Below are 288,358 nucleotides of genomic sequence, written 5' to 3'. Positions count from 1 at the left end.
CCTGCCTCATGTCCCGGACCTAAAAATACCCCTGTGACCCTACTGAAGAATCAGGGAAGGAGGGAGAGTCCCAAGGGAGGGAAACATTCTGGAAGTTAAGATGTCCCAGTTCTCTTATTTATGGAAGGGGTACTCTCCCTAACAGGATAGACTAGAGACCCTCATACACCCAAGAAGCTTTTCCAGGGTGGGACGATTTCCCTCTGGTTTAGAAGCACTAGGTGAGAGGGTGGGATGGGGAGAAGAAGCAGAGCAGAGAGGAAAGGTGGCAGGGGTTAGGGAGACAGGAAAGGGACAGGGAAAATGTGGGAGAAGGGCAAAGGTTAGCAGTCAGAGGAATGGAGAACCCAGGTGTCTAGGGAAAAGCCATTTTATGAACAGCCTTCCTAAACTTCCTTCCTTTCTTTTCAACTGCTTTTTAGGTGGCAGGATTCCATAGCCGAATATAATGACTACAAACAGGAAGTGAAGTAGAAATGGGGGAGCCCCTGGGCTCCCAGGTTCTCCATTCAAACATCCTCACCTTCAATTCCTGTTTTCCTGGGATCCCAAAGCTGTAGATCATACTGTTTGCTGTGGCCATGCATTCCCTTCTGGGAAGGCTCCGGCTAGATAGAATCTCTCTGCTCAGGGTCTGTCCGGAAGCTAGATGGAAAAACCTATTCCGGGGTGGGAGCAAGGAGGGGATCGCCAACTTCCTGGGATGGCCTTCCCAGATGTGCTCACATCTGGAGCCCATCAGGGAGAGACCTGGAACACTGGGATCCTTAAGTACATCCGCTTGGGGATGTGAAGGTCTGAAGACGATCCAATTCATTAATTTACCCTCTCCCCCCCACCCCCCACCCCCCCAGTCCTCCAGCAGAGTTTTCATCCCTGGGGCAGGTGGAAGGGGGGGAAGGGCAGCAAAGGAAGATGAGAGCAACTGAAGGAATGGAGGGATCCAATTCTTTCGGGTTATTCAGTTTCTTTCAGAAGGCCATCATGGACAGAATCCTTAATTTGATGTTGGAAAAACCCGAGTTCTAATTGTGACTTTGTAACTTCTTTAGGACTCATTTTCTTCATCTTTACTATGAGGGTATTGGACTTGATGACTTATGTGTGGTCCTGGGAAGGTGGAACTAAGGGGGTCAGGGCTCCCAGTGTCCAGTGCTTTCAAAGGTCAGTGCCCCTGGTGGGAGATGGGGCCAGTATTCCGGGTCTCTCAGTCTTGCCAACGTCTTTAGATTCTGGGCTACACACTGGGAATGCCTGAGTCTCTTCCCTGCGCCTAATCCAGCTTCCTGAAACACAAACCGTGCACACACACACACACACACACACACACACACACACACTCACACACACGCACGAAGGCACGCTCCTTCCTTGGCTACAAATTCCTCTCTGTCCATCATCACCTCGAAATGAACACATTTGTTTTCCAGGGATCCTCAGTGTGGCTAAGAATAGACTCCATTCCCCACTGAGAGGTTTAACCTCTTAGGGAGCTAGGGGATCACGGGCCAGGCTGGAATGGATCCCTGAGGAGATCACAGATGTTCCTAGATCACACACCCCAAGACTCGGGTCAGAACTGGAATCCTGGGACAATGGGGGTAGGAGGCATCTCCCAAAGTATGGTCTAGAGAATCCTGGAGATCTCTGAAACCCTTTTAGAGGGTCTACAAATTCAAAAATAGTTTATATTTCCAATAGGGTAAATGTCTATAAATATAATCCAGATAAACAAAAACGCTTTGGAGAGATCCTCAATAATTTTTAATAGTACAAAGATACTGAAAACAAAAGTTTGAGAACCACTGCCCTAGGGACTGAGACCGCAATCATCCTCAGAGGGGTGAGAACTGACAACCAAGGGGAAATGAGGGGCTTCTAAAAGATCCCTCAGGTCTGACTCTGGCTCCTAGGATTCCTGAGTCCCCAGAGAAGGAGAGTTGTTTTGCATTTCATTTGTATTTAGTTCATTTCTGTCTGAATACACAAAAAAAGACTTTTTTTCTAGCCCCTGGATACTCATCCTTTCCCTCCCCAGATTTGCTTTTCCTTCTGTTTAGTAGATCCCTGGGAGGCAGTTTCCCCATCCCCACCCCCACCCCAAACACAGGGTCGGCTCTTATCTGCAGCCCCCAGGCCCAACTTCAAAGGCCGGGAAAGGAGACAGAGCGCCTCTGTGACCCCCTGTACGGACTGGCCAGCCCTGGAGATCTGGCAGGCTGGCTGGTGTTGGGGGGATGGGGAGGGGGCGGGTAAGGCCTTTCCAGCCTTGCCTCGGTTTCTGCTCTTGGGCCCCCGGGGCTGGAGAGAGCCTGGCTATTAAGTTTCTGGAGATCTTAGGCCCTCAGGGCAGGAGTGGTGCTGGTGGGGAGATAGCGGAGGATCCCGGGAGCCTGAATCCCGGGGCAATGTTAGCCGTTCTGCAGTCAGAGGTCTTGGGTTCGTATCTCACTCCCGATGTCCACTACTTGTGAGATTGAAAACAGTCAATTGATTTTCCATGGCCTCCATAAAATGGGGGTGTTAGGCTAGCTGGTTTCTGAGGAGCCTTCCTAGCTCTGGATTTGGGATTTTGGGGCAACCCAGGATTAGCGTGGATCTGAGAAAGGGCTCGGGTGGGGAGATGGAAAGGTACATCCCTACTCTTCCAGAAGGTCAGGCCCCACCCGTCAGCCCTAGCTAGCCCCACCCCCACAGCTGGCTGGGGAGGAGATTCCCCCCTCCTAGCAGGAGGATTGCTTACAGATGTTCTGAGAAGGGTGGTTGGGAGGAGGGAAGGCAGGGCTGGGGGCTCGGGAAGGGGAGCTCTGGAGAGGGGGAGGAGGGAGAAATCAGGAAAGGAGGGATTTTTTTTTTGAAGGGGGGGTGTGGAGATTACGGCCAGGTGTGCTCCAGGGGAGATGGGAGGAACCCGGTTCAACTCCCTTTCCCTCCTGTGGAGAGGAAATCTGAGAAAAAGAATAGGGCAAAGAAAGGCAACTTAATAAGTGTCAGGGAGGAAGGGGAAGGTAAAAAAAAAGAAAGGGAGGGGGGAAAGAGGAGAAAGGAGTGAGATAGGGAATCTCCTGTCTGCAGTTTCTTTCCCCCCAATCTAGTCTACATACCATTGCCTGATTAATCTTCCTAATTCACAATTCGAATCCATAACAGCCTGCCTGCTCAAACACCTTCTTTGGCTCCCCAGTGCTAATTGAATGAAGCCAAATTAAACCTTCACTCCTGACTCCTACTGCTTCTCCACCTCAAAGCAAAGTAGGATCCTCCACAACCCCCAAAGTAGCAGTTCATTCTGTCTTGCTGGATGCTTTTGTTTCAGACATAGTACTTTGTATCCTTCCTAAATAAACAACTGTTTGAATTCTACTCATTCTTCAAGAGCTGGTTCAAATGCCTCCTTCCAGAAGCCTTTCCTTAACTGTGTCAGCTAATACACTGTCCCCTAAGAAGGGCCCTTAGGGATTATCTAAACCTCTCATTTTACAGATGGGGAAACTGAGGCTGATAGAAGGGGAAGTCATTGTTCTCCTAAAAAGGGCCCTTGGGGATCAGCTAGTCCAAGTCTCACAATTTATACAAGGGGAAACTGAGGCTGATAGAAGGGAAAGTTACTGTCCACCAAGAAGGGCCCTTGGAGATCATCTAGTCTTAGCCTCTCATTTTACAGATGGGGAAACTGAGGCTGATAGAAGGGGAAGTCATTGTTCTCCTAAGAAGGGCCCTTGGGGATCATCTAGTCCAAGTCTCACAATTTATACAAGGAGAAACTGAGGCTGATAGAAGGGAAAGTTACTGTCCACCAAGAAGGGCCCTTGGAGATCATCTAGTCTTAGCCTCTCATTTTACAGATGGGGAAACTGAGGCTGATAGAAGGGGAAGTCATTGTTCTCCTAAGAAGGGCCCTTGGGGATCATCTAGTCCAAGTCTCACAATTTATACAAGGAGAAACTGAGGCTGATAGAAGGGAAAGTTACTGTCCACCAAGAAGGGCCCTTGGAGATCATCTAGTCTTAGCCTCTCATTTTACAGATGGGGAAACTGAGGCTGATAGAAGGGGAAGTGATTTGACACAGCTAGGAAGGGGCAGAACCAGGATATGGATCCAGGTCTATCTTACTAAAAACTTCCCGTACTTTCCAAATGAGGGAGACGCCTTAGTTTCTTCCTCTTTTTAAACTTGTTGAATGAGCGAATGACAGGATGGAGTAGAGAGGGAGAAGAAAAGAAGGGAAATACAGAGAAAAGAAACAAAGACCTAAGCAGAGGAAGAGAGAGAGGGAGGGACTAAGGTGGGGGTGGGGAATGAACGCGATTCATTGACTGAGAGCTGGGACCTGGGAAATCCTGGGGGGAGACATAAGGGGAGTAAGGAAGGAGGGAATGTCGGAGGCTTAGAGGAGAAGAGAAGGGAAGGAGTGAAAACTAAGGGAATTGTGGATTTGGGGTTTGGGTTTTTTTTTTTTTTTTTGTGCTTCTTTAGGGATTTTCATAGGAAGAAATGTGAATGACCAGAATTCAAAATCCTTGGGCTCTCTTTCCTCACTGACCACTGCCAATTCTCCTTTCTTCCTTTCTCGGGGACCCTGCTTCCCCACACACACCTCTGTTCATCGTCTCCTCTCCCATCTCAACCTTCAGTTACAACTCTCTCCAACTTGGCAAATTTCTTTTTGGAGCCTAATCTTCATCCCAGGTGCATCCTCCAGGTTTCTATGGATTCTCCTATGGATTGCTTTTTCTCTTTTCTTAAAATGGGCAGGAATGGAAGGGACTAGAGATCCTTGGAGACCCAAGTGTCTCCTCCCCTTCCTTGTAGGTCCCCCATCCTCCTCCTCCCCAAATGGTCCAAGGCTGCTTTGCTCCTGAGTCACAATTCTCTCTGGTCCTCTGAAGGCTCCCTGGGGTAGTGGGGCCAAGGTGGAAAGTCTGACAGCTGCCCCGCACCCCCACCCCAGCCCAGGCCTGCTGAACTCATCTCTCCCAACTCCCAGTATGGACACTTTCCTTGCTCTTACCTCAGGGAAAGGCCAGGGCTCCAAGAATCCTAAATATGACTAAGTGTCAAGGCCTGGAGACCCAGGGGTGAAAGGCCCAAGTCTGTCTTCTTTCCCCACCCTCATTCTCTGTTGTAAACAACCGAGGCCTGGGGACCTGGAAGTTTGGAGGGAACTGTCTAGAGACAGGTCACTCTAGGTCAGGTTGGGGGATCAAGAACTGAGTTCACACACCTCGGACAAACCTATGGTATATCTGACAATCAGCTTTCCAGGTTATGCTAGGAAGGATGTAGAGAATACAAGTCCCAGTGTGATTCTCTGTGCCATTATGTGATGATGTTTCCGGGACAAGACACGCTGTCTCCTGCCTCAGAAGGTTTTCCCTGGCCATTCCCCAAGCCTGGAATGTTTTCCCTCCTCATCTGCCTCCTGGCTTTCCTGGATTCCTTCAAGTTCCAGCTCAGATCTCATCTACAGAAAACCTTTCTCCCTGCGCCTGTATTCTGATGCCTTCCTTCTGTTGATTATTTCTGACTTATCTCTATTTGTTGTCCTTCTCATTAGACTGCGAGGACAGGATTATCTTCTGCCTTTCTGTGTAAACTCAGTACTTAGCCCCGGACCACCGAAGAGTTGCTTCCTAAATATTTATTGACTGACTGACATGATTCTCCTCAGACCTGGGACTGTCTCAGTATGGAGGAACTAGATGAAAGAATTCACTTTTAAAGAGTATCTAGAGGGGTCTCTTTGGCTTTGACCAAATTTGCAGGTACTAAGTGGCAGAAGTGCCACTTAATTCTCAACCTGGGGCTCTTTGAATGATCTCACTGTTTACACATCTATAAGTCCAATACCCTCAGAAACCTATATATATATATTTTTGCATGTATCCTGATGGATATATCTACAGTACCTGCATGTGTGAGAGATACCCACACACATACACACACAGAGACAGAGAGAGAGAGAAAAGACAGAGACAAAGAGAGAGAGACCCTCACACTTTACAAGAGGCCAAAGTTAAATAGAGAAGGAGAAATGAGGTATCACCGAAGGAAGGGAAGACTGACCAGTCTTCCAGAAGGAGCTAGCTGTGCTTTTGGAGCTCATGCAGGCGAGTGCCGGGTTCTCAGTTTATCGATTGCCAGTGTCCTTGTGCAGAGATCTGTCCACCCCTCCTTGGTTGGGCTAGGACCAGGATTTTGGCCACTCAGTGCTTATCCCCCTGGAGGGGGGCAGGGCTAGACAAAGAGCCCCTTTCCTACTGCCCTGCCCCCGGCCTCCTCTCTCAGTGTCCCTACATGGCCATCGTTGTTCCTTCTGCCCTCTCCCAGTAGGTTTCCACCCCCATCTCTCACCTCCAGCCGTTTGCACTCCAAGTCAAGGAATGCGTATTTTCTACCATTGATTAGTCACGGCCCCCCCATCCCAGCGGGAATAGTTACTCACCCTTATTCTATGCTTGCCACGCATTGTGCCCCCCCTCCTTAGTGACTGCATTCAAAGGAAGAAACCTTTGGGTTCCCTCCTTCATCTTCCTGAACCATCCCCGGGACAGGGGATTGGGGGCATCTGCCAGACAATTGTCTGGGGAAATGGTGGTAGAGTAGCACTGACAGCATCAGAAAAAAGAGACAGGTTATAGTCCTGGAATATCCCCTAGAGGAGTGTTTCCTCCTCCTATCCCGTCTCCAAACACACCCTTTCTGACAGATTGCCCTGACCCAGAATCAGGTTGCCTGGGTTCCCAGCTTGCTTCCCTGTCAAAGATTGAGAATTTTTTTTTTAATCTCAGTTGATTTGGGAGATTGAATAGGAGGAATAGTGATCTATATTAGTATTTTCCAGAGAAGGATCTTAAATGGGGATCTTAAATGTGTCTCTTGAGATCTGAGACCCCTAATGAGCATTGGTTCGGTGGGGCGGAGTCCCCACTGACAGGGGGCTGGGGCCCAGAGAGCACTCCTTGAACTTGGCTAGGTGCCCAGGTCTGGGTTCTGTCTCTCAGGATAGGGGCTTTTCCCAAAAAGGAATCTCTAAGCTCTGGGTCCCCACCCCTGCTGCCCCCACCCCGTTTGTCTCCATCTCCCCATAACAGCTCCTCTGTCCTAAAATGGCCAAATTGCTCTCTCTCCCTCCCTTTCCCAGGCATGGGCCCTCAGGGAGAGGGGAGTGGGTTGGGGGGTGCCCAGAACCAGAGGGCTGAGTTTGGGGGAGGATGGAAGGAGCCCTTTGAAGAAAAGAGAGATGATGGGCTAGAAACTTGAGGGGGGGCAGCACTGTCAGTCTCTCTCTCTCCCTATAAGTCTTTTTCTCTGTATTTTTGTCTCAACCTATTTTGGTGAATTCATTCATCTGGGCTGTGAGGTTTCTGAATCTCAGTGGGTTTAGGGAGTTACTAATATGCATTATATCTTTGACTCAAATGCTACCTCCTCATTCTGGGGGCCCAGGAGAGGGGGTTGGGGGTGCTCAGAATCAGAGGGCTGAGTTTGGGGAAGGGTAGAAGGAGCCCTTTGAAGAAAAGAGAGGTGATGGGCTAGATCCTTGAAGGGGGGTCATTGTCTTTTCCTCTCTATTTCTGTCTCATCTATTTTGATGAATTCATTCATCTGGTTTGTGAATCTCAGTGAGTTCAGGGAGTTACTGATATACATTTCATCTTTGACTCAAATTCCCCCTCCTCACTCTGAGCTTCCAGACTGAATACACCCAAAGATAAATCTATGCCCTAAGGCAGAACAATAAACAGGGTTAGCCAGAGGGAGCTACTTGGAAGGGGGAGAACAACATTTAAAGAGAAAGCTGTTGAGAGGCAGAAAAAGTTGGGGACAGATGGGAGGGGGGACTGGAAGTTTTACAGACTTTGAGGGCAGGGAAAGATTTCACTGGGATGGGATGCATTGCTTGGGTTCTAAACTTTAATTACTTTCATTTCTCTGGGTTTCAGTACATAGACTTAATCAGGGATTCTTAACCATTTTTTGTGTCATGGACTCTATGGCTTCCTTCTCAGAATAATCTTATTTATAATGAAAGGAAATGCTAAATTTTAGTTAGTGGTTAGCGAAAAAAAAGATGTAATTTTTTTCTCATTCAAGCTCCCCTCAATTCTATCTATGGACCTCACATTAAGAACCCTTGGAACAAATGCTTTCTGAGATCTCTTCCAATTCGGACATCCTGTGAATCTATATGTGAACTCTAGCCGGGAGGATGGGGGGCTGGAGTCCTATGTGAGGGGCCTAGGAATAAACAAACAGAAAGTAACCAAGATGAGCTCAAGACCCTAGGGGGTCCGGGGTAGGAATAGCTTGAAATGAGTCTGGTGGGGAGGGAAGCCGGAAAGGGGAATCAAGATTGAGGACCCATATCTTACTTCCCTCCCCCCCACTCTGGGGAGAGCAGTTTGTAAAGAAATTAGAATCCAGGGGTCAGAGCTTCTAATTCTAGGAGACGGGCATCAGGCAGGAGCTAAGGAAGGCACACCCCTGAGTCCCTCTGAACCGTTCTTCAAGGCGATTGTGCCTTCAAGAGGAAATATAATGTATTAGAAAGAGCTCTGGGCTTCAGTTCAGGAGGCCTGGGTTCCTGTCCCAGCTCTGCTATTAACGTTTTACTTGTGTGATCTGGGGCAAGCCAAGTTAACCTCTCTCTGGGCTTCAGATTCCTCATTTGTCAAATGGGGATAATAATAGCTGTCCTGCCTACCAAAAGGAGCTGGGTGAATGTCAAATGAAATAACTGCTGTTAACTCTGTAAGTATGAGGGCCCCATCAGAGAGCCAGCTCTGGCACGGTGGGAAGAGTCAGATTTGGGCAAAGTTTGGGTCGTGTGACTGTGGTCAAGTCATGCTTCTGATAGGGATTGAACTGGATTTCTAAGGGTGATAAGATTCTCCCATTCTGAGTCTCTTAAACTCTCTGAGATGGATTTTCTCATCTGCAAAATGGGTATAATGGTAATTGAACTATTTACCCCATAGAGTCATGGGGAAAGAATTTCATAAGCTAAAACTATGAAACAGAAACTGAAAAATTAGAATGGTGGGGGCAGAATAAGAGTTTGAACTAGAAGGGACCTTAGACATCATCTGAACTAATCTCTTTTTCACTCAATAATGTCTCTATCTTATAGATGAGGAAACTGAGATTCAAAGAGATTAAATTACTTGCTAAAGTGTTTGGTCACCTGGTTTTCAGATGTGTGCTTTTGCCATGAATTAGCCACCACCCCATGTCAATTAGTCAGTCAACAAACATTTATTTTTCATTTTATTGTATTTTTCGATTTTCCTTTTTTTAAATTAACATGGATTTTGTTCAGTTAATAAATATTTATTTTCTCCCCTCTCACATCTTTCTGCTCTCTCCCCCCATAAGACAGTAGCTTCAAAGCAAACTAAAACCCTTGTAACACATAATCATAATTTAAGCAAAATAAATTTGCACATTTGTCATGTCTAAAGATGTATCCCACCTTGCCTCTTGAGTTCCTTCTGTCAGGAGGTGGTAGCATTGTTAATCTTTAGACTTAGACAAATGAGCATTTATTAGGTATATTTTATGTACCAGGCCTTTCTCTAAGTGCTGGAGACACAAAGAAAGGCTTGACCATTGGTCTTGCCCTCCAGGAGCTCATACTATAAAAGGAGGTGGGGAGAACATATAATAATAGTGTTTATAAAAGTGATCTCAGAGGGGGGGACCTGGTGCAGAGGGTAGGATTTGAGCTGAAATCTTGAAGAAAGAGGTGTGTGTGGGGGTGTCTAGTAGACCTAGGGGTTCAGGAGGGGATTCTAGGCCTAGGGGGACAGCCTGAACAAAGGCACAGTTTAAAAAAGAGGAAGGGTTCTGGTCAGGAACCGGACGTAGGGAGAATGGATCTGTTGCATAAAGGAAATTAATGATTAGGAAAAAGAAAGGGGGCAGGTTGTAAAAAGCCTTGAAGACACAATAGAAGATTTTAAGTTTGATTGTGGAGGTACTAGGGAGCCCTGATTGATTCGGGAGGTCACATGGGGACCCCTGCTTTAAGGAATGTGTGTAGGACTGTCTGTATTATTCTTTCTCAATCCCAGATTTTCCAGAAAAGTAGGATCCAGGGTACAAAGGCTGGGGAAGCTGAGACCTGAGGTCCAAACTGTGGAGAGGTCTGAGGTTGGGGCAGGTCTCTCCTGGTTCATAACGAGGGGCTCAGAGCTACAGGTATGGGACTGTTTTCGGGGGGCTGCTAGGAGAGGGGAGGGGCTTGGGGCAGAAGCAGGGAGCTCGTGCACAGGACAAGACCGGAAGGGGAGGAACGTTGTAGCTGGAAGGATGGGAGTTAGAGGTCCTTCAGGACTTTCTATTGTCAGGGGCTTAGAGATCTGGCAGAAACCTCTGGCCTCCTGGGGTGTCTTAATGGAAACTTTGTGGACGTTGGGGGCTGCTGATGAGAAGGGTGGGGTTTGACTTTTGATCAGCTGGAGAAGTCTGGGATTCTTGAGGGGGGAGGGGATCGAGTGGAAAGGGAGCTGGGGGAAAGAGGGTCAGGGAAAGCCGGGGTGTCTGGGCTCCAGCCTGGGGCAAAGTCGGAGGCATAAATCATACCTCCCAACTGCCCATTTCCGTCCGGAGCTCAGCTCGGGGCCACAAGCCGAACCGTGGGTCAGCTGAGTTTGCGCATACATTGAGGGGCTGGGTGGAGTAGGGAAGGGCTAAGAAGTGGTCCGTTAAACATTCATCTTCCATGGCCCGTGTGATGGAGTGCTACTGAGGGGTGACCTAAGCCCTCTTCTACTTTTGTGCTTAATCTGGAGACTGGGGACCAAGGATGGGGCTAGGTAACTGTTTAGAGCTCAGAGTTGAGAGGCTATTTTCCCACAAAGCCAGTCATACTCCAGACCCTGGCCCATACCCAGTCTAGTTGAATTTCAACATGTCTCTCATACCCATAAAAATCTCTGGGAGGGATCCAGAGGCGCAGACACCCACACAGACGACCCCCACCCCCATTGCACACACACACACACACACACACACACACACACTCCTCCCTGTTCTCACTTTCCAGCTGCTGTTCTCTTCTGCCAGAAAATCCTAGCTTTTCCGGTGATTGGGGTGGGAGAATGGGGGGTAGGTGGGAGGAGGATACACACCGACAGCCCGGAAACACTGTCCCCCAGTGATCTCCAAGCTCTGGACTGGGTTTTATCCCTCCTGATCTCCAGGGAGTGGCTGTGGAGGGAAGAGGAAGTAAGGGGTCTAAAATGTTTTATTCCTTTAATTATGGGGGGGTCTTGAGGGTCCTGCTTCTCTCGAGGGAGGCAGAACTGGGAACTAGGGGTAATGGTGAGGGCAAGATGGAAGGGAGGGGGGCAGTCCAGACTGAGTTGCAGGCCTGGGATTGGAGTTGGGGTGGGGGGGAAGGGGTACAGGAAACAGAGAAAGCAGCACAGACAATGCCCTTTTCCTTTGGCTTGAAGCCCAGACTGCTGGTTCCCTTCTGACCCTACACCCCACCCCTAATCACCTTCCTTCTCTTAGCTCAGCTTGAGGGGAGGGGGGATTTGCAGTCTGGGAAGGGAAGGAACAGCCCTCCTTTCAAACCCAGAATGGCTTCTTGTACCGATTTTAACGTCCCACCATGCCTTGAACCACCCTTGGCTGTCATCTTCCCTCACCCGCCTCATCCCAATAATGTGGCTTGCTTTTGTCCTCACTTTGGTTTCCTCGGCCCTTATAGGGTCAAGTTCTAGGAAATTAATACAGGCCCCTAGACCAAGAATTGCTAAACCTTTTTGAAATGCAACCCTATTTACAAAATATTTTTGAGTTCCTACCTCAATATATGGGTATTTGCTTATTTACAAATGAGATTTATGTACTAGAGAGACGTATGTGCTGGATGGAAGGTTACGCCTGGAGTCAGGAAGTTCTGAGTTCAAACACTTAACTATGTGTATAATCCTGTTTGCCTCCTTTTCCTCCTCTGTAAAATGAAGGAGAAGGAAATGGCAAAACACTCCAGTAACTTTGCCAAGAAAACCCCAAGGAGGGTCCCGGAGAGTCGGATACGACTGAACAACAATAATTAGAGAGGTACCGTGTTAATATTGTGTTTGGCCTGGTAAGATTGCCATAATGGATAAAGCTGGTTTCCAAACCAGGAAGATGCGTCTTGAATATATGCCAGCCGTGTGATCCCCGGGGAGTTATTTAATTTCTGAATTCTAGGTAGCTCCTTCAGACTACAAGTTGCAGAGAAGGTTTTGACCTGTTTTTCTGGAGGCAGTTTCTTACTGGCGGCTTTCTTTACCAGTGAAATTATAAATCTAATTCTTATCCATCTCCCTACATCATTTTGTTACTTACTGTTCTAATAATTATGTATCTTATAAAATTTAAAGAAAATAGACATTTAAAAAATCAGGGTAGAACAATACTTTGAAAGTATCTCATTTATTAATGGTATAAAATCTGCTCTCACCAAAATAGTATTAGTAATCACCAGTTACTAATTTTACTAATCTCGTTTGGTCTCATTAAAATAATATTAGTAATTACTAATCTTGCCAACTTTTCTCACCAAAATATGTTTAATAATTTCCAATTATTACTTTCACTAATGACAGAAAGTAATGTGATTGTATATGCTTATTTACATTTGAATATCTTGGTTTAAGTCTTTGTGATCCAGTCATTAAAAGGTCTGGTTCTAAAATCAATTCATCTCAATATTTGGTCTTAATGGTTGTCACAGATGAAAAAAAAGGAAGAAGTGCATTTTCATCTGGGAGTACTAAGTCATGGTACTCATTTTTGGGTTTTTTTTTCCAAACCTATTCACAAGTAATGCAAAAATTGTTGAAATTAAGCCAGGAAATTTTCGTTTTCTCTGATGTTAATCAATTCTTGCAAACTATTAAGAATAGGTTTCATTTTTTAATCCATTGGTTTAGACTCCACTAAAGCCCTTGGTTCAGAAAATTTTTAAACAGATTAGGAAATTGTTTTTAAATATTTACAGTATGATAATTTTTATACGTGATATACTTAATACAATTTTCAACAGCACAGAGAGGAGAGAGGAAGTATCTAGGAAAAGAGAGTGCTCAACATTGTCAAGTGCTGCAGAGAGGTCGAGATGACAATTGAGAAAAGACATCTGGCATTTAAGAGGTCACTGGAAATTTGAAGAGAATAATTTCAGTTGAGTGTCAAAGAAAATGAAGAGGTTGATAACCTGAGAGGTTGGAAGGATCATAGTGCTTCAGACAGAAAAAGGGATGTCATTCAGTCAGTAAACAGTTATCCATCACCTACTATGCGCCCAGACACTGTGCTAAATCCTAAGGATACAAAAAAAAGGCCAAGATGGTACCCTGTTGTCAAGAAGCTCATAGTTTAATGGGGAAGTAAACATGCAAACAACTGTACAAAAAAGTTATATACCATCTAAATTTGAAATAATCATAGGGAAAGCACTAGTATTAAGACTGGAAGAAGGGGTGAGTCAGAGTGGGAAGAGGCATTGGAGGGGGGAAGATTACTGTAATGGGATCTGTAATGAAGATGTAGTCTCCTCTATGTCTATTCATCCTAAATTCTGTTCCAAGAACAAACAAAAAGGGGAAGCGAGAGGGAAGGACTCTTACCAGTCAGTGTACTAGAATGCAGAAACCAACCTGCCAAAGGGTACTTGCCTCAGCTAGGGGGTGATATGGGGAGGAAGGATGTGAGTAAGCTGGTTGCAATAATAGGGTGATTTGCTCAAGTCAACTGCACAATTGCTGCCAAAATTCAGATGTAAATCTATCCTGATGGTCTGATACTCCACAGCAATGGGGGAAGCTTTGGGATAATGGGCAAAAGGAGGAATATAATTGTGTTGGAGATACACCCTGGGATTGGCTATGCCATTCAAGTCCTCTCCTTGTTGATTATCCCTTTGGCTCATCCTATGCATCCCTTAGGGTCATTCCACTGCCCACTGGAAATAGGCAGCCTCTCTTCTGGACACAGCTGCTCTCTACAGTGATAATGGAAACATCAATAATGATGATGACAGAGAAGAAAAGGAATTCAAAGGAAAGAGAGAGAAAGACAGAGAGGGAATCAGGAGGGAGGGAGGGAGAAAGAGAGAGAAAGAGAGGGGGGAAAGAGACAGAGAGAGAAACAGAAAAAGAGAGAGAGAGAGAGAGCAAAGAGAGAGAGAGAGAAAGACAGAGAGGGAGTCAGGAGGGAGGGAGGGATAAAGAGAGAGAAAGAGAGGAAGGGGAAAAGATACAGAGACAGAGAGAAACAGAAAGTGAGAGAGAGATAGAAACAGAAAGAGAGAGAGAATGTCTAATATTTGGATGAAGAAAGCATGGCTTGGGTAGACTACAATAAAGATACATTCTCTACCTCCCATGCTTTAACTGTTATGAAAGGGTTAATCCTTATTGAATTCCTTGCCCTTACAGCAACCCTGAGAGGTTAAGAAGAGCAAATACTATTTCTCCCATTTTATAGATGAGGAAACTGAAACAAAGAGAAAGCAGGATTGACAGGGAAAGGTCAGAGAAATAAGACATAAGTTTTCTACTCGCCTAAATCCTCTTTCCCTTCTATTTTGGTCAGGGATAATTCCATGGAGTTGGAGATCTTAAAATGCTTGCAAGCCTAGGAAGAGGGAAAGCTGAGAGAAAGCTACCAGGGCTTGGTTGGGGTAACCCAATATTCAGCAATATCCTCTGCTCTTTCCTATCTTCCATTATAGAAATAACTAGATAGCTTCTCCTCAACTCTGTCCTCTGCTTGTCCAGTCAGCTATTCTCCTCAATTCTTCCTTGTCCCTGTTGATCCAGCTGCTTTGTTTGTGTTACTTCTTGTTTACTCAGTGTTTCCCTTTCCCTATTCAAATCTGATCCATACTGTACTTCCGTTAATGCTGTGAAATTTTGAAGGGCATGAACCACATGTTATGCAGAATACAAAAAACAACTTGTCTTGTACCACATCCTCCATGAAGCCTTTTCGGATTTCCCTGATGGGACAAACTCCTCAAATGATCTCACAGCATTTTTTTCAACTCTCCAATTATGTTTTGTACAGTTTTACAGTGCTTGATACATAATAATCTCTCTCTCTTTTCCATTTATTTAATATTTTTTATTTTCCCCTGTTCCATGTAAAACAATTTTTACCATTTGTTTATAAAACTTTGAGTTCCACTTTCTCTCCTTTTCTTTCTTCCCACTCTTCCCTCATTGAGAAGGCACAAGTGAAGTAATACAAAACATTTCCATAAAAATCATGTTGCAAAAGAAAACAAAATCTCCCCCCCCCAAAAAAAAACCCTCAAGAAAAATAAAGTTAAAAAAAGTATTCTTTACTGTATTCAGACACAATCAGTTTTTCTCTGGGTATGGATAGCATTTTTCATCATAAGTCCTTCAGCGTAGTAGTCTTGGATCACTGCATTGTTGAGAATAGCAAAGTCATTCACAGTTGATCATCCCAAAATATTGCTATTATTTTGTATGCAGTAAATTTCACTTTGCATAAGCTTATGGAGGACTTTCCAGGTTTTTCTGAAAGCATCCTGCTCATTATTTTCCATAGAACAATAGAATTCCATCATAATCATACATCACAATTTATTTAGCCATTCCCCAACTAAAGGGCATCCCCTTAATTTCCTTGAGAAAGAGCTGCTATAAATGTTTTTGTACACATAGATTTTTAAAAAAAAAATCTCATTTGGAATACATGCCTAGTAGTGGCATTTGAATGGATATGCATAATTGTATAGCTCTTTGGGCATAGTTCCAAACAACTTCAGAAGGGCTGAATCAGTTCACAATTCTACCAACAATCCAATAGTGTATCATTTTCCCACATTCCCTCCAATATTTGTCATTTTCCCCCTCTGACCCGGTTAGCAATCTAATAAGTATAAGATAGTACCTCAGAATGATTTAATTTGCATTTCTCCAATTAATAATGAATTAGGATATTTTTATATGGCTATAAATAGCTTGATTAATTCATCTGAAAGCTTTATATCTTTTGATCATTTATCAGTTGCGGAATGGCTTTTATTTTTTATGAAGTTGACTCAGTCCTGTATGCCTAAGAAATGAAACCCTCATCAGAGAAACTTGCTTCAAAATTCTTTTCACAATCACTATTGCTAGTTGTATTTCCCCGTTTGTTTTATTCTCGCTCTCCTTTCACCCTGTCCTTCCTCAAAAGTGTTTTGCATTTTACCATGCTCTTCCCCAATATACTCTCCCTTCTATTATCTTCCCCTTCTCTTATCCCTCTTTCTCTCCTACTTTTCTGCAGAGTAAGATAGATTTCTATATCCGTACTGAATGTGTATGTTATTTTCTCTGAGTCAGTTTTGATGAGACTAAGGTTCACTCTCTCCCTCTTTCTTCCCCCTCTTTTTCTCCACCATAAATACTTTTTTCTTGCCTCTTTTATAGCAGATAATTTATGCTATTTCACTTCTCCCTTTCCCTTTCACCTAGTACATTCCTCTATCACCCCTAATTTTATTTGTTAAGATATTATCCCTTCATATTCAACTCACATCTGTGTCCTCTGTCCATGTATTCTTCTAACTAGCCTAAAAATGAGAAAGTTCTTAGGAGTTACAAGTATCATTCTCTCATGTGGGAATATAAACAGATTAACTTTAAGTTCCTTATGCTCTCCCCTTCTCAATTACTCCCTTATTTTTCTCCTGAGATCTGTATATAAAAGTCAGATTTTCTATCTAGCCCTGTTTTTTTCATCATGAATGCATGAAAGTCCTCTATTTCATTGAATTTCCACCTTTTACCCTGAAGGATTAAACTCAATTTTGCTGGGTAGGTGGTTTTTGGTTGTAATCTTATTTCTCCAGAATATGATATTCTAAGCCTTCCAATTTTTTAATATAGAAGCTGCTAAATCTTGTGTTATCCTGATTGTATCTCCACTTTCTTTCTGGATGTTTACAATATTTTCTCCTTGACATGGGAGTTCTGGAATATGGCTATAATATTCTTGGGAGTTTTCATCTTGGGATCTCTTTCAGGAGGTGGATTCTCTCAATGTCTATTTTACTCTTTGGTTCTAGAATATCAGGACAGTTTTCCTTGATAATTTCTTGAAAGATGATGTGGAGACTCTTTTTGATCATGGCTTTCAGGTAGACCAATAATTTAAAAATTATCTTTCCTGGATCTATGTTCTAGGTCATTTGTTTTCCCAATGAGATATTTTACATTGTTTTCTATTTTTCATTCTTTTGGTTTTGTTTTATTGTTTCTGATTTCTTATTATGTTATTAGCTTCTATTTGCTCAAGTCTTTTTTAAGGAATTATTTTCCTCAGTGAGCTTTTGTACCTTTTTTCCTATTTGCTCAATTTTGATTTTTAAGGGATTTTTCTCCTCATTAGCTTTTTGGATTTCCTTTTGCATCACGCTCATTTCTCTTCCCAATTTTTCCTCCATCTTTCTTACTTGATTTTCAGAATCATCTTTGAGCTCTCCCATGGCCTGAGACCAATTCTTATTTTCTTGGAGGCTTTGGATATAAGAGCTTCGACTTTGTTATCTTCTTTTGAGTGGGTGTGTTTTGATATTTCTTGTTACCGTTATAATCTTTTATGATCAGAATCTTTTCTTGTCGTTTGCTCACTTTCCTAATATTTTATTTAACTGTTAATATTTTGTTAAAATAGGGCTGTGTTTCCAGGATGGAGGATACATTGTACCAAGCTTCAGGGGTTTTGTGTAGTTGTTTTAAGAGACCCTTCTAGAGACCTGTTAGTTTTCAGTTTGATCTAAGATCTCTGCCCTGGAACTGTGAAGAAGGTCTCCAATCCACTCTGGCTCTAAGTTCTAGTGTGCTAGTGATCCCCTTCACTCTGGGACTACTGGATCTGAGGATGGGTAAAGCAATAGAGTCCTTCCTCAGTGCTACTAAAGAAACCTTCTTCTGACCAGCTGCTGGACCCCCCTACCTTCTGTGAGCTGAGACGTCTGGAAGCTGCCATCACCATCACTGCTGCTGCTACTGTTGCCACCACTGCAGATTCAGTGACTTCCAAGGTCTGCACCTGATTTACTGATTTCCCAAGATCCTCTCACCCTAGTGAGACAAACCTTTCCTGCCAACCTTTCCAGTTGATCACCGCCAATGCTGTGGCTGATTCAGAAGCACCAAGGTCTGCTCTTGATTTGCTGAGATTGCTGGGACTGTTTTTCCCACTTTGGTGCAACAAGTCTTTCCTGCTGACCTTCTAAGTTGTCTTCAATTAGAAAATTATTTCACTTTCTTTTTGTGAGTTCTAACTCTCTAAAATTTGTTTAGAGTCATTATTTAAAGGTATTTGGAGGGGTTTAGGAGAAGAATTTGGGAAAGTCCCTGCTTTTACTTGGTCATTTTCACTCCATGATAATCTCTTAATAAATGATGTATTTATCTATCTGTTATTGGTCCTATCCATCTATGTATCCTCTCTCTGTCTCTTTTTATCACTCTCTCTCTCACTTTTTCTGTCTCTATCTCTGTCTGTGTCTCTGTCTTTTTCTTTCTCCCTTCCCTTCCAAATCTATCTCTCTATCTGAGGATAATAAGATTTAGAGATAGAAAGTGTTTTAGTCATAGAGATGATCAAATTCAACTCCATCTTTTTAAAGATGTCCTAAAGGGGAAATGTCTCATCCAGTTACAAAGCTGTGAAGTTGCATATCAGAATTCAGATCTTTCTGACTTCAAGTCAGTTTTTCCTTTGCTTCAGCTTAATTCACTGAGCATTGATGGTATATTACTTTTTCTCTTTTGGTACTTAATCAAACTCTGTGAGTATGGAGATTGCATTTTATTTACATTTTCCTATATATGGATAAATAATTAATAAATAATTGTAGCATGAAAAAATGGTTAAAGGAAAATGAAGTTTTCACAAAAACCTTTTAGTTTAAGGACTTTCCTTCCAACACTTAAGTGGAGTAGGTAAAAAATGTAGAACCCATTTTGCAGATGAAGAAAAAGAGTAATTGCTTGACCCAAGATCTTCAGTGCTTCAGTAGATACGCCAATGCTCAAAAGCAGGATGTTCCCCTAACTAGTTGAAAGAATCAGGAAACTCTTTCCAGCATGAACCTTTTGCTTCTCTAAGCAGACTAGTAAGTAATAAGTTGAATCCATGGAATACAAATCTAGAGTTCTCCCCTTTCTTCTCTCCCCACTCTCCCCACTACCCCCCTGAAGTGCACCACACATAGTAAGGATTTCATAAACATTTGTTGAATTGAATGTTGGGTTTGGAGTCAGATGACCTGAGTTTTAATTCCTGCTATGCTACCTTGGGCAGATTAAAGTTTCTGTACCTCAGTTTTCTCAACTGTAAAAGTAGTAGATTGGACTAAATGGTCTCTAAAGTCTCTTTTCTAAATTATCCTATGAATTAAATTAAAGGTTCAATTCAGATCCTTCCTATCTTATCCAAGATGCCTTTTCAGTGGTTGTCCTCACAGTCTTGAACTTAATCACATATTATTTATGTTTCATTGATGTTATTTTATGGTTATTCATCTCACCTCCCTTAGTAAATTGATGAAGTCCTTGAGGATAGGGATCATATTTTGTTCTGGGGGTCCATGAACCTCTTTGTTGGTTAACTGAAATTAGGTGTTCTTATTTATTTTTAATTCACTGAGAAGGCTCTGAATTTCCCTCTCTTTGATTGAAAGGCCCTCTCTTGGCCTTTCTAAAATATTTGCAAAAAGGGAAAGTTGCAGAAGATCATGGTGGTACTCTATCAGGAATACCACTTGTAGCAATGGGAGAAATAATGGCAAAAGAGGAAAATCTGTTCCCTATATTTCTAGAGGAGGACTTAAGCCTCAAGTGGAATTAAGGTTGAATTGGGGAGCAAGGGACAGTTTTATGTCTTAAGTAAACTGAGATCTCTGTCTCTTTTTCTTCCCATAGTATGATAGTATGGTTTAATGGAATTAATCCTAGACTTAGAGTCAAAGACTGGAATTTAAATCCAGAATCTATCCCCACTCGGTTATGTAATCATTATCTTGGAATTTCTTTCTTAAGGACTATGCCTTAAACCCAAATCACCTGACATTCTCATTGATTGGCCAATAATACATACCAGACCAAGACTCATTTGGTCATTGTTTGGGACCAGATTGACTCAGAATGACTGTAAATAGCAATGGTTTCTGTTTTGGCCAGAAACCCAGAAAGTCTTCCTTTCCCAGATTGACCTATCTGTCTATCTGTCTATCTATCTATCTATCTGTCTCTGTCTATCTGTCTATTTGACTAAGTGAGAGAGGCTATTCTTTTCCTCAATTGTTACTTAGCCTTAGGGACTGAATAGATGTGATCTCAGTCATACTGAGACCTGCTGAAAACCTTAGCTTAACAAGGCTGAGGTCTCCCATTTCATCCAGGGCCATCTCCAGTTCTCTATATCTGTCCACTGGACCCAGATGGCTCTGAGGGGAAAGTAAGGCAGGTGACCTTGCACAGCCCTCCCTCACTTAAATGCAATTTCCTTGCATAGCAAGGTATCCCTTGCCTAATGTCAGGGTGCCCTTACAGAATGAAGGACAAACGACATGTAATTGTGTAAGTCACAAGCTTGAAGAGTCTCTGCTAAGCGGTATAATGTATGGATAGGTCACAGGACTGGGAATCAGGAAGAATTATCTTCCTGAGTTCAAATCTGCTTCCAGACCCCCAGAGGATCCCTTCTTCCTGTTTACCTCAGTTTTCTCATCTGCAAAATGAGCTGGAATGATAAAGCAGTGCTAAGAAAACTCCAGATAGGATCGAAAAGAGTCAGACTAGAATAGGAGTCACTTTTGTACTGTTTTCCAATTCAAAATTGTGCTAAGTACAAGACATGTCCTAGGTGCTGATGCTCTGAAAAGGGCTGCCCTCAAGGAGTTTATAATCAAAGAGGTTGGACACAGGTGACTGAAACAGGGCAGGGGGTGATGAGGAAGGAGGAGGGCTCCAATCAAAGTGCTATAAGAAATTTGGGGTGGGGAAAGACCAAGGGAGATTTCATAGGAGTCGAACCCAAGGAGGCTCTGAAAAAAGGGGGACTTCCCGTGGTGTAAATGTTGAATTTTCCAGAGGAGGATGGGAAAGCAATAGAGTTAACAAGGAAAGTGGTTTTAACAATTAACAACGGAAAAGACAAGTTTCTTAGTGCAACTCACAATTAACCAGGAGAAAGGGAATGTACCACAAGGTGTGAGTATGCCATTTATTGGCAAGCTAAATTCATAGAGGAGTTTAGCACCCTAAGAGTTAGTTAGCTATAAGAAAGAGAGGCATGGGGAGGGGGGAGAAAGAGACCAGGAAGCCCCCAAAAAGGGTTCAGCAAAAATGGCCCAGGTCATGGACAGATTTATAGGGGGAAATTAACCTCAGGGATTTGACATCATAATTTGTCTTTCAATTGGGCACAGCAAGGTGGGGCTACCCCCACTTCCACAGAGGTTGGGACTATAAGGCTGAGATGATTCCCATCAGTGTCCTTCCCTCCTTGCCTCAGGAAGTAATTTTACCAGTACTTTAGGTTTTTTCTGCCAACTTCAGTGATCCAGGACCTCATCAGTTTCTATCGCCAAACTTGAAATCTCATACTGTGGGTTTCTTCCCATGTACCACAGAATCTTACTTGGGTAGAGCAAAACTTCTTAAATTGTGGGTCACTACCTCATACAGGGTCATATAACTGAATGTGGGGGGGCATGAAATAATAACTTATCATCAGTAAATGTATATAAAAAGTCTAAACATACTCAGGATGGCATAAACATTTCTCAGGTGAAAAAAGGTTGCAAATAGAAAAACTTTAAAAAACCCTGAGCTAGAGGATGTAAAATAAATTTGTAGTAGAAAATATTAGGAACCTTGAGGAAAGGACTGGAATCTCATCCTTCAGAGGAGAAAGTTAAGATCAATCAATAAACATTAAGGGCCTAGTATGTGCCAGTCAGTCACTGTGCTAAGTATTGGGGCAATGAAAAAAGAGACAAAAGACAACTCCTTATTGTTGTTCTACAAGAAACAATCAGCAGGAAAAAAAAAAAAGAAAATCTTTTTTAAAATTTTAAAAAATCAGCAGGATGATTTTAGATAGGCCTAGAGAGGCTTACATGAACTTATTATGCTAAGTGAAATGAGCAGAACCAGGAATTCATTATATATTCAACAATACTATATGAGGATCAATTCTGATGGACGAGGCCCTCTTCAACAATGAGATGATGTAGGCCTGTTCCAATTATCTTGTGATGAAAAGAGCCATCTACACCCAGAGAGAGGTCTGTGGGAATTGAGTGTGGACCACAACATAGCATTTTCACTCTTTTTTTGTTGTTTTTTGCTTGCATTTTATTTTCTTTCTCATTTTTTTCCTTTTTGATCTAATTTTTCTTGTACAGCAAGATAATTTTATAAATATGTATGCATATATTGGATTTAACATATATTTCAACATGCTTAACATATATTGGACTACTTGCCATCTAAAGGAAAGGGTGGGGAAAGAAGGGAAAAATTTGGAACACAAGGTTTTGCAAGGGTCAATGTTGAAAAATTATCCATGGCTATGTTTTGAAAATAAAAAGCTTTAATTGAAAAAAAAAAAAAAGACAATTCCTGCCCTCAAGGAGTTTACAACCTAACAGATATAGAATACACCAGTGAATACCACCCTTTTGGACACAGCTTTTCTAGCCTCCTTAACATCCTAGGACTCATAGATTAGGACCTTTTTGTTTTGTTTCTATGGTGGCTATCTCATTAAATATGCAGGATGTGGTTGGTCCAGTGGTGGGATGGAGGAAACGGGGGTAGTGCCTGGGAATTCAGGACTTTAACTTCTTCCCCAATCTCTGCCTCCACTCCTAGTCCATGACTCCTCTGTCCCTGTGGAGGTGGGAGAAGAGGGGGCCTCTGCCCCCAAAACTATGACACAATGGAAGACTTGAGTCACATGGTGGGTGTCAGCAGCAACACTTTTATATTTTTTTAGTGGCCTCCAACTGTGCCCAATCTCCTCCTGCATTACCACCTCTGGCAATCTTGGGACAAAGTACATCCTCTTCATTCAGGTCTTTGGGTTTCTCAGGAAAGTGTCAGGAGCTAGGCTGACACAGTTCCTCTCTTGCAAGGGAACAAAGCTGTTACCTTTGTTTCATTTTACAAAATGAGGAAACTGGGGGCCCAAGCTAATTGTTCATCTTGGGAAAGATCACTTGGGCAGGCAGTATAGCCATACTTAAGCCAAAGCCTGCTGATTCTAAGTCGCTCATTTTTTCATATTGCCAACACTCATTCAGCCTTAATTGCTCCTCTCCTTGCTTCATTTTCCCCTCTTGTTTCCAGGGAAAACTAATTCCATTTCCCCACAGATTAGGGAGAGCTGTCAGAGGTTTTGGGCTCCATCCAGCTCATAGTGGGAAAAGCTATTGGGCATGGTGCCAAAAGGATGCCCTCTAGCTTGGCATTCTGACCGCACCTAAGGCTGGTGGTCTTGGCACAATACCCACTGCCAGGCAGGATGCCTACCCATGTACTTGGAGGCTTGGTGCCCAAAGAAGCCAGACAGCTGACTGTGGAAAATGGTTCTGCGTGTCTTGGATGCCTCAGCACCTGCTGCTCCTGCTTTGGGTTAAATTCAGGGTTGGGAAAGAGTCAGGGATAGATAGGGTGTGTGTGACCCAATTTGGAGCCTTCCATGGAACCGAGATGCTAGTATTTCCATGTTGGGAGTAGGACTCCTTGCCAACTGGCAAACATCCCAATGGCATAGGGTTCTTGGAATTTGGTCCTAGGAAGGAATACTCTTCCTCACCCTTCTTAAGTGTGTTTCTTTTTGATACCAGTGGTAAATGGGGAGCAAATGCTGGATTTGCACTCAGAGAACCTGGAACTAAATCTCAACTCTGCTGCTTATTGTTCTTACATCTGCATAGTGGGATTGGACTACATCTTTTTAAGTCCTTTTTTTTTCAGCTCTAAGGCCCAGGACTGGGGCACTAGTCTGAGCCCAGGCTTCCAACAGGTAAAACCTGATAACTGGGAGGAGTACCTACCCATGGGGCATGTCTAAGGCTCATGTTAAAGTTTTTGTATGTAAAAGAAGAGGAAACGGTGGGTAATAGCCTCAACCACAACAGAGACCAACTGTTTACTCTCCAAAATGTTCTTTAGACTTCTCAGAACCCCTTACTCAGTATAGAGCTGCCTTGGATGCTCAGTGCTTGCTGGATGCAAGTTCTCCTTGCACCCAGTGAGGTACCAGTGCTGTCTTGAGATTTCATTGCCATCTGCTGGACACTGTGGGGATCTACAACATTTCTCTAGCTTTTCTGTAAGAATTACTAACAGTCAAGCCCCATGGATAGGATTATCTGCTCTCACCCTGATTTGCATTTGCACCTGGAGGAAACTTGAATTTCACCCTTTGGGGAGCTAGACTCTGAAATTTAACTTGGGATGCTAGAGAGCTGGGTTATATGCCCTTTTTCTTCTGCAAGATTTCTTTTAAAAATATTTTTGACATAATTTGTTTTTATATAATAGCTAATAGGAATAATGGTTTATATAGTGTTTACTATATCCCAGACAATTCGCTAGGTGCTCTACAATTAAGTAGATACTATTATCATTTCCATTTTACAGATGAGGAAATAGCAGTTAAATGGCTTGCCCAGGTTGATACAGATAAGATTGGATTTGAAGTTAGGTCTTCCTGACTCCAGGCTCAGCACTCTATATCTGCTCAATGCACTACATCATCCAGCTTTTCCCTTCATATCACTTCCCATTTCCCAATAGATCTCCCCTTCTGCCCTTCTCAGAGAGCTAGGAGGAAGAAAAAATTTCAGCAAAACTAACTCCACATCAATCACTTCTGACCCTATAGGATGTGTTCCACACCTATAATTATCAATCTTTACAAAGAAGGGAGGAAAGACCATTCTTGGATCTCTTCCTTGGGATAAACATGGTCATAATTTCACAGCATCTAGTTTGGTTTTTTTGTTCTTCTACATACATTGTTGTATATGGAGCATATTGTTTTTCTGATTTGTATTTCTTATAAATTTCTAGTCCTCTTTGTACTTTTCTTTGTTGCTTAAGAGTACAATAATATTCCATTACATTCTCCTAACACAATTAGTATAAGCATTCAATAATTGACAAGTAACTATCTTATTTCCTGTTCATTGATATTAGAAGAACTGCACTAAACATTTTGATGTATATGGTATCTTTGCATTTATCGTTAGATCCTTGCAGTATGTATCTATCGGTGGGGAATCTCTAGATTGAAGGATAAACCATTAACTGTCTTAGTATGTTAGCTAGCTTTTAAAGAATGCTTCATTAATGTTGTTTAATTTTTATCTTCACAACAACCCTGGGAGGCAGATATTATTATTATTACATTTCAGATTAGGAAACCGAGGCAGAGTTGAAATGACTTGTTTGGGGTCATTTTGCTATTAAGTGTCTGAGGCTGCATTTGAACTCCTATCTTTCTGACTCTAGGGCCATCACACTATCTACTGTATCAGTGCAACCTTTGATCAGTGATAGAGCTGGACAGAAACCTTAGTGATCACCTAGTCCTATCCCTCATTTAAAATGGAATTGGGGCTCAGAGAAGTTAAATAATTAAAGCCCACATTTCCTTCCTTCAGTTTCCCCACCAGCAGGATAGAAAAAGCCAACCTCCTTGTCTACCCGGCTTACTGGGAAACAGCAGAAGGAAAAAAAAACAGCAACAACAAACCGATGTTAGTCATGAGGGGGCAGACAAATGGGCTTACACTTGGGGCCTAGTTCAAAGGGGTTCTGACTTTCTCAACTATTGAGCAGTGGCTGAAGTGGCTGATTATCAAATTGTTAACACTTTACAGTGTCCCTCAGGGTCTAAATATAAGATAGAGAGGTGAGGTTGTCCCTAATCTCATGTCCACTTAATGTTCTTTGATAACTAATTTTTCACTTTTTCCATCCACCCCATCACCACTGAAGATGCTACAGGAGATCCTGCTCCCTATTAATGGATATCTGGAGCCTATTAATTTCAGACTCAGACCAGGAATTGTTTCTTGGAGAAATGGGGATAGAGTGTCTTTAAAAATCAAAACTCTAAAACCCGCTAATATATTATTACCAATTACCAGAAAAACAAATAACCTTGCAAAGTCAGAAGACTTTTTTCCTTCAGTCCATATAATAATCCAAGCAAATAGAGATTATATCTTTCTTTTTGAGCTCTGTACTTCCTCAAGGACCCCCTTAAAAAAGAAAGATCGTTATTGAGAATGCTCTATGAAAAATTCTATAAAAAATTGAAACTAGCCTTAAAATGTATATACATACATATGTAAATGTGTGTATGAGGAAGAAACTGTGGCAGCAACAGGTAAAATAACTTGCCAAAGTCATGAAGGTAATCAGTGATAGCCTGAACTGAAATCAGGCCATGCTCCTTCTAACACATCAGGCTGCCCAGGCTGTGTTGTGGTGTGTGATCTCTGTGTTTTATGTTCCTATTTTATATCTCTGTTAGTGAGCACCTGGGTCATATATAACAAGCTCTGTGAATGCGATACCTTGTAAACTCCCAAACCTATTTATTGTTTTTTTTCCAATTACCAAAAATTACCTCTCTCTCTCTCTCTCTCTCTCTCACACACACACACACACACACACACACACACACACACACACACACACACACACCTCTTTTGTTTTCAATTAGGAACAAAAGGAAAACAAAAGCTTGTTACTGATATGTTTGGTCAAGCAAAACAAAATTTCATATTGGCCATTTCCAAATTATCTATTTAATCTTATTCTACATTTATAAGTCTTTCACTTTTCAGGAGATAAGTAACATGTTTTATCGTAAGTCCTCTGGAATTGTGGTTGGACTTTGTAATGATCAGAGTTCTTAATTCTTTCAAAGTTGTTTAACTTAAAGTAGTGTTATCTTTGTAAAAATTGTTCTCATTATGTTTAATTCACTATGTAGCACTTCATAGAAGTCTTCCCAAGTTCCTCTGAAACCATCCCTTTCACCATTTCTTAAGCACATATTCATATACCATAATTTTTCAACGATTCCCCAATTTATGAGAACCCACTCAGATTCCAATTCTTTGCCATTGCAAAAAGACACTATAAGTGTTTTTGTATATTGTCATAATCTGTTTTGCTTAGGATTAACTCCTTCCTTGATTTATCTGCCTTTTAATGAGATCCTCCTTATCCCTTCTCTTTTTTCTTCCTATTTCTCTGATAAGTAAAATGTATTATTCTATCCAACTTTGCATGTGTATATTCTTTTCTTGTCTGACAAATTCAAACGACAAGAAGGTTCAAATGTTAATAGTTTTTCCCACCTTTTCCTTATTTGTATAAATTTCTACTTGTGCATCATAGTTAATTTTACTAACTCTCCCCCCTCTTTACCTCCTTAGTGTATTTCCCTTTTTTCACTTTTCTTTTAAGATAATTATAGAAACTCCCTCCCTCCCCAGCTTTCTGTCCAAAAGTTCTCCCTCTTTGACCTTTGATGATGACAGGGTTCAGAGGGGACATGTGAATCATCTCTTCATATAGGGATGTTAACAGTTTATCATAATGATTATGCGTTCATATTTACACACTTGTGTTTGCATTTCAAAGTTTCTATATTGTTCTAGTCTTTTCTTTAGGACTTTACGGGGGGGAAAGTGGATCTTTAATAAAATAGAGGCCTCCTAATCCTGTAAGATTATCTGTAGTTTTGCTAGATAAATTATTCATTAAAAGCTTTTATCCTTTAGGTAGATAGGTGGTACAATGCAGAGAGGGCTCAGACCTGGCCTCAGACATTGTCTGACCCTGGGCAAATCACTTAGCCTTTGTCTGCCTCAGTTTTCTCGGTTGTAAAATGGGGCTAACAATAGCATCTATTTCTCAATGTTGTTGTGAGGCCAAAAAGAGAGATTTATAAAGCATTAAGCACAATTCCTGGCACATGGTAATAGTATTTTAAATGCCTGGAAGTTAATAAATGCTTGTTTGCCTTCTGAAATATTGTATTCTAAGATTTTTGCACTTTTATAATGGTTGCTGCTAAATTACATGTGTTCTTTACTATGGGTCTTTGGTACTTGAATTTTTTTTCTTTCAAGCTGCTTCCAATATTTATTCTTTGGCCTGGAAACTCTGGATTTGTCTATAATGTTCCTGGGAGTTTCCATGTTAGGATTTCTTTCAGGAGGTGACTATTGGATTCTTTCTGTTTCAGTTTTGCCCTTTGATTCGAAGAAGTCAAGGCAGTTTTATGATTTCTTGAAATACACTAAATCCTTCTTTTTTTTTTCTTTTTTTTTGGTTATGGCTTTCTGGTAGGTCCACTGATTCTTAAATTTTCTCTCTTTAATTTGCTTTTTAAGTCAGTTGTTTTGCTATAAGATACTTGGTATTTTGTTTTTTCAGTCTTTTAACTATGTATTTCCTACTTTCTCAAGAAGTCATTAGCTTCTACTTGATCCATTCTAATTTTTAGGAAATTTGTTTTTGGCAGATCTTTGTGTTCTTCTTATTCCAAGTTACTAATTGTCTTTCCAATTCTTTTGATAAGCTTTCATTTCTTTTCCATTTTTCTCTTTGGCAGTTTCATCTCACTTATAACAACATTTAAAATTCATTTCTAAAATTGTTTCACAATAAACTGGGAAAACATTTTTACAGTCAAAGGTTCTGATAAAGGCCTCATTTCCAAAATATATAGAGAATTGACTCTAATTTATAAGAAATCAAGCCATTCTCCAATTGATAAATGGTCAAAGGATATGAACAGACAATTCTCAGATGAAGAAATTCAAACTATGTCTAGCCATATGAAAATATGCTCCAGGTCATTATTAATCAGAGAAATGCAAATTAAGACAAACTCTGAGATACCACTACACACCTGTCAGATTGGCTAGAATGACAGGGAAAGATAATAAGGAATGTTGGAGGGGATGTGGGAAAACAGAGACACTGATACATTGTTGGTGGAATTGTGAACACATCCAGCCATTCTGGAGAGCAATTTGGAACTATGCTCAAAAAGTTACCAAACTGTGCATCCCCTTTGATCCAACAGTGTTACTTCTGGGCTTATACCCCAAAGAGATACTAAAGAAGGGAAAGGAAAGAACCAGTATGTGCCAAAATGTTTGTGGCAGCCCTGTTTGTAGTAGCTAGAAGCTGGAAATTGAATGGATGCCCATCAGTTGGAGAATGGCTGGGTAAATTGTAGTATATGAATGTTATGGAATATTATTGTTCTGTAAGGAATGACCAGCAGGATGAATACAGAGAGGACTGGCGAGACTTACATGAACTGATGCTAAGTGAAATGAGCAGAACCAGGAGATCATTATATACTTCAACAACGATACTGTATGAGGATGGATTCTGACGGAAGTGGATTTCTTGGATAAAGAGAAGATGGAATTCAGTTTCAATTGATCAAGGATGGACAGAAGCAGCTACACCCAAAGAAAGAGCACTGGGAAATGAATGTAAACTATTTGCATTTTTGTTTTTCTTCCTGGGTTATTTTTACCTTCTGAATCCAATTCTTCCTGTGCAACAAGAGAACTTTGGGTCTGCAAACATATATTGTACCTAGAATATACTGTGACATATTTAACTTGTATAGGACTGCTTGCCATCTGGGGGAGGGAGGGGAAAAATCGGAACAGAAGCGAGTGCAAGGGATAATTTAAAAAAATTACCCAGGCATGGGCTCTGTCAATAAAAAAGTTATTAAAAAAATTGTTTCAACTCTTTTCAGGAATTTTAGTTGAACTCATTCACAAATTGTGCTTTTCTCTTGAGCTGTTGCTCATAAATGTTTTGGAGTCATTTTCTTTTGGCTTTGTGTCTTGAGCATTCTTGTCACCATAACAGCTCTTTATAGTGGGATTCTTTTTTGTTTGCTTATTCTTCCAAATTATTTTCTGACTTTTGACTTGATGTTAGGCCCAGGCTCTGTGTATCTCTGAAGGGGATGTCTGGGATAGTTATATTGCCACTCTTGGGGACATTATTATGTGGGGACCTGCAAGTGTGTTTCAGTGCCAAAATGGGTCTGATCCAGGGCAAGTATGATTTCTGATTCCCTGTCTTTGCTCTGCAAATTCCTGACTTGAGTTTGAGTCTGAGCAATAAGACTGTGGGTTCTCCACATCTGAATTTCAGGCAGCTGGAAAGCTCATTTCATTCAGAGTGATAGCTGAAGGCTTTCCTTTGGTCTGGGATTCCTACCCTGGTTGTTCTACTGAAAGCTTCAGACTGGACTGGAGACTCCACTGACCTATATAGCTGCTGCTTGCTTTTCAATTTGATGTTTCTCAAGCTGTTAATGATAACTCCTTATCAAGGAATACTACCTCCGGGCTTAGGTCTCCTCTTCAGATTGCCCTAAATATTGGGCAGTGACTTAAGAATTGAGTATTGATCAACAATTTCATTTGGAACCTGTTTCTGTGCAAGATGGCAGCATCTCAGTATGGGTCGGAGATCTTTCTTTTTTTCCTTAATCGCAGTCTCAGTTTTCTTTCAGCCAACTGAGCCCTAGATTTACTTGTTCCTAGCTAGAACCTGTCTCTGATGTCCACAGACTTTTCTGTCTTCCTATGTTGACCTTGGCAGGAAAAATGAATCACTGTGATTTCCTTAAATCTCCTGATCAGGATTTTGGTGTCTTCTAGATGTTTTGAGAATTATTTTTGGGGTGGGCTGGAAGAGGGGAGCTTCCTATACTTCCTACTATTTTGACATTTTGGCTCCTATTTGTAATATAGCTTCTGATGCTTCCACTTGACAGAGATTGCTCTAAGACTCCAAAGTTATCTATAATTCTCTTAATTGCTATGTCTGATGGCCCTTCTTAACCTCTCTAGTTTTCAACATTGTCAATCACTTTCTTCCTCCTGGATACCTTTTTTGTTGGTTTTGATGACACTGCTTTCTACTGGTTTTCCTCTTACCTGACTTATTCTTAGCCTCCTTTACTCAATCATATTACTTTCTTTTTTAAAATAGCATTTTATTTTTCAAAATATAGGCAAAGATAATTTTTAACATTCACCTTTGCAAAACCTTGTCTTCCAAATTTTTCTCCCTCCCTCTCCCTTCCCCCGCCCCAGACCGTAAGCAATTCAATATAGGTTAAACATGTGCAATTCTTCTAAAAATGGGATAAATTTCCCATTTATCATGCTACACAAGAAAAAAAAAAAGCAAACAAGCAAAAATGGTGAAAATACTATTCAGTCTCCATAGTTCTCTGAATGTGGATGGCTCTTTTTCCATCACAAGTCTATTGGAATTGCCTTGAATCACTTTATTGTTGAAAAGAGCCAAGTTCATCACAGTTGATCATCATATAATCTTGTTGCTGTGTTGAGTGTTCTCTTGGTTCTAAACTTAGCATCAGTTCATATAAGTCTTTCCAGGCTTTTCTGAAATCAGCTTGTTCAGCATTTATTATAGAATAGTAATAATCCATTACATTCATATACCATAATTTATTCAGCCATTCCCCAACTGATGGGCATCTTACTAAGTTTCTAGTTCCTTGTTACTAAACAAAAAGGGGCTGCTTCAAACATTTTTGCACCAATCATATTTTTCTAACAGGACTTGTTTCCCAAGGCTGTTTGGACCCTTTTTTGTCTTCTTTTAGCTCCCAGGGGTCATCTCTTTGCATATACTCATATCCAGCCCTAATTTCTTTCCTGACCTCCAGTACTCAAATCAGCTGTTTGCTAGACATTATCTGGAAGTCTCATAGGTGTATCAAAGTAAACAATATTAAAAGAACTTTTTTTGTTCCAAACATTCCCCTTTCCCAAACTTCCGTTTCTGTTGAAATTATTTATTCAATCATCCTTCATTCCCCATGTCAAATCTTGTCACTTGCTGTTTGTCATACTGTTTCTTGATCTCAGCTTTCCACATTTCTACCTGTGCTCCTTTGCATAGGCTATCTGAAATGTATAGGATGCACTTCTCCCTTTTGCTGCTTAGAATCCTTAGCTTGAACTCAGGTCCTCCTGACTTCAAGCCTGGTGCTTCATTTTGCCATCTAGCTGCCCCAATCCTTAGCTTCTTTTACATTCAAGTGCTAGCTCTCATAGTAATCCTTTCTGGATACCTCTGGTTGCTAGTGCTGTCTCCATTCTCAAATTATCTTGTACTTAATTTACCTATGGAAGTATTGTATCCAGTAGAATGTAAGTTCATTAGGGACAGGGGCTTTTTTTGTCTTTGTGTTCCCAGTACCCTTTGCTTAATACATTTTTGTGGAATTGATTTTATTTCCAATTGATATTAAGATACCATCTAGAGAGAATCTATCTTTGACTTTGAATGTATGGGACATTCTCCATGACAGTGTCAAATAATTTTGGGAAATATATCCATGTCTTATGACTGGCTTGATGTTTGTAATCATGCATAGGATGCATATCAGTTGTCGGAGAGCAGCTTTTCAGGGTTTTGCTCTGTCAAGTCAAATGTTTTTTTAAATTGACAAGCATGCACAGTGGAAATCTAAGGTCTCTGTCTTTTAGCTGCATATAATGGCAAATTTGATGAGCTGTGAAATATCCCATACAGAAGCTTGCCTGGCTTCTAAAACCCTTTAAAACTTGGCTCTTTCCTACCTTGTCCAGTCTTCTTACACCTTACTCTATCCACATACTCTGAATTCCTCTGATATGACTAGCCTTGCTGTTCCTAATTCCCAACTCCAAGCATTTTTGCTGATTGTTCCTCATGCCTAAAATACTCATCTTTGTCCTGGTTTCCTTTCAATCTTAAGTCTCAACTTCTGCAAGAAGCTTTTACCAGTCTTATTGCCTTCACTCTGGAACTACCTTTAATTTATCCGATTTATTATATCGTTTGTATATAGTTTGCATGTTGTCTGCCTCATTAGGTGATGAGCTCTTTGAGGGTGGGGACAGTTTCTCTGCTTTTTCTGTCAAGAGCTTAACCATTCCTTTAGCTTCATTACTTAGCACAGTGCCCCAAAGTTTAGCAAATGCTAATTGATTGTTCCCTTCTAATTTCATCAAGAATGCCCTCACAAAATTTCTGTGCTTATGGTAAAGCAGGCAAAGGAATAGTTGATATTTTCCGTCACTTTTTCTGTTAATAAAGTCTGGATTCATTTCCCTCTTCATGACTTTGATGTTCTCTTTCATATTCCTTGAGGTCTTTCATATGTTCCCATTTGGAGATAATATTGGGCTAATGAGAGTTTGTTTCTAGCCATTAAGTTGCTTGCATCAAGCTTGGATTTGCAAAGCCACTTAATGTTATCCAAAATCATTTAAGAGTTTGACCTAACTCTTCACACAGGAAAAGCCAATTGGATGAAGACTGTCTTTTGTTCAGAGTTATGCAAAAGGATAGGCAAGCCATCATGCTCATCAATAGTATATTTTGGATGGACATGCCAAATAGATAAAAAGAAACCAAAATTGAACAGAATGATGAAAAGCAGGCTAGACAGCTTTAGGAAGATTTCACAATTATTTTAACAATCTTAAAAATATCAATACCACGATTCTTCCAGTGATGACATAATCAGCTGATCATGGGAATATATAATCTTCAAAGGATATGGTACCCACCTAAAGGGCAATGAAGTGGTATATGGTGGGCATGAATAAATGAATTAGAAGTGGAGTAAAGGATATTGAGACAGGAAAATAAAGTAGGATTTTGCATGGCCAAGTCGAAGGCAATTTATAGACAGCTCACATATTCCACTGATATCCATACAATGTGTCAAGTAAATTGTCTCCAGCAAATTGGGTGGATTCACTGTGTTAGAGATAAGATTTTGTAACCTGCAACATTGGGATACTCAATTTTGTGAGATCAGAGATTCACTAGTAAGGACTTTGTTACTTTTAGATTGTACATAGCCCTGTTATACACGTGTAGACATTTAAAGAACATATGGATTAAAAAGAAGTTGTAGTGGAAAAAATACCCTCCATATCCAGTGTAAAATGTTCTATGTATATTGTTTATCTGAAAATCCTTGGCTGAGACAGCTTCAATCTCACCTCAACCCAACAAGCTCAGAGAGGCAGCCCCAGAACTGACTTTGCACTGAGGAGACTTTTAAAGGAGGCCTGTTAAATGGTTTTCTTGCCAACCAGAAACACCTCTGTGTGAAGACTCTGCAAGATATACAATTTGACACATAGACCCTGGTGATTCTACTCTGGGAAGAGGAAGACGACAAGGATTTTCCTTTGCCTCTTGAAGTTCACAATATTGGCAGGAGGGTGGGAGGAGGAGGCACAGAGAGATAAGGGAAGAGGCAAAAGACAAATTTGTAAAGAGGGTTTAAACATGAAAAAAAGCATTAACTGGGAAGATATGTGGAGCCTGAAGCCCAACTAAATTCTTTAGAGGCAATACCAGTGGCTTGATGTCTGTAATTCATAGAGGAGGGAAATTAAAAACAAAACCAAGACATTAAAAAAAAAAAAACCCTAACTGGCAAAAACAATCTCTGGATAATTGGAAATGGAATACTGAAAAGCAGTTTTCACTAACAAGAGAATGGATGAGTAATTGGGAGAAAAAAAAATTAAGCCAAAAAGATAATGGGTCTTCAAAATAACCCAAAAGAGACTATGTAGGAACCCTTTAATCCCTGATTTAGCTAACACAACCAAAAACTCCCTTTAAATATATCTTCTGTAAATACCAGGCCTTTGAGTTCCAGATGAACCATTTTAGCCCTCAGAATTAGTGAGGAGTCTTTGAACTTTTTCCTTTCTTCAGGTCTAGTGATAAAGCAGAAACTATGTCTCTGGGAAATGAGGGAATTCACAGGGGCTGTTCTAAACATTTCAAAAACTGCATTTGATTCTCCCTAGGGGGAAAAAAAAATCCTCAATTTTCTAGGATATTCTCTCCTACTGTCTGCTTCTCTCACCTCACCTGGAAAGTCTCAAAGAATATTTTAAAGCCAAGCACAATAATAGTGAAACTACACCATGATCAAGAGAAAAACAGCAGGTTTGAAATATGGGCTCACAAATGCTATCATCTTCAACAAAATAATCACTCTCATTTTTTAAAAAAGGCAATTGACCTCAATCTGCTTATAAAAATAAACAACTGAAAATGCTATCTACTAGAACCAGTCAATGTTTTGGACACAATTTTTTTTTTTTTAATCTTTTTATTTATAACATGCATGGGTAATTTTTTCAACACTGACCCTTAACAAAACCTTCTGTTCCAAATTTTCCCGTTTCCTCTATCTCCTCTAGATGGCAGGTAGTTGGACACAAATTTTATAATTAGATTATCCAGGTCCAAGTTTCTCATCTGCATTTAGATCTCAGACAAGATATTCGAAATGACTACAGGTCATCTGAGGAATGTTTGTATTGTCTTCCAATTTTCCATCACCATACTTAAAATTCCCTAATATAGAAGATGATGCCTTGAGATCATGTGACTGAACTAGATAGCACCCTCAGATGAAATGTTTTCAGTGCCTCTTAAATTTTCCTAGAAGATAAACTGGTCTAAATTAGAATTCATTACCTTCTCTCCCCCTTCCCCCAAGATACACACCATTCTCATTTTTTCCTAACATTCTAATTAGGACACCATAATTGTTCGTCACCCAGATTCATATCATTTGCATCCTCAGACCACCCCTTTGCTCACAACTAATTGTCAAGTTTTGTCAAATGCACCTATAAATCTTACGGTCACATCCTCATTTTAGCAATTAGAGGGTTAAATGACTTGCCTAGGGACACAGAGCTAGGAAGTGTCTGAGGCTGGCCAATGCTCTACCAACTGAACTACTGGCTTGCCTTCCCCTTTTCTCCCTGCCCCCTCTTCATGATAAACCTCAAATCCAAGTGAGAGTAAACAACTGAAACACAGATTGAAAGGTACTTTATTTCAATGCAAGTACACAAAAATTAAGATTCATGGTCTGAGTTCAAATAAGTGCTTTTCATGCAGATTGAGCTTTAGTTTTTCCACGGAAAACATGGGAACTCAACAATTCAAGTCTTTCCTTCCAGGTCTTCCCCAAACTCTTCACATTGTTTTAGATTCATATAAAGCAGTTCAACAAGGTAAACACAAATGCAAATCTGCTGACCATATGGCTGCTCTCCTGGGTTACAGTCTGGCTTAAGGTGCTTCTTCCTAGATGCAAACAAGTCTCAGATTTCACAGTTGAGTCTCACCAGACATGAAGTTGTAAGAGTCAGTAATAAGCTGGACCAAGCTGTAGGCCTGGACTGAGGGGACAGTTTTTAATTCTGAGGTCTTCATTCACCTGGTCTAGAAGGACAAGCCAGCTCATGTCTGTCTGTTAAGATGAAGCTGATGATTAAAGTCCCTTGAACTATTAATTTGCTTCTGAAGAGGTCAAGATTGACATATACTATGGGTATGTTCTGAAACACTGAAGCACCATGAAGACAGGACTCAAAAGAATGAAACAGTATCTTTCTCAGTGTTTAAACCTGTTTTTTATCTTCCTCTATTATCTGAATACACACAATAAATTTCCTTCCCCCAAATTTGCCAATATATTAAGATATGTTAGAATGTCATACAAAATGCCTTGAATTCTTCAAGCTGCCCCTTTACAGATAAATGCCTTGAATTCTTCAAGCTGCCCCTTTACAGATAGCCATCATAAGCACAATTTTATCTAATTGTTTTTTGTTCAACTTGGAACTTGAATTTTGAAAAGTGCAACTCAAATGTTCCAATAATGCCAACAGACACATACATATACATATATGGTTGTTTTGTTTTTTTTTTTACATCGAGACTAACACAAGCAGCTACTGTACTCCTGCATCACTGAAATGGTGCTGCAGTACATTATTTTAAATTAAATTCAAACAAATGCTCTCCTTGTTTTATTCAGGCAGAGCTACCCGGAGAACTAAGCAGCACTTATCACCTACATTTGTTTATTCCTAGTGAGAACATTTGCAAATCACCATGGTACTTCCAGCACCCCTGCAGGGAGAGGCAATCTTACCAAAAAACAAAATCCTCCTCAGAGCCTAAGCCCAGAATAAAGCTAGAATACAGGGTTCAAGTTTCTCTGGGTTATGAACATTTGAACCATGTTTATAGCCCAAAGTTTAATGGAGCCCTTAACTAGCAGCATGAACTAGAATGGGAAACAAGTATTTATCTTTCATTCATATTCCAAGGACAATGCTCTCAATAAAGGAACTCCCAATAGCTATGTTCACAGTGGTTTTTCCTTCAAATTCCTGATTGATGAAGTCTAGTAAGTCAAGTAATGCAACTTTTTTTTTTTAACCCTTTCTTGGGAATCTTCAAACTTATTTGCAACAAATTTGATACTGGTCACTAAATCTCTGAAACACCCCACAACCTTAGGTAAGCTCCTGAACTAGCCCAACAGGCTATTTTAATAATTAGTTTATTGAAGAAACTAGACTTTAGATAGCCTACTCCTCAGTGCTAACAATTAACACTGGCAGGTAATCTGGTGAGTGCTATTCACACTCCTAAGGGTCAAGCTACTGGTAATTAGTCTCAAGAGGGTAAGTGTGAAACAAAAGGTATTCTGGGAGTGAGGTGGGCAAATACATCTCAAAAACAAAGGGTTTTTTCATTTGTCCTTTTTGAATAATAGATACTAGAGTGAGAACTTGCCCTGGGAATGCCTAAAAATCCAAAGTAGTTGTTTCCCACCCTCTGTATAAGGAACAGATGAGTTACATGTAGTGAAACTATCACCTGCTTTCCCCAACTTGAGCAGCAGTTATGGGTATAACAGTATGCTGTCAAACACCAATTTATAGCATTAAGTTCCTATTCAGCCCCTCTCTCACTCCCACGGCACTAGGACCAAGTTAAGCTGTTATGTAGTGCTGATTGACCCTAAAATAGGAGAAGGAAGGAAGAGGGTAAGGGAGAAAGGAATAATGGGAGCATGATTTCCTTCCCAATGAAATGTTGTCCTCCCCAGAAATAACTTACTTCCCCACTCAACCAACAGAACTGAAAATGGAAATGCTCTATCTTCAAGACTGATTCTGGATTATGTTGCTAGACCAATAACCTTGTCTCATTGTTGTCACTGGTTCCATAATATCTGCCCTCCCAGCAGCCCAACTTCTTAGCTGTTATTGACAAAGATGGTTAGAGCAGATAATTTTCAGTTTCATTTGTTATAGAATACTCAGGGCTCTTATCGATGCAGATTCCCAAAGTCTCTTTGCTAGACAATGCTTGGAGATAAGATTATCAAAGAAAAACTCAGCCTTGGAGATTATAAAGTCTCCACATTAAGTTTGAACTGCCAACAAGGTGCTGGGTTTGTTAGTCTCAGACTGGGACTAAATACTGAGATATACTCTAGGGAAGTCAACAAGACCTTCATACATTTAAAGCTTTGGAGGGTTTTGAAATTAAGTCAATTTCACATAGAGATGGTAAGCCCATCTCCCCCCCCCCCCAATACATATGGATACTTCCCCTCCATCCACATCAATATTCACTTGCTAATACATACCTTGTCTGACAGCTAGTACAATTTCCCTTATCAATGGGGGAGAAGTAGAAGCAGCAGAAAAAAACCATATACTTTGGGAATAGTAAGATATCCTAAAGAAGAGCTACCAAAAAAACCCCACACTCAAAAGAAAATGGAAGAGTTTTTCTAGATGAGTCCTATCCATATTTCAAGGATTTTATGGATTAGTGGACCATAACTGGTCAATTATATGAGTTGCTGAAACATACTGAATCTGTACTAGATTAAGCTTTAAGTGGCACTACTGTTTCTATAGCCCAAATTTTCTGCCCACTAGGATTAGTTTAGGTAAATAGCTTCAAATTATTATACCCTACCATCAGTAAAAAAAGAGGGTTTTTTGCTTTTAGGGCTGCTGACACTGTTTTCAGGGCAGCTACTGGGCCAGCCTTAATACATCTGTAGTTTATTTGGAAAAGCTCTTCTGAGGAGGCACTGCAGAAAGGGCTCAAGTTAGGGAAGGGGAGAAGAGGAGAAAAAAAGGGGACTGGTCAATCAGAGCCACAGACAGTTTATCTTTCCAAAATAAGATTAGGAAGAGAAATGAAGAACCCACTGGTAGTAAGTAGCAGGAGGCAAAAGTGTCTTCTTGGGTCTGTCATCTGCAATTAAACAGAAAATGAAGAGCTCTTAGTTCTTATCAATGATAACATTGCCAGTTATTATCCTACAAAGGGGTTATTGAAGCCACAGGGAAATTAAGACTGACCCTTGTCAGCTAAGGTAGCTGCTTTCTGTTATTTGGCCATTCTGACCCTCAGTTCCTTCAGGGCCAGGGGTTTCCTCCAGTACAATGCTAGTATACTAGAGCCTGAGAACACCCTCTGAAAATATTAGCATTTACTCTGTGTCTCATCTCCCAGATGTGCTAGGAGACAGAAAAGAAACCCTCCTGAAATCTTTGAGTCAACTTTTTTCTTTTCTAATTAACTGCAACTCACTATTAGGACCCTTCATTCTGTTAGATGAAGGAAATTTGTGGCTGCTTCTGATAAGGACCTTTTCCCTAGACAAATACTTCCTTTGTCTATCTTAAGAGTAACACAGAACAGTGATTTTTTCAGTTGGGGAAGAGTGAATTTCTCAAGGAGAGAAGCATTAGTCTTTAAATACTGAAGCTTTTCCTCCTTTTTCTCAGAAAGCGCCACCTTGACCAACAAGCTGCCATGTGCATAGTCACTACATATCCTGTGAAATATGTCAGTGTGTGAAACTCCAGGTCAACAATTCAACTGACCTCCTCAATCTGTGCTTTCCTGACACTCACCAGGCTATTGTGTACCATTTCTCTCCTTTTGGAGTCAAAATTATTTCAAGCTTTCCATTTTCTTTGTTTTAGATATACTGGGTAATGTGGAGTCAGACCCCATCAAATCATCAAACAGGACAGCAACAAATTGAGAAGTGTGAGTGCTCACATTTAAGGGGTTTTAAGCTTTAAAAAGATTATATAGTTTCTGGAGTACAAGAACTAAAAAGCTAATAAACTTTGGCACAAAATGATTATCTTCTGGATCCATTATTTTCCAGAGAGAGAGATTAGCAGAAATTTAGATTTAGGCCAACTTCATTTCCCTGGAATAGTTTGGCTGGGCATATAAGTTTCAAGGTAAAGCTGAAAGCATTCAAATTAGTTCTATTGTGGGGTGATCTTGACATTAGTCTTCATTCATGAAAAGGTCAATATTTTGAATTCTTTCTAGGAGTTTTGAGATCCTGTTATATCAAATGCTCAGACAACAGCAACAGCATGAGGGCCTTGGAGACCAATAACCAATAATCTAAGACTTTTTTTTTAAAGTATGATTTTTTTTCCTTTTTTTGATGAGCATTAAACTGATAAAGAATTGTAGGATCATGAGATACAACTGTCTGATTAATCTCAGTCCATTAGAGAGATGTGATATGTCTAAAATGCAACTTTGATAAAAATGAAGAAACAGGCAATGTGTACTAATGTTAAGGAAAACAACTTGGTATGTTTAACAGAATTCCAATTTAACCAGCAAATGCCTATTCATTAGCGTGTAAAGTCATAACTGAGGCTATATACTTAGAAACACACACACACAGTGCCTTAATTTGGCACTATCATCAGAGAGAAAATTGGACCTAAATTGCTTTATGTCCAGTTAAATCCTGCTACCATCTGATGAGATAGTGAAATAAAATTGAAACACTTACTTGATGAGATAAGATTTTCAGTTACTGTGCATTTCCATCTATGAAGTAGAAATATTTCAAAATAAATACATCAATCCAATGAAAACATCCCCTCTCTCCCCAACAAAGTATGAACCTCTATTGTGATATGTGAATTCTTACTGCATTAAAGAACTTTGAACAGTGAGAAAATGACCAAAAAAAAAATCCTTAATTCAAGTCTCAAAGGCAATTAATCTGGTAACCTCATGTTCAATAATCACAGGTCTCTCACCAAAAGAAAATTTAAGAGACAGCTAAATACCCCAAAATTAGTTCAACTACTAGGCAAAGACATTTTGATAATACCAAAATAATACCAAAGACATTTGAATTCAGAAGTTCTCTAGGTTCTAATGTAGACATTAAAATGGAAATCAAAGGCTTATGGTATCCTGGAAATTTGATATATTAGCCATAATTCTGGAGTTAAGAATAATTAAGAGTGTGTGTGTGTGTGTGTGTATCTCAACATGAATTGATATGAACTAGGAAAAAAAGCCAATAAGTTTAAAAATTTTAAGACCTATTTTTGAATCCTAAACTCTTATTTATTTACAACCTTTTTTTATTGTTTTGGCCAAATCAATATATTTCTCTGGCTCTTGTTTTTTCATGTAATGTGTGAACACTGGACAGCTAGTCATGTCACTTTTCTGATTAACCTTCAGTGGTTTGATATTTATGGTAAATTAAGTTTAAATTCTTTAGTGTGAAATTCAAAATCTTTTCATACATAATTTGATCCCAAATCAATTTCTAGTTCTAGGTCTATTCCCTGCTAAACTATTTCCTCTCCATTTTAACATTCTTAATACTGTAACTAAGATAGAGGACTGTCTCTTAATAGGTTCCATCATCTAGCCTTTGCACAAATCATTCCCTATGCCTGGACCTTTCTCCCACATTCCACTTCTAATTTTAATCCTCTGAAATCCTATCTCTATCCTTCAAGACTCAGTAGTTCTATGAAACCACCTCTGACTTCCCTCAGAAAATGATTTCTCCCTCTTCTGGATTTTTATATTATCTCTGCATCTTACACTATAACTTAACCATATTCTACCTAGTATCAGTTATTTCCACGTCAAGTCCTAATTTTCAAAACTGCCCTCATTTGCCAACATATTAGGAACATTTCTATTACATCCATCCTACATGCTACTTGACCTCTAGCTAGCCACCAATGTCTTCCAAATTACATTAGGTGAAATTATTCTAATTAGAATAAATTTTAGCCACAGCATTGCTCCAATTCTTTTGTCATCTCGATCTCAACTGTACACCCTCCCTCTGGGAGGTTTCTCCACAGTCTTAAACTTTAGTTGTAGACCCCAGAACTGGGTTATTTACTTCAAAATATGTCTGATTAGAAATTGGCATAATGAATAGGTAATCAAAGCATTCCTCCAATGCACAGAATTCACAGGAGAGTCTGGGTAACAAACAGCAGAATCAATCCCTGAATAATCAAGGCTGACTATGCACACCATGGAGTGTGTGACATAGTCTGTTTTAGCTCTATCCCACTTACTGCTTTTCCATGGTAGTACATATGGCAGAGACTTGGGAACCCGCATGCCTGAAGCCAGGTTACTCTTATGTTCCACAACTACATTGTTCGCAGGGCTGCAAAAAGAAAGAGGACTTTGATTGTCTTGGTACACTGGGGTCACATGAGCACTAACTTTCAGGTTTACAAACATGAGAACATACAGGCCAATCAGAATGTGCTTCTAAAACCTAAGGGGAAAACAACAACCCACACAGATCTGAAACATGAAAATATTTCCACCAAACAGGCCGCCTTGCAATCAGAATGATTATCCTTTCTCTGAATGGGGCTCTGTGTTCTGTACTAGCATTCAGGAAAATCTAGTCATTTTCACTATCCAATATGTTAACTGAAATTGAGATAAACAGGGATGCCATCTACTGTTTGAATTTATGACAGGTCCATCAAAATCACTAACCATAAAAGACAAAAGAAAAAGGCCAAGATGACTAAGTCCAAGGTAATGAACCTCATAAAATTAAAATGGGATAAAAGCTGTCCTAATGGAATTTTTTATTTTAAGTCTATATGATTATACCTCCATGAACTTACAAAACAGTGTATATAAGATATAGTTACTACTGACTTTGGAGGCTAGGATTCAGAAATCCCAAAATAGATCATTTGGAAAAAGAGAAAAGCATAAATAGGAAATTTAACATCCAGAGGACACTATCCACTCATTTTTCAATCCCAGGTTATTCCTTGGATTTGCTCCATTAAGTTTCCAGCCATGATATGAATTGCAAGAATAGAATTAAAATATATCTTACTGCTTTTAAGTGAGAAATAAAACTAGTGAATAGATGCATTTTCTTCTCTTTCCTTTAGGAATTTTAAAATCTCCCTTCCTTGAAAGCCTACTACTTAAAAAAAAAGATTTTAATATTTCTGCTTGTCACTAAAGAAAAAACTATCAAACTAGAAAACAGTAGACTTTAAAAATGCATCTATAAGATTAAAGCAATAGAACCATGTGGCACCCCATGTTACATAATAGTACATAATAGTCCAAACATTAAGAACAGGCCAGGCTGCAATTTAAAGTATGGAAGCCACCAAAGCATATTCCAGAAACAGCCTGATATTGAAGAAGTGACTTGTAAACAACAGAACATTCAGCATGAAGGAGGAACATCAAGAGTCACGCCATTTTCATTACCTGTTATTGCCACTGCAGTTAGCAGTACCCCAGACGAAGGTAGTGCTGGACTGTTCCCACAAATCTGCCAAAGGAAGCAAAACACAGCTTGACACACTTATTTAGGAAAGGCACCAGTGTAAGGCAGCATGCAGAAGCTGTGAAATGAAGAATCAAGTGCCTGAGTTTAAAGAAGGGAGTAAAATTGATCAAATGTCCTGACTAAGTGACAGTGTGGTAGGAATTTAATTGAAAGATATAAACGCACACAGCATAAATAATAATAAATGTGTCTATTAACAACTAAACACAGATGGCACAACACAATTTATGGAAAAAACAGATGTGTTCTTTTCCACTAAGAGATGGGTTGCTCCACGTGTCTACCACGTAATACAACAGCACTCATTTTGAGGCCCAATAAAAATTATCAGGAGTTTTAAACAATATGGCATGTTCTTAAAAGAGGAAAATCTTCATTCTTTCTTCATCAGTCTGACTATGGAGGCTATGAACAGAAAAAAAGAGTAGCGGTATCTCACCTTTATCCCAGTCTTCATCACAAGGAGGGCACTGCCATGTGTTCACAGTCAGAGCCTCGCATCTGTAGTTCCTGGACTGGCTGACTGTGAAATAATACAAATTCCCACATGAGCATAGGGCATGCCAAATTATATTGCTTCAAGGAATTAGTAGGCAGGGAAGCCAAATGCTTCTTTGTTTTTGAAAGAAGGAAAAGTCTAAAATCTAAACAAAGGGACCTTATCACTTCCCTGATACTGTGATTGAGCTAAGGTGAGAGTGGATGGCTATATGGAGGGAGCAAAAACAAAAGTATAGTATAATATTTATGGCAATAATATGAGATTTTTATTTTTAAGATAAATTGTTAGGGAAAATAGGTTGTTCAGAAGAGAAAAGAGCCTGACAAATACAGCATGACAGACTATTTTGCTAGAAGATAAAGTCTCATAAATAGAAAAAGTAATGACCTTTTGGAATACAGATTGACCAAAAAAAAAAAAAAAATCAAACTAATAATGCCATATATCTGTTTTCTAGGTGCTAAATTCCCATCTCAAAGCACCTTTGCAGTAGATCCTTACCAACATCCTGTTCAATGCAGCTTTTGTCATCGCAACTTGAGATGTGGTGACTGATTTCAGCCCGGGGAACTTGGTGGCGAGCATTGAAAGGACACGTAGCCAATTTGTTTGCAACATCAGGGTGGTTCTACAGAAGCAAAGTCAAGAAACCCATCAGTTCCTATGTCTTCTAAGGAGGGTTTGACTTAGCTTTGTTCTATAGATGCTTTATAAATTTTTTTCTGAGTCAGTGGCTTTAAATAGGGTAAAAATCTTTAGTAGAAAACCACAACAGCAATTACTTACCACTCATAGACATTATGGATTTTATCTAATTAATCCTCCTAACAACACCCCCTTCCCCAATTTAAGTTTAATTATACTCACTGTAGACAGAGCTTCAGCTCTCTAATAAGAAGAGGGTGAAGTGGCTTACCAACAGAAAGATAAGTCAACACAGAACTGAGTATTTAAATGGAATTCCCAATCCTATGTTTAATTCTCAAAGTCATATACTTTCCAAGGGAGGGGGATTTAATCTGAAATAGAATACAAATCTCTGAATAATTTGACTGCCGATCTGTAAGATCAACAGCAATAGTAAAAACAAAAAACAACAAAACCAAAAACAAACACTCACAGCCTAGGCTTCAGTAAAGATAGATAGGGAAACACTAGAAAAGCAGCCCAGAAAGAACTCCTCTAGGTGTAGCAAAGGCCATTTAGGTTTAATACAATAACGCCTTCATTTAAAGTCATGAGTCCTGGGATGAAGGTCTGAATAATCTGACTTTTACTGCAGCTCTTTCACTTAGGAAGAGTTATCAAAAGATAACCAGTTCTTGAAATAAAGTGTAGAGATGGAATCATTCTGCCCAAATCCTATCATCAAAGACAAATGGGGAGCAAAGAAATTCACTTTGCCAACACAGGCTTCAGAGAGCAAGAAATGGGAAGAGGAAAGCATTAAGGAGGGGTTGTGGGGAAAAGGGAAGGGGAACAAAGGCAGAGGATGAAATCATAGACATGGGGATCCTCAATCCACAAGAGCTACTTCTAGGTGGTCAAGACTTTTTATGGAGAGGCAAGCATGACTGTGGCCTTTTGGATACCATCTATTACCTTCCCACTATCAAAAGTGTCTGAAAGGGTGAGGAAAGCTGCCACCTGAAGCTTAAACAATTCATGGAACAACTTAGAGATCCTGTTCTAGAGACTAAGAGGGAAGAAGACATTCATTAATTAATGACATGTATGCTTTCAGAGAGGGTGCAATGCTCTAAGCAAAGCAGAATTAAATTAACCCAAAGGAAAACTCAAGATGTACAAAATTAGAGAAGCCACCCCAAATGTTCAAATGTCAGAGTTGTAAAAGCATTTTGAGCTGGTACTGTCTGATTAGCCAGTCAAACACACTGTAACTCAATTCTAACATAGTGATAACATTTTGCTCCCTCTTTGAGAAAGAAAGACATCAACCAAACAACAAAATTATTAAGTATCTATTATGAACTTAGTGAAACTGGGCTTTTGTTTTCCGAAAGGTTGTTTTTATTAAACTTACTGCTGAATAACCTGAATTAACATGAACATTATTTTCAAAGCATATCTTCAAGCCAAATTTATACCTTTTGCCTCAGATACTTGCATTTCAGCAACAATATTAGTGTCTTTGGTAATCCAATATTTGATCATTCCAATAGTGATGTTAATCCTAGCCATGTTTATATAAGAAAGCAAGCTTGATAAATTCTGAAGATTGCTTACTACTTAAATTTAGAAGCAGTTATTTTTAGAGTATTTTCCTGAGGCTGACCTGTAAGTAAATTTCAGATAGATATCAAACTAAAATAAAGTTGTAAATCTTCAAGAAAAAAAATATGAAAATATTCTAATAGCATTTGATCCTTACATTCCAAACTATGAATAAATCAAATTCATAAAGCAGGAAAGATTTTTTCTATTGCTTGCAAAGACTGGTCTTCTGCCTACAAAGTGTGAGAAACACTACTTTTCTAGACTTGCTTTAAACAAATAAACAAAATCCATCTGATATACATAAAGGGAAACAAAGTCCCATCTACAAATGTCATGACAAGATAAAGAGCAAGATTCATTGAGCAATTCAGGCTGAAATAACTTGACATTTACTTTTTAAAAATGGGGTAGGTTATGAGAACATTAGAGAGAAAATGATAAAAACAATAACCTACCTTTCTGCATTTGATCAGATGATAAGGGAACCTGCAAGCCCTGATCTGATGGTTTTTATCATATGGGCATTGTATCAGCTTCTCTGGATCCAAAGAATCAACTATAAAAGAGAAAAACACAATAAACACAAATGCAATGTGTGTGTGTGTGTGTATATATAAACTGTGTGTATGTCTGTACACAGACATACACACACACACACACACAAACTGTAGCCCATGAAGCAGATTGAATTTTCAAAGGATCAGCAAGTTTTAATAATTGCAAAAAATTTCTATTTTTCATAACTTGTGATATAAAACAATCTAATAAGGCAATTAAGGTAACAAAAAATTAACTATATTTGAAATTTGAATCACAGCTCAAAGTAGACAAAAAGAACTGTCATAGAATCTTAATGAACCTAGCAGAACCATATACACTCTGGATTGTTAATTTGTCTTTGATTTTGTGTATAACTGCAGATGCTATTAGTTTGTAGGCTATAAAAGCAAACAATTAAATGAAACCTTTTTTTTTCTTTTTGAGAAATATGAATGCTGGGTTCATTCCTATAGTACTTACCCTAGCAACATACATGTGCTTAATAAAAATTAATATGAAGATATTTCTTTAAGTCTGTTTTTCTATAGGTTATTCTCATGAAGAGTTCCTAATATTAGCTACTTAAGTTTGTTCATTCAAAAAAACTTTAAGTGGATAATTTATTTTATGGAGGGCACAAAGATGAATGCAACTTATTCCCTGCTCTTAAGGCATTCAGAACTCAGTAAACGTATAATCTAATTTTAACTTAACTTAAAACAGAACCTAAATCAGAAAGGCATCTTCATTTTTTAATGTTTTAGAATGTATTTAAGATGAAAATTACTTAATCTGTGCTAACACAGAGGGACTGTATTAATTTTTCAAGATTCAAAGAATCAAACTAAAATCAGTTTTATAAAAGATAGTGAAAGATACAAAATCTTAACTTCAAGTTATAAGTGACATGAGGGAAGAGATTAGACTTGTTTTGGTGGCTCCCAGAGGACAGAACCAGGAGTAATCAGTAGAAATTGCCAAGAAGAAAATTTAGGATTACTGTCAGAAGAAACTTCCTAACAATTCTAAAGTAGAATGTGCTGCCTCGAGGGCCAGTGGGTCCCCAACATATAAGATAGAGTTTGGGATCTGAAAGGTATGAATTGGATTTGATGAACTCTGAGGTTCCAGTCTAATTCTTAAATTCTGTGACATTCTGAAGATATCCAGATTGTGTCCCACATTTGGAAACAAGTTAAAAGGTTAAATTTATTCTTAGTGAATAATGACCTAACACAACATGCCCTTACCACTATTGAAAGTCTGTTAACAGTGAAATAAGATAAACCATTCACAATGAAAGGAAATTTTATAAGCTTAGGGGACAGCTATGAAAATCAGGAGTCAGTAGAGAATTGAAGCCGACAGTTTCACTGGAAGAGTGGTAAACATGGAATAAATTGCTAACCATGATCATGATGTAAATGAGCCAGAGAGGAGACTTGAAGGACAGAGAAAACAGAAAGAAATGAAAGTCTTAGAGGACGGGTTTATTATGCCTACCAACCTTTTCTTGATCAGCAGTCTCCTTATAGTCTAATGTTCCAGGACATCAAGGGACAGTTTACAAATGTAAATTTTGATTAGCTTCCCTTCATTTACTCTGTTCCATAAGTAGCAAATGTTAGACCATATCACTAGCTGACAAAATGGATGTTATTTTATGATTCGTATCCATAGAGCTGTATACGTCAGAGCTGACAGAATGACGGTTTTCTACTACTATGTTTTGCTTCTAGTAGCTTAAGTCATCTCCAATTTGCTCTGCCTGGCCTTTTGGGCAAAAGACTAAATTTGGACAGCCTAGCAAAGTAACCTCTGCTGTAAAACTTTGCTCAGACACACTGGGCTTTGATGTTTCTCAGATTTGGGCAATGTGCCAAAGTGAATGGTGAAGAAATGGAACATGAAGGAGACTTCAAAGACAAATAGGTTATTAGCCATGTAACCCCAAACATACCTGTGAGATTAAGGAATTTAATTCTGTCACTTGCTAAAATGTCCATCTCTCACAACACTGTATCTCCCATTTCTTTTGTACAGACTATGTCCCCTATAAAATAGGGGGACATTGCAATAATGCAATTCTTTCTCTTCTTTCTCCCCTCAAAAGAACCCCCCCCCATGTCCTTCAAAGCTTAGCTAAAATATCACCTTTTATATGAAACTTTTCTTGATCCCTCTCTCTCTTTTAATGCCTCCTACCCATTATCTCATCTTTTTGTACTTATTTTGTACATAGTACATAGTACATAGGAGTAAAAACTTCCTAGAGGCAAGGATTTTTTTTTTTTTTTTTTTTTTTTGGTCTTTGCATCGCAAAGCCTAGGACAGTGCTCATCACTTAGCAAATATTCAATAAATGTTTACTGATTTAAAATATGAAAAATACATATCCTCTGAAGCATCATTACACTAGAAAATAACCAGTAGTTGGCTGCTAAGAAAAAGTAATAAAGACAGTGTCTAGAAGAGCTCATAGTTAAGATTGCTTTAAAAAAAAAAAAAAAACACAAAATAACAAAAAACAACCCAGAAGAAACAATTAAGAAAGAAAAGAAATTTCTTTTTGAAATGTAAATGTTTAAAAAGGTGTTTGTGGATCCTTAAGAACAACTATTTTAGACAGTAAGATCAATTTCTATTTCACTTTTTAACTTTATTAACTTAACATCTCTGTTCCTTATTTTAATATGTAACTTATACTGCTATATCTAGGCAGAAAAGCTGGAATTGCCTTCATTAATAATAATTCATCAATTAGATGGGGATTCTGAGTAAATATGTACAATTCATTTCTCTAACTTGAGTGACATTAAAACATGATAATATATTTAAACAGTAAAAAAAAAGATCCTAGTTAACTAAGTTGTGCAACTAGGTCAGTAGTCGAGTAGTCACTCAAACAAATTGTTACCTGCCAGCTGCAAATGAACTTAGGAATCTACAAATTAACATTATTTATGATGTATTCTATTTTTGTTTTGCTAAAATTTTTCCAATTACATTTTAATGTGTGTTTAACACTTTCAGAACTAGCCAATCTTTATGGTTCTTACAAGTTCTAAAATGCTTTCATTCTAGAAACCAGATTCCCTTTGGTTTCCTGGAGGCTCTAGGACCACTGAATTATAAGAATTCTATTCAAGAATTCTATAAGCTGAAGGGGCCATTGTACTTCAGCCTCAGTTAACCATATATACACCTGTAAATAGAAGGGGACAGAATTTATTTTACTCATGCCCTCACTGGGAAAACAAAATTCTTCTGTTTCTTGGAAATTCTTTTGACTTCAACTATCCCTTGTGGATTAATTCCAAAATGTTTTATTTCAAATGTGAATACTTTTAAAAATCAATATCATTAATAGAAATTTTACTCAACCTCTTTTGTGAAATAACCACCTCAACCCAAGCAGGTCTGAGAAACATCAGAAACAAACTGAAGTTTTGGTTGGTCAGAAAGAATTATAAGGTCTTTGCTTTCTATGAGGCAAGCAGAAATCTATTTATCAGTAAGAACATACCATAATTGTCTTCCATGTCTGCAGTGAAAAGGAAGCAGACCCAAGCGCTCTCTCAAAGTTGTGATTCAGGGAACCAGAAATGGCATCCACCAAAAGGCTCCAACTCAAAGAAACGGAGTCAAACTGGAATTAAAATCAGAGTAAACTTGGGCACAAGCAAAACTACAAAAACCCCTCATCAAATTCCTTGAATTTTTTTTTTAAACAAAGAACTTAAATAACCCTCCTGATTCACATTCACTGTAATAAGCAGATTCTCAGACCTTCCAACACTTAAGGAAAATGGAAGATGACAACCAATTCAAATTGTATTCAGGTGATAAACTGGCAGGCTTATTTTAACTTATTACAACTACCTGTCACTCTTTATACCATCTCTTCAAGTTTTGAAATGCTGTTAAATGTTACAGAAGCAATAGAAAAAAAAAGTACCATGTTATTTAACACCTGATTATAAAACATAGGAATAGAAAAACCTTTTTTAAACTTCCTGCTCAACTTCATAAAAAGGGAGAAGGGGGGGTGAGGAAGGGAAAAAAGTGCTCCTTTCTAGCAGTTGAGATCAAAGACACCAGTGCCAAGTAGCCGATTCTCAGTCAGCCCCCGACTCCATCCAGAGGGAGAATGTCTTCCTTAAATATGGTAGGGGCAGTTCACAAGCTGAATAATTTCAGCAAACTGCCCTTTCACCCGCACTCTAAGAGAGCTACCCGCCACCCTCCATACGCCCCTCCCCACCCAGCAAAATGCAGAGCTTAACGGTGGTGATTTAAGATCCTCCAGGTAACAATCATTCTCTTTTTGCTCAACAGGAATACTTCTGGGCAAGATGACTCGAGAGGGTTGTCCATTTCCTAGATGATATCACCAGATGTGAGACGGTTTGTAACAGATACCTCAGAGGGGCAGAAATTGAAGTATGATTGGTGCCTGAATCCTCTTCCATCTGAAGAGATCTCTCATTAGTGGGTATTGTGATGAAATAAACTTATTGTTATGGGGGAAGGGGGAAGAGAATGACTTCTAAGTCTTAAACCAGCACTCCTACCCAAGTGCTGGCTTACATTAACAGCTCTTGTTCTCTAGGGAACTGTCTCCCCAGGACCCCCCTCCCCCCATTCTATGACATAACAGTCTTGGAACACCAGGTTGGAAAACACAAATGACCCACTGGAACTCTAGAAGCATAACCGTTCTAGAGCTGATTGGTTAATTACACTCATGCCCCTCCAACTAAGAAATTCGGGTCTTTCCTTAGGAGGGGGCCTTTATTCATATGGAGCTACTTTTATACTATTCTTTTAAAACTCAGTTAAAGGATAGCAGGGCTCCTCAAAGTTGGTGAAGGTTTGGGGACGCACATAATAAAAAAAGCCAAAAAAAGGAGTTTGAGGACCCTTTGGTGCCCGCATTTTGATTAAGAAAAAACTGAAGGAAAAAAATAAGTCCAACGACTAATACAGTGACTCTCACCCCCCACCCTATTCCCATCCCGGGGTCGCCCGCGGCCAACCTGACTTTAGAGTTAGATTTAAAAGAGCGAATGTAATAAAAATAAATAAATAAAACTAATTTTTAAAAATTACCTCCCAATTCCAAACCTTCCTTTGGCAACAGGGTGAATAACCTTTCTTCCCCCTCCCCCAGTTTTTAAGCGCCGGTCCTCCCCTCCCTTCCCCCCCCCCCCCCCTTTCTTCGTCCCTTAACCACTCTCTTCCGCAAGGGGGAGCTGATATAGCTGCTGGTAGAGGTCGAGACTATGGGGAAAAACGGGGGGGGAAAGGCCGAAGCTGCCCGGCAGGAGGCGGCGGGCTAGCGCCACACGAGCCCAAGGCCCCGCAGCCGCGGAGCCCCATGGGACTTCTTCCCTTTAAAGAAAAAAAGGCCCGGGAAGAGTTGTGTGCCCGTTGGGGACGGGGAGACCGAGAGAGGATGCCGAGGGAGCTGGGAGAGCCGAGATGGGCGAAGGCAGCGGCGGGAGGACAGCCCGGGCTGAGCGCGCAGCCGCCGTCGCCTCCATTGGTAGTGGAGATGTCGAGAAAAGGGCGGGAGAGATAAATAGAGGAGCGCCAGAACGAGCCACATGGAGGGAGGGTTTGGAAAAGGGAACCGGGGCTGGGCGGGGCCAGGGCCACTCGAGAGGAGCGCCCCCGTGAGCGGAGATGGGGAGTTCCTGTCAAGGGAAAGGGAGCTGAACGGGAGCCCGCTCCTGGCGCATGTCCGGACCCTACCTCAGAGCCCAGCCGCACTGCCAGCTCCCAGTTGTGGTAGCCGTACCTCAGCTCCCAGGCAACGCCCACTTCCTGCCCTTGGCGTTAGGGCGTAGCCCACTTCCGGTGGCGAGCTGGCTTTTTTCCCCCGCCCCCCCTTTCCCTGCAACTAAGTGAGGGTGAGAGCGAGACTCTTTGCCCCCTCCCCCACTCCTCCACGCCCAGCCCGAGAACCCGAACGAGGCTCCATTGTTAGCGTTCTCATTTGTGCTGGAACGCTTTAGTGAAGTGGGGGGAGGGGTCGTTGCCAACAGGTGAGAAGAAAGGAGGGAAGAAAAAAGGAGAAAAAGAAAATGAGGCGATAAAGGGGAAGAGGAAAAAGGAGAGGAATAAAGAGAAGAAAAGGAAGGGAAAGGGAGAAAAAAGAGACAAAGGGCAAAAGGAAAGAAAGGAGAGTGAAGGAAAAGCAGAAAAGAGGAGAAAAGATTGGAAAGGAAGGGAAGAGGGAGAAGAGGAGAAAAAGAGGAAGATAAAATAGAGAAGGAAAAGAAAGGCTGTTAGAGGAAGACAAAGATGGCAGGAAGGGGAGACGAAGGTTTTCACGGATTAGCCTCTACCCTCCTTTGGGTGTCAGGGTTTGTAGGGAGTCTTGTTGTGATGGTGCAGAGTAAGGGGAAAGGGCTGGAAGGCGAGGCTGCTCCTGAGGGCTCTTAGCTGGTGGTGTTGTTTGTTTCTCCAGAGCCCGGAGAATGAGACGGGACCTTACATGTGGCTTTGAGGACCAGAGTTTAGGGGGCTGCTTTTGTTATGTGTTTTGAACACTAGTGATATTAATAAAGCCAAAGAGTGCTATGTTTGGGGGGTGAGGTTTTTGTTTTTGTTTTTCAACTATAACATTTGGAATCCTAAAAGTTGGCAAAGACCTCAGAGATTATCTAGTTTAACCTAAATGACATTGATTATTAAAAAAAAAAAAAAAAAAAGTAACCCTAGCATTTACCTGAAGACCAAAAGTGAATGAATGCATTACTTTCCTGAGGCATTTTTCAATTTCTGGATAATTTTGATTTAGGATTTTTTTTTTTAACTTCACTTTTTCCTCTGGGCTATTTTGAACAGTCAACAGTAGAGAAGTCTCTGCCATTGCTTTGATATAAATAGTAGTTTCAATTTATTTCAATTAAGCCTTTATTAAGTGGCTATGTGTTGTTTAGAGCACTATGCTAAATTCTGAAGGACTTAACAGTTTAGAGAAGGCAAAGTTCCTTAAATTTTACAAGCTGGTAGGAGAATTATATATAAATATATCTGTAAACTACATTCTGTGTAAAGGGCTTCCAAAAAACCCCTCCAAACACTTACGATCTTCAGCCTCGTCTTCCTAATCTTTCTTGTTCTGTTGGGTCTGATGTTGTGTCCTAGATCCTGTCCGGCTATCAATAAACATTAAGGGCCAATTATGTGCTAGGCACTACCACACAAAGACAAAGAGACTAAAGTTTTCACCCTCAAATGGGGGTGGGAGTAGGGGTGAGTAAAGGGGATAATAATAAGTGAGTACAGGCCAGAAAAAAAAAAAAAGGATCAAAAGAGATGAGATGGGGGCAGCATTAATACTTAGGGAAATTAAGAAAAGATTCTTAGTGCTGGGGTTTGAGCTGGTTCTTAAAAGGAACTAAAGGTTTTTCTGTTTTTGGACGTCTTTGTTATCTAAAATTCCCCAGGTCTTTTCTTTTCTTCTTTTTTTTAATCCAAACCCTTGTTTAGCTAGTTCGTTTCCTTTGTCCTATATTTTGTCCTGTGCAGCTGATAATTTCAACTTCTTTGCCAGACTTGTCCGTTTAAAATTTCATCCTATTAGTTTTATTCCTTTGCTCCAGTGCCTCAAAATGTTTTTAAATCCTTATTTTGTCATCTCATCTTAACAGAATTGATGTATTTAACCTTTGTGTCCATCCAAATCATTGATAAAATATTGACATTGAATAATGATTAAATAGAGGCCACTTTGCATGAGGTGGGCTTAGGTCATACCCACTTGACTTTGGGCTCTATTTTTCACTCTCTGGACTTCACCTCCTTAACAGCCTTGATTTTTTCTTTCTACCTTTCAAAGTCTCCCCCTTTCATGTCTTACTCAATTATATTAGAATACAGCTATAAAAATATATAGATATTTTTTAAAGTTCATGAACCTTACACTAAGACCTTGTGCATTATGGGCCTTTTAATATTTCACAAATATCAGGGCAGGATTTAAAGTCTCTTATTTCTTATCCCTGGCTCTTGATTCAAGATAGGCCTACTGCTTTTTTCTGATCACATTTCCCCTTGATGACATTTTTATGTTACTTCTAGTGAGTGAGTGACAGTTGGTAATATGTTATAGTTCAGTAGTATCAAATTCAAATAAGAAAATGGAGTGGGGGCCTACTAACATAAGGAAGGACTTCTGTACCTGCCTATTGACTTAGTTTAAGAATATAATCTATTTTGTATTTTTTATTTATTTTATTAAATAATTCCTAATCACGCATTATTTGGGAAATTTGGAAGAGCTTGGCCTCTGTTTTGGGTTGTTACATAGCTTATTTATACCTGCCATACATTTCTTTCCATTATCTTTTAGGTCACTTGAAATTTTAAATCTCCTGTGATTATTCTTTCATGATTCATAGTCACAGAGCATCAGTGGGAGAATATTAGAGTTAAAAAGATAGAGATTTATGTCAGGGAACTGCCTGATATTGAAAGTGCAGTCCAATTTACTCCTGTTTAGTTCTGGGCTAAGCGCACTGGTTGTTTTGGTACTATTTGTTCATGATGTTTGCTGCTAATGCACTAATTAATGGATTTCCTATCTATCTACATGTTATATAGCCTGAGTGACTGGCATTCTTTATTTTTCACTAACTGTATTCCACATATATTTATTCATTTTTTATTTATATATGAACATATTGTCTCCAGTAGAATGTAAGCTTGTCAACAGCAGGAATTGTTTCATTTTTTTTTTCTCTTTTAATTCCTATCTCTAGCACATAGTAAGCACTTTATTTCTCTTCCTCCCTCCCCCTTTTTTTTTTTTTTTTTTTGCTGAGGTAATTGGGGTTAAGTGACTTGTCTGGGAAGTGTTAAGTGTCTGAGATTAGATTTGAACTCAGGTCCTCCTGACTATAGGGCTGGTGCTCTATCCACTGAGCCACCTAGCTGCCCCAGTATGCATTTTATAAATGCATATTGACTGATTTATTGATGCAATTGGTTTTTCATGTGTAGGCTGTTAGAATAATTTCTTTTGAGTACCTACAGATCTCTCTGGCTAGGCCTTATAGTATTCTGAGGCTTGGTGAAATCCATGCAATTTCATCTAAAATAGGAACATCTGGAGAACACCAAATGTAAGGAATGTTTCTTCTATTTAAGCTCCATGTGAGAAACTTACAAAGGCTATGGACACCTGTCAAGAATCCCATTGGATATTAATAATTAGAAATGGAGTGTTGTCAATGTGGTTGAATAGTGAGCATTTTAAACCACTCCCAAAATAACAGAATATGGTACAGTTACTCAGAATGGGCTATCATCTGAAAGGCCCTGACTCCATGTGGACAGATCTTTTTTATGCCCTTGTATGTATTAGAAAGCCTATATAGTAGTAGGGCTTGAAGATACCAGGGAGCTACTTTAACACAGGCTTGAGCCTTAACTCCCTGGACCAATCAAGTCTTAGGAAAAGCTTCTGTCCTTTTTAGTGAGGGGAGAAAATAGATGAGTATTCATAGTATTTGTTGATCCTATCACATTCTTCTTACATATGTGAAAAATCTATGTGTATTTATATGTATGTGTATATGTTTATATGTGTATTTTCTTTCCTTCCACAATGCCACAGTATTTGAGTTAACATAAGAATGAAGGGGAGTTAAAAGCATTTTTTATACTCTTTTGAAAGAGCAATACAATGCTATTCCATTACTAGACAATTTGAAGCACAATTGCCTAAGAAAAATCTGTGTTCAAATGAATTTACAACTATTTTAAATACCTATGTATCTTCAGTTGCATATAGCTTTCACTTTTGAAATTAGCTGAAGAAATTTCCCTAATTATAACTTCAATGTCTCATACTCTCATCAAGCTCAACCAATTATTCTTAAAGATCTCAAAATATATAATTAAAAACACAGGTAATACATTACACATCTTCATCCCTATCAATTATAAACCTAGAACCCTTCTCTATGTTTCTAACATGTCAGAAATGGTATTCTTTCATCCACAGGAGAAGCTTTTTGGAAGAGCTCCCAAGCTGGATATCCTCTTCAAATTTCCAATTATTTATAAAAAATATCCTTTAATCTCTTGGACATGTGTCTGATGAGGATTTTTCATTTTTCCTCCTCCAGGGTGGTCATTTGTTGACCACATTTGGGGAGGTATTTGTCACCAAATGTAGGAATTTTAATGAGGAAGAAGAACCAATCATTTCCTTATCTTAAAATTCTTTAAACTAACACAACCCTCATTCCAATAGTTGTCTTAATTTAATAATTGGTAAGGAAATGAGATTAGCCTGACCAAATGTATTATCAATGAATTTGTACTACTTCATTGTTATGTCCCCTCTCATTTACAATTATTCCTTTTAAATAATTTTCCAGTTTTTTGGGAGGGCGAGAAATGGGATATCAGGCTTATTTATAATTTAAAGAATTCACTTCCCTTTTAAAAATAGGGATGTTTCTCTGTTTCTAGTCCTTTGTTACTATTTCCTACATTTCCTTAATGATTGATGACAGTAGTTAATCACACTCTGAATTAATTTTAGTATCTTGAAATTGTGTTCCTCTGGGCCTGGATAATTGGGCTTATTGAGGATAGCTAGACCTCATAATATTTTTACTTAGAGTTTCAATTCCTTTATGAACTGCAGATGTAGCAAGAAGAGTGGACTGACCAATAGATACTTATTTATTTCTACTTCCTTTCCATTCTGAAAAGTAGTTGAGCTGAAATTTCCTAGGTCTTCCCTACCTTCTCCCATGGGAGCAAGTTCAAGCTATGTCCTTCCATTTGCTCCACTACTTTCCTATTTATCCCTGTCTATCTCACTTCACTGGAGATTTAATCAGACATCAGATCTTTTGTTATTTTTTGGAATTTATATTAGTTGAAAAATTATTAATTCCTCAGAGCCCAAAGTTAGGAAAATTCCTAACACGGTGTCAGAGATTTAGTTCATTGCCCTCGTTTAAATTTTATCTCATTCCAGTTAGCTAATGGCCTTCTCCATTCTTTTTTGGCCACAGATTAAATTAGTGTATAGACATTTAGTAAAAAACTTTGTGACCAATCATGGTTTGCTTTTTTGTTTTTAATATGAAGCAAGAATTAAGATAAAGGAACAGCTTAAAAAGAAACAAGAAATGAGTACATAATAGTACCTATTGTTAGACAAGCACAGGAAAAGAAAAGTTAGCAGAGAATAGACCATTTGGTACTTCCTCCAGTTCTTAAAAGATATAATTACAACTGGTAGTGGTCAATATTGGTTCATTGTTTCAAGATTCCTATGAGGTTCTGATGTTTCACTGTCATTTTCCCCCTCTTAGCTCTTCTCTCAGTCTCTTTCTCTAAGATTGCCCATGACCCCTCATCACTGTTTCTCTCAAGCTCAGCTGATTAATTCCCTGGTGGTGGTGGGGAGCTGGGAACACCTTTCTATTTGCTTTTGCTGCTCAGTTTGTACAATTCATAGGCATATCTCAAGCTTGAATTCCAAGATTGTTTTAGTCTAAATCTCACTCAGGGCTGGCAGGAAATTCTTATCGCTACAGATTTCAGAATGCTAGTCAATTGCCAGTGCAATTCCTATTGTACCTTGTTAATGACTCCCCCTCCCATCATTGCCCCTCAAAGCTTAATTTTCCTTAGTAGAAAAAACAGAAACAAAATTGTTCAGAAGTTCTATATTCTCTCTACACTCTGTTGTCATTCCACCCTCTCTTAATAATGTGCTTTTCTTTTCCTTGATTCTTGTCATTTAAAATAAAATTTGGTATAATTTATTTTAATAAATTCATCTCCCTATCTTCAAACCCTCCCCATTGGGAAGGATAGTAATATAACAATAATGTTAAGTCATTCAAACCACATTTCTATAATATAACATGGTATAATATATTATCTTGTTTCTAATATAACACAGGTACTGACATTAGCAGAACAACAAAATCTTTGCTTGTTTGGCATTTTAGATTTTTAGCTTTCCTGATATTGTCACATAGGTTCATGCCATACTTAGTACTTATTTTCAGTTACCCATTCTTACTTTTGTATTTTAAAATCTTCCCTGCCTCCCCATCTGAGTTGGAAAACATCCCCTATGCAGTATCCCACATTTTTTGAAATTGAAATAATTTGTGTTTACATTATCATAATCTTGCTCTTGATATATTTCCATCATTCTTCTTGAATTCCTTCTTTTTAGAATCCTTAGGAGGCCATTCAGCACACTAGAAGTTAATCCAAGACACTGGAAATCTCCATTAGAGACAAGAAAAAAAGAGGTGCTACATCAGCTTTTATATATTCTAGAAATTATTTATTTATATCTGTTCAGTCTTCTGGAGGTATAATTACTGTTGTTTTAATTCTCTTTCCTTTTAGACAGTTTTAGTTTACCCCATAGCATCATACTGGGGACTCTTTTGCTAATTTCTTCAATCTTTGTTTTTCTGCAAAGTTTTTCCTATGAAAAACCTTCCTTTCCTCTTTTTTCTTTCCTTTCCTTCCTGACTCATTAGGTCATCCTGCCAAAAGCTCCTTTTACTTCTATCTTCTTTCACCTACTGAATTCTTAACCACTGTTTAAATTAAAACTGAATTCAAATTCCACTTCCTTCATAAAGCCATCCTTGATTTTCCTGTTGGGTGATGACTTTACTCCTTAGGCCTTCTCTGGAAATTTTGTTCTGAAGCTCATTAATGTACTTAAATATCAGATGCTGTCTATTTTTTGACAAGAGCATCCTCATAACCTTTTGAACTCACACAGTTGTGAGATTTCAGTCATTTTATCTAAAACAGAAAAAGAACAAAGGAAAAAGTCAGAGACTTAGGCCAATTCCTTGGGGGCCATATGGACAGAGGACAAGAAAACTTTCATGATCTCTTCCTGGGAACTGTGGGGCCTGGGAGGAGTAAGAGAGAGAAAGTAGTCAAAATTTATGGGTTCTCTCAAAGACCTTGATAGTTATGGCTCTATAACCAATCAAAAAATGGTCCTTCCAATTATGTGGTTAGTTAAACTGAATCAAATATAGAATATCCATATATCTTCCACAGTCTCTCCAAAGAACTTTCTTCAAATATCATCATGATTCTCAGCAATAAACTTCCCAGGTTCTCCCTGTGGGGAAATTGCATCTGCTAAACAAGCTGGAAGGGTCTGCTCGTGCAACAAATACTTATTACATATTATTTCTTTTTTTTCCTCTTTACTAATACATATTATTTATTTAAATAAGCATCCATTTTTAAATAAAAAATTTGTATTACCTTTTTCTAGGAATTACATAGTATTTCTTTTTGATTCTTGTTCCCCTACTAGAGTAAACTCCAAGGGGCCAGGAACTGTCTATATGAAAACTTTCTTTCCTAGGCACTAATACCATGCTTTATACTAATGCAATATGTTTTTCTTAAATTATACTGTAATACCGAAGGGCAGATAAATATCTTACAAATTATACTGTAATACCGAAGGGCAGATAAATATCTTACTTTTCACCTTCTAAACATCTAAACACTCGAAATTCCTTTAGTTAAATGACATTATTTCTAGCCCTGTCATCCTCTTGGGTTGCCTTCTAAATATTCCAGGTTATCACTGTCCTTCCTAAAACATGATGTTCAGAACTGTCTATAATATTCCAGCTGGTTTGGTGAGGGCTGAGTACAGTAGGATCCAGAAGGACATCTCTCATTTTGGGCACCAGGCTTCTATTAATGTATACTTAGGTCACTTTTTTTTTTGGCTCTTATGTCATACTGTTGACTCATAGAGAACTTGCAGCCTACTGGAAAATCTCCCTAGGTATTTTTCACATAAACTTTTGTCTAGCCATACTTCCTCCATTCTTTTCTTGCATAATGTTGGGAGAGAGTTTGGATTGGATAACCTTTCTGATCTCTTCTAATTCTAAGATTCTATAATAATGATGAGGCTAGACCAGATGATCACTAAGGTTATTTCTGACTCTAAAATTCCATGAATTTCTCTGTAAGCCTTTGTAAACTATTCTGAATATGAGACGTATACAAGAATAAGGAAAAAAAGAATGGCAATTTTAAAGAAAAAAATTACATGACCTGGATTGGGGAAAAAAAAAATAGAAAGAAAAAGCTTATCTTTCTTACCTTAGCTTTTGTTACTTTTCAGCACTATTTTTATTTTATTTTTGCTGAGACAGTGGGGGTTAAGTGACTTGCCCAGGGTCACATAGCTTCAGCACTATTTTAGCAAATTACTCACCTTAGGTATTTCCTCTACCTAGGATAGTTTCCTTTAATTTCTGTACTTATCAGTCAAAACTATATCCATTCTTTAAAGCTTAGCATCTAACATGATCATGGAGTTTCCAAGTTAGAAGAGTATTTACAGATCATATAGTCTCAACCATATCTAAGTAAGAATTCTTTTCAACATAGTAAGTGTCCTTTGCTTGAAGATGTTCAGTATACAGATAGTAGGGGCTCAATATGTGGTCAAGTGGATTAATGAAAAAATAAATGAATAGAAATTTGTATAATGCAAAGGGAAGAAGATGATTAGGACTTGGGGTTAATATAAACACATCTCAGCAGATTTCACACAGGAAATTCCCTAGGCTTGGCCAAGCCAATTTAACAGGGAAGGGCCTGGATAAAGGTTAAATGAAAAAGATGTATATTCCTGTAGTTAAGGTGCCACACAAAGGAACCAAACAATACAAAGTTGACTACATGTCAACACTATCCAGTATTTTAACTGAGAGATGCTTTAGGTTTGCAACCAAGTTTTTCAGTTAACAGATCATATTTAGGTAAAAACTTAAATACTTGACTTTTGGGGGAGGAAAAAAGGAGCCCATGAGTCCTAAGTATTATATGTATATGACCATCTTTAGCAGTATAAATAGCAAACTTTGTTTTTGATCTCATAGTTCAACTGTAACATTGAAGAGTACCTCAGATACTGAAATGGAGGTCTGAATGTTGTATCAATGGCAGAAACCCAAGTGATGCCTTATAAAAATGCTATGTCCTAAACTTGGATAGCTTAGCATGGGTAGGCTGGTGTCTGTTGCCAGAGAAGAGGCTTTTTAACATGTTTCTTGGAAGATAATTGCTAAAATTGAAAGTTTCAGAGTAGCTTTGTATTGTTTTGTTGATTAGTTGTGTCTAATTCTTTGTGTTCCCATTTGGATTTTCCTTGATAAAAATACTACAGTGGTTTGCCAATTCCTTCTCCAGCTCATTTTATAGATGAGGAAAGGGGGCAAAAAGGGTTAAGTGGCTTGCCTAGGGTCACATAGCTAGTAAATGTTTGAAGTCAAATTTGAATTCAGGTCCTTCAAACTCAAGGGCCAGGATTCTATCCTCTGTACCACTGTACCATTGCCCTCATAGTAGTTTTAAGCCAAATCATTAAAAAAAATTATAGCTGTATCTTTAGGAATCTTTTTTTTTCCTTTTAAAATATTTTTAGGAGATATTTTAAAACAATTGTTTTTCCAAAATCCCTCCCCCCCCCCCAAACTAAAATCAATTCTTATGAAACCCTAAGCTGCTTAGTTTATCACTGCTTCAACTGTGCAGAATTGTTAGGGCCAGTATGATTTGTCCCCAGATGCTGAAGATTTTTCAGGCTTTAAATTGCAGTAATCTTTGTGAAATTGTTGATGCTGTTACTTTGTGACCCATAAGTACTATTCATTCAGATTCCTGCAGTTTGAAATTTTTGAAGAAAGAATAGCTAAGGAAAAAAAGGAAAACAATGCAGCCAGGCTTGACTGAATTCAGTAATGTCTCATCAGGGTGACAGAATCCTCAGCTGATAAAGCAGTTCCATTTAGCCCCAGTGAACATCATGCCATACCAGCTTTTAGAGAAAAAAATGGGCCTGTCTTTCAGCAGCGATTTTTAAATAACAGTTCTCAAAGTATCTATTCTTATATTCTTTTTTTTTTTTCATTCCTTTTCCAACCCAGAAAGTTCAATACTTGGTTTATTTGAGGTTCCTGCTGTGCTGACTTTCAGTAGATATTCTAACTAGGCTAAATATATTTTGAAAGGGAGGGGGGGAAAGAATGGTCAGATATGTTATACAAAGATCCTTTTTAGAGTCAGCTAAATTAGTGGGACTATCACCTTAAATCTAAACCTGAATATGGTTCATATTGGTTACTTTTTTGGACAATATGAGAATTTATGGCCATCTCCAAAAGTGGACTCTGTACCTGCTAGTATACTTCACTGATTATTTCAGGCAATTTCTGTATGTCAGTGGGATCTAATGCTTTCAGTGAGCCACAAAATCCTGTTTTGGGTTTTCTAAAAAGCCCCAGATTTGGCAGGCTTTCCAGGGTTTAATTTATGACTTGATCTGGTATAGAGAGCTGTTTGGAATCTATAGATGCCAGCTTGTGTTTGATTCTGTGTTGTCACTTGCACATTCAAATTTTTGTTTTTAAACCTCTTTTGTCTTTTTCTTTTTTAGTCTTACCATATGCTTTCACTCCAGAGAGGTTCAAATAGACCTTCCAGATGAAAGACAGCTGAAGGTAGTCCAGGCCTGCCAAGATCAGAAATCCCTGCTCCAGAGATGCTGGGGGACTAGAGATAAAGAGAAGGGCAGATAGGGCAAGGAAAGAAAATCTTGCCGTTTAAACACACAAACCAAAGAACCCCTGGTGTGATAAGCAGTCTACATCTATGGCATCTGTATTCAATTCACAGTTAGTATTTCACCTCCAAGCAAGAGGAGACAGACAGGCTATAACTTAAAACATGTCTGGACTGACATGCAAATGAAGCTAGCTTCAGGACCATGTTCCTGACATTAGAGAAGCCTTTATTGACATTGTCCTTTTAGGCCGTGTGATTTGTTTTACTGTAATGAAAATTGTTGTGTTCTAAATTTTTGTGTGTTCTGTATTTTAGGTATGATATGATAATGACTCACAGGAGGGAAAAATGTTTTTACCCCATCTACTCAGTCTAGTCATTCCCTGCAGGAGAATGAGAAAGATGGGGAAAGTAGAGTTAGGTATTCAGGTCAGGAGAAAAATTGGAAAGAGCCAAGGGGAGAGTTTAAAGTAGGGGAGCGTTTATTATTTAAAAAAGATGAGGATTTGCTAAGGGAATCTTTTGGGACAAGAGATACAGAAAAATCTATTCCTAAAGTTAGGCTTTAAAGTTATTGTGTGCACTTTTGTGGCCTTTTTTGAACATAGTCAATGCCTTTATTCTCCTTACTGCCTATCATAGTTACAGATAGACCCAAGGCTTGACAGAATGTGTTTTTCTGCATCAATGTGTCATGTCACTGTGAATAAAATGGAACTATGATCCCAAGACCAAAGCTGACAATGAGCCTTCACTCTCCCTCTCTGATGGTGGCACAAATTAGCAGCCATAAGTTGTTTGGCTGGGCTATTTCCACCAACCTGTCATAATACCTGAAATCACACTAGCACATGCTTTTGATCTTACATGTCTTCCTTTTATACTAACAATAATACTTCACAAGCCCACACTGTTATATTTCTTTTATCAGCCAATAGGAGAACATTTTAGTTCAAAGCAAAGGGCATTTAAACAGAATATGTGAGCAAAAAGATTTCTTCTGTATATAGAGAAGCATACTCCCTTATAAATAATCATACTATCAGTATGGGAGCAGGAGTATACATTGTCAACCAAACAGAACCGACTTCTAATCTATGGATGACTGGAACTGAACAGAGCAAACTAAAGACAGTTTAATTTCAAAGTGAGGGAAATGGCTTGAAGACAAGGATACATGTGCTAGCCCCCTCCCTCCCCCCCCCATAGTTGGGGGACTCACTTTAATGTGACCAAATCTCAGTACTACACCAATGAGCTTAGCCCTGACAATGAGGGATAACAGCAACAATATGAAAAGTTTGATTCATCGCTGGGCTTCATGACCAGAACAAGGATACAACAGCTCAGAGAACACCTGGTGCTGGTCAAAGGAATAATTATGTGATTTTTGCCAGAGGGTGAGTGCAGAGGATTGTGGGTATGCCAAGTTCAAGGCACAGCCTGCTTCCAGTTCTTTGCCCTGGAAAACAGGCTATCTCCCACCATCTTGATATCTCCCCCTTTTGGCCAAAGGGAGGGAGTCTGAAAGAACCCCTATCCTTTTGGCCAATAAGAGAGAGACAGATATAAGAAAAGGTGCCCTGGGAAGTGAGTTGGACCAGGATGAAATGTTGCCTGGAGGTCAGTTCCTTGAGGGGACCTACTGGAGAAGTGTAATCCAAATATCATTGCTAGCCATTGCTTGCTTACAAGCAGAAAAGAGAGAAAGGACAAGAAGATAGAGGGAGAAAATGTTGCCACACATTTGAATCAGGGCCGTGGTGGTTGGGCACCTAAAAAGGAAGAGGAAAAAACATTGGAACAGTATACTCAGCCCTCTTCTGAAAGCTTGGGATAGCTGTCTTATCTGGATGTCAGCTGCTTCTGGGGCCATCCCAGATGAACCTTGAGTGCTGGAGGATTCTGCTGTCCACTCAAGAACGGCTCTTTTCAGATCTTCCACGAGTTTATACCCACAAGTTTGGCAGCTGTGGGGGTAGTTAGAAGGATCTGATAGGGGACTTTAAAAGACATATGGATTGGCAATTGCAAGAAAATTCCTGTATCCGTCTTTGGATTTGAGTTTCTGGTCAGTGTAACATAATAGGTCCTTGGTAAAAATCTCTAAAGAATGCACAGAAATAGGCCAATTCCCCAGAAATAGGTAGAGCTGGGTTCAAACAATGCCAGAAAGTCTTTCAATTCCCATAATTGCATAAGCCAGGTACAACTCAAACTATTTAGAGGGCTCACAATGGATGAATTTTGAGAGGGGAGATTTACATGTTACCAAGATAACTAAGAAAACTTAGACATAGACATTTTGAAACAAAAAACAATATACTTATTCTCAGGACAGCTCTAAAAAGAGATAGTATCTCTGAATCCAGATCTAGAGGTTCCTAGATAAGTCTGCTAGCTAATATTTAAATTTGGTTTTCAATTTTGAAACTTCAGAGAATTTCAGTTCATATACCATTTGTTGTTTTTCTTATTACCTAAATCCTGTACTTGATATAAGAATTAAAAAAAAAAAAAATTAGGAGAGTCCAACTTCAAGATGAATTTTTCTGCTTTTTAAAATTATCAGATACTTTTAATATATTTCACTGTCTTTACCATAATCAAAGCAACTTATCTGTAAAATCAAATTTTCAGAACTTGTTACCAAAACATGCTTGTTTGAATTTCCACGATAGAAAAATTTAAAAAACCAATCATAGACATCTGTGCATAATTTGGTTGCCTTTCTCAAACTTTACCATTCCATTTAATTAGAAAACTTTCACATATCTTTGTCTTATTACTTTATTTAATCAGTTCTCCCATGAGAGGATATCATCTCTATATTATGATTTAACCGCAAATATAGGTAAAAATTCTGAGAAATTAATACTTGCAACCTATTATAGTAACTCATAGATGTTTCAGTATCAGTTATTTGATAGAATTAGTATTTTACTTATAAAACTTGACTATAGAAATTTGCTATAAAAGGAAAAGGAAACATAGTTATAATAATGTCATGTATCATAACAGAAAAAATTTCTTAGCTTTTTTAAATATACAGGTATGATTCATATCTGACAGCCCAATCATAAAATCATAGAGTGTTAAAAGCAAGGCTCAGCTTTAACCAAGTGGGAATCTTCCTTTTTCATAAAGGAAACAATGGGAAAATAGAGTCAGGAGGATCCTTCCTAAGCCTTGCAAAGATTATCCCCAAAACTTCCCAGGTGCAGCAGATTTTCTACTACTGGCTTCATGACAATTCATACAACTATATCAAAGCTCAAAACAATAATAAATAACAGTTCCAAGAATTTTTTTACCTTAAATAGTAAACTTTCACTAGCTACAACTTAGGGCTTGAATATCTTTCATGGCATTTTCCTAACAGTTAACATTTCATTTATCCTTTATTTAAAAATTAAAACTACCCAAATCTGGGGCTTCAGATATACATCAAATATGTGATAGTTGATGCATCATTGATATATTGAAACTACATCTTTAAACCACACAATACATTTTCATAATAGCCAAGATTTTCAACTGAAAATTTGCTATAATAATGAAATTAGTATCTTCACAGTTATTATCTGCTTTATAACAAAATATGCCTTATTAAATATTTAAGTTTTCATATATTTATTTTTTATTGCATCCTTAAGCCCATATGTAACAGCATCCAGATTAAGTAGTTATTTTATCTAACAGCATTTCTGTTATAATAGTCTCTCAAATCTCACAATCTAAGAAAATTTACAAATATATTAATAGCATAAACAACATTATTATTTAAAACATGAAACAGTTTCAAATGATATAAATTCCATTTCCAAATTATCACAATAATCTTATTAATTTTGGCATTTTAAATATATTTTGAAGTTATTTGGTATGGAACAGTTACATTCAATTAAAGAAATATTAATAATATAGTAATTAACATATGCCAGTCACTGTGATAAGCACTTTGACATTACATTATTTTGATCCTCACAACAATCCTGGGAGTGGGTACCCTTATTATTTTTTTCTTTACTAATCAGGAAACTAGAACAGAGATAAACTTACTTAAGATTACACAGCTAATAAATTTCTGTAGTTAGAATGTAATTCAAGTTTCTCTATATTTTTCCATCATTCTTTTCCATATTGTATTTGGGAATCTGATCTGAGATTAGAAGAATGAACAGAATAACAGCGAGAGTCTGAACTGGGGTGGTCACAGTAGATCTTTGGTTTGAACATCTTTTCCCTTTTCATAATCAAAAAAGGGTTAACAAGAGGTGGCTATAAGATAAAAAATTTTTGTACCTTGGAATTACTTCCAAACTAGCTGCCTTCCTTCATTGTTCTAGAACAATGAATTTACTAATCTTGCCATTTTATTTTTCCTTAAAACACATTTTACAGAATGGCATTTCCAAAATTACTAAGATATTTTGGAAAAGAGTTCCTAGAGTTACCCCAAAATCTCAGGAGTTCTCTCAAATCTTAAAATGATTAATCTTCAAACTCCTTTGATTATCTGACTTTATTTCTGTTATTCCAACATAGCCAAGGTTGAAATGACAGGGAAAAAAATGTGTCTTGCAGATTCTTTTTTCTTCTTTTTCTTTTTCCTTATGACTTTATCTGTTGAGGAAAGCCTAAAGTGAGAGTCAGTTGTACCTGCTGGGACAATTGCTTCAAGTATGAAAGTTCGTTTAATCTTCCCTAGTGTTCTAAACTCTTTGGCTACAGCTCTAGAAGTTTTTTCTGGTTGGCTGCATTTTAAATCTTTCAAGGTAACAATCTAGCTTACAATACAAACATTTTACAAAGTCAGAAGCACAGTTACACACAATGAATTCTAATGAAGTACACAATTACAATATAGGTTTTTAACAGAGGTACATATTTACTGAGTCATGTAATTTCAACTTTACAGAGGCATTCAATTTTAAACATTTTTATATTTTTTTTGAACTTTAAAACTCGAGTTCCAGATTCTCTTCACCCCCCCCCCCCGTGAAATTATGCAAAACATTTACATAAAAGTCATGTTGTGAAAGAAAACATTTCCTCCCCCCACCAAAAAAAAAAAAAAATTAGTTTTTTAAAAGTATACTTCAACCTGCATTCAAATACAATCATTTCTCTGCGTATGGGTAAAATTTTTTAGCATAAGTCCTTTAGAGTAGTCATCGATCATTGTATTGCTGAGAATTATCAAAGCCATTCACAGCTAATCATTTCACAACTTTGCTATTATTTTGTATTCAATACATTTCATTTTGAATGAGCTCATGGAGGACTTTCCATGTTTTTCTGAGAGCATCCTACTTATCATTTCTTATAGAACAATAGTATTTCATCATAATTACATACCACAATTTATTCAGCCATTCATCAATTGATAGTCATCCCCTCAATTTTCAGTTCTTTGCCCTGAGAAAAGAGTTGCTATAAATATTTTTGTACAGATAGGTCCTTTTCCTTTTTAAAAAAATCTCTTTTGTGATTCATGACTAATAGTGATATATGTTAGGTCAAAGGGTATATATGCTTTTATAGCTCTTTGGGCATAGATCCTATCTTCTGATCACTTATCAATTGGGACATGGCTCTTATTTTTTTTTTTTTTTATAAATTTGATTCAGTTCCCTATATATTTGAGAAATGAGGTCTTCATGAGCAAAATTTGCTTTAAAATTCTTTTCACAACTACTATTGCTAACTATTTTTCTTCTGTTTATTATATTTTCTTTCTCTTTTCACCCAGTCCCTCTTCAAAAGAGTTTTGCTTCTGACCACCCCTTTTCCCAATATGCCCTCTCTTCTATCACCCTCACTCTCCCCTCTTATCTTCTTTCTTTTTTATTTCCCTGCAGGGTAATATAGATCTCTATACCCATAATGAGTCTTTGAGACAATTCTGTTGAGAGTAAGGTTTTCTCATTTCCTCTCCCTCCCCACTCATCCCCTCATCTGTAAAAGCTTTTTCTTGCCTCTTTTATGGCAGATAATTTATGCTATTCCACCTCTCTCTTTCCTTTTCTCCCAGGACATTTCTCTCTCACCCTTTAATTTAATTTTTTGATTTTATCCCTTTGATATTCAATTCACACCTGTGCTCTATCTATATATACTACTTCTAATTAACCTAATAATGAGAAAGTTCTTAGTAGTTATAAAGAGGGGACCCCGAAACTCTAAAAATGCTTAAAGGAGAAAATCTCCTTCAACTCTGTCTCAGGGAGGGACCCTGCCCCAAGGGATAAACAGTTTCATCCTTGTTATCTAGGTGGGGTCAGCTCAGTCCTGAATTCAATTCAAATTCCAGCTCAAGCTGAAACCCAGTGATGAGCCAATTTGGGACTCCACCCACGAGTTCCCTTCAGCTAAAGCTCCCATTATGAAAGAGCCAAACTAAAACCCTGTCTTTGGAGAGGTTCCGAACATGCCAGCTATGCCATGCTTGGGATGCCATGGAGCCTCTGTCCATTGGAATGTTCTTTCCAGTGCCATCCTCTCTTTATTCTCACCTATTTCCCTAACCAGACTTTAAGCCTCTCTGTCAGGATTTCTAATCTTACTTCCAATCCCCATAATAAACCCTTTTATCAATCTAGGTTTTCGGGTCTGTAAATTCCTTTACAGAGAATCTCTGAGCCACCAGAAGGGAGTCCCCAAAACTCCCTACCCTTGTGCTGAATTCCAAAAGGTTGCAGGGAGCCAAACCTCTCCATTTGTTTCCCTGAACCCGGAACCTGCCACTAGACTTCATCATTTAACTTCTCGACCACCAGAAACTCTAATCTAATTTTGGTTTCCTAAATCTAAACCTTATCAGTTACAGGTTTTATCCTCCCAAGTAGGAATATAAACAGATTAACTTTATTAAGCCCTTATGGTTTCCCTTATTACCCTCTTATGCTTCTCCTGAATCTGATTTTGAAAGTCAAATTTTCTATTCGGCTCTGGTCTTTTCATTACAAATACATTCAAGTTCTTTATGTCATTAAAATTTCACCTTTCTGTCTGAAAGATTATATTCATTTTTTCGGGATAGCTGATTTTTGGTTGTGGTCTTACCTCTACTGCTCTCCAGAATATCCTATTCCAAGCCCTTCAATCCTTGAATTTCTGTAGAAGCTGCTAAATCTTCTGTTATCCTGACTGTGGCTCCACTTTGTTTCTTTTTAAATGCTTATGATATATTTTCTTTTATCTGGAGTTCTGAAATTTGGCTATAATATTTCTGGGAATTTTCATTTTGGTATCTTTTTTAGGAGGTGATTGGTGGATTCTATTTTACCCTCTGGTCTAGAATATGAGGACAGTTTTTCTTGATAATTTCTTGAAAGAGGATGTCCAGAGTCTTTTTTTGATTATGATTTTCATGTAGATCAATACTTTAAAAAATTTCTCCTGGAACTATTTTCCAGTTAAGTTATTTTTCCAATGAGATATTTCACATTGTTTTCCAATTTTTTTGTGTGGTTTTGTTTTATTGTTTTTCAATTTCTCATAAAGTTATTTTCCATTTGGTCAAATCTAATTTTTAAGGAATACTTTTCTTTTAAAAATTGAAATACATACAAAATAAGAAAAAAAAACAGAATAAAAAAAGAAGACAGAAAAGGAAAATTAAAAATATAACAAAACAAGACATTGTCATGAGCCCAACAGAACATCAGGGAAGATTCAAAATATAAAACAATAAATTTCCATTTCAAGAAAGCATAATAGAGAGAAATTATATTCATAAGTGTGCATCTTTTCTTTGCTTCCTTGTAAGTTATTTTGTTTTCTGCTATGCACTTTTTACTTCATTTTTCCCCTTCCTCCTCTATCCCCTCAAACAGGTTACAGTTAAGCAGATATATTTATCTATCTATCTACACACATATACACACACACACACACTCTCACACTCATATATATTTACCCATAGCCACGTACACACTCATATACATGTATCTACATACACATATACATTATATACCCACATATACTCAGACACACATGTATATATACACATCTAACTACATATAAATATACATCTAAAACTATTAATATGGCTGACATGTGTAGATTTCTATCTTGATTGAATCTTAAAGTTTGACTTTGTCTAAGATCAATGATTACTAACCGTACTAATTTTTTTCTAATAAATTTTACTCCTGATCCTTGTTGTGGTCTTTGTGTATATCTCTTATTTCCTATTGAAGCGGGAGGGAAACTGTTCCCTTTACTGAAGCTGTGTTCCCTTTAAGATTATCGCTCTGAGATTGTATCCTTTTTTCTGATCTCAGAGAACAAGATCTCCCAGGCTCCAAGGAGTCTAGAGACAGACCCATCCTCCCAGGATGAGAGAAGTAACACTATTCAGGGGCAAATTAACTCCCATAGAAATTCTAAATTCTCATTCAATTGAGAATTCCTTGTCAGATCAGCTCAGGCTGTCCCAGCCCCAACCAAGAAGCCTATATAACAGTTTTCTTCAGTTAAGCTCCTGGCAGATGGCCCAAGCAATTTGCTAGGACCCTGCCTGCTGAGCTCTCAGCGCCAAAACTCCATTTCCCAATAAGACTCTGCCACTATAGAAGTCAGTCTCTTAGCCAACTGATTTCTATCCAATAATAAACTTTCATTTTACAACTAATAATTCAGGAATAAGTGAATTCTTTCACTTTTAAACCTGCAGCGATTAAAGGGGATTTTAACAATTCTCTTATTGCTATTAACCTCATCACCACCAGGAATCGAGGGGATTCAAACCTCATCACTATCTCTGCTAACTCTTCTATGTTAATTCTGCCTCTTAACTTGTCTTGCTGTTACTTAACCTCTCCCCATCCATGGATCCCTGCCCTTATCTTCTGCACCTATCCTTTTCTTCCCTCTTCATTCCATTCCTATTAATCTATCCTTCTCTCCCTTCTTATTTCTTTATAAATTTTGGAAGGTGCTATACCCTTGATGGCATATATGTAGTATTGCCCTATTTAATCCATTCCTGATCTAAGTTTTCAGAACTATGAGCTCTCTTTCCCCCCTCTAATGCCTCTGTGTCTATTCTTCTGTACTACATTTGTATAACATAATTGCTATTTTTACCTTTTCCAGACAGTTTTGCTTTTTAGAGTCAGACCATATTCAACTCTGCCCCAACCTTTCTTTTGCAATACCCAATGACTGATGTCAGTCTTAAACGTATGGTGTACATTTCCATATTAAAAATATAAATGATTTATCCATGTTAAATTTCTTGAAATTAATTTTTGGTATTGGCTGTTTTAGGTGTTAAATTTTCTATTAAGTTTGGGTTTGGTTGAGACAAAATCCTGGAATCTGCAAGTTCATTGAATGTCCATTTTTTTCACTCATTATTATGGATAATTTTGCTGGATATGATATTTTAAACCACACATGTAGTTCTTTTGATTGCCCGTGGTCTTTTACTATACAGTTCTAATTGTAGCTCCAGCATATTAGAATTTTTTTTCTTGTTTCTTGCAAAGATTTTTCTTTGATTTTTGATGGCTTCAGAATTTGGCAATAATATTTTTATGTATTTTCCAGAAAGGAGCTCTTTGTAATGGTGATAGATTTTTTTTTTCTGTTTCTATTTTCCTCTCATGTTTTACCATTCCAGGACAATTTTGGGGAGATTATTTCTTTTATTATTGTATCAAGATTCTTTTTTTTGGTCACAGCTTTCAGGTAGTCCAATTATAATTATATTTTGTCTTCTTGATCTGTTATCTAGATCTGTTATTTTTCTTATGTTTCACGTTCTGTTCTATTTTTTCATTTTTTATATTTTGTTTTGTTATTTCTTTGTCTCTTACAGCTTCCCTGTCTCTACCTTGCCCAATACTAATTTTCAAAGAATTATTTTATTTTTTAAAACACTATCATCTTTTCTAGTTGATTACCTTTTTTTCATAATTTTCTTTCTTTCTTTCTTTTTCTTCCTTCCTTTTTTCCTTTTTTGTTTTTCCTCAATCTCTCTCACTTGATTTTTAAAGTTTTTTTCCCATTCTTCTATAAATTCTATCTGAGCAGTAAACCATTTAATGTTACTTGTTGAGATAGAAAAGGCTTTTTTTAAACTTGACTTTCTTCGCTGAAGATGAATCCTGGTCTTCCCTATTCCTGTAATAAATTTCTGTGGGAAAGTTTGCCAATAATTTTTTTTTCCCAAATAAGAGCTATTAGTGTAAGTACCACTAACCCTGGGTTGGGGAGGATGGTGATGCTAGTTTCACTTTAGTTTTCCCCTCTGACCTGGAACCCCAAACCAAAAGCTTCCCCCTCCTGCAAGTGCCACAAGCCAGCAGCATTCCTGCCAACTGCTTCTACACTCACAGGATGTGCTGATTCTTTTACTAGGGTCCCCACAGCACACCTGGCCCTGGTGTTCCTAATCAGCCAAGGTTCCCTTAGTCTTCCCAGGACTCAGACTTGGACACCTAACTGATCTGGAGGTAAGAATTCCTGTGGTTGGAGCTGAGACTCCAACCAAACCCAGCTAACCCTAGGCTCTATTTTCAGAGCTAGCTTAAAGGTAGTTGCACTTTACCCTGGTTAATTCTCATCCTGAGGTGAATTTTCCACTTTTTTCGGGTTGTGCTGGAAGACCCTTATTCTTCCCCAAGTCTTTTTTGTTTTTCACCAATCTATATTAACTCTGAGATCCAAATTTGTTCTGTTTGTGGGGGAAATCTGGAGAACTTGAAATTTTCTGACCTACTTTTTACCATCTTTCCAGAATCCTCCTAAAATTCTTCTTCTCAGTGAGCTTTTGTATCTCTCGTCCTATTTGGCCAATTTTGCTTTTTTTTTTTTTAAAGGCATTCTTCTCATTAGCTTTTTAGATTTTCTTTCGAATTACTTCCATTTCTCTTGCCACTTTTTTTCCTACTTCTCTTACTTGATTCCACGGTCTGAGATCAATTCTTATTTTTCTTGGAGGTTTTGGATGTGGGAACTTTGACTTTGTTATCTTCTTCTGAATGTGTATTTTGATACTAATTTATCCTTATCATCATACTAATTCTCTATGATTAGAATCTCTTTCTATTGTTTACTTATTTTCACAGCCTATTAATTAGCTTTTAAATACTTATTGAAGTAGGATTCTGTTTCCAGAGTGGAGGGTAAGCTTCAAGGGTTTTGTGCAGCTGTTTTTAGAGATATCTAGGGACCTGTATTATGAGCCAGTACTGCAATCCATATCTGATTACAGACAAAGCCTCAGTGCTAAGAAAGAGACCCCTGTAATCTCCTTCCAACTAGCTGTTTGGCCCCCTTACCTATGGCCTGAGACCCCTGGAAAACATATTGTTGCCACTGCTGCTGCCGCAGATTGTGGGGCCATGCTTTGTGACTGCACTCCATTCCCACCCTGGTGCACTAGACCTTCTATACTCTCTTCTGCTGGAAAATTGTTACACTCCATCCTTTTTGTGGGTTCTGATGCTCTAAAATTTGTTTAGAATCATTAAAGATATTTGGAAGGATTTGGGGGAGAACTCAAGTGAGTTCCTGCCTTTACTCTATTATCTTGTTTCTGCCTCTGGCATGTGGTTTAAAAAAATAACATAGGTATGCAGAAGGACAAGAGGCACATAGTTAGAATCTTATAGAGATGTGCAGTTAAAAAGCCCCCAACAAAACAAAACAGCTGAGGCATGGAGAGAGACCAATTAACAGATGTGTACAGTTGAAGAAAGGCTATCCCTTGCCCATCAACTGGGAAATGGTTGAATAAGTTATGGAATATGAATGTAATGGAATTATTACTGTTCTATAAAAAATGATGAGCAGGCTGATTTCAGAAAAAAACTGGAAAGACTTACGTGAATTGATGCTGCGTGAAGTAAGCAGAACCAGGAGAAAAATGTACCCAGTAATACAAGATTATGTGATGATCAACTATGATAGACTTAGCCTTTCTCAGCAATGTGGTGATCCAAAACAATTCCAACAGACTTTAGGTGGAAAATGCCATCCACATCCAGGGGAAGAACTATGGAGACTGAATGCAGATCAAGGTACTATTTTCCTCTTTTTTTTTTTTTTTTTTTGTTTGTTTGCTTTTTCTTTCTCCTGGGTTTTCCCCCTTTGTTCTGATTTTTCTTTTACAATATGAAAAATATGGGAATATTTTTAAAATTATTGCACATGTATGAACTATATCAGATTGCTTGCTCTCTTGGGGAGTAGGAGAGAGGAAGAAAGGGAGAACAAATTTGGAACTCAAAATCTTATAATATTGAAAACTATCTGTACATTTAATTGGAAAAATGATATAAAAGAGAGAGAAAAAAAGAAAGATATCCTTACCAGAGTGATCCAAGATGAACTGGGCACCAGAGGGGCCCTAGAGTTTTCCTCACAAAGAATATTAGGTTCAACCATGATGAGAGCTCGGAAGGATTGAAGCAGGAAGAAGGATTTATTAGATGCGGGGAGTGAGTGGGGGAGGGAGAGTTGGCCTCTCAGTTCTGCCTAGTTCATTCCTGCTGGTATTGAAGAGTCTAATGACTTGGTTCTATGCCTAGTCCCTCTTCTAGCACCAATTAATGTCAACTGGACAGCACCTGCCTCTAATATGTGGATGGCCAGAGCCAAACAAAGCACGCTAGTGACAGAAGAATCAAACAAATTTAATTTTAAAGTGAGGGAAATGGCTCACCAGCAAGAATGTGTGTGTGTGTGTGTGTGTGTGTGTGTCTGTTTTAGTGTGGCCAAATCTCAGGACTACACCAGTGACTGCACAGTGAGCTGTAGCCCTGACAATGAGGGATAACAGTAACAATATGACAAGTTTGATTCATCACAGGCCTTAATGACTGGAACAGGGATATGACAGGTGCTTGTTTGAGCTCAGAGAACACTTGTGTGATGGTCAAAACAAAACAATAATTACATGATTTTGCCAGAGGCGAAATCATCCAGAGGTGAGTGCAAAGGATTATTGTTATGCCAAGCTTGGGGCACAGCCTGCTTGCTGAGTCTTGCTCTGGAGGACAAGGAGTCTTTTAATATCTTGACAAAATTCAGGAAACGTGTATGTATGGCAAGGAATACATGAGGAGACCCTTGTGGCTAGGGGCAACTCATGCCTTTGGTGATATCATTAGGTAAGTCATTTCTTCCCTTGAATTGCTGTTCTGATCTCTTTGCCCCAGCTGCTTAATGCCATGTGCCTATGTGAACTCTTTCCCAGGAGGAAAGTCTGCCATTCTCTCAATTCCTTAAGTCTGACCTATAATCCCATTTTTTACTGGTTATCTGTTCCTTCCATGAAAGGCTACTACTGGTGCATCTTTCCCTATACTAAGGTGGAAATTGCAAGGGGAACACTGATCTCAGATCAGTTATCTCCCTATCCATGCATTTTTTTTTAATCAAATAGAAGCATACCATATTTATAGATCTCCTTTAGAAAGGATTAATGGACAGTAGTAAGCAGCTTGGTGGATAGAGTGCTGGGCCTGGAGTCAGGAAGACTCATTTTCCTGAATTCAAATCTGGGCTTAGACATTTATTAACTGTGTGATCTTGGACAAATCACTTAACCCTGTTTGCTTCAGTTTCTTCACCTGTGAAATAAGCTGAAGAAAGAAATGGCAAACTACTCCACTCTTTCTACTAAGAAAACCTCAAATGGGATTAGGACACAATTAAAAATGACTAAATAATACCAACCACAAATAGACAATGATAGCAATTCCCATTCTGATGGTGCTTTAAGATTAATAAAGGTTTTTCTTCACAATAACCTCGTAAGGTAGGTAGTGTACATAGCATTATCCATGTTTTATAGATCAGAGAATAGGAATCGTCCATGATTACAGATTTTAAGTGACAAGTTTACAATTCAAATTTCCTGACTCCAAGTCTAGAGCTCGAGCCCTGGAAATACTGTAGATGTCTCTTTGGAAAGTGGGAAGAAGTATAGGAAAAGAAGGACATTTCAGGAATATAGAAAGCATCACAGAAAGGGAAGACAAAATAAATATGTTGAAGACAAATTTCACCTATTTCATAACATGGAAGACAACATGGTATATTATAGAAGTCTTTTGATATGATCCTGGGAGGTGTGTATCAGCCATTTGGAAGATGTAAACAAGAAGTTGAATCCAATTGTGGGGCTTGTCTCTATCTACCAACAATGTATCGGTCCCAGTTTTCCCAAATGTCCTCCAACATTTATCATTATCTTTTGCTGTCATTTTAGCCAATCTGAGAAGTGTGCGGTGGTACCTCAGAGTTGCCTCAGTTTTCATTTCTCTGATTAATAGTGATCCTAGAGCATTTTTTTTTCACATGACTAGAAATGGTTTTAATTTCTTCATTTGAGAATTGTTCATATCCTTTGACCATTTATCAATTAGAGAATGACTTGCTTATAAATTCGAGATAATTCTCCAAAATATTTTAGAAATGAGGTATTTATCAGAACCCTTAAATGTAAAAAAAAAAAATTCCAGTTTATTGCTTCCCTTCTAATCTTGTCCGCATTGTTTTTGTTTGTACAAGAACTTTTTGACTTAATATAATCAGAATTATCCATTTTTTAATCCATAATGTACTCTAGTTCTTCTTTGGCCACAAATTCCTTTCTTCTCTACAGATCTGAGAAGTAAACTATCCTTTGTTCTTCTAATTTGCTTATAAGTATCACTCTTTCTGTCTAAATCATGGGCTCATTTCGACCTTAACTTGATATAGTGTGTTAGGTGTGGGTCAATATCTAGTTTTCAAATTTTCCCACAGTTTTTGTGAAATAGTGAGTTCTTATCTCAGAAACTGAGATCTTTGGGTTTATCAAGCACTAGATTACTATAATCATTGACTACTGGGTCTTGTGAACTTAACCTATTCCACTGATCAACTACTCTATTTCTTAACTAGTGTCAAGTGGTTTTGATGGCCACTGCTTTATAATATAGTTTTAGGTCTGGTATAGCTAGACCACCTTCATTTGCATTTTAAAAATTATTTCCATTGAAATTCTTGATCTTTTTCTTCTTCCAGATGAACTTTGTTATTATTTGTTACTTATTTTATATATATACATATATATAACATTTTAGCTCTGTAAAGTAATTTCTTGGTAGTTTGATTGGTATGACATTGAATAAATAGATTAATTTAGGTAAAATTGTCATTTTTATTATATTAGCTTGGCCTACCCATGAGCACTTGATATTCTTCCATTTTTAGATCTGACTTTATTAGTGTGGAAAGTGGTTTGTAAATTGTATTTATATAGTTTCTGATTTTGTCTTGGCAGGTAGACTCCCAAATAGTTTATATTATGTACAGTAATTTTAAATGGAATTTCTATTAGAGATACAAATGTATCTCTTGCTGCTGGACTTTTTTGGTGACATTTAGAAATACCGATGAATTATGTGGATTTATTTTGTATCCTTCAACTTTGCTAAAGTTGTTAATTGTTTCTAGTATTTTTTTCAGTTGATTTCCTAGGATTTTTAAAGTATATCACTATATCATCTACAAAGAGTGATAATTTGGTTTTCTCATTACATACCCTAATTAGGAGTCTATTCTTAAAGTGAATCTGAAGTTAAGAGAGAGACCTGATTTTGAATGCTGTCTCTCACATTTATTAGCTATTAAAGTATGGCAAATCACTTAATGTGAATCTCTGACAGTTTCACATCATCTTACATCTTACAGGCATCTTAATACCTTAATACCTGTAATACCTACTTCAATGGATGGTTGTATGGATCTAATGAAATAATGTGTGTAAAGGGCTTTTATTTTATGTAAGTGCCAACCATCATCATCATTATTTTTTTTCTTTTGCTCTGAGGTTGACCTTACAGCTGTTTTAAAATTCCATTTCTGCCTTTCCATTGTTTTGTCCTTTTAAATAACTTTTATGATCACTTCCTCCAGAGGCTCAGGTATATTTTCTCATGAGCTTCAGCAAATGCAAAACCCATCATTAAGTGTTCTGTAAAATTATACATAGGAAGAAGAAACCAAATCATTTCAACCCTTGCCTTTCCCTGTTTGATACAGTACAGCTGCCTCTACAATCTATACAAAAGGCCTAGAGACAGAGCCAACTGCTACATGGGTAATGACATGGAACCAATGGATTAAGCTCTGGTATGTGTCTAGGACATAAATAATGATTGTCTCCACTCACTATCCCTTAACAATTTTCTACACAGTTCACACTATGGATAGAGGGATGAAAATCTCAAAGTCCTTTCGTTTTAGGAAAATATGATGGTAGGAAATTGTCTCACGGCTACTTGATAATTGAGATTTTCCAGTTAATTACTTTTTGCTTTTTTCCATGTTTTCTGTTTGGGAAGAGGATATTGATAACCAAGAATTTTTAAAGATGAATGGATATATCTTATAAAGTAATGAGAGTAACTGGCTTAATTTGATATCTGTCAGACTCCAATATTATGCATATAAAATATAGTGTTGTTTTTTAAAGGAAGAATCTTTTGACCAAATACAACCAAATTTCTGTTATGTGATTATTTTTACATGCCATTTTTCCTTTGTCTATTTAATACTAGATTTTGGTAGCAGGTAGGTAGCAGGCAAGCGCATTGGGCCTTGTGAATCAGGATTGCATGAGTCTGAATTGGACCTTAGGTGTTAAGTTTCTTGATTCCTTCAGCCTCAGTTTCTCATCTGTAAATTGGGTTAAGAAAAGTAACTAAGTCACAGGAGTGTTGTGAGCATCAAATGAGATAACATAAGCACAGAGCCTCAAAAACCTTAAAGCGCTAGAAAATGTTAGCAATTATTAAGATTGCTCCCACTTTTTTTTGGACTTCATTATTTGCTAAGTACTTTATATTCACTATCTAAGTTGATATATTCAACAATCCTTTGATCTAGCTGTTAATTATTATGAAATTCCCCAGTTGAGGAAGTCTATACTCAGGGATGATATGACTTACCTAGAGTTACATAGCTAGTAAATAGCTGAGCAGATTTTCCCAGCTTCAAGTACAGAACTCTATCCAGAGTTGGTAGGGCCCTCTAGGACCAAGTAGGCCAACCCTTTCCTGAAAAAGAATGCTCTCTATGATACGATCCACAAGTGATCAATCTATTAGTAGCTATTTATTAAGCTCCTACTGTGTGTCATTGCTAAATGCAGTGCTTGAAGACCTGGAAATAAAATTGAGCCTGGAAGCTAAAGAGAGAATTCAGTTTATTTCTACTGCCCCTTGTTTGAATAATTTTTAAAAAGTTGATATCTTTTGTCTTTATATCATCTTCATTTGGTAATCTCTCTCATTTTCCCTCCTTCACCAGCTGTTCCATGGGCAAAAAATACAAAGAAATCTGAAAAAGGCAATTTAGCAACATTTGACTAGATTATCAGCTGAGTCTGATATCCTTCCCTCTCTCTCCCCTTTAAACATAGACCCTTGTAAAGAAGGGAAGAATCCTGGGTCTGGTGACCTTGAATTGTAAGGGGCTTCAGGAGCCCCTTATTCAACTCCTCATTTCAAAGATGCCCATGGCTACACAAGGAGAAACATCTGAACCAGGACTGAAATCTAGAGCCAGTGTTCTTTCTACTGTGCTGTGAAAGAAAAAAAAAATTTACATTCTGCATTTTAGCCCAAATCTGTCAAGTTCAACAACAAAGTAAAACAAAATTGCAATATTTAAATTTATAGTTTTTGATTTAACAAACATGTTAATGCTAGAGCAGCCTTGGGAAAGATATCTTTTTGAAATAAGTTCCATCCTCTCTAAGGATTTTTCTTTCATTTTGGTCAAAAGTAAGAAAAGAGACTTGACCTGTGATTCACCAGAATACCGAATTCTAAGGAGGAAGAAATTCGGTCTACTTATGTAAGCTAGCACCTTCTCTGCAATTTATAATTTAGAGACTTCCCTGGGTAAGTGCCCTTCCCAGTATCATACAACTAGTAAATTTCATAGAGAAACTTGGAACCTATGTCTTCCTGGTTTCCATTTCCTACATGCCATTCACTGTCTCTCAAATGGAGAAATTTTTCTCTTAATTGGACTAAACAAAAAAATAGCTCTATTTTTAATTTAGTCACCAAAAACAAAACAAACTCCTTCTAATGATGTGAGTCATTGGGAAATTGTCTTTTATTCAAGAAAGATCAGGAAACTGTCATTGTATTATTTCTTAATATTGTATTTTTTTTAATAGTATTTAACAGTGTTTAATCAGCTGATGCTCAGTGCTATATGCTTCCATTGGCTAAGCTGCCTCTAAGATTGGGACTTTTTTTTTTTAAAGCAAGTAACAGAACTGGTAAAAAGCCAAGCTTCTAAGCTAATGTTATTCTCACCTTTTTGCCACCCAGATACTTAAGACATAGTAGTGACTCACCTCCTGACCTAGAGGTAATGAACTTAAAATGCAAATACAGGGAATTTATTTTGTTGCACTTTACAGCTGTAAAACTCTCCCTCCCCCCTTTTTTTTTCTTTAAGGAGGGGAGGATAATGGGAGGAATGGATTAATTTCTTAAAAAGATATTTATGCTATGATCATCAGTATGATCATCGTGCTATGATTTATTTCAGTATAATTTATTGCTATTCAGAGTATTGCTCTGAATTAAAACTCAGGCATTGAACCACACTGCCAGAGAAGAATGGTAAAAATACACTGCATCATCTTGCTATATTAAGAAAAAAAAAGTATTTTAGTGTCCTGCCTTAGTAGGACTATTATTGGTATGTTATTAGGAATGAACAGGAAGTATTTATTGAAATAAATGTGGATTTAAAATAAACATCATTTATATTTTTAAATGACTATTGCGGAGACACTTTTTTTTTAAAAAAGAGAGAGCTTTATTATCTTTTGTCTATTCTAATTCTTTTCATTTCTTTTTTTCCCCCTTTTTCTTTTTTCTTTTTTGTGGTGAGGCAATTGGGATTAAGTGATTTACCCAGGATCACACAGCTAGTAAGTGTTAAGTGTCTGATAGTGCATTTGAATTCAAATCCTCCTGACTTCAGGGCTGCTGCACTATCCCCTGCACCATCTAGCTGCCCCAAGACATTTTTTAATGAAATAAAAAAAAAATAAAATCTAAGTGGCAAAACATTTTGATTTTGAAGATGAATATTAGGATGACTATACAAAGAGCAGAACTGAAACAGAAACTCTGGCTCCTCAAATGAAACCTATACTTTTCTAGAAAGTCAAAACATTTTAGCCTGCCATTCATGTTGACTTCATACTAGTGATCTCTCTATATTCTCTTTATTCTTTTACTTGTTAGTTACCTGTTGTACAGTAAGAGCTTAATAAATGCTTGTTAACTGACTGGTCTCATCAGTTCCCATGAGTTGAATTATCTATGCTAATAATTCCCAAATTTATAATCCTAACTCGTCTTTTTTTTAGTCACAGTCCTGTATCAATAGTTCTCTATTGGACATTTCAAGTGGATGTGGAAATCCATATGCATCTCAAAACTCAATTGGTACAAAGCAAAATTCATCATCTTCCCCCCCCCCCCCCAAACAGACCTCTTTTAACCTTTAATATCTACAGGATACTTCCAATCACCCAGGTTTACAATTTTGGTGTCATCTTTACCCCTTGACTCTCATTCATTCCACATATCCAATCAGTTGCCAGATCTTGTCACTTCTGCCCTTACATCTCTTCCCTACTTCCCGAACTTCTTGTATATCCACTCCTGTTGGAAGGCACCCAACAATTTCTGTAGTTTAGGCCTTTATTACCTCTCTCCTAGACTCCTGGCTGATCTCTGTTGTCTAAGTTTTCCCCACTATAACATTCTCCACATAGTTACCAAAGTGATTTTTTAAAGCATAGGTTTGACCATGTCACCACCTTAGTCAATAAATTTCAGTGGCTCCCTATTTCCTCTAAAATCAAATATGAACTTTTTTTACACATGATATTTTATCTACTTTAGGTAGGTGCCTAGACTCCTTGGCTTCCTTCAAAACTCATTTCAAATGTTCCCTTCCACATGAATCCTTCTTATTTATTTTATTAGAGCTTTTTATCTACAAGATATATAATTTTACAGCATTAACAATTGCAAAACCTTTTGTTACAATTTTTCCCTTCCTTTCCCCTCTCTCCTCCCCCAGATGGCAGGTTGACCAATACATGTTATATGTGTTAAAGTATATGTTAAATACAATATATGTATACATGTCCATACATTTATTTTGCTGCACAAGAAGAATCAGACTTTGAAATAATGTACAATTAGCCTGTGAAGGAAATCAAAAATGCACGCGGGACAAAAATATAGGGATTGGGAATTCCATGTAATGGTTCATAGTCATCTCCCAGAGTTCTTTGAGTGGGTGTAGCTGGTTCAGTTCATTACTGCTCTATTGGAACTGATTTGGTTCATCTCATTGCTGAGGATGGCCACATCCAACAGAATTGATCATCATATAGTATTGTTGTTGAAGTATAAATGATCTCCTGGTCCTGCTCATTTCACTCAGCATCAGTTCATGTAAGTTTCTCCAGGCCTTTCTGAAATCATCTTGTTGGTCATTTCTTATAGAACAACATTACATAATATTCATATACCACAATTTATTCAGCCATTCTCCAATTGATGGGCATCCACTTAGTTTCCAGTTTCTGGCCATTACGAAAAGGGCTGCCACAAACATTTTGGCACATACAGGTCCCTTTCCCTTCTTTAAGATTTCTTTGGGATATAAGCCAAGTAGTAGCACTGCTGGATCAAAGGATACGCACAGTTTGATAACTTTTTGGACATAGCATGAATCCTTTTTTAGTCTGGCTGTAACACTCCCACATATAATTTATTAGTGCTTTCCCTTCTAGGCTTACTTTCACCTACTCTGGATGTATCTTGTATGTATCTGTTCATATTGATGCTGTCTTCCGCTTTGGAATATATATATATACTGATATGTTTCTGTTAATTCCTTATGTATAGTGCATAACAGATAAATTTTACCAGAGGTATTTGCTGTCAAAAATTTTTTAATTAGCCACCTTTCTAATTCCAATTGCATTGATTTTGCTCATGCAAAAAAACTTCTTGATAATTTACATAATTGAATAAGAATTTTCCCAAACTATTTTGGCCACCATATACTTTTTTAGGCTTGAAAAATATTGATGAAATCATTACATGTAGTAATGTTTTGTGGGTGACCTGAAGCTGTGGAATACCCTTTGTAATGGGGAAAAATTCTGGAGCAAAATAGAAAAAACAGCTTATTTTCATTCTAAAAAGCTTAATTACTTTAGAAATAGAACCTGAACCTATGATGTCATCCATATAGGGAACTCCCACTTGAGGAAATACTTCCTGCCAATGCAGGTAGCAGACACCTCTGCAGCTTATAACTTAAAGAGCTGTCCAGAGAAGTGAAATAAATTGTCTGAGGGAAAATATGAACACAAGTGTGCTGCCTTTCATTCTGCCTCTGTGTAATTACTATATAGCTATGAATTATGTAGCAGATTTTTAACTGGCTAAATGATTAGGCCTGGGGCATTAAATAAGACATCAGCATCAAAGTAGGGTGATGTCTAATGTTATTGTTCAGTCTTCAGCCCCTATTGTGTTAAGAATAAGATATCTAGAGCAATATGCCATCAAATTAGGAGTCTTTTCGAAATTTCAGTTAATAGAAAGGTGGAAAAACTGGACTAAATCTAACAAAAGAAACAATACAGATAAATTTCCAATTTGGTTTAAAAAAAAAAGGAAATTATACAAGACAGAGCTATGCAAGGAATGACAATAACCTGGGTTAATAGCAATGTATGTGAAAAAGATGCATGGATTTTTGTTTACATCATGACAGGGCCACCAAAAAAAAAAAAAAAAAAAAACCAAACCCAAATCTGATCTCACAAGCTACATTTACATTTACAGATAGGTAACCAAGGTAACAAGATGATATACAAAAAATATTACAGTTTATATCTAGGAAACTGGATTTGGATATTAGTAACTTTGGCAGGTAATGGAGAAGGCAGCTGATCTCCATAGAGGTGGAATAGGGAAAAAAAAATCATATTGAATAGCCATTGGATTATAGAGTGGTAGATAAAAGCACGGCACACAGTTTGAGGTTTACCACTCTAATGGTAAAGGTCAAAGTTGAAATGACTGAGGAAAACAAAAGTTTAATCTGAACATATTGATTTATTGAGCAACTGCCCATCAAACTAAGACTAGACTACCTCAGTTTAGGCTTTGACCCAGAATACAGAGGAAAACAGACTTTTATACATTGAAAACAATCAAATAAGGCCAATTAACTAAATGGACATTTGGTTGTCTAATTTCTAATTGGATGAAAGATTAGGGACTTTACAAGTTGGAAGGGGGAGAGTGAATAGGTGCAATTCCCTGAAATCAGAAAAGGAAGTGTCCACTCTAGTGTTTATAAACCAAAGGACCATGGAAACAATAACTGATCAACGTGGGGCCAATTTTCAGATAAAACATATGAGATATATCGTAGTGAGAAAACTTCTCGCATGAATCTTTGGATCTGAGTTTCTGGTCAGTATAACCTTGATTCTTAGTTAAGGGTCTCTAAACAGTAGGCAAAAGTGGGCCCAGTTTCCCAGCAATGCAGAGATAAGTTCAAACAATGCAATAAGATTTTTTCCCAGTTTACACAACTGAATAAATTTCTCACAAGACAGGATTTGGATTAGGCTTATAATTAAATAGAAAGGGAACTCAGCCAGCTTAATTCACACAATTTACCACTTGCTGTCCAATTCCCTCAATTTTCCCCCTTTTGATTTATGGGGAGTGGGCAGCCTCCCATCATAGACCACTTATCTTTGAGCCAAATCTATAAGGTTTTTCATATATATACATACATATATATAAAATCAGGATTACATATCAAGTTACAGATCAAACTATTTAGAGACTCACAATGGAATAATTTTGAGAAGGCAGATTTACTCATCACCAAGGTAACCAAGAAAACAAATTTAAATATAAATAACATGAAACAAAAGCCAGAGCAATGCAGTAATGTACATCTAGTCTTTTCGTAGTAGTCTATTAACAACTCCCAATGTCCATTTATTTCGTCAGCACATTTTGAGTTCCAGATGTCTCTCAAATAAGTTGTCTGATCCCTGGATGCTGTTTGTCCTTCCTTCTTTAAGACCAATGACATCAGGAAGGTGATGATGTGATTTGCAAATGAATTGGATTTAAGTGAGGCAGAATTGTGCAAAGTCATCAGAGTCCAGGGGCAAGACATGGGTCAGTACAACTAGTCATGGCCCCTGCCATCCCAGAATGTCTTCTTTTATACTTTTTGGGATGGTCTTCATTCTCAGAGCAACCCTGAAGGAGACTGTTTCTCTGGTTCCAAATCATTTTGTAGAAGTTCTCCAATCTTGAAACTTTTGCATTTATAAATTAAAACTAACCTCATTCCAAGATTTCAGATATATATATATAGCAAATTCCTCATGTTTGACTCATATTAAACTAAGTCACGGTAGTCAGACCATATCAAGAGGTATGCTGCTAAAGGAGAGGATCTATATGGAAAGGGGACTTAGAACCACATGCTATGGTTTTCACTGGAAGGAACAAAGGATACTGAGTTTAGGAAAGGTGGGTAGGAGCTTTAGATGTTAGCTTCTTAAACTATGGGTTACAACTCCATATGGGGTCCTGGTAACTGAATGTGGGGGTTGCAAAATTATGATTTATTATCAGCAAATGTTTGCTTTATATACCTTTTTATTCCTTGGTACCCAGAGTCATAAAAATTTTTCTGGTGAAAAGGGGTTGAGACTGGAAAAAAAATTTAAGAAGCCTTGCTCAGAATTGGATTGATTACATAAAGTAAATATAATCTATCATTTGAGTTGAAAACTAGCACCAATATTTAAGAATTACAAGACAGCAGATCTCGGTTTAACCCAAGAAGAGAGATATTTGGTTGTAAGAGCTAGAATTAGCTACCACATTTAAATTTTGAAGGTTTCTGGAACTATGGATTGGGAAGGGAAGGCTTTGAAAGAGGCAGAATTTGGACTCTATAATCTCAGAATTTGAGTTAAAATTTAGATGGGAAAAGTTAAAAAAAAAAAAAAAAAAGGTTGAGACATATTAATAAAATATTTTAGAGACAGGATATGCCCAGAAATATCAATTTTTTTTTTTTTTTGCTAAAACCCAAGAACTTGGCTTAGTATCTTGCAGATAGAATAATATAGTATTAGTAATAGCAAATATAAAGCACTGGAAAAGTTGTAGCAGATGGTCAGTGATTCAGAAAGTAACAGCCAAATTTGGCTTGTAAAGTTACTTAACTCTGCTTAGTTTGTTCTCTGCTTAGAATTTGGCTACTTGGTTACTCAAAGAATCTTCTCTTAAATTAAAAAAAAAAAAAAAAAAGTATGTGGAAGCTTTCGTGGCACAGTAGATAGAGCACCAACCCTAGAATCAGGAGGACCAGAATTAAAACCTACTAGCTATGTGACCCTGGGCAATTTATCTATTACATTACCTTCAAAAACAAACAAACAAAAAGTCCTCCTCATAGGTTGGTTGAGCCAAAGGCAGTTAATCACAATTTCTTACAATAGTCTTAAAGACTAGTCTGTCTCTTTACTAGGTCTTAAAATAAGTCACACAATCAGACATTGAACTTACAGATAAAATGGGATCTTGAAGATTTAGGGTGTTAAGAATGCTTGTGAAAAGAGGTTAATTTGATGGCAGGATATAATACACAGGACTTATTGTTGACAGTGAGGTATATAAAAACATTTATTAAGTGTTAAAAAAAGTATCAGTGACAATTAAAAAAATAGTTAATCACTTAAAAACTTGGCAATCTAGAGTTTAAAAGTCAATGTTAAAAATTTAAGCCTTCTATTGATTCTTCATCTGGCAGCTTTTCCCTATAGGTATAGAGAAATGAAAATATTAGGTGCATACTTCTCAAATCAACCAACTATGTATAGCTACTGTTAAGCTCTATAGACTTCTCACCATGAATTATACCTTCACACATACCAAAAAGCAGATTCTTATTGAAGATCTGGATAGGCATTTTGTCATTTTGAATAATCCCAACCTGACCTAATAATTAACATTTAAAATTTAAGATTTAGTCTTCATAACAGGAAGAAATCTTCAGAATGGCAGAATTTAAGGTTGTTTTGTGTTTTTTTTTTTTAAATAATAAAAAGCTTATTGTCTTTTGCTTTTATAATTCCATTCATGTCTTAGTTTATTGCTTTCCTCCTGCCCAAATGACTCTTTGCTGGCAGAAGAGATAAAGGGAAAAAACTCAAATGGGGAGCTTTTCCCCAAAGACAACCTTTTGGACTTTGGTCTAACAAATCTTAAATCTAACAAATAGAATAGGGATAAACTACTGTGTGTTCATATGTGAAACACTTAAAACCTTCTCTCAGATACTATATACATGGTATTGAGCTTCATTAACTTTGTATAATCCTGGAACAGAGAGATGACTTTTGGAATTCTATACATGCTTCCATTAAAAATTTTGGTTCAATTAGTCATATTTAAGATAACTGTCAAAGATTCATTTTGACCTAAAGCCATGCTTCCACAATGTTACTGTACTTTTGGGATTGAAGACAAACCTTTTAAAGGTTGGTGAGTTTTTTTAGAGGCTTATGGTTTGCACTCTTGGTTCTTCAGTTCTCCACTTATCACTGGAGAACGAGAGACTAGGAAAATGTTATTTTTAAAACTAGAAAGTGAAAATAGTTTCATTATGATTTATTATTTGGGTTGGGATTTGTTGTGTAGAAGGAGAATAGAGGGAAGGGTGAAAAAGAAGTGACAATGCTTTATCTTTGGATCTTAAGTGCCAGAGTCCCAAAAGGTTGTCTTTGGGAAAAGTTCCCCATTTGATTTTTCTTATATATCTGTTGCCAGGGAAGACTCATTTGGGCAGGAGGAAAGTGATAGAATAAAATGAATGGGATTATAAAAACAAAAGACAAAACCTCTATACTAAGTTAGAGAGGGAGCCAATCTGATCTCACTGTCTTAGGCCATCGTTTTTATAGTTCTTAGTTTATAATTAAGTTCTTATAGTTTATATAATTCTTTCTATAATTCTTCAAAGGGAAAGGAGCCCAACACTGGATAAAACGCATAATGCTTTCTTGAGATATCCCCTACGATATTTCCAAAGAAGAAATTTCACCTCAGGCATATCTAAATCTAAAAAAAGAATACATTTAGGGCTGGTGATTCTTTTCTCTCAAATTATTTAAGAGAGTTTCAGATACTAGTTTCACCATAAGATTCTAGATTAAGGGCTAATAAGGACTTGAGAGGTACTCTAGTACCCATTTTCTGAATTAAACAAGCAAAAACCACTAACGCTTGTATAGGTAGCCATTATTTGAAAAATTCTAGAGACAAATATTATTTCATGTGATCATCATGCTGCTATTAAGCTACCGAGGCAGGATTTCATCTGCAGATTTATTTCCTAGCTCTGGATGAGATTTGATAGGGGAAGCGTTTGATATTGACCAGAGAATGACTCAGATGGTTTGAATTCTTCCCTGACAAAGCCAGTTGAACTTGCTACAGGCAAACACCAAGTATGTTTCTTTTCTGATCAACTTATTTTCATCCCAAATAAATCCCATTAAATTTAAAACAAGAAGCAGGGGGTTAGAACCATATCTTGAAACTAATCTCAGCCAGCTTTTCTTTGCTTACCTGTGGCCCACTTTGACCTTTATAAATTTGTGTTTGAGCTGCTTGCAGTCCATTCTAATCAAAATCTGAGGGAAGAAATTTCAAAGCATTAGAAGGATTTGAAAATTAAGACAGACTAGACACCACTTAGCAGGGTTAAATTTCCTTCCGTTAATGTATCATTTTTAAGTTAGACTTTTCATTTTTTTTTTTTTAATTTAAGTATTTAAATTAAAGGGAAATTGTGGTTCTCAATGCTCAATTTAACTTTGAACTTTGTGTTAGGAAAGTGAATGAGTTTTTTTTGTCCCCCCAGCCAAAAGGTCTTTTTTTCCCTGTAATCACATGAAATACCATGAAGATACAATAGCATCATTCTTACCGATTTTGTTTTGACAGGTAGCCTCATGTTTTTGGAGGTTTTCACGTGGGACCACATGACGAGCATTGTATTTACAGCTAGCCATTTCTTTTGCCTTCTTTGGGTTTTTCTGAAGAAAAGAAAGCCCTATTGTTAAAGGGGGCATTATAGAAGTTCTTACTATCCCTTTTCCTATGCAAACTGTCCCCCACCCCTTTTTCTTTTATCTTCCTAGTCCTTATATTTTAGGATTTAACGAGATACAATAGAAATACTCACTATTTTGCATTGTGCAAGGTGATACTGCATTCGATGTTCTGATATGAAATGGCTTGGGTCATAAGGGCACTGTATTTTGCCGTCTGAATCCATGATACCTGGGCAGCAGGAACTATACATAAGCAAAACACAGAAGAAAGAAGCCAACACATAAGACTAACAATCTTGACAATGCTTTTTTTCTCAAAATAGAAGTGGATAAGATAGGTTTCCTCCTATTCTATTTCTAGGAAAGGCTTTAAACGCCTGAAGCCGCTACTTTAAGAATCCCTGGGGAAAGGGATTCTGTCTCTGAAGCTTGAAGACACATGCTTCTACTCAGTAAGTCTTCCTACAAGTTAGACTTGTGTTTATAGGTTTCTGGGAACCAATAAGATTTGGGCTTTTAGAGTGAAGTACTGGGCATCTTATCTGCAGGTAAGGTGTATCCCTTCTCATCCTCTCTCACCCCAACAAGAACTATAACATTTGATAAATACCTAATAAATGCCAACATTTAGTAAGTATTTAATGTGTGTGTTATCATGGAGAAGAGAAAAAAATAAGTCCCTTACTGGAATAAGAGACCTCTGCTATGTCCTGTTTAAGATGGGGCAAGCCAGGACTGAGAAACTCAAATTTCTTCGTTGCCCTATCAATTAACAAGCATTTCTGAAGTGCCTTCTTTGTACCAGAAATTGTGCCAACCTCTCAGGTTACAAAAAAAAAGAGGCAAAGAGACATAGGCAAAAGCAAAAAAAAAAAAAAAAAAAGTTTCAAGGAGCTTATAATATAATGGAGAAAAGAATGCCTTACAACTTTACTGCCTCCTTTCACTCCTACAAGAGATGCTCACTGCTAAAAAACAAAAAACAGGACTGCTTTAAAGACGTTCTAAAAGAGCAACTTCCCATTCAAATTCACAGCCTGGGTAGATTAGTCTCAAAAGTGTGGCACATTGGTAGAATCCTGGGCATTTGTTAACAACAGAGTCTAGAAAGGAGGTAGGTTCTTAGCTGAACTAAGCCCCGGGAGGTCAACTGGCCCTCTAACCTTCCCCCCTCACAGTTCTGTCTTCAGAGAAGCCTTCCAACCTTAGATCTCTGTTAGTTAGGAGAGAAAATTGTTCCTCAGAGCAGCCACTTGGAGAGTGGAAGCACGTGCTGTCTGGGGAGCCCAAATGTTAGCTGCCACTCTTACTTCAAGGACTCCCAAGTTACCCAGGCAACAGCTGCAGGCCAGGATTGTTGAAAATACAGATCAAGAAAACTAGGCATGAATGGTGGGAAGGGAGGAGGTCGAGTTTATTCCGGATCTGCTCTCTCTCATGCCTGGGGCACTGGCAGAGGGCATAGAGATAGGTTGTCAAATGCCTGAAGGCACATCTGCCACCTAAGTGATTAAGTCCAGGGATTTAGGCACAGGTGCCTCTTAGGAAGCACTGTCACAAGTCAGTGCCCCTGTTCAAAAGCTTCCTTCGAATTTTAATGATTAGATTAGAGCCAGGAACTGTGTGCTTCACATAAAGATAGTTGGACCTCTGAAAAACAGTGAGACAGGTTTACTAAGTATTCTAGAACACTATTAAATCTTGTTATCAGTTATAGGAACCTGTGCTAACTCCAGTTAGTTGTCAGACTATAACAACATAGTGTTATTTTATAGGGGGAGGAAAAAGAGGCCCAGAGAAAGATGACAACCAGGCTGTGGACTTAAAGGTAAGAGCTAGAATTTTAACCTAGTAACTCCCTCTACAAATTCAATTTTCACTAAAGAAGCAAACTCTCTCCAAGACTTGAAGATAATTTGTGAATCATAGCAAATGTGCTTTGGGGGAAAGGGTAGTTTTTCTTTAAAAAAAAAAAAAAAAAAAGAAAGAAAGAAAAAAGAAAAAGTTGCTAAAAGTGGGGGGGGGGTGGAGAAGAAATCTGTTCATCCTTAAAACAAGTTCTAGTGATCAAATAATTTTTTTTAGGTCTGAGAGTGAGTACTAGACTGGGGATAATTCTCCAACTGATTGTCTCTTAATTATGCTGAATGGAGGAGCTTGAGTTTGCTTACTTGAGAACTCCTTAAAGGTGAGTAACCTTGTAAAGAAATGATTTAATACAACTGAAAGTGCTTTCCAAGTCTTTAGAAATGCTAGTTATTGCTATTACATCTTTCTGCCAGCCATATCCACTCCCACTAATTAAGAACTCATCAAATTGTTGAAGTAGTCTACCTTGATTGTCAAGAATTCAAGAGGAGGGGTCACTCATGTATTAAAATCCTTCTGCAAGACAGTAGGAGATAGGCAGATTATGGAACAATGAGGAAATTTAACTGCCCTTCAGTGGAATGAAAAATAGTCTTGACCTCAATTCTACCTTAACTGCTCCGACTTGATCACAGAATCCACGATTTATCACTTGATGATCAGAGGTTTGACTTTACAACTCTCACAAGAAAGGCTTTTCTAGCTTGTCTCAAGTTTAATTTTGTGACACTAACCACTTTTGCAGTCTAGTAAAGTCTATGGAAGTCTATTACTCAGAATCATATAAATATATAAGATACATAAGATTAAAAAGGAAATCAATTACATTGAAATAAAAGTTAACATACCTCAGGTTAAGAACCCCTGAGAATTAAGGGTTCTTTTTAAAAAACATTCAGAAGATAAACATCATTAAAATCCCCAATATGTATTTGAAACTGTGTGGGAAGTGGGACATATCTCCTCTGCTCAGAGCCACAGGTCCAAATGCAAAAAAATTCTTGAACCCCAAAGTCTATACAAATAAGGAAGTTTTATTTTTCATTTAAAAACTCTCTTAGCAGACAAATCTCTTAACAAGGAGATTTGCAAAGAATGAGTTAACAGAAACCTATTTTATGAGCAGATCTTGGTGGGTGGGCAGTTTGAGTTGATTATAGGACCAAGATCTCCCAATTGAATGAAAATCACTTTGAAGAGTTTTTTTTTTTCAGAATTTAAGAGTTTCCTGAATGGGAATCTGGCTACCCAAAGACCAATGCGGGGCGATTTGCCTGAGATTTCCAATTGAATGATGCTGCTTATTTTAGGAAAAGGTTTGTCTGGAAAATGTGCCTTCTCCCCAATCTACCTTCTTTTCCAGATCAAAGGGGACACAATTTCAGAGTGTTTATTTTACAAATTAAAGGGGACACAGTTTCACAGTTCACCCACATCATGTTCAGCATATTGCACAGGAGCCAGGAGTATACAGACAGTCCCTGCCCTCAAGAAGGTTAACCTCTAATTAGAGATGAAACACAAGAAGGAAACATGATAAATTACCTGTGAAGCTAGATGTTATAGACTAAATCATAGGACATATATATAGGACTCAGGAAAGAAGGCAGGACTACTCTGGGTCTTGACAATATAGTAAAGTGAAAAGACAGGGGTGAGAGAAAGCAAGACAGAAAGAGGCCAAGATAATGAGACTATTCAGAGTAGAAACTAAGCCTATAGAAAGCTGGGCCAGGGAAGAGCTTGAAAAAATATATAGTTAAAGGCATTCTAAAATCTACTAAAAAAGTCCCCACTCACCTTAAATAAAAGAGGCTAACATCAGTGTTGCTATTCACTTCATAATTTAAGAGTTCCTTGGCCCTCCTTTTATCCTGGCCCTTATTCTGGAGAAAACCAATGAAATATCTCCAATCCAATTCAGGGTGTGCTCTCTCTTAGTTTCTCCCCAGGCCTGCCTGAGATAGCAGGTGATTCCATTCTTTCTGATGGTATGCTCTCCACCTGATCCCGTGATTTTCCCAATCCTATAGCCTCCTAAGATCACAACAATAAACTTATGAAAAAGTCACCAAGACTCTTCCTTACCTTCTTATCCCCTCCTCTTTTTCCAACTAAAGAAAGACTATTCTTCATTTGTGCCTGACTTTTTTCCATTACTATGCATTGCTCTTTCCATACTTCTCTTTTAAAGACTGAATTCTCTTGGGAGGGAAACACATTAAATTCCTAACAACCTAGTGTGAATGAGTCCCCTCTCCTCCTTACTCTCCCAAAGAGAATTAATCCCTTGAGCCTAGGGAAGGTAAAACTGAAAACAAATCTGGTCTATTTCCTAATTTTACCTAAGCCCTATTTCTTTCTTTCCCTTTCAGAACAACAACAACCAAATAATACTTCTTAGGAAAATCAGGGAATGAAATAACTATTTCTTTGTTTAAGTATCTCAAGAAAATCCATCTGCTTCACACATAGTTGCCAGTTCAGTCCTGTCGGACTCTTCATGATGCTATTTGGAATTTTCTTGGCAAAGATGTGTAAGTGGTCTGCCATTTCCTTCTCTAGTTCATTTAGAAAATAGGCAAATTGAGGCAATCACGGTTCAGGACTTGCCCAAGGTCACACAGTAAGTATCTGAGGCCAGATTTGAACTTGGAAAGCTGAATCTAACTGACCCCAGGTTCTCATCCACTGCACCACCTATCTGCCCACATATATAGTATCTTCTCTTTAAAAAAAGAAAGAAATATAAAAAGAAAGAAGGAAGAAAAAAGGGCAAAACTAGCTAATGGCTATGAGGGACAATTTATGTAACTTCCTTTTGCTTATAATTTGTTATTTCTTAACAGGAATGAGCAAACACTTATTAAGTACTCATTATGTGTCAAGTAATGTCTGAAAATATGAAGAAATGCAAAAACATAGCCCTAGTCCTCAAGGCAAGGAAGTCAGATTTTAATGGGGTAGATAGAAAGCATTGGAGTGATCAGGAAAGACCTCCTTCTGAAGATAGGATTTGAGCTTCCTTCTTGGAGGAAGCTAGGGAATCTAGGAAGTAGAGGTGAGGAGGAAAAAAAGTTCATTGAGTCTGGGGGATAGAGAACAATGGTACCATATGCTAGATAGAAGGTCTTGGGAAAACTACAGCAAGTTGGCAAGTCTAGATGGGTTGTAAAGGGCATGGAAGGATTTAATGTGTAAGAAAACTAAAAAAGAAAGAAAGAAAGAAATGAGGTTGTGAAGAGCCTTTAAAACCAAACAGATTTTCTATTTGATCCTAGGGGTAATAGGGAGCTATTGGAGTTTATTGAATGGCATAGTCAGATGCATGATTCAGGAAAATTATTTTGACAGCTGTGTGGAGAATGGATTGGAATGGGATGAGACTTGGAACCCTTTTAGAAAGCTATGACAATAATTCAACTGAGAGGTGATAAATTAAGGTAGTTGCTATATGAGTGGCGAGAGTAGGGGACAGATGTCTCAGAAGAAGAAAGGATAGGCTGGCTAGATGGTACAGTGGTTACCACCCTGGAGTCAAATGGACCTGAATTCAAATCTGACCTCAGACACTTACAAGCAGTATGACCTTGGGCATGTGACTTAAACCCAAATTGCCTCCAAAAGGAAAAAAGAAGGAAGAATGGACAAGATGGCAACTGATTGATACATTGTCTTAAATGAGAATGAGAATGATATTGAAATTGGGAAACTAGGTGACTGGGAGGGGGTTGGAACCCTTGTTGTAATAGGAAATTTGGAAGAAGGGAGAGTTTGGGAGAGAGTGGATGATGAGATCAATTTTGGACATAATGAGTTTAGAAGATATCTAAAAGACATCCAGTTGGAAAAATTCAGTAGACAGCTGGGCATGCAGGACTAGAGCTCAGGAGAGAACTGAGGATTGGATATGGCCATCTGGGAATCATCTGTACAGAGATAATAATCGAGTCCATGAAAGCTGATAAGATTATCAAGTGAAACAATATAGAAGGAAGAAAGCCTTGGGAAGACATTCTCATTTAGTGGCTATAACCTGGATTAAGCTCTAGCAAAGTAACCTGAGAAAACATAGTCTGATAAATAAGTGGAAAACCAGAAGAGAGTAATAAGAGCTAAACAAAAATGTTGGAACTATTTAGAGGAAGCTGGATTAGTTTGTTTGATGCAGGCCTAGGAGAGCGAGAATGGGTATCTTTCAGATGGATAGAGAGAACTGTGTGTGTTTAGGGGTGGGAGGCCACAGAGGGAGGACATTTTAGTTGAAAGATCAGGTTAAGTGGGAGTGTGGTAGAAATAGTAAATATGTCAGAATAGACAATATCTGTAGGGTAGTAGAGGCAGTTATAACTGGTGAGGTAGACTGGGACTAGACTTGGAATGACAGGCAAGAGTTTTGTATTTTGTTTTATGTGAGTTTTCTCCCCACCCCAAGCAAATGCAGAGGCCCAAAAGGGGAAGTCTGGGGCGGGGGCAGGGGGGAGAGAGACTGAATTTATAAAAAGGAAGCAGGAGAAAGCTCTCAGACTTTGTGAACTATGACAGCTTTTTACCCCTGGAGCCAATCACCGGGCAGCAGGAAGAGATTCGCCAAACAGGCCACTTCTCCCCGCTCTGAGCCTTTGGGTGCCTCTACTGATCCGGGTTTACAGTGAGAGATTCCCCCCTAGCTCAAGTCATAATGTCGATGGCCTCCTGCTACCAGCATAAGTTGACTGAGAAGCTCACTATTCTGAATGACCGAGGGCGTGGGGTTCTTATTCGCATTTATAACATCAAGAAGGTAAGTGGGACCTACTGTTCTCAGCCCACATAAGACTATCGGGAAGTCTGTTTTTCTGAGGCCTCAAGTTCAGCGGTTAGTGCTTATTCTCCTGTACCAACCCTTGCTTTTTGCTCATTTTCCTTGTCTCTAGCCACATTTAAAGGTCTGAAGGAGATCAGATCCTCTAGCATTGTTGAGTGGGGGAGGCAGATGGGTGGGCTCCTTCTCTACTTCTCTCTTTCCTCAGTCTCATCACTGATCGTTGGGAGAAGTACCGTGGTGTACAGTTCCCTATTAACTCTGGAGTCAGATGGTCCGTGTTAATAATCCTGTCTCAATTACTAACCAGTGACCTTGGGAAAAATCACTTAATTTCCATGAAGTCGTGTGTGTGTGTGTGTGTGTGTGTGTGTGTGTGTGTGTGTGTAATTCTTCATCAAAAGAAGAAGAGCTTTGACTAGATGGCCCCGGCCTTCTAGATTTATTATAATTTTATGATTGGTACCATAGTGAGAATCTGGTTTTTTGCTAGGGTAGAAACAAGAAGAAAAGATTTGAACCAGTCTTATCACAGACAAAACCCTGGGGGGAAGGGAGAACCTAATATCTGGTAGGGAAAGGAAAGATATTCCTCTTTTGAGATAGATATATCCATAGATATACCCAAACATAGAAGCAATGAATTTACATAGATACTAAGTACAACAAAAGGGGTGAAAGATGGCCCAGCGAAGAGAGAGAAAAGGAGGGAAGAGTTTTATGCATTTTGCTCTTATTATACTAAAATTGTCCATAAATCGGTTTCTGACCCATGTCTCCCACAGTGTTCCTTGTGGAGGAGCTGGCCTTATGGAAATCGAGCTGTATTACTGAACCTTCCCCCAAATCCATTTTAGATGTAGGCTTCCCAAGCAGGCCGACTGCTTTACTTGCTCTTTCCGGCCTTGGTTAGGGGTGTTATTTAGCTTAGCTTCCTCTTTGTGCTGGGCCAAGCAGAGAGAAGTCCTTAACTTTGGGTTCCTCCCATTTTCTGATGTTTATGTGGCCAGCTGGCTTAGCTAGCCCTCTGATGCCAGTCGGAAAGAAGTAATTCTCAGAACTCTTCTTCCTAAAGTGGGACAAGAGGGATCAATGAGACAAGTAGAGTGATGCTTCTTCTAGCTGGTCAGAGGGCAGATATCGATCCTCTCTGTTTTCTTCTACCCAGACTTGTTCAGACCCTAAATCCAAGCCACCTTTTCTCTTGGAAAAGTCTATGGAATCATCTGTCAAGTATATCAGCAAGAAATTTCCCAACGTTGATGTCCGAAGCAGCACGGTGAGAAGCCTGCCTCTGCCTTTCCTCTTTAATTTTAAATTACATTTTTTTCAGTTAATAAGCACTTAACTTCTCTCCCTGGAAGATTTATTTATCACCCTCCACCCTGGAAAAAGAAAGAAAAGAAAAATTCCTTATAACAAACATGCATACAAATAAAGTGAACCCCCCACACTGACCATGAGATAAACCCCGGGATAAACTAGACCCTCCTTCTCCAACTAACCTTCCCTAAATAGGAGGTGGGAAACTGAAAATTATAGCAGTAGCTAGCATTTATATAAACACATTTCTCATTTTTGCTTCACTGCAACACTGTGAGCTAGGTGATTATTGTTGACCACCACCCCACTGAATCATCTAATTATTTTCTTTGATTTGATTTGTCTTATGGTTATGACTTTATAAGTTCTGAATATTCATTCTGAGAATGTAAGGCTGGAAACCTCAACTGGCCAAGCAGTCCCTTCCCTACGCAAGGATAGTGAAAATACTTTCTTAGAGCTTGAGTTCCTGACCATTGTTGCGTAAGTGGATCCCTTGGGTACTCAGTCAGGTGAAACTTATGGACCCCACCTGAGAACTGTTTTTAAATGTATAACATAAAATTCATAAATTATAAAAGAAATCAAATATACTAAAATATAGTTATTAGAAAAAATGTAATTTTTTTATGTTTACAGACCCATGTTAAGAAGAAGAAAACTAGATCAGCTTAACAGATTTTTATTTGATTGCTGTAACTTCCTAGGTTCACTTTCTCACTTACTTCTTACTTAGGCTTACTTCTAACTTTATTGAGCTCCTTTCTCATCAATCCCCGGTTTTTTTCCCAGCACAGCTTGAGATAATAAAAATATACCTTGGGTAGAATCCTTACACTGACTGATTAGCAATTTGACTATGGACAAGAGACTTTTTTCTTTTTCTTTTTTTAAATTATATTTTATTCCCCCCCAATTACATGTAAAAACAATTTTAACACTTGTTTAAAAACTTTTTTAGTTCCAAATTATATCCTCCCCTCCCCCTCATTGAGAAGGCAATTTGATATTTGATATAGATTATACATATGCGATATTTTTATTTCTAGAGGTGTATCACATTTTAAAAATCATAAATCCTTCAAAATTGTTTTGAATCATTGTATTGCTAAAAATAACTAAGTCATTCACAGTTGATCACTCAATAATATTGCTGTTTCTGTGTACAACGTAGCCCTGGTTATGTTTATTTCAATTTGTATCACTTTGGGTAATCTTTATAGGTTTTTTTCTGAAGATATTCTGCTTTTCATTTTATGTAGCACAATAGTATTCATCACAATCATATACAACTTGTTTAATCTTTCCCCAAATGATGAACATCCCCTCAATTTCCAATTCTTTGCCCTCACTAAAAAAAACTACTATAAATATTGGTACATATAGATCCTTTTCCTTTTTGTTTTTTATCTCTTTGGGACATGAACCTAGTAGTAGTATTTCTTAGTCAAAGGGTATGCATAATTTTATAGCTCATTGTGCATAGTTCTAAACTGATCTCTAAAATGGTTGAATCAGTATAGTACTTCACCAACAGTGCATTAATTTGTCATTTTTCCCACATCCCTTCCAACATTTGTCATTTTCCTTTCCTATCATATTAGCCAATCTGATAAGTGTGGAGTAATAGCTCAGAGTTGTTTTAATTTGCATTTCTTTAGTCAATAGGGATGTGTAGAGCATTTTTCCATATGATTATAGATAGCTTTGATTACTTCAAAGGAAAACTGCCTGTTCATATGCTTTGAGCATTTATTAATTGAGGAATGGCTCTGGTTGTAATTTTTTTTTTCAATTATGATTACTATGTGTTTTCTTCCATCTTATTTTCCCCGTTTATCCTACTCTCTCTCCTTTTGCTCTGTCCATTTTTTAAAGTATCTTGTTTCTGACTTTTACTTCCCCTAGTCCACCTTTCTTTCTGAAGTCCCACCCTTACTCCTTTCTCTTATCTTTCCCCCTCTTTTCTTATTCCTCTCCCCTTCTAATTTCCTACATTGCAAGATTTCTTTACCCAACTGAGTATGTGTGTTATTCCCTCTTTGAACCAATTCCAATAAGAATAAGGTACATGTATTCCTCCTTCCATTTCTTCCTGTATTCCTCTCCACTGTAAAAGCTCTTTCATGTTTCTTTTATGTCAGATAATTTGCTTAATTTTAATTTTTTTTCCTGTTTTCCCAGTGTATTTCCTTTTTTCATCATTTAATTTTGTTTTTCTAGATAATTATTCTATAACATTCAACTCACACCTGCATTCCCCTTCCCCCCCTCCCTTCTTCCCTCTCCTTTCTCTTTCTCTTCTTTTGAATTGTTCTAATAATGAGAAAATTTTTAGGAGTTACAATGATTATTTTCTTATGTAGGAATATAAAACAGTTTAACCTTATTCAGTCCCTTATTTCTCTTTCCTGTTTTTATGTTTCTCTTAAATCTTGTATTCGAAAGTAAAATTTTTTATTCAATTCTAATCTTTTCATCAAGAATGCTTGAAAGTACTCTATTTCATTGAATAGCCACTTTTCTCCTAGGAGGATTATACTCAGTTTTGCTGGGTAGGTGATTCTTGGTTGTAATCCTAATTCTTTTGTCCTCTGGAATATTATTTTTTAAGCCTTCTGATCCTTTAATGTGGAATTTTCAATTTTGTGTTATCCTGACATTGGCTCCCTGATATTTGAATTGTTTCTTTTTTGGCTTGCTCACAATACTTTTTCTTCTTGACCTGAGGGCTCTGGAATTTGACTATAATATTCCTGGAAGTTTTCCTTTTGGGATCTTTTCCGGGAGGTGAGCAGTGGATCCTTTCCATTTCTGTTGTATTCATGATAGGTCTCCTTGATGATTTGTTGAATGATGTTTGGGCTTTTTTTTTTTTTTATCATGATTTTCAGGCACTCCAATAATTCTTAAAATTATTTCTTTTGTATTTTCCAGATCAGTTGTTTTTCCAGTGAAATATTTCACATTTATTTTTTCATTCTTTTTGATTTTGTTTGATTGTTTTTTGATGTCTCATAAAGTTATTGATTCTCACTTGTCCAATTCTAATTTTTAAGGAATTATTTTCTTCAGTGAATTTTTGGATAATTTTTTTTTTTCATTTGGCTAGTTCTGCTTTATAAGGCATTTTCTTCTTCATTGGATTTTTGTGCCTCTTTACCCATTTGACCTATTCTGTTTTTTAAAGTGCTATTTTTCTTCAGTATTTTTTATGTGTCTGCTTTATCAAGCTGTTGATTCTTTTTTCATGATTTTCTTGTATCGCTCCTAATTCTCTTCCCATGTTTCTTTCTACCTTTCTTAACTTGATTAAAAAAAAAAAAACCCTTTTTGAATTCTCCTAGAACCTAAGACCAATTTAGATTTTTCTGTGATGCTTTTGATGTAGAAATTTTGATTTTGTTGTATTCTTCTGAGTTTGTGTTTTGATTTTCCCTGTCACCATAGCATCTTTCTTTATTCAGAATATTGTTCTGTTGCTTGCTCATTTTTCCAGCCTATTGCTTGACTTTTTACTCTATGCTAAAGGGGACCTCTGCTTCCAAAGTGGAGGGAGCACCACCCCAAGCTTCCGGTCTTTTGTGCATCTGTTTTCGGAGGTAATTCTGGAAACTTGTACATTTTCAGTTCTTCTAAGGTATTTGATGTTTGAACTTCATTTTTGAAGACAACCATGACAACAGGGAGCTGATACCATTTGGATTTGAGGGAAGGAAGATTATATAAGGACCCCAGCCTCAATTTCTCTTCTAGATCCATCTGGGTCCAATGGCCACATATAGATTAAGACAACTGGAGATTGTCCTGGATGCAGTGAAAGATCTTGGTCTTTTACAAGTCCCAGTAAAGCTGGGCATCTGTCCATCCACTGGTTGACTGAAGCAACTGTCTATCCATTCAGTGATTAAGGTTGGGTAAGAAAGAAATGAGGCAAAGAATAGCCTTTCTTTCTTTCCTTTTTCTTTTTAAATCTAGTCAAAAATTACAGAAATAAAAAGGAAATCAGTCTGAGAAGGGGAGACCTAAAGGGTTTCTGGCCAAAACAATTGCTATTTTCATTTGTTCTGAAGCAATCCAGGACCAAAACAAAGACCAAGTGCACTTGTCCTGGGACTTTTGTTGGCCAAGGTGGTATGAGCTACAGAGAGGTATGCTTATTACTACCCTTCTGGCCTGCGTTCTGGTCTGTGAGTAACCACAAACACTCTTTTCCACCCTAGAACTATGACTAAGGTCCTAACCCTCCTGCAGCTGCAAACCTCTGGTGTGCCCCTCCTCATGCTGGGACTGAGACCAGGAACTGGGACCCAGATTCAGATATGGGCAAAGCAAAAGTGTTATGCCCCTGGTGACAACAGAGGGACTCCTGTAATCTCCTTTTGACTATTTGTCCGACATGTTTACTGTCTGTAGACACATGTGTTCATTGATTCAGTCTTGCTGCTTTGCTGAGGTGTAGGGCCTGTGGTCCACTCTTAACTCTAGTATAACAGACCTTTCCTGCTGACTTTCTAAGTTGTCTTGGATTGGACTATTATTTTACCCTGTCCTTATGTGGGTTCTGTTGTTTCAGAATTTATTTTGAGACATTATTTAAAGTTGTTTGGAGGGGTTTGGGGAAAACTCAAGAGAATTCCTGCCTTTTTTCACCAGCTTGGCTCTGCCCTTTGCAAGTGGCTTTAATTTGAGTCTCAGTTTCCTCATCTATAGAATGGATATATGAAATATCAGGGTTGTTGATGATGATAATGATAACAAATAAAATAACTAATGTTGACTTAGTGCCTATTAAGCTAATCACTTAGCAAATATTATCTCATTTGATCCTTACAACAATCTTGGGAGGTAGGTCCCTACTTTTTTTTTTATAGTCCAAGAAACTGGAGGCAAACAGAAATAAATGATTTGATTAAGGTCATACAGCAAGTAAATGTCTGAGGCTGCATTTGAATTCAGGTCTTCCAGACTTCAGACCCAGAACTTAATACATTGTGTTATCTGTTCACAGAAAGCACTTTGTTTAACAAAAAATTCTACATACATGTAAGTTGCTATTTTTTTATTTGCAGAAAGAACTGCAAAGCCAAGACTTGGAAAGTTCCCATTTTTCCTCTTTTCCCATCCAATGAAATCTTTTTCTTTCTATTTATTATAAATTTTCTGGTGTTGCCATAGAATCATTGATTTCTGCAGTAGGAAAGATAATAGTGTCATTAAAAGAATAAATCATTTCATGTAGTCTTTTGAGTCTAAGCAGGACCACACTGAGAGTTTTTTTAGACTATTTCCCCTGTGCAAGATTGTCCAAAAAGGAACACATTTCCCTTTAGTCATATTTTAACATCTGTTAGGAAGTTCTTTATATCTAACCTTTCTTGCTGTTGGTTGAGTACAATTCTTTTTTTTGTTCTGTTGTTATTCTTCCCAGCAACATTTAGGACCTGTTCATCGGGACAAAACAGAGATTGTCAGATTCCTCACCAGCTATTACCAATCATTTGTGGACGTCATGGAATTTCGGGTGAATAGCCTTTAATTCTTTTCTATTCTTGAGTTACTGGATAGGGACTCTGGTATCCTTTCTCTTTCCCAGAAGGTTGTTAATCTAAAGTGTTTGAGATTAAATCCATCCTCATTTTAACAATGTACCTTTGGTACTAGAATTAGGTTTATCTAAAAGACAATGTAGTCAGGGACTATGACCTCTGTTGTCTTCCCTAGGAACTGAAACTGGAAAATCCTCGAGGACTAATCACAAGGGAAGTGGAGTGATAAGAAGTTTAGTAAAGGAGATAGAAAACACTGGAAAAGAGACCAGTGTTACTGTATTGAAAACTTGAATTGAAAGCATTTACTAGGTAGAAGGGATCCACAAGCCTCAGCAACTGCTCCACAATAACTCCAAAGCATAATATTACAATTGTTAAAGCATTCTATCAATCATATCAAATATATGATTTTGCTAATTCACTTTAATTTCATCTGTACAGCTTCATCTTAGCCAAATACCTTGACTACTATGGACCTTGGTTTCCCATATATCCCCATAGTTCATATTTTTTAAAATGAAGGGCTTGGATCAGTTAACCAATCAATAAACATTTGCCAGACACTGTGCTGAACATGGGGATACAGAAAAAAGTAAAAGACAGTCCCTATCCTCAAAGAGATTATAATCTAATGGGGGGAGACAACACAGAAATATATACAAAGCAAGTTATATATAGAATAACCCAGAAATAATTAACAGAGGGAAAGCACTGGAATAAAGAGGGATTCAGGAAAGATGAGAAGATTGTTATTGTCCCTTTTTAAAGCTAAACTTTGATTCTATGCCTGTGGCCCTTAATAGTGTCTAAAAAAGGAATTTACTTTAGGGAAGTAAATGGCTTGGTTCAAGGATTGGACTTTCTTCAAAGACAATATGACATTTCCTTAATGGCATGTGGGCCAATAGGCATAATTTGGGAGGAGGGAGCAGAGGATCATAGATGAATGTGGTCAGTTCTTTAGTAGTAACCCATTATACAGAAAATTTCTACTGTTCTGTCATTATAGAAATTGACTTGAACGCCGTGGGTAGTCTTTCCCAATATAATGGTCATTTATCAAACACATATTTATTATGTATAGACCACTCCAAGGCACTGGAGAAATAAAAAGCTTAGAAAAGACCTAGTTACTTCCCTCATGAAGCTTCCAGTCTATTAGTATAAATTGTTATAAAATAAAATACTACATGATAAATTCATTAGAGAGTTATAGCAACTTTAATCAAAACATAATTTTAAGAATTCATTTTAATTTTACTTGAAATAAGGGAGCAATGTCTAGCTAACACCAAAGTATGTTCTGGTCACATTTTGGAAAAGCTAATGTTAGAATATGAAGTAATTAGTCCTTTTATAGACCACATTTTCATCCAGGTGAGGATGGAATATTTATAATATAGGTACTAGGAGTGACAAATATGAAATAGATTCAAGAGAGCAATAAAATTGTAATAAGAATATTATATAAAATAGCATAATGGAAATTCAATTTGAGACAAAGAAGTTATGTTATAGGCATTCATCACAAATATAAAGGAGTATTATATATATATATATATATATATATATATATATATATATATATATATATAAAGGAGTATTATTTATTATGTGAATTAACACACAGGAGTTGGCAAGGAAAGATTTTTAATTTAAATTTTATTTTATTTAATAATAACTTTGTATTGACAGAATCTATGCCAGGGTAATTTTTTACAACATTATCCCTTGCACTCGCTTATGTTTCGTTTTTTTCCCCTCCCTCCCTCCACCCCCCCCCCCAAGATGGCAAGCAGTACTATATATGTTAAGTATGTTGCAGTATATCCTAGATATAATACATATTTGCAGAACCGAACAGTTCTCCTGTTGCACAGGGAGAATTGGATTCAGAAGGTAAAAATAACTCGGGAAGAAAATCAAAAATGCAAATAGTTCACATTCGTTTCCCAGTGTTCCTTCTCTGGGTATAGCTGTCTCTGTCCATCATTTATCCATTGAAACTCAGGTCTCTTTGTCATAGAAATCCACTTCCATCAGAATACATCCTCATACAGTATCGTTGTCGAAGTGTATAATGATCTCCTGGTTCTGCTCATCTCACTTAGCATCAGTCCATGTAGGTCTCTCCAAGCCTCTCTGTATTCATCCTGCTGGTCATTCCTTACAGAGCAATAATATTCCATAACATTCATATACCACAATTTACCCAGCCATTCTCCAATTGATGGGCATCCATTCATTTTCCAGTTTCTAGCCACTACAAACAGGGCTGCTACAAACATTTTGGCACATACAGGTCCCTTAAGGAAAGATATTTTTAAAAGTAACAATCAACAAGGTAAAAAACAAGTTTTCTAATGGAACTTTATTAATCAGGAAGAAGATGCTATTAAAGGGAACATGCTATGAGGTGGGAATGTAGCATTGACTGGTAGGCTAAATTCACAAAGGAGTTAGGAGACTGATCTCAAAAGGGGGTTAGCAAGGGAAAGGGATTATATCATTGTTTGGTGGACTAACTCTATAAGGGATTTAGCACCCTAAAAGAGTTAGCCATACCAAGGAGAAAAACCTCATGAGGGATGTTGGGGGGATTCAGAGGAGAGATTCTGTGTTCATGGAGGTAGGGTGAGGAGAAAGATGGCCCTAGGCAGAGTGTCAGCAAAGATGGTGTGAGCCATGGAAAAATTTATAGGGGAAATTTAACCTCAGGGGTTCGACACAATTTGGATTTCCAACCGGATATGCAAGCTGGGTCCTCCTCAGAGATGGGACCTCCACAGAGGGTGGGACCACGAGGCTAAACTGATCTCTATTAGTGTCCTTACCTGCTTGCCCCAGGGAGCAATTCCATCGGTGCTCCAGTCCCTCTCTGCCAACCAGTTACTGAGGGTCTCGCCAAATGTAGATCAAAGCATACTATTTTTATCCTTTTTTGGTTTTTTCTTTCTCGTGATTTTCCTCTTTTGTTCTGATTTTTCTTTCACATGACTAATGACTAATGATTTTCATATGACTAATATGGAAATATGTTTTAAATGATTGTACACATATAACCTATATCAAATTGCTTGGTGTCTTGGGGAGGGAGGAGGCAAGAGGAGGGAAGAAAGTTTGGAACTCAAAAGTCTTACAAAAATGAATGTTGAAAACTAACTTTACATGTAATTTGAAAATAAATTGCTATATTTCCTCTTCCATACTTTCCCATTTTACATCTGCTTCTGTCTTGATATCTCTCCTTAGGATCATGTATATGAGCTTCTCAACACCATTGATGCCTGCCAGTGCCATTTTGACATCGTAAGGCCTGCTGTGTCCTCTCCTTTAGATTTTCGGGACTAGTCTTTGAAAGAACACCCATCATGAGGGTTGAGGGGAAACAAGAAAGTTTGAGGAAAGGGTACTAGGAATTCAATGAAACCAATTTCAATGGATATTGAATCATTGGATTCAATGGATATTTAGGGCGATAAAAATGGTATGGGGGCAGGGGGAAGGAAGCATTTCCTTAGGAGACAGAGGACCTGAGTTCAAATTGTATCTTTGATACTTTCTGTGTGACTTTGGGTAAGCTATTGAATGTCCCTGGATCTCAGCTACCTCATTTGTAAGAGGAGAAAGTTGGACTAAAAGTCTGGAAAGTCTTATCTTCATTTGTATTTTCCTGAGACTACAATTCTGTTACCTAAAGGACTCAAGATAATGACCATTTAACATATATTTACGAGTTAAGCATGCTTTTGATGGAATTTATTTAAACAAGTACAGAAATCTCCCTTGTTCTTTGAATGTTTTCTTATTGTTTTGCTTTTTTTTCTATCTCATGCTTTCTCCTTGCTCCATGGTTCCTCTCCTAACTTCTACTTATATCCTTTCCTATTTACCACAATCTCTGCTTTCTTTATTATGCTTTTACATTCTCCTGATCAATAAGGGTTGATCCCACACAGAAAAGCTCACCAGTTAGATCCATCAACACAAGTTGTATTTGCTAGGAATAGGGAAGTGGGAAGATTCAAATTAATGACCTGTCTGATTTGCAACCCTCCCCCACTTTCTTCCTTTATAGAACCTCAACTTCGACTTTACTAGGAGCTACCTTGATCTAATTGTGACTTACACCTCAGTTATTTTGCTGCTGTCCCGGATTGAGGATCGGAGGGTACTCATTGGCATGTATAATTGTGCTTTTGAGATGACACAAGGACACAGGTGAGATGACTCAAGGAAAACAATTGTTCCAAGAGCCTTATATTTGGGGCTTTGGGATAGGAGTTGGCTACAGAGAGGATAAAAGAGGTACTTCTTGATCTCTGGGAATTTATGATCCCCGGTCCCAGATCAGGGAACCAAATGATGCAGTTAGTGGCAATGCACAGAGTTGGGGTGTGAGAATCCCCTTCTGGTCGGCGTAGGTCCTTTGTGAAAGAATTCATGAATCCAAAAAGTTTGATTGGCAAAAGGGAGATTTTATTGGCACTGGGAAGTCAGTTCTGGCAGAGAAATAAAGGTCCTAGCAGAGAAATCCTGCTAGACATAAATAGGTGTTAAACTGAGAAGAGAATGTTTTCCCAGCAGGCAGGGGTCCTGATAGGCAGCTATGCCAAGGAGAGAGAGATTCCTTGATAAGACATGGTCTACTTTAGGCCTCTGCAAAGAAATGAGCCCCAAATTGCCCTTTAATAGGAAATCTGAGAGACTGAAGTTTCAATTGAATGAAATTACTTCAATGTTGTCCCTGCCCCCAGGCCTAGATTTCCAGTTGAATAAGATCATTTAAGTGGGAGCTAATAGGAATGGTCCTGGGATAATTTTCAGCTCAATAGAGGATGCAGCTACTCAAAAGAAATATCAGGTCCAGCTCTCCAGCTAAATGAGACCACTTAGGTTCAAGCTAAATAAGGAGTGGTCCTGAGCTAATCTTAATGAAACCACTTAACTGCTCTGAAGGGTGGGTCCCTGTCAGGAGAATTTCAGGCTCACCTCAAAAGTCAAGGACAATTTCAGAGTTCACCCCCGTCACAGATGGAAAGATATAATTGCTAGAAATGAAAACAACTTAAATTTTGTATGAGCCAGATATACCAGGACAGAACCGAACAACTCATCTCAATTTTTTCATTTGCATTGCATGTGGAATTTTTAATACTGGTCTGGCTTCTGTGTCTCTCCCCTCTTCCCCAGTCACCTGGATCCCACTGTAGGGAATTGCAGAGAATACAATCTGAATTTGCTTAATATTAGTGGAAAGAAAATCAAAGTAATGCTGTGAGAAATGACATTTACTATAATGCATTCCAAGCAAAACCTAAATGATTTGTGTGTTAGGTGCAGCCTTTTCAGCTCCATTTGTATATTTAGACCTGACAATCTGAATACAACTTGCATACTTGAGGGCTGAAGGATTTTTGGATCATAGGTTTAGAACTGGAGAAGACTTTAAAGGTCATTTAGTCTAGTGCTGTCAAATTCAAATAGAAATGGGGGCCACTAAGCTAAACATAGGTTCCCCAAGGGTTGCATATTGATTTAGAAAGACATATGTTAATATCATCTGAATTTTATTGCATTTCTATTTATTTTGTTAAATATTCCCCAATTACATTTTAATCGAGGGGCAGCTAATTGGTACAATGAATAGACTGCCAGACCTGCTGTCAGGAAGACTCATTTTCCTGAGTTCAAATCAAAGCTTACTAGCTATGTAACCCTCTTTGCCTCAGTTCCTTCATCTGTAAAATGAGCTAGAGAAGGAAGTAGCAGACCTTTTCTTCGCAAGAAAACCCCTGAACAGCACTTGAATCTGGTTTGGGCTACCCTTGCAGCATTGTGGGCCTCACAAGGCCAGCAAGCCACATATTCAATACCTCTTCTCGCTCTCTTTTCTTTTTTTTTGCTGAGGCAATTGGGGTTAAATGACTTGCCCAGGATCACACAGCTGAGAAGTGTTAAGTGTCAGAGGGCCTCCTGACTTCGGGGCTGCCGCCTTCAACACCTCTTCTCTAGACTAACTTCTCTGTTCTATGGCCAGGAAAACTAAGGTTCAGCCTGCTCAAAGGCACATTGGTTAGCCAGTGGCGTAGTGAAGCTGCAAATCTGATACTTTGGCACTAAATGCTGTTCTCTTTCTACTGCACCTTGGGGAAATAATCAAAGCTCTCATGCATGTGTGTATGCTAACGTGTTGCCATATAAATACATATTTGTAAATTTGGCCCAGTGTACATGTACGTATCCCCCTTAGGACACTGATGTGCATCCATTGTGCATCCATGGGGACCACGTCCATTGCTTCACTTTTGATTCTATCGTCTGAGTTCCTAATCTCTGAAAGTGTTCCAGCAGAAGCGAGGAGACCATTTGTCATGAATGCTCTAGAGGGAATCTGTGTGTTAAGTAGACCTTGTCTTAAGCTCCTTCTAACTTGAATCTAAGAGGGTCCCCTCTTTCCCAGCACTGGCCTTCTTGTTTTAACACACAATTAAGGGAGGAAAGTTCATGGGTTTCCACATTTGTGGGGTTTTTCTGTTTTCTTTACATAGAGGATAACATACATGACCTGGGGAGGGGACAAAGTGGAACTCTTAAACATGAATTTTATTTTGTGTGTTCATATGAGGGTTTTAGCCATAGAAACAATTCAATATTTGATGTCAGGTAATCTGGGTTCAAAAATCCCAGCTCTGATATTCACTTCCTGTGTAATCTTGGACAAGTCATTTAATCCCTATTGATCTCGGTTTCCTTATCTGTATAATGGGGGAGACTTTGATTAGAAGTCCTCTGAGGTTTCTTCTAGCTCTTGAACTATAATTCTTTTTTTTTCTTCCTTTGCTAAAGCATTTGGGGTTAAGTGACTTGCCCAGGGTCACACAGCTAGGAAAGGTTAAGTGTCTGAGGCCAGATTTTGAACTCAGGTCCTCTTGACTTCAGGGCTGGTGTTCTATCCACTGGGCCACCTAGCTGCCCCTTGCACTGTGATTCTAAAGTGATTAAGGAAGTGAGAGGAGAGATTTCTGGATTGGGCATCAGAGACCTTGGATAAAAATGCTGTGTCTGCTACTTACGTCCTATGTTCTTTACTTCCTTAGACAAATGACTTCATCTCTCTGGATTTCAGTTTCTTCATCTGTGAAAGGATGGGGCTGAGCTCAGTGATACTGAAGGTTCATCCCTTCTGGCCACACATCTACAATCCTATGAGCCTTTCTATCTCTAAATTCTTATCCATTTCTTTTCCTGTACCTTGTCATATCTGAGATGCAGTCTGACTCATGTGACTTATCATACATTTCAAAAAAATGCCATAACTATTAAAATACCTTGTTTCTAGAGAGATTCTAGCCAAATTATTTTTTAAAAAAAGTCTCAGAGACTAAGACCATGCTGTGCAGGTCCCTCTCTCCCCAGGGATACTTGGAGTTGAGCAGGTAGATAAAGAAAGCCCTGTAATATTCTCCAACTCTTTTCCCAGTGACCCCAGCTTTGCTCGTCTGGGCCAGATGGTTTTGGAATATGATCATCCCTTGAAAAAGCTGACGGAGGAGTTTGGCCCCCACACAAAGGCAAGCTTCTGGGGCAGGAAAAAATAATCAGGATTCAGTTTACTCACCTTTTTATGGTTCCTTAATTCTGGGGTTCTGTTTGTCTCTCTTCACAGGCTGTGAGTGGGGCCCTCCTCTCCCTGCACTTCCTCTTTACTCGAAGGAACCAGGGGGCTGAACAGTGGCGGAGCGCCCAGCTTCTGAGCCTCATTAGTGCCCCCCCAACCATGATCAACCCTGCCAGTTCAGACACGGTCAGTGTCCTCCCTTGGCAGGTTGCAGTGATAGTTAATTCTGGGGAAGGGTGGTTCTGTTAGGCCCAGGATGAGCTGGAGCATAGGAGAATTGAGCATTGTCTCTGAATTACCTGAAAAGGGACAAGTCAGATTGGTTTGGAGACTGGAGTAGGTGCAGGAATTTGTGTTTGTTTTTTACATTGAATGAATCAATGGAGAAAAATTAAGGCACTAGCAGGGTATCTAGTCAAGGCCTCCAATTAACCAACAGATATTTTTTAAATATCTACTTGGCAGCATAAGGCACTGTCCTTGAAGCTTCTTTTGATTTTAGACTGTCTCTGAAGCACTCTTCCTTTCTCTTAATAATTTCTCCCTTCTCCATCTATCCATTCCCACTGTGCCAGTTATCTACTTTATGAATAACTTCCAAACCTATAGCTCTGGCTCTCACTAAAACAATAGCTTCTTTATCCATTTTCTCCCTTTTTCAATCAGTCTATATGTTGCTGTGAGAGAAAAGATTCCTAAGGCATGACTCTGATCCTGCTACTCCCCTACTCAGACATCTTCAATAGCTCCCCATCACCCACAGAATAAAGTCTAAAAAAGCAAGTAATTAATTCTATGAATAGTGAATGTCAGGAGGCTGAGTGGGGAGAGAGAAGAGAAACAAAGATGAAATAAAAATTTCTTGCCTCAGAGAATGACAACCTAGTTAGTTTTGTACGTGATGTACAAAAAATACACCTCATAATATAAGGCACATAAAATAAGTACCTGATGAATGATGTGGACACTGAACAGGAAAGGAGGTTGGAGGATGGAGAAATCACTGAGGTCCGGGTTGATCAGGGAAAATGCCAGAGTTCTACCTCCTAGTGTTCTAATAATGCCTGAGATATTGATGTAGCTTACAGAAAGTATATCTTTTATGCATCATCCTTCTGTTTCTCTTCTTTTTTCAATTTGTGCCCCTTCCTCCAATTTTCCCAACCCTTGTTATGATTGCTTTCACCTAGCTAGGTCCCACAGTGGCCTGGTTTGTTCAGTTAAATGGTAAATTTAATTCAGTCTTAGTTCATCTGGCCTCATCTGTGACTCTTACGAATAGGGAGTCCTTCAGCCACCGTCTTTTTCTCCTGGACTGTCCCTCTCTGGGGGCAGATAAGTCGACTGTCTGATTGACCTCTGTCCCTCTCTTTCTCTCAGATGGCCTGTGAGTATCTCTCTTTGGAGGTGATGGAACGTTGGATCGTTAGTAAGTGTTCTGGGAGTGGGGCTGAAAGGGGTTTGATGACAAACATCAATAACAAACCCATAGGCTTTAACCTCTAACACTTCCTTCTCTGGAATCTTCCTCATTTTCAGTAGGGTTCCTTTTGTGCCATGGATGCCTTAATGCCAATCCCCAATGCCAGAAACTATGGAAGCTAGGTCTGCAGGGCTCCTTGTACATCACCCTCATCCGGGAAGAAGTGCTTCAGGTGCACAAGGTCACTGAAGACCTGTTTGGCAGTTTGAAAGGGTGAGGTTTCCAAGAGCCGGTCAAGCAGCCTTTGGGGTCTCTCCTTTCTTTTCTCATTCTGAATCAGTCAGCAGATTTGTGTCAATGCCAAGGAACACAGAGCAATGTTCCAGGGGCTTGGAATGAGTCTCAAAGAACAAACATATAAAGAGCAAACCATATCTTTGCTTTCATGGAATCTGTGATCTAAAAGGAAAGGTACTAAGTGTAATTGAAATTTGAGAGGACAAAAAAAACCCTAGATGTTTGTCCTGGCTCTACTAGAAATTAGCTGTATGATTTCAGCCAAGTCAGTGGCTTTAATTTTTCTCTTCATCTGTAGAATGATGAGAATTGAACTAGATATTTTTTTAAAATTTCATTGTGTTTTGTTTTTGCATATAGATATTTGTAGTTTACCCCAATTCCAACTATAAGATTCTTTCATGCTAAGATACATATGTGTGTGTATGTGTGTGTGTGTGTGTTTGTGTAAAGAAAGAAGTATTTTTTAGGAATCAGAAATCTCAATAATGAAAGAATATTGAGGGGGTAGTGTGGATCAAGGATGGTGTTATTGGGTTGGAATATGGACAGTGTTAATATGGAAGCTTCTTGGAGAAGGAAGCCAAGCAGGTGTTCTCTTTAGAATATTTGAGTATCTAGAAGTATTTAGAGTATTAGAGTATTTAGAAGTATTTGATGGGAGGCTGTTGGAGTGAGTGGAAGAACAGGATGACTTTGAAGGATCCAGTTTTCAACAGCATTTTGGAATGGTTTCTTGGCAAAAGAATCTGCTGTATCTTAGTAACAGGCCCTACTTCTAGACCCAGAAAACAAGAAGAATTCAGTTAATTGTCACTATAGATGTCTAGTTTCTAATTTTAACATTTGTTACATGACTAACCTAGACTCCCTTTCTCAGGTTCTCTGTATAAGGGAAAAACTAATCTAGATTAGTTGGGAACTAGGCAATAGGAACATAAGTGTTCATAAAGGAGCCCGGACTGAGAACCCCATAAGGGAGCCAGACACAGGAAAGAAACCTGGGGACTGGGAAGGCAAGGTTCTGCTGGGAGGGTGGCACATGCTCTCTCCCAAGCTGGAAAGTGCTGCTGCAGTGGGTTAGGAAGAGGATTCTAGTGGATTATTCACATTGAGTTTATACAGAAAGATGGACTCTAGTGATTCCCCAACTCTGTTGTGCTTATGTTAATATCCAGGTATGGCAAACGAGTGACAGATATAAAAGAAAGCAAAGAATATGTGGTGAATAACAGGTAGGAAATTTCCCCACGGGGTATGAACATGCTCTCCTGTGCTCCCCTTTCTTGTTCCTTAGTCCCCTCCATTGCTTTTTTCTCACACTTGTTAATCAATTAAACTTAATCTTAATCTTTGCTACTACCTCTCACTACCACAAGTTCTCCTCTTTCTCTGAAAGTCTTTGTGGTGTCCTGAAAAACACAGTAGATTTAAAAATCAGAAAATTTAGGTTCAAGTTTTGATTGTCATTTATATTATAGGCAAATTTTGTAACTTTTATTTTTCTCATTTATAAAACAGGGAAAATAATATCTCCACTGTTTACCTTATAAGGCCATTATTATTATTATTATTAATATCCAATATTATAAGGTGCTTTAGGATTTTGCAAGATGTTTTCTCTGTATGTCATGACATTTAATTGTTAATTTCAAATGAGATGATGTAAATAAAAGGACTTTACAACCTATAACCCAAGGGATTATTATAATTCTCACCTCTAATTTACTCCTTCTCCTTCCCCCACTTTAGTCCTTCATCTCTCCCAAATTTTGCCTGGGTAGAGGCACAAGTCCCTCCTCTTATTCCTTTTCTTCTTCACAGTGGCCAATTTCATTGCCAGCGCCGACAATTTTTGAGGATTGCAGTGAAGGAGCTGGAGATTGTGTTAATGGATGAACCAGGACTACTGGGTCCTAAGGCAAGCTGTAGAACTATCAGGGAGGGTCAGAGATAAGGTAGAGTGGTTGACTAGGTAACTCTTACGGTATTTTAAATCTATAATTCTATGAATCTGATGGTGAGGATCAATTTATGAATTTATACTTACCATAAACATATTTATTATAAGTTGGAGTATGATATTTAAGTTATAAAAGCCTAAAATTTCATTAAAAGTTTTTTAACACTCTTGTCCTAGTCAGGTTTGGTGGTATGAAGTTGTCTTTGTACATGCTATGGTGAGGTATGCTTCAGGAATGACTTTGTAGTTCAAAAACTTAAATTTCCTCTGCCCTCTTTCCAGGCACTTTTGGCCTTCTTGGCTCTGTCCTTTATCCGGGATGAAGTCAATTGGTTGGTTCGTCATGCAGAAAATGTCACCAAGACGAAGACTCCAGAGGACTATACTGACCTGTGAGTTCCTGACAAGGGAAAAAGAGAACCTGGGTCAATGTTTCCCTTCAAATTGCTTAGCTGAAGCTCTGGACTATTAGGACTGGGCAGGGGGCAGAGAGGATGGAGCCAGTGATTGTAGAGTTGGAGCTGGGAGGATCCCAAGATTATAGATTTAAGCTGGAAGGGATCTTCTGATCTTTTCAGTCCCATACCTTATGGAACAAAAGGCAAGGACAGAGGTAGTGACTTGTTCTAGATAATACATTAATGGGAGATTTCTTGAACCAGATCCCTCCAGAGTCAATGCCCTTTCCATAGCCCAAGGTCTTCATTTTACAAGACTCCAATGACTTTGGAAAGTCTAAATTCTCCCTCTGCCTTTGTCTGTCTCTGTGTTTGTTTCTGCTGTCTCTCTATGTTTCTGCCTCTGTCTCTGTGTTTGTTTCTGTTTCTCTCTCTCTTTCTGTCTCTGTTTCTTTCTTTTTCTCTCTTTTTTGGTGTCTATCTCTCCCTTCCTCTCCTTTCCTCTCCTCTGTTGCTTCTCCACCCTATATCTATCTTTAGGCATATTGCAGAACTGCTTTTCTTGCTGGTGGAGGTGAGAGGTCTGATTCAAAGGCACATCAAAGTCATCCAGCGCTATCACCTTCAGTACCTTGCTAGGTTCGATGCTCTTGTGCTCAGTGACATCATCCAGGTATGGCCTATTAATCCTGGGAGGAAATCCTTGTTTGGAATCATTCTGTGGGAGGTAGTTTAGAAGATAAAGGGCCTTTTTCCTCACGTATAAACCTGCCAAACCTGAAATTAGGAAGGCTCATCTTCTGAGTTCAAATCCAGCCTCAGACACTAACTGTGTGACCCTGGGCAAGTCACTTCATCCTATTTGTAGTATTCACATCTGTAAAATGAGCTAGAGAAGGAAAAGGCAGTATTTCTTCCAAGAAAACCTTAAATAGAGTCACAAAGAGTCCTAAACGACTGAAAAAATGACTCAACAACAAAAAAAGAGATGAGAGTCATTGGATTTTGTTGTTTTTTCCTTTGGGTTCTACAAATAAGACTGGCAGTACACCAGAACAGGAAGTAGATGTCTAGAGGCAGTCTGCTAGGGCATCCAAGGAGGTTCCTCCTCTGAACTTTATAGAGCCATTCCTCTTTTATCCCTATTTCTGAAACTCTGTGGAACCTGTGAGAAATTCTTCCTGTTGTAACAGTATTAGCTGAGCTTTGTGAACCTTTCCTTGTCTAGTGGGGCCTCTGTGCCCATCCGGCTCTTGTCTCCTCTGCCCTTACTCTTCCAGAACCTGTCAGTATGTCCAGAAGAGGAATCCATCATCATGTCTTCTTTTGTCAGCACTCTCTCCTCACTTAACCTCAAACAAGGTGACTGAAGGGAGGTGAGGGCAGGGGATGGAGATGTGGGGGAGGAAGGAGCAGAATTCCTTTGCTGGAGATCTTAATCTCATTTATTGAGTTAGGGGATATAAGGATAGAAAACTTAGAGTTATCAGGATGCTCTTTAAACTTCCTTATTTTTATTTCTTTACAGTTGATACTGGAGAAAAGTTTGATTTTTCTGGATTGAGGTTGGACTGGTTCCGACTACAGGTAATGTGAATATACTTCACCTAGGGAATATATATAGTGAATATATTCCCCTAGTGAATATTCTAGACATCTAGAAGGGTTTCTTCCCCTTCTCCTCTACCCAACCCCCTCACTACAATTGCTTCCCATTCTCCTAACTCTATCAGGATCATCCCAACCTTATAAATGAATGAATCAATAAATATCAATTAATAACCTACAATGTGCTAGACACTAAAGATACAAGTAGGAAGGATGAAACAATCTCCACCTCAGAGAAACTTTCCTTCCAATGGGGGAGAAAAGTATGTCTATAAATATAAATGGCATAGGTATAAAATCTATATGTCTGTGTACATAGACTCATATACATCATATATATGTATCCATGTATATATATTTAAAAACATATTTTAGTACAAGATATTTTGGGAGTTGGGGGGATCAAGAAAGGCTTCCCAGTAGAAGATGGTGCTTGAGCTGGGTTTCAGAGGAAGAAAAGAGGGCCATTTTGAATGATTCAGAGGTGAGAAAATAGTGCATTCAAGGGTGTGATGGGCCAGAGAAAGGCAAGAAGATAGGTGTTGGAGTGGCGCACATAAAGTGCAGAGAGAAGGCTGGTTTGACCTTTTGTAGAATGTGGTTGAATGTGGGGTAATAGCCAATGAGGTTAAAAAGATAGCTTGAGGCTAGGCTCTGTAGGGCTCTCAAAGCTAAACAAATGAACATTTTTATGCTAGAGGCAATAGGAAGCTGTTGGAGTAGATTGAGTGGGGGAGTCACATGGTCAGATCTGTGCTTAAAGAAAATTGTTTTGGCAGCTGTGTGGACTGGAGTGATGAGAGAGACCCGAGGCAGGAAGATCAATTAGGATGCTGTTGCAATTATCTAGGCAAGAGGCAAAGACAGCCTCTACTAAGGTGGTAGTCATGTGAGCAGAGAGAAGTGTGGTGAAGGCAGAGACAAGGGGCAAGTGATTGGCTATGTGGGGAAGGAGATTAAGTAGTCCAGGATAAGGCTAAGGATGAAGGCTGGTGCTGCCTGCAGTAGAGAAGGGGGCCTTTGGAGGAGTGAAGAGTCTGGGGAAAAAGTAAATGAGTTCAGTTTTCAGGAATATTGAGTTTGAGATGTCAAACATTCACCAGGCAACTCGTGATGTGGGACTGACACTTGGTAGAGGTTGTTGCTGGGTACATTTTACATATGTGTGAACGTAATGTACATGTATGTATATGTATATGGCTGCATGTGCACATATGTGTAGACACAAAGGTATTGTGTATCTGTACATATGTGAGTGCAATGTAGATGTGTATATACACGTGTGCATGTATATTTGCACGTGTGTACTTGTATAAAATATATGTACATTGCAATACACATCTATGTATATGGGCATATACATGTACATACGTATATATGTAGCTATGTACAGTAGTTATGTATATTCATGCACACATATGTATATGTAATATATTTATATTTATATCATAATGTTGAGCTTGGGAAGGGGGGGACCCCAAAAGTTCCAGACCCATGTCACAAGATGTCTCAAAAGAACTTGCAGGTTTGAACCCATCTCCTAGTTGAGGGGCAAAGTTTTGTTGTGATAGTAATATCTATTACAAAGTGGGCTGAATTGTAAAGGAATTCAGCAAAGAAACAGAAGCAAGGAGATGCATTTATACAGCTTTCAATCAATAGGTGTAAAAGAGTAGTCTCAGAAGAAGTGGGTCTTCCTTAACCAGATTATTACTGATAAGATTACTAGTCAGCAATGAATTGGGGAGGGGTCTTATTCACTATTGCCTCAGGAGTTTGATCTGGGGGAGTTTCCTGAGGCCAGAAGCTATCTGACTCAGGAGTGGTCAGAATCAGACAGATTGGGTGGGGGAGTTTCCTGAGGCAGATTCCAAAGCTAGAAGATTTAGGACTACTGACTTATTGTTAGAACAGAAGCCCCCCAAGGTCTGGGGGACCCCCAAATCATATTACAACAATACAGTGTCTCAACATCTTAGTACAATTTTAAACTTTTCTAGCTTAAATTATATATGTGTAATGCGAAGCATTATGTAATCATCATGCAAATGTTAGTTAAACCTATGGGAGCTGATGAGGTCACCAAAAGAATGTAGAGGGAATAAAAAGGGCTTAAGGTAGTCTAGATGTATCTAGACTTGGTCATCCTGAGGACCATGTCTGCTGTTGTCTCTTTTCTCTCTCTCCATGACAGGCATATACCAGTGTGAACAAGGCCCCATTGCACTTATATGAGAATCCTGACTTGGCCAAGGTGATGAACCTCATAGTCTTTCACTCTCGAATGCTGGACTCAGTAGAGGAGATACTGATAGAGACCTCTGATCTCTCCATCTTTTGGTATGTTCAGGACCAGAATGTTAACTCCAGCCCTTAAATTCTCTCTCCCTCCCTTCCCTCCTCCTCCCTCCTCCCTTCTTTTCTCCTTCTCTCCTTCTCTCTCTTCCTTTCCCCTTCCTTTCTCTCTCCTTCCCTCCCTCCCTTCCTTTCATCCTTCTGTCCTTCTGTTCTTCCTTCCTGGTATTCTTTCCACTGCACTACCTAGCTACCCAAAGCCCTTTCTTTTGTTCTGCTGCTGGAACTATACTGATCCCAGCAAGATTGGATTTTTTTTTTGGGAGAGGGTTGCTCAGCATGGAGTAGCAAAAGGAGCTCTTGAACTTGAAGTCAAGAGATATCTGGTTTTAATTCCACCCCCAATATTTACTTCCTCTGTGACTAAGTCACATTACCTTCCTCACCTATAAAATGGAGGTAATAATAAGAACTAGTTTAGAGACTTTTTGTAAGGCTCAATGACAAACTATATGGAAAGTGCTTCACAAATATCAAATCCCAAGTTAAGGTGAATTGTTAATTATTATAATTATGTTATTGCCCATTGGAGTCATACAACCAGTGAATATTTGAGGTGGGATTTAACTCCAGGTATGATAATATGTATTATTATCATTAGGTTTCATGGAACCATTATTCTAGCTCTCTTTTTTGCATCAGGAAGCCTCTTCATTATTTACACAGTGGGCTTTTGGTTGCTCTACCCACATTCTTATATAACCATCGATTACCTAATTTCTCTCCAAACAAGGGAAAAACAAGGAAATTCAGTGTTCTCATCACCTAAAAAATGAGTTATTTAATCTAACACATATTCTCCCTTCTAGGTTCACAAATGATAACCTTTTCTTTTAGGATGTCTTAAGATCAAGATGCATTAACCTTTCTTGCTGACCTATTTCAGAATCTATCAGTATCTCTTAGTCCTGATACCCTTATTTAAATTTCTGCTACTTATTATTTTCTCAGTGGAAATATGGGATTGTTGATCACCACTTACTATAGGACAGATCTTTGGGCACTTTTGAATCCATTCATTAATCAAATATTTTTAAAGTACTGTTTCTATGCAGATCATAGTGCTAGATGCTGGAAAAAAAAACATAATATTTAGCTGAGGCACACTAAACTTACAGATTAGCAGGGAGTAAGATATAGATGACTGTTTTACACAATAATGCAATAAAAGTATATCAGAGAGCATAAGATAAAGGATTCTTTGGGATTTTAGGGAGAAGTTTATTCCCCAAGGATAGGGTCATTGAGGGAGGGTACAAGAAGACAGAGAAAGTTTTTCAGGGATAATTCATCCTTCTATTCTCTCCTTTTAAAATCATCTTTTTCACTGTCTTCTGAACATCTTCCAGGTTCTTTCCATTTTGGGAGGTCTTACTTTTTTCTAAAAAAATGACATGGATACTTTTCAGGCAATTTAAAAGAAATTAATGGGAATGACTGAGGGGATTAGAGATTTGGATGTCAGGTGGATATGGAGTTGGGCTAACCCTCTCTGAGACACAGGCAGCATTTAGTCAGTTAACATTTTAAAGCACTTACTCTGTGCTAACACTGTTATGTAGAGAAGACTGCACATCAGTAAGGTCTGTGGAAGAGATTGAGAAGATGTCTGCCTGGGGAACATTTACATTGTGATGGGAGTAAAAAAGACAAAGGAACATTTCCTGTGACCTGGAGGTAACTGCAGGTGTTTGAAGGATCAAGACTATATTCAATCAATCAATCAATCAATACAGAGGGAATAGGAAGCAAAGAAGCAGAGTCCTAGAGTCTAGAGGAGTTTTGGAAGGTCATAGGGATATAAACTCCCAAAATTGAGGACTTTTCAGCTTGGGAGAATATTTTCTAAGACTCCAGACATAGGAAAGAGAAAGCTGTGCAAGGGGAAGAAAACGAACATTTCATAAACCAACAAATTGCTAGCAATAGGGACAACTGTCTCCAGAGCACTGTACTCACAAGTGTGGAAGGATAAAAAAAATGTAAAGAAGGCATAATCACAGGCTTTTAGGAACTTACAGGTTAGTAAGAGGAAAGAAAGCAACAAGTTAATTCTTATGCCCAATAATAAAACAGAAGTGCATCAAAGATGCATTATGTTGTGTTATTGTGTATCTATAGTTTGGAAAGTAAATTTATGCCCTTTAGCTCATTTGATCTATGCAACAGTCCTGTGAGGCAAGTAATCTAGGCATTATCTCCATTATGTAGATAAGGAAATGAAGGCATCTGACAAGTGAAGGAATTTGACCAGGCTGGTACAGGTGGCAAGTAGATCAGGATTTCAAACCCAGGATCCTTGGCCCTAAATCCACAAATATGGAGGGTCAGTCTTCCTGGGTTCTCACTCTCAGCTTGAGGACACCGGCTAATGCCAAGGCGAAACTCCTTATTTTTCCTTTACAGTTTTCATCTCCGTACCTTTGAGAAGATGTTTGCTTTGACCCTGGAGGAGCCCACCATGCTGCGCTATGCCATTGCCTTCCCCCAGATTTGTGCCCACTTTGCCCACTGCACCCATGAGATGTGTCCGGAGGAGGTATGCTAGCTCTTGGTACAATAGGAAGGACCCTGGATTTGCAGTCAGAGAACATGGGTTTGACTTCTGTTTCTACCACTTAAACTATGTGGTTCTGAGCAAGTCATTGAACTCTTTTGGGCCTTGATCCCCTCCTGTGATTCTATAACCCCTTGTCTCAAATCCCTGACCCAGAAAGCTGGTTTCCTGGAGCTAAGAAGCTTCCAAGTAAGTGACTATGTATCTGGACACTTCTGTCTTGAATTGACTTATTTTAGTAATATGATATGTGTGTAGTATGTAAATATTTGGAGGCATCTTTTTCCCCCTGTCGCTCTGTTTCCCTTTCTGTATAAAGAGAAAAGTGGCTCAAATTAAGCTCAAAGGTGGATGTTGTGATACTTTGGGAGTCTGGGTAAGCCTCTGGAGAGGTCTTCTTGATGATAACCTCCTCTCTCCATCCCTCTCTTCAGTATCTCCACTTGAAGAACCATGCTCTTCATTACTGCAATTCCTTCCTGGAAGATCTGGCGAAGCAAACGAGTACCTGTGTCCTAGATATCTGCGCTGAGCAGCGAAATCTGAGTGAGCAGGTAAGCGTGTGAGCCACTGCCCACCTTCCACCATCAACTAAGCATTTCCCTCTCCCTTAAATGCCTCATCTCTTTCCATTTTTCCCCCTTGGATAAAGCTATGGCTTGGACATTCCATTGTTTATAGCAGAATTTTATAATAAGCTTGTAATAAGCCTTGGTCCCTAAATTGGACTTTGTAGTTCAGATTCTCAGAATCAGAGATTTAGAACACTAGAAAATTCACCCAGGCCAACCCCATTATTTTACAGATGGGGAAATTGAGGCTCAGATTTCATGGCTTGCTCAACATTAAATGCAAGTTACTAGTGGATCTTAGTATTCCAGACTTCTAGGCTAGGGCTCCTTGCCCACCTGGGCTTTTTCTTATTATCTGCCATTCGTTTTCCCTTGTCTCTTGGGCCATTTGCACACTGATACTACCTTATCTTTTCATTCGCCAGGTCTTCCCTTTTGCACTATTTTTGTCTCCTTATCTTTGTGCCCAGGGTTGCCCTTTTCCTCTTTATTGATTTCTTTCTCCCTTTTCTTTTCCTCCCTCCCTTTCACTCTTGACTGACTCATGATGTGCTGGTCATGGGCGGCTAAACAAGAATTGCAAAGGTTTTTAGAATTAAGGAACCTGCTTTGCTGCTGACCTGTGGTCTTCTGCATGCTTCTTGAGTGAAATTTGTTGCTCCCTTAGCTTTGTGGCTGCTCTGATAATGTTGGCACAATCTCTGAAGAGTCATGTGTATGTTTGTGTATGTATATTCACAGACAGATTCATAGTGTTTGAATGCTTACTAGGAGCTGAGCTCTTTGCTGGGCATTAGAAAGAGACACAGAGGAAGGAATAATAATAACTCATGTAGTGGAGTTGAACCCTGGCTATGGGCATGAGACACATATTGATGGTATGCGTCTGTGTAACATGCATGGGCCAGGCAATATAGGAGGACCACGTTTCAGTGGAAGACCAGGTAACAGAGCCCTGGCGGACTTAACTGTGACAGATGGTGCTGGGCTACAGGGACCCAGGACAGCCCACATTGCAAGAATATATTTAGATAGATAAGATCTAGAATGACCCACTCCATATCTCCAAGGGAGACTGCAGTTTTCACCCTTGGGTGGAGTAGGAGGAGGGCTGTGGTTGGGCATTCACTCCTCCACTTTCCTATCTCCAAGAAGGGAATTGGGCTTTGTACATCAAATATTTCTAGTCTTGGGGTACAATGCCCTTTTAGAGGTTCATGACAAAAAACACTTTCTCTCAGGTGGGAATTATTCCCACTCCCCCACTGGGAGTGGGGGCGGGATAGCTAGTTTGCTCTTGGACAGTTTGGCTCCCTCCCACCAAACACTTGTTACATAAAAGATAACAGACATCAAGCAAATGCATTTATCAAAACAAAACAAAGCAAAAAACCAAAACCTCAAACTCCATAAATCAGAAAGTGGGATAGATCTACAGTTAAGGGTAAATGATGGAATATACAAGAGAAAATAGGCTTTTAACTCGAGTGAGATAAAATCTCAGATCACCCTATGAAAGAATATACTCACCAGAGAAGTCTACTCTGAAGTCTCTAGGGGTTTTCACCCCTACTAGGGTTTAAGTCCTAGGGATTAAGGGAATTGGTGGAACCAGCTTTCCCTACCTATCTATGACTTCAGGCACTCCCAGAAGCCATTCAAATGTTCTCTCCTGCTCCATCTCTCTAAAATTCCTCTCTATTTCCCTCTTGTCTCTCTGGCTTTATTTCTGCTAACTTTTTCTTCTTTCCTCTTCTATTCCCTCTCTGTCTCTCCCTCCCTTTTTTTTATTCTATCTCCCCCTACATACAGTGTCATAGGTTCAGAGGTCTTCTCTAAGGCAGTCAAAACTCATGGCTACCTCTACAGGGAGTTAAGTAACTGTCTCAAGCCTTCCTGGGTTGGGGGTAGGTATCACACTTATACAATGCATTAAGGTTTCTCTCCTTACAAAAACTCTTATGAGGAAAGGCAATAAGAATATTCTAACCAGCCTTTTATAGATTAAAGAGATGAAATTCAGAGAGATATAGTGATTTGACTGGGGTCACACAGCTAGTAAACATTAGACCTGGAACCCAAACTCATTTCAGTGCCCTTACTATCATACAAGAAAGAGAATGGTCCTATTGTTGAGAAGCTGCTAATGGGGAAAATAATACACACTACAGATAATCTAAGTAATTTGCTTAAGGAAGAGATGACAAAGTCATATGTATATTTTATTAGGAGCTTGTTCACTTATCATTTAACAAATATTTCTTGATTACATAGGAGCTAAGGTGCTAATGCAATGCAACTGATTTAACAAACATACCATAACTTATCCATACAGATTTGTGTTTTTACCTTCAAAGTTGTCCTTTTGGTATCCTGGACACTTTACTCCAACCAATACTGCCTTGGCTCAGAACACATACAGCCCATGTCTATAGACCCTGTAGTGCATTCCTTGAATGTCCTTATTAGTGGCAAATGCTGTACTTGGAGGATAAATTTGATTTTATGAAATAGACCAAAGTTGCTTTGAATGAGCAATTCCCAAGGCAATTCCTCTGAAGGACAAAATAGATTTTGAACTATTAAATTTTATTGTCACATTTGGGGAGGGGCATTAGTTTCCTTGTGCCTAATAGTGTCTGACTATGGAGCTTTGGAGATAGATGTAAGAGTCAAAACAAAGGATTTAAAAGAGAAGGTGTTCAGGTTTTGGATAGTGATTTCTATGTAAAAGATTCCAAGTCTTTTTATGATAACCACTTATATATCACTTTCATGGTACTATATGAAGGGATAAAATTTTATACATACACACACATATACATCTATATGTGTATGTATATATACATATGGAGAGAGAGAGAGAGAGAGAGAATAAAGTGAGTTGGTATCTCGATAATGGCAAGAACTTTGTATCTGTCAGGCTTAGAAATCCTGGAATGGGCCAATTGCAAAGCTTCTGTGGGTTGAGCTCTCACTTTCTTGAGGAATATGTCTTCAGTCTTCTGTCTAGTAGATTGTCTTACTTATTATCCTATTTATTGTCTCTACTTAATTTATTGTCTCCCCTATACCTGGTTCCACAGACTTCACTATTCCATAGGTAATTTGATCCTATTGAATTTAGAGAACTGGAGCCTGTGAAATCTCAGTCTTCCTAATCATGATAGAGCCTTGTACAACTTGCCCAGAATGCTTTGTACTACTTGGAAATGGGGCTATTGTCAAATTTATTCTCAAAAGGCAATGTTAATCTGAGAGTTTTGATTCTGTGACTAGAAGGGTAAACAGGATAGAAAAATATGAGGTTTTTCTTCTTGGCCACCTTTTGCTGTAGTATTCTTAAAGCTTGACAGTGGTATAGCTGGGCAGGTTGAATTTTGGACTCTCTCTTGTTGATGTCCTGTGGCATTCAGTTTGTAATCTAGCCCTCTTTTTATTTTTTTAATTTCTTTTTTTTATTATAGCTTTTTATTTACAAGATATATGCATGGGTAATTTTGCAGCACTGATAATTGCAAAACCTTTTGTTCCAATTTTTCCCCTCCTTCCCCCCATCCTCTCCTCCCAGATGGCAGGTTGACTAATATATGTTAAATACATTAAAGTATTAATTAAATACAATATATGTATACATGTCCATACAATTATTTTGTTGTACAAAAAGAATCGGACTTTGAAATAGTATATAATTAACCTGTGAAGGAAATAAAAAATGCAGACGGACAAAAATAGAGGGATTAGGAAATTCTATGTAATGGTTCATAGTCATCTCCCAGAGTTCTTTCAGTGGGTGTAACTGGTTCAGTTCATTACTGTTCTATTGGAACTGATTTGGTTCATCTCATTGTTGAAGAGGGCCACGTCCATCAGAATTGATCATCATATAGTATTGTTGTTGAAGTATATAATGATCTCCTGGTCCTGCTCATTTCACTCAGCATCAGTTCATGTAAGTCTCTCCAGGCATTTCTGAAATCATCCTGTTGGTCATTTCTTACCGAACAATAATATTCCATAATATTCATATACCACAATTTATTCAGTCATTCTCCAATTGATGGGTATCTACTCAGTTTCCAGTTCCAGCCACTACAAAGACTAGCCCTCTTTAAAAAAAAATTGTGGGGAATTTTCTTGTGGGATTTTCTGAAATGTAGTAGTGCTATTATGACAAATGAGGAAACAAGCTAGTAAGCATCTGAGACTGATTTTGAAGGTAATAAGTTTTCCTGATCAATGAACGACAGATTTTTTTTTTAATTGCATAGTTGTGTCCTCCCATTTTCTCTGTTTTTATTTATTTTTTTACCTATTTGTGTTGAAAGCTGCTTCCTAAGCACTGTGCCACCACCATCAGCAAAGCCAAGAACAAGAAGACCATGAAACATAAACAGACCCCCAAAAGGGGGGAACCTGAGAGGGACAAACCAGGGGCTGAAAGTCATCGAAAGAACCGTAGTGTTGTTACAAAGTAAGAACTGTCTGGGATTGGGGGCCAGCTGGAAACGGGACATGGGATGGGGAGAGGGAAATTGACATGATCCAGAAGGAAGGGGGTAGGTAAGGATGGGGTAGGAGGCAGGTGTTGGGAAAGCATCAATCAATCAACTTAGCTTTTATTGAGCCCCATCTTTATGCCAGACTTGATGCTGAATGCAAGGGATACAAAGGAAAACAGTTCCTACTCTTAAGGAGCTAATGTCCCAGTGGGGTGTGTGCATGTATACATATGCAGGTACAAGCAAAGATCCATTCAGAGATAAGATACCTTTGAGGATGAGGCACTGACAACTTCAGGTATCAGGAAAAGCTTTCTACTTGAGCTGGGTCTTGAAGGAACCCAATCAATCTAAAAGTGGAGCTGAAGAAGAAAACATTCCAGCCATGAGGGGACAGACATGGAGATGGGGAGGATTTTGTGTGAAGGTTAGCAAAAACATGAAGGTTATTCTAGAAAAATAGAAATGTTTTATTAAAAATATTTTTATTTCATTAAATATTTCCTAATTACTTAAAAAAATGTATCACTCATTTTAAAAAATTGAGATGCAAATTCTCTCCTTCCTATCCTTCCCCTCTCTTTAAGAAGGCAAGCAATGTGGTATTGGTTATACATGTGAAGTTATGCAAAACATTTCCATATTTGCTATGTTGCAAAAGGAACTGTTTCTCTCCCAAAAAATTAGTGTGAAAAAAGTGTGCTTCAATTTGCACTCGGAGTTCATCAGGTCTCTCTGGAAGTGAAGAGCATTTTTCATTATAGATCCCCTTCTCTCCCTCTTCTCCCCCCAGCAATGTATTGGATCATTGTCTTGAATGGAGTAGCTAACTCATTCCAATATTGCATTTACTGTGTACAACCTTTTCCTGGTTCTGTGCACTTCACTTTGCCTCAGTTCCTATAAGATTTATGAATACTTTAATGCCAAAAAGAATACTTTATCCTGACAGTAATTGGGAACTCCTGGAGCTCATTGAGTAGGGAGATGACATGGTCAAACCTGTGCTACTTTGGCAGCTTTGTAGAGAATGGATTGGAATGGGAAGAAACTTAGGGCAAAGGGATTGATTAAAAAGCTACTGCAATAGTCCAGGTGAGAAATGATGGACTAGAGTGGAGGTTACATAACTGGAAAGTAGGGAACATAGCCGAGAATTGTAGAGAAAAAAATTGCAAAATTTAGTAATTGATTGCCTGCGTGGGAGGGATTAAGAGTAAGAAGTCAACAATAATACCTTGGTTGGTTATGACACCAAAGCTGATTGATTGAAAGCACCTAAACTTATCTTTTGCCTTTTATGCATTTCTGCTAGCATTGCGTGGATCTGTACATAGGATCAGGAAGCCATAGGGTTTTAGAGATGCTGAGGTCTTTTAGAAGTCTTCTAATTCAACCCCTTTGTGCCATGTATCAGCAGCACATGTAGAGCCATGGAATTTCATAGCAGACCATGTGGAGAGGATGATAGCACAACTTTGGTTGAAAATCCCTAGGGGATGTGAAGTTCAAGAGTCCCTTTAATCCCCCTGAGCTGGGAGGAGCTGATTAAATTGGGGGAATATGGGTGGGTCAGATAGAGGAGAAAGTACAATCTGAAGCTTCAGATTCTTGATCTGGTCCAACTTGATCCTTACTCTTAATTTCTCTCAGCATGGACAAGTTACACTTGACCTTGACGGAGTTGGCTCTGACCATGAACCATGTGCATAGTCTCTCTGTGTTTGAGCACACTATCTTCCCTTCTGAGTATCTCAGCAGCCATCTGGAAGAACGGCTCAACAGGTATTGTACTCTCCTCATCCCCAGAAAACAGGAGGACCCTTATTTTTAGAATGGAGTATACATTCGTTAGATCTCTCTGCTGAGAGAGAGAAGCATTCCAATATAAATAGCCTGAATAATCCAAAATAATAATCCCCAAATCATCTCTGTTTGATTTAGGGATATGTTTCATACATATTTATTTTGTGGTGATGATAGTGGATGTCACAGTTTTTATCTTCCTAATTACGTTGTAAAGAAGCTATGACAAACAATATATTTTCCCTGGCGCCTTGGAAAGAAGGTTGCTGATGGTCAGGAAGAAGGCAGTTCGGTAATAAAGATTTGTTTTGGGAAATTCTATGTGTAATCAAAGGCTAATTGCTTTTCCCAGTGCCAATGTCTATGTGAATAACTTAATAATTTCCCTGAAGGATTTCTGCTTCCTACCCCAAGCCCAGCCCCCACGAACTCTGGTATGGATAGGATTCTGTCTAGATTTGGCCATAGGGGAAACCAAAGTATATAAAATTGTCTTTAAAATCTTTCCTTTTCTCTGCTTCTTCCCACCCCAAGTCATTTCCCATCCCAACTCTCAAGGAACTAAGTCCTGATGTTCTCTCCTACATGTCCTCAAAAACCTGCTGTTAGGAAGGAATGCTCCCACTCCCTGCCCCAGGATCTCACAGCATGAAACCTCAACATCTCTCAGAGGAGCTGTGACTAGTTCTTCCTTTGAGACTAAGGAAAGCACCTAGAAGGGAAGGGGGTGGGGTGGGCCCTCCGGGCCTGGGCTGGCAAACAGGGATCCCAGAGCTCTTGCTCCTCGGCCCGTTTCACTGCAGAGCCGTGGTGTGGCTGGCTGGTTACAACGCCGCGACTCAGGAGATCGCGAGGCCCTCTGAAGTGCTGGCGGGGGTCAAGGCCTACATCGGCTTCATCCAGTCACTGACCCAGTTCTTGGGTGTGGATGTTTCTCGGGTCATCCGGAACGCTCTCCTGCAGCAGACGCAGCCGCTGGACTCCTCCGGGGAGCAGACCATCACTACTCTCTATACCAACTGGTAAGCTCTCTTTCGGCTCTCCTCTCAGCCTCCCTTCCTCCTCTTCCTCCTTAATTCTTTTCACTCCGACTCTGCTCTAACTCAGGGCCTGGGTTTAGAGTTGGAAGAGACCTCAGAACTCACCTACCTAATTCAACCCCCTCCTTCTGCCGGTGAGGAAACAGAAGTTAAGAAATCCTGAGAGCTTGAGGGATTTTGTTTAAACAAAACCTTTTACAGGGGTCCTCAAACTACGCCTGCGGGCCAGATGCGGCAGCTGAGGAGGATTATCCCTCTCCCCCGGGGCTTTGAAGCTATTTAAAGGCCCACAAAACAAAGGTTTTGTTTTTATTATAGTCAGGCCCTCCAACAGTCTCAGGGACGGTGAACTGGCCCCCTATTTAAAAGTTTGAGGACCCCTGTGAGCTTAAACAAAAGAGGGAGCTGTTCTTCCAGCTGGTGAAAGAGCAAGAATTTGAATCCATGTCTTTTGACTTCAAGTCCGAATCTCCTTCCATTGTGCCCAATCTAATTCCATCCTTTTCCTTTGGGGTTACCGTCGCCTTTCCTCCAAACAAGTGCCCCCTGTTTCTCAGGCCTCATAATGAGCTCCTGGAAGGTTATTCCCACTCCATGGTAGGGTTCTCTTCAGAGATAAGGAGTCTTCACCTTACCCCAGAGTTTTGGAGGAACTTGCACAGGTGAGGCCACTGGGTGGCGCTCTTGATCCAGAATCAGCTGGAGACAGACAACTTTCAGGAGCCCCCATAGTGGGTTGGCTGTGGGTGTATAGAGGTGTGTGTGTGAGGGGGGAGGAGGGGCAGAATGTGGGGACAGAGACTGGAGTGAATGGGGGGTTCGTATCCCAGCGGAGAAAGGGCCTGCGGGGGTGAGGGGGTGTAGAGGGGGGGTGAGAAAGGCTGCCTCCATGACTTAGATTTCTCTCCATTTAATCAGAAGCAAAGGGGAGGAATGTCATAGGGTCTAGAAATGTAGGGGGCAGGAAAGAGCCTGCAGCCAGGTACTTTACAGATGAAGAACCTGAGGCCAAAAAGAAGGGAAGAATTTCCTGAGATCAGATATTAAGTGGCAGAGGCTGGATTTGAACTAGGGCTCTTGCCATTCTCCCTAGTTGTCTCTTGTAAGGGGGGTGGGTTTTGGAGCCCGGATGTAGCATTCCTAGGCTTTTTTCTGGGCCTGGATATTAAGTTTGTATAGATGAGCATCCTGTACGCCTTGGCAGCTAAAAGGAGCAACGGATAGACTATTAGTCCTTGAGTTATGAAAAGCTGAGTTCAAATGCAGCCAAAGACACTTATCTGTGTGAATCTGGACAAATCACTTAACCTCCATCAGCCTCAGTTCTTTCAACTGTAAACCAAGGACAATAGCAGCACTTACCTCCCACAGTTGTTGAAAGGATCAAATGAGATATTATAGTAGTTATAATATAATTATATTATAGATAATATAATAGTAGCTACCTCATAAATGCCTGTTCCCTTACTTCCTAGAGTCTGAAGTTAGTATTCTAATTGATGCCATTCAACCTGAGAAAGGAGTCCCTCCTACTCAGTTCCCTCAACTCAGATGAATCCACAAAGCCTGACAGAGCAAGTCTTGAGTTTGGGGAGGGGAGAGGGGGGTTACTGGGACTAAAAGGAAAGAAAGCTAGGAAAGTCCCTTGCATTTTGACACAAAATGATTGTCATGCAAGAGAGAGGCAAAGTGGCTTGCAAATTAGAGACAATTATTTTTTGAGTTGGCAGCTTGAGTTGTTAATTAGAATGTTGTACAATCTATTCTGGTTTTGTGGAATCCTGACCTCTTCCTTTCCCCCATCCCAGCTGAGTTTTCCCTCAGGAGCAGTGTGTACAGGCTGATTGGATTGAGTTGGACAGAGAGCACCTTCCTCTACCTCCCCTCACTCCCCTCTTCACTGTCTTGGCTGTATTTACAGGTACCTGGAGAGCCTTCTGAGACAAGCCAGCAGTGGGACTATCATTCTTTCTCCAGCCATGCAGGCCTTCATCAGCATCCCCAGGGAAGGGGAGCAGAGCTTCAATGCTGAAGAATTCTCCGACGTTTCAGGTGAGCGTCAATACCTGAGAGGCTGGGCCCGCCTTGTGAGATTCTCATCCCAGACTGTACTGTCAAAGTTGGAAGGGATTAGAAGTCAAGTAGTCTAACGCCCTCATTTTAGAGAAGAGGCATCCATGGTTCAGAGAAAGGAAGAGACTTGCTCATATACAGATGGTAAGGAAAAGCTGGGATTGTAATTCAGATCCTCTGATTCCAGTACTGGTGCTCCTGCTCCTCTATCATGATGTTCTTTCCTCTTTGGGTCTCATTCTAGGTATCTCCTTCCTATTCTAGTTACTTTTCTGGTCTTTATTCTACACATTCTCTATTTCCTGGGATCCATTTTAGAACAATTCTACCTCTTTCCACTCCCTCTCTTTCCAATCTCAGAAGGATGAGGGAAATTGTGAATAGGAGCTCCAAAATGAGTGCAGCCTAGAGACAGCCGGCCTGGGGGATAATAAGACAAGATAATAAGGAAAAAAGCAAAAAGAGTAGCAGCATTCTAGTCTCTGGATAGCTTTATTCCACAAGACAAATTACTTTATTTAAATAGAGAGCAGAACATGAGGGAATGGGCTGAAAGTCAAGCAGAATTTTTATAGCTCGAAGAAGGACATTCTCTTATTATTAGTGATTGAGACTCAATTAATAGCTATAATTAATAAATATGACCTTGCCTCAGAGTCAGGAAAGGTCCAGGTTCAAGTTCTACCTGTGTCCTCTCACAGTTCAAGACAATTCTCTGAGAAGTTAAGTTATAGAAAGTGTTCTGACCTGTCTAGGGAGAGGGAGTTCCTCACCCCAAGCTTCCTACGGTGATGAAGTCACAATATATATTATTATATATATAAGAATTTAAGAAAATTAACAAAATTACTTTTCTTAATTTTATTAACTTTCTTAAATTCTTAAAGTAATATAATACTCACATTTATATTATGCTTTCAGATATACCAGGTGCTTTCTTACAATAAGCCTGGGATGCAGGTCTCTTTAAGTGTTATCTTATAGATAGGAAAAAAGAAGTTGAGAATTTGTGACTGGTCCCATGGTCACACAGCTAGTGGCAGAGTTGGGAAGTGGACTTCTGATTCCAAATGCATTGATTATTCTGATAAGCCTTGTTAAAGGCTGGGGGACTAGGGACTGAGTGGGGGGTAAGAGTTTGTTAGAGAGATTTTAGGGCCTTACCCAGGACCTAGTGTATGTTTTGGGAGGCAGAGAAAGGGAGATGAGAGAAAGAGGTAGGGGGAGAAGGAGAAGGGAAGAGGTTGGGAGAAAGAGAAGGAAAAAGGTAGAGAGACAGAGAGGGAGAAAGAAGGTAAGGGGAAGGAGGGAAGAATGCCCCTTATGAAAGTTTTGAGGCCGTTGTGATGACTAAAAGAATAGGTGCCAGTTGATAAACAATCCAAATTTCTTTTTCTCTGCCTGAAATGACATATAAACAAGCTACTTGCTTTCTTTCAAGTTTTAACCCTAAGCAACCCTGCTTGGAGGTAGGGGGCAGGAGTGGGATGATGATGTGACCTTTCCCCTTTCTTGTCTCCATGTAGGTTCCTCTTCCCCCCTTCCTGAGGGGTCTCAAAAAACTCTGAATGTGTACTTCTGCCTCCTTACTGCCTCTGCTTATCAGTGTGGTTTCTCTATCACTCTCCTACATGGCAGGACCTTGCTTCTCTCCAACCTGCATTAGTGCATTGATGGCTGGCATTGGAATACTGAAGTCCTGGGTTTAAGTGCTGCCTCTGGTACTTGCTGGCTGTGGGACTCTGGACAAATAACTTAAAACTCTCTGTGTTTCTGTTTTTCCATCTATGTTTTTACTGAATAAAAGCCATTCTATAAGTTGAAGAGCAGGTGCTGATCTGTACTGGTACAGGGAAGTTTATCCACCAATGAAATTACAGGTCCAGGTTTAAGAAAAAAAAAAAAGATTCCCTCATTGTGAGGAGCCCCCATTTAGTGAGGGATTTTCTCTTCTTATTCCTGTCAGCACCTTCTCTATAATTTATAATGTTATCTTACTTAAAATAATTGCCCTTTTTTTGGTAAAAAAAAAACAAAAACCGCTTCTTGATAGCTCTTGATAGTGAGAACTGAGGATGCCCAGGACCTGTACATTTCCTTGAATCAGCTTTCCTTGAAGCACTTGGAAGAAAAGAATGAATGATTTCAGGACTAAAAAGGGATTCCGACCATGTATAAGTAGCAAGGAGTGGGTTTATGTGGAACTAACCCAGAAAAAGGCAGGCCTGGGGCAAGCAGCAAAAGGAGAAATGGTAGATAGGTGTGAGCTGTTCAGAAAAGAGAAGTATTGAAGAGGGCAATTGAACTGAGAGATCTCTTTCAGTAGGCAGTTTGAGCTGATGCTACCAGTTGTGTCTACCTACTTAAGGACTAAGGGAGTTTCAATAAAAGATCTATTCTTTCCTCCTACTTCTCCTCCCATGTCTGTCTGTCTGTCTGTCTCTCTCTCTCTCTCTCTCCCCCCCCCCCTTCTTCCTTCCTTCCTTCCCTCCCATGCCTTTCTGTCCACAGATCCTGTAACAGGATCTGCCTCTTGTTACCCAAATATTCCAACTTCCTGAATCTTGCCTCAACCACAGTGATAACCAGGGGATTACTAGAGATGGATATAAAAAACTAGGCAGGGAAGTGAGTTAGGTAATCAAACTCCTGCATAAATGTTGGAAATTTTCCTGACTGGGAGCTTTGAGTAATAGTGAATATACTTACAACTTTTTGTCTAAAACAAACTCCCTAAAGCAAAAAGGAAGATCCATGAAGATCTTAGGCACTTTTGTGTTAAAACAAATTTAATTGTAACAGACTATTAAAAAAAGAAACTTAAGAAAGTTGCCTGGGCACATTGGGAATTTAAATAACTAGCCCAGGGTCACATAGTTAAAATATATCAAGGGGAACTTCTTCCAGGTCTTCTTCTAGCTTTGTATACAGTATCTATTAACATCTGTATATATTAATATATGTAAAGTGTTCTACAAAGTGATACACAAAAGTCAGTTATTGCCATTTTCATTACTCGAATGAATTTAAGCCTTTTGAATTTAAGCATATACAAAATCTTATTGGCTATACAGTCATTACTTAAAGAAAGGAGGGGGATATTCCCAGTACTCCTAGCACAGTGGCAGGCACACAGTAGATGCTTCTCAAGTGCTTTTAGATTGATTTATATACTTTAAAGCAAAATTACCAGATTACAGTTTAACAATAACTCCCAAGTGCTGCCTAAACTAGATTATAATGTAATTAGGAAGTAGTTAATAAAATAAAAACAAAATTATAGTAGAACATAGATAATTTCAGTATGTGGTTTTCTAGATTGATTTGTTGCCATCAGGGATCCTTATGTACAGTTTAGTGAATTGTTTCTGTTTCAGTTTGACACTACTGTTTGGAAGCCATCCAAAAATCCTTAAGAGGCTATTCCTCTAGAAAAAATGCTCTCTTTAGCCTGTCTTAAAAATCCACCTATTTCTTGGTTGGGCTTGGAAAAATTTATGAGTGAATTCGGCTTTACTCTAAACCCCAGAGTCATCCCTATACCTTGAAATCCATGTCTGGGGTAACAGAGTCCTTTTGGGCGCAGGGTGAATTCCCCTGTAGGCTTTTGGACCAGAACTTGCCCCGCTTGTACTTGTGTTTGTGCCCCACTTGGAGGTGTCCTAACTCTGACTTCTCATTGTCCAGAGATGCGGGCTTTGGCTGAGCTCCTAGGACCCTATGGAATGAAGTTTCTAAGTGAGAACCTGATGTGGCACGTGACTTCCCAAATTGTGGAGCTGAAGGTATTACTAGTGGGTGGGTGTTTGGGGGTGTCCCCAGGAAGGAGATAGTCCAGATGCCTGGGGGGAGAAATAGAGAATTCCTGGCTGGGTAGGAGAACGTGGAAGGTAAGCTTCTCTTCCTCTCTGAGTTCTTAATCCATGGGTGTCTTGCTCCTGGGATTGTAGAAGCTGGTAGTAGAAAACATGGATGTGCTGGTACAGATTAGATCCAACTTCAGCAAGCCAGAGCTCATGGCCTCTCTGCTGCCCCAGCTGACTGGTAAGTTTCCTCCCCTTTCCTTAGTGGTCCAGCATCCTTGTTTTTCTCCTTTCTCACCACTAGGGCTGGGAGGTCAGTTAGGAACACTTTATGTGGGTTATACTACAAGGCAATGGGCAGCTGCCCACTTCGTTAGCAGTGTGAAAGGTGGGTTCTCTGAGGGAGTGGGGTTGGGGCTGGAAAGCTTAGCATGATTCCTATGCCCCTGACAGGCAGAGCTCCTTCTCCTAATTCTCCTTTCATTCCTTCCTAGGAGCTGAGAATGTGTTGAAACGAATGACTATAATTGGGGTCATCCTCAGCTTTAGAGCCATGGCTCAAGAGGGCCTCCGAGAGGTGAGCTTGGGGGAGGGCCCAGAGGTGAGAGGTAAAGGGAAAGGGAAGTCAGCTAGCAAATCACAGAGAACTCAGAGGAAAGGAACACAGGATCTTGAGGGAAAGCCCCTAGGAACAGGGGAGATATGGGGTGGGGGGCATCTCTCATATTTTGACATTAGTCCAGTGCTTTAGGAATCTATTATGTCATCCCAGAGAATAGCTCTAATCCCTTTGAGGCGTCAGAGGCTGTTTCATGAGTTGAAATAACCAAAAATTTGCCCCCTGGTGGCCAGCTTTTGGGTGGCTGAACCTCTGAACTGAGCTGATCTGGTCCTTAGAAGAGAGTTGCTAAATCTATAGTGTGCATCAGAGAAAGGCAGAAGTGCAGGAGTCTGCACTAAATGAATAATGTTTTCATGATTATAATAATAATTTTATACTGATATACCAACATCAAAGAAAAATTATATATATATATATGTATATAAACATATAATTGTTTTTTTTAGCCAGTGTATATGAGGATTGCCCCAGGATTTATAGATATTCCCATTGACCAAGCTGTTCTCACAGTCCTAAATGATGGGGTCTTCTGGCTTGATTCAAGAACTCCTTTACCCTTCTATAGCCACTGGACAGCCCATTAAGACCTCTATGATCTTTTTTCTCTCTTCCTCCAGGTTTTTTCTTCCCACTGCCCATTCCTCATGGGCCCTATTGAGTGCTTGAAGGATTTTGTCACTCCAGATACAGATATAAAGGTATGGTAGTGACTTTTGACCTGTGTGTGATTTTTTTTTTCCAGGCTGCAAACCAGAACATTTCTGGGTTCAGAGGAGAATAATGCTTTGAATGACACTTTAAGGAGAGAGTAGGGACTATGAGAATATTGTAGGGAGCAGAGGCTAGAGTTATCTTGTGTCCTTCCATCTGAAATGAACAGAATGCAAATGATATATTGAAAAAGTACAAATGAGTCCCTACTACTTTTGAATCAAGGGCCCAGGCACTTTTTCAATGAGACAGAATTGCTCTATTTCTGTTACATCCCTTCAGCCCTTAGAAGTTCCCTAGTTCTCTGGCTCCTCCCTAATCTTTTTCTGAGACTTTTAAAAGCTTCGCGTACCAGCTTCTGACTCTCTCCCATGCAGTACCAGGAGGGAGAAAGTGTCATGCAGCCAACCTGTCTAAGAAACTGTTTGTAATGAAACAACAAACTCTTGAACTATGGTGGGGCTTTCTTCCTGTTCCCTTCATCCCACCTTCCCTCCAATTAACTTCCCCCAGTGAATCCTGATGAGAGGAATCTTTCTCTCTTTTACTGCTAATGATAGGAAATAGATTAGACAATCATTTGTGCTCTAAAACCCAACCCACAAACCCTATGCTTACTTAGTTCTTTCCTTAACTTATGTGTCATGCTTGTTGTCAGGTCTCAACTGAGGTCCTCTTCTAAGTAAGTTGGAATAGGTTAGTGTGCTTGGGGTAGGGAGCAGAAGGAGTGGGTGGGTCTTCTGGAAGCAAGAACCATACATACTGGAGCAGCAGAGCTTATCACCCTCGCTGGGGGGCAGTTGACTCAACAAGGAGAAGTTTGAGATTCCTTGAGTACTTTTTTCTTGATAATTCTTAGAATATTTCAAGAAGTATAGTATGATGGCAAAGGGAAGGATTTTCTCCAAGAAGGCAAGAAGCAATGGGATTATATGGCATATGACTAGGAGTGTTGAAGCAAGAATAGGGATTCCATTTTCTTAGATTTCAGTTTTCTCTTTCCTAAAAAAGTGTTGGACTAGACCAGGGGTCAACAACCAGAAGATGGCATATATCTGAAGTTCTGTACTTGTGATTAGTTTGTCTGAGACCTAGAGATCTTATTTTTACTGGCGTACTTTATTTGAATAACCCCTTCTTCATCATTGGCCTTGTTAACATATCCTTGCTGCCATATGTCTTTTCTCCTTCTATTCACTCTATCCCTGTTCTAAACTCCATCCCCCCAAGAACATGTATGTACTATTTTATGTTAGCAGTTAGCTAGTATGATTTACTTATTTTACTGATGTATTAATGTGAGAAGGATTTAGGAGCTCTTCAAGGTCCCTACCAGTTCCTGACCTACAGATGAGCCCTGTAGCAATGGTCTTTTAGGGACAATCAGTAATTTTTAGGGACAATCAGTAATTTTTCATCTGTTTCTTTTAGTGTGTTATATTATCTTGTCCTTTTAAAATAAAGTGTCATGATTATATATATATGGAACAATAGTTAAATGGCTTGGTGGATAGAGCACTGGGGCCTGTAGTAAAGAAAACCTGAATTCAAATCTAGCCTCATATACTTACTAGCTGTGGGACTCTGAACAAGTCACTTAATTTATGCCTTAATCCACTGGAGAAGGAAATGACAAACCATTTTAGTATTGTTGCCAAAAAACCTCATGGACAGTACAATCTACAGGATCCCAAAAAGTTGGACATATCTCCACAATTGAAAAACAACAATATGCACATAGGTATATACATATGGTTATATATAACCATGGGTGTATAATGTGCATATATTATATATGTATACACATACATACATATGGATGTATATATATATATGTACAAATATATTCAATAGAAATGAAATTGGTGCAAAGTCTCTCTGATATTAATTGAAAAAAAATTTTTCAAAGAGGATAGAAATTTTAAGAATATGCACTCAGATAGTCTTTCCTGCGCCCTCCTCTCCAAGATTGCTAGCCCCTTGACTAGATGAGTTTTCCTCAAGAAAAATCTAATTGGGCTTACGAAATATTCTCTTGAAGGTATTTGAGAAAAGAAACTTGTTTTATACCGAGAAGGATACAGGCTATTTGGAAGTGGGGAGTTGGATGAGAAGCTCTCCCCAAGGCCCTCTCATTCCAATTGCTGTCTGGTTTTGTAGTGAAGGGCAGCTTCTTATCAGGGGAGCCTTCATTTTTTGGCAGCTGCTGATGGCCAGGTTGGGCTGCACCAGCCTGTCAGGAATTTGACAAGCTGATCTCTCCCAGGCAGCACTGAGCTCTGAGCAAAGCTTTCCATGGAAATGAGTAGATGGAGTTTGGAGAAGAGATGGATGCTTATATTAGAGGCTCTGGCTATTACTTTTGGAGGGCTGGGGTAACAGGGGACTATTGCTTTGGGAAAGATAGGAAGATGATTTCTTTAGAAAAACTCATTTATATTGGAAATATTTCAAAATGTGTCTCTAGCCCTATATAGAGATATTGGGGATAGAGGGACTTATTCACTGTGCTTTCTCATGATTCTTCTTCTGCCCTTTGGAGAAAAAGGAAGATTTGGGTTAAATATTTGCAAGAGCATTCTAATAATTAAACCTGTCCAATAGAAGACTGGGCTGCATTGAAAAGTAGTGAGCTCTTGTAGTATTCATGTATAGGCTGCATGGCTATCAGAATCAGAGAAATATAAGGAATTAACATATTAAGTGGGAATTTAGACTAGTACTAGAGTTGAAGTTCTTTGAATTAGGAAATTGAGGCACAGAGAAGTTAAGTGATTTGCTAGAGATCACACAGGCAGAAATGGCAGTCTGGATTTGAAATCAGATCCTTTGACTCCAGACATAGCACTCCACCATACTATACTATCTCTACAACTTTTAAGGTTGCTTCCATTTCTAAAATCCAATGATTCTATAAGTATTAAGTGCATACTATAAGCCTGTAGCATGTCTAACTTTTACTTAAGATCTGAAATTATACTGAGTTTTGGGGTAATTGCAGCTCATCACTGTTCTAGGAATTGGAGATAAAGAAGAAGTATATGATCTAGTTGGGAAAAGGAAGAAAGAGAAAGGGACAAATACTTATTAAGTGCCTACTATGAGCTGTCACTTCGCTCTTTACATACCTCATTTGATCTTCAAAACAATTTTGGGAGGAAGGTGCTATTATTATTTTCATTTTGGAGTTGAAGAAACTGAGGCAGACCGAGATTAAGCGACTTGACCAGCATCACACAGCTAGTGAATGTCTGAAGCTGGATTTGAACTCAGGACTTCCTGACTTTAGGCCTAGTTGCCTTTAGGGCAAGGAGACAAGACTAATGCCTGACAAAGCAAAATAAAGTATATAATAAGTTCCATATGAATAGTGGAGAGAGTAAACATTATAGGAATTTGGTGGTGGGAGAGATGGTTGGGAAGGGGTAGTTAAGGATGTTTTACCCAAGGTGGAAGATCTGTGCTGGGCCTTCAAAGATGAAAATAATTGAGATCAATACCAATGGAGGGCATTTTGGGGAGGGATTCTGAACAAAGAGGCAAGAACAGGGGCAGCAATGTCCAGGATAGGGTGGGGGCTAGACAGTAAAATGATAATCATTCTGACCAGAAAGAAGAGGTCATAGTAAGAAATGTAGGAGGTCTTGAATACCAGATTAAGGAATTTGCCTTTTAATTTCTTTGGTGCTTGGGAGTGATGAGAAGACAATCAAGACAATACTTCGGTGAAAAATGACGCATGAGAAATCAGAGGGTATAGAAAATGAGTCTTGGGAGCTTTTGCTAAGCACACATCCCATCTTCTCCCTGAGCACCCCTTCCAGGACATTCATTTCATTTCCTTTCTTCTAGGTGACCATGAGTGTCTTTGAGCTGGCCTCTGCTGCAGGCGTGTGCTGTGACATCGACCCCGCCTTGGTAGCTGCCATTGCCAACCTGAAAGCAGGTAAAAATATGGACTGTACTTTGGTGGGGGTAAAGGAGAATGATGTCTTCTTTGCCTGGATAAGGGTAGACTCTGCCCTCAACCAAGAGGGATACAAATAACTTCTCTAGGTCAGTCATTCCACAATTTTCAATTATGGCATACAACTTGGAACCTTCCCTCAAGAACATTACAATGTAGTTGAGGAGGCAAGATTAGTACATAAAATACGAGAGAATAGCACAAGTTTGTATATAATGAAGTGCTAAATTGTTTTGCAGACTCCTAGCATTCTTGTATTTTTTCCATGGTGAGCCTGGGCCTCCCAATGCCTGCTTACTCAGACACATTCACTTAAGTAATAGCTCTCCCACCCACCCACCCACAGACTGAACTATAGTGCTTTTACTCTACTTTATTCCTATATTTCTTCATAAATTTTCTATATTTAGCACAATCTGTGAAAACACACATACCCAGAAGGGATTTGAACCTCAGTTGTGTTCCCAGACCCACCCACGTTCCTCAGTGTTGTCAACCCTTCCCTTTCCCTCGAACTGCCCATAACCAGTTCTCCTGCCTTTGTACCCATAATCCTATCCCTCAACCCAGATCTTCCCTCTAACCCTATGAAGTAGGGACCATGTCTCTATTTCACAGAGGAGGAAACTAAGTCTCAACTGGTCTGAGTCTCATTTTTCATTAGCAGACCTCTTGAAGTGAAGTGACATAGCTAAGGCCCCAAAGGCACTGAGGAGCAGAACTGAGATCTGAAGCCTTATCTTTGGTTCCAGAGCCAGTGGTCTGTCCTCTAGGCCACAGACTTTTCCTCCCCCCACCCTGATGTTTCTCTTAGACACCTCATCTCCCGAGGAGGAGTACAAAGTAGCCTGCCTGCTCCTGATCTTCCTTGCAGTCTCCATCCCTCTCCTAGCCACAGACTCCTCTTCTTTCTACAGCATAGAGAAGGATGGTAAGAAAGAAAGAAAGGGTCATGGGGGTTTTAGAAAGGCTGGTCACGGAGATGACTTGGGGAGGAAGCTCTGTTCTAATCCAACTAAAGAAGGGAAGCTTATGAAATTCAGGGCATGTTTAAAACTCAGAAAACTAACCCTTCTCTCATCCCCACAGGCTCTGGGCTGGGATAAGCGCTTGGGGTCGGGGACGCTGGGGGAGAGGGGCCTGCTCAGAAGTCATTGGATGGGCCCTGTGTGAATTGTCAGACTGTCCAGTGGCCCTTTCATTTCTCCCTTCCCAACTCCTCAGGCTACAACAACAACATTCACTGCCTGACCAAAGCCATCATTCAGGTGTCTGCTGCCCTGTTTACTATTCACAACAAGAACATCGAGACTCACCTCAAGGAGTTTCTGGTGGTGAGTAGGTCTGAGGAATGGGAAGGGGAAAGAAGCTTACCCCGCCTCCCCCCGTCCCTGGCTCTCTGTCTCACTATACTGTTTTTATTCAGCTCCTCTGGCGGGAGGAGGGGGCAGAATAATATCTAGGTATGCAATAATAGATAATAACTCATGTTTTGTAGTGTTTTTTTTTGTTTTGTTTTTGTTTTTACAACAAAAGGAAGCAGTTTAAATATTATCAAACCCATTTTTCAGATGAGGAAACAGTACAAAAAGAGAAACTCACTTGTCCTAGGGTTACATAGCTAGTAAATGTCAGACTCTACACCTGATGTTTTTCTCTCCTACTTCATACTGCCTCTGGAACTGGTTTCATGAACTATTAAGATTCTGAAAAGACCTTAAGAGTCTAATTTTCCTGTAGGAAATTCTTCCATGCAATATTTCTCATCCAGTTTCTGCTCAAATACCTCCAGTGATGGGCAACTTATTGCCTCACAGAGCAGCCCATTGAATTAAAAAACAACAACTTTAATTGCTAGCATGTTCTTCCTTAAATGGAACTGCATGATGCTCCCTTGTAACTCTCATCTTTCAGGCCTAATTTTGCTTTTGATATAACACAGAACAGGTCTGTTTATAGGCCACATAGAATTCACAGAGTCTGAGAGTTGGAAGTGACCTCTGGGGTTATCTCATTCCACATTCTTTCCTAGACAGGAATCCCTTTTACAGTATGTCTTAGAGATGATTGTCCATCTTTTGCCTGGATCTTGTGATGCTCAGTTCTTTGAGAGGTAGCCTTCTGGATGGGAGAGCTTAGACGGTCTGAGGTCTTTTTACATTGTGGCGGGGAAGTCCTTAGGAATCATGCTACTCTTCTAGAACAAGGGAATATTTCCTATAAAAGATGTCAGGGTTAGATATCAGGGACTGGACCCTTCCATGCAATAGTCATTCAGAAAATATTAATTCATTGCCTATTGTGTGTAAGCATTTTGCTAGGGATGAAGATAAAAAGATGTAAAATTATGGGGTCCTTACTCTACCTAGAATATATGAAGCAGAAATAACTCTCATGGTTATGCACATTAATAAATATTAGGGTTAGGGCTTGGAGTCGAGAAGACCTGACTTCTGGACCTGCTTCATCCACTTAGTGGCTATAGGACCCCGAGTAAGTAACTTAATCTGTCAGTCTCAGTTTCCTCATCTATAAAATGGGGATAATAATAGCACCTATCCCACTGGCTTGTTGGGAGGATCAAATGAGGTAATGTATATAAAAAACTGTAAACTTTAAGGTATTTATTATTAATTATTATTATAAATTGCTTTAAAGTTGCAACAATTCTGGAACAGAGGTTCTGAAAATATTATTTTTCCCATTTGACACATAAGGAAAGTAAGGCAAACAAAGGTTAAATGATATCTAGAAATATCTTTCCAAATAACCTAAGAGTAGTATTGGTAGTAGTGGGTATTGCCATGGATTCCTAGAGATTTGAGATAGGTCCTCCCTGGATAAGGCAGGAGACTCTTAACCTCAAATCTGACACCAACCAAGATCATTTAGTTTTAAGTCAGTAACCATTTATTAAGTCATGGGCAAATCCCTTAATCTCAACAGTTTCCTCATTCGTAAAATGGACATAATAAGAGTGGATCACAACATAGCATTTTTACTTTTTGTTATTGTTCTCTTGCATGTTGTTTTCTTACTCATTTTTTTCCTTTTTGATTTAATTTTTCTTGTGCAGTAATATAATTGTATAAATATGTTTACATACATTGGATTTGATATATATTTTAACATGTATAACATATATTGGATTACTTGCCATGTAAGGGAGGGAATGGAGGGAAGGAGGGGAAACACAAGGTTTTGCAAGGGTCAGTGTTGAAAAATTATCCATGGAGATGTTTTGAAAATAAAAAAATTTATAAAAAAAATGGAGATAATAATATATGTTGATGCCGCCTTAGAGAGTTGTTGTGAATAAAGAAATTGGCAAACATTTAGGATGCTATAGAAGTGAGCTGTTATCATTCTTTACATTGCTGTTTTCCCTGGGGTGCTCTCCTTTACTTGTTTTACTTCCATCCCTTAATAAGCTAAATACAGGGCACCGAAAACCCTTAGCTTAGAATTCAGTCCATCATGTGTCTTTCCATCATCTTGTTGTTTGTCCTTTATTCACAACATCAGGGAGGTAGTGCCACAATATACAAGTGAATTGGATTTCAGTGAGGGAGGGTGGTAAAGAGTTCCGAACTCTTTGTCTTTGTGATTAGTAGAGAAAAGTCATCGAGTAATGAACATAGGTAAAATGGCCAAGGATAAGCATTGAACTGTAAATTCAAAGACAGAGACTAGACATCTCTTTTTACCAGTGTAGTAAGGTAACTTTTACCTGTGCAAGGTCACCTGCCCCACTTTCCCTCCAGAGCCATCGGGATCCAGTGGCCAGATATACATCTGGACGACTTGAGATGGCCCTCCCTCTCCATTATCTGCAGTCTGGATGTTAGCAGGAAAAGCAACTATTAAAAAGCTGACAGGAGGGGAATAACAAGATTACATGGATTAGGTCTCCTCAGTGCTGGCTTTGCAGCAACTGTGTCTAGAAGATTGAGCAATAGAAGGCACTATGGGACAGTTAGCCACTAATCCATAAGTTTTCATTCTTATCAGTTCCTTTCTCAGTCTGTAGATCTCTTAAGGGAGCACTTACATTGGTAACTGAAGTTAAAGTGGCCAGAAAGACCCAGATTCTTTCAATGGAATGATCCTGATTCTCTGATCTTGAGGGCGCCTAGCTTTAATCATGAGTTTTCAGGAAGTTTCCAGACCTAATTCCATCTGGGATGCCTGTCCCTGTCCTCTCTCCCTCAAAATACTTTTAATTTACATATCTCATAAAGTACTTTACATTTGTATTCTCCTTAAATCTTCACAACAGATCTGTGAGATCTTGTATCAAGATGTATTTTTGTTCCTTGCTCCAGGTCACCCTAGTATTTGAACTCTGGTTCTGGGTTTCCCATATTCTTTCTACTGCCTCTGAATATTTTTCCTCTCCCTTCTCCTAATTCTCTGCCCACTACAGGTGGCCTCTGTCAGTCTTCTCCAGCTGGGACAGGAGGTGGATAAACTGAAGTCTAAAAACCGAGAGTCTATTTCTTTGCTGATGCGCTTGGTGAGTGGTCAATTGACTTGGGTTGGTGGGTCTGCAGAGATGGGTGTGGTATCCATAATCTATCATTTTTAAGTTGTAAAAAGACCTTAGAACCAGTCTAGTCCAACTCTTCCTTTGTTTTACAGATAGTAAACACAGACTTGGAGAGAGAGGTTTGATATGTAGTCCAAATCACACAGATGGTAAATAATCTGGATCTCAGCTGAAGGACTTTTGATCCTTGTTATATATCCCTCCCTGAATTTACCAATGACCTAGGCAAACATTATTTGTTTGTTTTATTTTTTGACTAGGCTATTCAAAGGAAATTCTGTAGACCCATTTCTGCCCTTTAGGAATTTAAAGTCCAACATTTAGGCAGTGATCAAACTAGAGAAGTTTGGAGAAATTTTCCTGCTCTTTCCCCAACTTCCCCTGGAGTGCTCTCCTTTACTTGTTTTACTTCCATCCCTTAATTAGCTAAATACAGGACACCGAAAACCCTTAGCTTAGAATTCAGTCCATCGTGTGTCTTTCCATCATCTTGTTGTTTGGAACAAGAAGAGGGATGGGAGGTCCTTCTGGTCTCCTTCCTACCTGGATCCTCTTGTTTCACTGTGTGTCTCACCATGTCCTAATCAAGGATACTTTTGCTAACCTATTAGCTCTACTGGTAAAATGAAGACAGATACATGGCAAAGTAGATAGAGTTCAGGGCTTGGTGTCTGGAAGATCTGAGGTCAAACTCACCTCAGAGACCAGCTCCCCCATGCAAGTCACTTAGCCCAATTTTTTGCCTCAGTTTCCTCAGCTATAAAAAGAACTTGAGAAGAAAATGACAAACCCTTCTGGTATCCTGGCCAACAAACCCTAAACGAGGTGATAGAGTAAGGCACAACTGGGAATGACTCAATAATAAAACTATTGCTAGAGGAAACATTTTCATGTTCTCTCCCTTAGTTTTCTTTCTTGTGGAAAGTTCTTAAATATTAGAACCATCTCTTTCTAACTGTTGTGTGCTTCCTCCCAATTATGATGATATTACAAGTTTGTTAGGTTGGTCTGGTTGGAGCAGAGTGATTACCAAGATCCTCTCCCCATCTCTACATCACCTATGACCCTAACAAGTTATAAGGTGGCAGGTGGATAGGGGAAGCTCTAGTTTCTTGGCAGTGTCATTTAGGTCTTGTTCTTCACACCGCTCTTCTACAAAGTTGTATGTTCATGTATATACTTCACTAGTCTGATTCCTGATAGCTTTCTCTGCAACCTAGATATCCCAGGAAGCCCCCAGCAGTCTTATTACCAGTGCCCTTTGAGCTCATGACTCAGGCCACTGAGCAAGGTTTGACCAAGAGCCCCAAAGAATTAAATGATTGTTGATTGGATTAATAGGGGAGGTCGAGTGAGATAAAAGGAGACATTTAGTTGTATTTAAAATTGGTATGGGGTCAAGAAACCCCATAAAATTGCTCATTCTTTTAGAAATTTGGTTTCTACTTCTGTGAAGACTGGACATAGCAGAAGGTCTTTTCTTTGTCATCCCCTTCACAAGCACCTTTGTGATTTTCCTGTTTGGGGAAATAAAGAAAACCAAGTTTCTCTGGACAGAGGCAGGGAGACCAGTTCTGTAATGAGAGAAGAGTCTGGATTTATGATTTTGTAAAGATGGTGGTGGTGGTGGTGGAGTGAGCTTAAGCAAATCAATTGAAATGCAAATATCTCAACTCTAAAGTTGTAAATAACTAGAGAAGCAGGAGGCTGAATTCTTGACTTTGGAAAACATCTCAAGATGCCTCAAACTTTGGACTACTTCCCTGTTCCCCTTGGACTGTCTCAGATGTGGAGTCTGGGCACTTTTCCTGACCCCTGCTGTCCTGCTTGATCCAGGAATAGATCTCAGATAGAAGGCAATGGTCTAGAAGGATGAGGCAGAGGTCTAGCTCTCTTTTCTCTCTGCCTAGAGCCCTTGAAGGGTCAATATTTAATTGGGGATAATATTTTTATTACCTACATCAAAATGAAAGATAGGTTTTGAGCCCAGAAATCATTCAGTCCAACTTTCTCATTTATAAGATGAGAAACTGAGGCCAGGAAAAATCAAGGGGTCATATAGGTAGCAAGTGACAGACCCGGGATTGGGACTTTGGTCATGCGTTAAGAACTTTATCACTACTAAGTGCCTGAGTGAGGCAGCTGGGTGGCACAGTGGATAGAACACCAGCCCTGGAGTCATGAGGACCCCAGTTCAAATCCAGCCTCAGACACTTACTTGTTCTATGACCTTGTGATCCTGGATGAATCACTTAACCCTTATTGGCTCCCCTCAAAATTAAACAGAATGAGCTGTTATGTCAAAATTAAACAGAATGAGCTGTTATAGTAATGAGCAGAAATAATAAGAGAGGTCAAAGTATGAAAAGTGGCAGGACATCTAGAGATTCTTTGTTCCTCCAGGAAGGTCAGTTCTCTCCTTTTATCCCAGGAAGGTTTCCTAGGAAAACGCTGACCTAGCTTCCCTCCTTGTCATTAGTTACTGCCAATTGAGAAACTCTTCTTGCAATTCAAACCCTTATTGGTTCAATTTTACAGCCCATTTTTCTCCTACCTGCCCCTGCTTGGGGAAATAGAAGGGTGTTTGTGTAAAAAACGGGGAACATTAGAGAAGTGCCATATACATGCTAGAATAAGTATCATGAAATTTCTTTCTCTTGCTGTTTCTTAAATAGGAAAGATGATCCTCTTCTCTCACCATTATCTTCCCACCTCCAAAATGAGAGCTGTAGTACCATGTGGTAGCTAGAACTTGAAGGCAAGATGGTCCCTGACTAATGGAAAGAGATAGATGATATAGTAGATAGAATCCTGGACCTGGAGTTAGGAGAACCTGAATTCAAATATAGCCTTAGCCCTTATTAGCTATCTGATCTTAGACAAGTAACTTCTGTTTGTCACATTTTCCTTAATTGTAGAATGGAGATAATAAAAACATCTAAGACAGTGATTATTTAAATGTCATATAAATGGTCATTTCTTTTCTCCCCTTTTTTCTTTTCTTTTTTTGTTGTTGTTGAGGTATTTGGGGTTAAGTGACTTGCCCGGGTCACACAACTAGGAGGTATTAAGTGTCTGCGATTAGATTTGAACTCAGATCCTCCTGACTTCGGAGCTGGTGCTCTATCCACTGTGCCATCTAGCTGCCTCGTCTCCCCCTTTTTTTTTGGTGAAGAGGAGGCTGACAGAGATGGGATTTCTCTCCTATAACCCAGATTGAATCAAGACAGTCTCTCTAGAGCAGAGATTTTAAACTTGGGATCCCCAGCCCCCTAAGGAATCCATGGATAGATTTCAGGGTATCTGTAAATAGGTTGGGGAAAAATTAAAATTTTAATTTCACCAATCTCTTGTTGAAATTTAGTGTTTCCTTTACTTATGAATTTTAAAAAAGATTATTTGGAGAAGGGATCTTTAGTTTCACCAGACTGCCAATGTGGTCTATTATACATGAAACCCCTGGTTTCTTGAGAGAGGAGAGTCTGTCTCTGGATCAGCACAGTCAATTCTATTCCTTCCTACCAGTCTGGCTTTACCCACATATACCCAAGCCTCCTTGGGCATCTTGATCTATGGTGCTACTCAACTTAACTATGGGGCCTATCTCAGCATGCCAGATTTTAATTAGACTAATTAATCATGTCCCTTTCTTCCCTGCAATATCCTCATAGCTCCCCAAACTCCACATTGAAAGAGGGAGGAGTTTGGGCCCAGTAGGGAGGGCCTGAGGTGTCTTGAGGATTGGTTCTACTCTATTTCTTCCTTTTCTCTCCTTTTTCTCTCTTTCTACTCTCTCTGTCTCTTTGATTCATTCCTCCTTCCTCCTTTCTTTTTGTTTCTCTCTTTCATTCTCCTCCTGCTCCTGCTCCTCCTCTTTCTTTTTCTCCTCCTTTTCCTTTCTCTGTTTCCCTCTCTGAGTTTCCCTTCTCTCCTCTCTTGGTCTCTGTCTCTCATTTCCCTCTCCACTCTTCACCCACAGGTGCTGATTTCTCACTTTTAGTCCAGCTCCCACTGGAAGTTAGAAGCTTTTGGAGCTCATGGACTGAAAACCTGCAGTATTGTTAGGTTACTTGGGCCCTTTTCCTTCTTTTGGCCTCCATTTATCCAGCCCAGATGGAGGAGGGCAGAAAATTTCTTAGAGAGAATGGAGAGAGACCACATTACCTAGTCAACTCTGAACCTAGAACTAGGGACATAATTCCTGTCAGACAAATATTTAAGTTTCTGTTAAAGTGCTAGGTACACTGTTCAGCAATGGGAGAAGTGCACAGAGTGCCTGCCCTCACGAAGCTTATACCTGATTTGGGTGGGAGATGGGGAAGAAGAGTTATCAGACTTGTAGCATAGGAGGAGAGCACTTTGGGCCTGTGGTTTCATTGGTAGAGAACGCCCACATGAGGTAACTTATTTTGCCAATGCAGGGTGATACTTTCTCTGCAGTCTAGAAGAATTCAGGGTCTGTTTGAGGCAGGATTTGAACTCAGATCCTGCTGGCTTTGAGGCTAGCTCTCTAATCACTCTATCCATGGGGGTGGGGAAGCTTGTGCAAAGTTGCGGAGTTAGGAGATAGAGTAGGGAACAGGAGGTCTGCTTCTCTAGAAAACTGAATCCTGATTCATGCATGGGACCAGCCTGGAAAGATGGGAGATGAGACAAAGGATTTAGAATTTTATCCTAGAGGCAGTAGGGAGCTACAGAAGGTTCTGGGATGTGCAGGAGGGGATAGTGTCGGTGGCGCTAGTGTGCTCTGCTCAGCCTGCAATGAGGGGCTCTGCGAACCCCACTTTATGAGGCACCTCAGTAAGATGGAGCTTGTCCAGAGGAAGTTGACTGCTGGGTGAGGCTGGAGATTTCATGCCACAGGAGAATCAGTTGAGGAAGCTACATGTGATGCATGTGTGTGTGTGTGTGTGTGGGGGGCAAAGAGCCTGGGACAATGCCTTCTGACCTCAAGCTTTCTCTTCCCCGGGCATCTTTCAGGTGGTTGAGGAGTCCTCCTTCCTCACCCTGGACATGCTGGAGTCCTGCTTTCCCTACGTCCTGCTCCGAAACGCCTACCGAGAGGTTTCCCGAGCCTTCTATCTGAGCCGAGTGCCAGCCAATGCCCACTGAGGGCCCCCGGGCTCCCACCCAGGGCATGGAGACGGCCCCGCTGAGGCGGGAAACGGGCCGCCGAGGCCGGACAAAGGCTGTATCCATGCCGGGCTGGTCTGCAGAGGCACAGGAGGGACTGCCGGGAGAGAAGGGAACCAGGAAGAGGGAGGGTCAGTGCGGGTGGTGGGTGAGAATTTCTGGAAACGGGTGATCTTGGAACAAAAGGGGAGTCCCAGGGAAACCTGGGGCCGAGGGGCTCCCTGATGTGAAATCTACCCTTGTGATATGCAGATGAGATGCAAATCACAGGCAAATGAGCTCTTGGAGAAGCTTGGGCCTTGGCTGTTATCTGCTCTGTCCACTCCTCATCGCTACTGTTTATCCCTATTCCAGGATGATGCTCTCCCGACAGAGTGATCAATCATCATATAAACCATAATGATTTTATAATCCTCCCTCTGGAGCCTCCATTGTCTCCTGCACATTCATTAGGGCAAATCTCCTCCCTTCCTCTCAGAGATCTGCTCAGCAAACAGCCTGCTCCCACGAGTGGCTAACTGGAGACCAGGAACCTCCCCCCTGGGGCCCCTGAGGAGGTCGGAATCACACCCCCAGCCTCTGTGGAACCCTGGGGGGGGCAGCCAGAGGGGACCTGGCCCTGGGCCCTTAATTTTCAGTTAAACCCCAGGATCCTTGATCAGAGCTGAAGGAAGGAACCTTAGGAATGATTTAATCCATTTTACAGATGAGGAAAATGAGAGCCGTAGAGAAAAACTCTGGGAAGGTCACAGTGGCAGGGCCTAAGGCAAAGAGGGTCTCTCCTCTGCCAGCTCCATCGACTACCATGGAAAGTTCTGCTTTCCATGTTTCCTTAAATTCTTTGTTAAATTCTCTGCAGCTCGGAGAGCAACTGCATTGCCCCTAATCACCCTGTACCTCAAAGGCACCGCAGGACTGAGACCCCCAGGTTTCCATGCTGCCCTCTGGCAAAGCTCCCTCTTTTCCAGCTCTCACAATTCAGCCTCCTCCCTGGGGTGGGGAGGGCCTTGGGCTGGGATTTCCCTTTCTGTGTTCCCGTTCTCATTAGTCTGAGCCCAGCATCCTTCTGGGAGCCAAATTGTTTCAACTTTAGCCTTTTCTGCACTAATTGGAGTTTCAATTGTCAAGGAGCCTGGGGCATTTCAGATAACCCTGGACTTTGTGAGCAAATAACTGCCTCCATCTGTCATTTCCTTCCTCCTGCTAGAGAGGAGTCCAGGCCACAGATCCTAGATGTTGTGATCTGGAGTGGTGGGCAGAGAGTAATTAATAACCGGATTAATCAAGGTTCTAAATATATTTTTATAATGAATAGGGGAATTGCTTGATGTTTAGAAAACCGTTTTGACCTTCATTAGATATCTGTATCTTTGTTCATTCACTTTATTTATTCAACAACTATTAAGGCCCTAAAGTAAAAGGATAGCTAGGTGGTGCAGAAGGTAGAGTGAAGATCTGACAAATATGGCTTACTAACTGTGTGCCATTTAATAGGAAAGTTCTGCTTTTAGTGTGCCTTAATCTCCTCTTTACTTTGTTAAAAGTCATAACAGTTCAGAGAGACTGTATTGCCCCTAACCACCCCACACTTCAAAGGCATAGCAGGACTGATTACCTGCCCTCCCCTTAACCCTGTTTGCCTCAGTTATCTATAAAATGAGCTGAAGAAAGAAATGGCAAACTGCTTCATTATCTTTGCTAAGAAAATCACACATGGGATCATGAAGAGTTGGACATGACTAAAAAAAAGGCAATAATAGCTTAAGTAAATAAAGCATTTCTTAAATACTTAATGCACTAGGTACTGGGAAAGTGCTGGAAATCCACAAACAGGGCAGTCTGCCCTCAAGAAACTTCCATTCCAATAAAGGAGGACGGTACATAAAGGGAGCTGGGAAGGTGGGTGAGGTGCTAGGTATAGAATGGCAAAACAGCTGGAGATGAGAGGAGACCAGCTCACTTAGAGGAAGGCAACAAAGCCACAGGGGAGAATCGAGGAACCTCCTTTTGGAGGAGAATCCCTGAAGACAATGGAGGACGAAAGTGGCCTTTAAGTTTGGCCTTAACAATGGCAAGTTTGCTAGACAAAAGGTGAGGAAAGGAGGCTTTAAGGCAAAAGAAGGTGGGACCACAACCGTGAGTGTAAGTCCAACCTGACTGGAGCCAGTGCATGATAAACACTGAATTTGTTGACTGTTTAGTTCATGGAGGAAAGCCATATGAGAAGACAAGAAATGGTAAATTATGAGGATTTTGAATTCAAGGCAAAAGAGCTTAGTAGGCAAAAGGAAATCAAATGAGAAAATGTTTGGAGTGGTGATGATGGCGATTATAGGAATATTTTAATTGGAGGCCTTCCAGGAATGTTCTTGCATTCACACAAGGGTACCTGGCTCAGTTAACTCTTCCTCAGCCTGGCACTTCACCATCCTGGGACTTTCTTGTTCAGAATAGAAGCCACAGAGATTCCTCCTTTATGAATGGACTAATAGCTCTTCCAGTTATGGGGTATTAGCTCAAATATGTCTTCTAAATCAGGTTTCAGGACAGTGGGAGAATAGAGGGAAGTCTGACAGTCAGGCCTTTTGGACCTGAAACTCAGGGCTATGAGGAAAGGAGATTCTGTCTGGAGAAAAAACTGCCCTCAAGATTCTGCCAGATTGGAGGAGGGAAATCTGTTTTCTCTTTGCATTCTGAAAAATTAAGGGGAGTCTCCTTTGTGGATCCGGAGAGACCACAAGGCAACCTGCACAGAGAGGGGTTGGGAATAATAGCTTGTATTTATGCTTTAAATTTTGTAATTATCCCATTTTATTTTTACCACAATCCTGAGAGGCAAGTGCTTTTATTCTTGTTTTGTAGTCAAGGAAACTGAGGTAAACAGGTCAAGTGACATGCTTAAGGTCAGTGAGCCTGAGGCTGGATTTGAAGTTAATGCCACATTGTACTGCCTAGCTGTAGCTGTCTCTAAACAAGTATTTTTTGTATGCATACCCACAGGCACAATTTTGTGTGCATACCCACCGTTCTTCAAAACATTTTTTACAACCATTGTTGCGTTTGATCTTTACAGTACTCTATAAAGCAGGTGCCAGATATACCTACATGGGCAGGTGAGGAAGCTGAAGTCTGGGGAATTTAAGTGAACTGTCCAAGCTGCAGAGCAAGTTAATGTCAGGACTTTTGCTAGGACCAAGAGCTGACCTGGCATTGTGGATTGGGGAATGGATTTGGAGTTAGCAAGGGGGCTCTTATTTAAGCTCTTTATGCCTCAGTTTCCTTGCCTGTAAAGCGAGGGAATTGCTTTCATTATCATTCCATGTCCCTTCCAGCTCTATGATCTTGTGATCCCTTGGTAGCCAAATGCTAGCATTTTCCCATTAGATCAAGTTGCTTTTTCCTTCGGAAAGGCTCAGCCATCAGGATTCAAGGACCCTACACTGGGTATTAGGAGGTGGGGGAATCTAGAAAATTAAATGATCACATACCTTCTGAATGAATGGCTATCAGAGACTGAAGGGAGGCAATGATCTTAAGAGGATTCTCCAATGGTCAGAGCAGTTGGCTTGCATGATCACAAGGGTCTGTGACTCCTTATAAGCTCAGGAGACTTTATCTCCTATCCATCTGTAAACTTCCACCCTCACCTCCCTAAAGGACTGGAAAAGGAGGCAAAGGAGGAGGAGCTCGCTCTTCTGTGGCACAGACAGTGCTGGCAGAATGTCTGCAGCTGGTTTAAGCCTCAGCATTTTCATTATCTTGGCGTTTTCATTAAAATCTCCATTAACTTGTTTGCAGCAATGAGATGGAATCACCTTCCTCCCCCTCCTTTCCCCCAGCCTATGGAGAGGGGCCAGCCAGGGAGCTGGTGCTAGATTAGCTCATATAAACACTGCTTCCCTCTCTCATCTTTTGTCCAACCTGGGGCCCAGTCTGGAGTGATTCAAGTAAACAGGGGGACCTGTGCTTGTGCTTCCATGGGGAAGATAGCCTGTTTTTCAGGATTTCCTCCTGGAAGTGGTGGAAATACATCAGAGGGCTAGGATTCTAAACTTGGAGATTGTGAATGTAACAACAACAACAAAAAAATGGATATATAACTGATTTCCTTTGTCATTCTGTGTATTTTATTTTCTGTATCTAAAAACAATTCTGGGAAAGGGATCTATGGGCTTCACCAGACTGATTGCCCAGGATACACAAGAAAGTTGACAGTCATTACAAAAAGACCTGATTTTTTTGAACTTAGCTTTCTTGGGTGTATGGAAGTTTTGTATGTGGGGGTAAGGGAAGGAAAGAAAGGGAGAGGGAGGGAAAGAGAAGAGGAGAGAAAGAGGAAGAGAGAGAGAAAAGAGAGGAGAGAGATCATTTTAACCTATCTAGCTGCCAAATTTGGACTAAATTTGCCATCCTGGTAGAAATCTTGGTTCTGGAGAAAGAACTTTTTAGAGCCTTACCCCTCCTGGGTCAGCTGTGTTGCAGAGATGAATCCTTTTTGGTGCAAAGAAGAAGAGTTGGATTTGGAACAGAGGCCCCGTGTTTGAAGGCTGCCTCTGCCACAGACTACCTTGTAGCAGATTACTCTGGACTTGAGTCCTGTCATCTGTAATGTGAGAAGTTTGAACTAGCAGCCTGTCAGGTCCTTTTCAGCTCTAATCTCTACTGTGATCCTTTCTTCCCACCCATTTCACTGCTCCATTTCTGTGTTTATCTGACCTACAGGTTTGTTCTATCATCTCCCAACTTGCCCCTCCCTGCTCCTGGAACTCTTTTTTTCTGGATGGATGAGAATTAACTCCTCTTCCTTTTCTTCCCTCAAAAGTTTGACTTTAAGCTCATTGTTCAAACACACTCGAATAGAGAGGAAGGTTCCCCCCCCCCACCTCTTTCCATCTCAACCTCCTTCTTTTCTTAAGTACTTGTCATCAAAGGAAATGATCATCCATCCCTCCCTCCCCCCAGATCCTAGCCCCCACACCTTTGGGAGTTGCCATGTACTCTCTCTCCCTCCCACCTGCTCAGGCAACTGGCAGCAGCAGCCCTGCTGGCTTGTAAGTTTGGAGAGCCAAAAGTGAACCTGAGCTCAATTTGCAGCCGAGGAGTGAGTGAAGAGCAGGCTCTTCTCTTCTGTCACTCTGGAAGGAGAGGATGCTGGGGCCGCCCCTTTAAATAGCTTTCCTGTAGGAGGCAGATCACATCCATCCGTCACCTGCTGCCAAAACATCATTTTCAAACTCTATAGAACTAAAGCTTCATGGAGGGAACGTTTGGGGTAGGACTGGAGGTGGAAGGAAGGCAGAGGGTCTCTGGGGAGCAGAAGCTAGATCCAGGATGGAGTAGGGGAAAAATACTTAGAGAATGGGGACCTGGGGGTTGCAACAAGCAAGAGCTTGGGCAGGTAGGAAGGAAGGTGTGTGGGACAGAGAAGGACTGAGTAGCACTCTTTGAGTCTCTCAGTGGGACAGGGACACTCTGTTCTCTAATTCTCTACAGAAGGTCACTGAAACAGAAATGAACTTCAACTGCAGCAGGAGAGAAGAAGGTTTGATTCTAGAGCTAGTGATTAATGGAAGAGAGTTTGTGGCTATAGTAAAAAAAAAAATAATCCAACAACATTGAACTGAGAAGAGAAAGCTGGAGAGTCTCATCCTTGTCATTTAGCAATTGGGTGACTTTGGACTTCTAGTGGGCGAAGATGCCAGACCTGGAGTCAGGAAAACCTCAGTTCAAATATCAACCCAGACACAAGCTGTGCCACTCTGGATAAGTCACTTAATCTTGTTTGCTTCGGTTTCCTCAACTATAAAGTGAGCTGAGAAGGAAAAGGCAAATCACTCCAGTATTCTTTTTAAGAAAATCCTAAATGGGGTCACAAAGAGTTAGATAAGCTACCTAAACTCTCTGAGGTTCCAGTTTCTTCCATGCAAAGTGAGGATGATAACATTTGCCAGGCTTTCTTTCACAAGACTCTGGAGTTGGAGGCTATGTGTGTGCTCTCACATTGTCTTTCTTTTTGGGAGATCATTTTGCAAATGTTTCTCTCATGACCAAACCTTGACTTAGAGCTTTCCTGGAGGCCTGGCCAGTCCAATATCCATTCAGGGACTTGAAGCTAGGTGGGCAGCCTTCTCATATTCCCTTTTCCTACCTCTACTCTGCTTAGCTTCTCCTCCCTCCCTGCTTTTCCTCCTATTCTTTGTAACTTCTTGAATTGAGGCTCAGACCCTGGCTCCTGGACAAGTATTGTACCTTGGACTAGTTTGTAGATATCCACACCTTTACCTTTTGTTGATACAAAATTTTAGCCAAACCCTGAGTCAGCAATGGACTCATAAGATGAATTCCTGGGGCAGAGATGTGAGTTATTACAGGAGCTGGGGGTCAAATCAGATAAAAGCGATTGCTGAAGATGATCACTGAATCCCTAGGGATGGAGCATTGTTGCCCTTTCACCAGGTCTTGGGTTCAGTCTTGATCCCCTGACTCATCTCTCTGAGGACAGAACAAGAGTGAAAGAGTACAATATCACTACTGGGGTTGGGGTGAAATATCAGTCAGGCACTCCTGACAGTAAGAAGCTAATTGCATTACAGGATCATAGATTTAGAATGGAAAGGGAACTTTGAGATTATCTAGTTTAATCTCATTGTTACAAATGAGGAAACCAAGGCTCAGAGTAGTTAAATGCCTTGTTAATTGTGGAAATATGTATAGAAGAAGTGCACATCATATTGAATTGCACATATTGAATTACTGCCATCTATAGAAGGGGTCAGGGAAGGGAGGGGAAAAATTTGGAACATAATGTTTTGCAAGAGTGAATGTTGAAAATTATCCATGCATATGCTTTGAAAATAAAAAGCTTTAATAAAAAAAGAAAAAAGAAAAAAAAGAAGCCTTAGCCAAGATCACACAAGGATAAGAAGTGAGATATGTTTAAAACCGGAGGTCTCTGACCCTAAGTTTTCTCTAGATTGGGGTGGAGAATATTTGGCCCATGGACTGTACATATAAGACTCACAGAATCATTTGGTCTGGCTCTGCCAAGGCAACCACAGCTGATGATGAGCTGAAAGCTAGGTACAACAATCTCCCACTACTTGAGTTTTTAAGTTGATTCTGTGTGACCCAGGAATGACGCTATAAATATCCAAATGGCCCTTGGCTTTAAAAAAAGTTCCCCATCCCTACCTCATACAAACTTTGGGATTACTGGGTTCCAGATAAGTGAGCAAAGGAGGATGTGAAGTTGCCTACTCCAGAGGATTTAAAATGCTGGAGTGATTTCTCAACTGTGAGAGAACAGAGGTAGGACAGTCACAGAGACAGAGACATTGGGCACCTGAGAGCCTCCGGGAGTTTGAGAGATGAAGGGAAAAGAGGCACACAAAGGAAAGACCTTGAGAGTCACTGACAGGAGCTGTGGGAGGGAGGCAGAGGAAGACAGGTACAGGGAAAAAGAGATGGAGAGAAAGGCTGGCCAGGAAGGGAAGGCTGAGGGAGCTGAAAGGCAGATCCGTCCCAGCTGGGATCAAACACTGGCGTTTTTCTTTCAAAGAGGGAATGAAGGCCCTCAGGGAGAGGGGGAATGAGATGCCCATGATGTCGCGTCACAAAGTCAGAGCCTCGAGCTCTGACCAGGGAGACCAGTGGACCAATGCAGGCTCACACTCCCAGATGAAGCTACATCTACACCCCCTCAGGTCCCCTCGTGCACACACATGTGAACACGTGTGGGCAGACGCAGAGAGACACCCCTGGAATCCTGCGGAGATGGACAGGGCTAAACTACCTTCAAAGGGGAATGTATACAGAGGGCTTTCCGACCCGCCGGTGGCCAGCCCAGCTCTCTGGCGCAGCTCACCACCCTCCCCAACGAACGAACAAACAAATAAATAAAAGGGCACGCTTGCAAATAGAGACTCCGCCGACAGCCCAGGAACGCGCACCAGGTGGTCTGGCCCTGTGTGTGTGAATGAGTGAGTGCGCCTGCACAGCCGCCTTCCAGTGCACCCCAATGGGCCGCGCTTATTTGTATATGTGACACCCCGTTTTTCCTCCTCCGTTGCCCCCCCCCTTCCCCGCGTCTCCTGTAATTGTAATACTGGGAGGCGAAGGAGAGATGGAGAGGGAAGACAGAGAGGAATGAGAGACAGCAAAGAGGTGGGAGGAGAGAGCTGGGAGGAGGAGGAGGGGATCCAGGGAGGGGAAGGAGGGGGGAGGAGGGAAAGCAGAGGAGGCGGCTGAGGCAGAGCAGCAGCGGGGACAACACAGACAAGGAGCCCGGAGCTCGGCTGGGCAGCCGGAGAGGAGGCGCTGCAGCTTAGCCGGGGCCCCGATTCAAACGCACCGGCCTGGCTGGCCTGAGCCAGCCGCAGGTGGGAAGAGGGGCGAGCGGGAAGGCAGGGGGCCCGGGGTGAGAGGGATCTACCGGGGCGGGGAGTCCAGACCGGGTCGGAGCGGCTCTCCATCCGTCCTTCCTTGCTTCCTTCCTCCCTCCTTCCCGCAGCGGCTGAGTGAAGCATGGAGCTGTCCCCCGGCAGTCCCCAGGAGATGCTGGAGCCCGATTGCCCGTCGCCCCTGGAGCTCAAATCAGCCCCCAGCAAGAAAATGTGGATTAAGCTGCGGTCCCTGTGAGTGCACCCCCCCTCCGGTCCCCGGCACAGAGCGCCCCCCCCCCAACCGGGAGCAGAGATTGGGTCGGGGGAGGGGGACGGGATGGACCTCTGGAGCCATCCCAGGAGGAGGGGAGCTGAGGGCAGGACCGGTGGCCGGCCCCAGCATCGGCAGGTACAAGGTGACATGGCTCTGACATGCTTGGTCACTCACACATGTGAGTCGTGTGCAAGTGGAAGGGGGAAATAGTTATAAAGTGAAAAATGAGGGAGACCGCGGTGCTTGTCTCTGGGGGTACGAGTGACACATGTGGCAGGAAGAGAGGACCTGTGTGTACCTGTGACACACGGCAGCGAGGAGCAGGAGGACCCTCTGCTGACAGGCTCCGATGTGACACAGATGTAGATGTGTGTATACATACATGCTAGTGGGCAGGGGAAATAAACAGCGGCACTGTGTGCCCACAATGGCATACCCAAAGCTTGCCAACCTGTGGGTAATAGGTGTTGCTTGGGACTGGCAGCTCTTCACTTCCCTATATTTTACGGGGTGGGGGGAAGGGAAGTTGGGGAATTGGGTGGGGGGAGCCCCACACTGGCCCCCTCATCTTCCCTCGGGGTTCATGGCCTGGGCCGTCAAGGGCAGAAACAGAAGTAGGTTCAGGGGAATGAATGGAGCCACCTCTCTTATTCATGAAGGAGGCCATCAGGGAGAAGGAAAGGAGGATGAACCTCCTCAGAGATTAAGGGTATTAATTGTTGGCTGGGGAAGGAGGTAAATCATGCCCAAATCCTGTTTTTATGTAGTGCCTTCCAGGATCCCCAAGCGCTTTCAAGCCTCTAGGCAGGGCCATTGAGGCAAGGCAGGACCCAGGTGTTTAAATCTCCAGTCTCCAGCCTAGAGAGAGTCACTCTTTTCTGCCCCTGGGACAGGGAGAGGGGGTGGATGATATAAGACTAAAGCAAAGCCATTCTGTGTATTAATCCACCATCAGATAATCACTGCATCCTGAAATGACTTCCCATGGTCTGTTAAGGGAAAAGACTGGTGGGAAAGGTGAGACTGCTCCATGTAAACATAACTCCTTTCTCTCCTTTTTACCTAATAACATCCAATTGGTGTCCCTGATGGCCCTGGGCACCCCAGGCTTAGGGATTTTCAAGTGAGAGGATCTGGGTTCAAATTCTAGTGACCGCTACTTATGGGCAATTCATCTTCTGAACGTGTAAAATGAAGATGATTTCTTCTATGAGATTATTACTATTATTAGCTCATTTCTAAGGTCTGTTTAGGTTCTAAATTCTACGATCCTACAAAATTCTGGCTCCCCTGGGGGGATTAAGTTAGACACCTACTGGGTACTTAGTAACTGAATTTCTGGCTTCCTTGCTCTAAATCTATTGACTGTGACTCTATATTATTCCCTGCAGATCAGTTTTTTTTTTTAATCAATCATCTGTTGGAGATCTTTTAAGGGAAACTGAGGCACAAGTGGGGAACATGTGAATGAAAGAGCCTAGGACTTATATGTCCCTCCCCAATTCCTCTTCCTCACCGCCGCAGGCCAAAGCAATTTTCTGGACTCAATGGAGCACAGCTCTGCTTGGAATGAGGTTTGGGACAGAGAAATGGCAAGCAGGATTAAATTGATTTTGAGTGGGGAGAAACATTGGAGGATTCTTGATGGAAAATGAAATTCAGTTGATGAAAACCAAGGGTGAGAGAGGTGGATTAGAGGAAAGGGGGGGTAGTTTGAAGGATTTTTTAGGTTGAAGGATGGCAGTTGATTTACCCCATCTTTCTAAGGGCATCATTTCCTTTTTACTGCCCTGATTCAAAATAGTCTTTCTTTTAGTCCAGGACAGAAATTATCTTTATCTGTTTCTGTCTCTGACCATGAAGAAGTCTTACCTGAGGATTAATGTTTTATATTTCCTGCTATAGTTACCTCAAGGTGGGCCTGACCTCCAGCCTGCTAAGAGGTAGCTTGAGGAGGAGTTGGAGTCCCTAGTAGCAATACTTGAGCTCAGGAGAGCAATGGGATTAGAAAGAGTGGTCCTCAGAGAGATATTGGCTTAGATGGCATCAAATTATTATCTTATCATCACTAATAATACTTATTTTTATTGTGAAAGCTATTCTAATCTTTGTTATAAGTTTCTTTTTTTTAAATAATAGCTTTTTATTTTCAAAATACAGATAAAGATAGTTTTCAATACTCTTGCAAAACCTTGTGTTCTAAATTTTTCCCCCTCTCTTCCCCCATTCCTTCCCCCAGACAACAAGTAATCCAATATATGTATAATACAGTTTCAAAGGGGAAACACTCTCCCATAACTAAAGTTGGGCTCCTGCAGGTGCTATCCCATGTGAAGGCTGTAATAAGGCCAGGCATATTGTTGTAAGAGAAATCTCCTGATGACATGGCAGCTATCCAGAAAAGTGCTGCTTCTTTGATTATTAGCCAAGATTTGAATCCCAATTTTTTGAAAAGGTCAAAAATTCTTAGAGGGAGGAGAGATTGGGAATGAAAATAATTCCCTTTTCTCAGTAGATAAATTGTCATAGTAAATTCTAGACTTAATTTTCCTCAGAGTCCTGATGATAATTGGTGTTTTGGATGTTAAAAGTGTTGGGGAGGGTTTGGTGAGCCATGATGGAACAAAGCTGAAAGCCATGGAATCACAGAGAGAAAGAAAAATGGGGTATTCACTAACTTTTGCGGTGGGGTAGACACTGAATTGGTCAGAAATAGAGCCATTTCTTTTGGAATAATAGAATGTCAGAGTTGGAAGAAACCTTCGAAATCATCTAAATCGAACCCTTCATTTTCCAGATGAGAAAACTGAGGTTCAGAGGAGTGACGCAATGTGTGTCAAATTGTACAGCTAATTAGCAATAGAGTCCAAACGGGGACTCATGTCTCCTGACCAGTTACCCAATATTCTTTCCACCATCACAGAGAGGTGATTAAAGAGGAATTTTGCCTCATAGGCTAGGCTGAAATTCTGGAGGGGTGATGTCTGGCTGTGAGATGGGAAGCTATGACCTTGGGGTGCCAGCCATGGATAATGAAGACTAAGACAAATGAGCTGGACAATAATGAGCAAAGGCTTTGGTGTTATGAGTCGTCTTCCCTACTATCACTACTATTTGACCTGATTGTATGTGTATATGTGTGTGTGTGTGTGTGGGGGGGGGGAGTTAAGGGGTGGGGGACAGTGATGGTTCTAAGGCAGGACACATATTTTCTTCTAAGGGTCCTGGGATTGTTCTCTGATGGAAAAATCCCATTTCTTAGTATAGAGTGTTGCAGAAGGGATTTTGGGTGGGAAGGGAAATTAGGTGTCCTGGGTTCCCAGAGTTCTGCTGGGACAGAAGGGACATATAAGAGGAAGTCTGAGTAGATAGGTGAGCCAGAGTAGGGAGGTTATGGGGTTTCAATCCTAAGGAGTTTCTCTACTATTCTACAAAAGGGATTGTGGCTAAACATCAGAAAGTCTTCCTTAATTTCGAAGGCTGGGAGACTGTAGATAAGAAATAAAAACCGTCCAGCTTGGACACAGGAGATTGCCTAAAATGGTCTCTGGAGTATGTGACCCTGGATATAAGGAGTTGGGTTACCACTGGCTTCACCCTGAGACTACATAGGGATAGTAGTATGGAACTTATTTATATGGTGAGGTTTTTGTTTTTCTTTCTTTTCTTTTCTTTCTTTTTTTTTTTTTTTTTTCCTGGTTAAGCAGTGAGTGACATACAAATGAACAGTGGTAAATTGATTCAGTTCAGACCTGTGACAGCCTGGGGCAGGGGCAGGAGCAGGGGTAGGAACAGGTCATGCTGCCTTCTCTATTTCTTCAGCTTTCCCTCCATCTCTATCAAGTGGTGAAATTCCATCAGACAATTATTTTTACTTACAATTCTGCCCACTCTGACCTGTGGGATTTGGGGCAGACTAGCCCCTACACCTGTGGAAACAGCATTAGGCTATCCTACTTAATTCCTCCTCCAGGGCCAAGTACATGGTAGTCCTCTCTGACCCAAGACTATTTAGACTCAGCTTCTCTCTCTCCCAATGACAGCGTAGGCATGGTCCCTCTCTTCCCTGCAGTCTGGCGTAGACACTGTTCCTATATCTCTCAGGGGAGAATAACGTAGCCCCTTGTTCTCCTCAGAAAATTATGGACACAGTCCTTTTTTCCCTTTCTCTATAATCCAAGTGTGGTGTAAAAATAGATCTTGTTCCCCCCAAACCCCCCAAGGAGATGGAGGAATAGTGAATGGTGTCTGGGCTCAAGGTCATGGACTCTGGCTCAAGGTCATCGCCATGGGGTTGGGGCATAGAACCAGGTATCTGAAAGTTCACTATTATCCCTAACCTCGGATGAGATTGAGGGCAAGAGGATTGCTTTGGAGGGTTGGGTGAGGAGAACTTTAAATACGTGATATCTGAAGGGCTTTGAGGGAGAGACCCTGTTTTCCTAATATTGTGATCTCAAGACAGAGCCAGAAAGGGCAGAAAGCGCCCATGAGAAATGAAAGGACTTGGAGTGTATTCATGTGTGTGACCATGTATATGACTGTGTCACCATGGTGGGCATAAGTAGTATGCATTTGTGTTAGGCGTTGTGTGTGTGTGTGTGTGTGTGTGTGTGTGTGTGTGTGTGTGTGTGTGTGTGTCTAGGTGGGTGGGAGGACGTATGAAAGCATGAGATTATATGTATATGTGTTGAATGTTAGAGACAATACTGGGAGAGTGTGTTGGAGGAAGAATATGTAATTCTGCATGGCTCGTGTGTGTATCCATGCGTGTGTGTGTGTGTTTGTGTGTGTGTCTGTGTGTGTGTTGACTAGAAGGGAGGAGAGCTGACAGAAAATTCAGATTTCCAACTGTTAGCATCTTTTCTCCTTTCTTTGAACATATAAGAAGGATTTAGAAGTATCAGATGCAAAAGGGATAGGTGTCTCATTAATGACACATTTCTGGGACCTGGCAAAGTAGAAGTGGATAAGCATTGTGTAGGAGCCACTTGGGGATGACCACCTATGATTCTCCTACTGGTAGCTGGGAAGCAAGGGAGCAGGTTCCAATTATTTTGGAAAACAGGACTCTCTTCTTCCTTCTCTTCCCACCTTCCCCTTCCCTTTGGCTCTGGCATTGCTGCTGTACTGACAGGATGAACTCACTGCTTCCTGGTCCTCTGGAAACAGCATCCCTATGTTTAGGCAATGGTGGAAGAAACATCAGAGGCCCTTTTCTCCTGGCTTGATTCTTTTCCTTTTATTATCACCTATGGGTGACTCTCTTGGTCAAAGGACTCTGTATTCTTCTCATCCTTCATCTTTCCCTTTTCGCCAAGTAGTCCTGTGCAGTGGCTCTTAACAGTTGGAAGACTTGAATTCAAATCCTGATTCTGCTCTATCCTAGCAATGGTCCAAGAGGACTTCACTGTGATCCTTTGCCTTTTTTTTTTTTTTCATCCACAGAAGGAGCTAATAATACCCTACTTATTTCATCATTTCTAGAGCAAAAGGCATTTTGTAAACCTTAACCGTGGAGCAGCAGCAACATGTTTGAATGAAACCCAAGAATTTCACTCAGAATTTGAGAGAAGAGGGCAGCTATTACTACCGAGGGAGATTTTGCTCACGCTAGATCTCAGGGATTATTTTCTGACCATGAGGCTTGATGAATACTAGGGGCAAATGACAGAGGGAGATCAGGGAATTTTATTCTCTGGAAAGTTTTTGACCCTGGAGGGATGAGACATATAAAGTAGAGGCATAGGAGTGGATAGATAGGATGGCTTTGGGAAGATTAGACATTGCTCTGGCATTTACAGGATGAATTTGTAGCTTCCCGGTTCTGTGGAAACAGTATCCTTATGTCCAAGCATATCTAGAAAAGAACCAGAAAATAGAGATGGAATACCCTGGGATAGAGAAGAAAGGGAAAAGGGATAATAGAGGAAAAAGGACTCAGGTTTTAGATCTCAGGTGAGACCCTCATTGGACCCAGGGAGATATGGCATAGGGGAAATCATTCTAGTCCTTGGGTTGGAGTCCTGCATTCAAATCCTGATTCTGCTGCACTTTATTTGTGACCTTGGGATAATTTGGGTTTCCATTTCCTCATTTCTAAAGTGAAAGGATTAGACTAGAGAATCTCTTCCAGCTCTAAATGTGGGATGCTACTGAGCTCCTTTCCTCTTTGAATAGAGGATGGAAAGCTGAAAAGTAAGGAGAGAGCAGAGAGACCCCAATTAGCTTCCATTTTGCTCACTCAAAGAGACCATGCAATGAAACTACAACAGGAGAGAAGAAAGGAGCTGGGGAATTGAGTTTTGTTGTTGCTGAATTAAGCTGTAATGAGAGGGACTGAGGCAAGACATAATAACTGCTCACATGATACAATGCTTTAGGGTCTATAGAGTACTTTCCTTGGAAGAGCCAAAAGCTTTGGTGCTCATTATCTATAGGAAGAGGCAAAAGCTTTAGTGCTCATTATCTATGTGACTTGGTGCAAATTAATCTGGTCTCTCTGGACTTTGGTTTCCTCTTCTGTAAGAGAAGAAGATTAGACTGAGTGACCTTGAAGGTTTCTTCCTGCTCTGGATCTTATAGTAATATAAAGGTAATAAAAATAATTGTTATCTCTATAATTTTACAAATTAGGAAACTGCAGCTCAGGGAGTTTGTGATTTGCTCGTAGTCATATAGTTAGAAAGTATTGTTGCCAGTATTTGAGCCAGAGTGTCTCAGTGGATATAGATCATTGGCTCTGGAGTCTTCCTGACTCCTGAGTTCAAATCCAGCCTCAAACGCTAGCCATGTGATCCTGGGCAAGTCACTTTAGCCCCAATTGCCTCAGTTTCCTCATCTATAAAATGAGCTGGAGAAGGACATGGCAAACCACTACTACTTTTGCCAAGAAAACTTCAAATGGGGTCATGAAAAGTCAGACATAACTGAAGTGACTGAACAGCAAACCCCTGATTCCAGGCACAGTGCAAAACAAACAAACAAACAAACAATAGAGGGGCAACCAGATGACATAGCGTATGATAGCTAGAGAACTGACCCTGAAGTCAGGAGGACTTGTGTTTAAATCCATCTTTAGACTTATTAGCTGTATAACCCTGGGTAAGTCACTTAGCCCCTGCCTTGGAAAAATTAAAAAAAAAAGATAAATAAAAAAGAAATTGTAAAAATATATAATATATATTATATATACACATGTGCATATGATGGCATATAATATTTACACATAAATATATAATATATACAAATATACTTTTATATGTATATATGTATGACATTTAGTTCTTTCTTTTCTTCCCCTCCATTATTCTGAACTTAACAAACATAAGCATTTTCATATACAAAGAACAGAAGAAAAGGATTGCACATGAAATCAGTGAACTTTTGTTGCATTGCAGAAGGAAAACACTTACCAGCACTGAATGGGTATGACTAAGAAGATAATAGAAACTTCTCCTTTCTGAGCAGAGATTTAAGACACAGAAAAAAATGCAAAAAGTCAGAGAATTTGGATTCAAATCTCCTTTCCCCTCCTCCCCTAGCACTTTTGAGGTTTTCTACCCATCTAACTTTAGACAAGGCACCTCAGTTTCCTCATCTGGAAGGGGTAGTCCCTTCCAGCTGGAACTTATGATCTTAGGAGAAAAAGATGGACTGAGGATGAGATTGTCCTCAGTGTCCGGGATTTGATGACTCCTTCTTGGAACCATGAAAAGTACCATAGACTGACTTCTGCTTCCAATTCTGTCCTGAAGTTCCATGTGTGATTAGGTTTTTCTGTGACCTATTTGGAAATATTTTATTCTTTCCAACCCCTTTGCATCTTTAGTTCTATTCTCCTTGCTTTGTGATTCAGAGCTTTTCTTTCTACCCTTCTTTATCCAACCTCAGGATCTTCTGTGTACCTTCCCTTTTTTTTCTAGGCTTTTTTTACTTCTTAAATTGAAATGGTAAATTCTCCTTTTTGCCTTTCCTCTCTGTTTAGTGTGAAGCAGAAAGATAGAAACCCCCCCACCCCTTTTATGGTCTAAGAGAACACTGGAAGCATATTTTTCTCTTGACCTCTCCTCCTCTTGGCCCCATTTCCAATTCTGCTCTTCTTCTTTTTTTTTTTTTTTAACATCCTTTCTCCTTTCCCTAACTTTTCTTCCCTTTCCCCTACATCTGATTTTCTCTTTCCTTTCTTTTCTTTTTTCTTCCCATCTCCTCTATGGTCTTCTATCTTATTTTTCTCCCCTCTGACTCCTCTAATGAAAGCCTTTTTCTTGCATTTTTCCTCCCTTTCATCCTTGGTCAGGAAAAATAATGTGTTTCTGGTGTTTCTGGAATGAAGACACAGTTGGAACTTGTTTCTTGCTGCTTCTTTTCTAGAAGTGGTTCTTACCTCCTTCCTTCTTAGAGTTTCTCCTTTTTCTGTATCTCTTCAGTAAGAGCTTCTAACGCATTGTTCCTTCAGACAAAGTTGGGTTTGTGAGAATGGAAATCAGATAACTGTCGGGTGATTTTTCAAGGTAGAGAGTTAACTGTGGTCTATCTTTCCCAAAGCCTAAACTAGAAGAGATAGTTACATGTGTAGTAAGTGGGATGAAGATTAGACATTGGGGGGAATTTACAGTTCAGTACAGGGGAACTAGTAACTAAAATAGACTCCTGAAGAAGGCCGTGATCTCTTTCTCTTGGAGATCTTTTAGCATAGTGGTATTTGGAGTAGGGAAGGGACTGGGAAGGAAATAGAATATAAGAAAGGTGTCAAATCCTAGTTGCCTGGATTGAAGGAGTGAGTGTTTTAGAAAGATCTGAAGGCAACGGAAAGTATTTCTTTCATGATACTAAAGTACATCTAATATTTTCTGGTCCTTGCTTCTCTCTTCTAGTGTTCCTCCTCTCTCCCCACTTTGTACCTTTCCATCCTAACCCCTACTTCATTTTGTGAATGCACTTCTTGCTAGGAAAAATCCTGTTTGGTCCTCCCTCAGCTTCCCTGGCCAGACAGCAAGGAGGACTGCTGGGAGAAGGTTGAGTGGAAGGGGATGGCAGAGGAACTCGTGATTCTTGGGAGGCCTTTGGAAGCATGGGGATGTCAGAGGAGCCAAGGAAGAGGCATCTGGGGTGATGCTAATAAACACAGCCAAGCTCTGGGTTGGGGGAAATTTTGGAGCTGTGGCAAATTAGGAGAGAAGTTTGTAAAGATTTCTCTCTGTAAATGGAGGGTGGAGGTGAGGGATGCTGATGTTAGCAAGGAAAGGGATGGAACAGGGATTCTGGCTCTAGAGGTTCTTGTCTTGGTGAATGGGCTCTGAGATATTTCCTGTCTTCCTTTCACTGGTTCCTGCTCCTTCATCTCTCTGCTCCTGGCCTTGGGGCAGACATGATGACTTCCCTCCCCTCCATACCAATCCAGGTTGACATCATCTCATGGAGAGGAAAGCACAGATGAGAATTAATAACAACTGAGATTTACATGGTGTTTTATAATTTACACAGTGTGTAATGAATGAATAGAGTGCTAGATTTGGAGTCAGGAAGATATAGGTTCAAATTGTCTCTGACGCTTATTAGCTCTATGTTCAGGGCAATTTTTAAGAAATGGGAATAATAATATCTACAGTATTTTCCTCATAGGACAAATGAGACAATGTAAGTAAAATGACTTCTAACTTTAAGGCCAGATGTATAGCCTAGATATTTATTAGCTGTGTGACCTTAGGCAAATCACTTAATCTGTCTGCCTTGGTTTCTTTACCTATAAAATGAGAACAATAGAACCTAGCATCTAGGTTGTGAAGATAAAAGAGATAATATTTGTAAAGCATCTTGCAAGCTTTAAAGTACTATTTAAATGCTAGCTATTGTTACTATTGCTATTATTGTGATAATTATTATAAATGTCAGTTTTTTTTATCTCAGATCCTCACTGAAACTCTATGGGAATAGGTAGATAAGGATGATTATGCTAAAAGAGAGAATTTTATGCTTTCTCCTGGCACATATCTGGCTTTAGCAATTCTGGGGCAAAAGAATACCCAATGCTTGCCCCAGTCTGGAAAACTTTCCTTTCCCTTAAAAAAAAAAAGTTTTCCTTCTCTTTCTCTCTTTCTTTCTTGGGCTCATGCTTTTAGAGAAATTAATTGAGACTGGATGCTGAAGGGAACTTCTTGGCATTATACCCCAATTGAATCAATGCATATCTGCCATATATTTAGGAATCTTAGGCTGGACAGTGACTTTAGAATTGGTTTTTATCCTCCTTAAATTAACCCAGTCTCTGCCTTCTTTGGTCAGGTCTAGATTATAGGCAGAAAGCCAAATGTGTGAAATAAACTCTGTAGTTTAGGAAAAGGGACCCAAGCTATCTATTCCCCAGTCAGGAACTCATGCTGCCACCTTGAGCTGTTTTTAGGCCAGGCCCTCCCTTGTCCAGAGGTAGAATCTCTTTGCCCATGTCCTCCTTCTGCTCCCATTCAGGGTTGCCCTCCAAAGTCTGCTGGACCTCCTGGATCCTGAGCATCTGTTATGGAAGAGGTATCACCAGCTGGAGGGGAGATAGTCTTTGGGGAGAGTGGCTGAACAAGCGGTTAATTAGTACTGAGGAGGAAGGAAAAGGGGGAACACCCCCCGCCTCCCGTGAGGATGTGAGTTGGAAGGAGATTTCCTTTTCCCTCATGGCTCCTGCAGATATGGTTCTTCTCCACACATCTCTCCCCTTCTCTGCTCCCCCAAGTCTCTTCTCCCCACTCCCTTCTCCCTAGCAAAGCCTCAAGCTGGTGGGAGACATGGCTCCTGTATGTGGAGGGTTCTCATTGCTCCATCCCAGGATGCTGTGATCATTCTGCTTCCTTGCTCTTTAGCTGTCCAGCCCTCGGTCCTCATCTGACCTGAGCAGAGAAGAAATAGCGAGAAGCCTGAGCAGGGGACACTTGTCAGAAACATGTTCTTGTCAAGAGGTAGATAACAGAGCTTGGAGGGCAGGGTGTAGCAGCAGGGAAAGGATGAGAAGAGAGCTGTTTTAAGCTGTTCTGATAGTCTGAATACTTCCTTTTAGCCTTACTCTTATCACTAGAAACTGTCATTGCTCTATAGCCCCTACTCTTTCCCCTTCTTTTCCTCACTTCTTTTCAGCTTCTCTATCCTAGCCCCTGATTCTTTCCTCAACTGCCCCCCACCCTAGTCCCTGCCTCTCTCCCCAAGAGTTATGTTAGACCATGATCGGTTCCTCTGCTCCCCTCCATTAGTGCTTTAACACTATTGGGCCCTGCTGACTCTCAGGATAGCTCCCCCAGTTCTGCCACCAGGGGGTTATTTTTATCTCTTGGTGCCGCCCCCGCCACTCTGCCCAACCAGCTGCCAGAGCTGGGGATGTGGGCACAGCGATGAAAAGTAAGGGCACTGTGAGACTGATGGGGGGAATGTGAATCTTGGACCCAGGTGGCTATTGGGGAGCTCCCAGTCCCCCAGATCTTAGATCTGTCCACCTTCCAATGGACTTTTGTCACTCTTACTTCCTATCCCTCCTATCCTATCAGGACAGTATAGAGGAGTAAAAAGGAATGAGGTGGGGGTAGATTGGATTTGTAGTTTGGCATTAAGGACCAATGTGCAAATAAGCTGTAAATGGATCAGGATCTTGGGAAGAGACTCACCAAGCAGTGTCCCACTTTCCCTCATCTTCCTCTTTTTAGCTATATTCATGTACCCTTGTCATGTGGGGTTGCTCGTCTCACCAACCAAAACTACCTTCCCCTTAATGCTCCTCTGTATCCGAACTTAGCTGTAATTTTTCTGAAAGTCTGCTTTCTCAGCTGTGAAAATGACAATAATAATGCACACCTTGCCTTCCTCATCTTTAATTGCTATTCAAAATTGTCCTTTGTTATTATAATCATTGATATTAATAATAATAGCATTTATATAACACTTTACAAATATTAATCTTTTTTTTAATCCTAATTATCCAAGGAGTTAGGTTTTACTATTATCTCCATTTTATAAGTGGGGATACTGAGGTAGACAGAAATTAAGTGACTTGCTCAGCAGCATCATACAGGTAGTATCTGAAGACACATTTAGTTTCCTTGATTCTAGGTCTGGTGCTCTATTCACTAGGCTCCCTTGCTGTCTCTATTCTTGGGCACAGGTGGAGGATTTTGGTGCTGGCTGGAATGAGGAAGATACTCCAAATTCACCTCCAATTTTAGGGGCTGCAAAAAAGGTAGTACATTTAACCTTAGCTGGGATTACCCCTACCTGTAGGCAGATAATATTTTCCCCAATACAAACAGAACTTAGTAACTTTTCTTATTCTAGATTCAAGTGAACAATTATTAAGCATCTACTGTATAAGAAGACCCTCCTTTTTTTTTTTTTTTGAGGTTTTATTGAATTGAATTAAGCCACTATTATCTCACTTTAGGGAGGTATGAAAGGAGACATGTCTCATAAGCATTTAGATATTAGCATTACCTTGTCATTGTGTACTTTAGTCTCAGTAGAGTGTTTGGTTTGGTATGGATTACTACTTTCAGGAAAGCTCAATATTTGATAATTACGGCATGGTAGATTTAGGCTAGACATAAGAAGGAACTTCCCAGCAGCAACAGGTTTTAGAATCACAGATTTAGAGTTGTTAAGGCATATGGGAGGTCATTCAATTCAACCTCTGCATTGTACAAATGGGAAAATTAAGCCAGCTTCACACAGTCAGTGATTGTGGAAGGATCAGGTCTTCCTGACTCTACATGTAGCCCTCTCTATCCACTACCCAGCCAGGAGTGGGCCTAACTGGTAGAATCAACATCTCTGGAGGATTTTATTAGACATAATATGGTCTCATCTTATGGGAACTATTTGGACATATTAAGTAGAAAGTTGAATGGGGTGATCTAAGTCTCTTTTAGACCAAGGCTTTGCTAGCTCACACCTGGAGGGCTGGAGATAAGCTGCCTTCCTTGGTGGTTTAGGAGGTCAAGAAATAAGGGAGAAGGTGGGGGCTGGCCTGAGGGAGGGAGGAGCTATTTCTGGAAAGCTGCCCAGGTTGGTCTGTGTGGTTAGGATGTTGTTGAGGCCAGAGCCAAGGGCTGCTGTTTTATTTTCCTCAGGACTTCCTATTTTCCCAGGCTCTTACTTCCCTCTTAAGTAAGCATATTGGTACAGCAAAAGGTAAGTCCTAGGGAAGTCCTGAATGTATGCAAACTGTCTAAATCTTACTGTAGCATCTTAAAGTGTGTATGGGAGTACAGGTTCTCATGCTTTTATCACTGAAGGGGAACTCCTGCTATGGAATTTCTCCCAAAGATATAAATCTGTCAGATTCTATAACATACAGGCTCAGAGAGTTGCCCGAGGAGTGAGCACTTGGGGGAAGGAGGGAGAACTGAATGACTGAATGACAATGTCACATAACTAGTATAATCAGAGGGGCCCAAGCCTGCCTGATTCCAAAAATGGCAGGGATATGCTAGCCAGAGGAGTAGTAGGACCAGTGGATCAAGGAGCTATTCGCCCTGGGAGCTCCCCCTGGCTGGGCCTTCTGTCCTTCATACTATTCCATTGGAGACCAAAACTCATGTTTCTTCATTGAGCTGAGTTTCCTGCCTGCCTCCACATCAGACTAAGGAGCCAACGAAAGCTTCTTATTATTTAGAGTTATATGGGTCTTTAGAGAACAGCTTTATTTCAATCACTTCGTTGAGATGAAAAAATTAATGTCCAAGTGTTTAGGATTTGTTCAAACAGGTACATAACATTCAAACTCGGGTCCAGAGTTCAAATCCAGTACCTTGAGGTCGTCACACGGTGTACTCTGAACACAGTTGATGCTTCTATAATTGATAGAGAAAACTGAAAGGCTGAGCAGAGAGAGAGAGAGAAAGGAAGTTCTTTTTTTGGGGGGGGGGCAATTTTAATCGAGGCAATCGGGATTAAAGGTCTTGTTCAGATAGTAAGTCTGAGGCTACATTTGAACTCAGGCCTCCTGACTCTAGCGCTGGTGCTCTCTTCTACTTGCCCTTTCTTTTCTTTTTTAAAAATTATTATTTTATTTTATTTTTTGGCTGAGGCACTTGGGGTTAAGTGACTTGCCCAAGGTCACACAGCTAGACCGTGTTAAGTGTCTAAGGTCAGATTTGAACTCAGGTCCTCCTGACTTCAGGGTTGGCGCCACCTAGCTGCCCCCCCCCCCATTGCCCTTTTTTAAAAAAAATTATTTAAGGCCGAATTCCTGTACCAGTTGACCAAAAAGATTCTCCCTAAAATCCCAATTTGATCTCTTTTACCGCCAGTCTAAAGTCTGAGTGTATAACCATCTGGTTCTACCACAGGACCAGATAAATGCATCTTTCCATCCTCCACCCACTGCTGTAGCATCCCTGCCCTTGCGTCCTTCCCCGATAGCTGAAGGGACCACTCGTCCCCTCTCTCCATTTCAAATTTCTATACTAAAAATCACCCCTGCTTCTAGCTTAGTTTCCCTCCAGCCACTCTATCCTGGCCCCTCCCATGCCATGGGCAAACCAATCGGAGGCCACATCTTGGTTCCTAATAATGATGTCATCTTACAGACTACCAGGGGATGGGCGGGGGCTTGAACGCCTTAGCCAATCAGCAAGCAGCCTGAGATTCCGCTAAACAGGCTCACCCTGGGTCTCCAGTGCTTGTGCGTTTTTCGCTGCCCGCCACCGCATCACCTCTGCTCCTCCCCCACCTCCGCGCTCCCTTTCCAGTTTTTGGTGGGGGCTAGTTTGTTTTGTTCCAGCCTCTGAGTAAACCTCGGGATTAGGAAGCAAAACTTCCTGGCTCCACACTGGGCCGAACTAACGCCACTGTAGCCAAATGTATCTTCTCCCCCCGCCCTTCCTCTCCCCTGGATTAAGGGGGGAAGGAATCACTCTGGTAGCGCTAATTTCACTCCTCCCTCACCCAGTGTTAGCTGGGGTGGAACGGGAGAAGTTCACCCGCCAGTCTCATCTTCTCCCTTCCGGCTGCTAACAAAGCCCGGCACTGGGACCCTGACCACAGATGGCCCTCCAGGATTGGGGTTTGAACCAAGTAAAGGAGTAGTTAGAATTGGTGAGCTATCGCTGATCACTAACAGCTGGAAGCTAGGATGCCTGGGTCTGGCTTCAGGCAGACATTCCGGGTGACACTTCCCCTATAGCGAGATTCCCTGATTCTCTTCCCTAATTCCTGCCTCCTCCGCCTCCCCTTTCTTCTCTTTTCTCCCCAAAGAAGAACAGTCCCCTCTCTTTGGAGTTGGGCTGGGCTGGGCTATTTTTGTCCTTTCTGAGATTCTCTGAGAACAGTTTCTTGTTTTTGGTCTGATTCAGATGTGAAACTTTCCTCTCATCCCAGGCCTCTCACCCAGTTCCTGTGGGTTGTCTCAACAGCCCTCACTCCCCACCTCCCCACCCTCTTGTAGCCTGGCCTTTTTCTCTTCCCAACCCCAGAGTTCTCCGTCTCAGCAAAGCTTTGCTGAGTAGGAGACTCAGAGAGGAAACCAGGTGGGTCCGATGACCCCAGGGGCAGTGTTTTGCCCTGCGGAGAAGGGATTTGACTCCATGGCCACCCCTACACCTGTGCAGAGGAGTCATCTCCAGGGCCCCATCCTCAGGTAGGAGCTGGGAAGGAGAATAGTTGGGGGTGCTTCAGGTCCCTGTGAACCAGAACAATGATGTAGTTTGGGTAAGATCCAAGGTCTAACAGCTTCTAGCAGCTGTGGGAAAACACATAGAGAATCTGGCAGTTATTTTATCCAGACGCCTGCCTTTGTTTTTCCTACCCCTCAATTTCCCCCCACTTTGTCTTTCCATTCCCCCGCTTCTCACTTTAGTGGCTTTGACAATAGACTTTCACTCTTCTTCTTACTGATCCTTCCCAATCTATAGCCCTTGTACCTCTTCCTCTTCCAGAGGAACCCCAAAGTTCCCTCAACCTAAGACAATCCTGACCCACATCAAACAATCCTATGTCTATATAATTTCTCTTTACCCACATTGACCCATCGAATGATAGGGGTCTTAACTTTAATTCAACTGTTCAACTATACAAGAAAAATTAATCATCTACTAGGATAAGTTATGAGAGTCTATCTAGACAATAGAGAATTCAGAAAAATGGAGGACTCGGGGCTGGGGGAAAGATGGCCAAAAGAGAAAGTGGTATTCTCTAAAGGATAAGATTTTCAGAACTTTATGTTCTGTCCTTCCTTCTTTTGGGTCTATTTCACCAGAAAAGAGTTCTTTTCCAGTTAACTCCCTGAAGTGGACACTTTTAAATCACATGTATGCCTTCGGTTCAAATTCCAGTTTTATTATTTATTACTTTAGACAAGTGATGTAACCACTGTAGGCTTCAATTTCCACATCCATAAGTAAATGGATTTGTTTCATTCTTTGTTCTAGTGTCCCCAGGGTCAAGCATAATACCAGGCACATAGTAAGCACTTAATACTTTTAATTTGATTAATTAATTAGATCCTTTATCATCCCCACATTTTATCGCTGGACTTGGAATGAGGGAGACTTGAATTTAAATCCTACCTGAGATTTTCATTTATTCATTTTCAATCATATCTGACTCTTTGTAACCCTTTTTGGGGTTTTCTTTGCAAAGATTAGTGGTTTGCCAGTGCCTTCTCTAGCTCATTTTACAAATGAGAAAACTGAGGCAAATGGTTAAGTGACTTGCCCAGGATCACACAGCTAATGTGTCTAATGTGTTGGATTTGAATTCCAATTTTGCTTACTCCAGGTCTGGCACTGTGCCACCTATCTACCTTACCTCAGATATTTATCATATTTACTCCAGGCAAGGCATTCCAATCTCTGTTGGGGATAATTTCATCTCTAAAATGGGAATATCTATCTTCCAAGGTGATTTTGTAAGAATAAAATGAGATAATATTTATAAAGTACTTTGCAAATCATAAAACTATTATGTGAGCTAATTGTTTATTATTATTTTTACAATGTTCATTCTCACACCTGGAATGTTTTCCCTTCACACATCTACCTCCTAGAACCTCAAGATTCTCATTTAAGACTCAGCTTAGCCGCCATCTTCTGCATAAAATTCTTAAATATTCCTGGTCTCCTCCACCTGCTAGTACCTTCTTTTTAAAAGATTCCTTGTCTCTTGTATCTCTCATCTAAACCTATAAACATTGTCTGACCTTTTATAAGTTCCTCAAGAGTAGGGGAGCTCTTGAGCTTTTATTTAATTCCCAGGTTCAGCAGAGTGCCTGGTACAGAAGAGTAAGTAAGCTTTTCAGATATGCTTGTTGATTGAGCCTCTTTATAGTCTTACAGAATTATTGAGTTAGAAGCAACTTTAGTGACTGAGTTGGGGCTCTAGATTAGGAGTTAGGAGAGATCTGGATTTCCATCTCTGTTCTAATGCTTATTAGCTGTATGATCTTGATTCAAAGATCTCATATAAATGTGAAGTATTCTTATTTTTCACAGATGGGAAGACTGAGATGAATTTTGTCCAAAGTTATGTCCTAGTTTGTGTTACAACTGGACTTTGAACCCAGGTCTCCTTACTCTCAATTCAGCTAGCTCTATACCTCTTTCTCAAACTCATCTGGGCATTCAGTGATATGAGGAGAGACCAAGCTCTGCTGGAGATGATAGAACTATGGCAGGAGGGAAGGGCTGGGGATTGTACTGGGCAGAGGTGATGGATAACAATGGAAGAGAGGGACAGAGTGGAGGGAGTAGCTGGGGATGAAGAAAGAGAGAGGAGAGGGAAAAGGAATCTGGGGGAGGGAAAGGGATCAGAGGGAGGGAAAGTTGGTCCTGAAAAGAACCCAGGGAGAACTAAATTAGTGGGTTTTTTAAGATTCTCTGGGTCTGTTCTTCAATAGAGAAAGGGAAACTAATTTTCTTTGAACATTGTACCAAAGAGAATGGGTTGAAATGGTAACAGGTGTGGTGAAGTGTAAGTTTCGGGAAAGTTTTCTTGATCAAGAACATAGTGAAGTAAAAACTCTGGGGGATGGGGAAGTGAACACTTCTTCCTTAGAAGCATTTAGGAAGAAGAGAACAGATTGCAAATTTGTACCAGGCAGGAGAATGGATGAGATGACTTTGGAAGGACCATGTTTAGATCAGAATCTTCCCAACCTCCTTTATGTCCTTCTTTCAGTCACTTCCCCACCCCCACCCTTCCTCTATCCCATGCTCTTTTTCTTTCTGTGCATCTGGATTGTGTTATGTTGAAATTTCAGCAAGAGTCAAGACAGACAAGAGCTTCTGGGCAGGATCAGGACTGAGATTAAAGAGAGGAACCAAAAGGTGGAGAGAATTCAAGATCAGTCCTCAGTCTCATCTTCCTTTGAAGTCTTTCTCTAGAAACTGTGGGGTTTCAGTTGTAGGGTAAAGGAAGAAGCTGTGTTTGAGGTGACCTCCTGGCCAATAATACTTCCTGCCAGCCATCTTGCCCTAGGATAGAATGATCTCCTCTCCTGGGTTCGGTTTTGCTCATTGCTTCTTGGCTGGAAAAATCGAATAGGACTTCAGAGGCAATTGCCAGAAAGATTTTAACTTCCTTAAAGTTGGTGGAGATCTTAAAGATTCTATAAATCATACAAATTCAAGGCAGAGTCTGGATGAATGGTACAAAGCAAGACTGGAATGGCTTACAATGTTTTATTAATGCTTACAGCCAAGAGCAGCATGGGAGAAAATGGACAGATGCAGTCAGGGATAGAGTCACATGTGGTCTCCCTTACCTCTACTATTTTATCGGGCAGCATGCCGAGTGGTATTGTGGATGCAGAGTGGGATATATGTTCCAGTGGAAGGCTCAGAGCCACTGGGGGCCTGGGTTTACATAGAGTTTTCATACAAAGAGTCTCCTATGGCAGTTGTCACATGGCTGCTGGGGCAATGGGATCAGGGAACATGGACCAATAGCAAAAGGAGGATGATTTCTAAAAATTCAGGATGAGGGAGATCAATTTATAATGTTGCTACATCTGTACACCTGCTTAACCCAGCTCTAGCTAGAACTACATTTATCCCCTCTACATTGTGACTCTCCCTATAACAGTTATGATATATTCTGTGTCAGCATAAGGTATTAAATGGGAATTTTTTTTGAGAGTTTTGCAGAAGCTGCAGACAACATATACAAAGGCCAGCAAATGACATAGAAAAGGTTTAGAAACTCAAAAATACATAAAATATACATATAATATTGTATAATATCAAAACATTTTATCTTTTAATATCATAATAATTCCAACTTCTCTAGTGTGAAGGGAGAGCCAAAAATTTTTATGTGGATTTTCCAGATTGAAGGGGCATTGTGCTCCTAACCTCCATGATGTGGAAGGAATAAGTACAGATGCAGTTCAAGCCCTAATCATTCCAGAGTTGTGTAGTAGGATTGGAGTCATTTTACAAATGAGGTGTTTTGTCTGAAGCAACTCAGATAGAAAATGCTTCTTGTTGACTTGAGTAAGTAGCAAAAGTTGGAATTTGAACCTAGAACTTCAATCTAGCATTCTTTTCACTATAGCACAGATCATCTAATGAACTATTCTCATAAGAAGTCCAGCTTTTAAGCTCCTATGGAGTGTTCTGTGTTTGCTGTTATCTATTCTGCCTTTAGGCACCCTGCAGGTATCTTCCTGACTCTTACCCTTATTGGTTTAGGACTTGAGGTCACCTTGTTTGAGATGGAAAGTGAGAGAGGCTGTTGGCATTGAGAGGGGAGGAGAAATATACACAAATAGACATGGTTAGACTCGAGTTCTTTGGACATCAATAGATGGATGTTTATTCCAAAAAAGCATTGTTGCCATTCATTTGTGTCTGACTCTTTCTGACCTGTCAAAGATACTGGAGTGATTTGCCAGTTCCTTTTCCATCTCATTTTACAGATGAGGAAACTGAGGCAAGCAGTAAAGTTAAATGACTTATCCAAGGTCATCCAGTTAGTAAATGTCTGCGGCTGGATTTGAACTCATGAAGTTAAGTCTTCATACTTCTAATCCTAGCACTCTATCCTTTGTGTCACTTAGCTGCTCTTAAAAAAAAAAAAAGCACATAGACAGTCACCAAAGACATTGGTTTTGTATCACAGAACACCAAGGGCACTGACCTTCAGTAGGAGCTTGAAGGGATGAAGTATGGGGCTAAGGAAGTGGAGGATTCTGATAACATTAGGACATGGAGTGTGTGTGTGTGTGTGTGTGTGTGTGTGTGTGTGTGTGTGTGTATACATATATATATATACACACACACATATATATATACACACACACACACACGTATATGTGTATGTATATATGCCATATAGTACCCCCTTTCAAAGATTGAAGAAAATTTGCCTCTTTAAGATCTCTTATGGATCCTATCTAGTGTATGTATCCCATGATGGGTTGGGTGCCTGGCAAAGGAACAGATAGAAAAGGAAGGAAAGAGAACCTTAATTCTAGTCATCTAGAAAGGAACATTATTTCCTTATTACTTCATACTCTCCTGAATGAACTCCAGAGAATTGCCTTTTTTCCTATGGATCTCCCCACATAGTCAAGTGGGTCATTACTTCTTCCTCACTATAAGTGTTTATGTGTAAGAAGCTTGAATAGGGGACGAAGAATGAGTTTCAAGTCTCCAAGACACATGGTCTTCCTTTTCCCTTTTTTTTTTTTCTTTTGTGACACAAGTGGGGTTAAGTGACTTGCCCAGAGTCACACAGCTAGTAAGTATTAAGTGTCTGAGGCAGGGATTAGAACTCAGGTCCTCCTGACTCCAGGGCCAATGTACTATCCACTTCACTATTTGGCTGCCCATCTTTTCTCTTAAGATAAAAATGGAGGTAAGATTTCAGGATCACTCCCTTCCAAGAGCAGAGGTAGTGGGAATGCTCTTTGTCTTTTTATCTCTTATCAACCCTCTCTCTTCATTCCAGAAATGCTAGTTGTGTGTGGGGGGTGCCTAGTAGGGAGATTTGGGAGCTTTCTGGAACAGGGTTTCTTAAAAGACTGGGATCCCAGGATTTTAGAGGGGTTTCTGATCAGAAATACCATTGTTCTTTCTATCGCCCTTCCCCCAACTTCCTAAAGGAATTTTAGTTTCCTTCCCTGACTCATTCTCTTCCTCCCCTGACTCATGAAGTTATTTGGACTTCAATCTCTCCCCTCCCCGCTCAGTGGGAAAGGATGCGTGTCTGATGGAGATGATCCCTCAGTCCCTCACCTCACCCCAGAATCTGGTATTGGGTTGGGAGAGAGACTGAAGAAAGTTTACCTCTTTAAGCTCTCTTATGAACCAAACCAAAAAGGATTTCTTCCATTTCCTCCCCTCCCACTCTATACAATATAGTAAAGATTGAGGTTAAATGTCAAAGTAGATCCCTCAGTGGGGCAAGATCTCAGCAATGATGTTTGGATGTGAGGAGATTGTACTTTTTATGTCCCAATAGAACAAGTACTCTACCATTACCCTGCAATGTACACACAGGAACATTTAAATATGTATAAACTCAAAATGGAGTGTGTGTGTATGTGTGTGCTGGCACTTATGCTTTGGGGAAAAATGACAGATGTCGAGACAGGGGGATGGCTGCAGTAACTCAACCCAAATGGACACTCGCTGTGACACAGACAGTAGGCAAGGTTTAGGATGCTCTTTGGCTGGTTGATGAATACTGGAATCTTAGCTGATGAGGTCTCTTTGGCAGGAGAGAGGAGACAGAGAAACAGAGAGACAAAGACAGGGAGGAAGAGAGGAAGAGAGAGAAAGAGAGAGAGAGAGAGAGAGAGAGAGAGAGAGAGAGAGAGAGAGAGAGAGAAAGAGAGAGAGAGAAAGAGAGAGTGTGAGTGTGTGTCTGGGCTCTAAATGTCTTAGGGCTTGGGACAGGACTACAGTGACTTGCAAATCCTTGTGCCCCACATTTTTTCCAAATGCAAGGATTATTATTGCGTGTAGGAAAAACCCTCAGGTTTTTTATTACAGAATTTACAAGTGGGAATGCCTAATGTAAAATTAGAAATAATAATAATAATAATAATAATAATAATAACTGATGTCTATAAAGAACTTTTTGCAGGGTCAAAAAAACAGGTTTTTAAATCCAAGTAAGTTTACGAAGTACATGATTATCTCAGGAGGATAACCTCCTGAAAACTGAATTTAGGTAAGAGTAACAAGTATTACCTCCATTTTATCTCTCATCTATACAGACGAGAAAACTGAGGTTCTGAGAAGCTAACATGATTTCAATTTAATATTCACAGCTTTAAGTATCCATGGTTATATAGTTAGGAGGCAGATTTCATTTCAGATCTTTCCCAACTCTGAGGTCAGCTTGTCTTCCCACTGGATCAAGCTGCCTCTCTAATACCTTTAGACTACTCTGTTTTTTAATATCCAAATCAACAAATGGGGCTGGGAGGTATGCTGGAAAATGTACTGACAGATCTTAGATTCTGAGGTCTTGGGATCCAGAATTCCTTTCTTTTTTTTAAAATTATAATTAAGCTATAGCTTTTTTATTTACAAGATATATGCATGGGTCATTTTTCAGCATTGACAATTGCAAAACCTTTTGTTCCAAATTTTCTCCTCCTTCCCCACCTCCCCCTCCCCCAGATGGCAGGTTGACCAATACATGTTGAATATGTTAAAATATACGATATATGTATACCTGTCCATACAGTTATTTTGCTGTATAAAAAGAATCGGATTTTGAAATAGTGTTCTATTAGCCTGTGAAGGAAATAAAAAATGCAGGATGACAAAAATAGAAGGATTGGGAATTCTATGTAATGGTTTTTAGTCATCTCCCAAAGTTTTTCCGCTGGGTGTAGCTGATTCAGTTCATTGTTGAACAATTAGAACTGATTTGGTTCATCTCATTGTTGGAGATGGCCACTTCCATCAGAATTGATCATCATATTGTATTGTTGTTGAAGTATATAATGATCTCCTGGATCCAGAATTTCTTTTGACACCTGCTGGCTGTATGACCCTGGACAAGTCATTGAAAGATCAGTCAGGTACAAACATTTAAGCACGATGTGTCAGGCATTGTGCTAAGTAGATCAGAATGAAGTTTATCGTACTGCACTGTCTGCTTCCCAGTGTGGTTGTGAGGGAAGTTCTTTGTAAGCCACAAAGTATCATAGAGATGTGAGTGGTTATTATATAATCCTGAAGGAATGTTGTTTTGTTTTTTTGTTTTGGGGATGCAGTGAGATTAGTGAAGCAGGATCAGAGCTGGAAGCAACCTTGAAGATCATCTAACCTGATCCCTGCATTTTACAAGAGAGGAAACTGAGGTTCAGGAGTGACCAGCTCAAGGTCACAAAGTGTCAAAATCAATACTAGAACCAGGGTATTTATTGTTCAGAAAAGAATGTACTACAAAGTACTGGAAAAAAGCACTACACCTTGCTGGACTGTGTGTATGAAAACCTTGATTCTAATTGTACCTCTTTCTAGTGTGATCTTGCCCTAGCCACTCAAACTTTCTGAGCTCAGTTTTCTTATCTGTAAAATGGGGATAATAGTAATATTTTCATTGACTACCTTATAGGGTTATTGTGTGGGAAAACTGATGTAAATGAACGAGGTCTTTTGAGGGATCCCATTTTGCAAAGGTTCTTATTTGTGTGAACTTGTGGGCATATTTTCAGTGAAAGGAGATGAGGGCGAGTAGCCCAGAAGTAGATTGGAGGCCTGCGGGAGCCATTTTGGGATTTAACCTTAACCCTGGATAAACCACATGCTTAGCAGTGACCACGGGTGGGACAATTTCTGAGGTTTGTGCTCCCTTCTTCCTTCTTTCTTCCTTCCTGCAGGCTGCGCTACATGGTCAAGCAGCTGGAGAATGGGGAAGTGAATGTTGAGGAGCTGAAGAAGAACCTGGAATATACAGCTTCACTGTTGGAGGCTGTCTACATTGATGAAACACGGTGAGAGTATCTTAGGGAGGGAACAAAGATGGGGAGCAATAGAATCAAGAGGCAGGTACAGGAGGTTGGACACAGACAGAGAGCAGAGGAAAAGGAGATAAAGATAGAAAGGCAGTTAGAGATCATTGAGAGATAAAGGCCAGAGATACAGGTAGGTACCAATCCGAGAACAGGGAGAGATAGGGATACAGGAAGACAAAAAGAAGGAAAAACAGATGGAGATACATCAGAATGGGAGGGAAATGCAGAGACTTTCTTTCCTTCTATCTCTGTCTCTGTCTCTTGGTCTCACTTTCTCTCTCTGTTTCTGTGTTTGTTTATCTGTTTGTCTTTCCCTTTTTCCCCTCCTTCCCTCTTCCTTTATCTCTGTCTCTCCATATCTGTTTCTGTCTCTGTCTTTCTCTCATTCTGCCACTCTGTCTCTCCTCTCGGTCTCTGTCTCTTTCTGTCTCTCTCCATGCCTCACTCTGACTCTGTCTCTTCTCTCTGTTTCTCCATTGTCTCTATCTGTCTATATAGCTTTCTATCTTCCTCTGTTTTTCTCTCTTTCTCTCCCCTCTCTTTCCCTCCCCCTTCCTCTCTCTCTGTGTCTGTCTCTGTGTCTCTCTCTGTCTCTCTGTCTCTTTTTTTTTCTTTGTCTCTGTCTCTGTGCCTCTCTCTGTCTCTCTCTCAAACTCAAACAGGAAGATATAGCTAGAGACACATATTAACAGAGCTAGAGATGGAACAAGATGAGAAAACTCCAGTAAGACTCCTAATTTATGCTTTTTAGCATTCCCATGGAGGTAGTAGGATCAAGGTGGTAGTAAGGATTATGCTGATCTTTCTTGTTTATTCTTTCCTTATTATCCTGTATTTTAGACAAATACTGGACACTGAAGATGAGTTACAGGAGCTGCGTTCAGATGCAGTGCCCTCAGAGGTTAGGGACTGGCTGGCATCTACCTTCACCCAACAGGCTCGAGCCAAGGGCAGACGAGCAGAGGAGAAGCCAAAATTCCGAAGCATTGTCCATGCTGTGCAGGCTGGGATATTTGTGGAGCGGTGAGGTTCCCTCTTTACAACCCCTTCCCATATTCCTTCTTCTCTTAGCCCCATTGATTCTTCAATCTTACATCTCTTCCACCTTCTTTATCATCCATTCTGGCCTCTCTAGATCTTTTGTTCTTTCTAAACCTAATTCTCTCAGCCTACCTGCCTCTTTATTCCCCTGTACCCTTATCCTCATATCCTTATCCACACATAGGTGTGTGTGTCTGTCTGTGTGTGTCTGTGTCTGTGGACATGTAATCAGTTAGGTGGTACAGTGATAGCTCTCCAGGCCTGGAATCAGGAAAATTCATCTTCCTAAATTCAAATTTGGCTTCACTTATTACCTGGGTGACTGTGGGCAAGTCATTTAACGCTGGTTGTCTAAGTTTTTTCATCTGTAAAATGAGCTGGGAAAAAAAAAACAGCAAATAACTCTAGTATAACTTTGCCAAGAAAACTGGAGTTCTGAAGTCATGGGGTCATGGGGTCATGAAGAATTGAACACAACTGCCATGAATGAATAACAAAAACATTTATATGGGTATATATGTATAGATAGCTATATCTATATTCCCCCTCAAACTCATTTTCATATCTTTATATGCACTTCACAGACCTCTCATTACTTACCCTACTCCTTATATCAACATCCCCTTAATTATTCTTTTCAATACTTCTTTTCATATGACACTTTGCCATCAACCTCTCATATCATTCTTCTTCTCATGATAAACTCTCATACTCTCCACTTCCTAAAATGTTCCCCCCTCACGTATTCCCCATCACACCTTTTCCTCTCCTTCCCCTAGGATGTTCCGGAGAACCTACACCTCTGTGGGTCCCACCTACTCCAATGCCGTTATCAACTGTCTTAAGGTGATGCTTTAGGAAGCTGGTAGGAGCTGAAAGCATTGGGAAGGACGGGAGGGGATCAAAGTTTGTATCAACTGACCTGTTTTTTTTAGAGGAATTCCCCTATTTCCTGGTATACCTTCTCTATGTTTCCCACCATCCTTCCTTTCCAAGGAGGTTGCACTCCTCCATGGAGACCTGCTTCCATGTCTCCTCTGTCCTCAGAGATGGTCAAGGAAGGAGATGCTTGGCTTTAATTTTTTTTTCCTTCCCTTCTCTGTCCATTGGGAAGCCATTCCCAATATCCCTCTTATTTCTGGGTTGCTCCCCTGGGATGGTTGCCTAATCTATGGTCTTCACACAGACCCTGGACCATTGGTGCTTTGATGTCTTTGCCCTGAACCGGGTGGCAGAAGACCATGCCCTGAGGACCATTGTCTTTGAACTGCTGACTCGACACAATCTTATCAGCCGCTTCAAGGTCAGAAGTCTCTCTCTTTGTCTCTTTGTCTCTCTCTGTCTCTGTCTGTCTCTTTTTCTCTCTCCCTCACTCTCCTTCTCTCTCTCTCTCTCTCTCTCTCTCTCTCTCTCTCTCTCTCTCTCTCTCTCTCTCTCTCTTCCTCTCTCTCTCTCTCCCCCCTTCTCTCTGCGTCTCTGTTTCTATGTCTGTGTTTATGTCTCTATCTATCTGTCTATACTCTCTTTTTCTTTCAATATTAAAAGATCTCCAGGACAGGAGATTTTCTTGATATCCTCATTCAACCGGGACCAGGAGGAAGAGGCCTCTGACTACTAATATTCTTGTCATCTGCTATTTTATTCAGTCCCTTCTGTGTTGTTTTGCTTTCTCTGGTAATGGAAAAGAGGGGGCCCCTTCCTCTTGAGATTCCCCTTTCAGAATCTGTCCCGGGCTTTGTCTTCACCTTCACCTTCTTTTCTCTAGGTTGAATTTTTAGGTTGCCATCCTATTTCTTAATAGCTTCTTCCCTTCCCCCTATCCCCTAGAGCCTCCTAAACTTCTTTTCCAGGTTTCCCCTAGACTTGGTTGAAGGCAGATGCTAGATATTGCCATCTGGGACCATCTCCAGATGTTCTCCAAGAGACCCCTCTCTTGAGTTTAAAAAAAAGAGGAAAAACATCTAGTAATTTTAAAGCTCTGGTCTCTGTCCAAGAAACTTTCATGAAGAGTAAGCTGAGTTGAGGATGTGCAGAGGAAAGAGCTAGAGCCAAGTCTGTTTAGCAGCTGGGCCAAAGGAGATGTGTTCAAGGGTTAAAACCTTTCCTCTTTTAGGTCCCAGTGGAGGGAGCATCTCTTGGGAATCTGGGCAGGAAGAATTTCATCCTCATGGAAAAGTCATTTAGAAAGGCAGGAAAAATGTGTGTAGGGGAGGAGAGAGGAAGAAGGCCATCTCTGAGATTCAGAGGCGGAGCTATTGCTATGGAGATTGTTTGGTAAACTTGGAGTCTAAGAGGGTTGATGTTAGCAGCTGGAGAGGTTGCTGTGTTTGCGTGCAGCCAGAGTAGGAGTTTGGTTGGAGAAGGGAATTAGGTGGAGTCCATCTAATCCTTCTGAGAGGGTTAGTTAAATTCTGCTTTTATAGGGATAGATTGTGTGTGTGTGTGTGTGTGTGTGTGTGTGTGTGTGTGTGTGTGTGTATGTGTGTGTGTGTGTGTGTGTGATAGAGACAGGAAGAGAAACAAAAAGAGATAGAGACAGAGGGAGATAGAGAAAGGGAAAGACACATAGAGAGACAGAAAGAGAGAGGGGGGAGAAGGGGAGAGGAAGAGAAAGTGATTAGAATGTGTCTCCTTTTTGAATTCTTAACCATATCTGCCTAGTAGCAGGGCCAGGGAGTATGTGTCCAGGATTTAAGCTCTTCCTTTAAAGCCTAATCCCTTTATTCTGTCCATAGCTTTCTGTGGTCATAAAAGCTGACTGTGACCAGTCTTGCAGAACAAAAACTTCCTCTTGATAGTTGACCTTCATCCCTCCTGTCCCAGTCTTGGGACCTTTCCTCCAAATCCCCCTCCCCCTGTCCCCAGAAGCAAGAGTGTCAGGTAGAGCATGACACTTGGAAGATGTCTTGCATTTTAGTCCTGATTTTCTCCTTTGGCAGTCATGTGCCAGACTTGGGCAAGTCATGATAACCTCTTAAAGCCTCAGTTTTCCTCATCCAAAGAACGGGGATGATAATAATGCTTCAGAATTGTTGTGAAGAAACAGCTTTGTAAACTCTAATGTACAATAGAAATGTGAGGTAGTTATAATTTGGTAGAATCCCTCTCCGCCTCTAATCGACACAAAACCAGAAACCAAGTCCAGCTAAATTCTGTTTCTAGCTCTTCAGGAACTGTGGTGTCTTGAAATTTCCAGGTTAAAAACAAAAGAATTTTTGGACTCTGTCTAAATCTCTAGCATTTAGATTCCAGGACTCTTTTCTGTTTTTTTTTTTTTTTTTTTCCTGAATAACATTCTTTTGGACTTCTATGGAAACTTTGGTCTGAACCTTCTTTCCCTATCTTTGTTCCTTCTTTGAGCCACCTGGCCTCTCTCTGGTTCTTCTTTCTCTTATTCCCCACCTTCCCACCCCAAGAGACACCATGGCAACGTTAAAAACCATTGGGTAGTTGCCATGGAAACGGTTCTTTTGAATTCTCAGTATTTGGGGCACAGCCCTCCAGGGCTTGGAGGGGTTTGGCTATGGGGTCTGGAAGACTGAATGGCAGGAGGAGTAGGTCTAAGGCTTTTATTTTCCCTTTATTACTCATCCACCCATCCACAGTCCTCCAAATAGTCTTCCTAAATCCAGGTTGACAGCTCCTCAGTTCACCTCTACTTTAGATCCTCCTCAGATGATGGGGATCATCTAGAACAAGGCTCCTTAAACTTTTTCCACTCCTGACCCCTTTTTGCCTTAGAAATTTTTATGGCATAGAAATTTATATGGATATTAAAAAAAGCATACAAAGGAAACATCTACTGATAATAAATTATAATTTTGTAACCCCTCCCACATTCAGTTATGTGACTCCATATATGTTATGACCCACAGTAAAAAGCTGGGATCTAGAGCAGGGATTTTAAAGCTTTTTTGGGTGTCATGGATGGTGGACCCCATAGGTGAAATCTAACTTTTTCAAGAGATAATTTTTAAATGCACAAAATAAAATGCCAAAGATACAGAGAATCACAAAACCCCCAAAGATAGTGAAAATAAAGATGTTCTTTCATCCAAGTTTGTGGAATCTTCAAAATCTACCTTGCCCAGGATGGGAGGAACCCACAAATCTTTATTCTTCAGAAGCAGTCAGTATAATGGGGTATGTACACAGGAACAGAAACAAGGACAGGACTAGGAACAGCTGAATAAAGCACCTGCTATTGCTGGAGGGGTAGGGAAAACATTGTAGTTCTCTTAGGTGAAAAAAAACCTTTGCCAAGGTCATGATGTCCTTCCTTCTATTATAACCGATAAAAGTTCTTCCATAATTGAATGCTGGGTTTTTAACCTTCCCTCATCCTGGGAAGAGGACATTACTCTTCCCTTCCTTCAGCCGCCAGTTTCTTAGACAGCTCTTCATTGAGTCTAACTTGCAACCTTCCTGCTGCAGCTTCCCACTGTGTTCTTAATGACGTTCCTGGATGCCCTGGAGGTGGGGTATGGGAAGTACAAGAATCCCTACCATAATCAGATTCACGCAGCTGATGTCACTCAAACGGTCCACTGCTTCCTCCTCCGCACTGGGATGGTGGTAGGTATCCCCTACGACACAGCCCCCAGGGGAAATCAGACATAGAAAGCAGTGTGATCTTCCCGTGTGTATTTCGTTTCTAATTCGTTCCTTAACTTAGTGAGTTCCCTGGAGAACTGTCTCAGACTGAATGGAGTTGGGATGAGGGGATATATTGGGATCAGGAGATCTTGACCTTTTCAGGGGAGCTGAAGCCTCAGAAAGTCTCAGTGAGGTGATATAATTAACTTGGGCACCAGGAAGATATGAGACCCGCTTGAAAAACTTGCTGTTTGACTCCTGGGTAGGAGCAGAGCACTTAATTCTGTTAACCTCAGTTTCTTCATCTGTAAAATAGAGGTAATAATGGCATCTACCTTTAGATAGATTGTTGTGAGGACAGAGTTCAATAAAGCACTTTGCAAATCTTAAAGCCCATCCAGGATGTTCCAAAAGATTTAGTGGCAAATTTCTGAAACAAAATTGCATTAAAACTTTTGGGTCCTCCGGTGTAAAATGCAAACAATATTAGCTGTCATGCTCTTCCTTAACATAAAAGTGGATCTTCCAGAAGGAAATCAAGGTGGTTGAGAGTTTTGCCTGAGGGTCTGGAAGAAGTGATGTTGTAGAAGGTAGCCTGAAGGTTATGTCGCTCTTCCCAGGGTCCCCAAGACCTGATTTCTCTTCCCCGTTTTCTCCTCTCCCTTCAGCACTGCCTGTCCGAGATTGAGGTCCTGGCCATCATCTTTGCTGCCGCCATCCATGACTATGAGCACACAGGCACCACCAATAGCTTCCACATCCAGACCAAGTGAGGGGCCAGCGGGGTGTGGCTGAGGGAGGGAGAGCCAGGGAGGGAAAAGGCTTGGGGAGCACTACCTCCTAGATCAGGGGGCTGATGCGGATGACCTTTGGCACCTAGGTCAGAATGTGCTATCCTGTACAACGACCGCTCAGTGCTGGAGAATCACCACATTAGCTCCGTCTTCCGAATGATGCAGGACGATGAGATGAACATCTTTATCAATCTCACCAAGGATGAGTTTGTGTGGGTGACCACTCCTCCTCCCTCTTGGAAATGCTTAATGCAGACCCCCCCTTTTCCCTTTTCCCTCCTCTGCCCTTATTTTTAACCTCAGTCCAGGGCTTGAAGAAAGAGCTCTCCATCAAGGTCAAATGATCTGTCCCTTCTTCTGACTCCGTTTCCCAGCCCTTCTCCCCCATCCTTCTCCCCCAGCCTCCCAGGTTCTGAAACCTGTCTGTCTTGTTGCACAGAGAGCTTCGATCCCTCGTCATTGAGATGGTGCTGGCCACAGACATGTCCTGTCACTTCCAGCAGGTTAAGTCCATGAAGACTTCCCTGCAGCAGCTGGAGAGGTGGGCTAATGGGAGGGGAGGCTGGGCTCGGGTCGGAGCGCTGGGGAGTTTCATGTTGTTCCTGGGTGTGCACCCGCAGGGATGTTGCAATCTGTGTGAAAATGTCCACGACATATGGGATGTAAGAGGGTGTGCAAATGGGCTGGGAGAGCTGAATTTGTCTCATCTTCCTCACACAGTGACCATTCTCTTGATCAAATCTTTCTGTTTCCATATCTGAAACCATGCTCCATAAAGGCCCAGTGGGGGACACATGTATATAATATGTGTGTGTGTTTGTATATATACACACATGTATATAATGTATATACAAATATACATTCTAGAAATGCAGGGCTGCAGTATTACTATTGGTTTTGCTTAAATATATGTGTGATTATTTTGGGTGCAAAATTAGACACACATATATTTAAACAATATAATTGGGTCTTTCATGTGGGCAGGGACCAATTTTTTGCCCCTTTTTTGTATCACTAGCATCTGGGACAGTGCTTGGCACATAGTAGGTGCTTAATAAATGTTTGTTGATTAATTATATATGTGTCTGTAAGAATGTGAGAGCTAGCAGGTAAAGTATTAGAAAAATCTGACTTCCAATCTTACTTCAAACATTTACTAGCCTTGTAAACATGAGCAGGTCATTTAATTTTGTTTGCCTCAGAGAAATCCCTGGGATAGAAGTGATCTCCATTGTTGGAAGGAGTTTTTACACTGGTAGTTCCCTACCAGATAGAATTATAGATGCTTTTTGTGTTAGACAATAAGAAAACAATCTGAGCTTGTGGCTGCACAGATCCTGAGTATGTGTTATATATGCTCCCATGCAAATATGTACCTTTATTTATATACAATACATGTATACAATGACATATAGACTTATGTAAATATACTTGGGGGCACACAAACACACATATGCACATTTATGCACAAGACATGTATACAATGCACACATAGACATATATAAATATACTCATGGTCACACACGTGTGTACATGCACATATGACTAAATATGTGTATATTATGCACATATACATATATATTATATTCAATTCTGTGTATGGACAGTCTTCTGGTCTGATTTTGTTAGTATGAAGAGGTTCCCAAAGATCTATGATGTTTCCTATTTGAGTATGTGTCTGGGAGTGGACAGGTCCTGAGGTTGTGTGAGAATGGGAGTCCTAGAGTTTCTTCTCAAGAAAGGCCCATCTTTCACACCTCAGGATTGACAAGTCCAAGGCCCTGTCCCTCCTGCTTCATGCTGCTGATATTAGCCACCCTACCAAGCAATGGTCAGTCCACAGTCGGTGGACCAAGGCCCTCATGGAAGAATTCTTCCGACAGGTATGTGATCAACATGGTTGTTCTGTTTCTCTGTCTCTCTGTTACAGGAACTTTCTTTTGCCCATACTAAAAAAGGAATGAAAGGGAGAAAAGAAGCAGGAAAACGAGGGTGGTGGGATGGTCTGAGCTTTTCAATTGAATTTTGATCCCAGGTTCCTTTCCACCCCTCTGTATCTTTATAGGAATATCCACTATCCTTCTAATTGCTCTTTCAGGATTGAATACTCATCAATGGGAATAAACATTTTTACTCTGCATATTCAAAGACAGTAATAACTGGAGCTCCTTTAAATATTACTTGAATGTTTTAGATTTTCAAATGAAAGGCACAGAAATTGCTCTGAAGCGCCTCTTTTCCTTTTCCATGGTTCCCTTCCCAACCCTATCCCTGAATCTTTGACCTTGCCTCCCAGTGACCCCTAGTTTATACCTGGAAAAAGCCTCAGATTAGCCTGGAATGTTCTATCTCCCCCTACCTCCCCTCTTTCTCCTAGGGGGACAAAGAGGCAGAGCTGGGCCTGCCCTTCTCCCCACTCTGCGACCGAACTTCCACCCTGGTGGCTCAGTCCCAAATCGGTGAGTGACCACCAGGCTTTGCAGGGAGGAGAGGTTGGGGGGTGGGAGGTGGTAGTGGGGGGAAATGAAGGCCAGGGCTGGGACTTCCTGAAGCCAGGACCAGACAATTTCTAAACCTTATCTGACTTCATCTGAGCCATGTGAAATAGGGCTCTGTGGAGCTGATTGATTATTAAGTCTTCTTGTATGGGAAGTCCCTAGTCCCTGCTTTGAATTGAATCAGGATCATCACCACACCCTTCACTCACTGGTTCAACTTTTTCCCTGATCTTTTCTCTGCCCTACTCCTGCAGGATTCATTGACTTCATTGTGGAGCCCACTTTCTCTGTTCTGACTGATGTGGCTGAGAAGAGCGTTCAACCTTTGGTTGATGAGGGTTCCAAGACAAAGCCAAAGCCTAGGTGAGGGCTACTGGGAGGAACCTTCAGTGTCCAGCTCTCAAGGGATGTCTGGGTCCTTTGGCTTTGAGTGTTAGGAAGGCCCATAGAGAAGGCAGGTAGAGCTGGAAGACACAGGGATCAAGTTCATTATTGCACTAATAACTGATTTCTACTTCTATTATTTTTTGGTCTCTTCTCCTCCCCTCCCCTTTTCTCTTGGCCATGTTGTGGGGGGTGGGAAAGAGCAATGAGCCAGAAAGTAGTCTCCTGTTCATTTGGTGTTGAGTCCAACATTGTGGGAATCATCCAAGATCCATGGGACTGGTTGGGGGTGGGATAAGGGGAAGATTTCTGCCTAGGCTGGGACTTCCCCTCCATGTGGTGTCAGCTCTCTCTGGACGGTTCTAGGGAACCGGGTGACCTCAACCCTGACCTGGTCAGCTTTCGTACCACCTGGTCCAAATACATTCAGGAGAACAAACAGAAATGGAAAGAGCGAGCTGCTAGCGGTAGGTATCAGGTCCTGATTGGGGGAGGGAAATAGGAGAGAAAAGGAAGTGGGGCCAATATTGATTCTACTCTTCTTTAAACTGAGGGCAGGGGAGAGGTTTAGCCCTTCTGGGATCCTAGTCCCCTTGTCCCCTTCCCCACCTAAGTGGGGTGGGCAGAACAAGAGGCAATGCTTTGCAAATGAAATAGGAGACAGTCGAGCTAGATTATAGGAAGGGGGCAGTCAGGATACCGTGAAAATATTACCAATAATAGCTAAAGATTCACTGAGTGTCCTTTCAGTCAGCCTTGTGAGGCGGGTATTGAAGTATTATTGTCTGCTAGTTTCAAATGGGGAAATGGACCACAGGGAGGGTCGCCCCGGGATGGGGACTGGAGGGAGGACTGAGCAGATTTTTAAGCTCCTATGGGATGTAGGTTAGATAGGTGCCTCCTAGAAGGGAGGTATATGAAGAGGCCATGGTCTGGGACTTGCGGAGGAAGAGTATCCCCCTCTCACCCATCCCTGCCTCAGGCATCACCAATCAGACTTCCATCGATGAGCTGTCCCCGTGTGATGAGGAGGCTCCTTCATCGCCTGCCGAGGAGCTCAACCAGAACGGGAACCTGGATTAGCTGCCTGGGCCCCTGGCTCAGGTGAGCATGAGGGGACGAGAAGGGGGTGGGGGTTCAGCCAGTGGCAGGACTGAGAATCTCTTGGAAAAGACCTCTGCCTCGCACCAAATGTTAGATTCAAGTCCTTTATTTTGCAAAAGCCGAGGTCCAGAGCATTGTAGCACAGCAGAGTATTGATTGCTTGTATATAGCACATTAAGATTTGCACAACACATAACATAGCATCTCTGGGAGGCGAGGGTTGTCTGTTTTATCTATAAAGAAATGGACACTGAGGGAAGTGATAGTCCAAAGTCTGAAGCAAGATTTGAATCTAGTTCTGTTGATTTGGAGCCCATTGGGTGGTCCCTTAGCTGCCCCAGGGGTCCTGATTCTCAGGCTGGTGGTCCTTCCCATCACCACACAGCAATTCCCATTTCCATGGAGGATGGGGCTCAGATTTTAGCAAAAACTTCCCTCTGAGGAGGAAGTTAAGGAAAACTGGAGGACAGACTAGAACAAATGAGGGAGAATCTCCTTTGTGTTCCTTAACCCTCATCATAGGTGAGATCTCAGCAGGGATCAGGTGAGATGGGGTCCCTGTCCACATGAGCCAGAAGGGAGGTGACTGGGTTTGGAGGAGAGTGTGGGAGATGGGATCATTTTAGCATTCTCTCTTTGCATCTCAGGTTTTAATGTAGCCCAAAGTCGTTGACGCCATCAGCACCACTCACTGGGACTGGCTCCCTCGAATGACAGATGGATCTGAGGCAGGGAAACCCGAGGGCGAAGAGAGCAGATGGATGACCCTAAAGGCCAAATGTCAGAAATTGTGGGGTTGGGGGAAGGGGACATTTGGGCCTGGGCTTGAGCCTGCCACTCCCTACTAGGAAGCCCCTTGCCATCCCCCACAATGGGGTACACTTTCCTCTCAGGCAGTAGAACCCAGGGAGCTTTGTCCAATTCCTCTTCCTCTGGACTTCTCCCCTCCCTCCCAAATATCCAGGTGTCTTCTTGTGGGGGAGAAGCTTTCTGGATTGTCTCCCACTCCTGCAATTGGGGTGGGAAAAATCAGTAATGCCAGCCCCCTCCAGTGCAATACTCTTCTTGCCTCCAAGTTTCTGAGCAATACATTTTGGGGGTCCCCTTGGGACTCCCATCCCAGATCTTTGCTGGCAGGTCTGGGCCCCAGTTTCCTCCCTCTCCCTGGGAGGGGCCAGAGCAGGACATGTGGGTCTCTGAAAGCTGGGGAGGGAGATGGTTTTCCCAGTTTCCCTCATTCACCAGGCTCCTGAAGAAGATGGCTTTCTACCTTTCCCCCCAAGTTGTTCTGACCCAGGTCCTTCTCTTCTCCTCCACCCCAATACCTTCTACTCCTGCCCTCATTCCCCAGGTATCTCTCTTCCTCCTGCCCATTTTGAATGTGATTCTGGAGCCAGGGGAGAGATAGCTGCCCACGTATGTGGATACACCCCAGGGGCTTCAGCAGCATGAGAACGGCTGGGGACCCAACTCCTATTTGTATGACTTCCCCTACATCGAGTCCAACGTACCGCTCTCCCCAACATCAGACAACCTGGTTGGGGCGGGGGCAGCTTCCCTCCGACCGACGTCTGTAAAGTGCTTTGAGATTTCCCTGACACAAATCCCCTGTGAGGACACCTTCAAACAGCACAAGCTCTAATGCTCTCCGTACCATTGGGGGAAGTGACGGGCAGCTCCTGCCAGGCAGGGCCACCCTGAATGGGGATGGCCCAGGGTTTGGATGGGCTGGTGTTTGTGTAACGGGAAGGGGGATGTGCAACCCCAAAATCCACTGATGACAGACCCAGGCACGATATAATCAGTTCCCGGGCCCACTCCCCTCTCCCAGATGGTTACCCATCTTGGGATGGTAATCCGGGGTAACCATTGGCAGGGGATGGGTGGGCTTGGGGAAAGTGCCCCCCTCTTCTTCCCTCCTCTCATCCCCAAGAGAAAAACCAAATTTGAGGTGACCCTGCCCTCTGTGTAAATACTGCTCAGCACATCCATACAGTGGGCTGTGTTCCATGTGTCTTGTATCCACCATGGTTTCTTCAACATGCTGGCCTCCCTTCCTGCCCCAGCACCCTCTCCTACCTGGGGACTGGGGACAGAGGCGCATGTGACTCTCCCCACCCCCTCCTTGCGGACCACTGCTACATCCAGAGACCAATAAAGGAGGGAGACAGGGTCTGATGTTGTCTTCGTCTTTCAGTCTGGGGGGCTGGGTGCGGGAGAGGGGATAAGTAAGGAGACAAGAGAGTGGGGATTGGGTGAAGGGCGGGGTGGTTTTCACTCGTGCCCCTGAAGAGATGGCCTAGATTCTGGGGAAGAAAGGAGGATGGTCCCGAGGAGCCCCTGCTTAGGGATCTGAAGGAAATAGCTGGACAAACTTATTATCCCACCCCTGCCAACTTGAAGTCTAATAGCTCCTGACAGGAGTCTTGATGGCCCAGGCTGTCTTTACAGTACGTTGTAAGGGAAACAACAGTGGCCTTGGTAGAATTGGGCCCACATCTGGTCCCCTCGGTGTCACTCAGGGATTATGGACATCACTGAGCTTGCCCTTTCTGTGCCTGCATGGCCTACTTCACGGGGCCATTGTGAAGAAAGCTCTTTATAAGCTGCTGAAAATCACAGGGTAAATCATTTGATCTCTCCTCCTACCCATCTAGAGGCACCTAAGGGAGACCTTGAGCCTGGTTTCATGGGAGTGACTTTGAGGACACTGGCTTCATTTCTTTGCTCCCTTTCATATCTTGGAGAGTGGAAGGGGATATTAGTGGGATTGCGTCTTAAAATCCAGACCCTGGAAAGCCTATCTACTTGATCATCCCCCTGATCATCCCCCTTGGCTTTCATGCTGGTTATCTCTGTTAGTCACAGGAATGGAGAAAGCTGGAGGTCAGTAACAGTCTCTAAATCATGGCTGGTTGGAACCTGGGCTGAGACAGGCACCCACCCACCCAAACAGACCTCCCCCCACTTTTCAGAGTCCTGACTGGGACCCCGTAGAATTGTGGAATCTTGGAGTCGGAAAGGGTCTTTAAGATTACCTCGTTCATCTTCTATCTGTAACATGAATCACCGGGGCAGCTGGCCAAGAGAAGAGGTGCTGATCAGCCCACAAAGTGGGTGACAGCGGCTAACTGATTTGGGAACTTGGTCTCCCTTGCTGGGGATGCTCGACACAACTTCTGGATTTATACGAGGAAGGATGTCATGTCGACTTTTGGTCACCAGAGGGAGGCCCCAGCTTGGTTATAGGAAGACCAGCTTTCTCCTTTCTCGACACTGCAAAGCGGCTGCCCAGTGATTCCCAAGGTCATTTTGACCTCTCCCCTGCTTTGGGGCTCAGGGCCCAGCCTATTTTCCAAAATGGCCAAGGAGACAAGTTTCATGGGTAGTTCTCCTTAGCAAATGGATAACTTGGGTGTGAAATCCTCATCCCTCTGGCTGTGAAATAAAAGCTGACCTTTGTCTTCTGGTTTGAGTGACAGGGCTGTCTCCGCAGTCCCAAGAGGCTTGCTAAGAGGAGGGGGAAGGGAGACAAGAACACTGGAGGCCCTCGTATCTGGGAAAGAAAAAAGGCACTAAAGGCCCGACACCAAATTTATCACTTTTTAGAAACAAGAGTTTTCCCCCAGAAGTGAAGAAGAAAAGAACCAGCATTTGTGGGGGCTCCAGCCCCAGTCTCGATTCCTGGTCAGCTCCGTGGCCCATGGACCTGTGGGGGTGGGGAGAGGGAGACAGTGAGTCAGGGGCTGAGGAATAGCTTTCTCTGGAGCTGTTGCCCGGATTGTTTTTCTGCTTTTGGACCCATAGCTAATTCCCTTCCTTCCCACTACAACTTCTGCTTAATTTCCTCTTAGTCCTCCCACTTGTTTCACCCCGGGGGAAGACCAGAAAATGGGACATTCTGGGATTCAGAAGGTGGATCATATTCATGTCCCTTTCCCCATCAGGACCCTTGCTAACCCTCAGTCCCGGTGCTCTTTGGGTTCAAGTCCCTCCTTCCTCTCCCCCCCTCATTTTATAAGATGAGAAAACTGAGGGCCAGCGAGATGAAATGATGGGCCCGAGGTCACTCAGCTGGTGAGCTACAGACCTGAGATTAGCGTTTGTGGTTGTGGATTTGGACCCAGCTCTCCCCACCCCCACACTAGAGCTCTTTCCACTATCCCACCAAAGCTTCCACAAATCTCTCTCTTTTACCTATTCCAGAGGCATCTTCTTGATGTCTAACCTCAATCCCTCCTGTTGTAGCTCCAGGCCACCTACTATGGTTTGACCCTCAGTGGTGGTGTGGGCACCTAGAACACCCCATTCAGAGGCTGAAACCCACAGTTCCCTCCTTCCCTTCCCCAGCCCCCGCCGACCCTTCTGTTGGGGGAGCCTCCCAGTTCCAGGGCTTATTACCTAGTCTGCCCCCCTGGAGCCTGAAGCTTGTATATGAATTGTTGGTGCCTCTGAGCTACGCTCCTCACTGCCAGTCTCCTGGATCTTGGGGATGGATTCTGGAAGCCCTGGGGAAGGGAGAAGGGTCTGCCTTGGGGAGGGGCCTCGGGGAGACTAGGCCACTGCTGCTCCAGACTCCCCATCTCTCCTACCCTGAGCTCTGCAGAGAAGCCCAGCCTCAAGGAGAGCACACTTACAAAGCGCTAACCTGGAGATTTTCCAGGAGAGAGGGCAGTGGATGGAGAGCACAGACCTGGGGAGTTGGGGAACAGCTGCTAAGAATGATATGTAAATGAGATGAAAATGTATGTAAATCTCCCTGCAGTGCTGAAATACTTTGGCCTTGGGACCAGATCTCCCCTCAGCCCCCCTTTAAAGGGAAATCTCTTTGTTCCTCCCACTCCCACAGGACTAGGAGACCGGATGTCCGCAGAAATTAATCCCCCCCATCATTCACATACTCTGGGCAGCTCCAGGGAGGCTCAGCCTTGAATCCATTTCTGGGTCCACACTCTCAGGCCCGCAGGATTCCTGTGTTTCTTCACTCTCAGCTGCTGCTGCCTCCGTTTCTTCCCCCTGCTGCTTCTGCTGCTGTCCCAGGTGATGTTCCACCATCATTTGGAGCTCTTTAGAGAACGGGGAGGGATGCCATGGAAGGAAGACTATGCTGGATGTGTTCTCCCAGACTAACCCTTTAGTCCACCCCTCACCCCCCAAAATTCAGCAATTTAGAGATCCTGACCTCTTGGGAGGGGCCTCACACTACGCTATAGGACCCCCTGAAATATTTTCCCTTCCAGAGGACTGAAAAAAAGGCATCAAGTGTCAACTAGAGTGGGAGAAATTGAATCAGATAATGGAAAGGACTTTGCTACAGAGAAACAACAGAAAATTGAGGGAAGTAGTTTTGACAACAGGAGAGATTCTCCTTGGACTGGGATGGATTATAAAGGATTACAGATTTTACATATATTTATATATATATGTGTGTGTGTATCTATATATATGTATATATGTATAGATATATGTATCTATATATGTATGTGTACATATATAGATACATATTTATATGTATACACATATTTATATATATACACATACATATATGGGTATATACATGTAATACATGTATATGTATTAAATTATATAAAGGGCATAAGGGATTATAAAATGCTGTAGGATTTAGTCTGAGAGAGAATATTGCTCAATAGCCTCATTTATAGATGGGATAACTGAGGCCCCCCAAGAAGTGAAAAGTGTTGCCAAAAGAAGTGTTGCCAGGGAGAGGCGGAGAGATGGGGCCAATGATACTACAGATTCTTTTTCCTGCGTCGGGAATCATTTAAACAGGGGGTCTTCTCATCCATTCCCGACCCTGTAACCCCACTTTCAGACAGAGCTCTACCTGCCTTGGACCTGACAGATTTAAAGACCTCAAGGAAAGGAGCACAAGAGGAAATGCAAGGAGGTGGGAGGAGGGTCCCCCAAACCTTTCATCGTAGGCGTGGTCCGGGTCACCTTCTTCCTCTGCCTTGGAGACATGGACAGTGTGGACTGTAAGGGACACAGAATGAAGCTGGGACCTCGAGCCCTGAGGCCTGTCCCTGCCCCTCCCCACCTGGGTTCAGCACCAGACCCCTGTCCATTGCATCACCCCCATGGCACAGAGAGAGGGAGTTTGGTGGCATGTGGAGAATCCATTTACCTTGAACAGAGGATTTGGAAGCCGATCTTCATCGATCTCTGGGGAAAGAGTGATGGAGGAGGCAAGAATCATGGAAACAGAAGTTGAGAACTAGAATTAGGAATCACTTAGTTCAGCTCCCTCATTTAACAAACAAGGAAACTAAGGCTCAAGAAAGGGACTCGTTCCAAGTCATGAAGTGGCTCGGTCAAGGAGCCAGGCCTAGGACTCAGAGCTCCTGCCTGCCACCAAGACCCTACTTTTTCTACCATGTCTTGATGCCTCTAAAGGATGGTTAAAAAAAAAAAAGGCAGCCAGTGGGCTTGCCACTAGTAGCAACCTTTGTGGTATCAGGTTTTGCTGGGGGTAGGATTTGCTCCTTCCTCCCAGAAGCTCTTCCTAACTTCCTTCTCCAAGTTGCATTGCTCTTAAGCCTCAGGCCTGAAATCTGAGGTTCCCCCTTCTTATGCCTTGGTCCCTATGTCTGCGACTCTTTTACCTGTCAGCCTGGAGCTATGTGGACACAGATCAGTCCTTGCTGCTCTCTCCCGTTGGTGCCTAGGACAGGGCTCTGTTCACAGGCCAACTTGGGCAGGGAATGGCAGGAGGGGGTCAGACCACAGCGAGCCTGTCCTGGCTGGCACCCTGGGCTAGGATGCAGAGGATGACTTTGAAGCTGTTTTCTCAGTGGCCAGTGAAGCTCCAGTCTTAACACTTCTCCTTTCCTTCTCTCCTGAAGGGGGTCCTTGGGGGAGACCCTACTGACTTGGAGTCCAGTTCTTTCCTACCCTCTCTCTTGTTATTCTTTTATTCTTTATTCTCACATCTTTGGGAGCTGTGAGCGGGAGTAGGGAGAGGAAAGTCCCCCTCCCCCACAGATGTCACTGCCTCTCCTGGGGAAGGAGGGAAGGGGAGGAGCAGCAGTATCTCATACTTACTGGAGAAACCTAGTAGGCTGTTGCTATGGCAACCAGCAAATCAGTTGACCAGCCCAATTCCTGGGGGTGCTGAGGAGGCAGGTGGTGCCCCTGCCCCTCCCACCTCTTGCTCTCATCACTGAGAAAGCAAAGGAAGTTTCCCTGCTAGCCCAGCCTGCTCAAGGCGCTCACCGAGACCTAGGATATTCCCTGATCTTATTTCTCTCCCAGGAACTAGGTACCTCCCTCTGTTCCTATGAAATATAAACTTTCAGACCCCCCTCTATTGCTTTTCTCAGTTCTGTACACCCTACCCCTCTTCCTCAGCTTTTATCCTATTCTCGAGGCTCAGGTACTTTACCCTCAACCAGGAGGTTCAGGAGCCCCCAGAATCCCACTTCCTAACTCCAACCCTTGCTTTCCCCCGGGACTTAGGTATCCTCTCCCACAGTGGGACCCAGATATCATGCTGTGTCCAGGGGGCTTCTGAGTTACCTGGAGATGACTGGTCACTGGTCAGCACAAGAGTGGCAGGGGTGGGACGACGCCTCCGGATCTGGGAGGGTACGAAAGAGGGGGAAGTGAAGTCTTGTCAGACAGACACTGCGGAGTCCTAGTGACCAGCAGTGCAGCACACGATGAATTGGACCACGTTCCATTTAATGTATACTCACATCATCACACACACATCTGCCTTGCACAATCCAGAACAAAGAGGGGCCATGTGGAAGAATGGGGAGAGCCCCAGCTATGCAACGGGCTTGAATCCCAGCTCTGCATTGACTATTGCAAATGCTTTAGACAAATAATTTCATCTCTTCCGCTTCCTCCTTTGCAAATTGAGAGAATCTTACCCAAACGTCCCTTTCAGGTCTAAGTTGGCAATCCTATGATAACTCATGAAAGCTCCCTGAGCTTCAGTGTCAGTCTGTAAAATGGGAAAAACAATACTTATACTATCCATCTTATACTACTTGCACTAGATTACACAATGTCAGTTGTGACAAATGAGACAAGTGATATCAACTGCTCCTACAAATTGTAAAGTACTCTATATCATCTTTCATTATTAGTAATGGTGCTCCGAGGATCCCACAATCTATCTTCATACAACATGGTCCTTACCATGCTGCCTATAGGCAACCTATAGGTCTATATTTGTAATCCTCCAATACCTTGTTTGCTAATGATATACCAGCCCTATCCCCAGGTTTAGCTTCTCCTGAATCACCTGGAACCCTCAATTTTTGCCTCAATTCTCCCTTCTTGGCTTCTGGCCTTTCCCTTCTCAGCAGTTGCATCAGTCCAAACTAATGTCCAGGGATCGATGGCTAGAAATAACGAGGGAGATCATGATGTTTTTCCCACCAAGCAGAAACATGAACCTTGTGTGCCAGCATCTCTAGAGAGTCTCCCCACTTCGATAATGCTTCTGTCTCAGGGATAACATGGGAGGAGATCCAAGAAGACCTCAAACAGGACAAATCAGCACCAGCCACTTTTCAGCTTATATTCCTAGCCCAGGCACATTTTTTCTTCAAGTCCTTGCCAGGATCAATCTCCATAATCTTGTGTCTCATCTGGTTTCTGTCCTTTTTCCCTTAGTGTTTTCAGCCCCACTTCCATAATCACCTTTCAGGTCCTTTCCCTAGATATCCTTTATGTGTCTTCTAGTCTCTCTCCTCTAGCATACCCAAACTCTCTCTAGCTCTCTTTTCCCCCAATTATCTCTTCACACCCTTTTTTACCAATGACCCTCAGCCAAGGATCCTCCTCCTCCCGGCATCACCCTCAGTCTTCTTTTTTCCCCTACTGCCACCGTTAAACCTGACATTTTTCAGTGCCTTTTCAGTCTTTTTTCTTTTCCTCTTGGCCATTTTTTTGCTAGCATCTTTTATGCCTTTAATTTCTTCCTCGGTGTCCTTCTTCCCTCCCTAGAAAAAGTGCCTGACCTTCTTCCTAAATGAGCCTTCAGTAACTCCCGATGAGGCTTGCAGAAAGGACACAGGATCCTAAATCATGAAAACAATAACATCTAACAGGGGCAGCTAGGTGGTGCAATGGATAGAGCACCAGCCCTGAAGTCAGGAAGACCTGAGTTCACATCTCAAATCTGGCCTCATACGCAACACTTCATAGCTGCGTGATCCTGGGTGAGTCACTTAACCCCCAATTGCCTCAGCAAAAAACCCGAAAAAACCCCAACAATGATATATAACAATGTAGAAATATAACAGTGATATCTGTTTATATTTCTAGAATGTTTTCAGGTTTGTAAAGTGCTTAGACTTTACATATATTCTCATTTATTCCTCATAGATAATCTTTTGGAGTAGGCATTATGAGTTTCATCACATCATCATTTTGTAGAAGGGAAACCCAAAGCTCAGGAGTAATATGTCTTTCCCAAAGTCATGTCAGTACTGTAAGACTTGAGGAGCCCAACCCAGGTCTTTCCAAAGTCTAGCACTCTTTCCATTGTATCAGGACCTTGGTTAGGGCATTGAGTGTGGCTGGGAGATCTTGTACCTTGCCCATGACCCTTTCATTCACCTATAATCACTGTAACAATCTGTTGAGGTGAGGGAAAGATTGTATCATGAAATAAATATTGACAAAATGACTATTCTGGACCAAGGTGCTGGGATACAAAGACAAATGAATTTACACTTTCAAGTTTCTTAACAGTTTTGGATTTTTATCAGTATATATAGAATCTTCTTCCCATGCACAAAATGCCCTTTTGCTAGTTAGATGTTAGACAGGATTTTTCATGCAAAAAAGGAAGAACAATAGAGCAACTCAGGGGAATTGGAGAAGGAGTTGGGAGCTGTGGGGAATGTGAGATGAGGTGGTAATAAGACATTTCCTTTCCCTGGGGTCACATGCCTCTTTTATCAAATTCAATACTTGGTTCAATCTTCTTTTCTGTACAACTCATATTGTTATTATTCCGTCATTTTTCAGTCATGTCTGACTTTGTGACTCTATTCGGAATTTTCTTGGCAAAGATACCGAACTGATTTACCATTTCCTTTTCTGTCTCATTTTATAGATGAGGAAACTGAGGCAAAAAGGATTAAGGGACTTGCCCAAAGTCACACAGCTACTGATCAGCTCATGACCTTTTACAAAGGAGACCTCAACATGTACATGTATACATTTACTTAAACTCAAGTACTTAAGTATTTAAATTCAAGTACACAGTTACTTAATCTGTTCATTTTATGTGACTTATTCCTCCACTTTACCTCAGCTACACACAAAGATGGATATACCCTTTCATCATCATTCCATCATTTTCATGCTCAAGAACTTAAATTCTTTGATCACAGCTTTCTGTCATTCCATCTTTTCCTATGTCTCACTCCCCTCAATCTCCTCTTCATCTTTCTCATGACCTTCAACTCTGTACCCCTCTGTATTGTGCCAGCCCACCACCCTCTACTCTGCTTTACTTCTCTCTTCCACATCTTTAGAGAACCAGTCTAATTTCACATCATCCTCTATCCTCCACTCCCTTACTCTCGTGTCTTACTGCTGTTCGTGCCCTGACAAACTGGATTATTCCCCTACCATTTGCCTCTTCTTCTATTTATGCACTACTGAATGGAGCTGATGGAAAATTTGAAACCAACCACACTGCAAATTTATGTTATTTAATCTCTTAACTGGGCCCTCACTGAAGCAAGACAGTCCTTTTGCTCTTCCCTAATTCCTTCTCTATTCCACTTCCCACAGAGGCTTACCAAATCCTATCTTCTCTCCCACATTACCTCCCCTCCTCCCCTTAGCCAAGATGCTTTACTGAATATGACACTATTTGCTGAGAGCTCTTTCTCTCCTCCACATCTGTCCTCTTCCTCTCACAACACCATGGCTTCATTTCCCTCATTTTTCCTTTACTCCAGTCTTTGATGAAGATGCAGCCCATCTTTTCATCAATGCCAAGCCCTTCAGATGACCCCTTGCTCCTATTCTCTACTGCCTTTTTCAGCAGATTAATTCTATTATCATAACCTACTTTCAATAATTTTTCCCTCCCCCTATCTAAATCTCATTTCCTTGATGCCTTTAAATATACTCAACTCTCATTTACCCTTAGACAATCCTCATTAGGTCCCACCAACTTTTCTAACTAGCTTCCTAATAGGTAGGGTGGGATAATGTAAAGAACTATGTGAATTGGAGAATTTAGGTTCAAATCCATATTGCTTTATCTATTAAGGACTCTGTTTCTCATTTATAAAATGAGGGGGTTAGACTTGACACTCTTTGACCTACCATTGAGGTTCTATGGCAGTGATGCTATGATCTTTTCATTCTCAGTTTAATTCCTTTGAAAAGCCATCTATATTAAATGCCTCCAGTCCACATGCTCTGAAACACTATACAATCTGCCTTCGGACCTCATCACTCAACTAAGGCTTCTCCCTCCCAAGTTACATATCTTATATTGTCAAATCTAACAATCTCTTCTCTATCCTTATTTTCTCTGACCCCTGTGCAGCATGTGACACTGTTAACTGTTCTCTCTTTTTGAATATTTCTGAATTTACTGCTTCCTCCTTCTAATTTTCTGTTCAATTCTTTTCAGGCTCTTTTGCTGATTCATCATTCATGTCATATCTCTTAACTGTGAGTGTACCCAAGGCTTTGTCCTGGGCTGTCTTCTATTTTCTTCCTGTACCCTCTCTTGGTGATCTCATCAGCTCCCATGGGTACAATTATCATCTCTATACTGATGACTACCAGTTCTAGTCTACTCTCTCTCTTGAGCTACAACCCTGCAACACAAACTGCTTTTTGGATGTTTCAAAGTGGATGTCTTTCAGGCATCTCAAATTTAACATGTCTAAAACATGTCATTATCTTTTTCCCTTCACTATTCCCTCCTGCCTCCTCCCAGACCCTGTTAATGTTCTGCATTTCAGCATTTAAAACTTTTCACAACCTGGTCCTGTCCTAATTTTCTCCTCCTAAACTCTGAATCTGCTAGCCATACTAGCCAAATCAATGTTCCATATTCACTGAATTCTCTCTTCTGTTTCTCCCCAGGCTATCTATCATGCCTGGAATTCACTCCCTCCTCCCTCTGCTTCTTGGAACCTTTGGTTTCCTTCAAGACTTAGCTTAAGTGCCACATTCTACATGAAGCCTCTTCTGATGACCCCCTTTCCTCCCCCTTCCCTAATTACTTTGATTTCAGTTTGCATACATTATGCATATATTGATACACACACACGCACACACACACACACACACACACACACACACACACACACACATATATATATATATTTGTTGTCTTCTGTATTTAGAATGTAAGCTCCTTGAAAGCAGAGACTGTTAGTTTTGTATCCTGATGACTTTGTACAGTGCCCAGGACATAGTAAACAGTTAAATGATTGTTGATTGATGGATGAAAGGTTTCTGACAAAACCACTCTGATACAAACAGCCATGTGGTTAATGGTATCCTAATCTTGTGTGTATGAATGAGTTCTGGAGCCACTGAGGGATAATGAAAAAAATATTGGAGTTGGAGACAGAGGATCTGGATTGGAAAACTATATCCCCTCTCTCTTTTTCTTTTTTCCTACTCCTTCTCTTCCTTTTTTGCCTCCTTGTCTTTTCCTCTTTCTTTCTTTTTCTTCCCCCTTCTCTCTCCCTCCTCCCTTCCTTTCTTCTTTTTCCTTCTCTTTCTTCTTCTCCCTCTTACTTTCCTTTTCCTCCTTTCCGCTAAAATTAGATTTGATCTTAAAAGGTCATTTTGTCAACTCCCTAATTTTGCTGATAAACTGAGATCAAGGTCACTCTGGGAGTGACAAAGCCAAAGTTTGAACCAAAGTCTTCTAATTTTAGAATAATCTGTTGCAAAAAATTCTAGATTTTGAGTAAGAGCATCTGAATTTAAATCCTAGCTCTGCTACTCACTACTTAAGATTTTGGCTAAGTCATTGAATTCACTTTCCTCATTTGTAAAGTGAGAAGTTTGGACTGAAGCTTTGAGGTTCCCTCTAGTATCAAGTCTTGGGATCTCCATCTATTCTGCTCCTTAGCTCATGCCAGGAATCTATTCTATCCCTCCCCCAAGCTCCCATTTCTTTAGTCCTTTTCTTTCCATGTCTGACTTAGGTGCTACCTCTTCCTTATATTCTTTCTTGATCTCTCTACTCCTAGCTAAAATTAAATTCTCAATTTCTAGAGTTCTTCTTACATACAGTCTGGGTCTTTGGTCCTTTATAAACAGAGACTGTTATACTTATATCTCCCCAGTGCCCGGAGTGCTTGGCACATAGTAGACTACTTCAACAAAGACTTCCCACTGACCCGAGCTATTCCATAGACTTACAAAGCTTCCTCAAAGCTCCCAGAAACTTCCAAGTCTGGATTTATGCCCAGATTAATCTGCAGATAGTTGGCAGACCATGTGATGACTTTGAGGTCTTCTTCCTACCTCTTGCCTCATTGGACAGAGCCCACCAAATTCCTGAGTCTTTCCCCTGGTTTGTAGCCAAGAGACAAGCTTTAAATCTCTTGTCCTATCACTTAGTATCTGTTTGGCAATGAATAGGTCGCTTTGGTGTCATGGAAATGAGGTGGAATCTGGATTTAGAAGCAATGGATTGTATGACCTTGGGCAAGTCTTTTGTATTGAGTTTTGTTACTTGTAAAATGAAGGAAATAGATTTTGAAATGATTATTTGACCTCTCTGGCTCTCAAAATCTAAAAAACGAGAAATAATTACACTTATGTTACTTATTTTGCAGGATTGTAGCAAGGAAAAGGTTTTATAAACCAAAACATGTTATATGTGTTATAATAATCATTTCCCTCCTAGACTGTCCCCTTAACTTAGCCAGCTATTCTCCTAAAAGTCCTAGGGTGATACTCCAGCAGGAAAGAATGAAGTTAGACTGGAGGTAGAATTCTAAACTAAGAAGATACAGGTTTACTGAAGACTGGAAAGAGCTTCTTTCTCTTGGCTGGTTCCCCTTACTTTTCATCTCCATCGGAGAGGGCCCATAACCTGGCTGCTGCTTGTACCTTTGTAAATCCCCTCCCCTCCTCCTTTTCTTCCTCTCTCCAACCACACACACCTGCCTCCCCCAACCACAAACAAAGAATAAATCCATGACAGTGGAATGAAGAGACCAGCTGGAGGCAGATCATGTTAGTTCTGCCTGGCTCTCCACCCCCAACACACATGGTCTCTTATCACCAGTCCCCTCACTGTGAGCCAGAGGTCATCTTCCTTATCTCTGTATCTTTTGGGAAGTGGAAGAAAATAGATGGATGCTGGATTAAGGATAGAACCCTTCAGTTATCTCCTCCAGCCCCACCCTGGGGGAGTGTTCTTCCTGAGGCCTAATCACATATTTTGCAACTGGCATGGCTTATTCTATGGCTGGTAGAGATAAATCTATGTAAGACTCAACTCTCTGGCCCTCTGTATGAGACAGGGTTCTGTTCATCTCTCAGAGAAGGTGGGGAGGGGACCAGAAAAGATTTGATCTTTCCCTTATGACCTCCCTACTTTTCCTGTGGGTATCTGGGGAATACTTGCTTTAGAGATTTAAAGAGAAGGAGAGGAAGGGAAGGAGAGTGGGAGAGGGTAATACTTCTCCCTTCACACATTTTGCCAAACAGCTGGAGCAGAAAGAACATTCTCCCTTCAGGATCCTGGGGAGCACAACTGGGAGTTTTTCCAGGTAAAGAGACCTCTAGACCCAACACAGAAAAGAGGGGTGATGTATGTGTCAGAAACTAGAACTTATTTTGGATGGATCTGGTTTTGAATTGACTGAGGACAATTCTGAGAGTCTTAGGGAGAGCACAGATTAGACACAAAACTAATGAACTCTGTGATTTGGTGATAGTGTGTGTGTGTATGTGTGTGTGTTTGTTGGGACTTCCACTCTACTTCCAATAGTACTGGCTGGAAGCCCTTTGCCAACACAATGGTCCCAGCCCTCCTCACCCTTTGGCCTCCTGTCCACTTTACCCTCCCACCCCCCTTCTCTCTGCCAGGCTGCTCCAAGCTAAAAATAGCTCAGGTCAGGCAACTCAAGGCCTCACTATGTCACCTACTCTTTTGGCCAAATCCAGAGGTGGGGGAAGATCCCAGGGAACCAGGCGTCATTTGCATGTAGCATCCTTCTCATCTGCATATTGTTTAACTCAGACCCTTGCACCCCCTCCCAAGGTTCTGTTCCTCACCACTCAAGGCCCACAAGAGCCCTTTTCTGCAGTAAGTCAATTATTCCTACCATCCTTTTGGGATGAGGGTCCAGATGTTCATCTCTCCACCCTAGGAGAGGAGAACTTCAGAAGACAGACTACATCTCTCCTCAGAGCAGACTGCCCAGTTCCCTGCTTACTCCCAAGTCTTCGCCCCTCAACTCTCCTTCCCATCACTCTTTTCTTCCAGGACAAAAAGCTGGGGCTACATTTCTCCCTCTTCCCTTTCCCCTTCTCCCTCAATAACCCCTCCTCGTTATTTTGGGCTCTCTCATCAACTTAATTCCCTCCTGGTCCCCAATACTTCCTGTGAAACTGTGGGAGACCCTTAGTCCCCCACCCAGTTCCTTTAAAAACCGGGGCAGGGTGGGAGGAGGGGCAGGGTAAGCGAAGGGAAAGGGGCTGTAGGGACAGAACCAGCATCTTTCCTCCCTTCCCCCTCCTCCCTCAATAAGGCTGGGGAGGGAGCTGGTCTGTGCCGTATGTCTCTGAGGAGGGGGGGAGGCAGCGAGAAAAAGAGTGGGAGCGTCTGTCCATCTGTCTCACAACGGTCCAAATGGGTTTGTGGCTCTGAGTATATAGGAGGGATGGGGAGGGGGTCATCCGATTGTTAAACAGGAATTCTTTTCCATCACGCCCCTCCAGCATAGGGATACAACAGTAGTCAGAGGGGACAAGAGGGGCGCCCTCTCAGGACGATAGATCTTTTTGCTCCCCGACTTCCAGAAAGAGCAGAAGTCTCTCTATTCTTAGCTCTGTCCAGCCGAGTGTAGCCACTGCCTCCCCCGCCCTGGGGATGCTACTCCTCCCCGGGTCTCTCGGCCCAACAAAGCCTCCATGCTCCCCACCTGCTCCGCCGCCTCCGGGTCCAGGTGTGGCTCCAGTAGCGGGACAGTGAACTGGATCTTCCGGGGACTGTTGTCTTGCTCCATGGCTGGGGCGCCGGGGACACCTGGGTCCTTCTGGTGGAAGAAAGCCGGCGCTGCAGTAGAGGTGGGGGATGGGGCGGCTCCCGGAGCGCACGAGGGACTAGCCAGCTGCCTCTCCTTGGCTGCTTTTGCCCCTGGTCGCTGCCCTAGCAGCCGGCCCGGTCGCTGCTCCGGTTCTGCTCTGGGATCCTCACTCCCTGGGATTCAGCCGCAGCCGATTGGCTCCGTACCCCTTCCTCCCAGAACCCCCACCCGCCCCCAAATCTTAACCCTGTCGAGTCCGCGCCAACGGGGGTCACCACCAGGGTGCCACGGACTGGGGGTGTGGCCTTTTACCAAATAGTGGGTGGAAGGTAGAGGGCAAGAGCTTGGACGAGGACCCAGGAATCTTTTGAGTCCAGCCAGGCGGAGCCCAAACCCGACTATTTATCCAGGTTGGGCAGATTTTTAAGGGGATATAGCTGGGGCTGGGGGCGGGGGCAGGAACCAATGGATAGTTTAATAAATATCATTTAGGTCATTATCCTCTGAAGATGCAAGACAAAAAGGGGCTTTGATTTGTAGTAGGGACTGAGGTGAGACATTGGTGAGGACTTTCCATAAAGGGGCGGGGCTTTGTGTTTAGTTTCCTGAGATTTTTTCAAATACTGCTCTAAAGCAGAAAGAAGGATGGGATGACCTCAGAAAGATTTGCTAATCCTGTAGTACCACTCCCATGAAGAAGTGCTCATGCCTTGTGTTGGATCTGGAAGAGAAGAAGGAAGGCTAAGGGATACAGATATAGGAGACTCAGCAATTTAGCTTGGAGGAGAGGGGTGCATGTATGTGGAGGGAGTGGCATGTTGGGGGAGAGAGGTAGGAGTGCTTGTGAAATGGATGGATTATTTTCCTCCTTTATTGAATTATGGGCCTTGAAAAGTAGGAAAAGATCGAATTGGGGAGAGAGGAAGGAAGTCTAACCTGGATGTCCTTATGATGAAGTTGGTCCTTGGTAAGCACTAGGGACAGAATAAAGAGCAATGTCAAGCATGAGTAAAGGAAGTTAGACTATTGGACTATTGGAAGAACTTTTTCCATAGGAAGGGAAAAGGTGGTAATCTAGTTATACCTAAGGCATGAAGGGTATAGGGGAATCTTAGTTCTAGGAGGAGAAGGAAGATAAGTGGAATCTTGGGAAGAGCCTGCCTCACAAAGCTGTTAGAAGAAAAGGACTTTTCCTTATTGAAAGTGGGACAAGCTGAGGAACCAAAGACATAGGCTTGGGAGCAATAGGGATTTCTGTTAATTTGACATTAAAAGGCCAATATGGAAATGAAATGTGGAAAATATGCAAAATGAAGCTCATGAATCAGTCATTTTCTCTTGAGGCTTTAGGGAGCAATTCTGTTTTCTGTGGGGTTATTCTGCAACCCTCCTGAGCTGTCCCCACCTCCCTGACATCTCCTTGTTTTGGATCTCCTTCCACACCCACCTCCCAAAATAACCTCTGCTCTCTCTCCAACCTGCCCAGACCATATCTCTTTACACATACTTCTAAGGGCTCAGTTTTCTTCAGTACACTGTGGGTGCTGGGGTTAAGGCCAAGGATCCCAGAGGGACTGTTGACTCCCTAGGGACTGACTGACTCTCATTTTCATATTAATTGGCCTCTCATTTTCACTTCATGAACTCAAAACAGAGAGACTCACAGGACTCTTCTACAGCCTGTTTCCCCTAAAGAGACACTAGTTTTCTTCCCTTCTCTGTATCTTCCTGAGCTCACTCAGCTTGGGAAAACAGCTGTCTGGGCTTCACTAACTGGGCATGAGCAGCTTTTGGATCTGTCCCCATCCCTCCCCCCATCCCTCCCCTCCTTTTTTCTCCCACCATCGTAACTGTGAGCTGTTTTAGCATGCCAGCTGTCCATTACAACAAGAGGGATTGAGGGAAGACCTTAGGTAGAACCCTTAGGGTGGGTGGGGAGCCACTGAAACAGGCAGTGGAGGAGGATTGGCTCCTGACTTTCCAGGGAGTTGCTTTGATGCCTGTCCCCGTGACTCTGTTCCTTTTCCCACTCCCACCCCAGATAGGACTCATTATTTAGGAGAGTGTGTGTGTGTGTGTGTGTGTGTGTGTGTGTGTGTGTGTGTGTGTACTCAGAGATATGCTACTTATAACCTGCTTAGTCACAGAATCACAGAATGTGAGAGTCAGAAGACACTTTAAAATTATCTTGTTCAACCTGGTCATATTGTAGATGAGGACTCAGATTGAGATATGTGACATGATTTGTCATTGTCACCCAGGTGTTAGGTCCCCCTTTCTGATCCCCTAGGATTGTCTTATTTCTAGGTTGGAAAATTGTTAGCCGGTGGTGAGACTCTGTGGATCCATCTCGGGAGATCTATCACCTGAATTGGGAAAAAAAAATTATGTCCCCCCCTCCTCTCTGGTTTTCCTTGTAATCCCATGTGTTTGAAAACATTATTCTGAGGCAGGTCTCATGAACTTCACTCCACTGCCTTTTTTTCTGTATGTTTAGGACACACAAAAAATTGAGAACCCCTAGTTTTGGGTGTTATAGGAAGGGGTACTTATTCTTTCTTTGCAATGTCAAAACAAGCTGGAAGTTCTGTCTAGAGTTTCATCTTATCTTCTCTGCTGTTTCCAAAGCCCTAGGTTTTCATAAAATCCTGAAGTCCAAGTGACAGAAAGAATAACACCCCCAGTATATGGAAGGTTTGATATTGCAGGGGAGGATGGGGTGGAAATAAGGGGATTCTGGGAGCAGCAGGTGCAGGGGTGGAAATAGGGAGAGATGATCTGGGGGTGCTCTTAAGAGCACTTTGTGAGGGGGGATTTCTGATATGGATGGGAGAAAAGGAGTGTGGGAGGGAGGGAAGGAGAGAATATGAAGTAAAGCTGTGGAGGAGTGAGGATGTGTATGTGAGCATGTGTGTGCACGTGTGTGTGCATGTGTAATTATGTGTTGTGGAGGCATTGAAAAAATATGTAACTATTTACAGGAGAGAAGACTGAATTTTTGTGCATGTGGGATCACAGGATTTGGGAAGGGACCTTAGGAGATCAATTAGTGCAACTCTATCATTTTATAAAGGAGAATGACTTGCTGAGGGTCGCATAGATGGCAGAAAGTAGCCCCTGTCTCCTGATTCTACATTCAGTGTTTTCCTTGATATTTAGCTTCTACTGCTGTGTGTGTATGTATGTTTGTTATGTATTGTGTGTGTATTGAGAATGGGCAATAGAGCCCATGTGGTCTTATGATTGGAAAGTGACTTAGTACAAGGTTGGGCTCATTGTGCTTTTGAGTTTGCCTCTATTTATCTTTGTATTAGTTTTTTTTTTGGGGGGGGTCTGTCAGTAATAGGTGTATGGGGGTCCTCTGAGCTTCATTCAGCTAGAAGATGTGTGTGCCAAAAATCTTCTAGTTCTGTAAGTAAATAACAGAAAGGCCTCATCACTTGGTACCAAAGGGCACCTTCAGGAAAACCTGCATCAACTCTTCCCTCCCACCAGCCTTCTCTAACACTGGGTTAAAAGTGTGATCAATTTGATCTAATCAAATATGTACACATATGTTTTTTAATTATTTAAATTATTTAAAACAAGTGAACCCATCCTTATTGTCTCTGTCCTTTCCCAGCTGTTGTGGAGGAAAAATAAATCTCTTTTTCAACTAGGAAAATTTCTTCTCTCTCAGTTCTGAGCAATACACTTATAGACCAACAAGCTCGTGATGAATGGCAGTTTGCTATTGTGTTTTTAAATTGTGTTTTTTTTTTAACTAGAAATATCACAGAAACAAAAGCAAACAATTAAAGAAATATACTTCCAAATGTTGGCTGCTATGCAGCAGAGTAGAAGATAATCAATGGTTTTCCCGCTCTACTCATCCTCACTGTTTGGGAGGGAAAGGCTGGAAGAGAATAATAGATTCGTAGATGGGGAGTGGTTCCCTAATGGAGGGAAGAAGTGTGTTTGGGGTTACTCAGCAGAGGGGAAAACCTAGGAGTATTATGGACTGGGTTCCAAGTATCTAACTACTCAGCATGCTGGTACCTAACCACTGCTCTACTTTACCCCGATTTCCATTGCTTTGTTTCTACACTCTGTTTGGCAGTCATAAGCAACTCAGCTCTGTCTTCTGCTCTGTGTCTCCCCACCCAAGTGTCCTGGCAAAAGCTGTGTCCTGACAGACCATAAGCCACTTTGTGGATTCCAGAGAGCTCCATCATTCTGTTCCATCTCTCTGGTGACCTGGGCTTATCTCATCCTTGAATCAAGAAGTTGTTTTCAAAGCTACTAGGGCTTGGAAATTTCTTCAGTTCCTGGGAGTGATCCATTCACCTTCTCTAGTTTTTGGGTCATGTTCATATAGCAGGATGGCATCTGAGAGGACAAGGATATGTTGGGTCTTTCTCTGTGAGTAGGTGTGTGTTTAGTGAGGGACCTCATGAGGAGTCTGTCCTTGGTTCTGTAGGGAGAGACTCATGACCTGATAATTCCCCTTCTAGATGCTTTCTGGGTACAGCCCATCCTCCCGGGAAAAGGGGGGGGGTCCTGCACATTTAGAAGAGCCAGCTGGCTCATGTGTACTCAGAGTGAGGGTGCTGGTGGGTGTGTGTACACCCCACTTTAGTCACTGGCAGTGCTGGAACAGCAGGCAGGGGCTGCTCTGAATAGGAAAGCTCCCAGGTCTATAAAATATTTAAAGCTACAGTGACAGTGGTGCCAGAATGCAGCCACTTAAATAGCCTCTTCTTTCCTCATCTCCGTCCTCTTTTCCCTTCCTCATTTCCACAGAGGCTGCTGGCGTGAGGAGGAAAGCCCAGAGTCAGGATCTGCTTTGCTTCACTGCCCCAATCCCAATCCTCCAAACTGCTGCCAAGCCTTCTCACTTCCTCCAGTGAATGTCTTCCCTTTACTGAGTCCAAACTCTACGCCTTAGCTCGCCATTCAAAGCTCTTTGCAGTGTGGATCCGTCCTACCTTTCCAAACCTATCTCCCTGCACAAACCTGCCACTGTAGCCACACTGTCTCCTTTGCTGTTTTCCCGAACATGCCCAATACTTTTCAAGCTTTCTTTTCTCCCCAGACTCATAGGAACTCGCTCTGGAAGAGACTTTAAAATTCATCCAGTCTAACGGTCCTATTTCAGATGAGACTACTGAGGACCAGAGAAGTAATATGATCTGCCCAAAGTCACACAGCAAGTTAGCAGCAGAACTCAAACTCAAATCCAAGCTGACTTCCAGTCAAGGACTCTTTTCATTGTGCCATGATGTTATCTGGGACTTTGGCAATCCTCTGGAGTTTTCCCAGCCTCTCTTCCCTTCCCCAATCTCCAGTGCAGTGACTTTAACATAATTAATGTTCCTTCTGAGCACATCTTGAGTGTTTTTTTGGTGTTCTGGGTATCAGCTTTTAAGAAGGACTGAACAAATTAAAGAGTCAATAACAATTACATTTGTAAGAGGGTCATTAAAAGCTCAGTACCTAATCAGAGAAAAAAGTCCAAAAAACCAGCCACTTTGGGGTGATCCCTTTAGAGGCCTCCTGCAAGTCTTTGGAGTGAATTAGAAAAAAAAAAGTCTCTCCATGGCATGCATAATCATTGTTTCTGCCCTTGGGTGACCTTTAAAAGTTACTTCATTAGTCTAAATGAAAACCAAACTCAGAAGAATCCAGTTTCTGACAGGATATCACAGTAGATTGCTAATAAATACTCACTGAATGACTGACTAGGTGTGCGGAGTTGGAGGAGGCTTTAGGGAGTCCAGCAGAGGGAGGCCCCAAGATGCCCTATTGAGCTGGAGATCAGAAGAATGGGCAGACATTGCTACTAAAAAGAACACATTGATTGGGCATAAGGAGTGTTGGGAAAGATGCTGTCTTTCAGCACAGAATTCTGTGTCTCCTTTCTCCATTTAGGCTTTCTCATGGAAATCTAAAACTGTTCCCTCTGGACTAGAGGAGAGTTTGCTTACCTTTCTTTGTTTAAATGTGTACTTTGTCTTTATAAATATAGTTAAACACAGGCATTTTCTAGTCTGGGTGTACTTTTGGGGAATAGTTAGGAGGAGGTAATTAAGGGGAAAACATCCCCACAGAAGAGAGATGATTTAACCAGAACACTGTTTCTGGCTGGGATATTGGAATTAAAAGATAGAGAGAATTACAAATTCCTTGTAATTCCTCTGGGGATTACTCCCCAGAGCCAAGAATGAACATTCATCCTGGGAAACCCATTTAGGCACTAAATCCGTAGTAAGGCACAAATAGGAGTGGTTAAAGATTGCCGTTCGCTGACCTTGCTCCCCTGGCATGGCACTACTATACAACACAAGTCAATGCAATACAGATTAAATAGCTGTTGTGTATAGAGCAGAACTTTAATAAGAAATTTTCACACACAGGGCAACTATAACAAATCAAAGACTGTTCTTAGTTGAAAAATCATTTGCCAAATCCTACCACTATCTCATAACATCCTTGAATATATCTATGATCTCACCAATTTAGATGTTCTTTCTAATGATACAGCCCCTAACCCATCTATCCTTGCCTTTCTTGTGCAACTCTTATATATGTCCTAGAAGTTCTCCATAGGGAGTCCACCAAGGCTGGAAGCCTTCTTCACTTTCCATTAATATTATTTTTTTTTGTTATTTTAAACTTAACAAATATTAGCAAATAAGAACATTTATATATATGTATATTTATACACATACACATATGTATTTAGAACAAAGAAGATTATGTATGAAATAGAATTTTTGCTATATATAGCTTATTTTTCAAAGTATATTCATTCAGCATATTAGAAAGATAACAGATTATATGTTTACCATGTGCCAGGTACTGTACTAAGTGCCAGGAATTTGAATATATAGTATAAGCAGAAAAAAAGAGAAGAGCCTACATTCTAATGGAAGAAAGGATGTGTGTGTGTGTGTGTGTGTGTGTGTGTGTGTGTATGTGTGTGTGATGATATAATCTTGCCAAGGGCAACAGTGAATTCTGAAGAGTTAGGAATAGAGCCCAGTTATCACATGGGGATTTCCTCAAATGGAGGCTCTGAGAAGGAGCTCTTACCTTCTGAAAGAGAGGACTGAAGAGAATCTGGAGCAAGACTGTGTAGGAAGTTAATGTTATTTTGCCAAAATTATCTTGCTTATTTGTATTTCCCTTTGAACTTCCTCTGAGTGGTGTTGTTATTATTTTTAATGTACTTAAAAAATTCTTCACTGATTCTCTTAACACTTTATTTGTATCACTATCATAAGCACTCCCTTTCATAAGTCATCCCTCTCTTCTAATAAGAACAATCCTCTTTTGTTAACAGTAAACATAGACAAGCAAAATAAATCTATACAATCACTATATCTGAAAATAAATGCTTCATTCCTCACTTTCAGCCCATCATCTCTCCATCAGGAGGTGAATATGTGTTTCATCTTCAGCCCTCTCAAGTTGGATTTGGTAATTGTATAAATCAGAGTTCTTAAGTCTCTCAAAGTTGTTGTTAAAGAAATATAATGTTGTCCCATATATTGTTCTCCTGCCTATGTTTATTTCATTCTTCTTCATTCTTCCTTGTTTTCTCCTTACATCCTGAGAATACGAATATGACACTGTGACTGTCCACTTATCATCCCTTACCCTTAGCATATGACCAGCCCATCTTCTTATTTATTTCATCATGATTTTTTCTGGTGACATAGTTTATTCACGTCCTTATAAATTTCTCATTTATTACATAGCACAGTTTGCTCCCACCCACTTTGTACCACTCCATTGGCCTTTGTGTGTAATCATTTTTCAGCTTTTCAAAGATAGGTTTGATACAATACTGACAGAATAAAATTCACCTACTCCTGTTTAACTCAGGGCTTGACTCACTGTCCACTTGTACTGTCTTCTTCAGATTCATATCCTTAAGAACATGATCTATAGTTTGTCAATCTAGACATTGCCATCTGAGCAAAAGAAATTAATTATCCACTTGGTTTTTCTTGTGTCAATGATCAGCCCAAACTTATGTGATGGGTTATGAATCTTTCAGGGAGCTCTGTAGTATTCCAGGACTTCATGAAACAGGCAAGATGTCATCTGCAAACAGCAGCATCTGGAGCACCTCATCTTTCCACAACGGATGCTTGACCTCCTCTTTTTTTTGACTTATGTTTTGAACTAGGACATCACTGTTATATTTTTCAAAGATGAAGGGGTGATACTTTTTGGGAAGAAAACCTTTAAAGTATTGTTTTACCACTACTGAGTCACTTATAGCTCAACAAACTATAAGCACAGTAGGAGCTTGTATCCTTTATATCTTTCAGTCAATTGTTTATTGGTAAATATGTAGTCCATTGTGGTATACACTTACTTACTACTAAGACCCTTGGAGTGTGTCCTTGATGAATCTATAACTGATTCTCATAAAGATTTTGTTTTGATGAGAAAAAGGTAAATAGATCAATAGTTGTTTACATTCTCTTGGTTGGCTTTTTTCATCATTAGTACTGTTCAAGATTAAAAAAATAATTTTCCTATTTTGTCCTGCATTCAGATACTTTGCAAATTAGTCTTTTAATGTCCTCACAGTTGTCATTTTTTAGCTCTTATCTCCTTTATGTTTGTTCTCTTTAGAGCCATTTATACTTCAATGTTTGTTCTCTTCAGAGCCATTTATACTTCTTCTACAAGCACATTCAGGCCTGTAGTTGCTTTATTATCCTTTATGGCGAAAAGTTTATTGTAGTAATCTGCAGAATTTTTCCTTTTAAAAAATTTGTTGTCTTCTTTCCTTCTCTTTCCATCTTTAAATTTCCTTGGGATGATTTTGCCAAATTGGGTCTGACATCAAGCTTTTTTTTTTTTTTTTTCATCTGGTTTCATTCACCACTGCTTCTCTTTGTTTGAAGTGATATCATTCATTATCTTCTATTGCCTTTCCTTTTAAGATTTTATAAATGATTTTGTATTTTAAAACAATATTGTCTTTGGCTGGCTCACCATCTCTGTGCAGGGCAAATAGGCCAAATATTTGCTAACTAAAGCACTTTACATGCCATTTAGGTGACAATCCAGGCCATCTTTGTTTGGGAACCGAGTATGTTCAAATCTACCCCTTAAGCTCATGATATCTATTGCTGGACCTAGATAATAGGTAATGCATTAGCTTTATATCCTATCTAGCCATCTACACAGGCCAACAGGTCTGCTCCTGTGACCTGCTCCTCCCCCTTTGACCCCTGTCCACACTAGACCTGAAAGTTGAATATCCCTATTTATTTTTTTCCCATTTCCCCACTCCCTAGGACACTTAGCATTCTATATCTACTGCTGACTCTAGATGTAGGCTATGCTTTAGCTCCACATCCTATCCAATATCCAATCAGGCCCCTCCCCAAACCCCTGAGAACAAAATTTCCTAACCTAAGTACACTATTCTATATGTGATTTTTCCCCCCTATTAGAATTTATGCTTCTTGAGGGCAAGGATTGTCTCTGAGCTCTTTGAAAATATTTGTATCTCAGCCTTGAATTATTCCCATTATCCATTCCTTTTGTTGCTATTCATGTTCAGCTGAACAAAGCTGGAGAAAATCATGGAACCATGCTTATCGGGTGCAATACAAATTTATGTTGTGCAATCTAAATTGGGTCTTCATAGCAGTGAGGTAATCCTTTTATACTTTCCCAATCACTTCACTATCCCCTCACCACAGGGAATATTACAAATCTTTTCATCCCTTCTTTTTTTCATTCCTGTCAGTTGACAACGTTATCTCATATTTCACTGAAAAAAATTGAGACTATTCCTTTGAGAGAGTGCTTTTCCCTCTACTCCTAGTCTACGTCACTCAGATGCCTTTCCCAGATATCTGTGGGGATTGGCCTTTTGCTAGGCCCTAACTGACAGAAGTGATTTCATCTTTGATCTGCTTCTATACTGGCAAGTTCCTAGGTAGTCTGTATTGGTTTAGTCAACTTCATTTAGGCAAGGAATGAAAAGCTGCTTGTACTGATTCTAATCAGCTTAGGAAACTTCATCTAATCCAGGTATGAAAGGTTAGCAAACTTTCTTAAGCCCAAAGCCCTTGTGGTGGATAAAGCGGGGAGTTGTCCTAGTATAGAACATTCATTCATTCATTCATTGCCCCCGAGGTCCTCTCTCCCATTGAGTTACTGTGAATTTGCCCAGCAATAATAATCAGATTTAACTGGAAAGATAAATTTAACTGGGCTCTTGATCATTCTATTATATACCCAAATTACCATTTTCCAAGTCCTGATAGAACCATAAGGCTTGGGAGCCTTAATTTTGAATGTCTATGAGAAATAAATTTCCTGATTCATGGTTCTCTAAGGTTTATATTCCTTCTTGGTACTCAACCTATAATCTCGGAATAGCTCTCTTTCACCCCTGTCTCATTTGTAGGCATTGTCCTTCCCCTTGCCAAGGCAACCTCCTCAAAATGCACAAGTGCTCCTATTCCATGTAATCTTCTGCAATACTAGTCAATCCAATCTTCTGCAGTATACTGTGCTTTTTATCAGCCTCTGGCTGCTTTCTTTACTTAGAAAATGTCTCCTTTCATGTCTCCTCCAATCTTAAAAAAATCCCTCATTAATCAGACCATCTCCACTAATTATCATCTTCTATTTCTCCTCTCTTTTTTAGGGCTAATCTTATCAAGAAAACCAACAACAATAAGTGACTCTACTACCTTTTCTCTCTCATTTGCTTCTTAAGTTTCTGCAGGCTGGCTTCTGATCTTTTCAATTGAAATTGCACTTTCCAAAGTTACCAAATGATCTTTTAATGGCCAAATCTAATAGCCCTTTCTCTGTCCTCATCCTTCTTAATTTTTCTGTAACCTTTGTTACTGCTTACCACTCTGTTCTCCTTGATCCTCTCTTTTCTTGGGGTCTTTGTGACACTGCTTTCCTATGATTTCCTATTTGTCTGATTGCTTCTTTGCTAGATCTTTATCCAGACTTTGCCTGCTAACTATGGGTGATCCACAAGCCCCTATCCTGGCCTTATTCTTTTCTGCCTCTCAACTATTTCATTTGATGATATTATCAGCTTCCATGAATTCAGTTATCATCCCTATGCAGGTGATCCTCAAATACATTTATTTAGTTCTAATAAATAACTGGCTGCCAGTCTCACAACTTCAGCAGCTTGTTGGACATCTTAAATTCAACATGTTCAAAAGTGATCTCATTATCTTTCCCCCCCAAACCTTCCATCTCTAACTTCCCTATTACTGTTGAGGGTACCACCAAACTCTCAATCACCCAGATTCAAAACTTAGGTGCCATTCTGGATTCCTCACTCTCTCTCACCTCTCATATCCAATCTGTTGTCAAGACCTGTTGATTTTACTTTTACAAATTTCTTTTCAATAAGCCCCCTTCTCTCTTCTAATAGGGTCAACACTCTGGTGCATGTTCTTATCACTTTTCTCCTAAACCATTGTAATAGGCTGCTGGTGAGTCTTCCTGTCTCTATTCACTCCCCAATCCAGGCTATCTTCCACTCTTCTATTCAAATCATCTTATTAAAACTCAGGAATACTAATGATGTATTCAATAAAATCCAGTGGCTCTCCCTTACTTCCAAAATCAAGTGTAAATAATTTTCTGTTTGATTTTTAAAACTCTTTATCGCCTGGTTTTCTTTTACTTCCCTTCCTATATTCTACAACCCAGTAAGATTAATCTTCTTCTTGTTCCTTAATACAAGATACTTCATCTTCCTACATGGTGCATTTTTCACTGGCTATCCCCTTTGCTTGGAATGCGGTTCCTTTTTGTTTTTGCCTCTTAGTTTTCCTGTTTCTCTTCAAGTTTCAGGTAAAATCCCACCTTATGGAGTTAGTCTTTCCTGATTTCTGAGATTATCTCCAATTTATTATGTTATATATATAAATATTATGTTATAATATTTATATTTATATATATATATATATAGTATGAAGTTATTTGCACATTATCTCTTTCATTAGAGTGTAAGTTCTTTGAGGGCAAGGGTTTTTTCCTTTCTTTGCATCCTTAGTGCTTAGCACAGTGCCTGACACATGGTAAACACCTAATAATATTTATTGACTTGCTGATTTATCAAAAATAACAAAATGTCCTCAGAACTGAAGTTTCTTATGGCGTTTGGCCAGACAATAAAAGAACCTCCCAAAATGATTTCCAAGTAGCACTTGTTAGCCTTCCTTCTTATTTACAATTTCTTTTTTTCTTCTGGTTCGTTTAGAGTGAATATCCCAAGATTGACATCATTCATTTCCTATATTAATATATTCCCTTAGTCCTTGGACAAATATCTCACATTGAAAGTACCAGCAGTCAGATATGTGTCATCTAAAGATGATGATTTTTAGCGGCTTCTGTTTACTTTCCTACCATTCTGACATTATCATGGCAGAAGCTTAAGAGGATACTCCTAAACTGAGAGCTATTTTACATTTTTCTTTATGTTATGAGTTAGTAAAGTCTATATTCCTCACCAAGTGGCATACCTGTCAGTAGTGAGGCTCCCTATCCTTATATGATCCTCAGAAGGCAGGCTTTATTTAGCTGCCTAATCCAGGGCTGTCAAACAGGCAGCCCATAGACCATATGCAGACTGCAATAGTGGGAACAAGATTAAACTCTAACTGGGAAATTTTTTTCAACAGGAAAAATATATGTAATAAAGCTTAGATAATGTTAATGTATGTTTTTCTAAGTCATATATATCTGTAAGAATGTTCACGTGTAGTTTAGTGGTTTCTCTAGTTTAGACTACGAGGCATTTTCAGCATGATAAAACTTGCCAGAAATTACGTTCTGTTGGAGTAGCCTTTGAGAATCCAAGGTCCACTAGACATTAAGACCTTGTGGACATAATTTCTTTTTAAAAAATGATTCTTCTAATTCTAATTATTTCCCCTCTCCCAACTGTGCTTCTGACTTTTGAGACTTCAGTATCAGGACCATCTATCAATTCCTGGCACATTCTCACCCTGAAACATCCATCTGCTAGACCAGCCCCTTTTTCTGATTGATAAGGTCCTCTTAGGACTTACATTTTGAGGAAGAGCCCACACCAGCTTTATTCCTCTCTTGACTTGTCTGACTTCACTCTTTCCCTCATTTTCAGTTCCCTTTTGTATGCTATATATTCCTTGAGGACAGTCTGGTTTTTTTTTTTTTTCGCCTGTATTTGTATCCCTAAGGTTTGGTACAGTATATGGCACATAATATATGTGTATTGCTTTGCCTCCCCTCCTTGTTGATTTTTAAGCTCCATTATTACGAAAGGATTGCCAGAATCCTCTAAAACTCCAAATGTTCTGCCCTTATTATTACTCTGATGGTGAGCCTTGTGCTATATATTAAGAATTATAAGAATTTAGAATATACACAGTCTGGACCCTCAGGGAACTTATTATCTATTCAACTGTAGGGGGACAGGCATATAGAATTATATGTTGCGTGCACTAGAGAGATGGAGAATAAAATGTAGTTGAGGACTGAAGGAAAAGATTTCTACTAGCTCATAGGATTAAGATAGATTTCTCAGAGAGGCTTATATTTGGGTTGGATTTTAAAAGATAAGTAGATCACCTCTTGACAGAGAAGTGACTTACTCAAGATGAAGAATACCATACTTTTTTCAGACCTAGTTAAAATGGGAAGGTTTTGGTCTTGTTTTTCCTTAAGTATTATTTATTAGAAGGAATTAATTTCTTTTCCCCAGTGGGGGGTGGGATAGGAGGGTAAGGGGAAATAAGGATAAGAGAAAAAAAAAGAAAGAGAAAAAAGATCATTCAGGTTTCTTTCTTTTTTAAAAAAAGAAAATAGAAAAAAGAGAACAGAAGGAAATCAAGAAAGCAGCAAGACAAGCAGGATAGCTTTGAAAGTGAAATGTTGAATTTGTTATATCTAAAATAAACAAACTGATAGAAAACTGCAGTTTTATATATAATCCTCTTTTATTGTACTGTATATAGGGAAATGGCCATTTTGTTTGGGGTTTATTCACAATTACTCAAAATTTAAAAAAAAATGGGAAGTAGAAATTCAACAAGTCAAGAGCAGCAAGGATCCTTCCTTTGAGAGAACAAAGTTTGAGCAAAGCTACTGAGGTGTGAGAGCATGGGACTTGTTAGAGAAAAGGTGAGTCTAGTTGGCTGGAGCATGGATGGAAACATCTCTGGCATAAGTCTCTTGCCTCCACTGGCTTAGCCACTATCCTAGATTAGATCCTTATCTCTCACCTGGACTATAGCAAGTCTTCTAATTAGTTTCCTTGCCTCAGGTCTCTTCCCTACTCCAAACTTTCCTTTATAGCTATCAAAGTGATTTTCCTGACCATGTCACCTTGATATTTGAGAAATTTCCATGGCTTCCAATTATCCCAAACTTTTCTGACATTTGAAGTTCTTTACAATCTGGCCCTTTCTCAATGTTTGGTCTTATTGTACTTTATTATTTGTTGTATTCAATGTCTTAAAATATAAAGTATTTTATATTTTACTCCCCTTGATGTATTCAATGGTCCATCTACTCTGGCTCTTTGATCTGATCTTCTTCATAAATAATATTAAAATATTATTCTTTATAATCTTCTATAATATTCTTGTTTCCATGCCTTTGCACTGGCTGTCCCTTATTCCTAGATGCTCTCTTTTTTTCCTTACCTCTGCTTCATAGAATCTTTGACTTCCTTCAAGATTTAGCTCAGATGGCATCTTTTTCTAGAGGAAGCCTTTCCCAGTTTCCTCAGATATGACTACCTTCCCCTCTAAAGCTATCTTTCACTCACTCTGGATATACTGTATGTATATACAATGATCCCTCCCACATTATGCAGGTTAGGGCTGCAATCTCCCCACAATCTGGAAAATCCAAAAAAGTTTTTTGTCCCTCCTTTTGTACCAGAAAATTTTAAATTTTTTTTCTTTTATGGAGTGTTTATAGTATCTTATTGAAAATTTGGTATTAAGTATTTGATGATAGGTTATATTATATAATGCTATATATATATTTGTGCATTTTTAAATTTTAAAAGTTTTTCTGTGTTATCCGCAGCTTCTGCAAAACTCCCTCCCCAATTCCCATTTAATTTCTTATGCTGACCCTGAATATATATATCAAAACCACAATGAGAAAAATCACAATGGGGAAGGGATAATTATTTATTTTGAGTGGAATTTTTCTATTTCTTCCTGATGAGTTTATATATATATATAGGCTGTTACTTCTGTGGTTTTATTTATTTGCTGACCTCATTGTTTCTGTAAAAGACTGCCAGAAGTCCTAGAAAGAGAGTATGTAAACAGCAGTCACACATATGCTTTCTTCAGCAGCCAAGAGATAGTCCAAAACCAATCTATTGTCCATTGCTTCACATATCAGGGAATCCAATGATCCCCCCCCCCCCCCCAAGCTTTTGAAGTCCTGCAAAAGTCTTTTTATGTGTTAGGGAATCCAATGATTCCAGCAGATTTTGAAGTCCTATAACAGTCTTATCATTTCTCAGAAAATCCAGTGATTCCTGAGGGCTTTCAAGTCTTATGTCTCAGAATCCAATGATTCCTGAGGGTTTTCAAGTCCTACAACAATCTTATGTCTCAGAATCCTTTAGAGGAGTCCATATTGCTATTGCAATCCTTCTTTACCTCTTCACTTCAATAAAAATTGAAGAATTTTCCCTTAACCTGAATTCCTGACTCCGGCTGATTTTAAATATGTGGTCATCACATTTGGCGCCCAAGCGTGGGAACCAAGGACCCTACTATCACTAAAGAAGTCTCCAGTGACCAGGAACTTAGGTGAGTATTGTAATAGAAAAACAGGGAATTTATTTTCTTAAAGACTAAACTAGTAACCTTTTTTGGCTGAAATGGGACAGATCCTAGCTAAAGATTCTCCATCCCCCACCCCAACCCCCCCCACCCCCACCCCCACCCAGGAGTGGCACTATAGAAAGCATGCTTAAGCTGATGTAAGATCTAGGGCTACTTATAACTTGGGAACAGATAGCTAGACTTCTTGGTACATTAAAATCCATTTCCCTTTGGTTCTTAGAGGAAGAACAAATCTCTCCAGATAATTGGGCATTAATTGGGCAACAGCTTTCTGCATATTACAACGAAAATGGTCCTCATTCAATTTCCATCGAGGCATTCTATTTATACAATATAATACAGTTGGCCTTAAGAAATCATATAAGTTATAGAACAAAGAATAGGAATAGCCAAATGGGGAAGACTGAGATAAAGGAGGAAGACAAAGAACAGATTAATGACCATATCCCCACAGGGCATGGAGACTTAAGTGAGGCTCAAGGGTGTGGTGAATCTGAGGCAGCTTCAGCCCCACCTAAGGAGCAGGTAATTGACTCTCCTCCATCAACTCCACCCTCCAGGATGGAGGGAGGAGGGGTAGTGGGGTGGGGCAGGGACAGCACCAGCATCTCCGGCCCAACATCTAGCCGCTGCTATGACTAGATTGCAAAAGGGACTAATGAAGGCCAAAGCAGAAGAGAGAAATGTATTGGAATTTCAACACCACATTTTTCCTGTGTCCAGTACAAACAGCTTCACTATCTTTAGATAATCGTCAGGTGATGTGGAGAGATCCAGAAAGTGGTAAATAGAAAGGGATTAGATAGGTTAACTACTTGGGGAAGAGGGTTTGCTTATATTTTTACAGGAGGAGAAGGAATCAGATGGGTGCCAATGAGCCATATTTGCCTTGTCCATTGCAGAGAGACGGAGCAGACCCTTAAAACAAAGGAGAAGACTCAAGAAATATCGGGTGGTTCTGTTGCTGATTGTGCTCACCATTGAAAGAACATGGCAGTTATGGCATATGACTCATGGACATAGAAAATTGTTGGACTTGAAAACCCTCAGGAATCATTGGATTCTCTGAGACATGATAAGATTGTTGTAGGACTTGAAAACCCTCAGGAATCATTGGATTCTCGGAGACATAAGATTGTTGTAGGATTTGAAAACCCTCAGGAATCATTGGATTCTCGGAGACATAAGATTGTTGTAGGATTTGAAAACCCTCAGGAATCATTGGATTCTCTGAGACATGATAAGATTGTTGTAGGACTTGAAAACCCTCAGGAATCATTGGATTCTCTGAGACATAAGATTGTTGTAGGATTTGAAAACCCTCAGGAATCATTGGATTCTCGGAGACATAAGATTGTTGTAGGATTTGAAAACCCTCAGGAATCATTGGATTCTCTGAGACATGATAAGATTGTTGTAGGACTTGAAAACCCTCAGGAATCATTGGATTCTCTGAGACATAAGATTGTTGTAGGACTTGAAAACCCTAAGGAATCATTGGATTCTCTGAGACATAAGATTGTTGTAGGACTTGAAAACCCTCAGGAATCATTGGATTCTTTGAGATATAAGATTTGAAAGCCCTAAGGAATCATTGGATTTTCTGAGAAATGATAAGACTGTTATAGGACTTCAAAATCTGCTGGAATTATTGGATTCCCTAACACATAAAAAGACTTTTGCAGGACTTCAAAAACTTGGCGGGGGGGGATCATTGGATTCCCCGATATGTGAAGCAATGGACAATAGATTGGTTTTGGACTATGTCTTGGCTGCTGAAGAAGGCGTATGTGTGACTGCTGTTTACATACTCTTCTTCTAGGACTTCTGGCAATCTTTTACAATACCATGTTGAATTATATTGTTTGTTAGACCATTACTTGCGTGTACAATTCATGTTTGTTATACCACATCAAGCCTGCACTGACTGTGGGGAGAGTCATCACTGATAGCCTCTATGTTATTGCTATGTGCTTGTGTAATACCTCCCATACTGATGGGTTTGTGTATAATAAGACCCTTCAGCCCAGAAACCCACTAGCAACCCCCACTTCCCTTTGATGCTTTTCATCTCCCTTCCTGAGAGGTCAGGGAGGGCATGATTATCTCCTTTTTAGTGCTTTCACCTCCCTTCCTGAGAAGTCAGGGGGGTCATGATCATCTCCTTTTCAGTGCTTTCACCTCCTTTCCTGAGAAGTCAAGGATGGCATGACCACCTGTGTTCTAAAACAAAAGAAAGAGAGAGATGTAATGGGCTGAGGCTTGAGTTGATGCACTGAGGTCCCAAGTATGTGAGGCTAAATAGTAATTGGACCATACTCTATTAATATATATGCTTGGAGAAAGAATGGCCCCCCCATTCTTTGTGCAAGTCCTGATGTGTTATATAGGAAATAATGTTTTTTGGTGGGTGGAGGCAGGGGAGTGGAAAGGGAAGCGGAAAGAGAGACTGCTGGCTGGTGTCTTGTCACAGCTGCCCATATTGCTATCGCAATTCTTCTTCACCTCTTCACTTCAATAAAGATTGAAGATTTTCCCCTTAACCTGAATTCCTGACTCCGGCTGATTTTAAATACGCGGTCATCACAGTTTCAATTAATTTTTAGTTGAAGTTTTAAGTTTCTTTACATAGACTGTCATAGGCAAAAAATGGTAATTTTGTTTCCTTTATGTCTATGATTGTTCTCTCCTTTTCTTTTTCTTGTCTTATTGCAATAGACACATATTTATACATATATGTATATGACATATATGCGCATTTCTAGAAATATGTATAATAAATTTTTAGAAGTATGTAAAATAATAGCAATAATAATAGATATTCTTGCTTTTCCCTTGATCTTATTTCAAGTGCTTCTAGTATCTCTTTGGTATATATAATGTTGTCTCTTGTTGTAATTAGATGCTATTTACCATTTTAGGGGAAGATTCATTTATTTCTCCCCATATTTTAAAGTTTTTTTTTTAAGAGATAAGTATCATGTTTTTTCAGAAGTTTTCTTCTGTATCTATTCATATAAGTATGTGACTTTGGTTGCTTCTATTATTAATGAATTATCTCTTCATTATTGATATAAACCTAATCTGGTCTCAGTATATAAAATTTTAAAATATGTTACTGTAGCTTTGTTAGTAATATTTATTTTTATTTTATTATTATTTTGTATTGACACTTATTGAAAATTTTGATCTTGTTTTTAATTAGATAAAATTTACCATAATTCAGAAACTTAAATTCCCATAGTTTTTCAGTGTTTTTTTATATAATAGAAATAAGTATTGTATATTAACAAGAGAAATTGTTTTGTTTGGTTCTTGTTGAGATATCATGTCCATATTGTATTATAGAAAGGATTTGGTAGGATTCTTTGCTTTTTTATTTTGTAAAATGTTTAATAACATTGGAATTATTTTTTTGAATGTTTACTAAAATTCATTTATAAAACCATTTGGCTTTGGAAGTTATTTGGGAATTCATTTGTGCATTATTCATTTAATTTTTCTGAGATGAATTATTTAAACTCTATTTCTTGTTCTATCAACCTGGAAATTTTATGTTTTTGTACATAATTATCTCTTTCATTTTTCTTTCTTTCTTTCTTTTTAGTATATAACTGGGCAAAACAGTTTTTAATAATTTCCTTTATTTCCTCTTCATTTTTGTTAATTCTTTTTCATTTTTGATATTGGAAATTCGATCTTTTTTTCTTTTTTAAAAAGGATATTATTTAACTTTTTTTTTCTATTTTTGAAAATTCCTGATTTTATTTACTATTTTCTTTAATCTCATCTTTGGTTGGATTTTGTTAATCTAATTTTTGGTTTTCAGAATTTCTACTTTAGTAGTTCCTTGGCAGTTTGTTTTCTTCTAGCTTTTAATAATTTGATAATATTTCTTATCTCATGTCATTCAGCTCTCTTTACTTTTGTACTTTTTCTTCTATAAGATTTTATACCTTTTGTCTTGATCTATTTATATTCCTTTCAGTTCTTTCTTCCAGAGCTTTTATTTAATTATAGTTTTTAAAATCACATTTCATTTCTTTCTGATACTCTTTAGTCCTGTGATTGAGCTTCTCTTCTCCCCCAACTTAGGTTCTGCTTTTAGTTGTTCTGAAGTTATCCTCTTGTTCTTAATTTACTCTTGGATCACAACATTTCTTCACAATTTCTGTTTACTCATATCTCCAGATTCAGTCTCTGATTTGGAATGCTTTGTCAAAGCCAGGATACATTTCCTCCCAAACTCTTGTATGGGATAGTCAGATCTTATTTGGTCCTAATCATGACTTCCTAGTTTCTTGCTATTGACTTCTACTTTTCCTGATGTGTCTGCTCTTAGGGTACTGGCAGCTTTCTGGTCCTTCTGGATTGTCTGGATTCAAAGCCTTATATCCTTGTAGGTCCTTCAGTCTCTGAGCTATGAATGCCATAGGTTGCTGGCTCTTCTTAGGAAGGTGAGGGTTGTGAGCCTTTTAGAGCCCTTCCAGGGCTTGGCCCCATATCTAAGAGCAAAGCATTTAAAGAATTATTGCATTTTGTGCCATCCAGAACTTTCCCTAGAGCTTAAATAATGATTAGTGCATATGAATAGAATTTAGAAAAGTATGTGGAACTGAATAACTCCATGAAACAACAAGAAATATTAACAAAAAATCAAAAGATACCTCATCAAGAGAGAAGTTTCTGGGATGCTAGTCATTGCTATTGAAGATATAAAGGCTGGCAAACTCTCAATATCATCTCTGGCGTGTTGTCCTTCACAGCTGGTAGATGGCAGTGGAGATCATGAAGGATTTACTAGTATGCGATCTATATCCTATCTATCAACAATATCTGCTTTGAGCTTTATTTGAGATCTTTAAGAGTCAGCAGGTCAATAGCAACTGCAAACATTTGGATATGAAGTTTATCCAATACCATTATTTTCTCACTGAACCACATCACTGACTTGGCACACCTGGACTTAAAGCCCCAAAGACTTGCACAAAGCTTTGGGGTCATAATTGGAACACAAAAACTTAAGTTTTAAAGGCTAAGAATGAAAATATGCAACAAATGCACAGGGAGCTTTTTCTTCTACAATAATAGGATAAAATGACCAATGAAGATTCTAGTAGAATACCACCTGCTTCACAAACTTGTTTGTTTTGAAATTCTCATTTTTCCCTTTACTACAGATAGTCCTGAATGTAGTTGCCAATGTGAAAGTGAAAATGAAGTTACAAATAAAATCATTTGAATGCATGAAATCAAGAAAGTTAAACACATGAATGCTAAGGATTTACTACACACACACACACACATACACACACACACACATAATGTCTATGTGTGTACACACACACACACATTTGTTTCCACACATTATTTTCAAAACTGTTCTGCCTGTCTTTGCTTTCTTCTGAACTTTCTTCTATTCTTTTCTATGCTCTAAAAAGATTACAACTGGCTTTTTCATCTGCACTGCTCCCCCCTCTCCCAATTAAAAACCAGGAAAAAGCCAAAAAAAAGTTTATAACAAATAAGCACAATTAAGCAAAAATGAATTCACATAGTGGCCTAATGGCCATGTTAAAAAATGTATGTCTCTTTCAGCACTTTGAGTCCTTCATCTCTCTGCCAAGAAGTGAGTTTATCATAGGTTATCTGGAGACATAGTTGGTCAGTGTGTTGATAAAAGTTTTGAAAATTTTCCAAGTTTCTTTTTCTTTCTCTTTTTTGTTCCCTTTCTCTGTTCTCTTTATCTCTTCCCTTCTCCTCCCTCTCCTGTCCCTACAGATTTAATTTGTTTTTATATTTACAATTATATTATTTTAATATTTAGTATATATAAATTGCATATATATTATAATGAAATACATGTGTATATATGCTTTCTCCCCTGATTAATGTAAGGCACTGATTTACTTTTGTCTTTATATTTCCATTTATTGATTTAGAGGGAAATGGACCTAGTGAGCAGATCTGGCCATATTAACATCTGTGGAGATCAGGAATAATTTCATGCAGTAAGTGAAATAGTTTCTGAGTCTTAAAGGAAAGTAGGGATTATAAGAGAGGGGGTGAGAGATGTATTCCAGATATGGTGGCCAGCTAGTACAAAGGTGTGTAGATGGGAGATGGAAGGACAGTTTGGAGTTCAGTTTGGCTGAATTGTAAAATGCATAAAGATGAATAATGTGCTTGTTATAAGAGAAACCCAGAGGCTGGGGGATGGATAAGATTAGTAGCTGACAATTATATAGTAGTCTAAAATTTGCAAATTGGATTACATACATTTATTTGAACCTCACAACAACTCTCTGAAGTAAATAGTATAGTTATTATCCTCAGTTCATACTCTGAGCTCAGAAAGATTAATTAAGATGAGTATTAGAGGCCTATTTTAGCTCAAAGACATCCCTCCTAGTTTTAACTGAACAGCTGGATGATTCTGTTTCAAATGCTTACTAGCAGTGTGACTTTGGGCAAGACAATCTCTCATCTTTAGTTTCCTCATCTGAAAAATGGTTTGCATTTGATGCTCTCTAGCATACCCTCCAGCTCTAAATCTATGTTCCCATGATCCCTCAGAGACTAGGAACACTGTTACTGTATCTTTAGGAAGGAGTGGAATCTTGGGGGAGTTACAGTTTAATTGACATTTATGAAAGATTGGCTAGAGAGAAAATGAGCATAAAGACCTGAGAACTTCTTTCCTAAGAAAATAAGTTCTCTTATCTCTCAAAGAAACATTATGACAAGAGTTCTTGAAAAAAAAGACGTTTTTTTTTTTTTTTTTTTTTTGGACAATTTTAGTTTTGGTTTTATTTATTAGGTTTAGTGTTTAGTGGTTTTATGGTCTGTGGAATAGCCATCAATTGTTGCTGATGGTTAGAGGTAACCTAGGTAATCTTATTATGATACATTGTTAAAATATTTCAGTATCTTCATATTGTTTCTTTCAATGTTAATAAATTGCATTGTCAATAACATTAATATTAAAACTTTTAAGACAAGGGGTTTTGTTATAGAAGAGCAAAGGTTTATTGGAAAAAGAAGTTTTTCTGGATTATTTACTATTATTTTCTGGAATATTTACTATATTACTTACTGGATTAAGAAACTAGGGATGAGTGCTCAGAGATAATTAATTTGTAAGAGCTGTTGATTGTTTTTGGTCTTGATCATTCTTTAGTCTTGATCAAATTTATTTCTTTTGGGAAATATAAAAACATAACTTTAAGAAAATTCTAATTGCATCAGAACCCAGAATGATAAGGAATAAGAGTTAATAGAAGGTAAAGAGAGGAGTAATTGCCCCAACAATTTTTTTTGACTAAATAAATTCTTATTCCCAAAATACAAAAATTTACCCTTGTCAAACAAAAGGTTACTAATAATCATTTGTGGGTATCTACTCTGTTCCACTGAGCTATCTTTCTATTTTTTTAGTAACAGATAGTTTTGATAATTACTGCCTCATAATATAGTTTAATATTTACTATTGCTAAATCTCCCCCCTTTATATACTTTCCATTAGGGCTTTTAATATTTTGACTTTTTTGTTCTTCCAAATGAATTTTGTTCCCTTTTTTCCTAACTCAGTAAGATAATTTTTTGGTAATTTAATGGGTTAACATGGGCATATCCTAGATATGATTCCAAGAGATCTGATATTTCAGGTTTGGAATTAGAATTTGTACCATCTAAGTATTAATGAAAGGAGGTTTAGTTAATTCTTATTATGGAAAGGAGAGGTAAGAAGGATAAAGCATTACTTCTATTGAGAGCAGTTTCTCTGCCTCTTTGTTGGCTATATTAGTCTGGGAGTCACAAAGCTAAGGGAGGAGAGGAAAGCCTGCCTTTTTATCAGGTGGTTTTTGTATCAAGGCCATTTGAAAGCTTTATCAATTACTTGAGCCTTAGACTATAGAGTCAATTAATTTTTCAAGATGAGTTCAACCCCCTCTAAGAAATATCCAGATTTGTAGAGGTAAGGAGAGAAGCTAACAGCTGGAGGGATCAGGAAAAGCCTTTTCTAGGAAGTGATACCTGAGTTGAGGCTGGATGGGACTTAAGATTTCCAAGAAGCATAAAAAAAGAGGGAGATCATTTCAGACACAGGGAAAGACGATGTAAAAGCCCTGATGTAGGAAATGGAATGTTGTATTCAATGAACAGTAAGTGGGCTAGTTTGGAGTAGTTATATAATCATTCTGGAAAAATATGCTGGAGCCTGAATGTGAAAGGAATGAAATACAAAAAGAGGAGCTTGCATTTTAACTTAAAGGCCAGAAGGAATCACTTAAATTTCTTCAACAGATGGATGACATATTTAATCCTGTATTTTAGGAATATCAGTGAGGCAATTCCATAGAGAAAGGATTAGAGAAGGTAAAGACTTGATCTAGAAGACTATTATAATAGTCTGGATTAAATGTGATTAGTATCTGGACTAGGATGCTTTTGGTGGGAAGAGAGAAAAGAGAATAGTTTGGGCAAATTTTGAGACACTGTAGTTGAAACTACATGGTAACTAATGGATGATGGAAAGTGAGCTTGAATAGTTGAACTCATAGGTAGTACATTTGGGTAACTCAAGGAATAGTGCTTTAAAAAATAAAAATGGGGAAGTTGGGAGAAAAGATAGGTTTAAGGGAAAAGAGTTCTATTTTAGATATGTTGAATTTGAATTTGAACATGTAGATATTCACCATGTCTTACATTAATTAATTATAAAGGACATAAAGAAAGCCTCTATCTATACCAGAGAAAGAAAAATAGAAGTATTTGTAGAATGGTTTTACATATCTATATATATTTGTGTCCAATGATAGCCATTTTTAGATTGGGGGAGGCAAGAAAAAAGTTACATGATAACTTTATTATATATTTAAATTGTACATAATAGATTTACAGTTTTTTACACAATCATCTTTTTCTCCCTTTCACTAATTATGGAAATGCTTATTTTATTTCTTAAGTTCAGAATAAAATAAATAAATAAAATAAGAGTAGCTATGCAATGTCATGAGAGAGATGTCCAACAGGGATCTCTCTCTCTCTCTCTCTCTCTCTCTCTCTCTCTCTCATATATATATATATATATATGACTAAAGCTCAGAAGAGACCTACCTGGTGACATATCTAGTTAAGGGTCTGTGATAGGAACCATGAGGGGTTCCTATACCTTCCTTTCCTAGCTCCCTCTCACAACATGGATTAGACCATGCAATTACCCCTCCCACCACATGGAGTAGTTTCTTCTAAAAGGTAGCAAAGCTGTGTCCAGGACTTGATTGCTTCTGCCTCCCTGAAAGAACTTCCTAACAGAAGTTAGGCAAAAACTCTGCTACTGATGTGTTTCCTAGTCACTGGAGGGCACAATACACCAACCTGCATGGAATCTGAGCCCCTTTCAACTTGATAGATTTCTGAAGACCATATAAATTACTATACCTTATTTTATTGACTAGACACATTTCCATTGGAGTTGGAGTGGAAAGGGATTACCTTCTAGAAACTCAGGACTACCATATCCTTGTTGTATATTCATACTATATTAAGTCTAAGTAAGCTTCCTTTTGTTAACTGTTAAATGATTTATGAATGCTTCATTTAATCCCCATATTGAATCTGAACTAATAGGGTTTCAATGTCAGATTTGCTACTTACAGTGTCAGAAAGAAGCTGGATTTAAAATCACTACTTTCTGACACAAAGTTTAGAACTCTACATGAAGACATGGTAACTCTCATCAACATCTAAGGATCCATGTTGGTCTAAAGGCCTCTCTCCAGTGTCTTCTATTTCAACTCTGGAGGAGTAGTTTTGAGGACTCTGAGACTAGGAAAAGAAAATGTGTGTTGTTGATAAGTCTGTTTGTGCTGGAATCAGGGTATTTGGGGTATCTCTCTCTCTCTCTCTCTCTCTCTCTCTCTCTCTCTCTCTCTCTCTCTCTCTCTCTCTCTCTCTCTCCTCTGTAAAAAGGGGGAATATCTTCCCCATTTATTCTAGGCCATGCTCTCCACTTCTCTGACTCCCTTTCAGGTCAGCTGTTTTCAGTGTGTCCAGCTGTGCCTAAATCACATGGATGATCACCCTTCTCTGCTAATTAACACCAGCATTGTTAATGATTAAGTGAAATGGCTTTGACATGGGTAGGATGGAAAATTTCCTAGCTAGAGGACAGGCTGATGGAGTGCCTCAAAAGTGGTTCTCCTGAATCAGAATATGCTGTAGACAGTAGGAGACTGGAAGGTGGGTCCCTGGGTGTACTCTAGGGAACAGCTCAGCAGGGGAGGTGAGGAGTGAGAAGTCATTTGAAAGTCATAGTCCTCCTGAGAGCTTAGTAGAGGGCACCATGAACTCTGCAATGGGAATACAGCTTCAGCAGAGGGGAGAGGAGCCCTCCTTCTCCCCTGATAGGATAGTAATATGGTTGATTCTCCTCCTTGTTCCCCTCAGATTATCTGTGTCTTGGTGGAAGAAAAGGGATTCCAGATTATTATGGAGTTTGAGAAGAAGTCATTTTCAGTTGTATCCAACTCTTTGTTATTCCTCTCCCCTTATTTTTTGGCTAAAATACCGGACTGGTTGTCGTTTCTTTCTCCAGCTCATTTTATAGATGAGGAAACTGAAGCAAAAAACATTTAAGTGATTTGCCCAGGGTCAGGAAGCTAGAAGTGTCTGAGACCAGATTTGAATTCAGGGGAAATGAGTCTTCTTGACTCTGGGCCTAGCAATCTATCTATTATACTACCTAGCTGCCTAATATTAATAATAACTAGTAGTTGTTAATGCTTTATGATTTTCAATGCATTTACAAAATTATCTTATTTCGTCTTCACAACAACTTATGATTTTTATCCCTCTTTATTGTTATCCCCATTTTACAGCTGAGGAAACTGAGGCAGATTAAGTGACTTATCTAGAATTACTTAACTAATAAGTATCAGAAGTTGGGTTTGACTCCCTGAGCAAACACTCTATATGCTTCCTTATCTAATGGCTCCACGATGTTAGTTGTCTTGTCCTATAGCAAATAGCAAGATGTGAGGTGTGGAAGAGGATGAACAACTTGGAAAAAAGCTGGTGAGAGGATGGGACATAGAGGATCATGTGTGGAGAGTTGTGATGGGAGAAGAGAAAACCAAGAGCTGGGAGCCCTGAACAGGGACCCTTGAGAAAAGGGACCTCCCTTCTCCCCCCTCCCTCCAATATTATGCCCACAAGGGCAGACAGAGATAGTAGGAGGAGGAAAGGAAGGTAGATGAAAAAGGGAAAAAGGGTTTCTAGTGTACCATATTGTGCTAAAGCAGAGAATAGCCACCAGAGGGCAGCGGAACCCCGTTTAAAAGAAATTTCTCAGTGCTCCCTATGCTGTTTGAGGCCGTCCTTTCTTCATACATCCAGAAGCTAGATCTGCCCTTACCGTTCTCTTCCCCTAAGAGATTCCTAGACTTTTGACTAGCTCAGCTTCTTGTACCCCAACACCCATTCCTCTCAAATACTGTAGGCGGAGGTGTAGGATCTATCTCTCCAGGGAAGTCCCAGAGACCCTGAGATTAGCGTCCTCTAAACTCCACTTGGTGAGTGGAAACCCTTTTCAGATCTCCCAGCCCTTAGTCTTCTCTTGTCCCGCCACAACAACTCTCCACACACGATCCTCTCTGTCCTATCCTCCGTCAGCTTCTCTCCAAATTGTTCAGTCGCTTCCAGACCTTCCACGTTGCGGGCGATGTGGGATCGGGCAGCTAGTGGCGTGAAACCACTGGATGAGGAATTGAGTGTTCTGTCCGGGAGTCAGCCGGAATTGGTGAGGTCACATAGGGTAACTTTAGAAAAGTCCCATTTCTTGAACCTTCACCCCTGTCCCCTTGTGGGGAGAAGGGACTTAAATCAGATCAACCCAGAATGTATTTCCCCAAACCCAAAATAATCAAGGGAAAGAGAGGAATATCTGAAAGTGAGAGTGAGTGTTTTTATGTAGTGGAGTGCAGAGGCCTAGGACTGCTTAAAGGTACTGATTTTGTCCTGGAAAAGGAAGCTGGGAGAAAAGACTGAGGAGACAGAGCTGATGACAGTCAGGTTCCAGGAGTGTGTTGCATCCAGCTCTACCAGAGAGTTGATTGAGTGTTAAATTTTTCATTATGAGCATTCACATCTCAAAAATTGACAAAAGCTACAACTCAGGAATTTATTATTTTATAGGTTGTCTAGATTTAAGAAAGTGATGGAAAAAATGATAACAATATAGATTAGGCTTAAAAATATACTGTCTGTACAAAATTTTTTGAGATGAGGAAGGATTGGTAGAAAGGATCATTAAGCAGCACACCCATGAATTCTTCCATTGAAACAGTCCTTGGAATACTTTTCCAGTTTTTTAGATTCTTGCTCCTCTTTCTGTCCCCTTTTTATTTAGTGGCCAATGATGCAAAGTGACTCCTGAATGAAGTAGTGGTAGTGATGGCGTGACACAGAAGTAGCTGAAAACTGGTTCCACATTCATTCTAGTTCCTGGAAGAACCTTTAGCCCCAAGTATCTATAGAAGTTATTCTAACTTCCTGGCTTCTATATGTCATCCACCTTGAATCATTATTTCAGTATTTGACCTTAATGCTCACCTGAGGGAGGAAGGTTCCTCAGCTCATTCTAGCATCTCCCAAACCAAACCAGTTAAGGAGTGGGTGCTTTAAACTCAGTACATTTTAGAAAAAAATCAGTGACTCCTGTTCAGTCTTCAGGGACATCTTCCTTTGGATATTAACCCTACAGAGACAGAGGGATGGAAGGTAGGGAAAAGGGAACCAAATTCTTACTCAATTTTTCTCATAATCATCTCAATTCTCCTAAACATAAACTCCAATTCCTTTCTGAACCCTATGTTTTTCTTTCCCATTTACCTTACTAGGAATTTTGCTTTCACTGAAGTTAAATCAGAAAGAATGAGGATGAGAAACAGAACTTTCCATGTAGGTTGGGGAGCATTAATATTAGGATTTCTTAAGTAGAGGGTCAGAGACATAGAATCTTGGTCCCTTGAGAAAAGGAAGAGGAACTCATCTACTTTCATATTAAATAGCTTTGCTCTAACCATGTACTCTATTTTGGGCCAGGGTAAGAGTTCCCATTTTCTCCTCTCCTCTCCTCTCCTCTCTTCTCCTCTCCTCTTCTCTCTTCTTTTCTTCTTTTCTCTTTCCCTCTTATCAATGTGGCAGCTATATGGAGACTGAATTAAAGAGAAAAGAGATTAGAATGGAAGATTGATTAGGAATCTATTGCAATAGTCCAGATAAAAAGGGATGAATGTCTAAATTGTGGTGATAGCAGAGAGAAGGATACATATGAAAAAGATATTGTGGAAGAAGAAATCAATAGAATTTTGTGACTGATTGGCTAAGGAGAGGCAGGATTGCTGGCCACACCTGATTTAGGTCAGTCTCATGCATCAGATTTAGGATCAGAATGAAATGAGTCACTCATAGTCCCCTTAACAGATCCTCAGTAAGGATCCAACATTGGCTCAAGCAGACATAGTCAGTCTTATTTGCATATATAAATACATCTGGTCAGCAAGGCAGATTGAATGTGATGACTCACTGCAGGTCATGCTATAAAAGCAGGGGATTCAACTAAGTAAACTTATGCTTGAGCCTCTCATTGCTTTTTCCTTCTTGATCTTTAGTAAAGAAATGTTTTCTTTACTAATGTTTTCAGACTGGGAGGTAATCTTGTGAATCTGAGATGCCCAGAGCTGCTGGGTCCTTTTGGAGCTAAATGGTGGCAAAGGGAAGCATCCTGGCCACCAAGAGGATAGGCTCAAGCCTGGCCATTTAACCAGACATTAAGAACTTGTTTGGTTAATGCAAAGCCTTGGTTAGATGTAAAATGTAAAATGCCTAATGGACAATATTATAAATTGCTTTCTGTTTATATGCTATTAAGGATCTTCCTACTGACCTAGTAATAACACTGCTACTTGTTTAGTCTGATAGTCAATGCATGCTTGTAAGAGTCTTTTGTGGTTTAGGGTTCCTTCTGTATACAGGAAATAAATACCCACTCCATATCTAATTCATATTGAACATTGAGTACCTTTTTAATTCCTCCTTTTAAGGAAGCCCTAGACAAAGTCCTAAATCCAAGTCTTAAATAATTTGTTTTCTGGGAACCAGAATAGAAAGTTAATCATCTCAACAGTGTGACAAAAAGAATCTTAAGCCCTTAGGTTCTCCTTATTCCCCAGTTGAATCAAGTCCAAACTGCTGCTTTAGACCATGATGTCTAGAAAAGAGCAGCCTTTTAGTGAGAGACTTCAGCTTCCTAGACTCTCTGTTCCTATCAGGAGCCTTTAAGATAAGACTTACTTTTTTGACTTCATTCTATCCTTGATTCTTGTTTTGACTTTTCATCTGCACTAAATTCCTCCTTCTAGTAGTGCCTTTGCCAGCCTTCTCTCTTTCTCTCTCTCTTTCTCTGTCTCTCTGTGTTTCTTTGTCTGTCTTTCTCTCTTTCTTGTGTGTGTGTGTGTGTGTGTGCATGTGCGTGCGTGCGTGCGTGTGTGTGTGTGTGTGTGTGTGTGTGTATGTGTGTGTGTGTATGAACTGGGATTAAGTGAGTTGTCCAGGGTCACATTTGTACTCAGGTCCTTCTGATTTCAGGACCAATGCTCTATCCATTATGCCATTTAGATGTCCCGGCCTTCTTGAATTATTGAAGTCAAAGCTGTGCAGTAATGGCTTTAAGGCCATTTAAGTGGTGGAAGATTTTCTAGAAGATCTTTAGGATTTTGTTTCAAAGAGTGAGGAGTGATATGAGCAATATCTGCCACATAGTCTAGGACTAGATTAGCATTTTTTTTTTCTGGTTTTCTCTTGTACCTAGGATTAGATTGGCCTAGAGTGCTAAGGTTTGAACTTTTGATAAACTTCCTAGTCATCTCTCTGCCCTTGAGGAATTAATGTCCCTCAGATTTTGTGGATGTCATGAATGCAAAGAGGGTGCCATTTCTGAGATAGTTACTGATCTTAATCATGGGTCAGGGTAACTTGTAGTAAAGGAGGTAAAAAGTCATAGGATATCAGTTCTACTTGGAAGCGTCCAATAAGCTTTTTCTGGTTTTCCTTTTAGATGGCCTTTCGGGCCATCTCTGGAAACATCTGATCCCCTCTTTCTATTTTTTCTTCAAAATTTGACTGAGTCAACTAGATCCTGGATTTTATTAGAGTTTCCTTCTTTTTTTTTTTTTTTTAAGGTGGTATTTTTCTATATCTCTAAGTTGATGTTTTTATTTTATTTTGAGGTTCATGTTCTCCCTCCCTCCCCATCCAGTAACAAAAACAAAACCCTTTACAAAAATATGTGGTGAATCAAAATCTTATGTCATTCATGTATTTTTTTTTTAAGTCTCAATCTCTGTTCTGAATTCTTAGGGTTTACTTCTCAATCCTTTTTCTCATATGGGCTAACATCCAAACTTGGATCTCTGCCACTATGTTTCATTTGTTCTGATCAACATTATGGCTTTTATTTAGTGTCTTTAGGAAGGTGAATCTCTGCCCATTAAATGGTGTTAATTCATTTTCAAAAATGTCAATGTTATTTTATTTTCAGGACTGTAATAACAGCTGACATTTACATAATGTTTTAAAGATTGCAACCTGACTTACATGTATTTTTTTTTTAATTTTGGTATTTGTAACCAATTATTGCAAGTATTACAGATGTGGAAACTGAGGTTGAAAGGTTCATGGTGTTGCCCTTGCCTTGTCTTTGGCCTTGGCAGGAGAAATGGGGACATGGAGAGCTTAGGATCACAGGCATAGAGTTAGAAGAGACCTTAGCGGGTCATAGAGTTGAGCACCTTTGTTTTTACAGATGAGGAAATTGAGACCTAGAAAAATTAAATGATCTACTTATGGTTAGAGTGCAAAATAAAAATCTTGTGATATTCTTTGCTTCTGTTTTTGATTCAAGGCTGCAGTGGGAAGGAAGGAGGCAGGTATGACATCCTACAATATGTGATGGAGTTTGGAATAGGACATGAAGTAAGGACAAAGTAGGGACAAACAAAGGATCTCTCTTCAGTCCCATTGTCCCTACAGGGCTGAGGGAAAGAAATAAACAAGGAATGGTTTCCAAGACACAATAGGTTGGGTGTTAGGATTCTTACAAGGTGCTAAATCACTGGAATTGATAGAGACAATATTATCTAATTTAGCATGGTTCAATGTGCTCCTACAAGAAGATGTTATGGGCCAGAACTTGAAATAAGGCACTAAGTGGAATTGATGAGATAATGATTCTCCAATTGACATGTACTTAGTACTTACTATAATTCCACAAGATTTACACCTTTAAGAGAGCATATATAAGGAGGAGCTGACAAACCCACTAAAAGACAAGCCCACTAGAAGTTCTGAGCCTCAGCCAGGATTCAGTCGAGAAGATTCACAAGCCAGAGAAGGCAGCTTAAGCTCTCGGAACCAAGGAGAGAGATAGGTCTCTAAGAGAGCTAACCGAGCCCAAGGAAGGAGACAAGACTTGGAAAGAGACAATAAAGGAGTTGGACTTTAATACCTGGCTGCGTTCGGGGTGATTACATGAAACTGAAAGAAAAACTGCCCCCAGAGGCCCCCAAGAAATCTGCTCCCAGAGAACATTATATTTTAGAGAAGAGGATATTACATTTTGGCATCCAATGTGGGGCCAAGAACTTCATCTGTGATCCAGAAATTAGGGTGAGTACAAAAACAGACAAGAAAACTTTGTTAAAGGACTAAACTAGTGCTTTAGCTAAAATGGGACAGATGTTTAGAAAACAGCCTGCTTTTCTAGTTCAAGGAAAATGTGTAGAGAGTATTATCAGGCTTATGAAAAGCTAAAGTTTGATTATAATTTGGGAGCAGATCACTGAACTTTTAGAAATTGTACAGTACACATTTCCTTGGTTCTCTATGGAAAAAGAATTGGATCTAGAGAAGTAGAAATTCGTAGGAGAGCAACTATGTCAATTCTACAATGAAAATGGACCTGACTCAATTTTCAAAGACACACTTAATACATATAATTTAACACAACTGGCTTTAGGAAACTATATAAGTTATAGAATAAGGAAAAAGATAAAAGAGCAGGAGGGGGAGGAGCCAAATAAACTAGGTGAAAAGGATGAAGAATCAGATAAGAATGGAGGTAAGTACAATTTTGAGTGTGCTACTTCACAGCAGGAGAAATTAGGTCATTCCCCATCTCCTGACTTCCCTCCCTCAATTAACCTTTCATGGGTGGAGGGAGAAGGAGGAGGGGGAGAGGCAGAAACACAATCAGCATCTCCTATGAAGCAGCCTATGAAAAGATTACAAAAAACATTGGTTAAGGCAAAAAATGAAGGCGAGGATATATCTGATTTAATAAATGCATACCCTGTGATTGAAGAGCTTGATTCTTCAAGTCAAAAAAGGAGAAGATACACTTCTTTTGATTTGGAAAAAATTAAGGATTTGAAAAAAGGTTGCACTCTTTATGGGGCTACATTGTCTTATGTTAAGATGTTACTAGATAATTTGGCTTATGAAATCCTAATCCCTAGTGACTGGAAATCACTTTAGCAAGGACATGTTTAGAACATGGACAAAACTTATTGTGGCTTTTGGAGTATCATGAATTATGTAAGATTCAAGCCTAACGAAATAGGCAAACAGGAGTTAATGTACAAATCACTTTTGACCAATTAGTCAGTGAAGGTCAGTATGGAGAGAATTCAGCACAGATTAATTACCCCACAACAGTTTATGATTAGGTTAAACTGCCTGGGAGAGAGGGTTTGCTTGTATTTTTACAGATGGAGAAGGAATCAGATGGGTGCCAATGAGCCGTATTCACCTTCTCCATCAGAGAGAGACAGAAAAAGAGAAAAATCTGGAAACAAAGGAGAAGACCTAAGAACAAAATCTTTAAGAATCATTGGATTCCCTAACACAAGATGAGACTGTTGCAAGACAATTGAAAACCAGCAGGAATCATTGCATTCCTTGAGATGAAAAATTGTTGACAAGACTATTGCAGAACTTCAAAACTTGCAGGAATTATTGGATTCTTGGCACATGAACTAATGGACAATAGATTGGTTTAGACTATTTCTAAGACTTATGGACATGTATAATTCTTTATGTTGATTATATTGATATTTGTTACATCACTACTAGCCTGTGTTATATTGTTATGTACTTATGTAATTTATGTAATTATGTGTAATATCTCCCATATTGATGGATTTATATACACCTGTTTTAAGAGTGAGCCCCTTCAGAAACCCGATAATCTGATTTGATTTCCCATTTTCTTTGGTGTTTTTATCTCCCTTCCTGAGACATCAGGGAGGGTGTGATCACCTCCTTTTTTGTTGTTTTCACTCCTTTTTTTTTGAGCAGTCAGGGAAGGCGTGATCACCTCTTTTTTGGGGTTCTCACCTCCTTGAGAAGTTAGGGAGGTCATGACCACCTATGTTCTAAATCAAAAGAAAGCGGGAGGTTGGGGTTTGATGAACTATGGAGATAGGGATAGATAGAGATAAATAAAAAGGTGGATAGGTAGATAGGTAGATAGATGGATAGATAGACAGACAAATAGGAAACTCCTGCCAGTTCAGATTTGCACCTTCCATGGAATTTAGAGTTTCTGAGGAGACTTTAAGGAAGTTGAGGCAGAGTATAAAGGTAGGGACACTCAGAGATTTAATGATTTGTTCAGGACTATAAACTCTGCATATGTATCAGAGACCATAAAGAATATAGGGAAATCAGTCCAAGGAAATTTGGGAGAAAAGATAATTTCACTTTTGGACATGTTGAATTTGAGATGTTAACAGGACATCCAGGTAGATATGTCTAGCAGGTAATGGGGAGGGGAAAGTGGGTCTGGAGATCAGGAGAGAGGCCAGATCTGAAGATAATTGGCTTCTTAGTTATCTAAAAGGGCAGCTAAGTGGACAGTGGATAGAGTATTAGGCCTGGAGTCAGGAAGATCTGAATTTGAATCTAGCCTTAGACACTAGTTGTTTGACCCTAGGCAAGTCCTTTATCTCTGCCTCAGATTCCTCATCTGTAGGAAAATCTACTCATTCCACATCTTTGCCAAGAAAACCCCAAATAAAGTCACAAAGAATCAGATGTGACTATGGCTGAATGACAAAAGTCTTTTAGAGGTCAGGAGGTGAAGCTATGAAGTGATAATTGTCTCAAGTAGAATCTTGAAATGGAGGTACAGGATGAAATAGAAGGAAAAAGAGGAGCCAGGGGAGATAATGATCAAACACAGATAGAGGACTAAGAAATAAGGAGTAGCCAGCAGTACTGAATACTCAAGAGAGAGATCAAGAACAGGATACTGAATGGAGAGTTTAGAGTTGATGGTAAGGGCACCTTGGAGAGGATGGTTTCATATAGCAGTGGAGCAGCCAGTTTAGAAAGGTTTGGAGGAATGAGTCAGTACTGAAAAAGAGAATACAGGGAACATAGATTACTTTTTTTCCCCATAATTATAACTTTATATTGACAGAACCCATGCCTGGGTAATTTTTTACAGCATTATCCCTTGCACTCACTTCTGTTCTGACTTTTCCCCTCTCTCTCTCCCCCCCCTCCCCACCAGATGGCAAGCAGTCCTATACATGTTAAATATGTCACAGTATATCTTAGATACAATATATGTGTGCAGAACCGAAAAGTTCTCTTGTTGCACAAGAAGAATTGGATTCAGAAGGTAAAAATAACCCGGGAAGAAAAACAAAAATGCAACAGTTTACATCCATTTCCCAGTGTTCTTTCTTTGGGTGTAGCTGCTTCTGTCCATCATTGATCAATTGAAATTGAGTTAGATCTTCTCTTTGTCGAAGAAATCCACTTCCATCAGAATACACCCTCATACAATATCGTTGTTGAAGTATATAATGATCTCCTGGTTCTGCTCATTTCACTTAGCATCAGTTCATGTAAGTCTCGCCAGTCCTCTCTGTATTCATAAATGCTGGTCATTTCTTACAGAACAATAATATTCCATAACATTCTTATACCACAATTTACCAAATCATTCTCCAATTGATGGGCATCCATTCATTTTCCAGCTTCTAGCCACTACAAACAGGGCTGCCACAAACATTTTGGCACATATAGGTCCCTTTCCCTTCTTTAGTATTTCTTTGGGATATAAGCCCAGTAGAAACACTGCTGGATCAAAGGGTATGCACAGTTTGATAACTTTTTGAGCATAGTTCCAAATTGTTCTCCAGAATGGCTGGATGTGTTCACATCCCCTCCAACATTCCACATTATCTTTCCTTGTCATTCCAGTCATTCTGACAGGTGTGTAGTGGTATCTTAGAGTTGTCTTAATTTGCATTTCTCTGATTAATAATGACTTGGAGCATCTTTTCACATGGCTAGAAATAGTTTCAATTTCTTCATCTGTGAATTGCCTGTTCATATCCTTTGACCATTTATCAATTAGAGAATGGCTTGATTTCTTGTAAATTAGAGTCAATTCTCTACATATTTTGGAAATGAGGCCTTTATCATAACCTTTAACTGTAAAAACGTTTTCCTAGTTTATTGCTTCCCTTCTAATCTTGTCTGTATTAGTTTTGTTTGTACAGAAACTTTTCAATTTGATATAATCAAAATTTTCTATTTTGTAATCAATAATGATCTCTAGTTCTTCTTTGGTCATAAATTCCTTCTTCTTCCACAGGTCTGAGAGGTAAACTATCCTATGCTCTTCCAATTTATTTATAATCCCATTCTTTATGTCTAAGTCATGAATCCATTTTGACCTCATAGGTTACTTTTTCTTAAAAGTTTGCCAGAGAAAAATGGGACTGTTGTTTGAAGGGATAGAGTGGCTATAAAAAGATTCGGAGACTCTAGCATGTTAGTAAGCTGAAATATTGAAGCCAGGAAAGAGATAAAATGAAAGTGCCCAAGAATGAGACAGTGATTTAGAATGATTCCTGGTGGGTTATGAACACACCTTCCCCTGCCCCCAAGAAAGAGACAAAACACATAGTCTGGGATGCAGTGTTTATTCAGGATATCTCATCACATTTTTGGAGAAACCCCAGTCTCATGAGGCTTTAGGGACTGGAAGTGCTTCCCCTAGGTGCTGGGCCCTTGCACAATACCATACAACAGCTACATTAAGATCTCAAAGAGAAGTAGTTTTTTATTTTGTTTCTAATGTTGCTCAGCATTTGGTCTAAATCTTCTCCAAATTTAAGGCCCAATTTGGCAAGTCTTCCTTCTGTGGTATCAGCAGAGGCTGGGGATAGAAGAAAAGGCAAGAGGGGTGGGAAAGACAATGAGGTCAGGCAGCTCTATAGCATTTGAGCTCTGAACTCAAGTGATTTACATATATCACATTAATTTTAGGTTGAACTTTAAAGAAATTCCCGAGAATACTTGTCCTCCTCCCCATGTATTCTCTTCTCCATTTTTTCCTCTAATATCCCCCCTTTCTGTAACAACTGTCTCCTCCCTTCAAGGCCACTCAGTTCTGCTCCTACTTCCCCCTCTTACCACGTTGGGAGTTCTTGTTAGTAGATGCTGATTGCTCATTGGCTGTTTCCTCACGCTCTATGATTTCTTTATTACGGCGTATCTTCCTCATTGATTCTTTCTCTGGAGACTCAGACTTGGACACTTTTTCACTTACACGGCCATCTTCACGGGAAATATCTTGAGGGGAGACTTCCCGACTGGGAGACCCGGCACGCTCAGCAGAGATGATATTTTCACTGGAACGGCTAGGATTGTCAGAGGAACTTGACCGAGCTGGAGGCAGGAAGTGAGACAGACAAAATCAGTGACATGAAGTCAAGTCCTCATTTTTCTGCTGGGGTATGGACAGGGAAGAGTTGGAACATTTCTGCTTAGGGAAAGGGGAAAGCCAGTGAGGATTGAAAATGAAGTGTACCAAATGCCAAACAGGCTATGGAAATTTAGGATCATGGAATTTAAATTAAAGACTCCTTAAAGATTGTATTAATTTGGGGTCCACAGATTCCCCAAAGGGTCCATGAACTTGAATGGTCTATTTTTATTCTATCAAAATTAATTACCTTTGTTGTCCTATGTATGTAAAAACATTTTCCCAAGAAAGGATCTGTAGGCTTCATCACACTTCTATAGAGGTCTAAAAAGGTTAAGAGCCCTTGAGCTAATCCAACTTTATAATTTTATGCGTGAGGAAACTAAAGTCCACAGAAAAGCAATGATTAATTTGAGTTAGACAATTAGTAATCATCAGAGCTGGGTCTTCTGGCCTCAAATTTGGCAGTCTTTCCAGTGTATCATATTGATTATTATTTTGGTCAACTGGAGTGAGGGATCTCCAACTAGGACTCTTGCTTACTTCTTATCTTTTTCAGAAGAGTCCACTTTCCACTGGAAATACCAAAAGCCTGCCCAGAGATGGTTGTTCAGTTGTTTCTGATTTTGTATAGCTCCATTTGGGATTTTGTTGGCAAAGATACTGGAGTGGGTTTACCATTTTCTTCTCCAGCTCATTTTAGAGATGAGTAAACTGAGATAAACAGAATTAAGTGACTTGGCCAGGGTCACATAGCTAATAAGTGTCTGAAGTTGGATTTAAACTCAGGAAAATGAGTCTTGCTAATTTCAGGCCTTGTGATTTATCTATTGCTCTAACAGAACAAATTTAATCTTTATATGATTGCTTTTCAGTCAATCAATAAGAAATTATTAAGTACCTTTTAAATGTCAATTACTGTGCTAAGTGTTGAGGATACAAAAATAGAGCAAAAAGCAGGATCCTTACCTTCAAGGAGGTCACCCCTTCTTCCAACTGATCACCACCAATTTTTTAGCTGCTCTTTTTCTAGCATGGATTCAAGACCTTTCAGGATTTAGGCTGTTCTGTTCTATATGCTTCCAGCTTATCAATCTGCCTCAGATACTTATTAGCTGTGTGACCCTAGGCAAGTCAATCAATCCTGTTTACCTCAATTTCCTTGTCTGTAAAATGAGCTAGAGAGGAAAATGGCAAATCACTCCTGTATCGTTGCCAAAAAACCCCAAATGAGATTACAGAGTCAGACACGACTGAATGGTAACAAGCATTTTGGATCTCAACTCTCTCATCCATCTCTCCCAGCTTTGTGTTATCTGTAAAGGTACATATTTACCTTTACCAGAGTCATTGATATCAATGTTAAACCCAGATCCTTGGGGTGCTCCACTAGAGCCATTCTGCTAAGATGACATTGAAATATTAATGACACTCTCTTGAGCCCAGCAATCCAATCAGTTCTTCATCTCTGTATAATTTGTCTAGAACACTTCTCCATTTCCCACAAGAGTGGCAAAATTTGTCAAACACTTTGCTAAAACATTGCCAGTATTTATTTCATTGATCAAACTCTATAAAAAAAAGGACAAGATTATTTTGACATGACTTATTTTTGATAAAATCATACTGTCCTTTTTTGGTTAGTTTCCTTTTCTGGTTGTCCACTAACACTCTTTTAAATAATCTACAAGTTTACCAGAATTGAAGTCAACTTCCCCCCTTTCCCTCTCCAGTCTTATGGTCTCCACCATGAGCCAGGTTTTCAAATGACTAGTCTCATCTCCTTCCCTTACATCTTCTCTATTCTTAAGGAAGCCACACCAACCACATCATGGATTTGAGTAGTTATCTAGGCACTATAGCAGAAAGAAGTGAAGTCACCTATCAAGAAGGACTGTTTCCTAAGATGAAATATTTGTCATGTCCTCAAATAAAAACGCATTCCAGGAATCTGTCTCCCCAAAAGGAAACCCGAAAGAGGTTTACAAACTTACATATAACAGCACGTCTTTCTTCTGCATCATTTGACTCATTCAAGTCTGGGAAAGGAAAACATTATTGTCACGAAGGATGTTGCCTACGAAGAACTATCACATCATAAATTAAGAGCTAGAAGGATTAGTAGAGACCATATAATCCAACCCCCTTATTTAGTAGATGAAGAAACAGATCCAGAGAAGTAAAGTGACTCAAATCACACTGATAATAAAGATAAAAGTAGGATTTTAATCCAAGTATTGTGACTTTAAATCTAGTTTATGTTTCCATTGTACTATACTGGTTCTCTGGTGAAGCCCTTGTTCTCTTTTTTAAAGTTGGGATCCTGAGAACTCGGAGTGGGTAGGAATTCTGCTCAAGTCCTTCAGCATTGCTCCTAAGAGGGATTCCCAAATTCCCTGTCCTGGCTTTGGGTCTGGCCTGACCCCATTTCTTCCCTAGTCCCAGGAAGATCTGGGATTAGTCCTCTAGGATCATCTCAAAGAGAAAAAATTCTAGCTCTATGGAAAGAGATGAATTTCTTGAGATGATCTGATCAGGTGCTCTTATCTCTAGTTCATGAAAAGGGAGAGAGTACAAACTTACGGGCAAAGACTGATGATGTACAGGCCATGCAGGCCAGCAGCATTATAGGGAAGAATTTCATGGCTGGTGCCTGAGCAAGAGCTGAGTCAGCTTGGGAGAAGAAGCTTCCAGTTGCTGAGTTCTGAACCTGACCTAGGTTTTATAGAAAGTGGAGGTGTGGGGGTTGGGCTTGTACCAGCTGTGTGAAGATGGGCAATCTATGAAGAGATTCATAGGATCTGGAAATAGGGTAAATTTATTTTAATTCTAATCCCCAGGATCACAGTTATTCCCAGGAATCACAGCTTCAGGGAATCTATTCCACAGAGAAGGAAGGCTGACGGCCTTCCCTTTGGCCAGGTATGCACAAGAAGGCACAGCCACCTTTGGCTGAGACCCTGGATTGTGTTCCCTGGGGGTATAGTGGGGTGGGGAAGGCAAGGAGTAGGGATTTAGGAATGAGCAGTGGTCCATAACTAATTGGCAAAGGTGAAATAAAATTTCCTATTGGGGTTTATTTCAGAAGGTATTCATGGATTCTATTTCTATTTCATACTTGGATTCTAAAAGATCTGAGCAGTTTTTATTTCATTATTTCTTGAACTATAATGTCCAAATTTTTTTTTTTTAAACAAACAGGGAATCAGCGATTATTAAAATTTCTCTTTAACTTCTTTTCCAATTCCGTTGCTTTTAATCTAATTTTTAATATTTTCTTCTACTTTTTAGTGTTTTAGTCTTTTACTTTTTCTTGCTCTCATAGAGTCACTGATTTTTGTTTGGTTTATTCTAAATTTTCAAGAAATCAGATTCTTAGTGAGGTTTACCATTTCCTTTTCTAAGCTAGTTAAGTTCTCCTAATTTTTTCCTCAATAGTTTTTATTTGTATCTCTCGCTTTATTTCTTCTAAGCATTCATATAGTACTTGTGAAAAATCTATTGTTTTTTCTTTTGGAGTCTCTGCAGTAATTATGCAGTTGGATTTGAAATAATCTTTGACACTAGTTGATGTTTTCTTTGATCTCTCTTTCTTTTTAGCTTTAATTTCTGAATTGGAGCTTTGTGGTAGGGCCACTATCTGCCCTCTCGTACCCTTTTCTGTAGGGTGGCTTGGTCATCTGGATCTCTTTTTTGGGGGGAGGGGTTAATTTAGACTTTTTGAGATTATCCCCTCCACTATTCACCCAAGTCATGTAATAGTGGAATAATGAATTTTTTCTAGATTTCTGAGATTCAGAGCCCTAGGTCTTCACAACTCTCTCAGACATTTCAGAGTATTAACATCCTTGGAGGCCTTGGGCTTAGGGTGTCTGGGTCTGAGCATTGTGGTAGTGCTGCTATTTGGTGCTGATGAAAGGGGAGGGAAACTGTTCCCTTTAAGATTATCACTCTGAAACTGTGTTCCCTTTTGATTTGTGATCCCTTTTGGAGTCTCCCCCCAGATAAATTATCTTTTGGGGATTCAATTAGAAATCTTGGTCAAAAAACATTCCTTTGAAGTGTTGTTAATTCAAAAAGGAGATCTGGGCTGGATACTGATAAGCATTTAGGCCTGGGAACTTGGCTTTCTTTTCAATCTGAAGCTTCAAGACCCCTTTTAAAGGGGAGTTTCTAAACTCACTCCTGGCAGAAAGCCTGAAGCAGCTTGCTCTGATGCTAGGACCCTGCCTTCTGAGAAGAAGTGCCAGACTCCATTTCCCTAATTGGACCTTGCAGAAAATCCAAAGCCGCTTGCTAGGATTCTGCCCTCTGAGAAGGCATTCTCTTCTGAATGCCAGAATCCATTTCCCTAATAGGACTTTGCCACTAACGAAGTCAATCTCTTAGCAGAACTGGCTTCCTGTCCAATAATAAACTTTCATTTTTGCCAATTAATACTTTGGGTTTCATGAATTCTTTCATGAAGAACCTGTGCACTGACCATAAGGGGATTTTAACAACTCTCTGACTGCCACTAACCTCATCACTACCGCTGGATACTGCTTCCTAGGGCTTTCTGACCATCCTGAAGATTTCTCAGGGGAGCCTTCTTCTCTTGCTGCTTTGGGACACAAAACTTTGTAGAGTACATATGTCTTATTTCTGGTCCCAGTGGTATTTACTTTGTGAAAGGGAACTTTTTTATTCTCATTGTTTCTGGACTTTTGGTTATTTGTGTAGTTTTGGGGTTGAAGATGCCATTTACTAGTTTTTCATTGGATTTCTTGATCACTCCATGGTTTTTTTGCTGGATTTTGCTGGACTAGATGAGACAGAGTTGGGCAGCCAGCCAAGGAAATATATGGGATGTATTCCCAGGAAGTCAGGCTTCACTGCTCCGTAGGCAGGTAAGAGTTGAAAGTTGCTTCTAGGCTTTTGGAAGAGCCACAGAAAGAGATAGAATGATGCAATTTAAGTAAGAGAGAGTGAGGATGCTTGTGGTGGGTCTGGGATGGGGATGGGAAAAACTGCTGTTTGTTATTTCCTTCAGGGTGAGAGAACCTGGGACATTTTAGACTGTGTTTTGGAGGTATGGCACAAAGCCTGCTGAGGAAGGGAAGAGGTCATATTATTAAAATGTAGGTGATGTCTAGTCATAGGAGACCATGGTCAAATGGCTAAGAATGGGGGACAGTTGTAGAAATATAGATTCACAGGGACTTAAGATTTAGGATTTTAGAGTTAGAATTCATCTGAGAATTCAATTCAACAAACATTTGTTGTGCTCCTAATATGTGCAAGGAAGAAAGGCAGTATTGGGTGGTAGTCAGAGAAGCCCTCTTGAAGCTAGGAAGATCTGAATTCAAATCCTGCCTTTGACACACTCTGTCTCCATGATCTTGGACAAAGTATTCCATCTTTCAATATTTTGGGCAGCTGTCTAGGACTAAGTTGCAGATAAGGTGCTGATTTGTGTTGGTAGATGGAGGTTCCTCACCGTAGAGTTTCCTATACCAGTGAAATGGAATGTCTTGTCCTAATGCACAAGTAACTGTGATCAATGATGGAATTAAAGGCAAACATCATTTTCATCCCCTCAGAGAGTTTATGTAATAGTAAAGAGGAAGAGAAATATGTAAGATAAAAAATTTGCAGAGTAAATTTGAGGTGGGGTAGAGAGTAGAAAAATTGGAGGGATCTGTTACATAGGAGGTGGCTCTGGTCCTGGGTCTGGAAAAGAAGTGAGGGTGAGAGGGGAGATCAGTCATCACAGATTGCCAAAGCAAAGGAACTTCCAAAGGTAGGAGATGGGATGTCATGAAAAGAAAACTACAGGTAGGTGAATTTGTTAGAATACAGAGTATGTGCATAAGGGGGTTGTAGTCTAATAAGATAAATTGGAGTTGCCTATGAATATCTTAAAGGCTTAGCAGAAGAATTTGTATTTGATTTTAGGGATGGTAGGAAACAACTTAGCAGCTCTGGGGAGGACAGATTGGAGAGGGAAAAGACTAAAAGCTAGGAGAAGAGTTGGGAGATTTATTGTAATAATCCAAAGGAGAAGTGATGGGGTATGTGATTGTGTGAACATAAAGTATGGAACAGAAGCAAGAGATGTTGGGAAGATTTGGCAACTGAACCAAATATCCTCCTTTCATATGTGGAGAGCAGGTTCACAATGGTAGTAATGGAGCTGGAATCAAGCCCAGATTTTCCTATACTTATAAATGCCCACGCAGATGTGGTATGGGGCAGTTAGGTGGTGAAATGGGTAGATACAATGCTGGGAAATCTTCCTGAGTTCAAATCTGGCTTCAGAAACTGATTAGTTTTGTGATCCTGGGCAAGTCATTTAACCTAATTTGCCTGTTTCCTCATCTGTAAAATGAAGGGAGAAGGAAATAACAAATCACTCCTGTATCTTTGCCAAAAAAAACACCATATGGGGTCATAAAGAGTCAGGCAGAACTGAAATGACTAAATAACAACAAAGAGGAAATAGCTGGATGCTACCTCTTTTCTCTTCTCCCAGGGTAAGGGAAGCCTGAAGGTAAGTTCCTTCTCATTTCCTTTAAACTGAGCCTGAGGAATACTCTACTACCTGATACTGCCAACCTTAGGCAAAATTGTTACGTAGGGATGGCTTTTGACTTCTGGGTTCAAGCCCTTGTTTCTGTTTCAGTGTCCTTTTCCCTTTAGGGAAGTGTTTGGTCAGAAAAAGAAGTAACCTTATTTCAATTGAGGAATTAAGGACTAATTAATGTGGTACCCTTCCAGGATTATATTTTCCCCCCTTATTTTTTTTTTAATTTTCAGAATTTACTTTTACAATATTTTGATTTCCATTTTTTAATCCATCCCTCCTTCCCCTTCCCCTCAAGATGGCAATTAATCTGACATAGGTTTTACATATATAATCATTTTAAACATATTTTCATATTAATCATGTGAAAGAAGAATCAGAACAAAAGGGAAAAAACAAGGAAAAAAACAACAAAAATGAAAATAGTATGCTTCTATCTATAATCAGACTCAGCTCTTTCTCTGGATTTGGATAGCATTTTCTGTCATGAGTCTTTTGGAATTGTCTTAGATGATTGTATTGTTGAGAAAGACAAAACCTATCAAAATTGATCATTCCCCCAATGTTCTTCTAATTCTGCCCACTTCACTCAGCATCTGTTTAGGTAAGTTTTCACATGTTTTTCTGAAATCCAACTGCTCATCATTTCTTAAAGAACAATACTATCATTATATACATACACACAATTTGCTAACCCCCTCCCTAATTGGTGGGCATCCACTTGACTTCTATTTTTTTTTTTTTGCCAACACAAAGAAACTTTCTATAAACATTTTTGTATAGGTGAGCCTCTTTTCACTTTTATGACCTCTGGGATACACACCAAGTAGTGGCATTGCTGGATCAATAGATATGCAGAGTTTTATTAGCCCTTTAAGTATATTTGCAAGTTGTTCTTCAGAATGTCTGGATCAGTTCACAACTTCATCAACAATGCATCCATCAGTTTTCCAATTTTCCCACATACTCTCCAACATTTAATTTTCTTTTTATATCATATTAGCTAATCTTCTAGGTGTGAGGTGATACACCAGAGTTGTTTTCATTTTTATTTCTCTAATCAATAGTGATTTAGAGTTTTTTTTTCCATATGACTATAGATGCCATTAATACCTTCATCTGAAAACTGTCTATTCATATCCTTTGACCTTTTGTCAATTGGTGAATGATTTGTATTCTTATTGACTAATTTCTCTGTATACTTTATAAATGAGGCCTTTATCAGAAATACTGGCTATAAAAGTTCTTTCCCAGCTTGCTGTTTCCATTTTAATCTTGGTTGCATTGACTTTATTTGTGCAAAACCTTTTTAATTTAATGTAATCAAAATTATTCATCTTGCATTTCATGATATTCTCTATCTACTGTTTAATCATAAATACTTCCCTACTTCATAGATCTGACAGATAAAACTATTCCTTACTTTCCTAATTTGCTTATAGTATCACTCTTTTTTTAAATTTACAAAATGCTTTATTTCTCTTATTTCACTTGATCCTCACAACAACAAATATCTTCACAATATTTTGTTCATATTTTACAGATGAGAAAACTGAGACAAAAATAGAATAAGGGTCATGCAACTAGTAAATGAGTGAGACAAGATTTGAATTCATCTTTTTCTGTCTCCAAGTCTTGTGCTATCCACCATATTACCTACCTACCAGTCATAGAATTCTAGTTATTGGGAATCAATTACCATTATAGTATCTCTCTTTATAGCTAAATCATGATACCATTTTGACTTTATTGGTATAGGGTATGAGATGTTGGTCAATATCTAGTATCTGCCACACTATTTTCCAATTTTCCCAGTAATTTTTGTCAGATATTGAGTTTTTATTCTAAAATAAATAAGAGTCTTTGGGTTTATTGCAGTAGATTACTATAGTCATTGACTATTGTGTCATATTGCCTAACCTATTCATACAGTTCCTGGTTTTGCCTTGGAGGTAAATTCCCAGATAGTTATAATATCTCCAGGTATTTTAAATGGGATTTCTTTCTCTTTCTGTTGGTAACATATAGAAATACAGATAAGTTGTGTATTTATTTTATATCTTGCAACTTTGCTAAAGTTGTCAATTGATTCTATAAATTTCTTAGGTGATTCTCTAAATATACCATTAAATTATCTGCAAAGAGTGATAATTTTGTTTCCTCATTGCTTACTCTAATTCTTTCTATTTTTTTCTTCTCTTATTGCTAAAGCTAATGTTTCTAGTACAATATTTGATTTTTAGTGGTAATAATGGACATCTTTTTTTTCACCCCTCATCTTATTGGGAATGTTTCTAACTTATCCTCATCACAACAATACTTGTTGATGGTTTTTAGATAGATGCTACTTATCATTTTAAAGAAAACTCCATTTATTCCTATGCTCTCATGTTTCTATAAGGAATGGGTTCTGTATTTTGTCAAATACTTTTTCTGCATCTACTGAGATAATTATATGATTTCTGTTAGTTTTGTTATTGATATGGTCAATTATGCTGATAAGTTTTCCTTATATTAAACCAACTTTGCATTCCTGATATAAAACCCACTTGGTCACAGTGTATTATCTTGATGATAGTAATCTCTTTGCTAATATTTTATTTAAAATTTGTGTATGAATATTCATTAGGGAAATCAATCTATAATTTCTTTCTCTGTTTTGGCTCTTCTTGGTTTTGATGTAATCACCATATATGTATCACAAAAGGAATTTGGTAGGATTCCATATCTTATTTTCCCAAATAATTTATATAGTATTAGAGTCAATTGTTCTTCAAATGTTTGGTAGAATTCATTGGTAAATTCATCTGGCCCTGGAAATTTTTTTTAGGGAGTTCATTGACGGCTTGTTCAATTTCTTTTTCTGTTTTACTTCCTCTTCTGTTAATCTGGGCAATCTATATTTTTGTAAATATTTATCCATTTCCCTTAGATTGTAGGTTTATTGGAATATAGTTGGGCAAAATAGCTCCTAATTATTGTTTTAATTTCTTCTTCATTAATGATAAGTTCACTCTTTTCATTTTTGATACTGGTAATTTGGTTTTCTTTTGTCCTTTTTTCTAATTAAATTAACCAAAGGTTTATGAACCCTTCCTCAATCTGCCCTCCCTTCTATCATTTCTCTTCATAGATCTTTCTCCTATTGTTCCTGCTCTCTTTTTTATCCAGCCCTTTCCTTTTCTTTCTTCTCCTACTTTCCTATAAGGCAAGATCGATTTCTATATCTGAATGTGTATATCATTCCCTCTTTGAGCCAGATCTGATGAGATTAAACTTCAGACAATGCTCATCTCCCTCCCTTCTTTCTCTCTACTGTAATAGATCTTTTTTTGCCTTTTCATGTGATTTAATTTAACCCATCTTTACTTCCCTTTTCTTCTTCTCCCAGTACAATCCTTTTTATATTACTTAATTTTTTTTGTATCATACCATCAAAATCAACTTATATTCATACCTTCTGTTTATGTATATCCCCTCTAGTTGCCCTAATAAAGATACAGTTTTTAAGAGTTACAAGTATCATGTATCTTCCCATGTAGGGATTTAAACAATTTAAACTTTAAATAACATGTTTGGACAAGACAGTGGGAAGGTCCAGAAAAACAAGGGGGACCCCTTAGTCCTGACATTAGTACAGCAGACCAGTGGTAGAGCCTCCAAAAATTTCAGAAAGAAATTTCTATCCCTTAAAATCAAGCAACAACAGGCTCAACTAGGCTGGGCTACTCTAGTGCAATGAGCAACTTGAGACTCAGTGTTCAAAGCCAGTAACTCTACACAAGAAGCTTGGGATGGCACCCTCTCTACTCCAGGAGCAGAGCTCAACTTTAAAAAGGGGGGACAATTAGCAAGCAAGGAAAAAAAAAACCTTGACTACAGCAAGCTACTATGGTTACAGAAAAGATCAAAACAACAACTCTGAAGAATACAAAATGTCAACTTGTGAAAGATGGAAAGAGGGATATGAATTGGTCTCTAGCCCAGAAAGCCTTTTTGGAAGAGTTCAGAAAGAATTTTAAAAGTCAAATAAGAGAAGTAAAAGAAAAATTGGAACAAGAAATGTAAGAGAGCGTCAATGACATGGAAAAGGAAGGACAAAAATTGACTGAAGAAAACAATTCCTTAAAAAGGAGAATTAAATGCCAAATGGAATAGGTACTTGACCTAGGAAATTTGTGCTAGTTAATCAACCTTTTTACTACCATGTGTTTTTCATTTCAAATCTATTAAACCCTCAGATTGAATCTCCTACTTCTATCTTATTTGACTCCTTTCTTCTTGATGGCTCCCAATCTTTGCCCTCTTGAAGTTATCTTTAAAACGACCTCTTAAATAAAAATTTAGGATTTCCTTGGCTTCCTCTTTAATCACTTCCTACACTTAATCCAAAGAAATAAATCTCTAATGGCAAGTTTTTAGGTTCTGGCTTCCCAAGTCTCCTATTCTGTTTTTCCCTCTATCTTTTCTAGGTAGCTCCTTTTTCTCCCTTTCTAAAGAAGAGCATGTTCCTGTTTGGGAATGATAGCCTCCTCTTTTTGGTACTACATAATCTTAGAATCCTGTACAAGGATACAGAATATAAGCTCCTTGAGGAGGACACTTCTTTTTGTCTTTGTATCCCTAGCACCTGGAATCTTGCCTCAGGCATAGAGGGCCTTAATAAGTACATGTTGATTGATGAGATGCAGAACATCACGTAGGAGACTAGACTGAGCACAGACTTAAGGAGAATGAGGAAAAAAGGAATGTCTGCAGAACTTTTCCTGACCCTCCTTCTACTGGAGCTGACAAACATTGAAGGATCATTCCTGATCCCGTGGATATCATAGGTTTGGGCAAGGATGTGGCAGACCTCTGATAGAGCCTTGAACCATCTTTCTATTTGTGTGGTGCTGGATTTTAAGATAGTGAAATAGCAGTCTCTTCACCCTTTCAGTGAAGAAAAGCAAGGGTACAGAACCCCATGGACTCACTATTCCAGGGCCAAGAATTGATGGTATCTCAGAAATTGATAATCAGTACCTTCATTTTTTATCCAAGGAGCAAATCACTAATTCACTTTTTACTACTCCTTTCAATTAAAAAAATTAACAAGCATTAATTAAGAAGCTCCTATGTAAAAAAAAAAAAAAAAAAAAAAAAAAAGAAGCTCCTATGTAACAGGCACTGTGCCAAATGCTTTACAAAAACTCTATGAGATACAAAACTCATTTTGTGTGATGTGGAACTGGGCTGGACTCACCACCATTCATCTCTGGAACTTGGGAAAAGGTTTGTGAAATACAATGGGGAGAGATTTGTTATTTGCTATAGGTTTCATGATATTTGTCTTGCATTTCTACTTTAAGTAAATGCATATATAGCCTAGATCCAGACCCAGCACTATTCTCTGGCAATTTTCATACCATGCTGGGAAAACACCTTCCATCTCTCCTTTTCCTGTTCTTTTTCTGAGAATAGCAATCAAATAAACCCTTTCTTAATATTCTACCTTGTATATACACATGTATCTTTTTATGTATATATGTAATTTTTCTCTATCAGAATATAAGCTTCTTGAGGGCAGAAACTTTCTAACTTTTGAGCTACCAGCATATCTAATTAGTGCTTTTTCATTCCATCCCATTATTATATTATCTTATATTTGTAATTCTGGTTGGGTGAGATTTAGAAGGGAAAATGGGTCCTTTAGAGCAATGTAGGTTCCAGCAAGTAGCACTTAGAGTTATTTTTTTCAGTTCTGTACAACTCTTTGTGAGCCCATTTGGGATTTTCTTGGCAAAAATACTAAAGTGGTTTGATAATACTCCAGCTCGTTTTACAGATGTGGAAATTAAGACAAAGAATTTACTTACTCACCAGTGTCATAGAGCTAGTGTCCAAAACCAGATTTGAACTCAGGAAGATGAGTTTTTCTAACTCCAAGCCTAGTACTCTATGCACTATGACATCACCTAGCTGCACATTTAGGGATACATTACCTATAATAAAGCAATCTTTTTCTTGCTATTGTTAGGAACTATATTGTTAATGATGTGATTTATGATGTGGGGTTTGTCACCAAATAATTGCAGGCACCAAAATTTGGGGTTAGGTCATGTGAAGAATTTACAATGGCCATTCTCCTTGGCAAAAGGTAGATTTATTTAGGGAAGAAGTTATAGACAAAAATGAAGGGATACAATAGACATTGGGAATGGCAAATACGAAATAAGAGTGGGAGAGCATATGAAAGATAAGTTCTTCAGTGGAACTCACAATTACCCAGTAAACAAGGCGCACCCCATGGGGTTGGGGAATGTTCTTAGTTGGCAAACTAAATCCTGAAAGGGACTTGGCACCCTAAAAAAGTTAGTTAGCGTAAGGAGAAGTGGGGTTGAAAAGCTTAGTGGAGTTAGGGAAGATGCCACATGGTTTGGGAGAAGGGAAAGGGGAAAGATACCATGAAGTAGAGTGCTGGTGCTGGGTTGACCTAGAGGAAGGTAGTAGCCATGGAATGGTCCACAAGTAGGTTTTATAGGTAAAATTTAACCTCAGGGGAATGAGTGGGATTTCTACAGAGGGTGGGTTTCAGGAGTTTGATATAACTTGGATTTCAGACTGGACAACCTCCCCAAGGAGTGGGACCATGGAGCTAAACTGATCTCTAGTGGTGTCTTCTCCCTGCTTGCCTCAGGGATTAGTTTTTATCAATTCCTCTGCTAACCACATCTAACAAGACCTCATCAGTTATCACTAAGCATGCAGTAAGTCTGTGAGGAATGCAAAGATGAAGCTGTATTGGGACAGGACATGGGCAACAATTACATTTAGCTGGTGACTCTCAGCCCTGGAAACTCTAAACTCAATGTTTAAGGAGGGGTGACAAGGATCACCAGCTTTGAAAAGGAAGAGAAGAATTCTGTTTTCTCTATGGTGAAGACAGTCATTTTAGGGGTATGGAAAAAAATCCCTGTTCTGGTAGAAATTCGGAGACTTGGTTCTGAGTCATTGTCTCCCTAGAACCTGTTTCCAGACAGATCATGACAACTGTCCTGAAGACACTGCTGCTGGTGTGAATATAGTATCAATAGCTATATCCAGATGGGTTAGTCAACAGCCAAGAGTTGTTATTGCTTTCCCCACTCTTCTCTGCTAAGCCTAGGGAAAGATAGTGATTATCTGCCCTTTCCAAACAGGAAGCCTTGTAGTCAGAAAGTCTTAGGCATTCCTCTGGTGACTGCTCATGCTTGTTCCCCCTATATACAATTATTCTTTCCACATTTTGAGGGTTAGGAGCTCAGGCATCCCTGAGATCTGGAAAATCTGTGTAAATTCTTTTGGCCCTCCTTTCATACAAGAGAAGTCTTTGCTTCATGGATTTTCTTCTCTTTTTTCTTGATATTATCCAACTTAGCATTTCTGAGTTTCTGAACTTTTTCTCTGTTGTTTGTTGTGGCTTTCACATGTCATCTGTGACTTTCACAAAACTTCCCTAAAATTCCCATTTAATTTCTTATGCCTACCCATGATATATGAAAACAATGATGGGAACAGTCAGGATGTGGAAGGAATAATTGTCATTTGTGTAATGTAGAGGCTGCTAACTCCTGAGTAATCTTGACTGTGCCTCCTAAATATTTGAATTATTTCTTTCTGGCTGTCTGCAGTATTTTCTCCTTGACCTGATAATTCTGGATTATCAGAATTATTGTAGTTTCTTGAATTTTTCTTTGTAGGATTTTTTTCAGAATGTGATTGATGGACTTTTTCAGGTGATTTTGCCCTCTCGTTCTAGGAAATCAGGGCAATTATCTTTGATTATTTCTTGAAAGTTGCTGTTCAGGCTCTTTTTTGATCATAGATTTCAGGTAACCTAATAATTCTTAAATTGTCTCTTATGAATCAATTTTCCAGGTCTGTTGTTTTTCCAGTGATTTGTTTTACATTTTTTTCTGTTAATTTTTTTTTTTTTTTTTTTAGTTTGACTGATTCTTGATGTCTCATAGAGTCAACTGCATCCCTCATCAAGTGGAGCACTCATAAGCCTCATTACCCAAGTAAACTGAAGGTAGTGGGGGAGAAAGGGAAAGAGAGATTGTCATCCCCAAAGCTCTTGAGCCTAGGGCCATTGAATATAAGAATAACAAAATCTCCAATTGGTCAGGGATTGAGGATCTGCTTTTTATGATTCCTTCCTCCACCATAAATTAGAACAACACCCAAGGGCTTGCTTATCTTTTAAATTTGATACAAGGTTTCCCATGTCCCTCCCATCTCTCATTTTCCTATTCTTTCTGGATTTGTGTTTGGTGCTGAAAGTCTTCTAAAGCCTCAGTTGCTCATTGACCCAAGCCTAATTAGCCAGCTGTTGCAATGCTGAAAGCCAAGGAGTCTGGGTACCTTCCAACTAAAGTGGAAGTTCTAACCTTCTACCTCACACCATACTGACTTTCCTTTGGATCCTTTTCTTCGTAAGTCTACAATATTGATAGGGTGCAGCTTCTAGGGACATTATGGCAGTAATCCTGAGATCCCCAACTTTAGAATGCTAATTTTTTAAAACAATATGTTAATTATTCTAAAGTCTCTTGGCCTTAGGAAAATAATAATATAGTTATATATTTCTTCCCTTAGATCTTAGGGAAGATATGACAGTAATCCTGAGGCCCCCTAACCTTAGGAGTGCTATTGTTCTAACAATCTGTCAATGATTCTAAAGTCTTCTGGCCTTAGGAATATTATAATATAATCCTACAATCATTGCTGACTGTCAGATAAACAATCTGTTGGTTAGTAATAACCAAATTCCTGAGAGAATAGTGAATAGTGAATAGTGACCCGTAAAACCTACCTGTAAGCCATAAAATTAGCAAATAAGTAACATGAAACTCCAGTCTCTCTAACTTTGTCCTATAAATTTCTCTTCTTTCTCCTGGTTTTTTGCTAAATCCTTTTGGCACTTAGCCCACTTCAATTGGCATTACAATTATAATAAACTTTGTCCCTTGTCTTGGACATGGCTTCAAGACCACAAATTCTTTTGAGATATCTCGCAACACTGGTTTGCAATCCTAACTTTTTGAGATCTTTTGAACCTCAACAATATGATACTGATACTCATTCTTTTGGCTCCTTTCCATTGTCTGTGGGTTGATGGAGAGAAAGATGATTTCCCATCACATGAAAGGTTTTTCCTTATTCCCCTCCTCCAATTCCCCAAATATAATAATTCAGACACAAAGCATATCAAGCAACCAGTTTACTTTTGTGCAAGCTAGGATAAACACAGGAATAGGTATTTCAAAGAACAGGTTTCTAATCTGAGGTTGTGAATCAGGAGAGAAATAGAGTCCCTTTTTCCATACTTTTCTTTACTCTCCTTCTTCAAGCTCTTAGAGAGAATTTGGCTGGGCACCCCACAGGGTGAGGAGAAGGAAGTAGAGTAATAGTTTCCGTCAATGTCTTCCTCTTACATATCCTAAGAGTTATTGGCTCTGACCTTCATCTCTTAGGCAGAGTTTCTAGATTGCTGGGAAAAGGAAGAAAATAAACATTTATTAAGAGCCTATTTTGTGCCAGGCACAGTATTAAACACTTTCCAATTATTATCTCATTTGATTCTCACACAACCTGAGAAAGTAGATACTTTTATTATCCCCTTTTAAAAGCTGAGGAAACTGAAATACAGAGAAGGTTAGTGATGCTGACCCAGCATCATTTAGCTTATAAGTGTCTGAGGCTAAATTTGAATTCAAGTTTTCCTGACTTTAGGCTCATTGCTCTCTCCATTGATTAACTAGTTTCATGATCAGACACTATTCTTCAACTCTTAGCAGAGTCTTTGGAGTTGCTGAGCTTTCTTCTCCCCTTCCCTTTTCCTTCCTTTTTTTCCTCCTCCCCACTCCAAATCTCCCATATCATCTTCATGCTAAATGTTCCTTCATAGCATCTTTTTTGTCACCCTCTCACTTCTCTAAGGACTGTCATCACTCTCATGGGTCATTGAAAATTGAAACAAGTTGAAGTTGATCTTCCCATTGTCTTCTCCAGCATCTTGGAAGCTCTGACTATCATTGGCCTCTGGCATTTCACATGTGTAGCCTTTCCTTTCACTAGCCACTTGCCTCTCTGGGCCTTAGTTTTTTGTAAGATGAAGAGTTTGAACAAGATTGATTTTGAATTCTCTTCAGGTTCTTTAAAAGAAAGGAAAGAAATACAGCTGTTCTTTGATTTTTATCCATATCTACTCTTAGTCAAACATAAAATTCTTTTATGTGGAGTCAGTTATTTACAAAAAGTCAATGTTTTCCGATCCTGAGGGAATTTGTATTGTGTTGAGGATAAAAGTGTTAAATTAAAAGAATGAAGCTCAACATGAATTTTTCAGGTATCATCCTGAGGGGAGGAGAAGAGATTAACAGTTATTGATGGGTATGGATGACCTTGTAATCTTGTTCAATTTAATTTAGTTTACATTTGCTGAATATATAAAATGTGTTATTGTGCCAGAAACCAGACATATAAAGATGGAATAAAACCTACTTCCTTCTCTCAAGTCAATTATAATCTAACAGTTGAGTATAAGAGTTATGTCTGTAGGGCTTCATTTCCTATAGTACTTGTGGTCAAAAGAACATTCTTAATTGGGAGACAGTTTTTGAACTTTGTCTCCTAAGGGATCTTGTGAATCCTCTTTATACTAAGTAAGTAAGATACTAATTGTCAAGGAGACTTTGCTAGACTGCAGCATTAGACATGTGGGAGTAGCACCTAAGAAGGTGACATAAGAAGTGACACAAGAAGACACAGGAGTTAGAACTGGGATGAAAAGACTAGGTAGTAATAGTGTGACTATCCATTGAGAAAATACAGAGACTCACAGTCAGAGACACAATTTTTAGCTCATATATCATAAGATCACATATGGAAAGTTGGAGGAACCTTAAATTAGGTCATTGAGTCCAATATCCTTATTTGACAGATGAAGAAGCAACTTCTATGAAATGAAGAGCCTTGCCCAAAGTCGCACAGTAAGGAACTGGCTGAGTTAGGATTTGAAACAAAGTTTGCTGATTCCACATGCAGAGTTCTGCCATGCCAGATCAGTTAGAGGAGATTTACTGCTTAGCTATTGTCTAACTCAAAAAAGAGAAAAGAACAAAAAGAGTATGATGCATAAGTTTGCTCCTCAGAACTCTAGAACTGCTAGAACCTAATAGTGGAAAGATTAAGTAATATTCTATCCTACAAAATAGCAGGAGCACCAGATGCATACCTTCTTCCTCATTTTCTTTCCATGATCTCTATGTATATATGGTTTGAAAATCACTTGGCTAGATTCAAAAAATGGAGAGGGTAATTGGGAGGAGTGTGAGAAGATGGTTGGTAGGAAAGTTTTATGAAGAATCCAATATTTTCATTTTCATAATTTATAATAAAATATGTGGTCACAGTATGTTGAATATCTGTGTCCTGTTACTCTGAGGGATATTGAGAGGGAAATTTCTAGATGGAGGGGTTGTGGCAAAGCCCTAAATTTTATTTTAATTTTTGGGCTACATTTTATATAATTAAATCTTGAATCCGGCCAGCATGGATTTTTAAGGTACTCAACTTTTGGAGCCATGCAACAATCTATTATGGGAGAGCTTCCCACATATGCACACTGATGAGATCATTTGTCCAGTAGCTCAAATGGAGAGTATCCTGGTCAACATTTCAAATTTTGTATTATTTCCCGAATATTTAATATAATGATGTGCTGCTTATATGTAGCTTTTAGGAAGACAATCAATAAAACCATTTGTGTTGCTAATTGTAGGGTCCATATTCTTATTCAAGATGATTGTAACAAGCCAGGTGAAAAGTGATAAGGTTCTGAAGGGCTGAGTGACTCTATGAAGGGAGAGAAGGGCACAGTTCTAAAAGCTGTGAAGATAGAGCTGAGAAAAGTTTGCAATTGATTAGATATAGGGGAAGAAGGAGACTCTGAGGATGACTCTGAAGTGACTGGGAATGACATGCCCTTGACAGAAATAGGAAAATTAGGTAGAAGTCATGGGTTTAGCACAAGAATAAAATGAGTTTCATTTTTGGACATGTTGAGTTGAATGCATCACTGTTCATCCAGGAAGAGAAATCCAGCAGGCATTTGATGTGTGTGTATGACTGGAGAGTGACTGGAATTCATAAGAGAAATTAGGACTGGATAAATTGATTGAAAATGTCTGCATAGAGATGAGAGTTGAATCCAGTGGAACTGATGTCATCACTCAAAGGGATGGTGTTGAGAGAGAAGAAAAAAAGAGGGGCTCTGTCAGAGACTGGAGAATGCCCCTACTGGAGGAGGTAGGTTGGTTGATGTTTGGTGCGTTTGTATTGCTTGTGTCTGTGTATTAATTAATAGTTCCCCTTCTCCATTTTTTCCTTCTCCCTCCAACCTAGGGTCTGTCATGAAGTATCCTAACAGTTGTGCTCTTGGCCTCCTAGACAACAAATTTTCCCCTTTTTATTCTTTTTTTCATTCTCTTAGGTTTACCTATTTTTTCTAGCCTGGTCTACTTGGCTTAGTTAAAATTGTACTCTTTACCCTAGCCTAGCCACCATATACCCCTGATATACTAATTTTCACCTGGGAAGTCCCCAAAATTTTCCTTTAGTGGATCCAAGATTTTATTGATGTGGGCATTCCTTTCTTTGCTACAGATCACAATCTAGTCATGTTTTCTCATTCTATGTAATTCTTGTAACTGTGTCTCTATAAATGCTCCACAGAGCATTATTCCAGCCAGGGGTCCTCAAACTTTTTAAATAGGGGGCCTGTTCACTGTCCCTCAGACTGTTGGAGGGCCAGACTATAGAAAAAACAAAAACTTTGTTTTGTGAGCCTTTAAATAAAGAAACTTCATAGCCCTGGGTGAGGGGGATAAACATCCTCAGCTGCCGAATCTGTTTGAGGACCCCAGTGACTAAATCAAGGCTTTTTCTTTTCTTTTTTAAATTTATTTTTAATTTGGAAAACTTTTTATTGAGTTCCAAATTTTCTTTTTCTCTCCTGCCCCTTCCCTACATATTCAGAAGGCTAGCAATATATCAATTATACATGTGAAATCATTCAAAACATTTTTCTGTACCAGTCATGGGTACAAAAGAAAAGCAAGAAAAATAAAGTGGAAAAGTGAGTGTCACTCTCTCTCAGAGTTTATGAGTTTTCTCTTTCTGGAGGTGGATTGTAGAGGATCACAGACAGTGGGGGAACTCTGGGTGAGGTATAAAACCCTTCAGCCCAGAGGGAACCTGCTGACAATGTCCAGTTCAGCTAATCTCCCTTAAAGGCTCTAGGCCTTCCTGAAAAGTCAGGGGGCAGTGACAACCTGTTGTGGATGAAGCAGAGTGATACCAGATGGAAGAGTGATACCAGGTGGCAAACTATGTACAATAGCAAGTTGTTTATGTGCTGCCATGTGTGCAGTATATACTGGGCACATGCCCAGTGTTTTTGTTACATAAGGATATGAGAGTATAAAAGGGGGAAAATCCTTGAAATAAATGGATTCCATTTTCCCATCATCCACAGGAGACCCGCTTCATCACTTCTCCACTAGGATGATATATTTTAATCCCCCCCGGGGGTTAGGGTTTTAGGAAGCATGGTATATTTTGTCACCCCAACTTGGGGGCTCTAGAAAGCAAGACACAACAGTGGATAACATTTTTCATCATGAGTCCTTTGGAATCATTGTGAATCATTGAATTGAACAAGAGTAGTCAAGTTTTTCACAGTTGATTATTGTTTCAATATTTCTGTTATTATTCATTTCACTTTGCCTCAATTCATATATCTTCTCAAGTTTTTGTGCAATGATCTTGCTTGTCAATCCTTATAGCACAATACAATTTCATCACAATCATATACCATACCTTGTTTAGCCTTTAATGGGCATCTCTACAATTTCTGATTTTGCCTCCACAAAAAGAATTGTCATAAATATTTTTGTGCATATAGGCCCTTTTCCTTTTCTTATAACCTCTTTATGATACAGAACTAGTAGTGATATTCTTGGGTCAAAGAATATGCAGAGTTTTATAGCACTTTGGGCATAGTTCTGAATTGTTCATTAGAATGGTAGGACCAAATAACAGTGCATTAGTGTTCCATCCCTTCCAACATTTATCATTTTTATTTTCTTTCATGTTAGCCAATCTGATGATGTGAGTGTTTGGTTAGGGATTCTTAACTTTTCATATGTGTCCTGGACTCTTTTGGCCATGGTCTGGTGAAGTCCATGGACCTTTTCTCAGAGACATGTTTGTATGTAAAGTATGTATGTATGTAATATGTAAAATTAAATGCATAAGATTACAAAGGAAACCAATTATGCTGGAACAGATGTAAATTTTTCCTATTCAAGTTCACAGAATTCCTAAAATCTATTCATAAACCCAAAGAGATCTCTGGATATTGGTCTAAATCTTTAAGAATCTTGTTTTTGAATGTCAGTACAGAGCTTGGGTTGCCCATTTATTATGCATAATCTTACTGACCTCCTTTTTCAATCTCACATTTAATCATAGTTATCATTTATGTACCCATTTAAAGTTTGCAAACTGCTTTACATATGTTATATTATTTGATCCTCACAACAGACCTGAGGTAGATAGTCTTATTACTTCCATTATATAATTGAAAAAATTGAAAAGAGGCAGGATTCAAATTCTGTTTTTCCTGACAAGTTCAATACAATCTAATGTGTTTGCATTTCCTCAGGGATATCTTTTCTTTCACATTTTATGAATAAATCATAATTGGAAATAGGTTGCCTTCCATATATTTCTCTCCATTGCCTTTTAGCCCACCCACAGTTTTGATTCTTTAGAGGTTGTGGTATTTCAAGATTTGTAAGCATTGCACTTATTTGCTCACATAAAATAAAGAAAAATGTATCCCTTTAAACATTTTAAATGACTTTGGAATCCCCATTTACAGCACAGAAATCTCTCCATCCTTCTGCCTTGCCTCTTTTCTGCCCAAGTTCACAATCTTTTGTGAAATATATTTCTACTGCCTGCTCCACCTCATTCAAAAGAACTCTGGTAAAGACATTGATGATAGCAGCTCCAGCTTGAGTTTCTTTGACTAAGACTTACTTATAAATGGAAACAAGCTATTTGCCATTGATTGGGGGAATGGTGAAACTGTGGTACATAAATCTGATGAATTATTATTGTGCTTTATTTAAGAAATGATGAACTTGAGAAATACAGAGGAATGATAGAGAGTGAAGCAGTCAGGAAAATATACACAATGCTGACAATGTAAATGGAAAAACAACCATTACAGAATAATTAAAATTTAATTTTAAGAAGTTATAAAGAATAAACTTGAGCCTTAAAAAATGCCTACCTTCCATCTAGTCTTGGCTACTTTAGAAAGATAAGAGTCTATAGGTGTTGAACATTCATTTAATGCCATATTTTTCTGCATATATTGATTGTTTTTTATTGGTCTTTTTGGTTTTCTTCTTTTAGAAATGTTTTATTGTAAGGGATGGCTCCATTGGAGGGGGATGGAGAAGGAATATAGGGGAAATGACTCATTATGCTGCATTAAGTCACACATATATAACCTTGTCTCCACCTTTGCACTTTCCAGATTCCTTCCAGGTATTGTGTTCTCCCATTAGATTGTAAATTCTTTGAATAAAAGACTTTTGTTTTCATTTTTTCCCTTACAAATCAGAAGGCTGTGTGCCTAGAATGATTTATGTAGATCTTTTCCCATCAAAGACAATCCCCTGAGTTCCTAAGGATTTTCTGAGGGTTTGGGGAACCTGAGAAAACTCATGGCCACAGATCTGGGTGGAGGCCAGAGCATTCTGGATGAGGAGGTTCGGATAAGGAGATGCTTAAGGCATCTAAGCCCCAGACTGCTTGAGTCTGGATGAAGGCGCTGGGGGCCAATGGGAGGCCAGCTTGTGGAGAAGATCTGTATGGGGGGATGCAGGAGGTGGGTGAGCAGCAGTGGGGTAGAGTGGAGAAGTTTATGTATTGTGTATTATGAATTTATGTTCCAGGATGAATTATAAGAGAAAACCTTAGTCTGCCCGGGAAGGAATCGCCGGATGGCTTTGCATAAATTACTTCTTCTGGCTGCATGAATGTTCTCTTAGAACCGATGAGCTCTGGGTAGATCAGTTCAGTTTGCCTGGGTGCTCATAGGAAGGTAGGAAGGCTTATCATTTGTTCACCGCTCCTGCGGCCCTCAGCCCTCCCCTTGGGATCTGTGTCCATGGAGTTTGAAAAGAGGTTTAATCTCCCCAGTCTCTACTTCCTTTAATGCTCACTTATCATGTAATTTCTGCACTTTGGTTTCTCATGTCTATCCCACCCCCAAATCCTTATGCTTTTCAGTGATTGGAACAGAGTGAACCCATGTTAATCTAAGTGACCAAGTCATTAGAATGACTGAAAGTGAAATAAATAAGTGATCTTCGAGCATTTGTATTTGTGTCTTGGGAGTGGGGTGGGGGTAGGGTGGGACTCTTCCCCCTCCCAGAAGCAGACTGAGTCCTTCTCTAAAAGGCCTGACCATTGGGCCAGTGTCCTTGGGTGCAAGGAATAGCTGGTCCCTCCCGGAGAACATGAGGATGAGAAGGCTTCACAAACCACGCCTTAACCCTCCTTCTATCAGAGTTCTGGGTGCAGGCCTTTTGTCTTGCTAGAAGCCACTGGCACAATCCACACTGGCACACAGAAGCATGGGATTGGATGATTTAAGGAGGACCCATTAAAGACCGGGCCAAGCTGCTGCTTAAAGGAAGTGGTCATGGGCTCATTCTAGCCACTGCAGCAATGAGATTTGAATTTGCCATTAGTTATGATGAGCCTGATCTGCTGGGTTCCAAGGCTTAGGGTTTGGAGGGGTGAGCTATTTGCTTTGCTCGGGCTCCTTCCTTCATAAATCCAGCTTCTCCAATTGTGGGAGCATGGGGTTTTGGAGCCCATCTCTAAACTCCTCAGACCTGTTAAATGACCCGACACCCATGTGGTGAGATATGACAACATAAAATAGATTTTTCCCTGCCCCATCTCCTCTGTCCAGATACCTTGAATTCCACCATTAGCGATGTATTTGTTTGGGCTTAGTATTGCCCTTTTTATTGTGCCTTCTTTGAACTATCAAATTTTGTGTGTGAGTGAGTGAGTGTGTGTGTGTTCTATGACACTATGAGTTCCTAAAACCTCGGGGAATAAAGGTTTCTAGATTTAAAAAAAATCTCTTCTCAATACAAGAAACAAGGAAATGATGCAACGAAAGGTAGGGAAGGAGAGATAGTTAAAAAAAAAGAAGACAAGGGGAGCCCCGAAGCACAGTTTTCCAAGAAACAACCTTGCCCATGGCCATTGCTGTACCCATTTCAAAGTCCATAGGCAGGCTTTGAATTTGGTGGGGGTAACCACATCCCTGTTGGAACCATGCCCAGAGGAATATGGTCTGCAAGATCCCAATAATGAAAAGGAATCAAACTAGAATTCCTACTTTCCTTCCCCATGTTTCCCAATTATGCCATTATAATATATAATGCCATATAATATATTCTTGTGCTCACTGAAGTTAGACAGGACATTATTCACTTTTCTCATCAGTGAAATGGAATTAATGATCCAAAGCTTGTATGACCTATCTCACTGAGCAAAGTGCTAAAAAATCTCAAAGGGCTTTAGAAATATGAATAATCAGGGTTATCATTGACTGGTTCTATGTCACTCATTACATCCTTAGGTGGTACAATGGATTGTGTGCGAGGCTCGCCATCAGAGTTTGAATCCTGCCTTATATACTTTTTACTAGCTGTGTGATCCTGGGCAAGCCACTTAATCTCTATCAGCCTCAATTTTCTCATCTATAAAAGGGGGTAACAAAAGCCCTTACCTCCCAGGGTTGTTATGAGGATCAGATAAGGAAAGATTTATGAAGTTTTTTGCAGACCTTAAAATGCTGTAAGAATGATTGCTACTATGAGTATGCTAACTTTAGTTATTAAGGTTATTATTATTACCCTCATCACTGGGAATGAGGGAACTGACTTTCCTCCTCCTTCAGGGAAAAGAGCAGAACCTTGGGATGGAAGGCCAAAGTATGGGGCCATATGTCTATTCTTTGGGGATTATAAGAACAGGAGACAACCCCACATTCTTGGCTAATCTTTCTGTGGCGGCAGGAGAATGGATGGGATGCCAGGTACTTTTTATTTTCCTGCCAGATACCACAGAAGGGAATCAGTCAGGAGTAAAGTGGGCTTCAGGGTGCTGACTTCCTAAGCACTCACTCTAATGGGAGAGCTCAAGCATACACCATCGAATTACAACATTGCAGGTCTCTGGGATGGAAGGCAGGGATCTCTCTCTCTCTTTGCCTGATTCTCCTTTTTTTTTTTTTTTTAAAAAAAGCATTTCTTCTGCCTATATCCTGCACTTGAAGACTCCCAGTAAAAAAGAGGCATACTTTTGTAGACAGTTCTAGCTGGTAGCAAGTCTTCCCCATTGGGACTTAGGTTGGCTTTTCCATATCATCTTCTTCCTCTCCCTTGGGACGGAGCTCCTCTGGACTCCTCCATCATGCCTTCTTTCCTTCCTACCAATCCCTCCTTCAGCTTGTTTTTATGTGTTGTCTTCCCCACTAAAATGAAAGCTGCTTTATGCTAGGGACTATTTATTTGGCTTGCACTTGTATTCTCAGGCACAGTACCTGGCACACAGAAGGTGCTTAATAAATATTTGTTAGTTGACACAGATAGTATGTGAGTTTTTCCTCTGGGACAAATCTCATTCTTTTTCTCTATGATTACTCTTCAAATACTTGAAGACAAATGTCATATGTTCCCTAAGACTTTTCTTCTCCTGACTAAATATCTCTCTAGTTATCTCTTCCACATTTCCAGGATTAAGGTTAGGATGACCCTATGATCTGGAAAACCTGTGTAAAAATTTTTGGACCTCTCTTCTTACCAGAGAAGTCTGAATTTTTTCTTTTTATTTTATAGGATAAATTATTGTAAATTTTTATTGTAAAAATTGGGTTGGTGTTATATAATACTGTAATAGTATATATAGTATATAGTATAATATATATGTGATATATGGTATATAGTATAATAGTATATATATGTATATATAATATAATATATATAATATAGAGGAATCTTCCTGATTCCAGGGTTGGCAATCTATCCATGGCACCATCTGGCTATCCTTTCTAGCATTCAGAGAAACATATTTATGGAAAGTGTTTTGTTTTGAATGTCATTTTAGAAAATAGAATGCAACTGAACTAGGAGACTTAGTCCTATAATTGTTTATGGAAATAGCCAGCCTTTGAACTGTGACATGAAGGACTCCAACAAGTGAGAGAATGAAAACCAGGGGAAGATCCCTAGAATTCTATGATTGTATAAGTACTGTGCTGAAGAAACTGAATTTTGAGTTTTTTTTTTAAATTTGGAATTTGAAGGACCAACCACAATTTTGGCACACAGATTTTGATTTACTAATTTGGTATAAGTTATTAAGAGAAGCTTTTGAAAGGAAATTGCTTAAATTTCCCCAGGAGCCCAGAGGGCTGGGATGAGGATCAGTGACTCTGCAGGAAGTATGTTCCTTTTGCTTTAGTTCTGATCTTCCTGGTACTGCATGTGCTTATGGTTACTATTTTAAACTGGGAAATCCATTGACATCACTCATCACAAAGACTTGATTCTTTTGATCCAGGACTGAGTCATTCCTGATGCTTTCCTAGATTTGGTCACTCAGATAGCTGTAGCACGATTTTTCCTCTGTTTCTGTGTTTTTTTTTCCTTATTCCTTTACTACTCTTTATATTAGGCTTTTTGAATTTTGGAGATCAAAATAGATTTAAATTGACTTAAATGTGGAATGTCCTCTGGAAGGCCTTAAGAATTGTACCACCAAGGCTTGAAATGACATGAATAAGAGCAATATGCTAAGGCTTTGCTCCTTGCAAGTTAAATTGGTTTTTCCTTATTAGATATTGAGACCTTCATGACTTCAATGACTCAGAGGAATAAAGGCTTACATTGTAGAAGTCATATTCTCATTACATGAATACAAAACAACCAGGAGTATCTGTGGGGGCACTTAAGAAGGTTGTTTAGGAGAGTATGATGGGAATCTTAGGCGAAGGAGTTTTGATCAGCTGAATCAGCTCCAGAGGTCCCCAATGCCTATTGTGTGGGATGTGAAAGACCCCTACCCAAAAATGACTATTCAGAATTCACTCAAAGTAGAAAGCAGAAAGATTGTTTATTATAGTGTCTCATGAGAGGCAGAGCAGTGCTACTAAGAGATAAAGAGACTGACAGTAGGAGGCCCCAGACTCAGTGGATACACACCGTTTTTATAGGTTTTTGTTACAAAAGATTACATCACAAATCAGAAAGCATTAAGAAGTGTGGGGTCTCCTAATGGGATATCGCTGTCCAAAAAATGGGAATGGAATGTTTCAGTTTCCCTGAAATTACCTGCTTTTTAGAAAACCTTAAATCAGCAGATAACTGAGCTGACAGTGTTTAAACTAATAGGTTAAACAATGTCAGACATTGATAAATGCCACCAGTTTAGGTTAAGTAACTGTGTCTATAAGTGGCCTAGGCTTAAGTAAATAGAGGCCTACACATAAGTCATAGGGAGATACAGAAGTAATGAAAACAAAATAGAGAAAAAGCATTCACACATCCCTGTAAGTTCTTCATCTCATCTTCCCATTCCATACACTATCCTACTATGGCTAAGTAATTTTTCTGTTAACTAGTAAATGACCTATTTCATTTTGAACCTAAGGTTGAGTTGAATATTGAACCTAACCTAAAAAATATTGCATTAATTAAACACCAATTATCAGGGGACTGCTTTGATTTCAATCCCTTTCCCTTCTTGGATGTAGGAGAGATCATTGCAGCCTCTGGAAATCCTTGGACCTGGCATACTAGTGACATGTGGGGTTATTTCTACTCTTTGAAAAAGTGGGCCAGATCTCATATCCTCTCAATCTATGCCATCCTTGAGCTGTGTTTATGTATTTAGGCAATCGTATACATACAACTTGTACAAAAGCAAAAAGAGAAACACATATTCTCAAGGACTTATATTTTTTTTTCCCCAGGCTGGATCAAAATTATCTCTTAGTTCAGTAGATTTTTAGCCCATTATCTTATTATCTATTGCCTAGTAGATTACAGATCACTGGATGAAAATATCTGGTGTCCCTTTGCCCTCAGATTCTTTTTATGGCTTTCATAAAATTACAGAGGACATAGACTAGGATTTTAAAGAGAGGAATATTCTTTTCACTTAAGGGTTGTATAACTTTGTCTTCTAAGACTATCTTGAAGACTAATTTTTTCATGGAAAAGGCAGAAAAATAGGGATATTTCCTTTCCTGTTGATTTGTAAATTGTGGTAGGAACAGAGCTAGCAAAATAGGGTGGGGAGACATGGTGACCTTTATTGATCCCTTCTGAGATTCTAGTTGCTCTAAGAGTCATTTTGGTTCTGAAATATATCAGTCCCACAATTTTCCCTATCTCAAATGTCAAACTAGCTTTGAGTTAGAGATGAACAAGGAAAGGAGAAGTGGGCTTTCAGGGGTGAGTGAGAAGGGTTTCCTTCAGAAACTCAACCAATCATGTTCATTTGTTTTATGTTAAAAGTTCTGTGGTAGTAAAAGAGTATAGCTTCTAGAGGAAACAGCAATAATTTTAAGGCTCCCTGATCTTAGAGTGATATTGTTCTAACAATCTTGTCTGTCAATGATTGTAAAAGTCTTCTGGCCTAGGAATATAATAATATTTCTTCCCTTAGACTTTAGGGAAGATGTATTAGTGATCCTGAGACTCTCTAACCTTAGAATGCTATTTTTCTGACAGTCTGTCTGTTAATAATTCTAAAGTCTTCTGTCTTTAGGATAGTCCTGAATCTGCTGGTCAGTGATAACCAAATTCCTGAAAGGTTAGCTTACAGTCTAAAGTGGGAAAATACAAAGAGCAGGTCTTTAAAACAATGATACACAGATACAAAAGGTGCAGTAGAGAGGAAAATTCTTATGGCAAGGGTGATGAGGGAAGGCTTCTTTGAGAAGGTGGCTTTTGAATTGATTTTTTTTTTGATAGGTTTGATGGGAGGAAAAAACAGGAGTGAAGGTATTTTAGGTATAAGGAATATAGATTGGAAGGGTCCAATAATTATTCAGGGTACAGAGTAGTCCAATTTATCTGGTGTATGATGTATAGGGAGAAAAATAATGTGAGGTAAGAATAGAAAAGGTAGGGTAGTTTCAGATCTTATTAAATCGACTGATGGGCAAATGATACTGAAGTTGGGCTGGTGAAGATTTTTGAGTGGAGTAGTATGACACAACTAGATTGATGAATAAGAAAGGTCATTCTGGCAATAGTATTAAGAACTGAGTGAAGCTTGGAGATTGAAATGGAGCAGGAGCTTTAAGGAATCTATCTGATATGTATTGTCAGAGTGATTTGGAACTTTAAGTGAGCCTATCTGGTTCCCATTGTCTGAGACTGTCTTGTTAGCGTATCTAAAAAGCCTACTCGACTCCTGCCTCATCATGCCAATCTTGTTCTTGAGTGCTTAGGGTTATAAAATGATGGAATAATCAGAATTAGGTGAAATTAGCTGGGGGAGACTCTGAGAAGAAAACAGTCTTGGGACAATTTGGTAAGGAGGGAAGGGGGGCAGTTTGGCAGAGTGTAGATAAGTGAATAGACATTCAGGATAGAATGGAAGTCAGACAGAAAAATGACCTGTTTGGAGGCTGGTGGCTATCAGCATCCCATGATGTCCGATATAGGCGCTCTTTAGTGAGTAGAGAAATAATCAGAAGATATTCTCAAGAATGAAGCTTTCATTGATCTTGATACAGAATCTTCACTACTTAAAACATTTGATGTTTTACATGGTCAAGAAGTCAGGCATCTTGCAGCACAATCCAAAAAATAGGACTTTTTTGGAAGCACAAAATGTTCAGAAAATGTTAGAAATGTTAGAAAAATATCCAGGAGCCCAGAATCCCTATTCTTTCATGAAGAGGTCGCATCTGGATCCCTTACTCTCCCTTCTGCCAACACAATGACCTTTGTATTAAGCCCAGTTTAGCAATACCAGCCTAGGGAGCCTGCAAATTACTGATACAATCTACTGGCTCTATGAACATTCTCCACGTAGAAGAGAACTCTTGGCATTAGAAGTTGACTTCGTGCTTTCTTCAGATTCATTGTGCTAACAAAAGCAGGAAAAGACAAGGAATGTGTGGGATGCCGGACAGATTAACTTCATTCAAGTGGGGCTTCCTCAAACAGACTTTCAAGAAAGAAGATATTGTTCAGGACCTGTATTTGTAGAATACATTCTGAGAGTTGTTAAGTAAGAGTGATGGGAGATTTTGGCAGTAGAAATGGGAGAAGACTCTTAGGAGGGGTATAATGGTGAAGACCTTGAGGAAATTTCTTCCTTAGAATCATACTATACTACTTTGTCCCAGAGAGGACATTGTTTCCCCAGCCCTTGATATTCTATTTCCCTATAAATCACAATGGGAATTAACAGGTTTGATTCTAATTTGATCTGGGAATATAGCTCTTTGTAGGGTTGGGCACTGTGCTGGCCTTTCTAGAATCTCCTCTAATTTAACAATGTTCCACAAACATATTCCTATTGGTCAACTCTTCCTTCATTTTCCATTTTGGGGAGGGAGCTAGGTTGATCAGCCTTCATTTCCCTCCTGGGTCTGCCATAACTCAGCTGCTGTGTCAAACAGGACTTCCTTCAGTTTTTGGAACCCCCTAACCTTAGAATATTCCTTCACCATATCAACCCCTTGTCTCTAATATAAAACAAAAATTATTTCCTTCAAGGTGTTTAGAGTATTCCTCACCATATAGAAGTAGAAACTTAAAATCAGATAAGTTCTTAGGTGCTCAAGGTCATAAGATATGGAAAAAGCAAAATCCGTCTAAAGATGTTTTTGGGGTTTAGTAGCAAGTGATAAGATTTAGGAGAACACATCAAATGGTCATGTGAAGAATTCATAATGGCAATTCTCTATGGCAAAATGTAGTTTTATTTATGAGAGGAGGTTATAAACAAAATGAAGAGAAACAATAAACACCAGAAATAGTAAATTTAAAATAGATTTGGGAGAACAATAGGTTTACCAAGGAAAATAATTTGGAAAAATCCATTAAAGGAATATGCTGAAAGGTAGAAGTACTCCATTGACTCGCAGGCTGAATCCATGAAGAGAATTAGTATCCTAAAGGAGTTAGTTAAATATAAAAAGGAGAAAGATATCATGAGGCATGGTGGGGGTTGAGAGGAGAGACATCATTAGCCATGGGCAAGGGGTAAGTAGAAAGACACTATGAAGCAGAATGTCACCATGATGAGCTAATCCAAAAGGAATTCAGCAAAGATGACATGGGCCATGGGCAGATTTATAGGGGAAATTTAACCTTTGAGGTTTGACATAACTTGACGTCATCACTAAGATCTAGGCTAGCAGACGCCTTGATTAAATCACATTCCATCTTTGAAGTAGGATAATAGATTAAGAGCTGGGAGGGACCTCAGAAGGCATCTAGGCTAAACTTCTAATATTAGAGATAAGGGAACTGAGGCCCACAGAAATTGTTATTTGTCTAAGGTTATATAGATCATAAGCATCAGTGGAGGGAAATGATTACATTATCTGACTCCAAAGCTTGAGCTCTGCTCACTATTCTATGCTTTTTCCAATTGTAAATAAATCAGTAGATAAGGTTCCTAGACCCTTCTTTGCCAATAACTTTTATTTTCCTGGATGACCCTGTGTGTGGGATGGGTGCTAGACCCCCTTTCACAAATTAACTAATCAGAGACATCTTCAGGTACAAAGAGAAAGTATTTTTTAGTCCCTGCAGAGAGAGGCCCAGACACACACCTAGATGCCATCCCAACTCCTGCCATGTGCTCCTGAACTTGGCCAGTTTCCGCCTTGTTCAAAATTTAAAATGCAAAAGATGGAGCTTTTTTATTGGATAAACTAAAAGGACTTAACCATCCTTGACCAATGTTGTCTGCTTCCTGAGGGTCACTCACTTCTTAAGGGTCTGGCTTTTAGAGACCATGTGACTCCCTGCAACCCAAGGTTCAAGATTGGGAATGTGACTTCTTGAAACCTGAGGCCCAAGACCTCATCCTCCCACTCTTGGTATAGGGAGCATGTGACTTACTTTCATTACTGAGAAAGCTTCATTCAATCAGTCCCATTCACCTATAAAATTAATTTCTTTGTCTCTACATTTCTGAATCTATAAAATGAAAGGGTTGGACTAGGTAATTTTCCCCTAAATTCCCTTCCAGGTCTAGATCTATCATCCTAATAAAGTAAAGTAAAAATATCAGCACTAACCTGGAATAGAGTCTTGATGGCTTTATGAGAGTCTCATTTAAAAAACTGATTACAAATTGAAGGAAAGATAGGGATGTGATACCAAAAAACAAACTAAAACAAAAAGAAACTGACTTGGAAAATAAATTGAGAAAAGCATTTAAGAAGCATTACACTGCTTGAAAGAGGTGATCCCTCCCCCCAAAGCTTGAGAGTCTATGATGAGGTCTAGATTTTGGGATTCCCAGTCAGGGAACCAAATGATGAGTGGTGGTCAGGGAGTTAAATGATGAGATTAGTGGCAGGTTCGGGATTCAGGGAACCAAATGAAGAGGTTTGGCTCCCCTAAATCCCCTTAGGATTTGGCGCAAGGTAGGGAGTTGTGGGAACCCCCTTCTGGCAAGGCAGAGGTCCTTTGTAAAGGAACTTACGAACCCAAAAAGCTAGACTGGTAAAAAGAAGTTTATTATAGGCATTGGGAAGTCAGCCTTTGCTATACATGAATAGAAAGGCTGAATTCCTTAGTGGCAAGGTCTAACAGAGAAGTAAAGTTTCTAGTAGAGAAATCCCGACAGAGAGGTATAAAGTATTGTTAGGGAAATAGGTGAGAAAGATAAAGAGAGGGTAACACTGAAAAAGAATATCATTTCAGTGGGCAGAGAGTTCCTTGGCATAGCATGTCATGTCATGTCATGTTAGGCCCTCTGCAAGGACTGAGTTTAAAATTGGCTCTTTAGAAGCCTTGGCTACAAGCTGGTGTTTGCTCTCGATGGGAGCTGATTTCAGCTTGAGCTGGAATTTGAATAGAACTGAATGAGTGTCTCTAGGTTTGATCTTTAATTCAATGGGAAGCTTAATCAGTAGTGAGTGTTATCAATGGGGGTGATGTCCATCTCCCAGGATAACAGAATGAAATTGTTTATCCTGTTTCCCTCAGGCAGGATCCTTTACAGAGGTCAGGATTCAAGGAGAATCTGTCCTTCAAGGACAATTTAAAAAATATTATATAAAAATAGTATAATAATGTCAGTCCATGACATGGAACAATCACGACAAAACATCCATCATAGATTACAAAGTAATGCTATTTATATTAATTAACAAGGAGAAAGATGAATTCCCTAATGGAACTCACAATTAATTAGAAGGAAGAAGTCATTAGAGGGAAGACATCATGAGGTGGAGAATATCTCATAGCTTAGTCCTGAAAAGGACTCAGCAAAAATATTCATCATAAGCACATTTTTAATAGGGGAAAGATAACTTTGGGGGTTTCACACCATCTCAGGAGAGAAGGGGAAATAAAGGTAGGAACAAGGATGTATACTGAGATGTTGAGATTGTCTTGAAGATACAAAAACAGTCTGAGAAAGCCTGGTTTCCCATTATAGGTATCTTAAAGATGCTAATCTAGGTAGTCTGGACATATTATGGTTGCCTGAATGATGGTAATAAGACAATATTGGAAATAGCTTACTTGATTTGGTTGACAATAGCTGGATGGGCTCCTCCCTGGTAAGGGAAGAAAATAAGCTGGTTTCAAAGTCTTCATCATTCCCTACTCTTTGATTTTTTAAAGAACTTTTTCAAAAAGTGAGGCAGGAATCATCCCTAAATAGATGTGGGTTTAGGAGATGATATTGTAACTTTAGAGGCCAAATCCACAGGTACTGGTTAAGTAATATCCAGAAGCAAGAAGTAAAATACAGGGGTTTGTAGGGGAGGCCAAAGTTTGGTGACACCATAGGGATACAAAGTTAGTTATCAGGATAAAATAGCAGGGATCAGCACAGGGTCATTTTACTCCTTACTGGGGGCCCACTTAGACAAAAGGAAGTATTTTGCTGGGGTCTATTCACCCCAACAATTAGTTTCCCTTCAAACAAAGTTTTTTGGAGGATGGTCTCCTCTTCTAAACTACTTCCTTTTGGGAATGGATGTAGAGTTGAAGTCCTTCCTACAGGTTCCAATTTGGAGGGGTCAGGAGCTGATTGAAGAAGCATTCAAGGGATTCTGGTTCAGATTCCTGAAGCTGGTCGATGCTGATCATTTGAAGGTGAACTGACCTAGAAGAAAACAAATCTAACAAGCAGAGGTTAGGGACAGTATCACTGGAAAGTGTTAGGCATTTGGCAGGGAAAAAAAAGACTGGCTGAGAGGTCTCCAATTGGAGACATTCCTTTTCTTAGGACCAATGTCCTCTACCATCCCTGAAGATAGAGTTTCCTAGGCAGAACAGACTTCTGTAAAAAAGCAAGAAGAGACTTTGTATTCAGTTAATAAAGAAAACTCAGAAGTAATAATTAAAAGAAGAAGGGGTGGGGTGGGTGGAGTCTCCAGATATCTCTGTTTTCAGAGACTTCCATCTGGGATAAGACTATAAAAGTCCATTGGACAAGAGGCCTACATAAGAACAAAAGACCCATTTAAGACGGAAATGATGATTAGAAGTGGGATTCCAAGTAAAGAGAGTAGCCAAGATCCCTATGAAGAATTTATATTTAACCCAAAAGCAATTTTCAGAAAGGGGGACCCCATCAGACTAACAGAGATATTGACAAATCCCTTCTTAACTAGTCTTAGTTCATTTAGTGGCTGTGAGCTTGATTTAACAATTATCTATTAAGAAGTAGGAGTATGAGATAAAAGTTCTACAAAGGAGTGGCTAGTGCAAATGGAGTTGCAAAAAAAAAAGGATTATTGCAAAAATTATATTTGGTCAGAACCTAGTTTGTGACTAGAAAAATAAGCTGTTTGCACATTAGTGTAATCACCCAGTGGCTGAAAAGAATATCTTCCTCTTTTTGCCAGGGGTTGTTAAAATGATGGAATATATAGATTGTCCATCAGCCTCTTTCATGACTACATTAGATTGGTCTGTGTATAGACACAGTACAAGCAGGTGTTGTTTCACATTAGCATAAATAAAATTGACTTTTGCATTGATATAACACAAAATACTCCATCAGTTACATCCCTTACAAAAAGTGTTTGCACTAAAATTCTCTCCTTTAAGTTACACTGCAATTAGAGATAAATGTTCTGTATCTAGTTATAAGCTGATGACTAGGCCAAATATTAATCTTACCCAATGATTTGCACATTTCAGATGAAAAACAGCAAAATCTCACATATTTGCCACTTACTCTGAATATAGAAATTTGCCATAAGGAAAAAAAATCAGGGACATGATTATAACAGGGTGAAACATTCTTAACTCTGTTTGACATCAGGTATGAATCACAAATAAAGACTACACATATCATAACAATCCCACCAGACTCCAGAAGAGATGGGGAACATTCCTGTACAAAGGATAATTGAGAAATAAAGTTAGAAGGATCTAACATTAAGGGGAGCTCAAAAGTTGTCCTTTTATCCATTTGCAATGCAAACAAACTTCTACCATCACCTTCTGAGAAAGTTGTAGCATTTCTCTGGTGGGTTTATTGATTTAATGATTCACCATCCATATCTGAATTCAAATTCAGAAAAAATAATGTTATGGTCCCAAGTAATTTTCTCTCAAATAGCCAAAAGTCCCACATTAGAGGCTTTAAATAGGTTCAGATCTGAAAAACAAAACCAAAAAAACACCCCCCCTCAAAAAAAAAAAAACAGGTTTGAGAAGTATTTTACATAATCTAAACTATCTCAGGGCTGCTATGGGCAAAGACATTCTCATTCCTCATGAACTTACAGAGAGAGGATATTATTTTCCCTAGTATTGTTCATAGGATGAAGGAGCTGCAGGGCATAGCAAATACTAGGTACAAGAAAAAATATAATATCAGATTGAAATTTTGCCTTAAGTATTTAAGAAAGCTGCATATCATGTTGGTTAAACAATAGATATATACTAAATAAATATTAAATAATAACAATGATTTGCCAAAGAGTGATGAAAACCATGGTAAAATAGTTCTCTGAAAATGATTATTTCACTTCCCCCAGCCAATGAAGGGGGAGGAAAAGACTAAGCCTAGGGGCTTGCTGTAAAACAATCAATTTTAGGGAACTTTCAAGAGAATAACTTCCAATATATTAATGATTTTAGAATTTTCATAAGTGATAAAATATCCATTTCTTTAAATGATAGTTACAAAAACATGTGATAGCAACTGATTTTAAATAGATTTTCCACATGTTTCCAGTTGTTCAGTTTATACTCTGAATAACAAGCCAAATCTCAGTACTACAATCTCAGAAAGAACTTTTTATTCATTAAGTATTAACTGAGAAGACAGCTGACATCTCAGAAGGGCTTAGATCTTTCCTCCCATCCTTTTAAATAATTTTTTTTTTTTGCTTAAGGGAGTAAACAAGATAATCTTAATATTCAGAACATAGGTGATGGCTAAATAATTTTGAATGAAACTTCACAAAATCTATAGAACATGTCCCATACAGCTGACAGAATTTCAAAACACAGCTCATACAATTTTTACAAACTGCACAATACATAATTTAGAAAATGATATAACACTTTAAATAAATTATATGTAATTAGAAGAAATATAAACGTGTGACATCTTTAGGCTGAGTAAACTTAAGACCTAGTTTTTGATTTAAAATCAAATCAAATACAGATTTAAATTTCTAGCAGTAATACTTCAATATTAAAGATTTATGTACACATAGTTCTAAAATCTTGTGTCTAAATAAATAATCAAGTTCATAATTTTAACATGTACCAGTTAAAAATGATTCAAGTCTCATACAATTTAGAATCAGATTTCCTATTTAAATGCATACAAATTTAAAGTTGCATCTTTGGGGGAAAATTTTAAATCATAGTTCCCCCCCAAAAAATGTAGGCCTTCACTTTGAACCTTTCTGACATTCAAATATATTCTCTTGGATTCCAATTTTTTTTTTTTATGGTATCAGAAAACTGCCAAAGAGTCTCTATGCAGCACTCTAAAGAGCAGGGTCTCTGGGTCTGGTACAGTAGAATCTTGTCCAGCTGCAGTCAGTTTTTAAACTTTGAGATATTCAAATTCTCCCTCCCTTTCAGGGGGTAGTGAAAGGCATCTGGGAACTAGCCAGGATGTAAAAGATAATAAAGAAGCTCTTTTTAGAACCTGGGTTTGGAGAGTGTTGTCCAGTAGGAGAGGGAACTTCTTGGACAGAGCAGCATCCTTTCTTTCTAGGAAAAGATTTATTTCCCTTGTAGAAAAGGGGATTGTAAGAATGCATCAGCCATATTGCAGATTTGGTTCCAGACCATTGCATTGATTTCCCAGTGCTTATAAAGGTTATGTTTGTATGGTATTGTAGTCTCTTAAATATGCAATAATATTAAGTCTAAAAAAAAGTACATAACCTTAATTAAAAACCTTCAATTTGTTAAAAAAAAAATCAAGTAAAGCCTGCAATATCTGCAAAGCATAATGGGAAGGAGACCTGTCTGTATGTGGGAAGGTCTCTCCTAATCCAGTCAATTCATACCTTAATAACCTCTACCTTTTCTCTTCTGAATTCTTATTTCCTTTAGGCCCTGAGATGATGATAAATTAAGGACAGGGGAGAACTTTCTAGAAATTATTGATGACTATTAAATGCTCCCACTGCTTCCCCACTCCCAATTAAGTTTAAAAGTAATAACCAAGAAACCATAAAAGAAAGAAGACAGAGAGCCAATGTCTCAGTCTGTGTATTTTTTGGAATAAGAAACTGCCTGTAAGAGAAGGAGGAGATTTAGTTGTTGGCAGCTAGAATTACTACTTCTCCTTTTAACCCTGAGAGACTCCAATTGGGGAGTCTGGACTGCCACTTGAGAGTTTGGGCAAAGAGAAGAATTTAGACATACTGATTGTCTCTGTCTACCATGGAGATAAATGTGTGTGTGTATATATATGTATATATATAGTGTGTATATATACACACACATACATCTATCTTTATAGATACATCTGTCTATATATTTAGACATATATATGTCTAAAGAGAACCATGGAGGGAGGAGATAGACAAAAAAAGGAAATTTATAATATTACCTTATTATATATATTTATTAAAAATGAAGATATAGTTGATTTAATCCTATAACAATCAAATTATGATGGGAATATTTTACAAAATTAGATAAAACAGAAAATTCATTTGTAGGAACAAAAGATCTAGATACTGAGAAAATAGTGGGGAAAAACTATTAGGAATGAAGTGCGGCATATATAGTATTTCAGACTCCAAATTTTATTGTAAAATAATAATTATAAAAGTTATTTGATACTAGCTAAAAATAGAAAAACAAAGCAATTAAGCAGACTTAATAAATATGAATCAGGTATAATAAAAAAGAATAGTAGCTCTATAAAAAATTTAAGAACATAAATACTTTTAGTAAGAGTTCCATATTTGATCGAAACTGTAGGAAAACTGGAAAGCAGGTTGGCGTCAACTAGTCTCAGGTAAGTATCTTGCAACATGTAACATTCAATACTTAATTATATCTGTGATGTCATTGAATCAGAAGTTCCTTCCAATAGTGCAAATGACAGCTAATGTCTGCCTAAACTGTGTAACTCGTATTTGTTTTCCAATCAATTTCCTTTTGAAGTCCACAAAATGGAAATGTTATGTTTATTACTTCTCTCAAATTATGAGGGCACTTATCATTCCTGATGCCATGATCAATCCATCTTCTCCTTATGCTTTTGCTGGATGACATCTTTTATTCTGGTTTTTCTTTGAAGCCTCTCATTGGTTATTTGTTGCATCTGGCTTACATCTATGGACATTTAGGTGACATAATGTATAGAATGCTGAACCTAGAATTCAGGAAGGTCTACATTCAAATCCAGTCTTAGACACTTAATAGCTGTGTAACCTTGAACAAGTCACTTAATTCTGTGTGCCTCAGTTTCCTCTTCTATAAAATGAACAAAGAGAAAGAAATGGTCAATCCAGTATCTTTGGCAACAAAACATGAAATGGGCTCACAAGAATTTGGACATGACTGAATAATATCAATGTGGAAACTTTGCATCAGGTTGGAATGAGGCAAATTGCCTATTATCACAATTACAATTTAATATTATACTAGAAAGCCTAAGTATAATGATAAGAAAAAAAGAAATAAAAGGAATTAGCACAGAAAAGGAGGATGCAGAACTGTCACTTTTTGTACATGATATAATGGCTGACTTAGAGAATCCTAAAAAGTCAATCAAAAAATAATCTGAATAACTACCAACTTCAGAAAATTGGTCTTATATAAAATAAACCCACATAAATCATTAGCATTTTAGTATATTGCCTTTAAAATCTATCAGGAAGAGATGGAGAAATGTTACTTGTAACTACAGACAGTTTAAAATACTTGGGAGTCTACATGCCAAGACATAGACACAGGAAATCTATGACCAGAATTATGAAACACTTTTCACACATAGAAGGACTGATGTAAATAATTGGAGAATTATTTGAATTGCTTATAAATAGGCTAAGATATAATAAAACAAAAACAACACTATTTATATTATTTTACTTAATTAGTATAGCATTACATTATACAACTAGAAAAAAACAAATAACAAAATTCATCTGAGGAGCTATATGTCAAGAATATCATGGGAAGCAATGAAAAAACAATGTTGGAAGTCTAAGTGTACCAAGTCTTAAAATACTTAAAAATTGTAATTGTCAAAACATTTTGGCACTGGGTAAGCATGAGTTTGATCAATGGAACAAATTAGGCAAACAATGCATATAATCAATTGAGCACACTCACCTAGTGTTTGATAAACTGCCAAATCCCATCTATTGAGGCAAGAATTCACTATTTGACAAAAACTGTTGGGAAAACTGTAAAGTAGACTAATATAGATCAATATCAATAACTATATACCATTCAAAATGGGTATGTGATTTAGATATAAACGATGCTATCATAAGGAAATGAGTGGAGCATGAAAAGAAATATTTGTCAGATCCATGGATAGAGAACGATTCATGACCAGATAAAAGACAGACAAGTTCACAGAAAGTAAAATGCATAAATTCAC

At 39.8% G+C, this 288,358-nt stretch overlaps 4 protein-coding genes and 1 long non-coding RNA gene across 18 annotated transcripts; 2 read left to right on the top strand and 3 right to left on the bottom strand.

The window, feature by feature from the left end:
• Positions 1–36,011: 36,011 nt before the first annotated feature.
• On the bottom strand, positions 36,012–54,120 carry GTSF1 (gametocyte specific factor 1). Of its 6 annotated transcripts, none has more exons than XM_052001188.1 (9): positions 54,051–54,120; positions 50,479–50,601; positions 46,868–46,968; positions 44,676–44,802; positions 44,112–44,195; positions 43,591–43,654; positions 42,408–42,502; positions 40,856–40,893; positions 36,012–39,273 (listed from the first exon to the last, which is right to left on the bottom strand). In XM_052001188.1, exons 2-8 carry the CDS (start codon positions 50,492–50,494, stop codon positions 40,877–40,879), a joined length of 504 nt encoding a protein of 167 aa, XP_051857148.1. In that variant the 5' UTR covers positions 50,495–50,601; positions 54,051–54,120; the 3' UTR covers positions 36,012–39,273; positions 40,856–40,876. The 6 variants fall into 6 exon arrangements, with proteins under 6 accessions (XP_051857148.1, XP_051857149.1, XP_051857147.1 ...); XM_052001189.1 differs by lacking the exon at positions 54,051–54,120 and adding an exon at positions 52,710–52,839; XM_052001187.1 differs by lacking the exon at positions 54,051–54,120 and adding an exon at positions 51,375–51,545.
• Positions 54,121–88,359: 34,239 nt separating this feature from the next.
• Positions 88,360–94,610, bottom strand: LOC127564328 (uncharacterized). 2 transcript variants are annotated; one of them, XR_007954233.1, is made up of 5 exons: positions 94,495–94,610; positions 90,957–91,068; positions 90,699–90,807; positions 90,338–90,402; positions 88,360–88,524 (listed from the first exon to the last, which is right to left on the bottom strand). It is a non-coding gene; the product is annotated as an uncharacterized LOC127564328 (long non-coding RNA). The 2 variants fall into 2 exon arrangements; XR_007954234.1 differs by having other exon boundaries at positions 90,957–91,054; positions 94,495–94,568.
• Positions 94,611–97,244: 2,634 nt separating this feature from the next.
• Positions 97,245–151,789, top strand: NCKAP1L (NCK associated protein 1 like). Of its 2 annotated transcripts, none has more exons than XM_052000567.1 (31): positions 97,245–97,477; positions 98,667–98,777; positions 104,253–104,345; positions 107,626–107,682; positions 108,452–108,594; positions 111,857–111,947; positions 112,043–112,180; positions 113,375–113,423; positions 113,534–113,690; positions 114,893–114,949; positions 115,539–115,635; positions 115,960–116,069; positions 116,616–116,748; positions 117,356–117,437; positions 117,604–117,662; positions 119,878–120,023; positions 122,445–122,577; positions 123,030–123,149; positions 127,496–127,641; positions 129,323–129,454; positions 130,279–130,497; positions 132,437–132,567; positions 136,276–136,373; positions 136,539–136,632; positions 136,886–136,992; positions 137,631–137,711; positions 141,577–141,670; positions 142,506–142,622; positions 142,916–143,025; positions 146,118–146,207; positions 151,221–151,789. In XM_052000567.1, exons 1-31 carry the CDS (start codon positions 97,376–97,378, stop codon positions 151,350–151,352), a joined length of 3,429 nt encoding a protein of 1,142 aa, XP_051856527.1. In that variant the 5' UTR covers positions 97,245–97,375; the 3' UTR covers positions 151,353–151,789. The 2 variants fall into 2 exon arrangements, with proteins under 2 accessions (XP_051856527.1, XP_051856528.1); XM_052000568.1 differs by having other exon boundaries at positions 97,246–97,477; positions 136,886–136,968.
• A 7,332-nt stretch (positions 151,790–159,121) lies between these two features.
• Positions 159,122–196,565, top strand: PDE1B (phosphodiesterase 1B). 4 transcript variants are annotated; one of them, XM_051963441.1, is made up of 16 exons: positions 159,122–159,352; positions 159,883–160,006; positions 183,841–183,954; positions 184,816–184,998; positions 185,796–185,862; positions 186,203–186,319; positions 189,451–189,591; positions 190,281–190,381; positions 190,493–190,618; positions 190,846–190,947; positions 192,169–192,289; positions 192,784–192,865; positions 193,159–193,267; positions 193,655–193,755; positions 194,271–194,392; positions 195,040–196,565. In XM_051963441.1, the coding sequence occupies exons 2-15, from the start codon at positions 159,897–159,899 to the stop codon at positions 194,369–194,371; spliced, it is 1,575 nt and encodes a 524-aa protein (XP_051819401.1). In that variant the 5' UTR covers positions 159,122–159,352; positions 159,883–159,896; the 3' UTR covers positions 194,372–194,392; positions 195,040–196,565. The 4 variants fall into 4 exon arrangements, with proteins under 4 accessions (XP_051819401.1, XP_051819400.1, XP_051819399.1 ...); XM_051963440.1 differs by lacking the exon at positions 159,122–159,352 and adding an exon at positions 159,448–159,536; XM_051963439.1 differs by lacking the exon at positions 159,122–159,352 and adding an exon at positions 159,607–159,751.
• A 1,380-nt stretch (positions 196,566–197,945) lies between these two features.
• On the bottom strand, positions 197,946–210,855 carry PPP1R1A (protein phosphatase 1 regulatory inhibitor subunit 1A). Of its 4 annotated transcripts, none has more exons than XM_051963446.1 (7): positions 210,526–210,855; positions 201,929–201,989; positions 200,538–200,575; positions 200,323–200,386; positions 199,294–199,458; positions 198,590–198,687; positions 197,946–198,101 (listed from the first exon to the last, which is right to left on the bottom strand). In XM_051963446.1, exons 1-6 carry the CDS (start codon positions 210,607–210,609, stop codon positions 198,590–198,592), a joined length of 510 nt encoding a protein of 169 aa, XP_051819406.1. In that variant the 5' UTR covers positions 210,610–210,855; the 3' UTR covers positions 197,946–198,101. The 4 variants fall into 4 exon arrangements, with proteins under 4 accessions (XP_051819406.1, XP_051819403.1, XP_051819405.1 ...); XM_051963443.1 differs by lacking the exon at positions 198,590–198,687 and adding an exon at positions 198,794–198,900 and having other exon boundaries at positions 210,526–210,846; XM_051963444.1 differs by lacking the exon at positions 197,946–198,101 and adding an exon at positions 198,794–198,900 and having other exon boundaries at positions 210,526–210,849.
• Positions 210,856–288,358: the final 77,503 nt, after the last annotated feature.

Source organism: Antechinus flavipes, chromosome 5 (assembly GCF_016432865.1).
Source record: "Antechinus flavipes isolate AdamAnt ecotype Samford, QLD, Australia chromosome 5, AdamAnt_v2, whole genome shotgun sequence".
NCBI classification, from domain to species: domain Eukaryota; kingdom Metazoa; phylum Chordata; class Mammalia; order Dasyuromorphia; family Dasyuridae; genus Antechinus; species Antechinus flavipes.
This window is presented reverse-complemented; position numbering and strand designations above follow the sequence as displayed.

Excerpts from the sequence above, each read along its gene's own strand:
- PPP1R1A (XM_051963444.1), bottom strand. The coding sequence starts at position 210,609 with ATGGAGCAAGACAACAGTCCCCGGAAGATCCAGTTCACTGTCCCGCTA. Across the intron at positions 201,990-210,525 it reads ACCCGGAGGCGGCGGAGCAG|ATCCGGAGGCGTCGTCCCAC; the intron begins GTGGGGAGCATG and ends GTACCCTCCCAG. Across the intron at positions 200,576-201,928 it reads CAGTGACCAGTCATCTCCAG|AGATCGATGAAGATCGGCTT; the intron begins GTAACTCAGAAG and ends CTCTTTCCCCAG.
- NCKAP1L (XM_052000567.1), top strand. The coding sequence starts at position 97,376 with ATGTCGATGGCCTCCTGCTACCAGCATAAGTTGACTGAGAAGCTCACT. Across the intron at positions 114,950-115,538 it reads GAATATGTGGTGAATAACAG|TGGCCAATTTCATTGCCAGC; the intron begins GTAGGAAATTTC and ends TCTTCTTCACAG. Across the intron at positions 117,438-117,603 it reads CTCACTTAACCTCAAACAAG|TTGATACTGGAGAAAAGTTT; the intron begins GTGACTGAAGGG and ends ATTTCTTTACAG.
- GTSF1 (XM_052001188.1), bottom strand. Across the intron at positions 44,196-44,675 it reads CTGCATTGAACAGGATGTTG|TCAGCCAGTCCAGGAACTAC; the intron begins GTAAGGATCTAC and ends ATTATTTCACAG. Across the intron at positions 42,503-43,590 it reads AACTGCAGTGGCAATAACAG|CCCTGCGAACAATGTAGTTG; the intron begins GTAATGAAAATG and ends TTCTTTTTGCAG.
- PDE1B (XM_051963441.1), top strand. The coding sequence starts at position 159,897 with ATGGAGCTGTCCCCCGGCAGTCCCCAGGAGATGCTGGAGCCCGATTGC. Across the intron at positions 192,866-193,158 it reads GGTGGCTCAGTCCCAAATCG|GATTCATTGACTTCATTGTG; the intron begins GTGAGTGACCAC and ends CTACTCCTGCAG. Across the intron at positions 193,756-194,270 it reads GAAAGAGCGAGCTGCTAGCG|GCATCACCAATCAGACTTCC; the intron begins GTAGGTATCAGG and ends TCCCTGCCTCAG.